The sequence below is a fragment of the Dasypus novemcinctus genome, chromosome 12 (assembly GCF_030445035.2).
Source record: "Dasypus novemcinctus isolate mDasNov1 chromosome 12, mDasNov1.1.hap2, whole genome shotgun sequence".
NCBI classification, from domain to species: Eukaryota; Metazoa; Chordata; class Mammalia; order Cingulata; family Dasypodidae; genus Dasypus; species Dasypus novemcinctus.
The window spans coordinates 45,990,179-46,230,494 of record NC_080684.1 but is presented as its reverse complement, the minus strand read 5'-3'; the positions used below and the strand labels follow the sequence as shown (position 1 = coordinate 46,230,494).

At 41.4% G+C, this 240,316-nt stretch overlaps 2 protein-coding genes and 1 pseudogene across 4 annotated transcripts; 1 reads left to right on the top strand and 2 right to left on the bottom strand.

Annotated features, from left to right (window-relative positions):
* The first annotated feature begins 9,550 nt into the window (after positions 1–9,550).
* GNS (glucosamine (N-acetyl)-6-sulfatase) lies at positions 9,551–69,736 on the top strand. Of its 2 annotated transcripts, XM_058308367.1 has the most exons (14): positions 9,551–9,955; positions 13,924–13,983; positions 16,953–17,159; positions 32,308–32,373; positions 32,782–32,880; positions 38,135–38,302; positions 40,337–40,419; positions 42,108–42,226; positions 44,005–44,108; positions 52,325–52,426; positions 61,167–61,274; positions 62,231–62,341; positions 63,782–63,942; positions 67,074–69,736. In XM_058308367.1, exons 1-14 carry the CDS (start codon positions 9,752–9,754, stop codon positions 67,180–67,182), a joined length of 1,701 nt encoding a protein of 566 aa, XP_058164350.1. In that variant the 5' UTR covers positions 9,551–9,751; the 3' UTR covers positions 67,183–69,736. The 2 variants fall into 2 exon arrangements, with proteins under 2 accessions (XP_058164350.1, XP_058164351.1); XM_058308368.2 differs by lacking the exon at positions 16,953–17,159 and having other exon boundaries at positions 9,568–9,955.
* On the bottom strand, positions 59,826–158,640 carry RASSF3 (Ras association domain family member 3). Of its 2 annotated transcripts, none has more exons than XM_071218926.1 (5): positions 158,326–158,640; positions 90,235–90,342; positions 88,280–88,517; positions 86,523–86,632; positions 59,826–60,023 (listed from the first exon to the last, which is right to left on the bottom strand). In XM_071218926.1, the coding sequence occupies exons 1-5, from the start codon at positions 158,434–158,436 to the stop codon at positions 59,841–59,843; spliced, it is 750 nt and encodes a 249-aa protein (XP_071075027.1). In that variant the 5' UTR covers positions 158,437–158,640; the 3' UTR covers positions 59,826–59,840. The 2 variants fall into 2 exon arrangements, with proteins under 2 accessions (XP_071075027.1, XP_058164352.1); XM_058308369.2 differs by lacking the exon at positions 59,826–60,023 and adding an exon at positions 79,676–82,457 and having other exon boundaries at positions 158,326–158,584.
* A 66,646-nt stretch (positions 158,641–225,286) lies between these two features.
* On the bottom strand, positions 225,287–225,829 carry LOC101428043 (methylosome subunit pICln pseudogene; annotated as a pseudogene).
* Between the last annotated feature and the right edge of the window lie 14,487 nt (positions 225,830–240,316).

Here is a 240,316-nt window from a genome sequence, read left to right as displayed (position 1 = left end):
CTTTAACCCTATAAAGCAGGTAAGTACTAGTTGACCCTCACTTTTCAGATGAGGAAGCTTGTACACAGAGAGGCTAAATAACTTGTTGATGCACTAAAAATAAAGTGACCTTTTCTTAAAGCTTAGCTGGGAAGGCACATTAAAGAGACTGGCTTTCCTTATGGATAAATACATATTTCATTGTTGGTGTAATACATATTGTCTGTCTCCTAATGCTATTAAATACCTGCCATACTTCTAAAAGGGACAATGGGCTGGTGAATAATGATGGTGCTTTACGTTTGTTCAACCCACTTTTTGCTTCTCAAGGCACTTTCCTAGTAGAGCTGGACCCTACAGGTGAAAACCTGATGTCCCCTGACACCACCACTACTGCACATGAAGACGGAGGGTGAAAGCAATAGACCCTTTCTGAAATTGGACTTAATAAAAGGGAATGTGTTACTACAAGGAAGTTTTATAACTTTTCCCTCAGGTAGCCAGAATTTAAAACTACATGGAAGTATTGTTTTATGCTTTCACAACTGTATTTACTACTATTTCCATTAATTTTTTTAAGTTACTTTTTATTTATTTTTCCCCCCGTCCCTCCTTCCCCCACCCCCCACCCTCATCTGCTCTGTCCATTTGCTCTGTGTTCTTCTGTATTCGCTTACATTCTTGTCAGTGGCACCAAGAAGCTGTGTCTCTTTTCGTTGCATCATCTTGCTGCATCAGCTCTCCATGTTTTTTTGCGGCACCACTCCTGGGCAGGCTGCACTTTTTTTTGCGCCTGGCGGCCCTCCTTACTGAGCACACTCCTTACGCATGGGGCTCCCCTACGCGGGGGACACCCTGCATGACGCAGCATTCCTTGCACGCATTAGAACTGCGCATGGGCCAGCTCACCACATGGGTCAGGAGGCCCTGGACCTCCTATATGGTAGGCAGATGCTCTATCAGTTGAGCCAAATCTGCTTCCCTCCATTAATTTTTTTTAATTTCTCTTCCCTTCTCCCCTCCCCCCCCCAGTTGTCTGCTCTCTGTGTCCATTTGCTGTGTGTTCTTCTGTGACCACTTCCATCCTTATCAGCGGCACCCGGAATCTGTGTTTCTTTTTGTTGCATCATCTTGCTGTGTCAGCTCTCTGTGTGTGGGGTGCCATTCTTGGGCAGGCTGCACTTTCTTTCGCGCTGGGCGGCTCTCCTTATGGGGCGCACTCCTTATGCATGGGGCTCCCCTACGCGCGGGACACCCCTGTATGGCATTCCTTGTGTGCATCAGCACTGTGTGTGGGCCAGCTCACCACATGGGTCAGGAGGCCCAAGGTATGAACCTTGGACCTCCCATGTGGTAGATTGATGCTCTATCCATTGAGCCGAATCCACTTCCCAGAGGTAGGTTTTAAAGGGATTTTAGAGGCAATCAAGTTTTAGATGTTAAGAAATGCACATTAATACATAGTAAACCACATATAAGAGCTATTAACGTCGAATGATATTTAAGTCATAAAATTAGAGTGCTTAGAGGAACTTTGAAGCTCTTCTAATCTGACTATTATTTATTACACTAGATTTCAAAGTGACAGGCTATAACCTTTCCTTTGCTATAGTAAAAAAAAAAAAAAAAGTTGTGGTTGCTCATTTCATATCAACTGGGAATCAAATCTCTGATTTCTCACCCCTTCCCAACTGACATTTTTGAGAGTAAGTTATATGCCTATCTTGCCAGTACTGGGGCAGTCCCTGACAAAGGTTGGCTAACATCAATTGGCTGAATCATTTCATCTAATTGGTTGTCTAATTGTTTGTCTTCAGTGGTAAGTGCTTTTTGGTGGGCATAAACATGTGATACAAACATCTTCACACTCTGTTTCTGTGCCCACATTTCTATCCACCTAGCCTCTACCCCAGACCTTGTTGTCTCCAATCTTTCAATCGTTTCCTTCCATGCCCATATTCAGGCAGCCACTGCCATTGCGTCCATTTATTTTCTAACCTCAAACCACTTTTCTTTCCACACAAACTGGATGGACAGGCATAGCACTCAAAGCTTTGTCCACTGGGATGGTTTACTTTCACCACTGTCTTTCAAGGCCCCCTGAGTGAGGCTGTAATAAAACTGCCATCCCATTCCAGCTTGCGCTCATATACCTAACTCAAGCTTTTCCTTCTAAAACTGGTTGTACAGCATCCCAGGTGTGAACTGAGAGAGGGGCACTGGTACAATGGAGGCTAGTGATATGGGAGTCTGGGCTACCTGTTCATGCTTCTCACTTATACCTTCTTGTCCTGCTCACACTTGGTCCTGGATGTACCATTTCCATCATAGGATGGATTGTTGCTGGTACTGCCCAACTTTATGACTTTGTGGATCCAAGAGGAACCATCTCATGATGGGTAGTTCAGGAAACATGGTCATCTGGTGCCTCACAGTCAAGAGTTTCATCTTTTTCAGGACTCTGCACCAGGAGCTGTTTTCAAAGGTGTTTGATTCTTGCTACAGATTGCATGACCTTGCTCCCAAACCCCAGTGGCCTGCCTTGTGATTCTCCTACTCGTGCTTGCTTTACATTATATATTTTTTCCACCACTGACACCTGGAACACCATATGGTCTGCTGGATTGTGTGGCCCAAGCAGCAAGGATACTTAGACCTCAGCTTGGACCTGCCACCAGGCCTGGCTTCATGGACATGTGACCTGTTGAGCTGCACAGAGCACCACTCTCAGAAGGACCCTATGCTTATTTAATGCTCTGTTGTCACCATCTTTTTTTTTTTTTTTTTTTTAAAGATTTATTTATTTATTTAATTTTCCCCCTCCCCTGGTTGTCTGTTCTTGGTGTCTATTTGCTGCGTCTTGTTTCTTTGTCCGCTTCTGTTGTCGTCAGCGGCATGGGAAGTGTGGGCGGCGCCATTCCTGGGCAGGCTGCTCTTTCTTTTCACGCTGGGCGGCTTTTCCTCACGGGCGCACTCCTTGCGCGTGGGGCTCCCCAACGCGGGGGACACCCTTGCGTGGCACGGCACTCCTTGCGCGCTTCAGCACTGCGCACGGCCAGCTCCACACGGGTCAAGGAGGCCCGGGCTTTGAACCGCGGACCTCCCATATGGTAGACGGACGCCCTAACCACTGGGCCAAAGTCCGTTCCTGTTGTCACCATCTTGAAAGTTTAATAATTTTATCTTTGAACTTGTGTTTTGTAGTGAAGTCCAATGGGACAGTGGAGCATGTGCATCATCAGAGGAGACAGACCAAGCCAGGGAGCATGGCAGGAGGCACAGGCACAAGCAAGTGGTGAACAGGGCACCTTGGGGCCTCAACAACCAGGGCCGGAGCCCAGATTAGCAGCAGTGACAGAGAAGAGGCAGGAGGGAGTAGGAACGGTGGCAGCAATGGCAACAACTACAGGAGAGAAAAGGAACTCTGCATAAGGAAAGCACCGGTATCATCGTGTTGGTCTGTTCCCAAATACCAATCATTGCAGTATTTGCACAAATCTTAATTCCTGGGCCTGAGAGATGGGACCAGGACTGCCAGTGTTGAAGCAGTAACTTAGTCTGTTATTATAAAATAGAAGTAAATACATGATGTTGTAATATGGCATATCAAGGAGTTATTAGAATTTTTCAGAGTTTAGGATCTCTGGTTTTGCAACATGGCAAAGCAAATATCCATAGGCTTAGAATAGAAATTAAAGATCGTCACCTTTGACAAAAAAAAAGGAACACTATTTTCATATGAAGCTTCAGATGAGCCAATTATTAAGGAAGAAAGCCATTTTTAATTTTTTTCTTGTAATTGAAGATACCGCAATAGAAGGCATAAAAATATGCATTTTGAATTATATATAAATCTGGAAGAAACTTTCAGTTTCTCATATGACCTACACAAGTCACAGGAAATGTGAGAAGAAATATTACAGTGCCCCGTATAAATTTATATTTAAAATTAAATTCACGTACATAAAACTGATTTGAATGAAGAGGAAATCTTTTTATTTATTTATTTATTTTATTTATTTCTCTCTCCTTCCACACCCCCATTGTCTGTTATCTGTGTCCATTTGCTGTGTGTTCTTTTTGTCCGCTTCTGTTGCTGTCAGCGGCACGGGAATCTGTGTTTCTTTTTGTTGTGTCAGCTCTCCGTGTGTATGGCGCCATTCCTGGGCAGGCTGCACTTTCTTTCGCGCTGGGCAGCTCTCCTTACTGGGCGCGCTCCTTGCGTGTGGGGTCCCCTACGTGGGAGACACCCGTGCGTGGCATAGCACTCCCTGCGTGCATCAGCACTGTGTGTGGGCCAGCTCCACACAGGTCGAGGAGGCCCAGGGTTTGAACCACGGACCTCCCAAGTGGTAGGCGGAGGCCCTAACCACTGGGCCAAGTCCGCTTCCCGAAAGCAAATCTTTGTAGAAAAATTTTTCTACAAGAATCATCATCTCTAGATATACTAAAATATCTATTTTGAAATAACTTATCAGAAATTTATCCCATTATCATCACAGCCTATAAAATACCCTAAACAACTCCAGTAAAAGTTACAGCAGCAGAAAATCTTTCTCAAAATTAAAAACAATTAGAAGTTATTTGTAATATTGCATTTGCCAAGAGTGACTGACACTGCTTTCAAATACATCTACTGAAAATAAATTTACTAAAACTATAATTTTCCATGGCCTAATAAGTGAATTTTCAGAAAGGCAAGCCAGAAAAATTGTATAAGCAATCAAGATATCACATTAGTTGAGTATGATTATTGTATTATAAAAAATTATGACAACAAAAATAGGTCTTTTGCAATTTGTAAATTACTCAAGTATCACTACAGCCCCTATAAGGATTTATAAGTAATAAAATATTTTTAAAGGAAAAGGCTTTATATTTTAGTGCCTTTAGTGACACTTTTTTTTCTGCTTTTCAAAGAAGGTCTCAGATTACGTAGCCAGCTCTACCTGCTGCAGAGCCCTTTCCTGCCCCAGCCCCCACCCAACGCTGTTTGCCTTTCGCTTCACTTGGATAAGGGTTGGGGCAATATTCTCAGGCATAGAATGTTTGGCATCCAGATCTCAAAGAGACCTACCAGACACTGTACTTCCTTCTAAGGGAAACAGGATGCAGCAATTTGTCTTCTACTTTGGAGGCAATGCCCTGGCACACCCCTGACAACTGGATCCCTAAAATCCTATGCTAAAATGTCAGGTCTGAAATTTTCACAGGGTTTATCTCCCACCCTCTGGGGCACATGTGTCTTATTGAGGCTTTCAGCATGCTAGCTACCCCTTGTTCATCCTGGCTGATATGCATGTATTCATCGCTCATTGTATTGAATGTACTGATCAGTGTGTTCAATGGATGTGAAATTCTGTAGGTTGCCCCGACCAACCACCTAGATCAGTCCAGACTATATTATGACATAGAGTAGGAAAGGTAGCATGGCCCTGGGGCAAAATTGTCTTTTTTGTCCAATCCATATGAATGTGAGCTGTTTCTGGACCTCTTTCCCAATTGTAATAGAAAAGAACACATTCACCAAATCAATGGTTGCTTACCAGGTACCTGAGGCCATATTAATCTGCTCTCGCTAAAATATGACAGCCAACATGGCCACTGCAATTGGGGCTAATACTTGGTGGAGCGAGTTGTTGTCTACAGTCGTTCTTCACAATCCACCTGGTTTCTGCAGGAGCCAGACTGAGTAATTAAATGGAGATATGACAGGGACCATGTTATGGGTTGAATTGTGTCCACCCCACTGCACCCCCAAAAAAACATATGTTGCAGTCCTAATTCCCAGTACCTCAGAAAGTGACCTTATTTGTCAACAGGATCATTACAGATAGAATTAGACAAGTTAAAATGAGGTACTAGAGTTGGGTTGGCCCTTAATCCAATAAGACTGGTGTCCTCAGAAGGAGAAAAGACACACAGGAGGCAGAGGGGAGAAGGCCATGTGATGACTTGGCAGAGAAAGCCAAGGACTGGCTGCAAGCTACCACCAGAAGCCAGGAGGAAGAGATGGAACAGATTCTTCCCTTCGAACATCAGAGGAAACATGGCCCTGCCAAACCTTGATTTCAGTCCCCACCATAATGGTAAGACAGTACATTTCTGCTGTTTTTTTTAAAGATTTATTTATTTATTTAATTCCCCCCCTCCCCCGGTTGTCTGTTCTCTGTCTCTATTTGCTGCATCTTGTTTCTTTGTCCGCTTCTGTTGTTGTCAGCGGCAGGGGAAGTGTGGGCGGCGCCATTCCTGGGCAGGCTGCACTTTTTTTTCACGCTGGGTGGCTCTCCTTTCGGGTGCACTCCTTGCGCGTGGGGCTCCCCTACGCGGGGGACACCCCTGTGTGGCAGGGCACTCCTTGCGCACATCAGCACTGCGTATGGGCCAGCTCCACACGGGTCAAGGAGGCCCGGGGTTTGAACCGCGGACCTCCCATGTGGTAGACGGACGCCCTAACCACTGGGCCAAGTCCGTTTCCCCATTTCTGCTGTTTTAAACTACCCAATTTGCAGTACTTTGTTACAGCATTCCTAGGAAACTAAGACATTGGCTGAATAATATTCCAGTGTATGAATAAACCACATTTGAGTTATCTGCTCAACAGTTGATAAGACATTTGGGATGTACCACTTTTTGGCTATTATGAATAATGCTGCTTTAAATATTCACATTCAAGTTTTTGTGTGGACATATTTGCAGATCTCTTGAGTAAATAAATACCTAGGAGTGGGATTGCTGGGGCCTCTTCTAACCTGTTCTTTATTCCACGGCCTGAAGGATTTTCTAAACATTCACGAATATCCCTCTTCTACTCCTTCAGTGGTTTCCCATTTCCATTAAAGACCAATATCCTTAATATAAGACCTGACCTGGGAAGCGGACTTGGCCCAGTGGTTAGGGCGTCCATCTACCACATGGGAGGTCCGCGGTTCAAACCCTAGGCCTCCTTGACCCGTGTGGAGCTGGCCCATGTGCAGTGCTGATGTGCGCAAGGAGTGCTGTGCCATGCAGGGGTGTCCCCCTTGTAGGGGAGCCCCTCGTGCAAGGAGTGTGCCCTGTAAGGAGAGCCGCCCAGCATGAAAAAAGTGCAGCCTGCCCAGGAATGGCGCCGCACACACAGAGAGCTGACACAAGATGATGCAACAAAAAGCAGATTCCCATTCTGCTGACAACAGAAGCAGACAAAGAAGAACACACACGCAGCAAATGGACACAGAGAGCAGACAACGGCGGGGGGGGTGGGTTAGGGGGGAAGGAGAGAGAAATAAATACGATAAAATAAATCTTAAAAAAAAAAATCTGACCCCTGTCTACCTCTCTCCTCCTCCTTTTACTCCAACCACCCTGGCTCTCTTAGTTTTTTTAATGTACCACCTTGGGGCCTTTGCATCCCACTGTACTCTCTACCTAAAAGACACGCCACTACTCTACTACTCCATTTATGAAGTTATTTCCCCTCAATCTTCAGACCTTCACTCAAAGGTCACTTCCTTGGGATGCCTTAGACTAGGTCAGCCACACCCTATTCTACCTTAAATGTTCCCATTGCACTCTTTACTTTTCCTTCATAGTGCATCTCCTAATTTGTAGCTATATACTTCTGTGACAATGTCTGTCTCTCTGCCCCTAGATTGCAAATTCCAAGAAAGAGGAACCGTGACTCCTCAGCATTAGCCTGGTATTGTTGTAGAATTTGAGAGAGGTTCAATTATTTAAGTATAGAGAGGCCAGGACTCAGGAATGATTTTGAGAAGGAAAAATGGTTTATTGACCACCAACCGGCTGGACTCGGGAGCTTTCTGTTTCAGGAGCTTTCTGTTTCAATCCCGAGCCCCGAACAAGATTTTCAAATTTCTTTTATACAGAGAGGAAAGGCCAAATGGTCCTTTTGTTTCAGTTCTCAATAGGCTTGAATTAGCATATATTTCCACATCTTAGGTAAGCTTTTAGCATGGACCTCAGGCATTAGATAAGCTTTTAGCATATTTGGTTTGCATTTCCCCTGAATACTTAAAGTTTATAAACCTTGCATTGTTAAACTGTTTCCTGGTCACCAAGGGCAGGACTGCAGCCTTTTATCATCCCACACCCACAAGTCAGATAGATTAGGTTATCTCTGAAGAGACAAAGAGCCTCCCACCCATAGCCCACATCAGTATCTAGAACAAAGGTAACACCTAATTACACAATTTCTGGTCTCTTTACAATCTATCCTTGAACCAAAAACAATAACATAATTTTGCAATTTGGGGCATCAAGGAAGATGGAACAGGTTCTTTTTTTGTGCAAGGAAGTCTTCCTGGAAGTCTTCAAATTTAAACACATTGGAGTTAGTTATTCCACTGGTTCACAAAATTAGCCCCACCTGGAAACTATAACCCAGTTCTCTGGCTGTCCTGGGAACTGCTCTGACCAGATTTTCAGCAGAATTCTTCTTTTAGCAAAACTATTTAGAGTCTCTTGCCTTCTGTAGATTTATTTTTTAAATGTAATAAAACAAAGGCAACCCTTCTTTTGCATAAGCCCTATCATTGTATACATTACTTTTCAAAGAATTGTCACCTTATTTTTAACTTGAAGTATAGTACTTTCACAAGTTTTGAAAGAACTTTCTTGTCAGATAGTCCAGTTTAGAGGAAGTATACTTTGTTAGGAGCAATAAGTTATTCACATCCTGTTGTACTAAGTTGGAAATAAGACTTGATAGTTCACCTTGCCAGAGATATTTATATTTTTATCCATTTTAGGAGCGCAACCACAAAAATGTTTGGAGCTCTGTGTTTCATGGAATTTTTTCCCTAAGATCACTTAATAGTACGTTTGGATGACCATGCTTCAGGGTTTTGTTTGTTCGTTTTTGTTCAATGTACACATTCACCCAACATCTTCCAAGACGAATTTCAGAAATTCACCCAGGATATTAGGGTAAAGCTGTCAGGATATCCCTAAGCGTGCTTTCTTTTAACCTCGATTTCAGCGGTAGAATAGCAGAACATGTTTCTATATTGTGGTGTAAAAAGAGCTGACTTGGAATCCCAGCTACAAATTTAACAGGTGAGCAAAATGAGAAAGTTAATACCCAGCTCATCAGTTGTAGAGAGAATTAAAACACGATTAAGCAAAAGAGCCCTCAATAAATGTTTGTTGATGAGGGGGTAAACGCGTAGGGCCTACCCATCAGCCGATCTTATCCGGTAGTCACTTTCCTTTTTCAGTCTGTCCCTGATGATTTCCTTCTCCTTTTTATTTATCCTCCCTCCATTTTAATCTTTCCACCAAATGCTCAGAAACAGTTGCTAGCAGACCCCACCTCGAGCCTCAACCTGAGGCCAGCCGAGGTCTCACGCTCACCCCGAGCCCCAGCCTGAGGCCAGCCGAGGTCTCACGCTCACCCCGAGCCTCAGCCTGAAGCCAGCCGAGGTCTCACGCTCACCCCGAGCCTCAGCCTGAAGCTAGCCCAGCTCTCACGCTCACCCCGGCTCCCGGCCCCTTTCCAGGTACTTCCCGGTGTTTCCCTCCCAGCTGCTCCAACCCGCCCTTTCCGCCGGCAGCCCCGCCCCCGGGCCTGCCCGCGCCCGCCCGTCACGTGACGGCACGGTAGGCTCCGCCCCCTGGTCCCGGCTCATGTGATTGCGCCTGAGGAGAAAACGCCTGACCCTAGACCCTGGCCTTCACCGCACTGCCTTTTCCTGCGGTTGGTCAGCTTTTCTCCCTCCCGCCACCTGCGAGTCCCCGGACCCCATCCCGGGGTCCCCCCAGAATCCTGTCTGCCATGCGGCCCCTGTTTCTGGCCTCAGGTGGGCCCCGGCAGGGCAGTCCCCGCCGCCTGTCTTCCTGCAGGGGCTGCAGCCCAGCACTGCTGCTGCTGTTGCTGATGGGCGGCTCTCTGGGGGTCTCCGGGGTGGCGGCGGGCTCTCGGAGGCCCAATGTGGTGCTGCTCCTCACCGACGACCAGGACGAAGTGCTCGGCGGCATGGTAACTCTTATCCCTGTGTCGTGCCCCGCCCCCTCCATCTCCCGGGCTGTCTCCCTGGTTTCTTGCTCTTTCTGCGCCCCCCCCCCCCCCCCCCCACTCGCTGGACTGGCAGCCTTTACCTTGGGTAGGTTTGGTTTTTCCACTTGAGGCCCTTTAGGCAGGTTTGAGGGACTGTAGAACTCTATTTCCTCTTTACTGCCCCCGCTTTCTTCTGGATTGACGCACGCACGCACCACACAGAGCGCTTAAGGTGTTGCTTCTGCCGGCTGGGGGTGGGTTGAACCAGTGAGGGGCAGATGCTGGCTAAGAACACTCAAGCCATGACTGTTGTCTGTGTGTGTGTGTAAATACAAAACAGCCAATGAAAGTTCAGCCCCCTTAGGGGGACCTGGGTCACCTCTGCATTTGTGGCAACCGTGTCAGTACCTGATACTTGTAAAGTAAGTACAGAAGTGAGGTAGTCTGGTTTGAAGGCTGTGGAACTATTCAGAGTGTGTTTTTCCTCACAAGAATCGAGAAAATTCACTTAGCTTAATTGAACACCCGGCTGATGCATTAGATACTGTCATTGTTCCCATTTTATATCAAAATGGCTGTCGTCATGAGACTTTATTCTCTCCCAGAGTTAATTTTACTTCTTAAAGTCTGGAAACAGGACCTTTGGGAATATTAATCCTCACTCCTAATCACTGAGGTCCAGAAAATGGCTTGCTCGAGGTCATTGGTTGAGGCAATCAGGTGAAATCCTGACTCCTCCTCTGGCTTTGGGTCTGGCATTCCTCTTACCTCTTCTAAGAGAATTGTTTTACTGGATTCTTCCTTTCAGTTCTTCTGCTTTCAGTTGAATGTTTAGACTTTGAAAACACTTAGGGCAAAAGGTCCCAACTTTTCCAGGTGGTAACACCCTAGATCGGTGTCTTCACTGGGGAACCTGTGTTTGAGTTAAGAAAACGGTTTAGTGAAAAGCTACCAGCATTTTTGCTTTTCTGTGGAATAGGGTAGAATAGGAAGGGTTCCTATAAAACATGTAATAAACAGAAGCATACCCATAAGTACATATATCTGAATTGTAAAGTAAATGTATCTTACTAAGCATTGTGTTCAAGAGTATGAGTCTTTTCTAACTTACGTTTAAGATACTTGCGTTATGACCCCACACGTCTTCCCATCACATATGCCTTACTGCCTATTAGTTTCTCCCCAGCCACATTGATATAAAAAAGCCTCGACTTTATTCCCCTCGTCCCCCAAAATTTGAATCTGACTTAGTGAGGGAGAGTCACATGTTTTTCTAATTGTTTAATATCCAAGTTGTACCAATCCTCTCAGTTTGTGTGGATTTTACTTTGGTTTTGCCACCACTCCAACCTTTACTTATCCTCTTCATGACATTACTAATTTTTTAAAATTCTATTGTGTCTTTGAAGAGTGTTTTGTTCAGAAAAAAGCCGCCATCTCTATTACAAGCTAATAGTTAAAGGACTAAAACTCTTATGTCAAGCGTTCATATCTTTGTTGAAAACAAAATTCATCATTTATATATAAGGTGTTTAGAATTCACTTTCTTCAGTTCTCATGGGAAACAATCTGTATGTGCATCAGCTGTTTTCTGTATATTTTAAAGGCTCTTCCTTTTAGGTTATTAATCCCCTTTGCTTCTTTAAACCAGTAGCTATTTCTTCTAGGTATTTGTACTAGAGAGAGGAACCAAATATAAGTGGGTATAGCGAGTCAAGCTTAATGCTCCCAGCTCTAGGGAGAATTTTGGCTTCTCTTGTAGCTTTTTTTTTCAGAATATGTGACCACTAATTGTCAAATAGGCCTTGACAGGGAACAGCTAAAGACAATACATTCGAAAATCTGCTTGGAGCTAGGCAGGGTATGAGATGTTTTCATTTGTCCTTCATTTATGACAGAAGTTCTCTGATGTAGATATTGTCTTTATCTTTTTTTTTTTTTTTTTTAATGGTTAGTTTTTTTGTTTTTTTTTTTTTAAGATTTATCTTTATTTATTTAATTCCCCTCCCTTCCCCTGGTTGTCTGTTTTCTGTGTCTTTTTGCTGCGTCTTGTTTTCTTTTGTCCGCTTCTGTTGTCGTCAGCCGCCCGGGAAGTGTGGGCGGCGCCATTCCTCGGCAGGCTGCTCCCTCCTTCGCGCTGGGCGGCTCTCCTTATGGGGGGCACTCCTTGCGCGTGGGGCTCCCCTATGCGGGGGACACCCCTGCGTGGCAGGGCACTCCTTGCGCGCATCAGCACTGCGCATGGGCCAGCTACACACGGGTCAAGGAGGCCCGGGGCTTGAACCACGGACCTCCCATGTGGTAGACGGACGCCCTAACCACTGGGCCAAAGTCCGTTTCCCTGTCTTTATCTTTATCTTTCCTTTAAATAAAAGGAAACTAAAACTTAGGCTTAAGTAAGTTGGCCAAGGTTCACATAGCTGATAAGTAGTGAAGCCCTTTTTCTCCTACTTTACAATACTGTAATCATACTGACTTGCACATACCACACCATCACAGTCATTTATACCATAGATCAGAGATTCTTAGGGGGACATTCAGGGACTCCAGTGGAGTTGGAGCTCCTTAATTTACTCGTAAAACTTTGTGTATAGTATCTCCATTTTTGTGGAGAGGGAGTTCTCTTCCCCCTAAAAAAATTTAAGAATTGCTGCCAGTGACTAAATAAACAGTGATCAGCTCCTAGACTAACTCAGGTCAAAGGACTATATATTTGCATGATTTTGCTTTAGTTAGGAGTCTTTCAGTCATCTTTGCAATGGTCTTTTATGTAATAGTGTTGGCTTTAACATTTCACTGTATTTGATGCAGGTATCACCTGTGAGGCTCTATTATTTTAGCTTTTTTTGGGGGGGGGGGGTCCAGGGAACTTTGAAAAAAAAAATCTAGGGAGCCAATGTGGCTCAGTGGTTAAGCTCTGGCTTCCTACATATGAGATCCAGGGTTCAGTCCCCGGCCCCGATACCTCAAAAATCGAAAATTAAAGGCAGTCCCCAATAAACATTTTTTAAAAATATATATTTCTTGAGTTATGTTTGTATTATCAATCTTTAAGGAATTAATACAACAAAAACTTAAAACTGCATTCAGTATGGTCTTTGGTTTTGAAGGTACTTCAGAATCATAAACTGACTCATCATAAAAAATGAGTCTCTTCAACATTGCTTTCTTGTTGTTTGGAATCTAACTAAAGATTATTAGTGTTCCTTTTATTTGTATTTAAATAACTGTCTTCTAATTTTTATCCCCACCTCAGGGTTTGGCAGTTAATTGTTCTTTACTTGTCAGGATCTTAGATTCGAGTCAAAGATGAAAAGCAAGGATATAAGCAAAGTGGTTTCTGACTGTTCTTTTGCTTGACAGAGTTCTGTGTACACCTGTTTTCCACCCAGTTCATGTCCTCTAAGGTGTTGAGCAGTCTATAGTGCAGAGGACAGTGAGCTTGTAGTTGGAAAATGTGCATCTGGGCTGTACCACTGAGTGTCTAATTTTTACTCAGTCTCTGGACCTTGGGACTTTTCTGGCTTTCAGAATCTGTTTTGTTTTATTTCTGTTTTAAGGGGTGGTGGGCTCTTTTCATGTTTTCCACACCGTGTTTCTAAAGCTGAATTAATAGAGATGACTGCATCATAAGGTGGCTTTTGACAAATAAGAAAAAGCCACCAAACTTGTTATACTGCAAATTGCTGGAATAATGCCATTAGTGGTTAACTTTCCCTTCTGTAAGCATTATGTCCCCCTGAACTTTTGCACAGGATACCCATGACTATAACCAGATCTATTTGGTTCATCACCACAGTCATCCAGGATTCTTGGCTGTTGCTTAGGGTCAGGTGGAGCTGATGTTTGGGAATAATAGATTGAGAAGAGGGTGTAAGAAAACACAAATTATAGTTTCTATTTCAATTTCTTGGAATAAATCGCTTAACTAATAATTACTTATTTTGCAGACACCACTAAAGAAAACCAAGACCCTCATTGGAGAGATGGGGATGACTTTCTCCAGCGCTGTAAGTTTTAAAACTAATTTTACTTGAATTGTATTGAAGTTCTAAGAAGAAGTACTTTTGGATAGCGCCTAGTTTTGTGTATAAACATAGATTAAAAAGATCCAAAATAAAATACTAACAAATTAAATTCAAGAATCATGGATCATAACCAAGTAAGTGACAGTCTTGGAATAGAAGGGTAGCTTAATATTAGGAAATGCACCAAACAGCAGCATAGCATTGTGCTTAAGAGCATAGAGTTTGGAGCCTTTTTGAATACTCTGTCTGCCTTTTTTCTGGATGTGTGATCTTGGGCAAGTTATCTAACTTCTCTGGCCCTTTGTTTCCCAGTTTGTAAGTAAAGAAAGAAAATTAGATGATCATTTCACTAGATACTTGAAAGGTGTTTGAAATTCTAGCTTCCTTTCCTGATAATTTATTAAACTGATAGGAGAATACATCTTTTTTCTTCTTTTTTTTGTCTTTATTTATATTTTAATGTTAAATTCAAAAAATATGAGGTCCCCATATACTCCCCACCCCCCTCCCCCCACTCCTCCACCCATAACAACAATCTCCTCCATCATCATGAGACATTCATTTCATTTGGTGAATACATCTCTGAGCACCACTACACCTCATGGTCAATGGTCCACATCATAGCCCACCCTCCCACAATAGCCCTGCTGTGGGGAAGAGACAATAAGCTAACACTTCTCATTTAATGTTGTCCTGGAACATCTAGTTATTGCCATAAGTCTTATGAAAATAAGTAAAAAACTACTGGAAAAAGAATTGTTTCTACTTGTTTGGAGAATTGTTGAAAACTTTTTAAATTGACAGACATCATCAAGGTAGAAATGAAAAATAAAATCAATTACTTTCTTCCATATAGCCACTTAGAGAAATAGAAGTGGGAGAAGATCCCATTTATAATAGCAGCAAAATATAAGCTCCCTAGGAATAACTATTGGTGGCAAGAAATGGGTAAGATATATATAAATAAAGTTTCAGAACTTGGTAGAGTGATATGAAAGTATTTGAGGGAAGCAGATGTGGCTTGAGCAGTTGGGCACCCATCTACCTCATGGAGGTCCCGGGTTCGGTTCCCAGTGCCTCCTAAAGAAGATGAGCAAGGCAGTGAGCTAACACAACGAGGAGACACGAGAGACACAACAAACAGGGAGAGGAGATGACTCAAGCAATTGAGCACCTCACTCTCACATGGAAAGTCCTGGGCTCAGTTCCCATGCCTCCTATAAAAAGAAGACGAGCAGACACAGAGAGCACACAACGAGCAGATAGCACACAAACAACAAGAAAGGGGGGATAAATCTTAAAAAAAAAAAGAACTTCATTCCTTAAAAAAAAGAAGTACTTAATAAGTAGATGTTTATTCTACTTTAGATCCCAACAACTATTTTTTTAGACTTAATTAAATGATTCCAAAAGTTATTGGAGGGAAGTGAACTTGGCCCAATGGATAGGGCGTCCGCCTACCATATGGGAGGTCCGTGGTTCAAACCCTGGGCCTCCTTGACCCATGTGGAGCTGGCCCATGTGCAGTGCTGATGCATGCAAGGAGTGCCCTGCCACGCAGGGGTGTTCCCCATGTGGGGAGCCCCACGTGCAAGGAGTGCGCCCTGTAAGGAGAGCTCCCCAGCGTGAAAGAAAGTGCAGCCTGCCCAAGAATGGTGCTGCACGCACGGAGAGCTGACACAACTAGATGACGCAACAAAAAGAAACACAGGTGCCACTGATAGGGATAGAAGTGGTCACTGAAGAACACACAGCAAATGGACACAGAGAGCAGACAACTTGTGGGCGGGGGGAGAGAAAATAAATCTTAAAAAAAAAAAGTTATTGGAATACATAAGTAGGTAAGAATAATCAAGGTGATTTTTTAGAAGGAAGAAATTGCCTTGTCAGATACTGAACTATAACTGGAAGATAACAGTAGAACATTGTGATACTGGCCATAAAATAGAAGAGAATAAAAGAGAGAGTTGCCAGTGTAAAAATTACAGAAGTCAAACATCTAACAAAATTAAAAGACAAAAGTAAAAGTGGGAACAGTTCGTAACATGACTGACTCCCTCCTTAACTCAAATCTAATGTAAGACAAGGTTAGTAGCCTAGGAAGAAAATGGGTAAAACAGATGAGCAGACAATTCATATAAACACACTTGGTTACTGTGCATTTGGAGAATGTTCATCAGTATTTTAAAATGTCAAATCCAATTAAAAGGTAAAATAAATGCTAAGCATTTGAAAGTGATAGCATCTAGTTTTTAGTGGGTTTTTTGTTTGTTTGTTTTTTGTTTTTGAGGTACTGGGATCAGGAGTTGAACCCAAGACCTAGTATGTGGGAAGCCAGTGCTCAATCACTTGAGCTACATCCATTCCTCAGCAGCATCTAGTTTTGGCAAAGGTGTACTGGAATATGAATTTATTCCTGGCTGGTGAGAGTATAAGCTAGTATTACTTTTCTGTAAAGTGGTTTGGTGATGTATATTAAGACCTTTACAAATATTTTTGGATAAAATGGGAAAGTGGTTGATGACAGTAGGTAACAGAAACAAAATTAGTATAAGATGGAAAAAAATCTGTCCACTATATCAAGTGATACAGGAAATGTATTAGCATGAAAATTCATCTCTGCTTCCTGGTTACCTTACTTTCAAGTAGTCGTCTTTATCATGGGTTATCACCAATTTTATGCCATGCTGTCCTCTGTGTCATCCTATAGAAGAAACCAACTGAAAAAGATATGTTCTCTCAATTTGTTTTCTCTGCTTTACCGTCTCCACTTTGTGGCTCAAAGCAGTTCTGAAGTGTGTAATGTGTAAAGAAAATCTCTATTGCATGGAAAATCTGCAAATTAAAATTTGAAACTATAATATTGAGCAGCTTGCTTTATTTTCTTTAGATGATGAGAAATCCACCTGACTTGTGTAACTCTGTCTTTTTTACTTGTGTTCCCTTTGTAGTACGTGCCAAGTGCTCTTTGCTGTCCCAGCCGAGCTAGTATCCTGACAGGGAAGTACCCGCATAATCATCACGTTGTTAACAACACTTTAGAGGGAAACTGTAGTAGTACATCTTGGCAGAAGATCCAAGAACCAAATACTTTCCCAGCAATTCTCAGATCAATGTGTGGTTATCAGACCTTTTTTGCAGGAAAATACCTAAATGAGGTATGTTGAATGATTTTAATTCTTGCTTTTTTTTTTTTTGCTAACAGTTTTTTAAATGTTAATATAATTCACATTACTTCTTTTTTAATCTTTTTTAAAATAAATTTTTATTAAAATATATCATTTATACATGAACATACATAAATAATAAGTGTATAGTAAAAGTTGTGAACTTAAAAAAAGTACATGCATCTCATACAGGGCTCCCATACATCACCTCATCATCAACATCTTGCATTGTTGTGAAACATTTGTTACAGACTATGAAATAGCATTGTAAAAATATTACTACTATAGCCCGTATCTTAAAATTTGCTGTAATTTTTCCCCAACCCAATTATTAAGACCTGGTATTAATATTACACATTTTTTATAGTTCATGAGAGAACATTCTCATATTTGTCCTGTTAACCATGTCCATCTTCCATCACTGGGTTCCTTGTTATACAACACCATGTTTTGTACAATCCATTCAAAGTATACACTCAGTGGCTCTCCTTTTCTTGAGATTTGTGCTGTCATCACCTCAGTCAATTTTCGAACATTTTCATTACTCCAAAAAGAAAAATCCACTACCTTGTTATACCCCCAATAGTTATCTCTTAGAATTGATATATGTTCTTTGTCACTGCTGAAAAATATTACAATATTACTATTGTCCATAAGTTACATTAGCTGTAATTTTCCCATATATCACCTTATGTTTAACATGTTGTAAAAGAACATTCTTATACTATCAACTGCAGTGTTCATCCACCACGAAAATCACTGTTACACATACCCTGGGTTATTCTCTAGTTTCCTTTCTTTTTTTTTTTAAAGATTTATTTTTTTATTTCTCTCCCCTTCCCCTCCCCCAGTTATCTGCTCTCTGTGTCCATTTGCTGTGTGTGCTTCTGTGACGGCTTCTATCCTTATCAGTGGCACTGGAAATCTGTGTTTCTTTTTGTTGCATCATCTTGTTGTGTCAGCTCTCTGTATGTGTGGTGCCATTCTTGGGCAGGCTGCACTTTCTTTCACGCTGGGCGGCTCTCCTTATGGGGCACACTCCTTGCGTGTGGGGCTCCCCTATGCAGGGGTGTCCCCCATGCGGCTCGGCACTCCTTTCGCGCGTCAGCACTATGCATGGGCCAGCCCCACACGGGTCAAGGAGGCCTGGGGTTTGAACCGTGGACCTCCCATGCGGTAGGCGGACGCCCTATCCATTGGACCAAGTCTACTTCCCTAGTTTCCTTTCAACTGACATTTACTTCCACAGACTACCCTTTTCAGCCACAACCTCATTTATAAATCTGCAGTGTTAGTTATACTCACTATATTGTGTTACCATCAACTCTATTCATTTCCACACTTTCACCAAAAAAAAAAAAACACCTTATTAAAAAATTCTACATACATTAAGCCTCGGATCCCATTCTCAACCCACATTCTATCTCCTAGTAACCTCTACTCTAGAGTTTACCTCCGTAAGTTTGCTCATCGTATTTAGTTCATATTGGTGATATCATACAATATTTGTTCCTTTGTGTCTGGTTTATTTCGCTCAACATAATTTCCTCACAGTTCATCCATGTTGTCATATGCATCCCAATTTCATTTCTTTTTATGGTTGAATAGTATTCCACTGTATGTATATACCACATTTTGTTTACCACTCTTTAGTTAACGGACACCTGGATTGTTTCTATCTTTTGGCAATTGTGAATAATGCCACTGTGAACATTGGTGTGCAAATATCTGTTCATGTCACTGTTTTCAGTTCTTCTGAATATATTTCTAGTAACTGGATTGCTGGATGTTACAGCAGTTCTATATTCAGTTTCTTGAGGTACTGGCAAACTATCTTTGACAGAGGCTGCACCATTCTGCATGCACATCATCAGTGAAGGAATGTTCCTGTTTCTCCACATCTCTCCACAGCACTTGTATTTTTGTGGGGTTTTTTTTTTTGTTTGTTCATTTATTTTTTTTTGTTTGTTTTTAGATTTTATTTATTATTTTTATTCATCTCCCCCCCTTGCAGCTTGCTTGCTGTCTGCTCTCTGTGTTCATTTGCTGCGCATTCTTCTGCTTGTCTCCCTTTGTTGGCATCATCCTGCTGTACCAGCTTTCTGTGGGCGTGGGTCATCAACTCTCCAGGGGCACAGGCCATCAGTTCTCTGTGGGTGCGGACCAGTTTGCCTTCACAGAGAGGCCCTGGGTTCATTAACCCAGGGTCTCTTGTATGGTAGGCAGGAGCCCAATCAATTGAGCCACAGCCGCTTCCCTGTTTTTTGTTGTTTTTGATGATGGCTTTTTTATAAGGTGTGAATTGGTATCTTGTTTTGATATGCAGTTCGCTAGTTGCTAGTGATGTTGAACATTTTTTTCATGTGCTTTTTGGCCATTTGTATTTCCTCTTTAGAGAAATGTCTATTGAAGTCTTTTGTCCATTTTTATGGGATCGCTTGTCTTTTTATCATTGAATTGTATGTCTCTTTGTATAACATGGATATCAAATCCTTGTCAAATATGTGGTTTCTAGATACTTTCTCCCATTGAGTAGGCTGCCTTTTTACTTTATTGACAAAGTGTTTATTTTTGAGGCGGTCCCATATCTATGTTTTTTTCTTTTGTTACTTGTGCTTTAGGTATAACATTTAAGAAACTACTGCCTACCGCAAGATCTTGAAGATGTTTCCCTACATTCTTTTCTAGAAGTTTTTGTTTTGTTTTTGTTTTTGTTTTTTGGGAGATACTGGGGATTGAACCTGGAACCTCATATGTGGAAAGCAGGTGCCCAACCACTGAGCTACATCTGCTCCCCCTAGAAGTTTTATGGCTATACCTTTTATATTTAGATCCTTGATTCATTTTGAATTTTTTTTTTTTTTTTTTGATGAATTCATTTTTGTGTAAGATGTGAGATAGGGGTCCTCTTTCTTTCTTTTGTTTATGGATATCCAGTTTTCCCTGCATTATTTGTTGAATGGACTTTTCTGGCCCAGCTGGGTGGACTTAATTGCCTTGTCAAAAATCACTTTACCATAGATGTGAGGGTCTATTTCTGAGTTCTCAGTTCAGTTCCATTGTTCAATCTGTCTTATCTTTATGCCAGTACCGTGCTATTTTTACCACTGTAGCTAAGAATATGCTTTAAAGTCAGGAAGTAAGAACCCTCAAACTTCATTGTTTTTTTTAATATCCCCTGCTTGTGGCTTTTTGTGTGTTATCTGCTCTCTGTGTCCATTTGCTGTGCATTCTGTGTCTGTATTTTTATTTATCACGCCGCCCCCCCCCCCTTGCAAAGCTTGTTTGCCGTCTGCTCTATCTGTTCGCTGCGTGCTCTTCTGCATTGTTGCTTGTTTCCCTTTTTTGTTGCATCACCTTGCTGAATTGGTTCTCCACAGCACTTGTGGGCCGGTGGCTCTCCGCAGCATGTGGGCAAGCCTGCCTCACAAGGAGGCCCTGGGACGTGAACCCAGGGCCTCCCGTATGGTAGACGGGAGCCTAACTGATTGAGCCACAGCCACTTCCCTCAGTGGGTTTTTCATATATACACTTTACCATGCTGAGAAAGCTTCCTTTTATTCCTATCTACTGGAGTATTTTTAATCAAGAAAGATGCATCTTTTTCTCTTTGTTAGTTCAGCTAAGGATTTGTTAATTTTGTTGATCTTCTCAAAGAACCAACTTTTGGTTTTGTTGATTTTTTTTCTTTTTTTTTCTTTGGTGTTCTCGATTTCATTTATTTCTGCTTTAATCTTTGTTATTTCTTTCCTTTGGCTTGGTTTGGGAATTAGTTTGCTGTTCTTTTTCTAGTTCCTGCAGTTGTACAGTTAGGTCTTCAATTTTTAACTCTTTCTTCTTTTTTAATGTAAACATTAAGGGCTAAAAATTTCCCTCTCAGCATTGCCTTTCCTCTGTCCCAAAGATTTTAATATGTTGTGTTCTCATTTTCATTCATCTCAAAATATTTACTTATTTCTCTTATAATTTCTTCTTTGACCAACTGATTATTTAAGAGTGTGTTGTTTAATCTCCATATTTTTGTGAATTTTCCCATTTTCTGTTTGTTACTGATTTCCAGTTTCTTTACATTATGATCAGAGAAAGTGTTTTATATTATTTCTGTATTTTTACATTTATTGAGAACTGTGTTGTGACCCAACATATGGTCCATCCTGGAGAAGGATCTACGAGCACTTGAAAAGAATGTATATCCTGCTGTTTTGGGATATAATGCTCTATAAATGTCTGTTAGGTCTAGATCATTTATCATGTTATTCAAGCTCTCTGTTTCCTTATTTTCCTCTGAGCAGGTGCTCTATCTAATGCTGAGAGTGGTGTTTTGAAGTCTCTAACTTTATTGTACGACCATCTATTTTTCCCTTCACTTTTGCCAGTGTGTGCCTCATGTATCTTGTGACACCTGGCTTAGGTGCATAAATATTTATTATAGCTATTTCTTCTTGGTGAATTGCCTCTTTTAATAATATATAATGACCGTCTTCATCTCTTGTAACAGTTTTGCATTTAAAATTTATTTTATCTGATATTAGTATTGCTACCCCAGATCTCTCTTGATTACTCTTTGCTTAGAATCTTTTTCTTATCATTCACGTTCAACCCAGTTGTGTCCCTACATCTGAGGTGCGTCTCTTGTAACAGCATATAAATGGCTCATATTTTGTTATCCTTTCTATCAGTCCTTGTCTTCGATTGGGGAATGCAATCCATTAACTTTCAATGGGGAATTCAGTCTGTTAATGTTCAGCATTATTATTTTAAAAGCATTACTTTATCCAGTTTATCCTTTGGCTTTCCATGGTTATATCTTTCTATTGTCTGTCTTTTTTACCCTTTAAGTTAGTAATCTTCATTTCTACATTCTTCTCCAAGTTTCTCACCTTTGTTTTTTTTCTTTCAGGCTGCAGTACTCCCTTTAGTATCTCTTGTAAATCTGGTCTTTTGGTAACATACTCTGTGTCTCTTTGTCTGCAAAGACTTTAAACTCACCTTCATTTTAGAAGTACAGTTTCACTGAATAAAGAATTCTTGGCTGGCAGTTTTTCTCTTTCAGTACCTTACATATATACATCATACCACTTTCTTCTCACCTCCGTGGTTTCTGATGAGAGATCGGCACTTAGTCTTATTGAGGTTCCCTTGTATATGATGCTTTGCTTTTCTCTTGATGCTTTCAGAAACCTCTCTTTATCTCTGATGTTTTTCATTCTGAATTGTAGGTGTTTTGGAGTAGGTCTGTTTGGATTTATCCTGTTTGGGGTACGTTGTCCTTCTGGCATATTAATATTTACGTCTTTCATAATGTTTAGAAGATTTTGGTCTTTATTTCCTCACATATTCCTTCTATCTCTTTCACATTCTCTTCCCCTCCTGGGACACCTGTAACGCATATGTTTCTGCATTTCGCATTGTCATCAATTCCTGAAGACTTTGTTCCTTTTTTTCATTCTCCTCTTTCTGTTCTTCTGTCTTTTCAAGTTCAGATGTTCTGACCTCAGTTTCACTAATTCTCTTCTCCATCAGTTCAAATCTGTGTCATGTGCTTTTAATTTATTTTTTAACTTTATTTTGTACATTTAATAATTGAAAACATAAACAACTTAAAAAGCAAACACAGTTGAATAAAAACATACATTTCTCAATTAAATGTACTGGATGCCTATAATTTTTTTTTAATCGTACAATATGTTTCACAGTATATTTGGTTCATAGTAATGCAGTCATGCAGTATTTGTCCTTTTGTGTCTGGATTGCTTTGCTCAACAAAATCTCCAGATTCATCCATGTTGTCATATGCTTTACAACTCCATTTCTTCTTACAGCTGCCTAATATTCCATCATGTGAATAGACCACAGTTTGTTTATCCATTCATCTGTTGATGGACACATGGGTTGTTTCCATCTCCTGGCATTCGTGAATAATGCCACTAGCAACATAGGTGTGCATATGTCTGTTCGTGACACTGCTCTCAGTTCCTCAGGATATGTAACCAGTAGTGGTATTGCAGGGTCACATGGCAAATCTATATTCAGCTTCTTTAGGAACTGCCAAACAGTGCTCCACAGTGGATGTAGCATTCTGCATTCCTACCAACAGTAAGTAAGTGTTTGTATCTCTCCAACACTTGTAGTTCTCTGTCCTTTTAATAGTGGCCATCCTAATAGGTGTAAAATGACATCTCATTGTAGTTTTGATTTGCATTTCCCTAATCATTAGTGGTATTGAGCCTATCTTCATGTGTTTTTTTGCCATTTGTGTTTCTTCTTTGGACAAATGTCTATTGCATTTCCCTAATCATTAGTGGTATTGAGCCTATCTTCATGTGTTTTTTTGCCATTTGTGTTTCTTCTTTGGACAAATGTCTATTCAAGTCTTTTTTTTTTTTTTTAAGATTTATTTATTTATTTCTCTCCCCTCCCTCCATTGTCTGCTCTCTGTGTCCATTCGCTGTGTGTTGTTCTGCATCCGCTTGTGTTACCAGGTGGCACTGGGAAAGTACATCTCTTTTTTGTTGCATCCTCTTGCTGCGTCAGCTCTCCATGTGTGTGGCACCACTCCTGGGTGGGCTGAGCTTTTTTTTTCCATGTGGGGCAGCTTTCCTTACAGGGCACATTCCTTGCGTGTGGGGCTCCCCTACGTGGGGGCACCTCTGCGTGGCACGGCGCTCCTTCCACACGCTAGCACTGCACATGGGCGGGCTCACCACATGGGTTAGGAGACCCTGGGTATAGAACCCTGGACCCTCCATATGGTAGGCGGACACTCTATCAGTTGAACCACGTCTACTTCCCTATTCAGCTCTTTCACCCATTTTTTAATTGGGTCATTTGTTTTTTTATTGTTGAGTTGTAACATCTCTTTATCCTGGATATTAACCCTTATCAGATACATCATTTCCCAAATATTTTCTCCCATTGAGTTGGCTGCCTTTTCACCCTTTTGACAAAGTCCTGTGAAGTGGGAAAGTGTTTAATTAATTAATTAATTAATTTATTTATTTAGTTAGTTAGTTTTTAGTTTTTTTTTTTAATTGACTTTGTAATAATATTACATCAAAAATATATATGTGAGGTCCCATTCAACCCCGCTCCCCCACCCCCCTGATTTTTTTTTAAGATTTATTTATTTCTCTCCCCTCTCCTGCCCCCGTTGTCTGTTCTCTGTGTCTATTTGCTGCGTTGTCATCTTGTCTGCTTCTGTTGTTTTCAGTGGCATGGGAATCTGTGTTTCTTTTTGTGGCGTCATCTTATTGTGTCAGCTCTCCGTGTGGGTGGTGCCATTCTTAGGCAGGCTGCACTTTCACGCTGGGTGACTCTCCTTACAGGGCGCGCTCCTTGTGCGTGGGGCTCCCCTTCACAGGGGATACCCCCACGTGGCAGGACACTTTTTGCGTGCATCAGCACTGCGCATGGGCCAGCTCCACATGGGTCAAGGAGGCCTGGGGTTTGAACTGTGGACCTCCCATGTGGTAGACGGATGCCCTAACCACTGGGCCGAGTCCGCTTCCCAAAAGTGTTTAATTTTGAGGAGGCCCATTTATTTATTTTTTTCTTTTGTTTCATGTGCTTTGGGTGTAAGGTCCAAGAACCTACCACCTAATAATACAAGGTCTTAAAGATGTTTTCCCACATTTTCTTCTAACAGTTTTATGGTTCTGGCTTTTATATTTAGGTCTTTGAGCCATTTTGACGTGATTCTTTTTTTTTTTTTTTTTTTAAACGTTAGTTCTTTTTTTTTTATTTTTTATTTTTTTAAAGATTTATTTTTATTTATTTAATTCCCCTCCCCTCCCCCGGTTGTCTGTTTTCTGTGTCTTTTTGCTGCGTCCGCTTCTGTTGTCGTCAGCGGCACGGGAAGTGTGGGCGGCGCCATTCCTCGGCAGGCTGCTCCCTCCTTCGCGCTGGGCGGCTCTCCTTATGGGTGCACTCCTTGCGCGTGGGGCTCCCCTACACGGGGGACACCCCTGTGTAGCACGGCACTCCTTGCGCGCATCAGCACTGCGCATGGGCCAGCTCCACACGGGTCAAGGAGGCCCGGGGCTTGAACCGCGGACCTCCCATGTGGTAGACGGACGCCCTAACCACTGGGCCAAAGTCCGTTTTCCTGACGTGATTCTTATATAGGGAGTAAGATGGTACCCCTTTCATCCTTTTGGTTATAGATATCCAGTTGTCCCAGCACCATTTGTTGAAAAAGACTGTTTTGTCCCATTAACATTAACTTGGTAGGTTTGTCAAAAATCAGTTGACTGTATAGGTGAGGGTTTATTTCTGGATTCTCCGTTCTATACTACGGATTGTTGTGTCTACCTTTATGCCAGTACTGTGCTGTTTTGACCATTGTAGCTTGTAATATGTTTCAGGTCAGGTAATGAAATTCCTCCTGTGTTGCTCTTCTTTTTTAGACTGCTTTTGGCTATTCAGGTGCACTTTCCCTTCCAAATGAATCTGGCAATTGTCTTTTCTAATTCTGTAAAGTAAGCTCTTGGGATTTTGATTGGTATTGCGTTCAATCTATAAATCAGTTTGGGTAAGATTGACATCTTGATATTTATTCTTTCAATAAATGAACATGAAATGTCTTTCCATTTGTTTAGGTCTTTTAAAAATTCTTTTAGCATTGTTTTGTAGTTTTCTGCATATAGGTATTATATTTCTTTGATTAAATTAATTCCTAGGTATTTGAGTCTTTTTGTTGCTATTGAAAATGGAATTTTTCCGATTTCCTCCTCAGATTGTTCAGTACTAGTGTACAAAACATTACTGATTTTTGCATGTTGATCTTGTATCCTCCTACTTTGCTAAATTCATTTTAGCTCAAGTAACTTTGTGGTGGATACTTCAGGATTTTCTAAGTACAGGATCATGTCATCTGCAGACAGTGAGTTTGATTTCTTCTTTTCCTATTTGGATGCCTTTAATTTTTTTTTTTTTCCTTGTCTAATTGACCTAGCTAGAACTGCTACTACAATATTAAATAACAATAATGATAGTGGGCATCTTTGTCTTGTTCCTGATTTTAGAGAGAAAGCTTTCAACTTTTCTCCATTGATTACAATGTTGGCTGTAGGTTTTTCATATATGCCTTTTATCATATTGAGGAATTTTCCTTTTATTCCTATCTTTTGAAGTGTTTTTCAAATCAAAAAAAGGATGCTGAATTTTTTCCAGTACCTTTTTCTGCATCTTTCAAAAGAATCATGGGTGTTTTTTTCCTTCAGTTTCCTAATGTGATATATTACATGATTGCTTTTCTTATGTTGAACCAGCCTTGTACCAGGAATAAATCCCACTTGGTTGTGATGTATACGTCTTATGATATGCTGTTGGATTTGATTTGGAAGTATTTTGTTGAGAGCTTTGGCATCTTTGTTCATTGGAGAGATGGTCTGTAATTTTCTTTTCTTATAGTATCTTTATCTGGCTTTGTTATTAGGGTGATGTTGGCTTCATAAAATGTATTGGGTAATTTTCCCTCTTCAATTTTCTGGAAGAGTTTAAACATAATTGGTGTTAATTCTTTTAAATGGTTGGTAGAATTCACCTTTGAAGACATCTGGTCCTGGACTTCTCTATCCTGGGAGATTTTTGATGACAGCTTCAGTCTCTTTAAATGTAACTGGTTTGCTAAGATTTTGTACTTGTAGCGTTAGTATAGGTTATTTGTGCATTTCTAGGAATTTTTCCATCTACTTTGTCTAGTTTGTTGGCATTCAGTTCCTCATAATATGCTCTTATGATTCTTTTTATTTCTGTGGGGTCAGTTGTAACTTCCCCCTTTCATTTCTGATTGTTTTTATTTGTATCTTCTCTGTTTTTTCCTTTGTTAGTCTAGCTAGGAGTTTGTCAGTTTTATTGATTTTCTCAAAGAACCAGCTTTTGGTTTTGTTGATTTTCTCTATTTTTTGGGTTCTCAATTTCATTTATTTCTGTGCTAAAATTTGTTATTTCCTTCTGCTTGATTTGGGATTGATTTGCTGTTCTTTTTCTCGTTTCTCCAGTTGTTCAGTTAAATCTTTGCATTTAGCTCTTTTTTCTTTTGTAATATATAGGCATTTAGGGCTATAAATTTCCTTCTCAAGACTGCCTTCACTTTATCCCATAACTTTTGATACACTGTGGTCTCATTTTTATTTGTGTCAGTATGTTTACTGGTTTCACCTGCAATTTCTTCTTTGACCCACAGATTAGTTAGGAGTGTGCTGTTCAGAGCTACATACTTTTGTGGATTTACTTTTCTCCTGTCTATTATGGATTTCCAGTTTCATTCCATTATGATCTGAGAAGGTGCTTTGTACAAATTCAGTCTTTTTATATTTATTGAGAGTGGAATTGTGCCCTAACATGTGGTCTATCCTGGAGAAAGATCCATGGGCACTTGAGAAGAATGTTTGACCTGCTGAATTTGGATGCAGTGTTCTGTATATGTCTGTTAGGTCTAACTTCTTTATTATATTATTCAAGTTCTATGTTTCCCTGTTGATCTTCTGTCTAGTTGTTCTAGCTAATGATGTGGATGGGGAGTTGAAGTCTCCAGTGATATTTGTAGAGATGACTTTTTTCCCTTCAGTTTTTTCTTAGAGTTTATCTCATATATTTTGGGGCAGCCTGATTAGGTGCATAGATATTTATGACTATTATATCTTCCTGGTGGGTTGTCCCTTTTATTAATATATAGTGGCTCTCTGTAGCTAATAACTTTTTTGCATTTAAAGTCAGTTTAAAAAATAAAGTCAGTTTTGTCTCATATTAGTAGCTACCCCTGCTATTCTTTGGTTACTATTTGTGTGGAGTATCTCTTTCCTACCTTTCTTTTCAGGCGTTTTGTATCCCTGAATCTAAGATGAGTGTCTTGTAAGCAGCATATGGATGGCTCATATTTTTTTTATCCATTCTGTCAACCTGTCTCTTTTGATTGGGGAATTTAATCCAGTCACATTCAAAGATATTACTGTAAATGCACTAGTTACTGCTACCTTTCATTCTTTGGTTTTCATATGTCATATCATATTTTTGTCTTTTTACTCTATGGTTTTCCTTTTTGCTATTCTTTCTTCTATACTCCCCTCCAAGCCTCTCTCTCTCCTGTATGTTTCTTTCAGGTTCTAAGGCTTCCTTTAATATTTCTTGCAAAGATGGATTCTTTTTTGCAAACTCTCTTAGTTTTTGTTTGTAAATATTTTATACTCACCTTCATATTAGAAGGACCGTTTTTTGCTGGATAAAGAATTCTCAACTGGCAGTATTTCTCTTTCAGTATCCTAATTGTATCATACACTGTCTTCTTACCTTTGTGGTTTCTGAAGAGAAATCTGTGCTCTTACAGGACATCCCTTGTATGTGATGGTTTGCTTCTCCCTTGTGAGAATTTTCTCTTTATCTTTGACATTTGACATTCTAAGTAGTATGTGTCTTGGAGTAGATGTATTTGTATTTATTCTGATTGGGGTATGGTGCTCTTCTTAGACATGTAAATTTATTTCTTTCATGAGAGTTGGGAAATTTTCAGCTCTTATTTCCTCAAATAATCTTTCTGCCCCTTTTCCCTTCTCTTCTCCTTCTGGAACTCCCATGACACGTACGTTGTGTTTCAGGTAGTCACTCAACTCTGAGCCCCTGCTCAATTTTTTCCATTCTTTTCTGTGTTCTTTTCTCTCTTCAGTTTTACCTTTTCTGTCTGCCTCTAATGTGTTTTTTGCTTTTTTTTTTAAGATTTATTTTTTAAATTTATTTCTCTCCCCTCCCCCCTCCCCCAGCCATTGTCTGCTCTGTGTGTCCATTCACTGTGTGTATTCTTCTGTGTTCACTTGGATTCTTTTGAGCGGCACCGGGAATCTGTATCTCCTTTTGTTGCGTCATCTTGCTTCATCAGCTCTCTGTGTGTGCAGCTCCACTCCTAGGCAGGTTGCGCATTTTTTTCACATGGGGCGGCTTTCCTTACGGGGCTCACTCCTTGTGCGTGGGACTCCCCTATGTGGGGGACACCCCTGCATGACATGGCACTGCTTGCGCGCATCAGCACTGTGCATGGGCCAGCTCACCACACAGGTCAGGAGGCTGTGGGTTTGAACCCTGGAACTCCCATGTGGTAGGTGGATGCTTTAACAGTTGAGCCAAATCTGCTTCCCATGCCTCTAATGTGTTTTTTTTTTTTTTTTAAGATTTATTTATTTATTTAATTCCCTCCCCCTCCCCGGTTGTCTGTTCTCTGTGTTTATTTGCTGCGTCTTGTTTCTTTGTCCACTTCTGTTGTCGTCAGCGGCACGGAAAGTGTGGGCAGCGCCATTCCTGGGCAGGCTGCACCTTCTTTCGCGCTGGGCTGCTCTCCTTATGGGTGCACTCCTTGTGCATGGGGCTCCCCTACGCGGGGGACACCCCGCGTGGCGCGGCACTCCTTGCGCGCATCAGCACTGCGCATGGGCCAGCTCCACACGGGTCAAGGAGGCCCGGGGTTTGAACTGTGGACCTCCCATGTGGTAGACGGACACCCTAACCACTGGGCCAAGTCCATTTCCCTCTAATGTGTTTTTGATCTCACCTATTGTGTCTTTCATTCCCATAAGCTTCGTTACTTTTCTTTGCATGCTTTCAAATTGTTCTTTATGTTCACCCAGTGTCATCTTCATATCCTTTATCTCTTTAATCATGTTTTCCTTAAAGGCCTTGGTTTAGGAGACTTGGGTGATTATCATTGATTAGTTGTCTTAAATCCTGTGCCTCCTCAGGATTTTTGGTCTCTTCCTTTGACTGGGCCCTATCCCTGGTTCATAGTATGGCCTGTAATTTTTGCTATTTAGATATCTGAATATGTTAGTGAATTTACTCTGATGGTCAGTTTCTCTTTCTTGCCTAATGGTTTTGTTTCATAGTTCTTTGATTTTTGGTCCAACTTATTCTAAGTCTTTAACAATCCCCAGCTTAAGTTATCAAAATAAGATGAGGACTCACTAATGGGGTGCAGACCAGATCAAGGGGAACTGGGAGACGAGATACCTAAAAGCATTTTTTCTTGCAGTTTGCCAGCCAGCCAGCAGATGGCAATCATTGGTGAATCCTTCCACACAGGTGACTCTCAACCTCTACTTGCACATGATTCTGTTCTGGCCAGAGCCAGTGTTCAAGGTGGGCTCTGCTGGTCACATTCACTAAAGAGAAACCACTCTTTGCTGTCCAGTGCACCCTCCCTCTTCCCATGGAGGAAGACGTATGTTCCCCTCTCATTTGGCTGCAGTGAGCATTGGTTTCATTGCGGCTGTTTGCCTTAAGGGTGTGAGGGATGGATGCAGTTCCTGGTTGCAGCAGCTAGTAATTCATTGTTTTCATTTCTGCTTTTTCATCTTTCTATCCCTTACCTTCCTCGGGGCTGGTCAGCACTGGTCTGAAGAGCCCCAAAGTCCATGCTTCGAACAGCTTTTTGCCCTTCCTCTGTTGATGTCGTGCAAGAGTTGAGCTTGCCTACCTCTTCTGACCCCCTCTTCCCAGAAACCCTAATTATTTCTTAATGCCAATTAAAATTATGTTAAAGCATTTTTGGTATATTTTGTTTTATCATAATCTGTCTACTATGTGATTTGCCTAAAATCAGATATTTCCATGAGCATTTGTTTTAAAACTGTCCTGAATACAGCTTCCCTTTTTTCCTCAGGAGTTCTGTTTATCATATGCTGTCATAGCATCTTTGTTTCCTTTTCTCATTTATCAGAATCAGAGTAAAGACTTGTTTACTCTTAGAATCTTTCCTCATATTTCTTTAGAATATTTGAATTATAACACCTTAATGCTTAACTTGCTTTCTCATCTCCAAAATGAGAATAAAACACGGAGAGATCAGTGATAAAGGGTAAACACCCAGAGCCTGGAACACTTGAACCATTAAAGCAAACAGCTAAGTGTTAGTTTGCCCACCTCATAGGTATGGATGGAGAAATACTTCAGTGTGACCTGTCAAGCCTCTTACTTATGATTAAGAATTAGAGTCTCAGATTTCATGGCCCCAAATCCCCCACATTGGCCTTAACTTTTAGATAAAGTCCAAGTTAGGAAACTAGTGTATTTGGGAGTGTTTGAAGTTAGCTTTTATTTGGGAGTGTTTAGATTAGTAAAACTGGGGATGTAGGGCAAAACGAAGATGACATTTTCTCATCACTTTATCTGTGGTTGCCAGAGATCTTAATGTCTAATCTAAATTTTCTGTTAATTTCTCCTCTTCTCCCAGCAATTAGGGGACTCTGCAACCTTGTGCATTTGAAGGAAGATGAGTCAGTAAAGAATCATGGGAAATAAGTAAAATAGATACTAAGTTATTGGGTTAAGGATATGGATCCTAAAGAGAAAATGCAGGTCACTCACCTTATATTTTTAAGGTCATATAAAATCAGGAGAAATTTTTTTTAAATACAGAGACTCTATTCCAAGACATTAAACCTTTTTGAGATAACATGGAATCATTTCTTCATCTCATCAGTTACACTGAGCTCCAAAAGTACATTCTTCAGGCAGGATAACTGAAGTAGTATCCTGATAACTCACAATCTTAATTATTTTGACTGCTATTAGCCACAATGTCAGGTAGATTATTCATTCTGCACTACCACCAACTCAGCACTCATCACATGAATGGTTGATTTGATGGGCCCTGGGGGCTAAGCACTTGAACTTTTTCTGTTAAGGACCATAGGGTATATATTTTAGGCTTTTAGTCCCTATCTCCCTGTTGCAGTTGCTCAGCCTTGCCATTGTAGCACAAAAGATGCTATAGACATTACAAATGAATGAGTATGGCTGTGTTCCAATAAACCTTTATAGTCACTGAAATTTGAATTTCATGTAACTTTCACATTTCACACAATAGTCTTTTGATTAGTTTTTACATTTTTAAATGGTTGAAAAAATTATTAGCTCAAGGGCCAAACAGAAAAGGCAGAGGGCCAGATTTGGCCCACTAGCCATAGTTTGCCAACCCCTGCTTTAGAAGTTCTTACTATTTTGGTAATCTTTACTCTTTGAATGTTTTACATATTGGGGGAAATTGAGCATTTACTGTGTTTTACGCACTCATCTAAAAAGATTCTAAAAGTTTACACTTTCTCGGGTGTTCATGTTTACGGACTTCTAATGTCCTTCTTGTCTTGCTTTTCAGTATGGAGCCCCAGATGCAGGAGGATTAGAACACGTTCCTCTAGGCTGGAATTATTGGTATGCCTTGGTAAGTGATTAGTGAAGTCAGTGGCAGTTATATACAGCCCTACAGATGCAAAGTGTACTTACTGACTAATTAGCTCTAATATTGACATAACCTAGTTTGCTGTTACCATTGGCTGTTTTATTTCCTTAAAGTCTACTGATTTGTGAGTCACTTCTTTCTGTGATGATTATTCTGCATTACGCAAGGTTTAGCAGCATAGTTTGCTGTCCTTTCTGATCTATTCTGGCTTTAAAAGTAGGACATATTATTGAAACTATACCAACAGTTAATAAAAACCTTAGTCAAAAAATGCTGTTCAGTACTGACTTGTCTTATCACTTGAAAATAGTTACAGTTGAGCCCAGCCTGGATTCAGATTTTCGTCTTGTGTTCTGACCTCATAACAAATTTTACTTTTTTTTCAAACAGGAAAAGAATTCTAAATATTATAATTATACTCTCTCTATCAATGGAAAGGCACGGAAGCATGGTGAGAACTACAGTGTGGACTATCTGACAGATGTTTTGGTGAGTTACTGTGGTTCTTTCCTTGCAGGTTTTGCTCACATTTGATCATAGACTCTGCCTAGACAAACCTTCTGTCATATTTGTTCACGTGGGATAAGTAAATGCATAATAACTGTAGTCTAACTGCCAAAGAATACTTCAACTGATTGAAATCTTCTGAGAGTGTTTTCCTTTGTTATATAAGTCAGATTCAGAGCTTATGTTCTTGAAATTCAAGGAACAAATGCATTTTCCAAAGGCTGATCTCTAAGACTATATATATTATTTGATAAGGCTTTACTTTATAGGGGTTTCTACTCTTGATCCTAGTTTGACTCAGTGGCTGCAAGATGGGGGATTCATAGGAGATGAGGGAGTTCTTTGGATATTGCGTATTTATATATACTGAATTACTGAAATTGGGTGAATTTGGGCCCTACTATCTTACCTAAGGTGTTTTCAGTGGCAAGCCTCCATAGGGTGTTCATTCACCAAATTTTGAGTACCCATTAGGTCAGGTGTTCAGCAGTACAAAAAGCAAAGCCCCTGATTCTGTGCAAGTTAATTTTCTAGTGGTAGGAGATTTTATGTATGTATACGTGTGTGTGTATGTACATACTCATTTATTATCCTATTTGGTGGCGATCAGAAAAATAAATCAGGGTATCTGGGTTACTTAAGTAACATTAAACACCAGCCTGAAGGTACAGGAGAGCTATTCATTAAGTTTAGCTACTTCAGCTGGCACAATTTATGACTTCTACTCTACATATTTTCATGGTGTAAAGTAACTTAATCTTTCCCACTGTTCTGAATTAAGTTGGCTCTCTTTACATTTTTAAGGCATCAGCGTGTGTACTCTAACCTGCATTTATATAGTTAATACTAAAATGACCAAATAACTATTAATATTTCCTTTTAAAGATATAACAATTTCTACATCATATAAAATGACGATCTTAATCTTTTTTGAGCATATGGTTTTCAAATTTTTAATAAAATTATTGCCCAGAATACTTTATTAAAAAGCATGTTTTGTTTGAACAAACATAAAATGAATGTGTCATAAAACCATATGCTAGATGGATTAAAAGCTAATGTGGGACAACCAGCAACATGGTGGTGGAATAAGGAGCTTCCCTAGTCAGCTTATGCTACAGGGCAGTTAGTAATCACCCAGAGCTATCTAAAGCGCCTATTTGGGGCTCCAGGAAACCAAAAGAGCATACTGAAACATCCTTGATAGAATGGCAGGAGATTGCCTATCTGCAGAGAAGATTCCTAAGTAGAGCCCTCCCTGCCACAGAGGCTAGCTCCCATCCTCCACTGGTGGCATAAGCTGCCTTGGGAGCTATTCCATAGCTGGAATTCAAAGATCCACTTTCCCAAAATGGGGGGAGGATGAGACAGTTGGGCACTAACTTCAGCTCCTGATGAGCATTTCAGCAGGCTAAAGTATAATCGTGAAAACAGTTAAAGTTTGAACCTGTCCAAGTCAGAAAGAGGCCAGTAGCCACCATTTTAATTCCACCTCTGACATGAGGGGAGCCAGGGCGGACTGAAAATCACAGTGCTGGTAGGCATGGGCTTCTTTCCATCCTGATTGGATTGCAGCTTTAGCCAAAGCCCCAGCCCCACCTTCGACAGGGAGGAAGCTGGGGGAACCTGTGCCAGCCTCTCTGGGAAAATACAGGCCATGTTGAGAGGGCCGGTGATCATCCTTTGGCAGTGCAAGCCACCTCAGGAACTATTCTATGGCTGGAATTGGAAGCTCCATTCCCAGAAACGGGAAGAAGAGACTGTTGACCACCCATTTCAGCTGTGATTAGTAAATTCAGCTGGCTAAAGTATAACCCTAAGAACAGCAAAGTTTGAACCTGTTCAAGTTGGAATGAGACCGGTAGTCGCCATTTTGACTCTGCCCTCAGCATGAGGGAAAGCCAGGTTGACTGAAAACCACAGTGATAGTAGAAACTGTTTTCTTTCACCCATATCAGGTGAAAGCCTAGGCTTCAGCCCCACCTCTAGCAGGGAGGAAACTGGCACAGACTGAATAATAGGAAGTCTAACAGGACAATTGCAGTCATTTTGGACCTGCACGACATACATTGCTACCCACCCCTGCAGCTCCAACCCTCCCCCCCACACCAGGTAGGGGAGAAAGGGGCATGAGGCTTCATAGGTCTTTTCTAGGCAACTGCAGTCTAGGCCTGTACGACCTGGACTATTAAACAGGGCTGTGACTCTGTCCCTACCCCTGGCAAAGGAGAAAGCTGGGAGAAGCTTCTTCAGTCGCTGGCACAATGAGGGCAGCTTGAGCCTCCACAGCTTATAGTAAGAACTACTTCCTTGGCTCCTGCTAAACAACCAGCAAGGGAGAAAGGGCAAGAAAGCCCTAAACTAAAGAAAGAAACTGCACCCAGAATAAATGTTCTAATAAACCAGATGCCAAGACTCCAACAAAAAATTACAATCTACACCAAGAAACAGGAAGCTATGTCCCAGTTAAAGGAACAAGATAAGCCTCCAGAGGACATAAAAGGAGTTGAGACAACTAATCATAGATGTTCAAACAAATTTCCTTAATAAATTCAGTGAGATGGCTAAAGAGATTAAGGATATTAAGAAGACATTGGATGAATACAAAGAAGAAATTGAAAACATACATAGAATAATAGCCAATCTTGTGGGAATGAAAGGCACAATAAAGGAAATTAAAAATACACTGGAATGATATAATAGGAGATTTGAAAAGGCAGAAGAAAGGATTGGAGAGCTAGAAGAAATGACCTGTGAAAGCAAACATGCAAAAGAACAGATGAAGAAAAGAATGGAAAAAGTGGAACAAGGTCTTAGGGAACTAAAAGACATGCAAACATACGTGTTATGGGTGTCCCAGAAAGAGAAGAGAAGGGAAAAGGGATAGAAGAAATATTTGAAGAAATAATGATAGAAAATTTCTCAGCCCTAGAGAAGGACATAGATATCCATGTCTGACAAGCACAGTGTACTCCCATCATAATAAATTGGAATAGACCAATTCTGAGTGCAGCAAGAGAAAAGAAATGTATAACATATAAGGGATATCCAGTAAGGTTAAGTGCTGATTTCTTATCAGAGAACATGGAGGCAAGAAGATAGTGGTATGATATATTTAAGACACTATAAGAGAAAAACTTACAGCCAAGAATCTTATATCTGGCAAGATTGTCTTCCAAAAATGAGGACAAGTTTAGAATATTCACAGATAAACAGAAACTGAGAGAATTTGTAACCAAGAGACCAGCTTTGCAGGAAATACTAAAGGATGTGCTTTAGCCTGGGAAGTAAAGACAGGAGAGAAAGGCCTGGAAGAGAGTCTAGAAATGAAGATTATATCAGTAAAAGTAGCTAAGAGTGTCAAAAGAGTGGTGAAAATAAAAAATGACAGATAAAAAATCCTAATATTTAGGAATAAACTTAGCCAATGATGTAAAGCACTTGTATTCAGAAAACTACAACTCATTGTTAAATCAAAAAGTCTTAAATAATTTGAACAATATTCCATGATCGTGGATTGGAAGTCTGTATGTCATTAAGATGTCAGTTCTACCCAACTTGATATACAGATTCAGTGCAATCCCAATAAAAATTCCACCACCATTTTTAAATGAAGACACAATTATCAAATTTATTTGGAAGGGTAAAGGATTTTGAATAGTCAGCAACATCTTAAAAAGGAAAAGTGAAGTTGGAGGACTCTCATTTCTGGACTTTAAATCATACTACCTAGTTACAGTGGTAAAAACAGCATGGTACTGACATAAGGACAGACCCCAAAACAAGGGAACCGAATTGATGGTTCAGAAACAGAAGACCCTCACATCTAGTGATTTTTGACTAGACTGTCAAACCCACCTAGCTGCTAAGAGAACTGGATATCCATTACCAAAAGAAGGAAGGAGGACCCCTAACTCACACTTTATACAAAAATTAATTGAAAATGGATAAAAAGCATAAATACAAAAGCAAGGACCATAAAGCTTCTAGAAGAAAATGTAGGAAAAGATCTTCAAGACCTGGCGGTAGGCCATGGATTCTTAAAGGAGTTAAGAAGAGGACTGAGATGGACTACTGATGTTTAATGTATGTGGAAGTTTTAATTAGCTTTACTATAAAAGTGTGGAAATGTACAGAGTTGATGGTAACACATTATAGTGAGTATAAACTGGTTTTTAAATGGGGATGTGGCTGAAAATGGTATTCCAGGGATGTAAATGCCAATTGCCAGAGAATAATTAGTGACTGAATATCAGCCATCAGCCCAGAGGTGGATGAGAATTGTGGTTGATGGTACAGATGCAAGAGTGTCCTTGGTAAGTTTAGAGCAGATGTATATTGCTATTGCAGGGTGGTGGGAATGTGGAGAATCATGGGAAAAATATAAGTGGAGTGACCTATGGACTGAGGTTAACAGTAATAATGTAATATTCATGTGTCTGTGCCAAAGATATACTGCGTTGATAATGGAGAAGTATGGAAAAACTGTGCCAAATGTACACAGTAGACTTAGTAATAAGTTGATGTTATAATCTATAATAGATGTTCCACTGTGGTGTGTGGTATGTTGCGAGGTGGTGTTCGGGAATTCTGCACATGGGCATGATTGTTTTGTAAGTTTACAACTTCTATCATAAAAATATGTTTTAAAAATAATAGGGTGAGAAAAAAAAATAAAAATAATAGGGTGGGTTGGGGGGAAAATACACCAAATGTAAGATAAGGACTGTAAGTAGTAAGATTTTGATGATATTCTTTCATAATTTGTAATAGATGTCTCACAACAAAGCAAGGTATTGGTGGTGGGTTGATGTATGAGACCCGTGTATGATGTTATGCATGTTTGCTTTTTAAGTACACAGCTTTTACTGTACACTTACTGTTTATGTTCATGTATAAATGATATGAAAATAAAAAGTGGATAAGATACTTTGGTTAGTAGTAATATTTTGAGGATGCTCTTTAATCATTAGTTAAAAACGTTTCACAGTAATGTAAGGTATTGTGATGGGGTGAGGTATGAGATCCCTTTGTGATGTTATGTATGTTTGTTTTGTAAGTTCACAAAAATTACTCTACACCCATTGTTTATGTATGCTTATGTATGAGTGATCTACTTCAATAAATTTTTTAAAAAGGTAATGTGACCCTGTACCCTCTGTTCACTGGAGAATATTTATTAAAGTACTCAGCTATTGGGTAAGATAGGAGTTGACAGCATCTTTGTATGTGCCAGGCTAATATCTCCTTGGACTTCCTGGGATACAAGTCCAACTCTGAGCCATTCTTCATGATGATTTCCACTCCAGCGCCTCATTCACCTTGGATAGCTGCACCTCAGTACCAGAAGAGCTTCCAGAATATCTCTGCACCAAGAAACAAGAACTTCAACATCCATGGAACGGTAGCTTTCCCTAATCCTTTTATTAAGCCATGCTCAGTGTTATTATATATATAATATACTTGCCAGGAAGCCTTAGAGCCATTTAACTGGTTTTCCTTCAAGGTCTTTTAAAGATAATTGCACCTGTCCCAAGTACCATCAACAATATAAACTTGCTTGAGAAGTATGGAGAAAATATCTGCCGTGCAGCCAGTGAGATGGTGGAGAGTCTGCAGAGAACGCTAAGGAAATGTCATCTTTCCACATTCCAGGCATATCACTCAGGCCCTCCTGATAACATGGGTGTTGGCTTGCCTCTCACCTGGCAGTGACTGATAGATGCCCCTCATGGTTAAGGTGGGCCTGCAGCCATCTCCAGATGGCCCTCTGCTGGCTGCAGCTAGAAAGAAAAAAGGGTAGGCAATGCAGTGTGGTTGGGAAGGGAAGTCAAATGGAGAAATGAACCAGAGTGGGAAATGATTAATTGCTACTATAACCTAAATATTTCATGTGAAATGCCAGTTACTTATCTTTCCCTTAATCAGGAAGATAAAGACCTCTACTTCTCCTGTCCATCATTTGGGGATCTTGCTTATGAGCTTGTAGAAAGAATGAGTCTTGGAGTCAGATCCCACACTACCACTTTCTAGCTAAGAACCACGAGCAAGATCTTCAACCTATGTTTTTCCATTGAAAGTGGTAGATTCTGATCCCTTATTAGACTGTACTTTAGAATAAAGTACATGGAAACATCTAGCATACTATCTGGCACATCATAAACATGTGCTTAAGTATGATTCTAGAGCTATGTGAATTGTGTTCTTTTGACTGGAGGGCCATTCTCAAACAGTGTTTCAAAACAAGTCAATAGAATTTCCCATGAGAAACGTTGAGTTAAATTCTCTCTGTTATAGGACTTCTCATAGTTATTAATGTTCTAATGTGAATTTCTAATGAGATGTGCCGTGTAGTATTTTTCAAACTTTTAACTAAAGAATACTTTGAGGAACAGAGTTGGGGAAATGCTAACTTATGGCTCTTTTAATAGAGTATTCATGGTGTGTGGGAATGTTTTGTTTTTTAAAATGTGGCTTTTTTTTTTTTTTTAATAGGATGGACCTTCCAAATTTGGACTTTTAGGAAATCCCTACAATGGGATTTTTCCCAAGGGTCTAGGATGATCATTACCTTTGCTAGGAAAATAGAGGGCAGGTATTATAGAATGATAACTTATTAGGCAAAACTTGGAGGTAAAGTTAATCTTTACTCATTTGTGTTCTAGTAAACTCAAAGCATAGAATCAAGGTTATAAATCTAATCTAATTTTAACCAGTAGTTTCCCAATGTCAGTCACTAAATCTTCTATTAATGCTTACTAATGCTCCTAACAAAGGGGCTGAGATCTTTTATGATTTAAAAAGTGGTAGAGGGAAGCGGATTTGGCTCAGCTGATAAAGTGTCCACCTACCATATGGGAGGTCCAGGGTTCAAACCCAGGGCCTTCTGACTTACGTGGTGAGCTGGCCCACACACAGTGCTGATGCGCGCAAGGAGTGTCACGCCACACAGGGGTGTCCCCCGCATAGGGGGCCCCATGCACAAGGAGTGCGACGTATAAGGAGGGCCATCCCACAGCAAAAAAAGTGCAGCCTGCCCAGGAGTGGCACCATAAACACAGAGAGCCGATGCAGCAAGATGACACAACAAAAAGAGACACAGATTCCCGGTGCTGCTGACAGGAATCCAAGTGGACATAGAGCACACAGTGAATGGACAGAGAGAGCAGACAATGGTGGAGGGGTGGAGAAATTGGTTTTTTAAATCTTTAAAAAAAATGATAGAAAGAAGTTGACAAATTAGTGAGAGCATAGAATTAAGCTGCAGAAATTTTCTTTTAGGAACAGAATGGAGGGGGAGGGAAGGTCTGAAGTTGTTTAAACACGTTCCAATTAGTTCCTTTTAGTTAGGGTATAAAATGACTCTTTTTCACTATCTACTTTAGTAGTTTGACTATGGTGATTTGGTGTTAATATGTTGTTTTCTTCTAAATTTCAGAACAAGCACTGGTTAATTAGGCAAGCCAAGACCCCGATGACAAATTCTTCAATACAGTTTTTAGATCATGCATTTAGAGGAAGGTAAGAGCTGCTACTTTCTCAATCTGGTTGGTCTTTGAGGCCCCTACAAATCAACTCATGAACAGGAATACTGCACCATGTGTTTGCTTTTTTGGTTTTTGTTTCTTTGTTGTTGTTGTTTTTAATGCAAAGTATTTTATTTTAAAACTTCTAAAATTTGAAATCAGAATGCCCTAGGTTAAGTAGTTTTCTAAAGCTGAATATGAGCTACAAATGAGTATTTGTAGCTCAGTTTTTCTGCTTGAAATACAAAAACAACTTCCTAAAACTTCTAGGTGTGAATACTACTGTTTTGATAACCTGTGATTAGATGAGCTGATCAATCTCAGTTGACACATCTCCCTTGTTTCCCTACTTAAGGATTTTAAAAATTCTGAATAAATGCATTTTGCTAGCCGTACCTGACAATTTTATTCCAAATGCTCCTGACCACATGATTTTTTTTTAAAGATTTATTTTCTTTCTTTATTTTGGTCCCCCTCATTGTTTGCACTCTGTAAACTCCGGACCTCCCATGTGGGAAGGAGATGCCTAATGACTTGAGCCACCTCCACTCCCTGCTTGTTCTGTGTCTCATTGTGTTTTTCCTTCTTGTGTCTCCTGGTTGCATCATCTCATTGTGTCCGTTTGTTGTGTCATCTTACCATGCCTGTCCATCATGTTGCTTGTCATCTTGCTCATCATCTTTTGTAGGTACTGGGAACTGAACTCAGGACCTCTCATATGGTAGGCAGGCACCCAACCTCTTGAGTCACATCCACTTCCCAACATATTATTTTTGAGACAAGGTAGAGGAAGTAAGTCAGTGGGAAAGGTGGTATAATGGGAAGAGATTCCTTTACATTCAGGTAGTATGAGGGGGGCTTTGAACCTCAAGACAAGTTAAAAAATCCATTTTGACTTGTTAAGGAATATTGCAAACTTAAGCCATTAGGTAGAAAGTTTGTTTTCCTAGATCTAAAGAAAATGTTACTAGGTGAGAAATCAGCCCAAGTAGTTTACAAAAGATCCAAAGGCTTGAGACTGTAGCAAAATATTTGCCTATATTGTTTGGGATTTTCAAGAAATTCTTTTCTCAATTTTTAAAAAACCCATTACTTACCTATAGTGAGTATTTAGTTAGACCTTTGGTCTGCAAGCTTTTTCTGTAAAGGGCCACATAGTAAATATTTTAGACTTGTAGGTCAACAGATACCTCTGTTGTCATTATTTAACTCTTTACTGTAGTGCAAAAGTGGCCCTAGACAATGTAAATGAATGAGCATGGCTCCTCTTCCACTAAAACTTTATAAACACATGACAGGCCAACTTTGGCCCATAGGCCATAGTTTGCTGACTCCTAGTTTAGACTTTTAAACACTGTTGTAACACAGGTATACCTGAATTCATCTGTAATAATTAGTACTGAATTGATAACTTCCCCTTCCAGTTTTCTCTACTTTCATCACCAGTGAAAATAAATAATAAAGCTAACTCATTATAAAAAGTCTAATTTCTTTCTTTGGCAGCATTTAAGTTTGGAATGAACTTAATTATGTTCTGTAATTTTCTGATCAATTTTTGCAGGGGATTTGGTATTTGAGTTTGTAGGGAGAGATTTTTGTTTCTTTTTGGACTTTTTTTGACAGGGTAGTGATTCCTCAGCCATTGCCTCTGAAGTCACCGTTTCTTCCTTTGTTCATTTGCAGGTGGCAAACTCTACTCTCAGTTGATGACCTTGTGGAGAAATTGATAAAGAGATTGGAGTTCAATGGGGATCTTAATAACACTTACATCTTTTATACATCAGACAATGGCTATCACACAGGTAATGGGCAGGGTTAAGTAATCCTGTGACCTTTGTGAGTGTTTTTCCTCTTTCACCCAATCAGTAGCATTGGCAAGAAGGTCTGGTCCTTTTAAGCAGTGGACATGCCAGAGGGAGGGTCTTGCCCTTAGGACCTCCCTGGTTAGAGGGCCAACTCGTTTCCATTGGTAGAGAGCAGGATTCGTTATTTGCTGTTTCATGTGCCAAATTATGTGTTGGTGTAGGAGTAGGGATCAGGAAGTGGTCTTTATGGGCTTGAGTCAGAAAAGCTTTATAGAAGAGTCAGAAAAATTAAACTAGATTTAAAGGATAAGTAGCACTTAGAGAACAAAGGCAAGACATTCAAGATATTTAGACCAAAAGCAGGTTGCATTTGCCTTTGGGGAAAACCTCTGGATGCATTGCGCAATGAGTTTGGATTTTTTTTTAAACTGCAATGTTAAGTCAGTCCATGTCCTTGTCTTTCAGCATTTCTACTTGGACCTTCTGTAGTTAAAAATAAATGTTTTCTTCTTTCCCATCTAAAAATTTCCACTTGAATGGAATTGACAGAAACAGATTGATTAAAAAATATTCACAGTAATATATTTAAATGCCTAAACACTCAATCTAGAGACTACTAAACTCCCATTATTCAATTTTGCTTTTTCAGCTCCATGTGGCCAATCTTGAATATTTCTCCCTGCTCCATGTTCTTGTTTTCTTTTGTTGCTGGAATGTTTTGAAACAAATCCCAGACATTCTATTATTCCACCTGTCAACACTTGAGTATATATCTGTTAAGGGGTCACTTTTACTTTACCATGCTGGTATCACCCCTAAGAAATTAACAGTAATTCCTTAATACCATACAATACCCAGTCTGTATTCCCAGGTTTCCTTGATTTTTTTTTTTTTTTTTGTAGTTTATTATTTATCAGGATGCAGACAAGGTCTGTGCATTGTAGTTCATTCTTGTCTTTCATTTTGCCACTGATTTATTAGAAAAAGTGGGCTGTTTGTCCTTCAGAATGTCTTACATTCTGAATTTGGCTAATTGAAGTCTTGTGATACCTTAACTCATGTATACTCAGCATTTCTTATAGATTGGTAATTAGATCGAGAGACTTGAAATTCACATTTTCAGGCAAGAAGTTTCCTCGTTGATGCTGCTGGGTACTTCTGTAGCATCATATGAGACCCATTGTGCTGTTGTCCCACTTAAAGAGATGCTAGTGTTGATTGGTGGCTCAGGAAGTATCAGCTTGAGTATGATAAAGCTTCCATTGATGATTGTTGCCTAAATTTATTAGGAACTGCAAAATGTTGACTTCATAATTTTGTATCTCCTTTCACATTTATTAACTGGAATTCTCAGAGAAAAGCATTCTCTCATTAACTCTGTGATTATCTTGAAATGAAGTTCATTCAGAAAAGGCAGGATAAAATTTGTTTTTTTTCCTTCAGTTTTTGGAGTAACCTCAATCAATTGGCATCATTGTAAACATAGATTATATGAAAACATGTATATTTGTGTTTCATTACATTCCAGTTATTCTTTTTGCTAAATTTGTTCTATCTTAGGTCAGTGGGAGTCTTTGTAGTCTTTGTAGGGAGTCTTTATTTTAAAAAGATGAATTCAGGCAAAATTTAAAAATACAGGCAAATTTAAACAATTACACCACCATAATGGTAGAACAAAGTTGATTTAATTTTTGTTACTGGTTAAATAAATGAAACAAAGTATAAGCAGTACTTCTATCATGGCTCCATATTTTCCCTATGTGTTTTGTTTTCAGGGCAGTTTTCATTGCCAATAGATAAAAGACAGCTGTATGAGTTTGATATCAAAGTTCCACTGTTGGTTCGAGGACCCGGGATCAAACCAAATCAGACAAGCAAGGTAAGTGCCTAACAGGATTATGTTTACAGGTAGACATTTGCCTAAGAAAATAGTGAGAAGTGACAGGTTAGGTTTCTCCTCCCATGAGGATCAATCAGTAAGGCTGATTGGTCTAAGACCTTGTAAGTATGTTTATCAGTCTTGAAGACAATGATTCTTTTTTTTTTAACTCTTATGTCACCATTGACCAGATTTTTTCCCTATACATGCACACCACATTTGCATGAATCGTTTTGTTTGCCCTTGTAGCCTAGATCTTTACTTTGTCGTAGAGCAGGGATTTTTAGCGAAGGCACTTATATATTTTCACTCTCTGAAATTGTGAAGGAAATGGTATATCCTTGGGTAAAACAGGGAAAGATTCTGATTGACTTACTGGGTCTGAATTAATGACTCAGCATCTTTTTTTTTTTTTTTAAGATTATAGATGATTTTTCAGTGTAGCCTGGTTTGGGGCCCATAGTCTTCTCGAAGAGAGCTTCTCAGGTTTTATTATACATGTGAATCCCCTTCAGATTCTCATCTGCATTTCTGACCAGCTCCCATGTGGTATGTGCTGCAGATATGACCTCCCTTTTGAGTATAAGGCTGTAGACAAACATGTTTTCTGAGAATTAATCTCTCCCTGTATGGGACTTTTCCTTATTAATGCTTTTCTGCTTTCCTGATTTTCTCTCCTAGAATTGCCATAGTTCTATAATACATTCTTTTGTTGCTCCTTCCATTTGGTTTACTGTCTTTTTCCAAGTATTATACCTAAGACAGAGGCACTTTGTTTCTAGTGATTGTTAGTACCTTGTGTACCTTCATCCAAAACATTTTCCCCCAAACCTAATAGCTAAGAGTTGATAGGCTCTACCAATTATGTTTTCTCTCCTTCCTATACAATTTCTGCTCCAGTTCTGTGAGACAAAAGAAACAAAGCAAATACATAATTTAAACTGAAATTGCAAAGTAGATTTCAAAACGGGCCAGACTTTCTTAGTATATTGGGCATTTAGGCAGTCTTCCTTGCCAATAGATAAAGGACAGCTGTATGAGTTTGATATCAAAGTTCCATTGTTGCTTAAATACCAGTAAAGGACTGTGTCCATCTTTTACGCTTTTCCTTTTTCAGTGCTTTTGGTGGGAGATCTTTTAAAATTCTTTCAGGAAGTAAAATGGCCTTCCTACTTGTATTTTGAGTTTTTTTTTCTCTTAACCACCCATGTTCCTAAGGCCAGTCACTTTCAGCTACAGATTTTATCGTTATTTAAACGTGCCCTGTCCTTTCAAAGGAGATAGGCAAGTTTGGAAGACCATTAACTCTTGAAGAGTTTTTTATTGAGCTTGATGTTGAGAGCTGATTGAGGGGAATATGGCTGCAGCTGTGTATATTTCTAAGGGGCATAGCTGCTAAGACCACTTATAATGAGTGTGGGTAAGGAGCTGCTCATGAACAAACTATTGCTTTAAATTAACAGTTGAAAACAGTTAACAGTTCAATCTAAATGAAGACTGGCTTTTAAGAAGCCATTTCAATAATAGTAACTAGCATGTATAAATAAATGCTCAGTGTGTGCCAGGTGCTGTTTTAAGTGTTTTACCTGTATTCTCTCATTTAACCCTCACAGCTTTATGAGATAAGTACTATTACCCCATTTTACAGATCAGGAAACTGAGGTACAGCAGTTAAATGGGTTGCTCAAGGTCAAATAGCCAAGCCCTGCATTTAAACTCTACGCAGTCTGGCTCCAGAGTCCATGTACTTAAACATTACATTATATCTCAGTCAACAAGTATTTGGGAAGTGGATGTGGCTTAAGCAATTGGGCTTCCACCTTCCACATGGGAGGTCCCAGGTTCGGTTCTTGGCACCTCCTAGAGAAGGTGAGCTGGCACAGCAGGCAGGCATGGTGAGCTGACGCAACAAGATGAGCAATAAGTAAGACACAAAGAGGAAAGACAATGAGAGACACAACAAACCAGGGAGCTTCAGTGGCTCAGGTGATTGAGTGCCTGTCTTCCACATGGGAGGTCCCAGGTTCACTCCCCCGTGCCTCCTAAAGGGAAGACAAGCAGACACAGAGCAGGCAGCGACTGCAAACAAGGGGAAGAGGATAAATAAATCTTTAAAAAAAAAAAGGTATTAAGTATCTTCTTGTAAAAGCACAATATACCAGAAGCCTTTGCTATAATCATTAACAAGCAGGGAAGATCAGTTCTTAAATCCCTATGTCAAATAACTGTGCAAGAAGAGTCAGAAACAGTGGCTCTGTATAGCTGGGGAAACAGAGAGATTGAGAGGTGAAGAATTTGCTTGTTTGTCTGGTTTTTGTTTATTATTGTTATTGAAATAAAGAAAATGCTCTAATAATGATTGAAATAATGAATGCACAACTTTATGATTATACTAAATACCATTGATTGATGAATCATTTGCTTTATTAGTATGTACCATTAAAATTGATTTGTTTAAAAAAAAATCCTTATGTCAGAGAGCTCCCATGTCTGTCCCGACATCAGTAAAGCTATAGCTGCTACATTGAGGGTCAGCCCTCAGAGCTGGAGAAATCAAATCTTTGCTGTGATTGGGATACTTCCAGTTAGATGCTTCATGTGTTTTCTTGTTTAATCTCCAACTGCATTGGGTAATAGACCTCAATGACCCCATTATTACAGAGCTAAGGAAACTGGAGTTCAAAAAGATTGAAGAATCTCTACTGCCTTCTTTTCACCCAGAGATATTCCTTGGGATGATCCAGGACTTTTTTTTTAAAGATGTATTTATTTCTTCCCCCCTCATTGTTTGTGCTTGCTGTGTCTGTTTATTGTGCTCATCGTCCTTTAATAGGCACTGGAAACTGAACCTGGGATCTCGCATGTAGGAGGGAGGCGCTTAGTCACTTGAGGCACCTCCACTCTGTGCTTTGTTTTGTGTCTCATTATGTTTTCCTCCTGGTGTCTCTTGTTACATCATCTTGTCATGTCAGTTCACCGCACCAGCTGGTCACATCGGCTCATGGTCTTGCTCTTCTTCTTTAGGAGGCACCCAAAACCAAACCCAGGACCTCCCATGTGGTAGTCATTTGAGCCACATCCACCTCCCAGTCCAAGACTTCTTACAGTCTGGTACTTGCCTCCCTCTCCAGGCTTCTTGACAACCAGAGACTTTAGACACAGGTAGTCAGAAAAAGCCTCTAAGGCATTTGAGCAGAAACCTGGATATTGGAAAGGATTTATTCAGGGAAGATCTGTGAGAAGGACATCCTGAGCAGAAGAGCCATAAATGTGAAGGTCCAGAAGGCCTTTTTGTATGTTTTCAAGGAACAAAAGGTGGCAATCATACTGAACTGCTTTCCCTTCCTTATATGAACTACCTCTCTCACTTCCTTGCCTCTACAAATACTCCTTCTGTCTAGAATGCTCAGCTCATGCCCCCTGCACCTGGCTAGTTTCTGTCATTTAGGATCCCGTCCAGGAAGGCTCTCCAGACTCTGCCCCTACATGTTCCCAACAGGCCTCACACTTATCATACCATATCATGTCTGTCTGTCTTACTCTGAATTCCTAGTGGAAAGGAGCTATCTAAACTTAAAATACCTAGCCCTTAACACACTTTGGACATCCAGATTGGTTGAATGGACCATATCAAGGATGCATGGTTAATGGCAGAATCAGGCCTGAAAAAACCTGTCTGCTCTAAAAATCCGTGTTTTTTTTTCTTTTTTTTTTTGTATTTTTTTTTTATACTGCTGTGCTGACAGATGTAGTTTGAGAAGAACGAAGTGCCACTTTTATCTACCACAAAGTTCATAGATGGTAGGTGATTCATCATATATTGGCCCAATTGCTTTGATGCCAGTAGTTCTGTGTAAGTGATAAGTTGGGCATAATGAGCTTAGCTTCGGACTGCCTGATAGCAAAACAGTTATTTGACGACTCAGTGAACCATATGTTGGCTCTGGGAAAGAGCAGGCGCAGGTAATGTATGTGGATGCCAAAAATTGGCTGTTGAAGTTGTCTCTTCTAGCTAGAAATAACCCAGCTTTTAGATTTGGTGATGAAAGTTCTTCAAAAGGAATCTTAGAAAGGAAAAGGTTAATAGGAAACCTAGAATGACAAAACATGGTCCAAGGGAAATAGACTTGAACTGGGAAGTCAGGAATGTCACCTATTGACTTTGAGACTGTGGGCAAAATCCTTAAATCACTTTTAAGCTTAGGTTCCCTGGTCGTGAATTTGGGAGCGTGTTACAACTAAATTATAAGTGTAATTAGGTGAAACCTTGGCTTTTTTCTTGCTATGGAAGCTGGGGCGGAAGGGCAAATCCCCTGAAGTGTAGCCCAAGGTATGTTTAGCTCTCAGCTCTTATTTATGTAATCACTGTGCCTTTCAGTAAATGGTTTTGGGTGGTTTTCTGGTGTGCTTTGAGTCTTTTCTTTGAAAGCCCTCCATGAATTCAATTCTTTTACACATGGCTTAAATATCTATACGAAATCTGATGTATTCCCCTGGGAGACCATTTTTGGGTTCCTGTTTTGTTTTTTCTTCAGTAATTATGCAATTCTGTCATTTATCCAGCAGATTCAAGGCAGGATATCCCTGCCGCAGGGTTTTCTGGGAGGTTTTATTTAAGCAGAAAGTCTATATATGTAAATCCTAAGAATATTCTCTAACTGTGGGACTGTGATTTATGAAATAATTTTAGTCTTGCCAAAATTTTTTATATTCCAATTTTATCAATGAGTCTGTATATTTTTGTTTGTGTGTGTGTGTTTTAATCTTTATGTTAACTTTTTTTTTTTTTAAAGATTTATTTCTCTCCCCTTCTCCCCCCACCCCGACCTGGGTTGTGTGTTCTCTGTGTCTATTTGCTGCGTCGTCTTCTTTGTCCGCTTCTGTTCTTGTCAGCGGCACGGGAATCTGTGTTTCTTTTTGATGCGTCATCTTCTTGTGTCAGCTCTTCGTGTGGGCGGCACCATTCTTAGGCAGGCTGAACTTTCTTTCGCGCTGGGCGGCTCTCCTTACGGGGCACACTTCTTCCGCGGTAGGCTCGCAGGAGACACCCCTGTGCGGCTCGGCACTCTTTGCACGCATCAGCACTGCGCATGGGCCAGCTCCACACGGGTTACGGAGGCCCGGGGTTTGAACCGCGGACCTCCCATGTGGTAGACGGACGCACTAACCACTGGGCCAAGTCCACTTCTCTAACTTTTTTTTAAGATTTACTTATTTTTTTTATTTCTCTCCCCTTTCCCTCCCCCCACCCCCCGCCCCACTTGTCTGTTCTGTGTCCATTTGCTGCGTGTTTTTCTTTTTGTCCTCTTCTGTTGTTGTCAGCAGCACGGGAATCTGTGTTTCTTTTTGTTGCGTCATCTTGCTGCGTCAGCTCTCCATGTGTGCGGTGCCATTCCTGGGCAGGCTGAACTTTCTTTTGCACTGGGTGGCTCTCCTTACGGGGCGCACTCTTTGTGTGTGGGCCTCCCCTACACAGGGGGCACCCCTGTGTGGCAGGGCAGTCCTTGTGCACATCAGCACTGCATGTGGGCCAGCTCCACACGGGTCAGGGAGGCCCAGGGTTTGAACCGTGTGGTAGACAGACACCCTAACCACTGGGCCAAGTCTGCTTCCCTGTGTTAGCTTTTAATTTATACCTAAACAACGATAAAAGCAATTCCATTCTAGGAACTTGAAATGGTAATATTTCTGGAATTCATTACAGTGAGGGGGCGATACAGTTCATTTTAATTCTTGGTTGTATGAGAACCTGAGTTAGGTATAATTGTCTCTTGAATTCTTCATTCATACTAGGTATCCACTAGAATTATCACATCTCTTGACGTAGTTAGTATGCTAAGTTTGAGATTGTCTACTTCTTAGGCGAAACAAAATCCTAGAAAAGAGAATTTTTTTTTGTCATTTTAGGGACGATTCGAAAATTATAGGCATCTGTGAGAAAGAGTTCTGAGATGTGTGTAACACTGGATCTTGTATAAACTCTGAAAACATAGTTTTTGTTTGTTCTTTTTAATACATGAATCATCTTTCTCAAAATTTATCTCCCACTAGTAATTTGACGGCTTCAGCGTTACACCAGTGTTCAGGGCCAGGATATATATTTTTTCTGCTTCCAAGAGCCAGTCTGACCATCAGGAAACATGGCCCCTAATGAGTAATGGTCTGAAAATGTTTTCTTGTCCTCCATAGGTGTACTTTTCATTTTCTTTTTTTAAGTGTCATAATTCTTTTTTTTTTAATCCCCGTTTGTTCATGGAATACGTGTTGTTATAGAACTGTAATATCACATCTTCAGAGTTTTCTCTGAAGATGCTAAAATAATTAACTTTGGATAAAATGTCTGCATTTTCCCCCCAAGTCACAAAATCAATTTTGTTTCTCAGTCTGTCATATGTTAAGTCACCAAAATAACAAATTTTATTGAAATATCTGGAAAAGTTTCTCTTGTCTTATGAGCTAGTATGTGTTCTGATTTGACAATAAAAACTGTGTCATTAATTTAAAAACAACAAACCCATATTTATCTCTCCTAAGTAGATCTAAGATTTTTTTCAGAAAATTTTGGAGACTATTACTTTAAATAAGTGGAAGCTTTTCCAATTACAAGCTGTTAACCTTGTTCATATTTTCATTCCTTCGTGTAAAATGGGATAAATACATATGCTAGGATTGCGGTAAGGATTAAATGAGTATGTGCTCAGTAAACATTAGTTCCACTTTTTCTGATTTCCCCTTTGTTTCCCTGGTGGATTGTCTTCATCGCTCTGATTTTTTTCTAGCCCGCAACTAAGTGATTTCCAAGCCTACGCTTAGATTCTCTTTAGGCCTGTGTGGTCCACTACTGTAACCACCAGCCACTTGTGGCCATTGAGCACTTTGAAAGGTGGCTAGTCCAAATTGAGGTGTATTATTGTAAAGTACCAGATTTCTAAAACTTCAAGTTTTTAAAAAAAATGTAAAGGTTCATATTGCTTACACGTTGAAATGATAATCCTTTTGCCATATTGGGTTAAATAAAATTTATACAATTTCACCAGGTATTTTTGTTTTGTTCTTTTGCTTTTTAATTTAATATGATTACTAATTAATGTTAAATTACATATGTGACCACCATTATATTTCTATTGGACAGTGTTGGTTTAGGCCCTGTAGAGGCATTGTATATAAAAAGGAAAATAGTCGAATAGACCAAGGAAATAAAGTAAGGTATAAATGCAGGACAAAGTCTTTAATTTCTAGAATGTTTGTTTAAAAACTCCTAAGTTTTGTATTATTCAAGGAAACTTTTTTTAATTGATGCAATGTTGGAATACATTTTCTGCAGCCTTCAAAGCCCATTGTAAACTTTTTTAGCAGTGTTATCAATTTGAGAAACTATAAGTAGGCTAATATCCTCATTGGTGGCAAGCATTCAACTTTTAAGGCTTTGAGAAATGTCAGAAATAGTGAAGTAATCTGAATAATTAAATTGGAAAACAGTTTCTATAAAATAATTAGAGGGAAGCGGACTTGGCCCAATGGATAGGGCGTCCACCTACCACATGGGAGGTCCACAGTTCAAACCCTGGGCCTCCTTGACCCATGTGGAGCTGGCCCACATGCAGTGCTGATGCGCACAAGGAGTGCCGTGCCACCCAGGGGTGTCCCCCGCATAGGGGAGCCCCACGCGCAAGGAGTGCACCCCGTAAGGAGAGCTGCCCAGCGCAAAACAGTGCAGCCTGCCCAAGAGTGGTGCCACACACATGGAGAGCTGACACAACAAGATGATGCAGCAGAAAAGAAACACAGATTTCCCATGCCACTGATAAGGATAGAAGCGGTCACAGAAGAACACACAGCAAATGGACATAGAGAGCAGACAACTGGGGGGGAAGGGGAGAGAAATAAAAAATCTTTTTAAAAAAATTAAATAAAATGATTAGACCATTTTTGTCATGATTCATAAAACAATCATGCAAAGGAGTTTTTTTAAAAGTTTTTGATCAGTAGCAGTATGGTTGCAATAAATATATAACTTCCCAGGGGGAGTGGGTGGGTTTATCTTAATATTTGAATATATGAAACAACATGACCAAAAGTAAATATGGTCCTTTACAAAAGGTGGTAGTAAATCTTATTGTCTAATGGGTGGGGTCAGGAAGAGAGAGCCTTAATTCCCATAGAAGAGGAAGAACAAGACCAGTTGTGCTTTAGTTGTTTTTTGTTCTCTCTCACAGATGCTTGTTGCCAATATTGATTTGGGTCCTACTATTTTGGATATCGCTGGCTATAACTTGAGTAAGACACAGATGGATGGGATGTCTTTATTGCCCATTTTGGTAAGTGTAAAGCCCTCAGTCTGGCCTGAGGCAAGACTTCTCAGTTGTGTAAATTGTAGGTCATATAAAGATTTAAAGATATTCAATTTTGTAAATCTATATAAAAAAAGATAATTAGTCCTAATATAGAAGTTCTTAGAAATCAAAAATTAATATTGCAGTAGAAAAGTAGGCAAAAGATGTGACTAATCAACTCAGAAAAATTAGAAGTGGCCACAGTAAATGCAAAATGATCACTTCAGTGGTGATCAAAGAAATTTTTAACTGCTGGAGAACTTTTATCAGCTGTAGTAATACAAAGATTTCAAAGGTTATTACCCAGTATTTGTAGAATACTGAGAAAATGGAAAATAGTCATACACTGTTTATATTAGTGTAATTGTTATAATCTACCTGGAGGTTAACATGACAAGACACATCGCTTCAGAATATGCACATCTAGCAATTCCATCTGAGAATTTATTCTAAAGAAATCATTCAAGAAATTTTTGAGTAATGTAGCAGTTTGATATAATTGATGAATTCCAGAAAGAAACATTGGATTATGTTTGTATCTGATCTGTATCTGGGCATGACTGACTTATGATTAGGGCATTGAGTCCCCACCCACCTAGGCATGGCGAAGAATAGAGTTGGGGTTTTTAATGTTGGAGTTTTGATTTTGGAGTTTGATGCTGAAGACTTAAACGGGAGCCCTGGGAAGTCAACACGCAGAGGAAAGAGGAGTCAGCCCCAGGAAGGAAGGAACCTTGAAGCCAGAGTAAAGCAAGCCCCGGGAATGCTGGAACCCAGGAAGCCTGAACCCTCACAGACCTCGGCAGTCATCTTGCTCCAAATAGACTTTGGTAGGGAAGTAACTTACGCTTTATGGCCTGGTATCTGTAAGCTCCTACCCCACATAATACCCTTTATGAAAATCAACCAGTTTCTGGTATTTTGCATCAGCACCCCTTTGGCTGACTAATACAAGTACCTACTATGTGTCTGACACTGCATAGAAAGCTCTCTCTATAAAAGTGAACTTGTATTAAATAGGAGTAAAATGCCGAGAAAATCATATCAAAATATAATAAAGAGGGTTACCTGTTTAGAATGCTCGGAGGGGAGGGTCTGATGCAGGACGGGCTCCTGGGGAATGCCTAAATGCTCATTCTGCCGGAGTGGGTGACACCATGGGGTAAAATCCCAAGTAGTGAGAGTGGGGGTGGACCCACATCCTGGGGAGGACTAATGCCACCAAATAGAGGGAACTGTATCCCTCGAGAGAAAGGGTGGCTCCCAGGGCATTGGGGCAGTTGAGCAAGTTAGGCCCTGAACACTATTCCATCTATTTCTGGAAGTGGCTCCTCAGGAAACGAAGGTTGGCTGTCACTGTGGGCACCAAGGTGGAAGGGAAAATGGACGTTAAATGTGTGGAACCAAAGTAAAAGGGGGGCAAGAGAGGAGTTTTTTGAGAGTACACAAGGATGGATATAAAACATGTAATATTACACCATAACATATAGGAGATGACAGACTGATAATGTAAACCATAATGTAAAACATAGGATAACTAAAAATGTAAAGAACTGTGTATCCTAAAGTATGCACCATAATGTAAGCACAGATATTACCTTGTTAGAAAGCTAATATCTCAGACTCTGTACATCACCTTAAGTAAATATGATGTGAAAAGGGTGTAAGAGTATCGCTGTGGAAGGAAAAAGGTTTTGTGGTGGATGTATGGGAGTGCTGTATATTATATATATGCATTGCTGTGGTCTAGGACTCCTGTGAAGAAATGCTGAATAATTGGGGGGGGGGGGGAAAGGATAGGATGTGGAATTTTTTCAAGTCAACATTCTTTATCTAAGTTCTTTATCTAACTTTATCCAAGTTCTTTATCCATCCTTTAAACCCATCGCTATATACCATTCCCTAGTAAGGGACCATGACATTATATTGGGCTTCAAATTTCGGGGAGTTCTGGACCACAGAGTGTTTCAACAATGGCAATGGAGGGATACTGGTATGGGATACCAATGACAGGTGATATATGGCTGACAGGGAGCTGTACAGAACATATGTCCAGGGGGCATGGTAATGATTGGATATACTCATAGTGGCAACAATTAAAAACCACAGCAGGGGGGGTACTGGGTTCCTGGCCAGTGGTGCTCTGCCGCGGTCCCTAGGGGAGCAGCGACAATCTCCCAGGTACAGCGGCGGGGACCTGGAGGGAGTGAGGGTTCAACAGTGAGCCCCTGATGCTAATGACTATGCTTGTGAGCTGATAAACCTAAAATAAGAACAAGGCCTAGAGCAACATTGTGCCTGGGAATTTCCTCCTGTCAGCCTTCATGTTACTCAAATGTGGCCAGTCTCGAAGCCAAACTCAGCATGTAAATGCAATGCCTTCCCTCCAGCGTGGGACATGACACCCAGGGACGAGCCTCCCTGGCAACGAGGGACCACTATCAAATACCAACTGATGATGCAACTGGAAAAGGACCTTATACGGAAGGTTCAATGCGGATCAGCAGAATATCCATGTCTACATAAAATAACATGACTTTAAAATGCTGTTTGACCTAAAGTAAGGGGGAAATGGAAAGGAGAAATGAGTTTATATGGCTACGAGTTTCTAAAAAAGAGTCTGGAGGCTGGCAGAAGGATTGCCCTCATGCACAACTGAGCAGAGTCAGAGAGACAGATAAAGCAGATACAACCCCCAGATATTGGTTCCTTTGAAGGCTAAAGAGACCCATGAGAGTTATGGCCATGGCCGATGGGGTTAACTACCAGGGCAGATGGCCCCTCTTTGGAAATGGTGTTTATGTGTGATGAATCTGGACTCAGATGGGATCTCCCTTCATAAGACTTTCATGCTAATGTGCTGGAGGTGCAGTTAACGTTGGGATTTAAGATATATTTAGGGGATTTGAATCTCTGGACTGACAATGTGATAGCCAGGTCCTGAGCCTCAACAGACTCCAGCACCTACAATCTGATTTATTGGACTTACCACACTCAGCTAAGATGGAGTTGAAGAAGGACAATCACCACACCATGGAGCCTAGAGTGATTACAACTGAAAATGGGAGGATTGCATCCAGCATCCATGTGGAATTTGAGCCTCCTCTTGACATAGAGGTGCAATGGACACAACCAATCCAATGTCCACATAGAAGAGGTGGTATTGGATTGAGAAAAGTGGACATGGTGGACGATGGGTATGGGGAAAGGCAGGAAGAGATGAGAGGTGGAGGTGTCTTTGGGACATGGAGCTGCCCTGGATGGTGCTTCAGAGGCAATCACCGGACATTGTAAATCCTCACAGGGCCCACTGGATGGAATGGAGGAGAGTATGGGCCATGATGTGGACCATTGACTATGAGGTGCAGAGGTGCCCAAAGATGTACTTACCAAATCCAATGGATGTGTCATGATGATGGGAACGAGTGTTGTTGGGGGGGGAGAGGGGGGGTGGGGGAGCGGGGTTGAATGGGACCTCACGTATATATTTTTGATGTAATATTATTACAAAGTCAATAAAAAAAAAAAAAGAAAGAAAAAAATAGGAGAAAACTGGAAATCTAAATACCCAGTAGGGGTTTGTTAAAGTTATGGCACTATTAAACCAGCAAAAGAACATACAGAGCTGTGTATGTTGACTTGGAAAGATGCCAACAACTTTTGATAGGGAGAAAAGGAGGTTACATAACAGCCTCTTTTCCCCATTAAATACTGTTTGTGGATATATTTAAACCATAAGGAAGCTTGAAAAGATCAATATTAAAATGTAAATGGTGGCTGTCTCTGGGTGATAAAAATTATAGGTGACTCTTACTCATTTATCTGGATCTATTACTATTTATTGTTAGGTAGTATCTGATTCATACAAGAGAATACCTCATTTATGGTATGAAACAAAAATACCCATGAACCCACCATCCAATTTAAAAACTCAAATATTACTGATACTGATGATTTGTGTATATGCACCAAAGTTACAGGAAGAACACATATTAGATACAGGTATTACTGAATTATTTTACAAAATGGTCATCCAATTTTACATTCTTATCACCAGTGTATAAGAATTTGCTTTAGTCTGTATGGAACTGTCAAGCAACTTAATTTTTGCCAATTCATGAAGAAATGGTATCTGTTCTTACTTTGCATTTCTTTGTTTATTAATGAGATGAATCCTTTTTTTTAACAGCTTAATTCATATACCATACAATTCACTGAAGTATGCAATTCAGTGGGTATTAGTATGTACAGAGTTGTGCAACCATCACCACAATCCAAATTTAGAACATTTTCATCATTAGAAAAAGATATCCCATAACCGTTAGCATTCCCTCCTCCCCAGCCCCTGTCAACCACTAATCTACTTTCTATTTCTCTAGATTTGTCTATTCTGGACATTTCATATAAATGGAATCATATAATATATGACCTCTTATAACTGGCTTCTTTCACTTAGCGTAATGTTTTCAAGATTCAGCCAAATCATAGTATTTATCTGTACTCCCTTCTTTTTTAGGGCTTAATAATATTCCATTTTTTGCATGTAGCACATTTTATTTGCCTTTTCATCAGTTGATGGACATTTGGGTCATTTTTACTTTTTGGCTCTTATAAATAGTGCTGCAGTGAACATTTTGTGTGGAACATTAGTTTTCAGATCTCTTGGGTGCATACTTAGGAATGGGATTGCTGGGTCATATGGTAACCCTACATTTAACTTTTTAAGGAACTACCAGGCTGTTTTCCAAATGGCTGTACCATTTTACATTTCCCACCAGCAGTATATGAGGGTTCCATTTTCTCCATATCCTCACCAGCACTTGTCTTTTTAAATTATGGCCAGCCTAGTGGGTATGAAGCAATATCTTACTTTGGTTTGGGGTTGCATTTCCTAATGACTAATGATGTTGAGCATCTTTCCATGTTCTTATTGGCCATTTGTTTATTTCTTGGGAGAAATGTCTATTGAGATCATTTGCCCATTTTTTAATTGGGTTGTTTATCAGTGAATCATATTTCATTTCTGCCATGTGTTTCTACCATTATGAAGTGCCTCTTTTTGTAGATTTTTCTTTTGGGTTGTCTTTTTCTTATTGGTTTGTAGGGATTATTTATGGACGCTTTTTAGTTTTTTATTGTTATAAATATATTCTTCCTGTTTGATTTGTCTTTTCCTTATATTAAAATCTCTTGAGAACAAAGGTATTGAATGTATAATCATTTATAAAATACTTCTAGGGAAACGGACTTTGACCCAGTGGTTAGGGCGTCCGTCTACCATATGGGAAGTCCACGGTTCAAACCCTGGGCCTCCTTGACCCGTGTGGAGCTGGCCATGTGCAGCGCTGATGCGCACAAGGAGTGCTGCGCCACGCAAGGGTGTCCCCCGCGTGGGGGAGCCCCACGCGCAAGGAGTGCGCCCGTGAGGAGAGCCGCCCAGCGTGAAAAGAAAGAGCAGCCTGCCCAGGAATGGCGCCGCCCACACTTCCCGTGCCGCTGACGACAACAGAAGCGGGTGCCGCTGACGACAACAGAAGCGGGTGCCGCTGACGACAACAGAAGCGGACAAAGGAACAAGACGCAGCGAACAGACACCAAGAACAGACAACCAGGGGAGGGGGGGAAATTAAATAAAATAAATAAATCTTTAAAAAAAAAAAAAAAAAAAAGAATTGCATTGACTCTATAGATCAGTTAGGGGACCATTTACATATTTTTCTTCATCAAAGTCTGATGTTGTATACCTTATTTTCGATTAGGAAAAAAAGAACATCTTCTGGGGAGAAATAATTATGCCGTGTATAGTTAACTGCTCTGCATAGTTCTGTAAATGTCATTTAAGATTCAGCTTTTTAAGCAAAAATAAAATTGAAAATTTCTTGAGTTACTGTATTAGCCAAAGGGGTGCTGATGCAAAATACCAGAATTTGGTTGGTTTTTATAAAGGGTATTTATTTGGGGTAGGAGCTTACAGATACCAGGACATAAAGCATAAGTTACTTCCCTCACCAAAGTCTATTTGGAGCAAGATGGCTACCTACGTCTGTTAGGGTTCAGGCTTCCTGGGTTCCAGCATTCCTGGGGCTTGCTTTACTCTGGCTTCAAGGTTCCTTCCTTCCTGGGGCTGGCTCCTCTTTTCTCTGCATGCTGACTTCCAGTTTAAGTCTTCAGCATCAAACTCCAAAATCAAAACTCCAACATTAAAAGGCCTCAACTCTGTTCTTCATCATGCCTTTTATCTGTGAGTCCCCACCCACCATGCCCTAATCAGAAGTCAATCATGCTCAGGTACAGATCACATTACAAGCATAATCTAGTATTTCTTTTTGGAATTCATCATTTATATCAAACTGCTAGTTACATTAGCCATAGTGCTCAGTAACCATTGAATTGAACAGTGTGGATACAGAACATTTCAGTTAGAAAGTTCTCATGGAGAGTGCTGTTATAGTCTGGGGGTTGGCACACCACAGCCTATGGGTCTAATGTAGCCCACCTGTTTTTGTAAATAAAATTTTAATTGAACATACCCACACTTTCATTTATGTGTTCTCTGTGGCTGCTTTCCCACCACAACAGCAGAGTTGGGTAGTTGTGATAGAGACTGTATAGATACAAAACCTAAAATAATTTGCCTGACCCTTCATAGAAAACATTTAATGACACTTGTAGACCATTATTCTCAAACTTGGTTGCTTATTAAAATCACCTGGGAAACAAATACTACTACTCAGAGGTCCCACTGGCAGGCATTCTGATTGAATCACCAAGGAACATGACCTGGCTCTTGGGATTTTTTAAAGCTTCCCTGGTGATTCCATTTTGCAGCAAAGTTTGAAAACCACTGATCTGGACTCTGTTATAGAGTCTTTTCTCCTCTGTACACGTTGACAAGTGTGGAAGGTTTGAGATCCAGTCACATCTTATATAAAGCTCTTCCCTGAACTCCCAGCTTCCATGGCTCAGGGTTGGTGGTTTGAGTACTTAGGGAGGAGGTAGGCAGTTTCTGAAGCCTCCTGTGACTCATAACTTTGGAAACCTTGAGCTGCACAGACTTGTTCAGGTTTCATCCTCGGACACTGAGTTAGGAAATATGTTTTTGTCTCAGACTACCCCTCTCTGGGCAGCTGTGATATTCAAGGCCTTCCACAAGGCTGTTGCCCATTCCCCCATTGCAATCACCCAGGTTCAGTGTTTTAGTTTGAGCAATGGTTCTCACTTGCTACACGAACAAACCTTGGTTGTGTTACATCCTTGCTCAAAAATTTCCCATGATAGGAAGCCTATCATCTGCTCTCTTTTTAGAGCAAATGTGCAGACTGGTGGTCAGGGCGTTTTCCTGAGCATTTTCTTAGGAGAAATGGCTATTTGCTTGTCTCTCCACCCTGACTTTCTACTGCTACTTGTCTGAAACCTTGTTTCTGGAACCCACACTACCAAATCTTCTGTGCTTCCATCCTATCCACATATTGTTCTTTGATCCCAAACTGTACCTTACTCCTAGATTCTTCCTCTCTTCACCAGTTTGTGTGCTGGTCTTAAACTTTCCCATTTGCTTCTTTCCTTCCATTCCAGCATTGTCCTGTGAAGATTAAATGAGTTAATAATACATATTATCTCTTCATTCTGAACTTCAGGAAGTACTTTGAGCCTTTGATAGTCCTCAGCACAATCTGCTAAGGGCTGATTGTTTAATACTAGCTTATTTCTTGTCTTTGTGTCTTTTAGGTTATAAAGTTCTTGGGTATGAGTTTAAGGTGATTCTTACATAGAGCATATAGACAGTATTGTTTGTTCTGACCTGGACTTTCAGCAGCTTGGTGTGTGACTTTGATTCTTGCTTAGCTACTTTGTTGGTTCCCATTCCTGGCCTGATTCATAGCAGTATTCTTAGGCAATTAACAATTAAATGTACAAAGCATTTGACCATCATTTGTAAGGGCTCTGTAGTATCAAACATGATACTCAGTAGCTTTCATATGCTCAGTTTTAGTCATTCTCCTTAGTTAATGACCGAATAGTTCAATTAGTTTTCTTTTTTTAGATTTTTAAAAAAAATTTATTGAAGTATATCATTCATACATGAACATACATAAACAATAAATAGGGGGGTGGGGGGATATATGGGGACCTCATATTTTTTTAATGTAACGTTAAAAAAAAAGACAAAAAAAAACAATAAGTATATTGTAAAAGTTGTGAACTTACAAAACAAACGTATAACATCATACAGAAGTCCCATATATCGGCCCAGCACCAACACCTTGCATTGTTGTGAAACATTTATTACAAATTATGAAAGAATATCAGCAAAATCTTACAACTAACTATAGTCCATATTTGGTGTATTTTCTCCCAACTCACCCTATTATTACTTACTTAAACATATTTTATTACAGAAGTTGTGAGCTTTCAAAACAATCATACACATGTGTAGAATTCCCATACATCACCCCTTCACCAACACACCACATCATGGTGGAACTATTTGTTACAAATTATGAGATAATATTATCACACTATTACCACCAACCATGGTCCATAGCAAAAATTTGGCACACTTTTTCCATACTCCCCCATTATCAACACAGTACATCTTTGGCATAGATGCAAGTTCAATTAGTTTTGACTCTGTAGTCCTCTTTAGCAGTAAAGTTAATGGCCTTGTGGTCCTTACACAATCTATATTGCTAACAGAAACCATCTTTTCTTTTCTTTTTTTCAGAGAGGTGCCAGTAATCTGACCTGGCGATCAGATGTTCTGGTGGAGTATCAAGGAGAAGGCCGAAATGTTGCTGACCCAACATGTCCTTCCATGGGTCCCGGAGTTTCTGTGAGTAATAGCTTGAGTTGGCTCAGACAGCATTCTCACTACTACATGTCTTGACCAACTCCTTATTGTGCTACCTTGTGAAAACCTTAACCTGAGCCCTGCTTCTCTATGACTTGACTTTGTCACTTGATTGTGGATGGTTGGTTGGTAGATGGACTAAAGGTAAATCCAGTAATCCTGAACTGCGCCAACCTGTTGTCAGAATATACACTTGGAATTCTTCTATTTGTTGTAACAAATGTATTTATCTAGCCATATTCTCCCCTTATTAGTCTTCCTTCCCTCTTCCTCCCAATATCTGTACAATTTTGCTTAGGGATGTTCTCAGTGGCATCCAATAGAGATGGACCCCGTGACCGTGCTGTCTGACAGCTTGCAGTGGGAGCACCCAGGCTAGTTGTGGAGGTGGTAACAGCCATGTTGGCCTCACTTTGGAGAATGGGAAATAGGCTTTTATTGGAGTTGACTCTCTAAAGTGTTACAATTTAGTAAAGAGCCAACCAAAAGTAAAATAACAGGTCCTGTGGAAAACAGGAAGCTGGAGTCCTAAGTCATATTTGGCGATAAGAATACTCTTAACTTTCCTACACATGATTCCATAAAGCTAATAATCCATTTTCTGCAATATTTTAGGAAGAAGTAATTCATTTCAATACTAATTTCTTCTCCTTACCAGACCATACATTTTAAAGGTGATTGTCACAAATACTTCTTATCAGAGGATTAGCAGATGAGGGCTGCAGCAGGTTACAAATGGAACAACCACATGTTCCTTAATCAAGTTAGCCATCAGTAAGGAGCAAAGCCTCAGATCTATTTTTAGTTTACTGCTCTCAGTGGACATTTTCCTAATTTCTGTCAAATTTCATGTTGGCTTTAGCCAACTTGGTTGCCCCCGTAGATATTTGTTACTATGGAAGAACTGTATTCATTTAACTTATTAAATATCCCTACAGCAATGTTACCCAGACTGTGTATGCGAAGATTCTTATAATAACACATATGCTTGTGTGAGGACGATGTCAGCACTGTGGAATTTACAGTACTGTGAGTTTGATGACCAGGAGGTAAGAGGAACTTCTGCCTGCTACTTCCCCACCCCTGTTGTGTATAGCCTGTGCTTTTGTTCAAGCGCAATTCCAAGGATGTTCCCCAGGGAAGACCTTGTGTTTCTTTATCTGTACATCATTGTAGGTTTCCTGTCAGTTAAGAAAAACAGAATTCCATGAGGCTACACCTTTCACTTCTCTATGATCTTTCTGGGTAGGATTTTCACCACTACACTACCACCCAAACGTACACACTTTAAGTGCACAGTTCACTTTTTAGTCTGACACATGCCTGGTCTCTCAGTTCAACTTATAGCTTGGGGTGAAATTTAAGACACCTTAACTTGTACAGAGGTGAAACCAGTTGAGGCATTGTCTGGAGTGCTTACCAGCAACCATCTTGTTCAGAGACCTCTGTCCCACCACAGCCTAGACCACTGCCGCTTAAATAGATTAGCAGTAGGAGCCAAAGGCAGAACCAGAAGCTCCATCTTGGAAGAAGGTGGCCTTTAGCCCACACCAATCAATGTGTATTATCTGAAGGATCACTTGGACTCTAGTCCCTTGTGATTTCATTTTGTTTTTTGATGTATGCTCTTCTGCCCCATCTGGCACCCAAATCTTACCAGATGGGAAGTAGACTTTCTTCTGTTTCTCAGAAATTGACACCACCATTCATTTCATTTGCAATTTATAAGTACTTTGGATTAGATGGGCAAGCTTCCCTCAGTCTGTGTTAAGTCCCTTTCTCTTAGTGGGTAGAAACCATCTCACATGCAATTCCTATTAACTCCATCCACATAGTGTCTATCAGTTTGCTCAGTGATTTCTGAGGGCAGTTATATGAAGCCAGTACGGGCTCCTCTTCCTAGCCTATCGACTGACTCTACTTCTTTGTAGAACAACATACAAGTTTGGGGGAAAAAAACTGGCATTAGGCATGCCTAGATATAGTAATTAGTACTGTATCTTGAAACAATTGGATTTATACATTTAAAACTGCTTTTTAAAATAGGAAAACTTAACATTTGTATAACACAGGCTAGAGTACCTTCATATGCTAACTCTTTTTTTAGTAACTTTTTTGCTAAGTATTTCAGTGACTTTGCCATTTGAGGGTCCTGTTTTCTCTTCTCTGCTTCTATTACAGAGGGTAATAAATTTCCTCCCCTGGGTCGCTTCCTGACCCTGCCTTAAGGCACAGGGTATGCTAGAGATCCCTTTCCAACATGTGGGCAATAGACCTGAAGCAATTTAATCCCGGAACAGATGCGCCATTGTCTCAAGTATGCAGTTTGGTTTTCGAGGATCTTGAGACCAGATGATATTCTCCTGGGCCTTGGTTTTTTTTTTTAATCAACTCTCTTCCCTTCCTTTTTAGAAATAATTCCCATTAGGCCTAGTTCTTCAAGTATAACCCATGCTCTATTCTTTCCTTTATCTTTTCATATCCTGTAGGTATTCGTAGAAGTATATAATCTGACTGCAGACCCAGACCAAATCACTAACATTGCTAAAAGTACAGACCCAGAACTTTTAGGAAAGATGAACTACCGGTTAATGATGTTGCAGTCCTGTTCTGGACCAGCCTGTCGCACTCCAGGGGTTTTTGAACCTGGGTAAGTTTCCTTTTCTTCAATCACTTTGCCAAGTTCTTTAGCTGTCATGCTGTTCCAGAAGACAAAGGGAATCCAGTGGGTCCTTTTTACTTTGAACAAGCTGTATTTATTGTTCTTCCACTTAGAGTGGGAACACTGTGTCTTGGAGCATCAGTCTTTTGTGCTGGGCAAATAAGCTGTTTGACTCTTTTGTTCTCCACTGCCATTCAGTGCTTCAGCTGGAGGCACAGCCCTGCTCCCCACATGGGCTCTTCCTCTTTTCCCTCCTATGAGTCCTGTCATAGTACTACTTTATTGCACTGTGACACCTGAGGCTTCTTTAAAGTAAGTTTCGATGGGAACCTCTTATTTTTTTAATGTAACGTTCTATTTGCTCTATTAACTTTAATTTTTTTAAAAGTGTTAATAAAAATAAATAACTATAAATAAATATAAAAAACCCAGAGGTACACTGTTCCCTAGGGCTTCCCAGAGCATATCCCTTCATTTCAATTCTCAGACACCCCAATCATAAAAACTTGAATGCTTGCTGGTAAATTTAATGTGTTAAATATATTCAATGAAGTAGAAATTATAAATATTGAAGTATTTAAGCCCACTGCAGTATAATATAAAAGATGTTTAACTGTCATCTGCTAAGTCAGATCTGTCCCTCCCTCCTATTCCCCTTAAACAGTCTCCTTTCAGCAGTAACACAGTGTATTTGAGCATACCATGTATTGAGCTGCTTAAAATTATGAAGTTAGAAAGTTAAAAGTCAGACTTTCAGTGGAAAAGGTGTATTTCGATTCCACACTCTGGTTGTAGGAGAGAGAAACTGATGGGAAGTTGTAACTGAATTATTTAACCATCTTCATGTTAGATGATATCTTCTTTCCAAATTAAAAAGTAATATATGGGATTGAGTAGAGAAATTAGATTTTAGACTACTTATTAAGAAATGTAATTTTTTTTAACTTTTATATAGTGTGTATAGAGCCAAAAAGACTTAGATGCCAGAAAATTAAAACTAGGTAACAATATGAAAAGACAATATTTATCATTATTTTTAAAATATCACTTTACATAATTTTTTATATAGATAACCATGTTAATGTAATAAGATTGGTCAAGCATTCTGACTGCCCAGATTGGATCTTTCCTCCAAGTTAGTGAAATGATCGAAGGTCAGTCTCTAGATAAAAGTATAAGACTTCTAGCTGATCCATGTTCATAGCACAGTTTTCAGTAGCTACTTTGCTTAAAGTGTTTTATCAAGCCAAATAAAGTTAGATGTTTATGGCAGTTAATATTTTCTTACCATATAGTATCTGGCTGACTTGTAGAATTTCAAGCCAACATCTATATTTATTAATCAGGGTTCTCTAGGGAAACAGAATCAACAGGAGATATCTGTCAATAGTATGAGATTTTATGAGTGTCTCGCACGTGACGTGGGGATGCACAAGTCCAGGTTCTGCAGGCAGGCTGCAAACCAGGGCTCTGTTGAAAGGCCAGTGAAGGTCCTTGATGCGTTTCCAGGAGGCACTGGCTCTCCAAAGACAAGCTGGGAAATTCTCTCTGAATGCTGAAATCACTTCCCCTTTTAAGGCATTCAAGTGATTGGATAAAGTATCATTCATTGCTGATTGCAATCACCCTGACTGATATAGATGTAATCAGCGGTCTATGCAGTAAACTCACTGGTGACTAAAGTTCGTATATGTCCTTGTATTACAATTAGCCCAGTGCTTGCTTGACCAGACACCTGGGCACAATTACCTGGCCAAGTTGACACATTAGCCTACCATCACAGACACTTTGGACTACCATGTATGGCCAAACAGTTCCTAACTTCATTGCTAGAACACAGACCTGCCATGGCTGGTATCCACTTGGCCAACACAGTGCAGATGCAGCAACTGCCTTGTTTCTTAGTGTCTGGCCCTAAGTAGTAGAAGGACTCAATCATAAAATTTTCATACAGGCCTGAGAGCTCAAGCATCTCCCTGTTAGGAACTGATACAACAAGGTCTCCTAATTGCTAAGTCAAGTTTTTATTTCATTTTCTTGACTTTAACTAATTGTCTTGCCCTCATTCTAGAATTTTATAGTTATGGTTCTGGATGTTGGCTTTGCTGATATTTGCTGAAATTTTCTCCTTCAGCGTGGCTTACTCTTTCCTATGAAACATTTGGTCCTGTTAAATCCTCTGAAAACAGGAGTCAGTAATCTACAGCTCCTAGGCCAAATCTGGCCACCATCCGATTTTCTAAATAAAGTTTTATTAGAACACAGCCACATAGATTTGTTTACATAATGCCTATGGCTACTTTCACACCTGAATGACAGAGTTGAGTAGTTATTTATGTCAGAGACTCTCTGGCCCACAAAGCTTTAACAGAAAACATTTGCCGACCTCTGCTCTAAAATAATTCTGAATGTATGTCCTACAAGAAAGCAGTTCGGAGTGAAATACAGTGTTTTTACCTATATGCCTAAAATCCCCTTCTGGCCAGTTTGTGTTCTGTACATCTGCTGATTCACAACTCCGATAGCTAGCATTCAACATTTACCCTTAACTTTCCTCTTGGGGGTGAAATTGTTTATGTGCCAAGCATTTTCCAGGAATTACTTTACAATTTTATTGGTGCCCAGAGAGGTAACTATAACTTATCTAATTCATAATGAGCCAAATACAAACCTATGTCAGAGGTCCATGCCTGTGCTCTTACCAGCCAGTCTGTGTGTCTATGTGTAAAAGAAGAAAGGGCTTTGGAACTCTCAGTAGGCTTTGAGTGAGGACCAGATTCTTCCATCTGGCCACTTCATGCTTTTAGGTCCTCACTGCCCCTCTCCTCCCCAAAATAGCCAGCTAAAATTTTGCCTCCATCTAAAATCTTTCAAGATTTAATCTTCTGTTTATTTTTTCTTCTCCACTCAGCTTATATTATTTTGAACTTGCTGACTTGTAGTGTAAATGCACATGCACTTAATACTCACGTTTTTTGCAAACTTTCCCACAGATTCACTTATAGTTTATTTCTTTTTATATTCCTTCCTGCCATCCTTTCCACTTAATAATATTCAGAATAAAGTACTCAGTGGCTAACTAGAATTAATGTGATATCCTTTTTCTCCTCCCCCTCCAGATACAGATTTGACCCCCGTCTCATGTTCAGCAATCATGGCAATGTCAGGACTCGAAGGTTTTCAACCTTTCCAGTCTCTACAGATGGATCCCTGCACACCTCTTTCTGATGAAGTGATTGTAGTAGGTGTTTGTAGCTGGTTTTCAAGATCATACCTGGAAGAGTTTTATTTTAATGAAAAAGCAACCTAATCAGCTGACTTCCTCTTACAGAGTGTTAAACTGTGAACTTTCTCTAGGTGTCAGGAATGGCTGTCCTGGACACTTTGTTCAGCTGATAAGGAACTCCTGAGGTCTTTGTTTTCTGTCCTGGGGCCACAGTTCTTGATTGTACCCTTTGTGGTCAAAGTCTGAATTTGTAACTTCCTTCAGACAAATGGCAATACTTAGGGGTAAAAAAACCTGTTTGGTTATATAGCTTGACTTAAAAGCAAAGAACCTGCATAGCATTTCAGATTGAGCACTTCACTATGAAATTACTAACACAATATGGCTTGAAAACTATCACAGCTGAATCATCTGATTAAGAACAAGTACCATCATTTTTAGATTAATGAAAATACATTGTTTATAATATCCATTACAATGTGATAAATCACAGATTCAAAACATTTCATCCAAGCTCTGTTCATTTTTTTGAATTCTGGGCTGGTGCTACTCTGAAAATAGAGTAAAGACTACTTCCATGTAGCTCTTTGTGGTGATTCCATCTACTTGCGGGTGGCTGCTAACCACAGGGAGTGCCTGTTAACCCCAGGAGTATTGAGGGGATATCTCTTCCCTTGAGATTTGAATAATAAAAATGGTTTAGGAACATCAGTAGGGAGAAATACTGCCAGGGTTTGGGGAAGGTTGTTTTCCACAAGCCTTCTGCACTTAGGGCCCCTAGGGTTGCAGGTCGAAGGGTTGTACTCTGGATGGAGTCAATGCCTGCCAGCAGGGAACCTGGCAGCTGGGTTTCAACCCCATGCATGAACTTTTCTTCATTCTTTCCATATTTTGCTGTCATTCTATTCGTTATAAGATGTAAAATTTCTTGTTGACGCAAATTACCACCGACTTTACTCCATCTTCTCTCCTTTTCACATAAATTCTTCCTGAGGCTTTGGAGTCTTATATAATTTGGGCCCCATTCAGTATTCCTTGTCGAAATCAGATCTTTTTAAGTTTCCCCACTGTTTAAGAATACCTATGGAAGCTTTTGTTTCTTGACTCAAAGACTAATCCCATTATACTGTTTTCTTCACCAGAAGGCTAATTGGTAGTGAGGTAGCAGAAGAGGAAGAGCTGTGGTTTATAAACCTGTTCAACTCAGGCAGTAAGTGATTTTAGCTTTATTTCAGGTCTGTGGTGAGCTTTAAGCATTTTATTTGTAAGGAATGGTCAAAAATAACTTCCACCAGAATTCCCAGATAGCCATGTTGGGTTAATAGCCATTGGGTCTATTCCTTTACCTCATGCGATCACAGCAACTGCAGTGATGTCTAAAGGTGAAATAGGCAAGCTAAATGTACACCTCTGCTATGAATGTTTTAGGGAAAGAAATTCTAAAACTTCTGTACCAGCCAAGTACAGTGTTGAATGTGGCTATCGACTTTATTCTCCACTTTGATTCTTAACACTGTCAGCCAACTTCCCTATTAATGAAAGTTGACTATAGTTATTCTCAAATAAAAAGAAATCAACTCTTATGAGTTCTTGGACTGTCATGTCATATTATTCAATATTATGATGCTGGTTCCTAAAAGCAAGTGAAGTCATAAGAGTGAAACAAGTCTGCCACACTGCTGTTACATTTAGCTGGCTTTTTGGGGGTGGTGGGGATATGGTATGGCACTCCTTGTGTGCTTCTATTTTTGGTTCATTTCCTACATAACCTTTGAATAGCCTCTGAGTTTTACTTTTGAACTGGCTTCAGGATCTTTCACAAAGAGACTTCAGGTATTAGCCAACAGACTACAAACTTCACAGAACTTTTCAGAATGTATAGGTACAAGTAACCATTGCAAGAAGCTTGCCTTGCTTCCCTCATAATTGTACTGAGTTGGATTTTTATTATTTTCCTGTTTAAGAAGGCCACGTATATGTCTGTTGGTGCCCTTCAGAGTAGAGAATCACTAGAAATGAGCAGAAGCCTTAGGAATGAATACCCATTTTGCCTTATAACTTTCTTATTAAAAAGCACTCCCTCAAATACAATTACAAGGTAGGGAGCACCCTTTTGAGCATCTCTGAATTTGGCAATGATGTTACAAATACATTTTAATTGACAACAATAGGGTTTTTGTACAAAATAATGACAGCCATGAAAGCTATATCTTACTCTGTTTAAAAAAAAGTTCTTAAATTTATCTTTGTCTAAATTGAGGATTGGTGCTTTTTGATGAAAGGAAGAAAGTCCCAGAATTCATTTTAAGAGAACATGAAGGATATTTCAGCTGATCCATCAGTGGACTCAGAAAGATATATTTAAGTTCTTTAGTTTTACAACCACGTAAGGTCCCACTGAACTTTGTAAACTACTACAAATGTTTGTATCATTTGTTCCCAGAAGTTATTCTTCCCTGGCTCTGTGTCATCTCAGTCATTTGACTTAGAAAGTGCCCTTCAAAGGACCCTGTTCATTGCTGCACTTTTGAATGAATTAAAATTTATTTGTGTCTAGTGGGATTGTGTCCTTTGTTTCAGTCCCCAAGTAGTAATTTTGATAAGATGCTCTTTTCTTCATGCTATTCGGTGTTTTAAGCACTCAGTACTGGGGATGGGCCATTACCTCATTGGATTGGGTAGTCTTTGCCTGGATAGCTCTTGCTTATGGTTCCTGCTGACTGATAACCCCTAAATGAATATAGAAAATCTTTCTGATAAATCTTTATTCAGTTACAGCTTTTAAGAAAATCTTATCTTGGCTGGATTTAAAAATAGACTAAGCTCACCTTAGAAGGTGCTTTGCCTTTGAGGTCTATTCATGTGATCCATTGCCCTAAATGAAGAATGAATTTCTTATTGGGGTTAGCAAATCTTTTCTGAAAGGACCAGATAGTAAATAATTTAGGCTTACAGGCCAAAAAGTCTCTGTCACAAATACTAAACTCTGCTGTCATGGTGAAAAAGTAGCCATGAACAATACATAAATGAATATGCGTGAAATGTGACTGTGTTCCAATAAAACTTTGTCTACAGAAACGGACAGGCTGTAATTTGCCAACCCCTGACTTAAGATGCCTCATTATCTTTTCTATCCTTTCTTCTCTACTCTTCAGAAAGTTTCCACCAATCTATAAAAGTTACCAGGTTATATTATAGGGGAAAAAAAACAGGTAATTTGGATATATTACAACATCGTGTGTAAGGGCTTGGGATTTGATGTGATCTTCCCTAAAAGCTAATAAGTTAGTCTCTTGCTGTTTCATGGATGTGAGAAGACTTGAGACTCCTGGGTCAGAAACAGAAGAACTTGATTGTTCACAGCGAGTAGCATGAATATGTCTGTTCACCCTTGCCCCACGTCCCATAGGTGCAACACCTATGGGTATATACCTCTACATACAGTGGGTCTTGTTACAGGAGAGGAATGTTGAGCTTAGGGAATCTGCCATGTCACCCATACTAAGCAAGCCTGCTCTTTGTCCTAGAGGAAGAATTACCTCATCCCTCAAGGCTGCTCACTGCAAACAGTGGCCTGGGCAAAGAGCAGTCATTTGCAGGGACACATGCTTAGGACTCATAGTGGATTGCCGCTCCCAGCAACTGTCAGTTATTTAAAAGCACAGGACCACTTAACAGGACATGCCTCCTCCCCACAAGGGCTAGGAAGCTACAGTACTCCAGGAATAGCACTTGTGGACCTGAATGCTTTGGTATTTCATTACTGGAATTCAAAGCCAAGAAACCATGTCAGAGGCAAGAAGGGTGGGTGCTGGCCTTTTGAGATTTCAGGACAGCTAATACCAAGATTTCTTGAAGCAAAGTGGGAAAAGATATAAAGGTTAAATGTCCAAGTCACGTTATTTTTGAGCGCTACCTTGACTATAAAAACTGGAGTAAATGGGAAGATAGATTAGAGCCTCTGTGAACTGTGACATACCACCCGGCCAGCAACAAGGGGGAGCAGCATTTATGTGCATAGATTCACAAAGTGAGAACAAGTACAGACTTGCCTAGATCCATTTTCTAACATCCCACTTATTCCCACTAAGACTGTGTAACTGCCCTGTAGTACCAAATTCCCTACATAGTTTCTATTTCACCTTTCTCTACCGTGTTTCTCAAAGTTTGTTTAGGCAAGAGGTGGCAACCAGAGAAGCCGAAGATCACTGGGGTTGGGATTTCTACTGGAGTCTTAGAAATATACTGTTATGATTTAGATTGTGGGACATGGGAAATAACTTCCAGAGTACCATGGAATAGATGACAGCTCTAAATTTTAGTATTTAAGAGGCAGATTTTATGACTGCCTTCTGTCCTTGAGGTTTGAGATGGATGTATGTCCTCTTAAAACTAAAGCTGATTTGTAAATAGGTCCTCAAAGGATAGAGATACAAAAGATTCTTCTAATTTGTGGTTAAAAAAAAAAAAAAGCTCTGCAAGATAGGTATTTTCTTGTTTAATTTACCGAGGCTCACAAAAGTATAATTAGGAATTGAATGAAGATCTGGCTTCAAAGCCATCTTTCCGTTACACCAGGGGTTCTTAACCTTTTGTTCCACAGACCTCTGCCAGTCAGGTGAAAACCACAAACCCCTTCTCAGAATGTAGCAGCAGATAGTTTTATGACACTTAATTATTGAGTCAAGTCTAACAACTACAGTAATTGCGAACTATAGATGAGTATAAGGAATTTTTCAAGATTTGCAACTAATGTGATATGAAATGAATGCTGTAATTTATTGCATACATTCATAAATGGCTATGAAAATAAGACAGAATTAGTCTATTCCTATCCTCAGGAATTTATGGTGGATAGTTGAAAAGAGAATTTGCCCCTGGTACCCCCACAGGGAAACTACAATTTCATACTAAGAAGGGGGAGGTGATAACTGTCATTCAAGTGGCTGCTTGTCCCATTCGACAGCACTGTAGGTAGAAACTTAAAAAAAAAAGGTCTCTTCTTTTTGCACCTCATTTCACTATTTCCAGAATGACTGTGGTAGCCCCGTCCCACACTGCAATAAGGTTAGTCTGTGTGAACAATAGAAAAGGGTGCAAGTGATGGTGTGTGACTTCTGAAGCTTGGTCCTGAAAAACACGGCCACTTTGCCTTGTTCTTCCTTGGGTCAGTCTCTCTGGGGAAAACCGTTGCCATATCATGAGCACATCCAAGCAGCCTGATGGAGAGGTAGGTCCATGCTGTGAGGCTCTAGGGCCTTCTGCAAACAACCAGCCCCAACTTGCCAGTCACACGAGTAACCCATCTTGGAAGCAGATCTTCCAGCCAGTCAAGACCTCCAATGACTAGCTCTGGTCGACATCTTAACTGAGACGACCTGTGAGAACCCAAACCAGAACCACCCAGCAATGCTGTTCCTAAACTCCTGCCCTACAGAAGCCATGTGAGATAATAAATCTTTAATGTTTCAAGCCACTGAGTTTTGGGGTAATTTGGTATGCAGCAATACATAACTAATACAGTGACCAAGTCTGGCTTACAAACAGAAAAAGCAGGGCAAGGCTTTTACCAAAACTCATCCATTTATAGGTACCTAGGGCAGAGCGAACCTATCTCCAAATGGAAAAAAAAAGCATTACATGTTCAAGGAATATAAAAAAAAACCCTGATTGGTTCCCAGCTATTGTTAGTAAAATCAAGTAGATGTTTCTTTGTTTAGAAGGGTTGCTGAAATGTTCTCAGCACATGTTGGAAAATATTTTAATGGACTCTCTTGGCTGCCAGTCTCCAGCCACAAATCTGAGTCTCCCCTCCAGTGAGTCTCCATAACTCACAAAAGCCAATGTGGGCGAGGACAGTAGTGCAGAGGATGAGCGCTCTTTTAGCAGCTGCAGCATGCCAAGATTCTGGCTTCATTTCCAAGGCACCTGTTGCCCAAATCAAGATCATCAGTCAGTTACTCCCTTGACTCCTCCCAACACTGGGAAAGAAGCTCAGATGCACAGTTGATTCTGTTTCTGCTGAAGTCTCTCTACGAAAGTGGCTGCTTTATGTACACTTTTTTCCTCCAGTTCCCTATCTCCCAGCCTCTCCCAGATTAGGTGAGCAGCATCTTTATTAGGCCTCAGATCAACATGTCAACTTGAATTCTTTGTAGCAGTCTGGAAAGAGTGGCCATTAACTTGGAGTCACCCATCAGGTCCATGGTGTGCCCACAGAGAATAAATGGCACCCAGTCTGTCATCTACACAGCAGGGGGAAACAAAAACTGTTTCCCCAATCACCCTGGCCCCTTTCTTTCTGTAATGCCCTAGAAGTCCCTGTTAAGAGTTGAGCCAGTGGTGAACATTTACTGCATGAGAGGCAGGAAGTCAAGTTCAGCATCTGCTTGTAGAGCTCATTCCTGACTGAAATACTTAGTTCCCTAAATTTTATGCCTTGCCGCTAGAAGACATAAGAAATTAGTTGAAGATATGGTCCAGGGTCTCCAAGGCGATTACTATCTGGGGGGGAATTTTACATGCATGAAAACACTGAGGAGAAAGAAAAGCCCAGGCCCCTAGTCTGCACCTGCATGCAGCCCTCTGGCTCAGATCACTCAGCCACACTCCCTGCCTTACGTTGGCAGAGCCTGGGTCAACCCTAGTCCCAGCTGCTCTGAGCACTTTGGCTCTCACTTGTCAGGGAAGACAACCTTATGACTATATTTACTGGAACACAAGGGAAGGCACTGAATGTTGATTTCTTGATTACCCTGGTTAACCCCATTTCCTTCCCTGAACGTGAATTGAGAGGAAAAATAGGTCTTTCCTGCTTGGTAGGCATGTTTCCACTGTCAGATATGTTCCTTTTAGAAACTGGTACCTAGGATGCTTCTAGATAAATTTTGGCATCAACAGGATGGAAAGCATCTTGACCACTGGCAAAGCAGCCATAAGGTATCTCCACATTCATTAACTTATTTGGCCCCCCAAACAGCCCTGTGAGGTAAGCAAACAGATGCTGTTTCCATTTTATAGGTAAAGAAATCAGGTTTGATCCAGCGCAATTATCACTGTAAATTTTAACCCTGCCCTTGTCCCAGAACTCTTAACCTAGGGAGAATTATTTAGCCTAAGTTAAAGTTCTTTTCTCACAATAGGAAAAAAAGGAGGAGGGCGTTAGAAAGGGGGTGGGGGGGGTGGGGAGGAGGAGCGGGGAGGGGAGCAAAAGTGACCCTAATAGAACATGTAGCCAAAGGAAGACCTCAAAAACTGGTCCTCCCTGCCCTCGTCATGTAGAAAATGTTCATGCAGGTAAGTTAAAAATTATGGTACAAAACCTTATGCCTAATGTTAATTTATCCCTAAGATCTCAGCACTAAATCTCTTCCTCAAGGAAACGGGCTCTGATCTCCTAAATTCTATACCTTTATGAGACGTAATAGTTTGCAGTTTGCATGCATTCCTCCAGGACAGGGACCATGATGTTCTTTCTAACCCTCACCTGTCCATGGCCTAGCATCCTTGAGGTGATTTATAAATATTTGTTGAATGAATGAAAGTAAGAAAGTTGGTGTTCTCATCAAGTTCCTTTTGGATGTAAAGAAGAGTTTTTTAAAAAAAGGGTTTTAGAATTAATACAAATACCACAATTTCAGGACATTCAACAAGATGCACTCACCCTTTAATGACTAATTAGTTCCAAGATAACAGACAAAACAAAAAAGTGGTCATAATTCTCACTGTAATAAATGTAGACCCTACTATGTTTCCAATAACATAAAAAAGCTCAAATGTTTAGTATATTATTGATCATGTGCATTAAAATTATCAACTGCTGGGGAATGGATGTATCTCGAGGGGCTGAGTGCCTGCTTCCCATGTGCAAGGTCCTGGGTTGGATCCCAGATACTGCCTGAAAAAAAAAACTCCCATTGGGGAGCAGATGTGGCTTAGTGGTTGAGTGCCAGCCTTCAATACCCAGGACCTCAAAAAATATACATATATAAACCACAGAAAACTATAAACTCTGAATTCCTGAAGAAACTAAGATACAGCAGCAACATTACCACTTGTTATTTGGAAAACTTCTCAGAGGCTATGCAAAATTAGGAACATAATTTTTTGTGTGTGCAGAATAAGAGTTTTTAAGGAAATGTATTTTAATGCAGGAACTTAAAATTTTTTATGGGTACAAGTATATCCATAGAATCTGTAGTAATGTCACCTCTCTTATTCCTGATATTGGTATTTGGTATCTTTCTTTTCTGATCAGTCTGACTACAGAGGTTCATCAGTTCTATTGATCCAATTTTATTGACCAGAGTTTGTTTCATTTATTTTTTTCTATTTCATTGATTCTCACTGTTAAACTGCTTTGGCTGCATACCACCAGTTTTCATATGTTGCTTTCATTTTCATTCCCTTTTGATTTCTTCTTTTACCCACAGTTCATTTAGAAGTGTACCTAGTTTCTAACATTTGAGGAGTTTCTGCATATTTTTTCCAAGGCCCTACTACCAGAGATTCAGATTGAGTAGCTCTGGGGTAGAATGCAGAAGAATCTGCCTTTTTAAAATCAGTACCCCAGTGTCTCTGGAGGCAGTCCTTGAAATATTGTAACATTTTATCTTGAAATCACTTCCAATAGTTCCCAAATACAGCCTTTTCCCAACTACCAGCTTCAAAACAAAACTTTTCACAAGACCAGCATGCCTCTGCTTAATTACTTTAGTTGCAAAAAAAAAAAAAAAGGAAGGAAGAAAGCTGAGGAGGGAGCCAAGGGGGGGACACAGAGGACAGGAACAATGTTCTAATAGCTGGCCTCACCCACACCTCTAAACACCAATTGGTGTTTCTTTTTTGAAGCACACTCCCATCCCCAGAACACACAAACTATAAAATGTTTATCTAATAAAAGGAAAAATAAAAAATGTTTATCTGGAAGAAAGGCAATAGGACTTGGACTTTTGTGGGGGCTGCTGCCCAAGTTCAGGAATTTCTACCACTGCCCTCATATTCTCAGACAAGTATCAAATTTTAACTGATAGCCCTGAGAAGATACGCCCATCTTACTTAACTGGATTCTCAGTTTTGTCAAGGCACTAAAATTTGCTGCTCTGGAATTTAAGCAAACTTTATTGCTTAACTGGAAAGCCCTGTGTAGCAGACCCCACAGAACTCCACTTCTGACAGATGAAGCACACAGGGCTTCCTCAGTCCCACATGTCCATAAGGGACTGCTCAACTGAGCATGCCTCTGCCACTGAAGACCAAGGTGCACTATAATTAAGACTCCTCACTGAAAGATTTAAAAAACCGTCCTAATTAAAACACTCCCTCCTCAATACAAGCCAAATCCAGTGTTTTCTACATTTGCAAAAAGTCCTAATGTTTTTTGCTGTCTGTATGTAAACATTTAGAAGCCCAATGCATGTTTCTCAGAAACTGGAGAAAGGAGCTTTTAGAGGTTAGCTGCTGCCAAGTGATAGCTCAGCCAGTCAAAACCATCTTTTTTTTTTTTTTTTTTAAAGATTTATTTATTTATTTAATTTCCCCCCCTCCCCTGGTTGTCTGTTCTTGGTGTCTATTTGCTGCGTCTTGTTTCTTTGTCCGCTTCTGTTGTCGTCAGCGGCACAGGAAGTGTGGGCGGCGCCATTCTTGGGCAGGCTGCACTTTCTTTTCACGCTGGGCGGCTTTCCTCACGGGCGCACTCCTTGCGCGTGGGGCTCCCCCACGCGGGGGACACCCTTGCGTGGCGCGGCACTCCTTGCGCGCATCAGCACTGCGCATGGCCAGCTCCACACGGGTCAAGGAGGCCCGGGGTTTGAACCGCGGACCTCCCATATGGTAGACGGACGCCCTAACCACTGGGCCAAAGTCCGTTTCCCCAAAACCATCTTTTGAAGCTACTATTTAAGATTAAAATGGCCTGTCCTCTACCCTGCCATTTTTCCCTCCTAGAATAGGGAAAGATTTGCAACACCCACACACAAACACCTGCAGATGGGATCAACAGCATTTATCACACAAATTGGTATTTAACCCCGCCCACTCCCTACCTTAGCCTTACCAAAACTTATGCATGCTTTACTGAGCTAAGGAAATGATTAACACCAGACGAGAGGTAAATAAAGTTAACAGACTGTCAATGCTTAGCTCCTTGTACTCCTGTGAAGAGGATGGTCCCTGATGGAAAGGGGGTGGGGAGGTGGGAAGGAAAGAGTAAAATGAACGAGTTGGACCTTTTTGAGTATTTGGTGGCTCCTGCCCAACTGTGCCATCTTCCAGAAGCTATTAATCTTCTGGGGGTCCCAGGAAACTGCCTGGCCCATTGCAATGAGAACACTGGGTTTGGTGACCTGCCCTCTTGTCAGTTTCTCCCATGCAACAGAATCTCTAAATGAAAACAGATAGGTGGCTCATTCTATGTAACTTAATATAACCATTTAAATGGAACAGTAACTGAACAAAAAATGGATAAAATAAAATGAGGGAAATGGATGTGGCTCAAGCAATTGGGCTCCTGTCTACCATATAGGAGGTCCAGGGTTTGAGGCCTAGGGCCGCCTGGTGAGGGCAAGCTGGCCCATGCAGCAAGCTGGTCCACAGTGCCAGCCGACACAGGAAAGTGGCCCCACAGGGAGTGCTGCCCTGCGTGGGAATGCTGCCCCATGGAAAAGCCGTCCCAGACAGGAGTGCCAGCAACACAGAGAGCTGCAGCAGCAAGATGACACAACAAGAAACAGGAGAGACAAGACAATGTAGCAAAACAGAGCCAAGGGGGCACAGGAGAGTAATCGCCTCTCCCCCACTCCAGAAGGTCCCAGGATCGGTTCCCCGAGCTACCTAGCGAGCATACAAGCAGACACAGAAGAAAACACAGTGAATGAACACAGAGCAGACAATGGGAATGGGGTAAGAAATAAATCTTTAAAAAATAAATGATGATAAAGCACTCGGGCACTGAGGCAAGCTCTCATTCTTCAAAAACTCCACCTGCACCAAAGCAGGCCCACTTTCAGGTACACTGCCCATTAGAGGCCACCTAAGGCACCTATAGCAGGCAGTTCACCTGAAAAGTCAGGCAGGGATTACAGGAAAAGACCGTGGAGAGTCTCCCATCCAGGCTCTGATACCCACTGACAGGGTGGCCTTGGATAAGCTGCTGAACCGCCATGTGTCGTTTCCCATCTGTAAAATGGGAATGGTAACTACTAATACTTAAGCACTATATACGCATTTGTTATTATAGTACAGACCTTTCTCCTCTCAAAATAGCAAAATAGCCTCCCAAGTATAGTATAAAATTCTTGATTACTAATTTTGCAACATAAGAATATTTATCTTAAGTTACCAATTGATAACAAATTCCAAAAAGCAGACTAGGGCAGAAAGTTAACCCCTCCTGTGGGATAAAATTTCCAAACACTCTGCACCTTGGGTTGCAGGAAGCCCAAGCTTGAACTACCAAACTGGATTCCTCTGCACATTTCAAAAAAAAAAAGAACTACACGGAGCCATAATTTTCTATCATAGTATTTTTATTTATAAAGCAGCTATTGTACTTGAAATGTTTTCCCTTCACAGACTGGTGCCAACCTCGCTTCTATCGTGCCAGTCCCTCCAGGGGGCAGTCTAGTAGGAAAAACACTTACCTCTAGCAGGAGTGGCTGAAGTAAAAAGATGAGAAAGCAGTAGTGCAAACAGGGTGCTTCAGCTTGGGGAAATCTATCTTCCGAATAACCACTTCTGTTCCTAACAAATCCCTCAGAGGAACTTCAAAACAACTGAACATGTTCTACTTTGGCAAAAGTCATAAGAATAATTTGTAAAACTGAATGCTTTCTGCATTTTTGAATGTGTGATTTATTTAACAGTTGTTTTAAGTCAAATAGGAATATGTTATATGGAAAGACACTCAGCTATCCCCAAAGGATAAAACAAAAGGAAAAAATGACATCTGGGAGAAGAAATTTGCCCTACAGAAACTGAGTGAAGGTGGTCACATTCTGGCACATGTCCCTTTGTATCTGCAAAAGAAGCTCATTCCACTCCTAGGACCTTTTTTTTTTTTAAGATTTATTTTTTGTTTATTTCTCTCCCCTTCCCTCCCCCCACCCCCCATTGTCTGCTCTATGTCCATTCACTGTGTGTTCTTCTGTGTCTGCTTGTATTCTTGTCAGCGGCACCGGGAATCTGTGTCTCTTTTTATTTTATCATCTTGTTGCGTCAGCTCTCCGGGTGTGCGGCGCCACTCCTGGGCAGGCTGCGTTTTCTCACGTGGGGTGGCTCTCCTTGCAGGGTGCCCTCCTTGTGCTTGAAGCTCCCCTACACAGGGGATACCCCTGCATGGCAGGGCACTCCTTGCGTGCATCAGCGCTGCACATGGGCCAGCTCCACATGGGTAAGAAGGCCCTTGGTATTGAACCCTGGACCTCCCATGTGGTAGGTGGACGCTTCCCCCTGGGACCTTCTTTTTACTGGCATATTATAAGAAAAAACACACAAATATCAAATAACAACTGCAATTTTTAATAATGAAAACAATTTGCCATTCCAGAAACAATTTTAGGGGGGAAAAAATCTTCCCTATAAAAAATAAAATTAAACTCATCAAAATTATAAATATTATAATTTTTTACTTCTGCAATTTAAAATGCTCCCACACAATACTACCCTCTTGGTTAACGTCTTTCCTGTACCATCACATATTGAAGAGAAAACAGCATTCCAGCAAAGCTTAGAGAGTTTAACATAAGAACTTGTAAAATTATTTTTTTAAATCTTTCTTTGGCCTTAGTGGCCTTTTTTTTTTTTTTTCTCACTAAAAATGCTGCTGCAGTAACCAGTGTTCGGAAGAGAGCATCAGTCTTCCAAGAACCGTGAATGGACAGAATTTCAATACAGCTAGTTTTCCAAATCACAACTTGTAGTGCACATGACAGTGAGTGAGGTTCTGGGTAACAAAGATGAGGATGCCTACTTTAGACAAGCTAATTCAAGTAAAAAAAAAAAAAATTCACAGATACCCATAGAATACTTTGGGTTCCAACAGTGTCTTAGTCTGAGAAACAAATACTTCACAAATATAAACTTACAGTTGAACTAGGGTGGGTAAATAAAAGACCAGGTGGTTGATAACAGGATACTCCAACCCAAGCCAAGCCATAGCCTGAATAGTAAAACCATGATAAAAATCATGAAAACATTCCCTGAATGATAAAGTGTTGGGTGACAATGTCACTAAAGCCTCATCAAAGCACTAAAAAGAAATTACATGCAAAATTAATCAAGATGTGCCATATATATTTTATAGCTAATTCTACCATTTTTCCCCCCTCACTTTTCTTAAAAACTTAGGAAGATATGATTTGTCTCAGAACTTGTGTGGCACAGCATAAGCAATGCTTAAATCTGCCTCCTACAGGATGGGTATTCTTTGAAAAGTCAGAAGAGAGATGCAACAGAAGGCAACAGTTCACACAAGAGGCAAAGAACTGAAGCACCTTGGAATTTCAAAAAGAATCCATTAGGTGTCACCAACGCGTTAACAATTCCTTGGGAATTTATAAACAAAAAATATCTAGACTAAAAATAGACTTACTTAAGGCCTCTCTGGAACCACAGCATAACTTTCTCACTGTTCTCAGATAAATGGCTGCAGAAAATGAGGTTAGTTAACTTGATTTAGGGAAGGCATCTATTGCACATGCATTTCTTTGGTTGGTAGAAACATGCACTTCTGTTAAAATAAATATTTCCATAAAGACCCCTGTTGTGTGGTCAGCTAGGCACGTACTTCCCTACCTTTTTTGCTACACTCCTACTTACAGTCAAGGAATCCTTCAGAACCAAGGATCTGTTGGTATTTCTTTAATCAATATCCCTGTTCTACATCATTAAGAACCAACATCAATTTATAAAAGGGCAAAGGAAAATAAGAGGGAAAGGGAAGGGAAGAAAAGAGAGAAAAAAACAAGGGAGGCAGGAATGAAAAAAATGATTGTCACAAAAGTTTTCTGAGTCCTTAACCTGATAAATCTCCTAGCTTAACAATCAAGAGGAAAACAGCTGCTCCCAACCCTTACCCCTCACCCAAGTGTCTCTGTAATCTTGCAAACCACCTTGGGAAAAACCGTAACCTAACGGCAAACAGTCACAAGTCCTTAGGAACTCATCCACCTCTCTAGAGAAGCTACACCAGAAGAACTTCCACTCCACAAGGGCAGAATCGGGGGGCAAGGAGCTCAACCTAAGAAGTCAGATCAGCGCCTGGAAGGCCCACCTCTAGCCACATGTGTAAGATCCACCTGCCTGATGCCTGAATTCTCCTTATCAGCTCCAGAGCTGATGCGCTCCTCCTCTAGGCTTAGCCCCTACCTTCCTTGGCTATGTTCCCACATTCTACCCACTAAGAAAGTAAACAATCCTAAAATGGGCCCCACAACTCAAAACTGAATGCATTTACTTGTTTACAGATATACTTCTCTCCTCTACCATAAACTTACTACGTAAGCCATGTGCTCTGGGTCCTCAGAGCTCTCCACTTCTACTCAGGCCTTCTTCCCAACTTGCTCTTTACTTTCTCTGCCCAACACCTACAAAATCCTTCACAAAGTCCTCAGAGTTCCTAGTTTCCTGTGCCTTTTGGTTCACATGGATGGTTTCCTTTGACATTAATAACAAAACAAAACAAAAAAACAGGTAGTTTCAACATAGAGCAAGTATTCAAATAGATAACTTGTTAAGCTTTTAAAAAATCATTTGCACATCCTTAAGCTTAACATCATCATATAATTAAAATAACTAAAAAAAGGGGGGGGCAGGGAAGGGGAAACAGGATTCATGCTTCAAAGCACTCTAGAAGGCTGCCTGTTGATGACCGAGGTTCACAGCTTGCCGAGAGGTAACACTGCAGGGCTGTAACTTAACAAGCTTGCAGAGGCTCTTACACAGGATACAAGATGCAGGACGCTGTGTGACCTGGTTTTGGAAACTAAATCTAGAGAGAGAGAAGACCCTTGCATCATGGGGCAAGAAAACAGCCCTCCGACGAGAGAGACGCTTGCTGCTGTTGTATACATGGGTTGAGCATGTTCCACGCACTCCGAAAAGCCTGCCCGGGAGGCTGTGAGCCCACACTTTAATCAGGTTTCCACACCTCGCTGAGGGCTTCTTCAAGCTTGTGCCTGTAGGCCGTATAGCGCTTCTGTAGGTTCTGCAGCTGCTCATCTTCTTCCTTGTCCAGGATGCGCAAGAAATTCTGTAGTTCTGGAAGGCTGAAGGCTTCCCACTGTGAAAGACCACAAAAAGAGAAAAATGCAGGTGTTTAAGTCAGAGTCAAGACTTAGAAATGCCAACTGTGGGAAGCAGATGTGACTCAAGCCATTGGGTGCCTGCCTACCACACGCGAGGTCCCAGGTTCAGTTCCAGTGCCTCCTAAAGAAGATAAGCAAGACAGCAAGCCGATGTGAAGGGCTGGTGCAGTGAGCTGATGCAACAAGATGATGCCACGAGACAACACAACGGAGAGACACCATGAGGAAATGCAATGAGAGACAACAAGCAGGAGGAGAGGTGGCTCAAGCCACTGGGTGCCTCCCTCCCACATGGGAGGTCCCGGGTTTGGTTCTCAGTGCCTCCTAGAAGAAGACAATCACAAACAGACAGAGAGAGAAGATAGCAAGCACAAATAAAGGGAGGGGCAGGGGGGCGGCAGCATGGAGAGAAATAAAAATCTTTAAAAAAAGAAAAGAAAAGAAAAGAAATGCAGACCATGAGCACATGGAGGTGGGGTCCTCCCTCCCTCACAGCCAATGCCTTAGAAGTAGTGGTTTTTGAGAAACAAGTCTGTCACCAGCTGTGCTGACTCCCACTCTCACCTGAGCTCACTCCAAACAAACTTTTGCTCTCTGCTCCTACTGTTCTCCAAAATGGCTCTTACTGGGGTCAAAGACTTCCACATCCCCAAGTCCATTAGACACTTTAACTCCTCACCGCATTCTATCCCCAGACTCACCTCTCCCATTGCAGAACACTCTTCCCTCCCGTTGGAGTCACTGCTCGTCTTCTCCCTCACCCACCGCCAACCTCCTCACCTCCACACACTTCTCGGGTTGGCCCACCTCCCCCACCTCTCCTGCTGCCTCACTACCACCACCGTCTGCCCCAGGCCCTCTGCAGCCTCCTACCTGGCCTCCTCGCTTTACTCCTACGTCCCCCACCACCCATCTGTTCCAAACTGCCAGCCGGGGTGCACTTTGTAAAATGCAATTCTGGCCACACCTCTGCCCTGCTCACCACCATTCAAGGCTCGCCTTAGTTGTCTGGCATAGGTCTCCCCAACCCCATTGCTCTCACACCGTCTTCTTCATTCCTGGCTTCACCCTTCTGTCAATCTGCCTGGCTAACTCCTACCCTTCAAGTCTCAACTTAAACGCCACTCTCTTCAAGAAGCCTTCCCTGATTTCCCCCTGCCATTGATGCCCAGGACCAAATCTAATACAAGACCCAATGATGATGGCAGTACAACATTGTGCATGTAATTACTACTGAACTGCATACTTAAAAGTGGTTAAAAGAGGAAATGCTATTTTGTGTGTATATCATCACAACATTTTTTTAAAAAGAAAGATTTCACTGAACCCTAGTAGCCTTAGATGGTTCACAACCAACATTTAAAAATCATGATGATTTGCTTAGTATCGATCTAGCCTACATCTTACTTACACTGTAACTGTTGTGCTTCTCACTATTTCAGGATTTGTCAATTGCCTGGGAGCCTCTGAGCTCTGTTTCTCTAGCATGTGGCCCAGTACCTGGCACTAGGCAGGCACCAAATAAATGTGGAGGGTTTTTGGTTATGTTTTGTTTTTAATTAAAGCAGTAAATGTCAAGAAGGGTTATCTGGCATCATCTGGGAGGTTGTTGCAAACTACATGTATCCCCTGCCCAAAAGGGGGACCTGGGTCCTGGCTGAAATCATCACCATGGCCAGGAAACAGTTTCTGAGGGGGACTTGCAAGGTGTGTCAGGGAAAGGCCTGGAAACAACTTAATAATAGAAAGTTTCCCAGAGAGAAGTTTTGAGCTGGTTATTAATGAAAATGAGAAACATGAAATAGGAGAGCAAAACTTTCAACATTCAAATACCCTGTTGGGCAGTGGACTTGGCCCAGTGTTTAGGGCGTCCGTCTGCCACATGGGAGGTCCGCGGTTCAAACCCTGGGCCTCCTTGACCCGTGTGGAGCTGGCCCATGCGCAGTGCTGATGCGCACAAGGAGTGCCGTGCCACGCAGGTGTATCCCCCCTCCATAGGGGAGCCCCACATGCAAGGAGTGCGCCCCGTAAGGAGAGCAGCCGAGTGCCAAAGAAAGTGCAGCCTGCCTAAGAATGGCGCCGCCCACACAGAGAAATGACACAAGAAGATAACGCAGCAAAAAAGAAACACAGATTCCCATGCGGCTGACAACAGAAGCGGACAAAGACACAGCAAACAGACACAGAGAACAGACAACTGGGGTCGGGGGAAGGGGAGAGAAATAAATAAATCTTAAAAAAAAAAAAATACCCTGTTGATTAAATAAGTAAATAAATAACATTTTATGTTTCACACATGTTAAGTTATCCAAAATAAAGACTTAGTAGGGAAGTGGATGTAGCTCAAGCAACGGGGCTCCTGTCTACCATATAGGAGGTCCAGGGTTCAATTTCCGGGGCCTCCTGGTGAAGGCGTGCTGGCTCGTGTGGCGAGCTGGCCCGAGTGGAGAGCTGGTGCAGCAGGGTGACACAAGAAAAAGAGACACAGAGGAGAGACAAGAAAAGACACAGCAGAGCAGGGAGCTGAGGTGGCACAAGAGATGGAGCGCTTCTCTCCTACTCTGGAAGGTCCCAGGATTGGTTCCCAGTGCTGCCTAAAGAGAAGACAAGCAGACACAGAAGAACACACAGTGAATGGACACAGAGAGCAGACAACAGCGGGGGGAGACACAGTAACGTATCTTCTTCCCACCTTCTAACAGCTATGGAAAGTTAACCTTAAATAACCAGGAAACAAGAAACACCAATAAAGCAATCTGAAACATTAAACTACAACACAAGGTAATTTTCAAAATTCAAGTGAGCATAATTCTTTCCCAGACAATGTAGCTAACTCTAGGAGCTCTAGCTGCACTAAACTATATGCAATGTTTAAAAGACCAATAATTAAGAAAAGCAAAACGTTAAGACTATGCTAATGTATCTGGCTTAGACTTTCACACGGAAGACTGCCACATGCCAAACTGCAAGGCCAAATTAGACTTCTGTGCACAGCTTTCTCCCCAAAATGAGAGTCTCAATTTAACTGCTTTAAAATATCAGAATCAAATCAAAAGAACTTAAAAAAATGTATAAAATCACTGTCTTCCTAAAACTCCCTAAAGTTCTAATTTACACTTACATATAAATTTACTACTTACAAAGCAAGTTGACATACATTTCTCACTGGTGACTCAAAATCATGTTTTATAGTCTTTAATCCCATTTTACAGATTTTAAAAATAAGAACTAGAAGATTAGAAGATTCACCCAAGGTCATGTTCCTAATCTAACCAGAAACACAGCAGGAAGTAGAGTCCTGGTTTCCTCTTTTAACCTAGAAACCGTATTATTCTCACTGCATTGCAAAACATCCTACACAGACATTTCATACCATTTCTTGTTCCCAACAGCAAACTGAGACCTAGCGCTTAAGAATTTTGCTCAAATTTCATCTTAAAGTTGACACTTGATCTAGGACAGTCTATAGTACTTTTTCCTCCAAATGACCTAGCTTAAATGCAATCCTCCCTGGAGAGAAATGGCAAACGATGCATATAAACATAATTTTTTAATTACTTGACTGGGCAGGGGGGGAAAGACTGTAGAAAGTAACGCGTCTTTCATGGTAGGGAGATTGAATTTCCTTTTATTTCCCTTTGGAATGAATTAGCTTGGCGACTTTTGTTAGTAGCAAACATATGGAGAGTGTCGATTTTCAAAGTTCAGCTGGATTAGAGTACTTTGGGGGTGGAATGGGTAGAAATGACACTGGGTAGAGAGCAAGGACAAAATTTGATCACCTTCCACCTCTGAAAATCAAGGTCAGTATAATACTGTAAGAGAATCATACTGTAGACTAACTTTGAGTTCATTTCTGACCATTCAAAAACACACAGAAAGCCATATTCCATAGACCACCTCTCCAGGACAGGCAGACACACAGACACACTCTGACTCTCTTGCTCTCTGCCCACCCTGCCCAGTGGTAAACTCACTAAAGCAATACAACAGGCTCAGTTGTTCTGTATAGTTTAAAGGAAAGATGAACCATCACTCACCTCTCCAACATCATGTTCACGAAGAACAAAACTAAGTGTATCCGTCCTTGGCCCTGCTACCAGACGTAGATGGAGCGGGTGCTCCCGGTCTGAGAGCTTGCAGGCATAGACTGGGTAAGGAAACCAACAGCAGGTTACACACCGACTCTTTTTAATCACCCCCAACACCACCCGCCATCAACCCTCCTCCAAGATAAGTTAGCAGTCCACGGGACCTCAGCGCTAAGTCACAATTCTCCTCCTATCAGCAACAGCCCACAGCCCAAAGTGGAATGAAATCTCTAAACTATTTCCTTTCTATCTACCCAATGCAAACTGTGCCTTGATTAAGAAGGAAATTTTAATGGGTAGCAATACAAAAACATTTATAATCAGTTCTGCTCCTCCTTTTAGAAAGCAGTAAGAAACTAAACTGTGTAACTCCTTTAAAAACACCAAAAATATACCATCGAAGAACATGAAATCAGAGCTCTTCTAGCAAAACCACTTTTCAGATGAATATTTAGGATTTGTAGCCTCAAACTAAACAGTCAGAATACATGCTCTGTGGCTTCAAGCACAGCCGTGTCTCGTGCTACACACACAGGTACTGACACTGTCTGCTGTGCTGAAAGATTTGCTAGACACAAAGGTAATATTTCAATGTGATGCTATTACTGTCAGATTGTGCAGCTGAAGGCCAGGTGAGCAGGCAAAGAGGCTGGCAAGATGTAAGTGCCACCTGAGCTCACTGATGTGACTGTGGCACTTATGGAAAAAACACATACACATCACCAGCACACATTAGTCTGCACTTCCCCATGCAGCTAAGCCTGTGGCTCCCGAGTCAGGAGCCCAGGTCTAGTCAATTCTGTATTCCGCAGGGCCTAGTGCATGGTGTGCGCTCAATCAATGAACAGTTTCAGCAATGCGCTGGGTTTCACCCCGTTGCAACTGAAAGATATTCCTGCCATGTCAAGATTAGGATATTTTCTTCCATGACTGCTTTAGACTTTACCCTGAAAAAATCCAGAGAAAGTTTAAATATTTTATTGCTCACACATATACACCATTTTCCAATTAGCACTCAATGAATAACTAAATAACTATTGTCCACCATTGGTATCAATTTCTGTGCAACTGCCTGTCCTAGAATATCTTATTCAGTATCATGGAGTAATTTAATATTACCTTTCGATCCACTGAATGTGGGTATTAATTTTAGGCAGACCCTAGATGAAAACGTTTTTCACCCATTTTAGGTGCCTCCGGGGCACACACCCCAATGTAACAAAACACTAAGTGAGACAACTTAAGGAAATAGAAGAAATCTGCACCATGCCATTTGTCAGTCTGCAATACGCTACAAAACACGTGTACATCCCTGTCCTCAAAGTCTCACAAAACCCAGACCTACTAGGCCGCTGTGGTCAGATGCAGATCAAATGTGGAACGAGCTATGGAAAACTTCAAGCACGGAAGCATCTCTTTTGTCCAGAAGAACATTAAAATCAAAGCTACACCCCCCAACCCCTGTTCGTCACAGTCCTCCCTATATGCAGATATGCCTCTAAGCTGCTGCAGACTCACAACTGTCAGACTCAGAAACAGGGACGGCAAGAAATAATAAGCATGTGCCCTGATCACCGTGGCTTACAGAAGCTTCCGGGGACTCTGATGTAATTGACACAGATACAAAAGTCTTCCTTCTGCTAATGAAGATAAAACACAAACATAAAAGCAGAGAGACCACTTTAATTTTAAGCGCAGCAGTATACCTTGATCTTCCCTGTGGCAACGCTTATAAAGTGCGAACTTGGCAGGGCTATCGGTCACGAGAAACTTCTTGAGCAGGGCCTCGATCACTTCCCTGACCGTGTTTGTGCTGCTGATATGAAGTGTGTTCATACAACCATTGCTACTGGGAGTGAGTTTTCCAGGGTTCTGAGAAGGCTGTGGAGGTTTGCAGAGTTCCATCTGGACTTTAATGAAGCCAGTGTAAATCCCATTTGAATTCTGAAGAGGAAAGAAAAGCAGGCACTTAGGTGGGCATTTTAGAGGAGGGGTATATCAAAACCAAACAGAAAAGTGAAACTCTCTCCCGTTCTCGTCTTTTACAGCTTGTGGCAGAACTGTACTGAAGATGTGCCCTCGGGGAGTGCACACCAAAGTGCTTCCAGAGGCAAGGTCTGTGGGGCAGATGTGGCCACGGAAGGCACCTCCTGACGGTGTGGCCGACTAGGTCCCCGGAGCCCTCATGCCTGCTTCGCCACATGTGAGGGGTTGGGGCCCATGTGTGAGGTGACAACTCCACTGGCACAGATGCTGACCAAACCACAAAACTTATTAAGGCTCGGGGGCTATGTCTAAGCCAAATGCTCAAAGGAAACATCATCCTCAAAAGAGGAGGGTCACAATTAGGACTGTGAAAGACCTAAATAATGAGTTGACAGTAAGAGAACAGGCTCTTTTCATTCCCAGTAGCTATCATGATAAGTACTAGATGGCACATTTTGCTTAAACATTATTATAGAGCATATATCCCGTAGAGCAGGGGATACACGATGATATCCTTCAGGCACCTCCAAGCAGCAGTATTTTAAAAAGAAATTCAAACTATAGTGTGAACAACAGATATTATGGGAACTTATCTTAACATCATAGAATTACTATTTCTTGAGTTGCCAAAAGTAATAACAATGGTTTGGTCTCCCCGTCTTCCCCACCCGCAGAAAAAGAATTACTGTAATGCTCTGTGGAAACTTCTGCCTGTCTTTACCTCTATGAGAAAAGAAAACATAGCAAGTGGAATCTCTCTCCTTTGATTAAAAATGTGTGTTGAAAAAGTAAAAATAACACTGTTGGAATAATGAATAATCATCTTGGGATTCTCTGCCTCCCTCCCCTTCTTTGGTGAAGTCCCACTGAGGAAAAGGGATCCTTTGTCACAGGGGCTTATATTTAAAAGCTCCTCCCCAAAAGGGTCACAGAAGTCAGTAGGGCCTGCTCTGAGCAGGTCCCTCTGTCCTTTGCTGAACTCTCTCAGTTCACAGCCAACAAAAAGAGGGTCCTGGACACTGGCAGGCGGCACGCGGAAGGTCACACCAAATGGGCAGGTTCAGTTTACAGGGACAGGCATAATCGAGCTTTGCTGTCAGCTCTTGTTTCATTGTCCCCAAGCCCTGTCCCTTCTCCCTCCTACACTTTCTCTCCCCACTGCACTTTAAACACCCTAGACCAGAAAGGACACACAGGAAGCCATACAGGCAGCCGCGCATTAACTACCTCATCTTATGCTGACAAGCAGCTGAGAAAAACTTAGCTCCAGGATACCGCAATCAAGGCACAAAATTCTTTTCCTGATATTTTCAACATTTATTTTCACAAGCTAAAACTTACCCAAGGTTTTGTTAGAATCTGAGTTGCCATCTTCATGCTAAATAGGCCATGATTAAATGATTGCACTCGATGCTAAATACCCTATGGGGGTCACAAAAACTTTTTTTAAAATAAATTTTTAAGGGGAGTTTCACTGTTTAAAGGACAGCCCAGCAACTAGTTTTGAAATAAAGCTACTTCTATTAATAAATATAGATTAAATTTTAAACATGCAGAAATAGTCCCTTTCCCTGTTCCACATACATTGACTTGCTATGTTATTCAGAGGTTTGTAAACATACAAATTGTGGTACTACCCACATCTGTCAACCTGAAAAGTAATGTGGTGGCTTACCAAGGTCATCTTCAATTTGTCTGTGACTGCTAAATTGTATTTATGAACTTTCTCTTTGATTTCCTCTTTGGTCAGGTAATTGTGGGTTTCCTTCTCTTTCTCTTCATCCTAGAAGAAAAACAAGCCAGGCCACACATGAGCAGTAATAGGGAAAAAATGCAGATAAGCCAGAGATCTTTTTACATTCCATGCAAATCATGGTGTGCACACACAATAAAACACACGCCCTCTTTCTCTTTCAAATCTCCAGGGCATCTACTAATTATGGTTCTCTTTCCTTCAGACTATATTCTTCCTGAGATAAATATCAAATAAAACTGATGTGTCAGCGGCTAAAAGCAATGCTTTATTAAATATTAAATATTTTGCAAACTGTATTTGCTAAATTTCCCTTCTGCAAAAATACCATTCCTTCAGAGGTTCTGCTACATTGGTCATTTCCATTTTAAATAGTATTTGAAGACACATATCAAAGGCTTTCTTTAACAGATTCTATTAACTTTTTGGTCTTTATGTAGTTTTACAACATCAGCAAAAAGCATAGTAGTTAATAAATATTAACTGGCACTAACCACTGACCTGCCAAACTGTACACAACTACCAGAGGGTAATTAATTTGCCAAAAAAAATCCTCCTGCCAAGGTACAAGTGGCCAGACTTCCTCTTCCCCCCATTCCCACTCCATCCCTGCTTCCCCACACCCCGAAGGTGAAAACATTTATAAAATCTTACCACTGAAGAATTCACTAATGATTTTTTGTCTGAAGAGCCCAAGTAGTCCATAACCTCATGAAGCAACTAATGTGATTACGAGGCAAACATGTTTTGTGACACTGACAAAGTCAAGTATGCCAGGCACCTGACTTTACTGCATTTAATTTTCTCAACAACTAACCAAGGAGGTATTATTATTTCCCAGCTTCCAGGTGAAGTGATCAAATTCTAAGAAGTAAATTAACCTGCCAAAAGAATCTTAACTGGTGCAGTCAGATCCCAAAGCCCACCAACCCCACCAACTCCAAACATTTACTGAGACTTCCAGACGGGTCTTCTCAGTTAATCCTTACCACAATGAACTAACAACATCCCCGTTTTACAGGTAAGGACAACTGAGACTTGCAGAGGTCAAGTGGCTTGTCTAAGGACAACCCAACTAGTTAAGAGACCAAACTCAAATATTAATCCAGCTGCTCTATATTGTTCTTTCCAGTAAATCCTTCTGTCTCCAGGATTCTGGTGTGGGTGTTTGATAAGGAGAGGCTGTATAATCAGATTCAAACCTGAGAAGCAACTCAGAAAGGAAGGTGAAGGGTCCTAAAACGCTCCAAGAATGGGAAGCGGACATGGCTCAACTGATACAGCGTCCATCTGCCATATGGAGGGTCCAAGGGTTCTATCCCCAAGGCCTCCTGACCCCGTGTGGTAAGCTGGCCCATGTGCAGTGCTGCCGCGTGCAAGGAATGCCGTGCCATGCAGGGGCGCCCCCACGTAGGGGTGCCCCATGCGCAAGGAGTGCACCCTGTAAGGAGAGCTGCCCCACGTGAAAAAAGCACAGCCTGCCCAGGAGTGGCACTGCAAAAACGGAGAGTTGACTTAGCAAGATAACGCAACAACAACAAAAAGAGACGCAGTTTCCCAGTGCCGCCAGATAATGCAAGTGGACACAAAAGAACACACAGCGAATGGACAGAGAGAGCAGACAACAGGAAGGGGGGGGGAGAAATAAATAAAATAAATCTTTAAAAAAAAAAAAAAGAGCAATTAAAACCTGAGCAAAACAAAACCCTTTGAAAAGGTGCCTCTTCCAGCCAGACACATCATGCCATCCTTACAGCTGAAAGACTAACCAAGCAGGCACTTGTTCCCCATCCACTCCCCATGGCCTAGTGTGAGAAGTACACATGGAATGAATACTAGAAAACTTGCATGAATACTATATCAAGTATGAAATGGTTCTTGATCCATTCAAGCCTCCCGTTCTTTGATTTTGGGGCCTGAGAAAGGTGTGCTGACTCTAAATTATCTCAGGAACCTTTCAATTTCAAACACTATCCTGGTAAGGTCTGACAGATCAGCGTATTAAGTAATAATGGAGAAATATCAGCACAAAATAGATTCAGGGGCAGACCTCGATGTCCCCTGGGAACATTCTCCCTGCCTGTATAATCCCCCTGCCTGTATAAAATGTTGCAGGTTAGAAGGAAAAAGTCTGTGGATTAAAATAACCTGTCAGAAGCCTCAAGGATTATTTCCAAAGAAATTTAAAACAAATATTGCATCTCTCTGCTTGCCCTGTTCTTTCCAATCTATAATTAAATGGCTACAGGACAGAGCTGAAGAAAATGAGGTGATCTTTGTTTCTACATTAATTTTTAAATATTAACTGTCCAAAGACTCTTTAATGCATACTCTGAAGTGCATATGATAAGAGACTTACAATTTCATCAACGTGGAACATAAGGTTGGCAGGGCAAAAGCAATACCATCCCAGCAAGACAGAGCTCTAGTTCGGAGTCTGTCACCAACCGTCCCATGCACCCCCGGGGACTTACTAACCTTTCTGAGCCTGTTCCTTCATTTCCTATTAAATGATGGGACTAGGGCGGACCACCTCTAAGGTGCTTCCTGGTCTAATAAATACAATCTGGGTGCAAAGATCATATGCTGCTTTCACTGGTGTGACCAATAGGACAAGATGGTTCTATTGGAGAAATCAAGGAAACCAAAGACCATTAATAATACATGAAATGGCTGTTGCACATACACAGTAACATATGCACATTCTAAGGATGTTACTGAGGCAGGCTGAGGCAGGGACCTGAGGGGGGAAAAGGTAGTGGAGGAAAGTACCAGAGCAATAAAGGACAAAACTCCTGTCCCAGGAAAGTTCAGCCAACAAGGGAGGAATGAATCGCCCAGGGCCAAATACCTGAAGACAAGAGATAAAGAGAAGCCCATTCTTACCCCTTCCCTTGACCCCACTCAGGCCTGCAGTCACTCAGACCCAATGAGAATGCTGCAGCTCACCAGTCTTCCTTTACAAGTGTGTGTGTGTGTGTGGGGGGGGGGGCACGCTAAATAAGGCCTCAGCCCCAGCCCACTGTACCATAAACCCTTTATTTGGCTGCTTAAAATACGGCGCATCCTTAAATGAACTGGAAACCCATCATGGGCAACAGCATGATTTAAACGAGAGTTCTAAGAATGAAAGAAGAAAAAGCAGTGAAGGGAATGAGTAAGATCAAAGAGCAGAGCTAAGTGAAGTTGGTCAATTCTTAATGGCAGGTTTCGCTACTGCTATCAGACTTACCCTTTCTTAAGCCCCCTCACGTGACCAGGCCAGGGGCAGCTGTCCCAGACCACTGGGCGGGAATCAGAGAAACAAACCAGTCTAGGAAAAGAAACTATTCCCGAATCATCCACATATGAACAACTGAGACATGCTATGTACCAATTATCCTTCCTTCTCAGAGAATAAAAACCAAGTAAACTGCAGTGAGCAATAACTGAAAAAGGTTGGACTCAAGGATCCTCACAATTCTTTACAGGCTAAACATCTTATTATCACAAGATCAAATGGGAAGTCAATTCCAGGGAAGGGCTAAAACCTAACAGGCCGTGAAACCCTGTATTTTATAAGTCAACTAAGGCAGCAGACCTACACCAAGACCACAGGCCATGCCCGTTCAAGAGCTCCTGCTGCGAGCTGGCACTTGCCTAAGTGTGGGGACCTCAGACTGGACAAGGCACACCCCACCGCTTCGCCCTGGGGCTTACTGTCTAGCCTAGGCTGAGCAAGAGTGAGGGCTGACAGAATGAAAACAAGGACGGTTTCTCTGAGTGGCCGGGTCTGGCAACTGTGAGCGAAGGCAAGGACCAACAAGCTCAGGCTTTGGCACCGAGGGCGGTGGTTTTATTTTATATCAAAATTAGAGATCGACCTTTAATTTGGAAAACCTCCAATTTGGTTACCTCCCCCGCCTTCCTCTCATGTAGAGAAGGCTCCTTCCTCCCTTCCTCCAAATATACTGAATATAGAAGGGACCCGAATGGGAAGGACAGCCTTTGGGAACACAGCTATATTTGCAGGAAGGAGGGAGAGGGGAGAAGGGAGCACAGAAGGGACAAGGAGGTACAACAGGTGCAAAGGGCCAAAGCAAGGAGAAGGTGAAAGAAAACTGTGTGGGGCGTGGAACAGATAAAACGCTCAGCATAAACATTTATCTTCCATGTGAGGGCGAGGAGAGGAAATGGCATGGGGCGCAGCAGCCTGTGAATAATACATTGGTTATTGTTCTTGGCAGCCTGCAAGGGTGTGACACTATGACCGAGTGTCTGCTAAGTAACAAGCCATGGTTTCAGAAGGACTTTTACTGTATATTGCCCAAACCCTCAAAGTTCCTCAGAGGGAGAGTTCCTCCAGGCAAAATTATAAACCCGAGCCTCTTCTCTCATATTTTTATCCAGCAAGCTCTCGAGGGCCGCTCTCGGGTTAAACTTCCGTTCCTGGGTAGGGTCACACCACTGGTTTTTCACCAGAGAACGCTTTCATAAGGGACGCACCCTGCAGGCAGAGGAGTCCTCACTTCACGTGGCCCTGGCTGCGCTCAAAACACGAGAACAACCCTATGTTTAATGACTCACAAGTCAGACTCCTAAAATATACCAACCTGGGTAAAGGAGCTGAGAATTTTAGTTAATATTTTGCAACTTTTCTGTAATCCTGAAATTATAACAAAATAAAAAAATTAAAAATAAAACAAAAACCAAGCAATTGACACGAGGGTGACTATTAAAAGAGCAAGGAGGAACAGCTGGGGCTGAAGCAGTTGAGTGCCTGCCTCCCACATGGGAGGTCCCAGAGTGGGTTCCTGGTGCCTTCTAAAGAAAAAACAAAACAGACAACTAGCAAAAAAAAAAACCCACAAAAATACAACAAAAAAACAATCCACAAGCAGAAAAAGAGTGCAAATAATGAGCAAGAATAACAAGCAAACAGAGACAGATGAGGAAGCCACGGGGGGAGGGGGGAGGCAAGGAGAAGGATATGCCCAACTGCTTCATCTATTTCAGCCTAGTGGTGGAGTGTGGACTATCATTTAGACATACTGAATACCGACTCTCACCTCTTTGCCACTTTCTAGCTGTGTGACGGAAAGTAAATCATGTAATCTCTCTGGGCTTTTCTCACATCTACTTTTTAGGACTGTTATGAAAATAATACAACCCATTATTCAACACCTATTTTTGACTGCCTACATACTGGTGTCAGGCACTTACAAGGCGGGTAAGCTGTTGTCCCTGCTTTTCTGCCTTTTCTTGGCTATCAGTTCAGTAAAGATGTCTTTACTCTCCACCCATCTTTTAAAAGAAATTTTGTTTGCACTACACACCCTTGTATAAAAAAAGGCAATAAACCCTTTCCCACCCCAGAAGGCAAATAGCACAGATGCTCTGATTTGAATAGGAGAGCATATATATGCTCAGTGCCTTATGTCAGGTCATGACAGACACAGTAAATGGTGCCATCACCCCTCTTTCTTGGGGTCCCACAGCTGTCATGCAGAGCTGGCCAGGTTTGGGGTACAGCCTGTGTCACTAGGGAAGGGTAAAAATGTGCCTGGCCAACAGGTGCTTTCTCCAAGTGAAGCTAGATTCCACACTTGTGTGAACTCCGACCTTTTTCACCTCATTTCCAGTTTTACAAACAGGCAATTGCCTATCCAGGTCCTAAAAGACTAGAGTACCTGGTGCAATGCCCAGAGAACAGTTTCCAGCCTTGTACTGTGTACAGAATAAAGCACCATACCCTTTCACAACTAAGACCACACATTTCTTGGAGCAGTGGGCCCCTGTTGCAGATGGAATTCAGGGATAGCTTGAGCTCAATCAGGTCTAGGTATTCAATCCTTTCCTTCTGTTTCCAGACTGTTTTCAATAAGGACAGCAAATAAAGTACTGTGGACCTGACTGAAAGAGAAAAACATTCTCTGAGAGCTCTTTTCACCACAATCAGGGAGGGGCCCTGAAGCAAACCAAAGCAGGTTCGCACTTAACAGTAATAAGTATGCAAGTGAATTCTAGAAGCTAGAAAGCAAGCAGTTTGAGACTCAAAAGAAGTTTTTAACAAGTCAGGTTAAATGCTCCTGAACTAGATGAGGAAGCCATGGGGGACTTAGCAGGAAAAAATCTGCTGAGATTTATTTTAGGGATGAAATGAAAACCCAGTGACTAAAACAGACTTTAAAAGGATGGTCACCTAAATCTGCACAGCCCTAAGGAGGTCTGTGTTCTAGATTGGGCATATCTTGCTCTAACCTACTAAATGCATGTGTGTGAGAAGAGTGGCTGGGGACAGTTGAGTATTTACATTCAGTGTCTGACATTCTTTACTTTCAATACCACAACCTTTATTACAGTAGGTAGAGGTACTGAGGGGGCCCACAAAGTTTTCCCAAATAAGGACAGAGCCCAGCACTGTCCAATAGTATTTTCTGCAATGATGGAAGTGTTCTGGATCTGCGCTGTCCAATGCAATAGCCACCAGCCACGTCTGACTACTGAGCATGTGAAATGAGGAACTGAACTTCACATAATATTTAATTTTCAGTAACAACTATAAATAGCCACATGGGACTCACGGCTACTGTATTGGATAACACAAATCTAGACCGTAGAGTACACAGGTGTAAATGAAGAATGAGGAAGGAAAAAATCCACAAGCAAACAATTTCAAATATTACAGTAAAAAGACAACTCTTCTGAAGGAAAGACTCAGTTGTTTCTGGGGTGCTCAGTGCTTACAAGTGCAATGAGCTGCTTGTGGACATGTCCTCCCGGCACCAGTGTGGACAAGCTGCCAAGGGGTCACGTCTGGAGACGCCATGCTTGCCTTGGTGTGAGGCCCTGGCATGTGGATTCATCCCAGACACTCTAGGGATGGGACTCCTGCAAATGAGAGGGTTTTCTTATATGGCAGGACAAAGAGATGCGTTTTTATTTCCATTCATGTCCAAACTTGGTTTGCAGGTGTCTCTTCTAATGCAGCCATGTGAAAAGTTCACTCTGTTGATGCTTCTAATAGCAAAGGAGAGGGAAGAATCTCACAGTCCTTTCAATCAGAGGCATCACTGTTACCTCGGGGTAGGAAAGGTATGTAGAACAATGGGGTACAGCTGGAAGGGGATGGCAAAGGCAGAGCACACACAGCACTGCAGAAGAGCAGGGAGCCGTGTTTCCCAGAGAGTGCTCCATGGAAGCTCATCCTGCAAGATGTTCTGTGGACCATGGTCCTTGTCCCCGCCACCCCCCACCTCCTTTTAGGACTCCCAATGCTCCTTAGAATACTAACAGCTCTGACGAGTCCCCCAGTTAAGAAATCTACATGGGCACACTGCAAGGAAACCTTAAGCGACTGTAATAAAGTGATGTGACATTCATTATATGCAAATAGGCACATTATAAAAGATTAGCTATTTCTCTTCCCTTATTATTTACTTGGTGAGTGGATTCTGTATCATTAGGGTGCATTCGCATACTCAAAAGCCACATCTGTTGAACTTGACGATTGTAGAGAACCTCTCTATCCCCAAGGCTACTTGTTAAACAACAAAGACAACAGCAGAAGGGCGTCTAGGTGGGTATTTTAGGAGACTCCTAAAAAAAAAATGGACTTCAAAAATAGAACTAGGCAGGGACCTTATAAGGTAGAAGTACTGCCCTGGCCTTCTCTTAAATGCAGTTGTAAAAAATAAAAAGAGGGGTGGGGGAGAGATCAAAATGTACCATCTTTTGCATTTATACTCTCCCAACCTTACCTCCCACCACTGTCCCACCCTTCCGGGCAGCTCATGTTTTGACTCTCCCCGAGAACACCCCACCCCACACCCCTAGTGCTCACCTTGTCACCTGCAATCAGAGCACCTACCCCCTCTACGGATCTAGTTGATCCTCTGTATTCAAAACCCACCCCACCCAGGAAGCCTTCCTAACCACATTGGCCCTCACCTCCCTGTCCTCAGAACCTATCACCCCCATCAATTCAGACTTCGCATCCACACTGCCTTCTATGGTTTCTTGTTTCCTGTGTTTAATCTTGCCTCTCACCCAACAGTGTTTTTAACTCTCACAGGATGCTATGCTGGATGGCACTGGCACGGTGCCGGGCACAGTGGAGGGCTCCATTCCTTTCCATTGATTGTGAGGCTGGCCAAAGGGCCCACTGCTAGACTTTGTGCATCTTATCAATCTGCATGCCGGTTTTTGCTCACTTCTCAAAACTGAATGTATTTGCTGGGGCACAAACAAAAGGCCTTTCTAATACCAGATACAAAGTTTTACACGCTTCTGTTATCCATCTGTATCATCAAAGAACAAGAGCCCTTCAAAGCATGCCCCTGAAATGCCCTCACACACCCGGGGCAGTGAAAGCAGGCACGGGCCCAGCATGCTAATAAGATTAATCGCAGTTGTGATACACATTCAAAGAGCTTCCACTGGGCCTTCTATGACCTCACTTTCTAAACCCCCTGGTTACCAGTCCACCATACCCTATATGGTTGTACTATTCAAACCGAGTCGCGTGCCAATAGTCAAACAGCCACTCATTTGTTTGGAGCCAGAAAACAAACTTGGAGGTGGCCCAGTCTCCCCAGTGCCCAGCTTGAAGTCCTAACTTCAAGGCATACCAGATTACACTCAGACTCAGAAATCAGTTTGACATGTTTTCAAAGGGGGTCAATTAAGATGCTATTCATTTCTGAAAGGTGATGTTTCACGACTTGTTTAACTTTCTTTAAATTCTAGGTGAGCTATGTAACTAAGAAAAGAGAGATTATTAGCAGCCTTGGTACTATGCACATCCAAATCCAGCTAATCAGCTTTGTTCATTGGGAAAAAAATATTGCCGCACCCTTCTGTTGGGAGTCTCCATCCAAACGAAAGAAGCAGTTGATTCTTAGGTTTCCAAAGGAAGGTGCTTTTCAAGGACTTGGTTCTCCTGATTATCAAACGAGGGTGTTGGACTATGGTTTCTTTCAGCAGAAAGTTTTCTAATATTCTATACCATCTCCAACACTACTCTAATTAAGTACCTTAGAAAGCCCTCTGGGTGTTAGGAAAATTAACATAAAACTGGAAAAATCAGTATAAGAGACCACTGATGGGAGTAAGACAGACAAGTGGCGACAACACCCACCCAAAGTCTGCATTACGGTACCTCACTGCTCAAGGCTCTACAGGTTACCCAGCTGCTCTATGTTTCCTTGTGCTAACAGCAACTACAGTTGTGGCTCTGGAGCCACAGTCCACTAATTTGCATTAGCCCAGGACAATGGAGCCTCTTGCTAAGGTCAGAATTTGGAGGCTGGGTCTTGCAGCCACCGTATCCTTTATGGAACCTCTGAACCTTAGCAATAAGGTGAGATTTTAGAGAAGAAACGAACAAGCTCATCTGGAGATGAGCCAGGCAGGAAGCACAAAGGAAAGCTGCAGTATCCAAGGAGGCAGGCGGAGCCTGACTGGGAGACTCAGCAGACTCTGGAGCGCTTCAGCTCCAACACAGGAATCTGAAAACCAAGGGCAGAGGCTTGCAAAAAGAGGTGCCACTTTACCAAGTGAAACCTAATTTCAACAAAGAGTTATCAAGAAAACGAGAAACTTCTATAGATTAGCACTCTGAAAAAGAATTATCCGAAACCAGTTTACCCAAAGATACTTGGTGTCTTCCTTCTTTGCCAATTGTCATATGGAGTCCAAATTGCTACCACATAATATTAAAGGAGGCTTAAAACCAACTCAAGTTCTATGTTTCATACCACTGTTGAAGATCTGAGGTACAGATTTAAAATGTAGAAGACAATGAGAACTTCGATATCCTGGCAGTCACGTTTCATTCCTTGAAGGCCTGGATTCTTAAAACTTCAATTCTTACTCATTGCAGCCTTATTAGTGCAGACATGTCTGCATAGCTCCGTATCATGCCACCTGATATAGAGAGGATAGAGCACAAGGAGTAGGGAAAGAATCAGCCGTCCCTCCAAGCCAGAGGTCAGGGCGGTTAACCTTCTTTTAAAACACAGGCAAATGTAAACAGTCCAAGGGAGCTAAACGGGTCAAACTCTTCTTGTTCCCATTAACTCAACCCAATCCCTCTTCCTGAAGTCTCCTTCTTTCCACCCCACACTCCACTGAAGGTAGCTCTTTTGTTAAGTCTGTTCATAGCCTTTGAAAGCTTTAGCTGAAGTACCAAGTGTACAAAGCACTCCCTCTTCTGCCACCAGCAATATGTGATGAAGAACAACGAAAGACACACCTCCACTGCCCTCCATTCTCTGGACATTGGTACATGTACAAAATAGGCACAGATGTGCAACCTCCAATACCTTTCTTCTTCCTACCAAGGTGGTAAAATACTCTGGAATAATTAAAAGATAAATTAGAGCAATTCAAATAAAAATCTGATGGATTAGTGCCTTGAAGGGCCAGCCTCACATAAATAATTTCTAAAGATACTCTGTACAGACAACCTTCCCTGTCCTCCTGTGTCCTTACAGACTTGGGTGAGAAACACATAGGTCACCATGAAAACGTCAGGAACACAAGGTTGGTCACAGTCAGAAGGCTTGGGGTGAATCAGGTTAACCTCAAAGAAGAAGGAAAAAAAAAAAAGAAGAGGAAAGACCAAGGGAGCAGATTTGCTGCAGAACTGCCAAGGGCGGGGGCCGCTGGCCCCCTCCTCCACCCACTGAACCCGAATCCCTGCCCAGGACTTGGAGAGTACAGGCACTGCCTGAGCCAAACAGTTGAGCTTTCTCTATACTTAGAAGGGGAAAATATGTCTTTTCTTAACTACATCTCCCTCTATTCCACCTCCCTTTCCTTTTGGGTCCCTCTTTCCAAGCCGCACTGGGCAGGATTAACCAACCCATCTCCTGGGCGGTGGCAGAAGAGGAGGCGGCCTGCGGCTCCCTGAGCTTACCCTGAAGCCAGACCCCACACCAGGCCTTTCCCGACCATACTTTGAATTCTTGTAATATCCCTGTAATTAGGTACTACTCATGCCTCATTTGCAAATAAAAAATGGAAGCTTGGGAAGTTTAATTTACCTGAGGACACACAGTTGTTTAGTGAAGGGGCTGAGTGAGGTTCCCTTCAGGTCTGTCTCATTTGAAGTCAAGAAATCCAAGAAGTGGAAGAAAGGAGGAGAGAACCACAGACGCTGAAAGCATGCTGAGAACCTCCCATACGCCCACTGCTGGTTTCTAGAGGACTAACCATTTTGATGCGCAGTATTCAACCTGAACTTTAGAGGGTGGGGTACTACCCAAGTGGCACCTTACTAGGGAAAGAGGGAAGACAGCTGGGGCCTCACCCGGAAACCCCCGAGGGACAGCCACTGCTGAAAGACAGCGCCGTCTCTGGCCACAAGGTTACATTCAGAAAGCCCCCGGAGCCAAGGGGAAGCCCCAGATAACTCCAAACAGGCCTCCCCATTGGTCCTGGAGAACTCCGAACAAAAGGTCCCCTCATTGGTCCTGAGAGCTAGCAGGCGGGGAATCGTTAGGCAACCCACCAATCAGAACAGCAAGCAGCTGGGGCCCCTGCCCAACATCAGGGAAGGGGAGGAGGAAAGGTTTTTAAAAGGCCCAACTCTGACCTTGAATTAAAGGTTCAATACGGATCAGCAGAATATCCCTGTCTACATATAATAACATGACTTCAAAATGCTGTTTGACCTAATGGAAGGGGGAAATGGAAAGGAGAAATGAGATTATAAGGCTATATAAGTCTCTAAAAACGAGTCTGGAGGTTGTCAGAAGGAATGCCCTTATGCACAACTGAGCAGAGTCTAAGAGACAGATAAAGTAGATACAACCCCAGGTATTGGTTCTTTTGAGGGATAAAGAGACCCACGGGTTCTATGGTCATGGCAGATGGGGTTCACTGCCATGGCAGATGGCCCTTCTCTGGAGCTGGTGTTTCTGCGTGATGGAATTGGACTCAGAGGGGATCTCTTCTCACAAGACTTGCATGCTACTTTATTGGAATTGTAGTTGGTGCTGGGGTTTAAGATATATTTAGGGGATTTGAATCTCTGGACTGATATATGACACCCAGGCCCACAGCATCAACAGACTTCAGCTCCTACACTTTGATTCATTGGACTTACCCCACTCAGCTAACATGGAGTTGAAGAAGGTCAACCACCAAACCATGGAGCCTAGAGTGTCTATAACTGAAAGCAGGAGGAGTGCATCCAGTATCCATGTGGAATCTAAGCCCCCACTTGACATAGATGTGCAATGGACACAACCAATCCAGTGTCCACAGAGAAAATGTGGAATGGGTGTGGGAAGGGTAGCCAGGGTGGCTGCTGGGTTTGGGGAATGGGAGGAAGAGATGAGATGTGGAGGCGTTTTCAGGACGTGGAGTTGTCCTGGGTGGTGCTTCACAGACAATTACGGGACATTGTAGATCCCCCCAGGGCCCACTGGATGGAATGTGGGAGAGTGTGGGCTATGATGTGGACCATTGACTATGGGGTGAAGTGATGCTCAGAGATGTACTTACCAGGTGCAATGGATGTGTCACGATGATGGGAGAGAGTGTTGCTGTGGGGGGAGTGGGGGGGTGGGGGCGGTGGGGTTGAATGGGACCTCATATTTTTTGAATGTAATTTTTAAAAATAAATAAATAAATAAAATAAAATAATAAAATAAAAGGCCCAACTCAAGGGCCCGCGCTCATGTCTCACCCTGTGGCACGCGCCCACCGTGTCTGTGGTTGTGGACTCTCTCTCTTCCTGTTGCTTAAAAAACTCTTTACTCCCTTGCCTACCCTAGGGCTTGTTCTTAGATGTCTTTATATGACACAACCAAGAACCCAGAACCCAGAGCGTTACACTACTTTATAGAAGTCTGGTCAGGATGACAGAATAAGTTTAAAAATTAGAAGTACCAGAATTAATGGTAAGAGTCTGATGATGTTATCTAATAATCTATAACAAGTGTTCCACAAAAATGTAATGTGTTGATGTAGGGGTGTTGTATGGGAATTCTGCACATTTGCAGGATTGTTTTTAAGTTCACAGCTTCTCTAACAAAAATATATATATATATATATATTTTTTTTTTTTTAATTTAGGAAACTCTATATCCAGCATTGAGAAAATGGCTAAATAAACACCTTCATATTAACCATTCCGACATGAGAGTGGTTAATATGAAGCCTGAAGAAGAGCTTTCAAAACCATTAAGAAATATCATGATATATATGAAAATTAAGTGAAAAAAAATCCTAATAGAAACCGTACATCCAATATGATAAATTATGTAAAAGAAAAAGAAATGTCTAAAGACTGGAGGAAATACACCAAAATGTTAACAGTAGTTATGCCTGAGCAGTGAGATTTGGAATAGTTTTCCCCCCTTTTCCTCGTTCTTTCCAAAAATTTCAAAAATTTTACCAAAGTTTTGAAACCTTCTCCAGAGTCTATAAGACTTTGTTAAGCAGAAAATAAATAAAGGCTTTTATATTAAGGGGGAAAAAATTGTTAAGCCTTGGAAACAAAAATAAACAGCAATTCAGCACTTTGCCTTCGTAACCATACACCACTTTGACCAGACATTCCTTGAGTAAAGATAGGGTGCTGTGATTAGGAAAATAAAAAAGGCTTTTCCAGCTACTAAAAAAGAAAGCTCCTATTGCCAAGGATTGCCAAAAGGAAACACAATCTGCTGACCAATTTATAAATAAAAGCTACCCTAAAAAGTAGATGCCAATATTTGGGGGTAGGGGCAGTTAAATTACAGTTGTTTGAACTTTCTTTGTTGTGCAGGAGTGTGTGTTCTTTTATAACCTGAGAATCCGTGTCCCGTTGTCCTGTGTCCGTCCGTCCCCCCCCCCAACCCGCACTTCCTCAGGAAGTGCACAGGAAGTCGAAGGCCTGGTGGAAGTGCCTTCGCAGCTCCACCTTTCCTCAAAGCTGGGGTCATCAGCTTGACCAGCGCCACCACCCTCAGGGTGAGGTCAAGGTGTGAGGTCAGGCTGGCGGGCGGGGGCGGGGGCGGACTTTCAGGTATGCATTCCTGATTGGAAACCAGCTAAATGTTTCCAAACGGGCTGCCATTTGAAGTGGAGAAAGGAAAAAATAAACTGAATTTAATTCAATGAACTATTCAGTTTTAGGGTTCTGAAAACACCATGTGGACAGACCAGGCACAACTTCACAGTTGCACATGATTCAAAACCAAGATCTGCACAGGAAGCAAGGAGCAGACTGAGAAAAAGAGATGGGTCAACACAAAGAATTAAACACAGGATATGCGCCTGCTTAGAGCTCCATTCTCATCCCCACGTGTGGCATTGCCTGAAACAACAGTGTCCCTGAGGACTGGGGGACTGTTTTATCCTGCACACCTGAGGAAACACTAAGACAAGGACAGCATCACATTTTACACATTCTGAGGCCAGATCGCTTATACAAAGACTAATCTCCTTCACGTCTCCACCTAAGCCTCCAATTTCCCTACCAGGAACTTTCTAATGAAGAGTGAAGAGTCCTCTATCATGCATAACAAAACTAAACTTTTACAACTGGTGCTTAAAGAATGTCTTGGAAAAGAAAAAATAAGAATTGAGAGGTATTTGTGCCCCAAGGTTAAACAGGCCACACTGCTCAACTCATGACTGTAAAATCAACTCCAGGTGTTACTAAAGTTTTTCTGGGGTGCAGGTAAAATTTAAAATGCTTTCCGTTTAGGACTTTATTTATGGTGGGAACAACTCCTTTTCTTCCCAAAAGATTAAAGTCAACTTTTAAGTCCCATTCTGCTTAAAACCCCACACACCCCCACCCCCATTACCAAGTTTTCTGGGGCTCCAAGCCAGGGTGAGTGAAAGGGTTGGCCATAGTAATGTAACAGGTGAGGAAAGTGCACGTGGCTGCCTGACAAGCTGCACTACCGATTGTGAAGAACTGCAGTGCCAAGCACTGGGCCAGGTGCTTTTTAAGTGCTACATCTTCGCAGCTCTCCTAGGAACTCCTCAGGTAGCTATACATTTTATCCCCATTGTACAGATGCATAAATCAAGGCTGAGAAGGTCACAGAGGTAGGATGTGAAGAGGCAGCCTGGCCCACTCCAACCCTCACACCATGCACTTCTAGATCCAAGGGAGACGTCTGTTGCCTACTAGCTGTGTGGCCTCTGGTTATGATATATAACCTTTTCAGGTGCCATTTTCTGGCCTCTTAATGGGAAAGAAGGCTTCCTCTCTCCACCCCTTCACTCCCTCCCCAACAGCCCCCCAGAACTGTCAAAGAGGATCAGTGAGTCTGGAGGGAGAAAGTGGACCAGCAGGCAGCATGCAGAGCCAGCCCCTGCCTCTGCCCACAGGGGCCAACATTCACTCTGGCCTTGTGGGGGGCTGTGGCAGTTTGATATCATGGATGAATTCCAGAAAAGAAATACTATGTCTCTAAATTGGTCTGTTCCCATGGGAGTGATTAAATTCAGAGGTTTCACTTTTACTTGATTAAATTAAGATTAGGACTGTGATTTGACCACATCAGTAGGACATTGAATCCTGCCCCCCTGGTGGATGGGGACTCACAGGGAAAACAACTCTGCAGAGGCCAAGGTTTTGACGCTGGCGCCCTGGGGAGGGAACCGAGCCATTCGCCTAATAGTTTATAGCTGGCCTTGTGGGGCGAGCAGAGCAGCTGAACCCGGAAAGAGACTGGCCCGGGAAGAGAGACTGGCCTTATGCCAGCCTACAGCTGAGATCAGAAGAAGCTGGGACCAGGGAGCCTCAGGACAAAGAGGAAGGCTGAACCCTCGCAGGGACGTCAGCCATGTCACTCCAACACGTGGCAATCGGCTCTGGTGAGGGAAGAAACGTACACTTTATGACCTTGTGAATGTAAGCTTCTATCCCAAATAAATACCCCTACAAAAGCCAACGGATTTCTCGTACTTTGCATCAGCACCCCTTTGACTGACTGATAGAGGGTCCTGTCCCCTGCAAAGCACTGGAGGTCGGCCACAGGGTGGCTACTTGCCCACATGGATAAGCCAAATCCTCCAAATCAGCTTAATCTCTTAATACCCCTTAATAAAGGGGTATTTTGGTCTCGATCTGCCTTATTCCTGTGTTCTCAAATGATTCAAAATGTAGGCAGGACAGCAGGGTGAAATCTGGTCCACCTAAATATCCAACACCTGTAAAATGAGAAAATTCCTAAGACATATTCTAGAAGTCTAAAATAGAAGATGACCCCTTTTCTCAAGATATTTGTAAGAGAAAAAAACATGCATACCTAACAACTAAAAAACACTTCTAGAAATTATTAGCAAATGTAAACTGTTAAGGAGGTATACCTACATTCACAAAATAAACATATTCCCCAATTACAGTGGGTAAACCATATTTTTGAAAACACACCTTAGAAATGCCCAATGCCCTCTAGGGCTAAAGTCAGGGGGCAGGTAGGCTTGCCTTCTCCTCCCCCTCCCCCTCGCTCCCTCCTGACCTGAGCAGTTGGTGAGCCTAGTTCTGGCCGAGGCCCCTTATCTGGCTCAGTACTGGGCTTCCACCACACCCTGTCCCTGTCAACACTTCAAAATCCTAAGCCACTCCTGACTTCCACCGGTTTCTCTCCCGGTTTCCTTGCTTTTCTGTCTGCACTTTCTTTTAGTTTTCATGTGAAAAGGCGCCCCTGCTGATACTGAGTCAGGTTTGTATAGTGAAAGAGGGAAGGCAGCTCAGGCCAGGAAGAGAATATAGCTGTGAGACCCCCACCTGGAAATCTCCTGAGGGGTGGCTGCCGGAAAGATCCCACGAGACCCTGGCTACGAGACCCCATCTGGAACTCTTCCTGAGGTCAAGGAGAAGCTCTGATAACCCCAAACAGGCCTCTCACTGGGCGACTGAGCTACAGGCAGGGATCTAGGGCAACCAGCCAGAGCAGCAAACAGCAGGGACCCCCCCCAACATTAGGAAAGGGGAGGAGGAAAGGTCTTAAGAAGGCCTACCCGGGGCCCCACGCGTGTATCTCCCCTGCAGACCCTCTCAATCTATGTCTCAGAATGGGTACGGTTTTGTTTTTAATAAACTCTTTACTACCTTGCCTACCCTACGGGGTGTCCTTAAACTCTTTTATGCATAAGCCAAGAACCTGGAAGCCCAGAACCCAGAGCCTTCTGTTAACACCTCCAGCAAATAATACTTTCCTTTCCTTCTGCTTAATAAAGAAACCAATTTTAGTAAACAATGAATGTTTGTTAAGCACCTGAATATGTAGCAAATAGCTGTATGAGGCACTGGGATAGCACAGTGAGCAGGACACAGGGCAGGGGTGGGGACACGAAGTGGGGCCAAGGAGGACGAAGTGACAGGTGATACTAGAAGGGTGCCCAGGCAGGAAATACCTTGTGAAGCGCCCATGACTTCCTGACTCCCTGGAGGAGGTAACGACTGACTACGCTGCAGGTATTTGTAAACACATCCGTAAAAGTTAGTCATTCCTCCTTCTCTTCCCCATCAAACATGTTATCCAGAGCTTATAGCACCAAAGCGAGTAGCTAAAGGATCTAATGGAAGGCTTTAGAGAACCGGAGTACACTGCTCAAATCTGCTAATTTTAGTCAAAGAAAAATTACTTCAGCATGCTGCTAAAGGGTATTTTTAGAGTCTGTTTTATTGAAGAATGAAAGGAAGAAGAAAACTATAGCAAGTAAAAATGGTCTTCCTTTTCTACCCCATTCTTTTCATCCTCAAACTGAATTTAAAAATCAGCATTGCATAACTAATTCTGTTTTCTATGCTTAAACACTGTTAAAAATGTGCTTAGTACTTGGGGAAGAAAGTTGACTATAGCTGTTACTCCTCACTGCATTATTTTTTTTTAAGATTTATTTATTTATTTATTTCTCTTCCCTTCCCTTCCCCCTCCCCCCCAGCCCCAGTTGTCTGTTCTGTGTGTCTGTTTGCTGCGTCGTCTTTGTCCGCTTCTGTTGTTGTCAGCGGCACAGGAATCTGTGTTTCTTTTTGTTGCGTCATATTGTGTCAGCCATTCTTAGGTAGGCTGCACTTTCCTTCGCACTGGGCGGCTCTCCTTACGGAGCACACTCCTTGCGCATGGGGCTCCCCTATGCGGGGAAAACCCCTGTGTGGCAGGGCACTCCTTGCGCGCATCAGCACTGCGCATGGCCAGCTCCACACGGGTCAAGGAGGCCCGGGGTTTGAACCGTGGACCTCCCATGTGGTAGGCGGACGCCCTAACCACTGGACCAAGTCTGCTTCCCGTGCATTTTTTTTTTTTTTTTTTTTTAGTAAGGCCAGTAATTAATTAAGGAATGGTAAGAAGAGAAATGAGCGAAAATAACAAATCATGGGTCCCAGGTAGAGAGGAAAGAGGCTGAAAAGTGATAAAGAGGGCTGATTTACAGACAATTCCCCACTATAGATGATAAATGCCCAGGTTTTACTTGCATGTTGTTCCAGGCAGTGGGGGGAGAAGGCAAGAACTGGGAGTAGAAAACAAAATGGGGGAAAAAGGCAAGGGCCCAGGCCCCCACTGCATATCTTGAGAAAACACTCAACAATGTAAAGCCATATGAGCAGGAGGCAATAATAAAGCACAAAACGGTAGATTTCTTTCCCTTTACAGAACCGCCTAAGAATGGGCTTAAACATTCACAACCCGAAAGAAACTCCAAGACTACCCTGGCCTTTAACATTTCTCACAGTAGCCCAACCCGAGACCAAGCCAAATTCCCAGGTTTCCCAAGCACACAGCATCTGGCTTTCACTATGTAACACAGCACCTGCTAATTTTCTTTAAAAATACATCGGTCACACATCAGTCTCGGGGAATCAGGCTGGATCTGCCAGTGCCCCACCACTCCTTTCTCAATCTGTTAGAAAGTCAGCCTCATGTTGCTGAAAATGCCCATTGGGAACCACTCAGGCAGACTGCACACCCCCCCCCCCGCCCCCCCCTGCACCTTGGGATTCCTGCCAGTCAGCCATTCCAAATCAAAAACAACCCACTATCAAAAGGTTTCTGCTCTTACACTAGCTGTGCTAACTCACATTTTTTCATTCATTCAACACAGATCAATGAGCACTGAGCATTGTGCACGATGCTTTAGGAAGAGTCAAAGAAAAACCCTGGTCCTTGAGAAGCTCAGGGTTGCACTGGTTGTTTCTCTGGAATGGCCCCTCCATTCAAATACAGTGCCTGTCACAGTGTCAGGCAGGGAGCAGATGGTCCTTGCCCTCAGGGGATTGAGCTCCACTCCTGTGTAGGGGGTGAGCTTTATTTATTTTTGCAGAACCGTCGCTGTATCAGACATTATATGACACTCTACTCCTAAACACTTGAGCCTGTATCACTTAAAGAAAAGGTCCCTTGCCTACAAAATGAAAAAGGTCTATCAGACCTAAGAAAATCAGTAATCCTCTAACATCAAACGATACCCATCCTATATTCAAAACTCCTTATCAGTCCCAAAAATGTCTTTCTTTTTAAAATCAATTTTATAGACATATATTCATAAAGCACACAGTTCATCCAATGTATACAATCAATGGGATATGATATAATCACACAGTTATACATTCATCATTTCAATCATTATTAGAGGGAAACGGATGTGGCTCAACCAATTGGGCTCCCATCTACCATATAGGAGGTCCAGGGCTGGATGCCCAAGGCCTCCTGATGAGGGCAAGCTGGCCCACGTGGAGAGCTAGTCCACACGGAGTGCCAGCCCACGCTGGAATGCCGCCCCGCGCAGGAGTGCTCCCCCTGTGGGAATGCTCCCCAGTGCAGGAAAACCACCCAACACAGGAGTGCTGGCCATCACAGAGAGCTGGTGCAGCAAGATGATGCAACAAGAGACACAGAGGAGAGAAAATAAGATGTAGCAGCACAAGCAGCTGAGGTGGCACAAGAGAGTAATCACCTCTCTCCCACTCCAGAAGGTCCCAGAATTGGCTCCCGTAGCTGCCTAATGAGATTACAAGCAGACATACAAGAACACGGAGCAAACAGACACAGAAAGCAGACAACGGGGAGAATGGGGGGCGGGTGGATAAATAAAATAAAATTTTTTTAAAAAGTCATTATTAGAGCATTTTCCTTACTCGACTAGTAATATAACAACAACAAAAAAAAAGACAAGCAAGAAGAAAAAAAATCCTCTACCCCTTAAAAATCACCTCTCAATGTCTCTATCCTTCCTGTGCTGTACACAGCTGCTATTCTGTTTCTGTCTCCCTAATATATTTATACCTGCATGGAGTCAACAATATGTAGTACCTTTTGTCTAGTTTCTTTCACTTAGTATATATTTTTTTTTACCCTTAATGGAAGATTATTAATATATTACTATATCCTCCTGTAGATAGTTTGCCCTGGTATTAACATCTTGTATCATTAACATACATTATTTGTTCAGTTTCAAAGAAAAACTCTTAAATACATAATACTACCCAAACTCATATTTCACATAAGGTTTCACTATGCTATACAATTCCATGTTAAGTCTTTCAGTTTTCCTTCTAGTAATAGACATGTCCTCAGACGTTCCCTTTTAACCACTATCATACCCATATAACAGCTCTGTTAGTTACAAACACTATGATGTGCTTTTACCATTTCTATGCATTTCCAAAGATTTAAGAATAACCCTTTTGCCAATTCTGCACATATGAAACCTCAGCTTTCCATTCTCTAACCTCAATTTTATTTTCTGGTGATCTATATTCTGATTATTAACTCCATGAGTTTACACTATGTATTTAGTTCATAATGGTGATATTGGGAAGCAGATGTGGCTCAAGGGATAGGGCTTCTCCCTACCATATGGGAGGACCCAGGTTCGATCCCTGAGGACTCCCGGTGAAAAAGAAGAAACTGCATGCCTGCACGGTGAGCCAGTACCTGTGTAATGAGCCAATGCCCACGTGGTAAGCTAGTGCCTGCGTGGCAAGCTGAGTGCCCATGCAGCGTGAATGCCCACATGGTGAGCCATTGCCCGTGCATGTGAGTCACGCAGCAAGATGATGATGCAACAAAAGAGAAACGAAGGGCAGAGTCAAGGTGAAGCACAGCAGAGACCAGGAACTGAAGTGGTGCAGCTAACAAGGAAACTCTCTGCACATCAGAGGTCACCCAAATCCTGGGGAATCCTAGAGGAGAGAAAATGAGAAGAGAAGACCAAAAAGAGAAACAGATAATAGATACAGAAGATCACACAGCGAATGGATACAGACAGCAAAAATGGGGGGGAGGAGGGAAATTTGTGTGTGAGGAAATTAAATAAATCTTTTTTTTTCTTTCTTTCAAAAAATAGTGATATCATACAATATTTGTCCTTTTGTGTCTGGCTCACTTCATTCAATGTCTTCCAGGTTATCCGTGTTGTCATGTTTACGATTTCATTTCTTATATCTGCATAGTAGCCCTTCATGTGTATATACTATAGTTTGTTTATCCACTCATCAACTGATGGACACCGTGTTCCCATCTTTTGGCAAATCATGAATACCATCACGATGAATATCGATGTGCAGACGTCTGTTTATGTCACTGCTCTCAGTTCTTCTGGGTATGTAACACAGTAGTGGTAATGCAGGGTCACATGGCAAATCAATATTCAACTTCTTTAGGAACTGCCAAACAGTCCTCCACAGTGGCTGTACCATCTGCATTCCCACCAACAATGGGTAAGAATTCCTCTCTCTCCACATCTCTCCACAACAGCTGTAGTTTTCCATCTTTTTAATAGGCAATAATTCTTTTTCAATGGTAGGAAAACCTCATGGCACCATTGCTGGCCCTTCCCCTATCCCTTTTCCTGCTTGGTGCAGAGGCAACCTGTGCTCTCAGTACATGACCCAGGCCCTGATTCCGCCTGGGGTTTTTTTGTTTGTTTTTTTAAAGATTTTATTTATTTATCCCCCCACCACCACTGCTTGCTTGTTGTCTGCTCTCTGTGTCCATTCACTGCATGTTCTTCTGTGTCTGCTTGTCTCCCTTTGTTGTGTCCTCTTGCTCTCCGTGTGTCATCTTGTTGTGCATCAGCTCTCCGTGGGTGCGGGCCGTCAGCTCTCTGTGGTCACGGGCCAGCTTGCCCTCGTAAGGAGGCCCAGGGAAGCAAACCCAGGGCCCCCCGCACGGCAGACGGGAGCCCAACCGATTGAGCCACACCCGCTCCCCTCCACCTGTTTTTTTAATAGTGGTAATTCAAATAGGTGTGAAATTATATCTCATTGTAGCTTTGATTTGCATTTTCCTAATCGCCAGTGTTGAACATTTTTTCATGTTTTTTAGAATTATTTCATTACTCCACAAAGAAAAACTCCACACCCCTTGGCATGCCTTCCCTAGCCCTACATAACCACTAATCAAATTTCATCTTTATAAATTGATTTATATTTACATTTCATATAAACAGAATCATACACTATATTGCACAATATATTTAGTTCATAGTAACATAATCATACAGTATTTGTCCTTTTGTGTCTGGCTTACTTCATTCAACATAATGTCCTCCAGGTTCAAACACATGCTGTCATATGCCTCATGACTTCATTTCTTCTTATAGATGCATAATATTCCACATGTGAATATACCACGGTTTGTTTATCCATTTATCAGCTGATGGACACCTGGGTTGTTTGCAACTTTTGACTACCATGAATAACGCTGCTATGAGCATAGGTATGCAGATATCTATTCGTAATCCTGCTCTCAGTTCTTCTGGGTATATATCCAGTAGTGGCATTGCAGGGACACATGGCAAATCTATATTCAACTTCTTTAGGAACTGCCAAACAGTCCTCCAAGTGGCTGTACCATTCTGCATTCCACCAACAGTGAATAAGTGTTCTTTCTGTCCACATCCCCTCCAACACTTGTATTTCTGATAGGTGTGAAATGATACCGCATTGTAGTTTTTATGTGCATTTCCCTAATTATTGGTGATGGTGAACATTTTTTCATGTTTTTTTCTGCCATTTGTATTTCTTCTTTGGACAAATGTCTATTTAAGTCTGTTGCCCATTTTTTTAATTGTGTAATTTGTCTTTTTATTGTTGAGTTGTAACATATCTTTATATATTATGGATATTAAACCCTTACTGGACATGTGATTTCCAAATTATCTTCTCCCATTGAGTTGGCTGCCTTTTCATCCTTTTGACAAAGTACTATGAAATGCAAAAGTGTTTAATTTTGAGGAGGCCCATTTATCTGTTTTTTCTTTTGTTGCACATGTTTTGAGTATAAGGCTCAAGAAACCACCACCTACCACAGGGTCTTTAAGATGTTTCCCTACATTTTCTTCTAGGAGTTTAATGGTCCTGATTTTTATATTTAGGTCGTTGATCCATTTTGAGTTGATTCTTATATAGGGAGTGAGATAGGGGTCCTCCTTCATTCTTTTGGTTATAGATATCCGGTTCTCCCAGTACCATTTGTTAAAGAGACTGCTCTGTCCCATGATCATGGCCAAAAACCAGTTGGCCGTAAAGATGAGGGTTTATTCTGGGACTCTCAATTCTATTCCACTGATTGATGTGTCTATCTTTATGCCAATAACATGCTGTTTTGACCACTGTAGCTTTGTAATAAATTTCAGGGTCAGGCAGAGAAATTCCTCCCACATCATTCTTATTTTTTAGAATGCTTTTGGCTATTCAGGTGCACTTTCCCTTCCAAATGAATTGGGCGATTGCCTTTTCTATTTCTGTAAAGTAGGCTGTTGGAATTCTCACTGGTATTACATTAAATCTATAAATCAGTTTGAGTAGGATTGACATCTTTACAATATTTAGTCTTCCAATATATGACCACAGAATGTCTTTCCATTTGCTTAGGTCTTTACTGATTTCTTTTAGCAATGTTCTGTAGTTTTCTGCATATAAGTTAAACTGCATATTGGTTAAACTGATTCCTAGATATTTGAGGCTTTTTGTTGCTATTATAAATGCAATGTTTTTTCCCTGATTTTCCCTTCTCAGATTGTTCAATACTATTGTACAGAAAAATTGGTGATGTTTGCATGTTCATCTTATATCCTGCCAGTTTGGTGAACGTACCTATTAGCTCATATAGCTTTGTTATAGGTATTTTAGAATTTTCTAAATATAGGATCATGTCATTTGTGAATAGTCTGAGTTTTACATTATTTTTTCCTATTTGGGTGCCTTTTATATTTTTCTCTTGTCTAACTGCTCTAGCTAGAACTTCTAGCACAATACTGAATAACAGTGCTGGCAGTGGGCATCTTTGTCTTGTTTCTTAGAGAGAAAGCCTTTAACCTTTCCCCATTGAGTACAATATTGACTGTGGGTTTTATCATATTGATGGATTTTCCTTCAATCCTATCTTTCGAAGTGTTTTTATCAAGAAAGGATGCTGGAAATTGTCTAATGCCTTTTCTCCATCAATCAAGATGATAATGTGGGGTTTTTTTCCTTCAATATTTTAGCAGGGTGTAATACATGATTTTCTTGGTTGAACCACACTGGCACACCAGGAATAAATCTCACTTGATAGTGGTGTATAATTATTTTAATATGCTGGTGGATTCCATTTACAAGTGTCTGCTAAGAATACATTAGAGAGACTGATCTGTAATTTTCTTTTCTTGTAGTATCTTTATCTGGCTTTGGTATTAGGGCGACGTTGGCTTCATAAAATGTGTTGGGTAATCTTCCCTCCTCTTCAATTTTTTGGAAGAGTTTAAACAGGATTAGTGTTTGTTCTTCTCGAAATGCTCTGTTGGTAGATTTTTTATGACTGATACAATCTCTTTACTTGTGATTGGTTTGCTGAGTTCCTATATTTCTTATAGAGTCAATATAGGTTGTTTTTGCATTTCTAGGAATTTGTCCATTTCATCTAGGTTTTCTAGTTTGGTGGCATATAGTTTCTCATAATAACTTCTTATGATCCTTATAACTGTGGTGTCAGTTGTAGCTCCCCCTTTTTAATTCTGATTTAATTTATTTGCATCTTCTCTCATTTTTACTTTGTTAGTCTAGCTAAGGATTTCTCAATTTTATTGATATTCTCAAAGAACTAGTTTTTGGTTTTGTTGATTTTCTCTATTTTGTTGTTGTTGTTGTTCTCAATTTCATTTATTTCTGCACTAATCTTATTATTTCTTTTCTTCAACTTGCTTTGGATTGCTGGGTTTTTTTTTTTCTAGGTCCTCTAGACGTTCAATTAGATCTTTGCTTTTAGCTCTTTCTTCTTTGTTAATATAGTCAATAGGGCTATAAATTTCCCCCTCAGCACTGACTTCACTGCATCCCATAAGTTTTGATAAGTTGTGTTCTTTTTCATTCATCTAGAGATGTTTCCTTATTTCTCTTACAGTTTCTTCTTTGACTCACTGGTTGTTTAGGAGTGTGTTGTTTAGCCTCCACACATTTGCAAATTTTCCCCTTTCCTGTCTGTGGTTGATCTCCAGTATCATTCCATTATGATCTGAGTGGTGCTTTGTATAATTTCAGTCTTTTTATATTAATTGGTACCTGTTATGTGACCCAACATGTGGTCTATCCTAAAGAAAAATCCACTTAAGAATGTATATCCTGCTGATTTGGGACACACTGTTCTATATATTATGTCTGTTAGGTCTAGCTTGTTTTATCACATTGTTCAAGTTCTCTGGTACCTTGTTGATCTTCTGTCTAGTTGTTTATCTCATAATGTGAATGGTTTGTTGAAGTCTCCCACTATTATTGTAAAGATGTCTATTTCTCCCTTCAGTTTTGCCAGAGTTTGCCTCATGTATTTTGGGGCACTCTGTGGTTATGTGCATATATATTTATGAATATTACTTCTTCCTAGTTGATTGTACCTTTTATTAATATATAATAGCCTTGTGCATCTCATAACATTTCTGCATTTGAAGTCTGTATTGTCCAATATTACTATAGCTACCCCTGCTCCACTTTGATTACTTTTTGTGTGGAATATCTTTTTCCAAACTTTTGCTTCCAGCCAATTTGTATCCCTGGCTCTAAGGTGAGTCTCTTGTAGACAGCTTATGGCTAGCTCGTTTTCTTACCTATTCTGTCGGCCTGTATCTTTTGATTGGGGGGTTTAATCCATTCGCTTTCAATGATAGTACTGTATATGTATTATTTACTTCCACCAATTTATTCTCTGGCTTTCATTGTCATATCTCATTTACGTCTTTCTTTTTACTTTTTGTTGTCCTTTCTGATAGTCTTCCCTCCAAGCCTCTCTCTCCTGTCTTTTCTTTCGGGGCTATAGGGCTCTCTTTATTGCTTCTTCCAATGACAGATCCTTTTTTACGAATTCTCTTAGTTTCTGTTTATATGTGAAAGTTTAAACTCACCTTCCTATTTGAAGGATAATTTTGCTGGATAAATAATTCTCAGCTGCCAATTTTTCTCTTTCCATACTTTAATTATACCATACCACTGTCTTCTCACCTCCATGGTTTCTGATGAGAAATCTGCATTAAGTCTTCCTTGGCGTCCCTTGTATATATGTGATTTGCTTCTCAGTTGCTGCTTTCAGAATTTCCTCTTTATTTTTGGCATTTGACATTCTGGATAGTATGTGAATGGGAGTAGCTCTATCTGATTTATTCTGATTGGAAGTTCGCTACTCATCTTAGACCTGTTAGTTCATTTCTTTCATAAGAGTTGGGAAACTTTCAGCCATTATTTCCTGAAATATTCCTTATCCCTTCTCTTCTCCTTCTGGAACTCCCATAACACATATGTTATTGCATATTGTTATTCAACTTCCTGAGCCCCTGTTCAATTTTTTCCATTCTTTCCGCTCTCTGTTCTCTCACTTCTATTTCAGGTGTTCTGTCTTCAGCCTCACTTCCTTCTATCATTTCAAGTCTGTTGTTGTATGCCTCTAATTTGTTTTTGATCTCATCTATTGTGTCTTTCATTCCCATAAACTCAGGTATTTTTCTATTAAGGTTTTCAAATTCTTTGTGTTCACCCAGTGTCTTCTTTGATGTCCTTTATCTCTTTAGCCATATTGTCCTTCAACTTACTGATTTAAGAGATCTGTATGAACCTCGCTGATCAGTTGCCTCAAATCCCGCGTGTCTTCTGGGGCTTTGATATCTTCCCTTAATTTAGCCATTTCTTCCATTTTCTAAGTATGACTTGTAATTTTTTTTGATTTCTAGGCATCTGATTATGATGGGGAATTTACTCTGATGCTCACTTTCTCTCTCTGGCTTATGGATTTAGTGACAGGAGGGTGCGAGTTAGTGCTGTTCTTTGACTCTTGGTTCAACCTGTCCTAGTTCTTTAAGACTGTCCCCAGGGAAACGGACTTGGCCCAGTGGTTAGGGTGTCCGTCTACCACATGGGAGGTCTGCGGTTCAAACCCCGGGCCTCCTTGACCCATGTGGAGCTGGCCCATGCGCGGTGCTGATGTGCGCAAGGAGTGACCTGCCACGCAGGGGTGTCCCCCGCGTAGGGGAGCCCCACGCGCAAGGAGTGCACCCCATAAGGAGAGCCGCCCAGCGCAAAAGAAAGTGCAGCCTGCCCAGGAATGGTGTCGCCCACACTTCCCGTGCCACTGATGACAACAGAAGCGGACAAAGAAACAAGACGCAGCAAATAGACACAGAACAGACAACCGGGGGGGGGGAGGGGGAATTAAATAAATATAAATAAATCTTTAAAAAAAAAAAAAAAGACTGTCCCTGTATAGTTGCTCAAATACAGACCATGAACCCAATAATGGTTTGCAGACCTGCTTCCAAGGGCCTTGGGGAGAAACGACATAAAGGCCTAAAAAGCCTCTCATTGTCTTTTTAGTTTCCTTGCATGCACTTCCTTGGTATGCCAGCAGAAGGCACTCTTACGTAGACTGCTCAGGCAAACCCTGTTCTGAATCTGTTTGCTGCAACACCAATTACAACAATGTGACAAAGAATCCTGCCTACAGGCTAAGAGCCTTGCAAATCAAACTTTCTCAGAGGCTGGTCTCTAACCTTTGCCAGCAGCTCCCTCCCTTTTCCTGGGTAAGAAATAATTCCACTCCTGTCTGTGTCTTCAACAACCAGTCCAGGTCCGTAGGGAAGGTGACTGAGAGAGCTGGAGCTCTTTAGTCCCATGCCAGCTCCTGGGGCAAACAATGGTGAGGCCACAGACAGCAGGGAAGAGCTCAGAGGACAGGGCAGACAAAATCTGCGGGCTAAAAGCTGAATCGGCCTTAGGCTGAGACCCTCTGTCTCCCCTTTCTTGGGGAGGTGGATCCCAGAGGCCAGCTCTGTCAGGTGCCACCGGCCAGAGTCGAGAGAGCACAATCCTGTCTGCTCCAAGAGTGAGGGGAGGGGCATCAGCAGCTGCAGGGGCAGTTTTACTCACAAGAGTTTTCCCATTGAGGGTCTTTACCTTTGACTGTCTCTCTTCTCGGTGGTATCCAGCCTTCCCCTGGTGTTTTCTAAGCCCTACAACATTTTTATCCAGGCCTTTTATGTCAGTCCTCTTGCTATCTGGGAGAGAAGTGAGAGTCCTGTCTCTCTAATCCTCCATCTTCTCAGAAGTCTCCCAAAAATGTCCTTTATAGCTGTGTTGTAATCCTACATTCTGACACTACTGGTTTTGCCAAGTCTTGGTCTTATTTTTTAACGTGGTGAAATCAATATAACTTCTAATGTATACTCTAAAATGTCAATATTCAAAGAGAGAAATAAGGACAAATAGAAGAAAAAGAGTAATGTTGCATTCTATAATTAAAATGTACATTTCTAGGTAACTGGAGTATTCGATTTATCAAAAGTTCTAAATTAAAAAGTGCCAGTGCAAGTTCCCAGATGTGTGGAGGGCCCCAACATCAGGAATCTCCAAGGACAGGAGAATGTGATACAATCAGGAGCAAGCGTCCCAAGCCTGCCCAGGATGTCTGGTGACCGGCTGACTTATCTGTTGTGGCTTTCCAGCCTGCAGGACAGGGATTACAGGCTAAACTCATTCCTGTGGGGACCAAGAATTAGCAGCAATAATTCAGTTATTTCCCAGGTGAAAAGATCAATTTAGAATAAAGCAAAGTAGAAATTTCTTGGGAATTTTCAGGAAGACTCAGTAAATGCAGTAGACCTTTAAGATTCTATTCCAACAGCATGAAGCAGGGCCCCGTGCGATTAGGTGTTGTGGTGATGGGCGATGAGAAAATTGACTTCTGTCCTGCAACCCATGAATCCTTTCTTTCTAAAAGAAAACATTTAAGCCATCTTTTATAAGCAACTTCTTTCTTTTTTTTTTAGGATTTATTTATTTATTTCTCTCCCCTTCCCTCCACCGCCCCCATTGTCTGCTCTCTGTGTCCATTCGCTGTGTTCTTCTGTGTCCACTTGTATTCTTGTCAGGCAGCACCAGGAATCTGTGCCTCTTTTGCTGTGTCATCTTGCTGCATCAGCTCTCCGTGTGTGCAGCGCCAACCTGGGCAGGCTGCGCTTTTTTCGCACAGGGCGGCTCGCCTTACAGGGCGCACCCCTCTGTGGGGGGTAACCCAGCATGGCATGGCACTCCTTGTGCACAGCAGCACCGCACATGGGCCAACTCACCACATAGGCCAGGAGGCCCTGAGTATTGAACCCAGGACCTCCCATATGGTAGGTAGACACTCTATCAGTTGAGCCACATCCACTTTCCCTGTAAGCAACTTCTTGTGGCTTTTCAATTTATGTTATCTTGACCAACAAAAAGTGATTGTTTAGAATAATATTTTTTCCATTATTTTGTAGATTTCTTAATATCTGTGAGCCTCAGTTCCTTGTCAGCAAAATGAGCATGATAAAATAGCCTGCCCTTTTAGAGTAACTGAGATAACATACCTAAAGCACTTTACCGTGTCTGGCTGGCTATCGCCATCATTATTACTGGAAGCAGTATTATCATCAAACTTGGTGTTTATTGCATCAATTGGGCAATGTGACTGGAGGCTCTCAAAATCAATATTGAAAGCAAATTATTTTTGACAAAGTCAAATCATTCATTTAACACTAACATTTAACACTAGCCAGACACACATATATTAATACATTCAATCATCACAACAGCCTTGGGAGATTTTACTCATTTTAAAAGTGAGAGAACTGAGCTGGAGATATTCATCTGACCAAGTTGCATACAGCGGGTTGAGAGAAGCTAAGATTCTGACCCAGATCTGGGCAACTTCTAAAACCTCCTAGTGTATTTTTACTTTTCTGATCTGAGAAGATGATTTAGCCCACAAAAACAACCAACATAGAGCTCTGTACCTTTTATTTCTTCATTTTAATTTTCAGAGGGGAATATAATTCTAATGTTTTCATGGAGACCTACTATCAAAATGACTGAGCAAACATTTTTATTCTTAAGTAGAAATACTGCATACGGAACTGAGATAAACATCAGCAGTCTTCAGTAAAACTTTGAAGTACAGATTTTAATGCCAATAATGGAATCCACACTCCCTAAAATAAAAAGCAGCACAGGTAAGTAATGAGAAATCGCAGATATAAATCTCACATCCCAGAATGATTTCTGTATTCCAAAATTCAGCAAATTCAGGCAATTACAAAGAGATGGCTAGAGTCTGAGAAAGTCCACTTGTTTTTTTTTTTTCATTAATCACCATGCACCACACCTTTACTACACTTCACATCTTCTCTTTGGCCAAGGAAATTTCTAGAAACCTGCCAATGCTTTAGGAACATATCCCTTCCTCTCATTTATTGATTCACTAGATAATCACACAAAGAAGTCCTTTGTTACCACACACTTAAACCAGGGTTGCTGTCTTAAAACCTATTCTTCCAAAATGGCCCTAGGGGATGGGGGCGGGCAGGGATAGAGAGTTTGAGGAGGTAAGTTCCAGTGTGGGAAAGATAGTTCATTGAGTGGGGGAAGAGGAACAGCACATCAACATTATGTCTACGTCCCAAATCTGGCAGCTTCTAACACTAAGTACTTTTTCCAAAAAGGTGGCCTCTCTAGTTTCTTTTTAAAGCTTTAGGTTTCATAACAGAAGACATAATACAGCCTTAAAATACACTTAACAAAACTAAAATTTATCGAATGCTTATATAGCCAAAGACCACATCCCCAAACACACACACACGTACTTTCAACCTGAAGCCTTGTTACTAGGGCCCTCATTTCCAGCCAGACAAGGTCAGGACCCACCTCCTACCACAGACACCAGGCCAAGGACACCACCAAGAAGGTCCACTTTGTGGCACGGGATGTGGCTTCCAGCTAGAACTTAAAAGACACAGTTCACGTGAAAACAACATCCAGCTACATTAGAGACTAAATTCAACATTCCCCCCAACCCTAACACACACACCATATCTCCCCTTCCACACTTTATTTTTTCTACTTAGCACCCTGTTTATTACCTGCCTCCCCCACAAGGAGGAGAGCTCCATCATGAGGGCAGATATTTTTGTCTGTTTTGGTGACTGCTGTCAAAACATTTTATCCAAGAACTGTATTACCACTTACACATGAGCAAATCAGGTTTAACCTGTCCACGGCCACAACTCAACTGAGTGGGGCCCAAATCTGAACTCAAATGCTTCTTATGCAAGGGCTTGTTCATGCTCCCAAACACTGTATGGTTTTACACTAAGGAAAAGAACACCCAGGAACACAGGTTCTCACGTAAGGAGTTGCCTGCAATATGGTCTACTACCAGAACTACTGAACATAATTTTTGTCAAGTTCACAATACAGCACCTATGCTCCTGTAAAAAAGGAATTAAGTGGGGAAGGAATAGCAGGTGATTGCTTCCCAAATCATAAGAATTCAAGAGATAAGGGAGGAGGCAGGGAAAGGACTGCCTTCACAAACTTGTCGAACGAAACCAAAGAAGATGGAATGAAGATTGCCTGCAAGCAAGAAGAGATTTTTCAGAAATTTCTCCATTTTCCCCCCTAATTTCCTATTTTTATGGTTTTTTTTTAAGAAAAAAAAATTGTGACCTTCTCCTTTAAGGCCAAGAAATTAGATTAATAACAAAATATTAGTCTTATTTATAAATGTAAGGTTGTATTTGTCCGAGACAGCATCAAGCAAGGTTTAGGTGGGGTTTTCTCACAATACTGACCACAGCCTTAAGCACAATGCCATAGCGCTCCTTAATAGTTTTCTTTAAAGTGCCTATTGCGATGGCTCCTAAATGTAACTGAGTAATAACAGTGGAATTGTGAGCAACTCAAGAGAAAGAAGTGTCACTTTTAGTAAGATTACTACCTGGTTTTCCTTTTCTCGAAAAGCGTTTCCAGGAACATTTGGTTATTAATTCTTAGCATCTTAACTGTTCTAAACTTCCTTTCAGAATTTGCTTTATCCTAAATTGTTACACTCCTTCTCCTCCTTCCCCAAAGTGGAAAACTAACAGGAAAGTAAAGACTGATTTTACTTTCATTGTAAAACACGCAAACTTCAAACCAAAAGAAGAAAAACCACAGAAACTGATTCTTCCTTACCCTAAAGTCAAGTTTTTGGAGTGTGCTCAGGATATGGCCTGGGAACCCAACACAAGAGCTAGGAACCCCCAATTCTTCCAAGCTTGTCCCGTTTGCTCTTGACTTTTTCACTAGTAAGAGAATGACCACAGTCCAGGTTTAATTTAGGAGGAAACTAATCTTATCAGGAAATCAGTTTGTATTTCAAACTGTTCCACAAATACTGCATCCTTACCCCAGGTGCCCCTGTCCTCCAGCACTCTCATCTCCTCCTCCCCAGTAAAGAATTTAACAGATGAAGACTGCCTCCGAAAATTATCTCTTTCTAAAAACTAACAGTAGTGCGAAGTGTGTTTTGAAACTAGAGTCTCTGGGATCTTGGTAACTGACCCAACTGACTTTCACACGTCCCCTCATAATTTGTTCTCAGTAAATTAATTTTCACTGTTTCATACATTGTTTTATATAACATGGTTTGTTTCATGTTTGTATTCTAGTCTGTGTTTTTATGCTGCTTCAAGAAACAGTCATCAAATAATCTGTTTCATCCTGGTGGTTCCTCACAAAAAACACAGTCCCACTGGCACCAGGAGGATATCTTTTCCTCTGAAGAAATTCTAGACTATCGACAAGTCTTATTCCTCCAGAGACATTCTGTCTTTTTAAAGAATACTTCTGCACGTATCAAATTCCTCCCACATGTTGATTTTACTACTTTAGGCATCATACTATCACCCACAAGTACTACCCAAATAGTGCCACCCACACATAATTCTGCCACAGAGCAGCAACGCAATGTGACCTTTTCTTTTAAAGCAGATCCATCTCCACAACCTCCCTCTGGAATGTAAACTCCTTGGAGGCACACTTTTTTCCTTGCCCAAGGCTGAGCTCAGCTTCTGGAGCACAGGAGATGCTCCACAAATGACGGTAGAAGGCCTGGGCGGGAGGGGCATGCAGGTAGAGCTATGCAGTGGGCATCTGAACCCACCCTCACACACTCCGAGGGCAGCGGCCGAGGCAAGGCCACTGGAAAGTGGCCCAAGGCAAATATGGTGATACTTACATGTTACCACAATAAAAATTTTAAAAAAAACAACAAAACTATTTGATAAAGGTTTTGTCTTATTAAAAAGGAAAGAGAAAGGTACCTGATCTGGTATAGAATCCAAATATACTGGTCCCATCCTCCTCTTTTCCTCTAAGTGACTGTGTTCTTTAAATTTTTAAAATTGTGGTTACACACACACACACACACACACACACACACATATATGATATAAACTTCCTAAGTGATTTACTCCTACTGTAGACCACTATTTTGCTGCTGGGCAAGAATGGTTTACAAATTAAGGGACCAATATCAGGAAATCCATCAGGCCGACAGGTCCCTTTCTCTGGTGGGGTTTTGCCCCACTGAGCCTTAAACCCGGAGTGGTTTTCTTATCTTTGGGCTCACAGACCCAGGCTTGTGTAAACAACTTTCACTGCACAAATGTGGGGCCACTCAACATTTCCCCACCACCAGAAGATAAGAATGTTTACTGTTTTTTATCTTCCCTTGCCACTGCTTTGAAAGATCTGGAGAATGGAAAAAGGGAAAGCAGGAAATCACAGGCAATTTTGGAAACTTTTCTATACCACAAATTCATTAGTAATGTCATTTTAAAAAACATCGCTCATCTTTATTCAGCTATAATTCACATAACCATAAAATCCACCCATACAAAGTATACAAATCAGTGGTTTTAGTATATTCAGAGTTGGATAACCATTCATATACAAACTAAGTATATAACATTTTCATCAACCTCAAAAGAAACCTCAAATCCATTAGTAGTCAGGTTCCACTCCTTTTCCCATGAATAAGATCTTAAAGTTTATAATCTAGTCATTAATCTTATACATCTACATCTCCCACAGTATTTAGCAGGTACTTAGAAATCCAACACAGTTATTACAATCATCAAACGCATATATACAAATACCACAAATCATCTCAAAAACAATTCTTCCCAGTAAACTAAAATTCAGGAACTTTGTTACTAGGCATGTTCCAAGTCTCTTCCTCCTCCAATAATTTAATTTTCCTATTAGAAATAAAAGAATTTACAATTTAAAAAAAACAAGACGAATATTCCTAAAACAGCAACATTTTGTTTGTTTTGTTTATATTTTTGCAATTAAACATTTTAAAAGAGAAAACAGCAGTAGCTAAGGTGTGCATCTCAGGAGAGGGCAACTAACTACCCATGGCACACTTCATCCCTTGCCTTGCCATGGTCAGATGCGATCTGTCCCTGAGGTACAGTGACGGCTGCCTCCCTCCCTTCAAAAATGACACATACAGGGCACCTAGCAGCACCTTCTTGAAAAAGCTACAAAAATTAAATAAGCCAACTAACTGATGAATCAATACAAAAAACTCTTGAAAAGTCCGAGTGTGAGTATTGAGTATATTTAAATATAGACCTAAGACGAAGGAATGGGGGGATTATAGTTGCGGAACTAAGTATGAATGTTACAAACCCTCATCAAGTAAAAATTCTATCCTCAACAACAGCAAAAGGAGCTGGGGAGGGAAGGAGAGGTGGAAAAAGAGTGAGAAGCAAGCACCTCATAGGTCATAAATGAATAAATGGAGTTGGTCTAAAATGTTTTAAAGTAACCCAAAGGAAGGAAGGAAGGAAAGGAGAGAAGGGGGTTAAGGAGAAAGAAAGGAGTGGGAAAGGAAGGAAAATAGGCAGGAAGAAAAAGGAAGAAAATCAGAAAAGTGAATATGGAAATGTGGTGGTAGATGGTGGTGGGGAAATGCATAAGAAAAGAGTGCAAAATGCTCAAAACTGTTGAAGCTGGATAATGAATAAATGGTGTTTTTTTATACAATTCTCACTTTTGCGTATTTTTTATTTTTCCTTAATAAAAAGTTTAAAATGCAACTAAAAAGACATGTATAGGCTATTAATACTTCATTTGATAATGTGCGCATGTATTTTTAATTCTGATATTGCATCCTTTTAAATGAAGCAATATAAAATGGGACATCAAACGCTAAGAAAAAAAGTAAATTATTTACCTCTAATTAAGCGCTAAATACTAAATAGAAAACAACTGAGCATTATGTACATTTGAAAACCTCTATGGAACTATGCCAATGTAGCTAGTAAAGCCTGTGCTTCAAATATAAACCAGTTCTGAGTTAAATATCTCCCCTTGCTCTCACTTCACTTTTGGAACTGATTTCTCTTGGGACAGGTATTGATGGAACTGGTTCTTGACATCCAATAAAGGGCAGTAAGTATGTAATTACTTTAAAGCACGTATGGAAGTTAATGCGATGAACAAAGGAGAAAATGACTGAAATCATTTACCTGGAGATGAGCAAAGGGGACCTTGACAGTAAATTAGTCTGGGTAGAATACAGAGTTTAATGAAAAATCAGTCAGACCCCTGGCAAAATTATTGTGCCTAACTAGAAACAATTACCTCTGTTGCTACAAAATTGATTGTAGTCATCTTAGAGTGGGGAGAGGAGGGAGAACGGGTGACCTGACACTGGAACACTGTCAAGACCACAGGGAACAAGGCCCATGAAGGAGAGTCCTCCAGCACCTGGCACCCTTGGGCCGACCTCAGGGCTGGGGTTCAGGGTCTCTGCCCTCAGAGTGCTCCGGAGATATGCAACTGGTTAGTTATTAAAGATACCAAGACTTTAAATATAAAAAGAAGTACACTGAGAACTCAAACTTTCCAAGTTCCACAAAATTAGGAAATCAAGGATGTGATTACTGGGGTAACCCGGATATAATTACATCATCTATTCAAGGAACTCTCCTCGAGGTGAGGCAAAAGACAACCCCAAGTGATGAGTCATAAATCCTCAAATGTTCCCATTCTGGGGGCTGTCCAAGCACTGGCCAAGTAAATAAATGAATTCATCCATCTCTTTCTTCTACAAAACGGACAGAATGTCTATAAAGTCATAGTTCTAGGATGTGTAAACAAAGCTGGAGTGCCTGCCATGAAGAAAACAAGCACTGTGCTGTAGCAGACACCGTGAAAGACAAAGTTTAAAAATGGACAGTCTTTGAAGAGCTCACAGATTCAGTTCCATAAACCGAAATAAAAATACTAAGAAAATTACATCACTCAAGGAACCATAAGAGGCAAATGTTATTATTCTGCCATTAGACCCTCAGTCCTCTAATTTATTTATAACCAAGGTACCTCCCCTCCTCACCCCTACTGACAAGTGAAAAGGAAACTAACTGTTCATACACTGAAAAGTGTGGTAATTTTTAAACACTAGTTGTTCTACTGTAACTACTGCCTTCACACTTCCAATTATTCGAAATAAGAATGCTTAACAATTTATACATAAGAATCATCAAGTCAACAATTAAACATTAAATGGTACCTTAAAAAGAGCCCAAGAGACTTTTCTTTTATTAGATTTAAGTATCTGAAATGCAACAACATATCCTTAATAAGTTAGCTCTAAATATGGTTTTGTGGCATTTTCAAACTAATCTCAAATCCAAATCTATTTATATCAAACACAGCAAAGCATATATAAACATGTAAAAGGTCAGTGTTAGTGGCAGAATAGGCAAAAGGCAAAGAACCTGCTACACAAACAATCTTACATGCACAAGTCAGAGTTGTGTGACTAAAAGTAAATACTCAGGGTAGAGACTTTCCAACATTATGATACATTTTAAACAAAAAACATGTAAGGATCAATACCTAAAATCCAAAACAGCAAATTACTTTGGTGAAACTGCTTCTTTATATACAGGCTAAGCTTTTGAAACTCCTAAAACATCTTTTCTCATAAACATCAGCTGGGGTTAAGAAGGAATATTTATTTTAGCATGCTAAGGACAGCTCATTAGTCGGATATCACTTAAATATTTGAACTTGCGCTTATCGATAAGCTCATAAGCAAACACATTATGGGAGTCACGAGATAGAGACGTCAAGGCAGGGCCGCCGCAGCCAGGCTTTGAAGCAGCGCTTCCTCTACTGCAGGGAGATGATTAAATCTGCAGGTGACACATGGAAGGGTGAGCCGGGTAACAGTTAAGATCCACAGGCTCAAATAATAGGATGCAATTAAAGACTTAAATTTTATTTATTTTTAATTGTATTAAATGTAAGGCTTACATTTGGGATAAACAAATACAGAAGTATACGTACAAAGGAGAAAAATAAATGGTCCTAGTCTACTTTCTGCTGGTCAAAATGCCTAAAATTTGGGGTGTCTTATTTGAAGAGCAATACTGGTAAAGAGGAGCAGTTTAGAGAGAATCATAACAAAGAGTTTAAAAACTATATAAGAGTACATGGGGAACGATACAAACTATATAAGAGTTTATAAACTATATAAGAGTTTAATGTGGGAAACAAGAAAACTGACGAGATGTGAAAACTGTCCTCATAACTTATAAAGAATGTCCTATGTACAATGGATTAGCTTTGTGCTCCCTGCAAGACCCACTTTGTGAAAGCTCTATATCAAAAAAGTTTGTCATCCTTAAAACTGTCCAAAAGCAGCTGCCTTGGAAGTTGGCAGGCTCTTTGTTCTGGAAGGTTTTTAAGCAGAGGCCATGACAAGTCCTTTTTGAGGCATTTAAAACTTCTGCCTTGACTATCACGACAGCAGAATTTCTACTGATTCTTCTGCCTGAGATGGGAGTGTGTTCTAGATGGGTGCGCTAGACGCATCCCTCATTGATTCTTATCTGTACAGCAGAGAAGCAATGTGCATCCAAATAAGCTTTTTAAAGTCCAGAGAGTGCTGGGACCCCAGAACCACCAATCAGAAGCTCGGAGGCCAGCTGGCTGGTGTATTTTCAAGAGCTATATGAGCGATTCTGGTGCCCACCCTTGGCTAACCCCAATACCCAGAGCACTCACTGCGAGGCTCACTCCCCCCAGACGTTTCCTACGACCAGTTTCATGGCTCCCACATCTATTTTCTCCAGCCTACATCTCCCTCTCCACCTTCAGATCCACATGGCCAGTATTCTATTGTAAACTCGCCACCAGCCGCCACCTCCACATGCTGCCATGCCACTGCCCAAACAGCAAAATACCTTCAAGGCTGCACAGCCTCCTTGACCTGATCCAGATCTAGGGACCACTCACCAAGTTTATGCCTGCCACACATCCCATGCTACCATTGAACTCAAGTATCTGCAATTGGGACATAAATCCCAGCCCCTGCCCTGGGTCCAACCCTCCTGCCCACAGGCCCATGGTCCGGCAACATTTCTAAGTACAGCTGGAATACCAGCAAGTTCCGCCCACAGCCGCAGTGCTTCATCTGCACCTGTCCACGTCAGAGTTGGCCATGGACATTTCTAATCTTGGATACTACATTTCCATTCATTCTTTCTTATACTCCTCAAATGTCTAAGAGAACAATTAACCTTGTGAATAAAACAAATACAGGCTTCATTTATCTTTTGCCAGGATAGGGGACAGGAGAGGAAGAGCTTAGTTAAAAAGATAAAAAATTATCACAGGGAGCAAAGGTGCAAGTGACTCGGTGCCTCCCTCCCACATGGGAGGTCCCAGGTTCGGTTCCAGTGCCTCTTAAAAACAGACCAGCACACGACAGGCAGACACAGCAAAGGCAAACAACAAGGGGGTAGAGAGAAATAAATAAGTGTTTTTTAAAAATTATTACAATAATCATAAGGAGGGAGCTTAATTTTGTGCTTTGGAATTAGATGGGCCTAGATTAAAATTCCAGCTTCCCCACTTATTAGTTGAATGAGCTTGGGCACATTAAGCAACCTCTCAGAGCTTTAGTTTGCTTATCTGCAAGATGTATCTACACCTCATCGGGTTGTGATGGAGAGTAAATGAGCTCACAAATCGCTTAGCAAGTAACCTAACACAAAGGAGGCCTTCAATAAGCACCGTAGCTGGAATTGTTGTTAGAGCCTCAAAATGTACACAGGACCATATTTTGCCTGGGTCCTCCACTCATTTTCAACACACACACAAAAAGAAATGGAGAGATAAGAAACCAAACACTGAGCCTTCCTGACGTATGAGGAGGCGTCCTATAAGAATTTGAAGTGCAGTGATTTTTATAATTTAGCATGAATATGGGGGGGGGTGTGAAATCGCTGAGTTCCTGGAAGAGGAACACACATATGATTGTACTAGAACTTTAACAAGGTTGGCTTCAAAGAAAAATTGGGTGGTTCAAATTCAACCTCTTTTTTTTCTTGCAACCATCACGTCTGAATCAGTTAATGTGCTAAGCCTTACAGTTGTATATTGAGAATGTATCTTCATCTCATCTCAGTCACCTTCATCAAAAACCCTCCTAATTATTCCACTTGAAGACGAAAATCAAACACCCAAAAAAGACACAGTACTAAGTATTGCTGACAATGCAGAGCAAGAAGAATGAATACTCATACACGGCTGAACTGATGGTACGGATTTGTCACTTAAGAACTGTTTGCCATAATTATTTGTCCTTATTTATCTGTATTTCCTTTGCTCCCTTTCAATCCACCTACAAAAATTCTCAACCCAGAAGGCCCTCAGTATTTGTTGAATGGACTCAAGAGAAGCTCTCTCAAAGCATGTAAGTCAGAAACTAGTTCTACCTTAATCCAAAAGAAAATACTCAACTCTCTAGGCCTTGCTTCTTACACTAGCATACACAAACTTCAGGGGCCTTCTAAGGCATACTGGAATCCCAAGATAAATATAAAAACCTAGAGAAACACATACTTATGTTTAAACAATTATTACTAAGAAAACTACAAAATCTGCTAAGATAACAAATTACACTCCAGAGAAATTTTTAAAGCTTGCAGCAGTAGAAAGATGTGGCTCAACCAGTTGGACACCTGCCTACCACATGGGAGGTCCCAGGTTCGGGTCCTGGTGCCTCCTAAAGAAGACAAGCTAGACACTGTACCCACTGCAACCAGCTACACACCAAAACAAGCTGGATGCCAAAACGAGCTAGACACCACACCCATCACCACAAGCAGATGCCTTAAAAAATTAAAAGAAATAAATAAATCTTAAAAAAAAAAAAAGCTTGCAGCTACTAGTCACCTCAAACCAAGCTCCCTGGTCTTCACTCTTTCCCAACCCCCTCAAGTACTCTTTCATTCACTGCAGGCAACAGTTTCCACAGCACAGGGAATTCAGAACATTTCTGGATCCCTACCATATATAAACTCTTCTTAAAGTGTTCCTGCTTTTTAATGCAATTTTAACTGATGACTGTTTAGGCTATTTCCTTGAATTATACCCACCACCCCATCTGGCTTACTAGCCTAGCCCAGCAAAATATTTATGTTTGGCAATGTTGACATGCAAAAGCAGAACAGGAAACCATATTTAAGAAAAACAAAATACCACAATAAGATTTTTTACATGTATACAAATTTTAAGGGTACCTTAGGAATTTGCCTTTGTATGAAAATATATTTTTGAGGCAACTTTATACATACTACAATGAATCTTTATTTATATAATTAGTCAATCACTGGGAAACAAATGAAGTGGAAAATCAAACTGCCCTTTTTAAGAAAACTCTGGGTGTTTTTACCCAAAAAACATATCCATTAAAGACCCCAAAATAAAATTTTATGTACTTTTTACTTCTATGACAAAGGCAAAAAGGACAGTGGAAGAGAAAAAAAAAAATACAGAAGCAAAGAGATTATCCTATCCCTTAGAGAGTTAGATTCTTCCACATATTTATCTTATATTTAATGATACGCTGTTTTTAAAATCTTTTCCATTTAAAAATATTTCATGACTATAGGTGCACCAAATATTTTAATAACAGCTAACCATTTATTGAACATGTGCTATGGACCAGGCATGTCCTAAGCATTTTAAGTGTATTTAACGTGATATTCTAAATAACCCAAGGATGACTATTAACAGGTACAATTATCAATTCCATTCAGAAACTTGCCCAAAACCACACAGTTCTAAGCAGCAGTGCCAGGATCTGAATTCATATGGTTTGGATCCAGAAACTATACTTTTAACCACTGTACCCTACAAATAATTTTAAATAGTTGAATGGGTATGATATCTGTTTCTTACGTATATGACAGGTTTGATGTTGTACCTTTCAAATGTTTCTAAAACTGGACAAATTTTAAAACAAATTTTTGATGAGCTTTCTTATAAGACATCTTCCCATGCATTCTTTTTCTGTTATTTTTTTAAGTTAATAGATCACAATGAATGTGACATTAAAAAACATTAAAAAAACATGAGGTTCCCATATAACCCACTCCCCACCCCCCTACCTCATCATTTTTGTAAATTGTATTTTTTTGAAGATATATACATCACACAAAAAAAATGTTATATTAAAAAATATAGAAGGCTCCCGTATACTCCCCACCCCCCACCCCACTCCTCCCACACCAACAACCTCCCCCATCATTGCGGCACACCCAACGCACTCAGTGGACACATTCTGGGGCAGTGCTGCACTACATAGATACTAGTTTACTCTGTAGTTCACACTCTCCCCCAGTACATTCAGTGCGTTATGGCAGGATACATTAAGTTCAGCATCTGACCCTGAAATATTATTTAGGACAACTCAATATCCCAAAAATGCCCCCACATCACATCCCTACTTCCTTCTCCCTGCCCTCAGCAACTAACTACTGTGGCCACTTTCTCCACCTTGATGCTAAAATTTCCTTCATTACTGGTCACAATAGTTTTATAGTAGAATATCAGTAAGTCCACTCTAGTCCATATTTTATTCCTTCATTCTGTGGACCCTGGTATGGTGATAGCCTCTCCACTTCTAGATCAAGAGGGGGCTTAGATTCCACATATTCTTGATTTTTTCTCCCCTTAGGATAAACTGGTTGGTCAAGAGGTAAAGCAAACAATTTAAATAACCAGGTGAGCTATCAACCAGGGCACATTTTAATCATTTTATATGGGAGCCTAGTGTAACAGAAAAGATAATTTGCAAGAAATTGACTGTAATTAGAAGGGCCCCAAGTACAAGGATAAGTGTACTTAGGTACTTCTGATGGTCTTAAGCGAAAGCTACAGATAAGTAAAGAAAAGGAGACATTTGAGAACAGATTAATTACTTAAATGTCTCTTGGAGTCACTGACTTTTCAAACCCAGTCCTAATACTTGAAGAGACTCACTAGACCCCACTTCTGTGGTTTGTTTTCAACCTTGACGGCACCTGCTTTAAAGTTCTAGTCCAAAATGGGGGAGATTCGAGAAGAATATAAAAGGTCCTCAGAAGCCTCAGATGAATCAAATGTATCAGTGTTCTACCTCTATTAAGTCTGCAGAAATGCCAAGTTTACCACTCATTACTTCATCAAAGGAGAGCAAGGAGCTAGTTCATGCTGGCATTCCCTCCAAAAGCCTCTGCCAATAATGACACATCACAGAACTTGTGACCAAGATCCAGAAGAGGCTCTCTTATTGAATCCTGCCAGTAGAAAATAAAATCTGCCCCCACAGAAACATGACCATGTTTGGAGAAGCAACTATACCGTAAATGCAAATTGTTTTGGGACCTTAATGAAGAGGAGAGGTGCATTAAACTTCTAAAAATTATATAGAGGAAAATATGAAGGAACTGATTTTATTGGCCTAAAGCCAGGATTCAAAGGGTATCTTGGAAACATAAACGAAGCCTGGGCAACTTGAGCAAGAATACGATAAGAAAACAGAAGCCTCTTTCACCCAGAGGGAGCACACCAGGCTATTTCAAACATACCCCGTCATGATTTACGCCATTCTTCATGATTTGGGCATCCTTTTCCTTCTATTTGATCTTTTGGGACATAATGAGTTTAAAAAGAGATTTTAAAATAAATTGTAGAAATTTTATAGGCCACAAAAATCTTATCATCTGTTCAAACATCTCTCCTGCCCCACCAAGCACACTCACAGAATGTCAAATTACTGAAATAATACAGCTAGGAATTTCTTCTTTACAGTTTCGCACTGTGGCCCTAGAATATTTGCAACCATGTATTATTCAATTAAATGGTACTTTACATAGATCACAAAAGTTAAAAACCACTACCACATTCGAAGAAGATGTGGCTTAGGGACTGGGCTCCCACTTACCACATGGGAGGTCACTGGTTCAGATTCCAGTGCCTCCTAAAGAAGATGGCAAGCTGACACAACAAGAGACACAAGAAGAAAAAAAAACATAATGAGAGACTCAACAAAGCAGGGAGCAGAAGTTCTCAGTGCCTCCAAAAGAAGACAGCAAGCTGTTGCGACAGGCAGGTACAGGAAACTTATGCAGCAAGATGATTCAACAAGAGATGCAGGGAGCTGACAAGAATGCAAGCAGACACAGAAGAACACACAGCGAATGGACACAGAGAGTAGACAATGGGGTAGGGGGAGAGAAATAATTTTTTTTTTAAACCTTAAAAAAAAAAGAGACGTGGGAAGTAAAAACATAATGAGAGTGCAACAACTCAGAGAGTGGAGGTGGCTCAAGCAATTAGGCTCCTCTCCAAGCAGTTAGGCTCCACATCAGAGGTGCTGGGTTCAGATCCCGGTGCTTCCTAATGAAACAAGGAAGACAAACAGACACTGCAAGTACAAAAACAGTAAAGGCGTGGGGAGAAATAAATAAAATAAATATTTAAAAAACACTAACACACAATAAATGTTATCCATTCTGTATTCTATTCCCCTTCCAACCACAAATTCCTCATAGTTCCATTACAGTATCAAGAAAATATTAGCATACAAGTTAAAAATAAATAATTTCTTGTCCTCAAAGGCCCCATTTCAAAGATGGAAATGAAGAACCTACCTAAGACAGTAAATAGTTAACGAACATGAAGATACATATTCCCGCCCCTAAGGCCGAGCAATTCCATTCCTAGGATAGTAACTTAAAGATTAATTCTCTAACACATGCAAAAGGAGACATGTAAAGATGTTTACTGCAATATCATTTATAATAGAAGAAAAAGGGAGGAAATAATTAAATGTCTGGTAACAGGAAAACGGATACACTAGGGTATGTTCAGGAGTTTAAAAGAATGGACTAGAACAACGAGAATTAATCTCAAAAACACTGAGCAATAGAAGCAACTGCAGAAGAAAATGTGTAATATGGCATCACCTGAGCAAGTTTTAAATATGTAAAAAAGCACTAAATATTGATTATGACTACACAGACATAGTAAACAAATAAAATTCTTGGATAGCAAATGATTAAAAACAAAACCATGACAGTGGTGTTATCTCCTGGCAGAAAAGGGAGGGAGAGGGAAATAGGGCCAGAAGTGTGAGCCAGGGCTTCAGCTGTATCTCTATGTTTCTATCTTTGGATGGTATCTAAAAAGATAGTGATGTATACTTTTTGTTATTACTCTATGTATGAATTACTTTATAATAATAAAAAGAAAAACATTCCTACCTAGCGTTTTTGCCTGCTTCAAGAAATGAATATTATAACAATATAGCAGTCCAAATTAACTTCCTTTTTTTTTTAAGATTTATTTTTTATTTATTTCTCTCCCCCCCCCCACCCAGTTGTCTGCTCTCTGTGTCCATTTGCTGTGTGTTCTTCTGTGACCACTTCTATCTTTATCAGCGGACCTGGGAATCTGTGCTTCTTTTTGTTGCGTCACTTGCTGTGTCAGCTCTCAGTGTGTGGGCGGCGCCATTCCTGGGCAGGCTGCACTTTCTTCCGCGCTGGGCGTTTCTCCTTACTGGGCGCACTCCTTGCACATGGGGCTCCCCTACGCGGGACACCCCTGCGTGGCACGGCACTCCTTGCGCGCATCAGCACTGTGCATGAGGCAGCTCCACACGGGTCAAGGAGGCCCGGGGTTTGAACCGAGGACCTCCCATGTGGTAGACGGATGCCCCATCCACTGGGGCAAGTCCACTTCCCTTAACTTCCTTTCTATTGCAATCCTGATACAACAACAAGAAAGAAGTAGAAAGGAACATCCTAATTTTAGTTATCTCAATCTCACAGACACACTTTGTAGTGTTTTAGAAACTACGCACACCAACTACCCCTGGAGATAATTCCTATCTATACATACACAACATGTAATCCCTAACATACACAACAAAACTTACTCTACAGAAAAATCAGACACCTACCTCACTCACTGTTTGTGCTTCTATCCTTCCAAAACCTAAATCAAGTGTCCCACCACCTTCAGGTGTTCCTAACTAGACATACCTTTTCTATTCAGCCCCCAGGTGCCCGCTGTTCAACAACAGTTGCTTAAATAAATAAATCAAGAGAATTATTTTGGCTCTCCTCCATGTAACTATTTTATTCTTTTGAGCTGCTTTATGCTCATTTATACAGCTTTTGTTAGTGTTTACAAACTGCATCATATTATTTTGGTCTTCCCATATAAACCAAGAGAGTTCCCTACAGGGAGGAAGCAACACTCTTTTGTAATAACCCAGTTGTATGTAGCACAAAGTTCTGCTCCACGATCTGTGCTCAGTAATACTTACTGCAAATATCTGAGCAATCCCAGTGTGCCAATAAGTGTGTGTTGACTTACTTTAATTTTTGGAACTCAACAGTTCCTTTCAATTTCCTTTCTGATCTGAGAGGAAAATAAACATGCACTAATTCAGAGTCTCCACAATGCCTTCCTTCACTTTACAGCTACTAGAAACAAGTTTCTAAGGCCTACTGATGACAGATTGTTTTACAATACCACGCAGAAATTCCCAACTTCTTCAGAATTGTGAATATTACTCTCATTATAATCTCACCCATGTTGTACATGTATTTATTTTTAAATGACAATGAACATAATCAGTACAGAAACAATAATGCTGTAAACTCAAAGGTCCTTGGGTTCTTCTGAATGTCTACAGTAAATGTGCAATGCATGCAAAACTATAAATATATTAAGAATCCCACAGTAACCCTTGATAGAAAGGGAGATCCTCTACCCACCTCCATAATCCAGTCCTCTTCTCCCTCTCTATCCTCACTCACCTTCCACCACTTAACTTCAGACTAAGTAGTCCATCCAGGTATAATTTAACCTTAACCTTAAGTTTCCCTTCCCACTGTCCCTAACCCAAGCCCAAGCTCCATGCTCACAGCATTCAATTCTCATCCCCTTATCTTCACTTCTTAAAAGCATGGGTCCTAGCAACAGACTGCCCAGTTTCTACTCCTGGTTCCTCTATTTCCTACTTACTTTTTAAATGATGAAACGGGTCGATAAATGCCCTCAATGTGAGGGCATCGAGAACGTGGGCCAGGGCTATTATCAACAGAGCGTGTCTTCACTGCTCTTCCATGCCTTCTACCAGGGTCTGTTTACTAGACTGTGCACCTTGGAGGGCAGGAATATTGGCTTATATCTCTTCGTGTTTGTTTTTTGTTGTCCTTTCGTTTTTTGTTTTTTTTTTTAAGATTTATTTTATTTATTTCTCTCCCCTTCCCCATTGTCTGCTCTCTGTGTCCATTCACTGTGAGTTCTTCTGTGTCCATTTGCATTCTTGTCACGCAGCACCGGGAAACTGTGTCACTTTTTTTGTTGTTGCATCATCTTGCGGCATCAGCTCTCCGTGTGTGCGGCACCACTCCTGGGCAGGCTGCACTTTTTTTGCGCAGGGCGGCCCTCCCTGCAGGACGCACTCCTTGCACGTGAGGCACCCCTACGTGAGGGACACCCGTGTGGCACGACACTCCTTGCACACAGCAGCATTGCGTGTGGGCCGGCTCACCACATGAGTGAGGAGGCCCTGGGTTTGAACCCTGGGCCCTCCATATGGTAGGCGGATGCTCTATCAGTTGAGCCACAACCGCTCCCCTGGCTTATATATACTCTTTGACTCCCCAACACCAAGCATAGCCTTGGGTATAGAACCCCCATTTGATAAATACCTGTTGCAGGCAATCTCTCTTCTGTAGCACTAAACCAAAATGGAAAAGTACAAATAGTTCAACAAAACAGGGTTGGGAAACAAACCACACCACTCACCTCCCTATGCCTACCACATTAATGGAAATTCCAAGGGACTTAAGCATTTACTTCTGTTTAATGAATATCTCCACAGAACAGCAGAATTACTTGCATATATATTTTTGTTGTAAAGCAGAAAAATATAGACTCATTGCAGATCCAAAGTCAGACTCTACAAATACATATTTAGCTAAATATAAACTGTAATCAGTCATTTCCCCAAAAGAGAGACAAACCACTATTTCTTTAATCCATCTCTAGACATTGCATTAGGATATTTATCTAATTGCTTGGTATCTCTTGTTTCCAAAGTGATAACCTTGGGGGAGGGGGGTTTATACTGCAGTGATAATGCACAAAAGACAGTATGTTTCATCTTCAAAGCCTTTCACAAAATGCAACCAGCTAATCACTATCAGTCTTCTGAAGTCTCTTATCAAAAAAAATAAACAAAAGGGTTGAAGAAAGATTTTGAATTGATAGGAAAAAGCTAACAGAGCCAGACCAAGATAACAGCACTTCTGTTAAGATTTCAATTTATTTTCAAATTTATTATTTTTTTCCTAGGAGGTACCAAGGACAGAACCTGGGACGGAACCTGGGACCAAACCCAGGACCTCCCACATGGGAAGATGACATCCAATCACTGGAGCTACATCCATTCCCCTCAAAAAAAATTTTTTTTTGAAGATCTATTTCTCCCCTGCCCCCACCCCCAGTTGTCTGCTCTCTGTGTCCATCTCTGTGTGTTCTTCTGTGTCTGCTTGTCTTCTCATTAGGCAGCTCTGGAAACCAATCCTGGGACCTTCCAGAGTGGGAGAGAGGCGGTCATTCTCTTGCGTCCCCTCAGCTCCCTGATCTGTTCCATCTCTTATCATCTCTCCTCTGTGTCTCTTTTTGTTGCGCCATCTTGCTGCGCCAGCTCTCCACGTGGGCCAGCACTCCTGTGTGGGGCAGCACTCCTTCACAGGCCAGCACTCCATGGAGGCCAGCGCTCTGCGTGGGCCAGCTCATCACAGGCCAGCTCGCCTTCACCAGGAGGACCTGAAAATAGAGCCCTGGAACTCCTATACGGTAGACGGCAGCCCAACTGCTTGAGCCACATCTGCTTCCCTTGAATTTATTCTTGCTGCATTAATTTTGAGCTATTTTGGGGGCATGTGCATATTCTGGTCATCAAAGACTTTTCTAAGAAAGTTTAAAAATATATACTCAAATGTTCTGTGAAGTTTACCCACTGATGTGTCCATGCCCACATCAAGACTTATTTCTCTCTTGTTCCTACAGATAAATTGTAACCATTTCCAATTCAAGGATGATGATCTCATGCTTCCAAATCTTTGTCTCTAGCTGTCACCTCTGCCCTGGGCTTCAGACTTCCAATTCCAGTTTCCAGCTGGACGCAAGACAAATACTGTGCAAACGTCTAAAATTGAACTGTTCCACCATCTCACTAAACCTGCCTCTCATCCTCCTGTGTTCTCTATTTCCACAATGGCATCATCAGCTTCTCAGCAGTCTTCCATGCCTTCCTCTCCTCCCTCCTCTTCACTTGCTCCCAATACCTGGTCAGTCAGATGCCAATCTGCCCACTCAACTCCTGGAATCCTCATCCCTTCCACTGCAACTGCCCTGTTTCTAGCCTTAATTACCTTTACCCAGGTGACAGGTAGACCAATATCCCTGTCCAAACTAGGCCATAAACCATACTGTCAGTTTCAACATCGTACACTGAACTACATTCTTCTTAAATGGCTTCTAACCCACAATAGAATCCAAAGTCCTGAGGCTGGCAAGCAAGGCACTTCAGGGCCTGCCCCAAACCTCCTTTCCCACCACACCCACACAGCAACACTCTGCTCCAGCCGCGACATCAACTGGTCCTCCTCTGCCTCGGCACCTCTGTAGGTTTCTCTCCACACGCCTCCAACACATAAGCATGCCTACCTCGTCCATCAACCTCCATCTGCCCATCAAGGCAAACTCCTAGCCACACCTCCTGTATTATGTACACATCCAGATTTAACTCCTCCCCTGCTCTCCACAACCCACAATTCATCCCAGACTCCCATCTCACAACCCACATTCAGTGTCACTAAAATCCTCTCCATGCACCTGGGCCCTCCTCCACTTTATCCCCGCTGCCGTTGCCTTCATCTTACCCCAACAGCTGAACAGCCCCTAGGACTGCTAGCGCTCGCTCCTGCGAGAGCATATGATTGGGCAGCACATGTCCTGGTAGCTGCAAAGAAGAGTTCAGTATTTCCTGGTAGCTTTTAAACTTTATTATATCTCTATCATTTTTTGGTGACATAAATCATACATCTGGGGGATATCACTTTTACAGTTCAGCTCGAATTTTCCCTTTTGATCACTAAAGTTGTTAAAATCAAAGAGGGCCTAAATGAATGGAATGCCTATGTGCAAATTCAGATACTTCAAATAATGTTTAGTAACGGTGACATTTAGGATCTGGGAACTAGCACCAACACAACATTTTCGTTCACATAAACCGTTTGAACTCAATACGCATTTCATACTGCTGACATTTCCAATTAAAACGAGCATGAAATGTGGGTACCCAGCTAAATCAGCCATCTCTTCAAATTGTCACCTCACACATTTTCCAAATCCAAGATATACCACAGAATTCCAGGGAGAGAAGGATATGCTTAATGAAAAGGAGGAGGAGCTGTGAGAAAAGTAATTTTTATGATTTCCATTGCTCTGAAAACATAGCCTCCTCCTCTAAGTATCTATTTAAACATGTTCCTTCTAGCTGGAAAAACAGAGGGAACTCCAGGCTCTTCAGGTTAAAATAATCCATTCCTTGAATTCCTTTCTAGTTATAATGATGTCATTCTAAATGGTCAAAAAGACCTCAAATGCTTAAAACTCTGATTTTAAAAACTACCCTTCGGCAGTTGCCCAGGGCAGCAGGGCTGCAGCAACAGGAGATGGAAGGAAGCTGCCTGCTGCGGACCTGCAGGGAGCTAGGGAGCGGTCACGGCCCCTACATCAAGACCGTCCCCCCCCCCCCCAAACCTCCTTATTTGTCAGGAACATCACGGACACCACCAGAAAATCTAAAGCAGTTCATAGCAGCTGGCAAGTACTGGGGAGTTTGAACCAACCTCTTAGCTAGAGACCAAGCATAGACCTAGCAGGCGAGGAAAAAGGCAGCTAAAGGTCAAGCACCAAGGAGTAAAGAGGAAGTGTGGACACAGATATAAAGAATGGCAAGAGGGAAGTCTTTACCCAGCAACAGACAAAGCCAACACCAGCTGGATTCTTGGCCTTCCTACGTTTACTCAGAGTTCCAGAGTCAGAGCCAATCTGCTTTTGTTGGCTCTGCATCCCTTATAAAGTCCATCTTGCAAGATCAAGTCACACAGAGAATAAAGGCTTCTGCATGTTGATTTCTCAAGTGAAAAGTCGAACAAACTCTTTACCGAAAAGAAGATGCTCTTTATAGCCAACAGAAAGTAGGCACGTGGCCAAATGGAAAGCGTCTGCACAAGGTGACTGCAAAACGCCAGGGCATATGAAATCAGTGTAAGTCACCCCTGTTCTTGAACTGATCACAGGAAATCAAGAAGCCTCAGTCAGAGGAGAACTTAAAGTGGAAGTTCTTCATGGGTACAAATAGGAGGTGATCTGACAGCATTAAAGAGTCTGGACACAGACAATTTTCTTGGAGCCAGTTTAAATTTCAAACGGAGGCAATCAAGAACTCCAAGAAGAAATTCTGGTTCTAGAGGACAGTGATGATCTAAAGCCTTAAAGAAAAGGTCAGAGTCAATAGGAAAATCACAGTAAAGTTCACCTCAAAATCAAACTAGCTCAGGTACAAAAATCAAGATCACCACATGGAAGACATTCTGGATCCATAGCAAGATCCCCATATAAATCTCCCAAAAGGCGCACCAATTTCGAAACTAAAGCACAAACAGCAAAATATCCCTTTTCCATTTCCAGATCTCAGTTACTCCCATAATAACAGTTGCTGAACAGCTACAGAGGAGTGCTACATCTTTAATATACATTTCCAAGCTACTCATTATGTTAAATAAAAATTCCTCAAGGCTTATTAAAAACACAAAACAAAAATAAAACCCTATCTTTCTCTGTAAGTTCTTAATGAAATATTCTCTAAAATATATATGAAATTAGAAACAGATGAGAAGAAAGTTCTAAATAAATTGTTCAAATTTAAAATAATCCTTCCCTGAAAAGATGATCTCCCAATAACAAATCAAGTTAATCATCATATTCTTGGATCATTCGGCACAGAGCAGAAGTCCCTAGCCCTCAAGAGTTTTCATTCTTGTCAGAAATGCAAGACTTAAATACACCTGTAACAATCAGAGGACAAGACATCTAAGAAATGAGCTTTTAACTGAGTGTTCCAGAACCAGTGCATGGAGGGCTGGGCTGGGAGCAGCAGTATAGACCTGGAGCAGAAGCCTCTGACACTTCCCAAAGGCTTCACGTTTGGACATGTTGTGCTAGACAACAGACTGGTGGTTTTATGGTAAGATTTTAACTTGGTAAAAGAAGTATTTTACCTTACAAGGGTATATGTAGACCATTTGAAATAAAGGAGGCCCTAGAAGCAAAAGAATAAATCAAATCTTCCAAAGGAAATGAACACACTTCCTCAGTCCCAAATGCTGAACCAACTCATCATCACTCATCCTTCCAGGAAGCACGGTGGCTAAACCACCACTACTGTCCTTGGATTCTCAGTAAGCAGATGACTCTCACACGTTCAGACGGACCGTCTTTCAGGAATGTGGCATTGCTGGCGGGCTCTTTCTTATAGTTTTTATCATACTTAACCCTTGCAATATAAAAAATCAAAACAATTAAGTGTACCCCTTTGACTTGTGTGAAACCCATTCTTGAGGGCACTATGATTGGCTGAATTAAGTATATCACCTTTGACCTCCCAGGGTTTCTTTCTCAAGTGATTCCCTCTATAATTCTATAAATAACTCATTTCTCAAACACCACTGATTGATCAATTCATTTAAATTCTCCCAACCCAAGTTAATATAACCTAATAGAGTTGTTTCCAAACTAATTTCGTAGGTAGCTCCTTTAGCATCTCAACACATTTATTTCATGGAATCCCTTTCAAACCTATTGCTGCTACTTCCCCTTTAATCAGTAACTCAGCTCCAGAATAAATTAATCATCTGTCAAAAACAAACTTTAGAACTGAAAGGGCCTTTGAGGAATAAACTGAAGCTCCAAGTGGTTATGTTAACTCACCCAAATTTCCCTCTGCTAGTTAATAAGGAATCAGACCCAGAACCCTGGTCTCCACACCCCCAAAGGAATAAATTTACCATTTTGCTCACATGTCTAGCTTCCACATGAATATATAATCTGTTACCATTGTTTTGTTATTACTCACCCTGACACCAAAAGAAACCTGTTTCACTGCCTTCACACACTTCTTTTTCTCCATTATAATTCTGCCACAGGTGTGATTAAATGAAAACCAGGTGGTCAATTAACAAGTATCAGCTGGGCACCCCTTTGCACCAGGCACCTTGCTAGCACTGAAGACACGGTGGTGAGGTGAACAAGACAGGCATGGGCTGCCCTTGAGAGGCTCAGACAGGATATCTGGAAGCCATAAAACTAAATTTACTCAAATCTCCTGATGCATCCAACAATGAGCTAGGAAGTCATCTTTCTCCAGAGTATCAGAGTGCTTCATAAATGCCACGCTCAATTCAGAAAGTAATTTAAACATGCTGTTAGCCAAAATTTGCCCAAAGAGCCCAAAACAAATCACCATATTGCAGATAAAAGGGACAAACATTAAAGAGATGGGGAAATAACTTCATTTTTCAACAACTGTTCATCAAATGTCACTCCCAACACTATAATAGGCTAGGAATTTATAATCAGTTTACAAGAGAAAAAATATATATTGAAAGTAGGAGAAAATTTCAAAATCATGACTAAACACACCCATGATGCTGTATTATACTTGCAATTACATAGCAATTTATAATTTATTACTACTTTCCACACGCTTTTAACCCCTCTATAATCTATTTTAAAAGATAAAGTTGACATTCAAAGAAGTTAAGGAACCTGCTCAAGCTCAGATAGTGGGCAAGTGACAGATCCAAAACTACCGTAGTCTCCAATTCTAGTCCCCAGACCTTTCTACTGAACCACACTCTTAGTAAAAGCTCCCACCAAGTTGCTTTTAATTAATACTAATATCACAAACTATAATAGCTAACCATTTCTGAACATTTATTATATGCCAGGCACTGTTCCAAGTCTTTTATATGAATTAACTACTTAATATCACTTACGTTAGACTTCTCAGTCCAATTAAAAATTTTAAAAGGTGATTGAAATAGTCACAATGGTGCTCAGAATTAATAAAATAATAAAGCCAGTCTTAACGGCCAATTTATTATAGAAAACCCGAGACCAAAAAAAGGGGGCGGAGAAGGAATATAAAAAATCAGGAAGCTCATCTGGGCCACAGGAAGGGGTTTCCCACCAGATTCCAAAACTCATACCAGTGTTAGAGGCCACATGAACTCTGAAGAAGTAGCAAGCAGAAACAAGACAGTGACTCAGTCCCTACACAGTGTGCATATGAAGTTTAGACCTTTGAGGGGGGAAAGGAAAGCACCCAGGAAGGAGTCACAGGGTCAAGGGTGGAACTTTGCCCCGAGCAAAACTGTGCAGCCTGATTCCTACAGCCAGGCACACATGACAGAGATAAGAGGAGGTTAAAAATATCCTTGTACAATATGGTACAACAGGTTATTTCACACATAAATTCTTGGACAAAGGAACCACACTTTCACATTTCTGAGGATTCCCTTTTAATGGTGATGACACGCTTTGAAGGAAAATGAAGTTAGTTGAGGCTTGTTATTGGGCCTCAAGCAGGTCAGGAGGAAACTGAAAACAAAGACACCACAGTGAGGCAGCAAGGGGTTAAAAAAAAGAAAAATTAAGCCTCCAGGAACGACTGAATCATTTACACTGAAATTCCCAATCCATTTTGATCTCTAAAGGCTTCAAAACGGCAGCTAACGTCCCGCCACCTCAGGCTGTAGGAGTTCACTTCAAGTCTGCCAACCACAGCCACCTCTCCATACCGCCTGGCACCCTCAAATCACAGGAAGCAGAAGACCGCATGTGGCAGGAGAGTTTTAAACCAATTGCTAGCATTTATTCTTTATTACTTGCTAGACGTGCTGCTACTTTACAGATGAAGAAACTGCGGCTTAAAGAAGTGAAATGACGTGCCCAAGATAATACAGCTGGTAATGGGTGGAGCACTGCTTTACACTCAGACTGCCTTGCAAAACTGCTTGCAATCATTCAGCCAATTAGTTAATTAAGAACACACACTCCTTTAGCCCAAAACAAAATCTGTTCCCTTTTTTCATTAAGAGTGTTTAGCCCTTATCTCATAGGATCGCGACTCATGATAACATTCATTTTAAAACTGTAACAGAACACTGATATCCTTTTTTTTCCCCCTCAACATTACGGGAGTTTTTAGCGCTCATTTCCTACGACCAAGATTCATAGCAACGTTCAATTTAAAACTGTAACCGAACACGGAAACCCACCCCCAGTGCGGATGAAGTTTGAATTGATTTGCTGATGCTGTTGCTTTTTGAAAGGTATCCCCTTCTCCCCTACTACTCCCCAAATCCTCTCCACCAAACTGGCGAGAACGAGTATGCTTTGGGTACAGTCTGCAGAGCAAATTCCCTCCCGCGGAAGCAGACAGGGCAGCGGGGGACCAGCCCCCACCTCGCGCGCAGCAGGAGCGCCGCGCAGCGCGCACGTGACCCCGGCTGGTCAGGAAGCAAAGCAAGAGAGCAATTTTTAAACTTCAGAGAGATTTGAAAGGGCAGTAACTTTCCCCCAAAGGAAAACTGGCATGAAAAAGCAATCCACAGCCGTTTAAAAAGAAACAGGCCTTAAATGGACAATAGTGATATTATTGCTCAGTTAAACAACATCTACATAATATTTACATTTTCCCATAGCTGGGAAATCACTGCTAGTCAGTACCTCTTAATTCACTTCTGTCATGCCATTAAACCTGGATCTGCTTAAGGCCTAAACCTATAAAACGTCTGTTCATTTAGTTTCTCCTTTCAAAGTTCCATTGAAATTAAAGTCCAATAAAATCAAGTGATTTTTTAATTCCCATGGAATGCTCTAATAACTGTAAAACATGAAGGAATACTGAAATTCATTTTAGACTTGGTATTCTTCCTCCTATGTAATTCACATAGCTAAGCTGTTTTCTGTTTTCATAAAGTGTGTTTATTGTGTTCTTTGGGAGTATGTATATATACATGTCACATACACATAAATTTCATGGCATATATAACGAGATATCAAAAATATTCCTTAAACAAGTCTTTTTGAGAAATTTTCAGAATAAGCTTTTTTAAGCTGTCTAAAAGTATGGGGATTAAGGAGGGATCATAATCTATCATGAATCAGAAATAACTCTTCACATATTTTTAAAAGATTCACTTGATAAAAATATTCGGAGAGAAAAAATTAAATCAGGGCTGACAAACTAGGAGTTAAAGCATAAGAGATTAAGCAAACAAGATTTAGAACCAACAAACCTTAAATACCAGACTCCATTCTAATTGCAAATTTTCATCAAAAGACAATCAGCTTGTTAGTAAAGAGTATACAATTATCATTAGTGGATGAGATTTTTAGTACTTTATCCTACACCTACCATTCTTTTTCAAGAACCTATTGTATTTATAACTTAGACTCCCCTGAATTCTACAGGAGTAGTTGAAAAACAGGCCCTAAATTTATTAACATTCGAAAATAAGCAGGAACTTCCAGTCACCCCCCTTTTATATGGTTAGTAAAACGCAAGTCATCCAACATCCCCTCCCTACCCCACCGTTTAACTGGATGGAGATAATGTCTTAGCAATGTTTTTTCTATGTTGTAATCAGAGTAGTAACAAAGTATTTTGCTCTGAGTTTCAGTGATGTCAGCCTGAAGCATTTTACAGTATTTCAAAATACCAGAATATGTAATGTCCCTTTGGTAAAAACAAGACAAGTCAAAAAATAACCTGATGCTCAGCTGACCACAAAAAAGGGGAACCATCTACTATGCTAAATTTGCTTGGGACTCAGGAGAAGTAGTGTTCTTTAGAGATAACTCCCCACCCAACAAACAAATGGTCAAAGGCCATGAACAATGCTCACAAAAAGAGGAAATAAAGAAAAATATTAAATTCAGTGTTAATTAAAGGAATGCAAATTAAACAATAAGGTGCCTTTACTCCATTGAAAATTTCTTCCTATTTTAAAGACTATTTCCAGTGCTAAGTGTACTATGAAACTAATTTAAAATGTTGCCATAAATTAGCAATATGTAAAAAGAACTGTAAAAATAGTCAAACACTCATGCTCAGTAAAATTCCATTCTGTATTTATCCTAAAAAACTGATCCACAATGGAAAAGATTTCATGTTAAAGATGTTCGCTATAGTGTTATTTATAGTAGCAAAAATTAGAAGCATCTACATTTTCCAATATTTGGAGAATAATGATATGCCTGCTCCATAAAAAACAATATAGACATCAAAATGATAGATGAAATCATGTAACAATACCCTGTAATTCTAGGTTTAAATAGCAGAATTCAAATTTTTCAGTACAATATAATTATACATCCATAAAAGAGATAAATGGGAAAAGACTAGAAAACAATTCACCAAAATTATAATAATTATATTAGAGTAGTAAGGTGTGGACCAATTTTCCCCAAACTTTGTGATGTAATTTTATAACACTCTTGTTACTAAAAAAAAAAATTAAAGAACAGACTGCTGCAGCTACCCATAAAACTGAAAGTTTAAAAATCTTATCAGTAAAAATAGCATGCTTATAAGAAATCATTCTTTTAACAAAACAGAGATGGTACCAACTTTTATATTAAAGTCCTGCTCTTACCATGGATATAGACTAGTACCTAAATTCCATGAGGGCAGTTTTCATCTCCATTTTCTTCACCACTGAACCCTGTAATTAGCAGGGCCTAGCACAGAGGTTCTTCACCTTTTTTGTTCCACAGACTTCTTTGCCAGTCAGGTGAAAACCACGGACCCTTTACTAAGTCCACACTATACTGTGCATTATTTAATAAACATATCACACCCACACCAACATATTCCTACAAGAATGTTTCCTCGAATTTCAATTCAAGCTCATGGACCCCTTGTTAAGAACCCTGGTTTAACATTGCAAGTATTCAATAAATACTTGGGAAATGAATTCAGAAAACAACCCTCGTGCCATGTCAGTTGGCCCTACTTTGGAGTTTGTGTTTCTGTATGATGGAGCTGGACTCAGATGTGATCTTTGTCCACAAGCCTCTCCTGTTACTTTTACTGGATCTGCAGTTGGTGCTGGGGCTTAGTGTATGTGTACCCAGGGGACCTGAATCTCTGGACTGACCATGTGAAAGCCAGGCCCTGAGCCTCAACAGACTTGCAACCCCTACACTCTGGTTTATTGGACTTAACCCACTCAGCTAACATGGAGTTGAAGAAGGTCAACCACCACACCAGAGAGCCAAGAGTGCCTACAACTGAAAGCAGGAGAATTGCATCCAGCATCCATGTGGAATCTAAGCCCCGACTCTTGATATAGATGTGGAGTGGACACAACCATTCTAAGGTCCACAGGATGGAGGAATAGAGTATGGATTAGAGTGGACTTACTGATATTCTATTCATGAATTATTGTGATTAGTAATTGAAGAAAATGTGGCATTGGTGTGGAGAAAGTGGCCATGGTGGCTGCTGAGGGTAGGGAGTGGGAGGAAGAGATGTGATGTGGGGGCGTTTTCGGGACTTGGAGTTGTCCTGGGTGGTGCTGCAGGGACAGTTACTGGACATTGTATGTCCTCCCATGGCCCACTGGGTGGACTGTGGGAGAGTGTGGGCTATGGTGTGGACCACTGACCATGAGGTGCAGCGGTGCTCAAAGATGTATTCACCAAGGGCAATGACTGTCTCATGATGATGGAGGAGGTTGTTATGGGGGGAGGAGTGGGGTGAGGGGGATAGGGGGTATATAGGGACCTCATATATTTTTAATGAAACATTAAAAAAATAAAGACCAAAAAAAAAAAACAAACCCTCACTAATCTTAACGCTGACACACTTTGCAAAACCTGAATTAATCTCATGTGATCACTTTGCTGATTACATTCCAATATTCTTAAATCCAAGACCTTCTGGTTTCCAATTCCCAAAACTATCCTTTCTCCTCCTTTAATTACCTCACTTTGCTTAACATCTGGAAAAAGAGCTAAGAGTGCTGCAGTATATAATTAGCAAATTATTCTTAGCTGACTGCATAATGTAGCAGCAGTTAGCAATTACAGTCCACAAAATGCATATAAAGCTCGTTGTATATTTTCTTTTTTGTTTTAGAAGGTACTGGGGATTGAAACCAGGACATAGTAGAAGGGAAGCAGGCGCTTAACCACTTGAGCGACATCTGCTCCCTTGTTTTAATATTCTGTGAAATAATGAGCCCTATTCTTTCTGTAAACTGAAGGCAGAGTTGCAGTTAGAATACCATTAGGACAGTTTTCATCCTTTCAGATCATATATGAAAAAAAAGAGGAAAGTTTCCCACATAAAAGTTTCACAATCCCAAAATGTTTATATGCATGACCCAAAATAGGATGAGAAAAATCTATTCACAACAGTAAAGGGCAAGTTCCCCTTCACAAAAAAAAAATCTCCCTAGCATACCTGGCCGGGGTTCCTACCCCACCAGTACCAATCCCTTACCACACAGAAGATGGAGATCCAAAGTCCTGACAAGGGCTATCAGCTCTGCTTTAGTACAGCCTTATGCAATTGAAATACAATGTGAGCCACAATATAATTTTAAATTTTCCAATAGTGACATTAAAAATAAAAATAAACTTAAATAAATTTAACTCAATATATCCAAAAATTAGCATTTCGATATGTAACCAATATTAAAAAGGATGCTATATTGTAAATATTTTAACTCTTTCCTTCTTTTTTACAAAGGCTTTGAAATACAGAATGTATTCATTTACAGTATATCTCAGTTCAGACTAGCCACATTTCAAGTGCTCAGGAGCCACTTGTGGCTAACGGCTACCATACAGCACAGCTTTAGAATGGTGGTCACTTCTGTCTCAGAACAAACTGTAATTCACATTTTAATAACTTTTTTATGGTCTCTGACATTGTTCCTGGTGTTTACTTGGCCCTCTCCACCAAAAAAAAAGAACAGCAAGTAAACCAAAGCCAGTTAACCAGCCACTTGTAGTCCAAGTCGGAACTAACTAAACTAAGAAACCTGGAAAATTAATCTCTTTCAAAGGAACATGGTTACCTCCAGTGAGTTATTAACTCTGTTTAAAGCATTTTATATCCTTGAAAATGATTATGTTTCTGTTGGAACACAGTCATCTACAATTTTAGGATAGACGTCAGCAGGGAATTACTACTGTTTTACAGGGACACACTTATCAGTCAACATTTCCGTCTTAACAGATGTATAGCTTTACCACACTTTACACAATAGGTATGTTCCTGAAAAACTGTAAACAGTTAAAGGTTTCCTTTAAAAACACTGAAGGAGCAAACTCTTCAAAACAAAATTAAGGATGTTATCACTTTCCATTTGATAAGTTTTTAAAAAATATTATTAATGAGGCTAAGGACTTTGTTTTGTTCACTGCTCTATCCCCATAGCCTAGAACAATGTCTGACATATACTAGGCACTCAACAAATTGTTGACTGAATGAGTCAATGATAGGCTTTCTTAAAATAAGGGGAAAATGTATAACACAAAATGAGTTATACCTAAGTAATAACAGATATTGGGAAGTAGACGTGGCTCAACTGATAAGAACGTCCACCTACCACATGAGGGTCCAGGGTTCAAACCCGGGGCCTCCTGACCCATGTGGTGAGCTGGCCACATGCACTGCTGCCGCGCATAAGGAGTACCCTGCCACGCAGGGGCGCCCCCACGTAGGGGAGCCCCACGCGCAAGGAGTGTGCCCTGCAAGGAGAGCCGCCCTGAGAGAAAAGAGCGCAACACACCCAGGAGTGGCGCCGCACACGCCCACAGCTGATGTAGCAAGATGGCACAACAAAAAAAGAGACACAGTTTCCCAGTGCTGCTTGATAATACAAGCAGACACAGAAGAACACACAGCGAATGGACAGAGAGAGCAGACAGCGAGGGGAAGGGGAGAGAAAGAAATAAAATAAATCTTAAAAAAAAAAATAACATATCACCAATATCATCCATTTTTAAATGCCTGCTAAGTATAAGATATACTGTGAAGGCTTAAGTTCTAGCCTGGAGAAGGGGGAAAAAACATGTACATTTTTATATAAAGGAAAAAGAACAGAACAAGGTACTAGACACCTATCTAAAGTGAACAGGCTTTCATTTGACAAATATTTACTGAGTGCCTACTAAGTGCTGTGCATTTATGTTATGTGCTTCTAAAACATGCTGATCTCTGTCCTCATTACACTAAATAAAATTACATATTATAATTTCTGTTATAGGGAAGCAGACTTGGCCCAACAGATAGGGCGTCCGCCTACCACATGGGAGGCCCACGGATCAAACCCCGGGCCTCCTTGACCCATGTGCAGCTGGCCCATGTGTAGTGCTGATGCGCGCAAGGAGTGCTGTTCCACGCAGAAGTGTCCCCGCGTAGGGGAGCCCCATGCGCAAGGAGTGCAACCCATAAGGAGAGCCACCCAGCGCAAGAGAAAGTGCAGCCTGCCCAGGAATGGTGCTGCACACACGGAGAGCTGACATTGCAAGATGATGTAACAAAAAGAAACACAGATTCCCGTGTTGCTGATAAGGATAGAAGCGGTCACAGAAGAACACACAGCGAGTGCACAGAGAGCAGACAATTGGGGGGGGGGAGAATAAATAAAAAATATTCAAAAAAAATTTTCTGTTATAAAGTTATGAAGGCAAAGAGCAGAGGGTTTCAGACAGGCTGCCTACTCTACATTGGAGATTCTGGAAGACTGAGCTCTGAGAAGGTGACATGTTAAATCATGTGAAGGAGCATAGAGAGAAGCAATTCCAGGTGAAGGTTCTGAGATGGAGAATAATTTGGATCCTAAAAGGAGCCAAGACAAAGCTAATATGACTACAGTCCTCCTCACACACTGCTATTTAAAAGGTGGTTGCATCAGTGGGTGAACAATTAGCTGGGCCTTGTAACATACGTAATGCTTGGAAGAATGAAAACTTCCTACTAGGTAATTAATGTATATAGCTCTTCAATGAGACAAGGACACAAAAAGGGTGATTTAGTCATGATATGTTTCATGTAAGAGCAGCTCCTTGGCATGGCTTGCTTCTACCATATATGCTATTCTGTCTTTTCAGGATGCCTTGGCAAGAGGAACCTGCTAACTAATGGCCTTGGGCCAATTTAGGACTGAACCCAATATGCAAACTCAAACTGCTGGCCTTTATCAAAAGACAACTACTTATACTGGGGAGGAAGGTGGAATCAAAAGCTGATGCTCAGGGCTAAAAGTTGGTACTCAGGCTACACTTGAAAGCATTTGTTCAGCCTCAATTGTTGTTTTTTTTCTCCCAGAAAAAGAATGTTTACATTTTGACATTCACTAACGGCCAAAGGAAGTCTAAAAAGAATAACCACATTATTGGATATTTTTAGCTTTTCTTTTCATAAATGTTTTGTGTCATGTCACTGCTTTCCAAATAATTCCAAAATTTGCAAGTTAGCCAGAAGGAATGGGGTAAAGAGTGTATTGTTCATATACGAGGGTATAAAAGATTGGCAACTAATTTTTTTTTTAAAGATTTATTTACTCACACCCCGCTCCCACCCCCCGCCGTTGTTTTGTGCTCACTGCCTGTTTTCTGTGTCCATTCACTGTGTGTTCTTTTGTGTCTGTCTGTCTTCACTTTAGACGACACTGGGAACCAATATTGGGAACTTCCAGAGTGGGAGAGAGATGCTCAATCTCTTGTGCCACTGCAGCTCCCTGATCTGATCAGCTCTTATTGCTTCTACTCTTTGTCTCTTTTTGTCACGTCATCCTGCTGCGCCAGCTCTGCTGACGGCCAGCACTCTGCACAGGCCAGCTTGCCTTTATGAGGAGGCCCCAGGAATCGAACCCTGGGCCTCCTATATGGTAGGTGGGAGCCCAATTGCTTGAGCCACATCTACTTCCTTAGTTTTCTTTTGAACTTCAGTTAAAGGAAGACAACTTTGTGGGTTCTAAGCACACACACACAATTCCAATGGATTATTCCTGTGTAAGAACAGAATATATCAAATGTGGAGATGAGATATGCGCGGAACAGGCAAAATGACTGGTGGGAATGTTTATGTCCAATAAAATCCAATAAATCCAATTAATTGGGAAGTGGATTTGGCTCAACGGATAGAGCGTCCGCCTACCACATGAGAGGTCCTGGGTTCAAACCCAGGGCCTCCTGACCCATGTGGTGAGCTGGCCCATGTGCAGTGCTGATGCGCACAAGGAGATCCATGCACACAGGGGTGTCCCCCACATAGGGGAGCCCCACGTGCAAGGAGTGCACCCTGTAAGGACAGCCGCCCTGCACGAGAAAAATGCAGCCTGCCAAGGAGTGGCACCACACACACCAAGAGCTGATGCAGAAAGATGATGCAACAAAGAGACAGATTCCCAGTGCCACTGACAAGAATACAAGTAGGGAAACGGACTTGGTTCAATGGATAGAGCATCTGCCTACCACATGGGAGGTCCGCGGTTCAAACCCAGGACCTCCTTGACCTGTGTGGAGCTGGCCCACGTGCAGCGCTGATGCTTGCAAGAAGTGCCCTACCACGCAGAGGTGTCCCCGCATAGGGGAGCCCCATGAGCAAGAAGTGTGCCCCGTAAGGAGAGCTGCCCAGCGCAGAAGAAAGTCCAGCCTGCCCAGGGTTGGCGCTGCACACACGGAGAGATGACGCAGCATGATGCAGCAAAAAGAGACACAGATTTCCATGCCGCTGACAAGAACAGAAGTGGACACAAAAGAACACAGTGAATGGAGACAGAGAACAGACAACTGGGGGTGGGGGAATTTTTTTTTAAAAAAAGGAATACAAGTGGACACAGAAGAACACACAGCGAATGGTCAAAGAGAGCAGACAATGGGGGGGAGGGGAGAAAAATAAATTTTAAAAATTAAAAAAAAGTAAGACTTTGGATGAACCATACACATTATTATTATATATTAATAGAATTGATTTGTTTCAAAAAAAGTAAGGGGGGGAAACGGACTTGGCCCAGTGGTTAGGGCGTCCGTCTACCACATGGGAGGTCCGCGGTTCAAACCCCGGGCCTCCTTGACCCGTGTGGAGCTGGCCCATGCGCAGTGCTGATGCGCACAAGGAGTGCCGTGCCACGCAGGGGTGTCCCCCGCGTAGGGGAGCCCAAGGCACAAGGAGTGCACCCATAAGGAGCGCCGCCCAGCACGAAGGAGGGAGCAGCCTGCCCAGGAATGGCGCCACCCACACTTCCCGTGCAGCTGATGACAACAGAAGCGGACAAAGAAACAAGACGCAGCAAATAGACACAGAGAACAGACAAACGGGGGGGGGGGGGGGGGGGAGGATTAAATAAATACATAAATCTTTAAAAAAAAAAAAAAGTAAGGGGGAGTGGATGTGGCTCAAGCAGTTGAGCGCCTGCTTCCCACAAAGGTCCTGGGCTCGGTTCCCCCTGCCTCCTAAAAACAAACAAAAAAACAACAACAAGCAAAACAAATGGAAAAAAAAAATCAGGGGAGCTGATGTGGCTCAGTGGTGGAGCACCAGCTTTCCATATACGAGGTCCTCGGTTCAATCTCCAGCCCCTGTACCACACACATACAAAAAAGTAAGAGCTAAAATAATTTTGATGTTTTAAACTGCTGTTTTTCTGTTGCCTTCAATGATCTACCTCCAGAACTTCCAATGGAAACATTGAATAAAATAGTGAACTCACTACTATAAATAAGATACAGAACCACAAAGACCCACAAAAATATTTAAACTACAAGCTAACGCAAACGATAAAATTTGAGGCCTGTTATGTGAAGTGTCACAGGTTTGCTTAATTTAAAAATTCTTCAGAACAACTTTTTTAAAAGTGTGTATAGTTCAGAAAACAATTTCAAGTTTTTCAAAGACTTTTCAACTATCATACTCCAAAGCAAACAAGGGTTATTTCCTTATTTCTGTTAATTACCAGAGACTCGGCTAAGACTTGGCTAAGAGGCCAGATGCACTCAGAGAGATTATAAAAACGATTCCAAGGTCATTCTACTCTTTGGAAGTCTGACGATGTATCCTATATTTATATTAGCTTGATTTTGTTGGAAAACCAGAAGGTAAATTATGAATTACAGAATTGTCTAAAACAACAACTAGGTGGATCCTTTAAAACCTAGTAAATCCACAAGAGTCCACTACAAATTATGACAACTGTAATGAAAACAGATGCAGGATATGGGGCCAAACTTTAAGAAACTCCTAAATTATAAATGCCCATATTTGCAAAGGGAAAATGGAACTTTTAAAGTATTTTTACAGCAAGAAGCAACCAGAAGATGAGTAGAACTTGAGTCAAATTTTGAGTCCCCGCCCTTGCACTGAGTCTGAGCCTTTAGGACAGTTTCCTCACCTGTCACTGGGTTAATTATCCAAAGGGTTCTTGGGAGAATTATAAAATAAGGTACATCTGAAAACCGTAAAGAGCCACTATCAAACCAGGAAAGCATTCATTCATTCAACCAGTGTTCAGTGGGCTAATATTATGTGTCAGGTATTCGTCCAGGCCTGGAGATACAGCACAAACAAGGCATTCTAACTGCCGCAAAAAAACCATGTGCTCATTCATTCACTTTGCATCCTTTACAAAGCAGAGTTTTAATTTTTTCATCTTTTTTTAAGAAAATAGAATGCCAAAATAAAATTTAAAAGGCAATGGTAACATTTTCTTATGTCTGTATATAAGGTTTTTGTTATTGTTGGAGACAAAAAGAAGTTGGAATGCATTACTTTGCCTGCCAAAAGAAAGAAATTTGTCTCCCCCACACCCACTCTTTCTCCCTATCCTGCATTTACCGTTTCTCTTGATATTTTCAAGAGTTCTAAAAAACATTTTCCTAGCTTTTCCAAAACCAGGCGGAATGGCACCAAAAAAAAATAAAAATCAATCACTATTATTTATTATGAATAATACTGTTTATGATAACATCTCTCTCTACACCTCTCAAAAGATACATGTTACTACTACACTGTTTAACCCAAGTGCTTATCTTATTTCTATAATCACCAGCATAATAAAATAAAAATAGCCTTACCTAATCTTAGGTGAAAGAAATGTTCCACATTAAGAGTGTGTTGCTTTATATTTATGGTAAGTTTTACTTCTTTGGCCCATCTAAGATTGAGAGTTCAGAACACTTTCTCCACCTGGCAAATAAGTCCTATAACTCAGCCCCTTGCATGTGTTCTAATAATGGGGAAAATAAACAGGCTTCAGAATACATGCACTTATCTTTTTAAGCAAGGAACTAGATCAAACTGCCCTGAATTTCAGCACAATACTCCAAAATACTTATTAATGATTTTAATTAGAACAGACTAGTTCTAATTGCTAAATGAACAATATTATATGAGTATAAAGATGCTAAATGAATACTACATAAATGAACGAGTATAACAGAAACACTGTGTGTGTATACATATATACATATAAAACCTAAGGGGGAAAATGGATGTTTTTACTTTTTAAAACACAAAAAGATTCATGAGAATGAATGGAATTGCATGAGCAATTCCAACCTGTGTACTCTGGCCCTTCTGAAGTAGCATCTTACATCAGGAGAATCCAAGAACCAGCAAGTTTTCTGTTAATTACCAGCCACCTCTGGAATAGAGTTCCAACTACTACAACCATCTGTTACAACTGCACATCAAATGGTAACAGCAACATAAGGGGAAGGAAAAAAACACGGAGCTGAGAAAGGAAAGAAATGGGAGGGAGGAAAGAATGGGCCGAGAAAAAGAGAAAAGTGAAGTTTGAAAAGAGCACGAGGAAATGCAGTTTTTCCATAACGACTGGGGCGGGGGTGAAGCGGGGATGGGGACGGTTCATGCTACCAAACTTCACAGCAAGCTCACATTATGAGAACACTCAAAATTAGTGACCACTCAAAGTAACTATTAGATTATGCGGCCTTAAGCCCCAGAAACAATAAAGACGGAAAAACTACTGCACAAGGACTTCACTCTGGATTAACTGTGGTTACTGAATAAGGGCACTTGACTTCACTTTTGCCCTTCACCGCCCCCTCTCCCCCTCCTGGTGTGGAAGTCAAGAGGTTGGAAAGACTTGAACTTTCGAATCTTAAAAAGAAATCTGATCTCAGAAAGTGGTCAAATGAACTTAAGACCTGCGAAGGAAACTGACAGATTACACTACCCCAGCCACCCACCCATCTCATTTATCCGGGTTCCTGAAGATTTTTTTTTTTTTCAGTTCTAGTTTCTAGGACTACGTCTGTTAAGAAATGTTGGTGCGCGCCTGTTGTTTTTTAAAAACAAATTTGTTCCAGTTCAGCTTTCTCTAATCAGATGTGAGCATGGCTGGGTTGGCAGAGTTCCCTGGTGCGGCTCCCAGGGCCAGGAGGGCGGGGGTTCAGGGACTTGGAAGTCCAGTCCAAGTGCCCCATTTTGGGAAGACCTCCCTTAAAAACACTAACGGCCGGCGAAACTGGCCCAAGTTCCGTCCCATCTTTTCCCAAGTCCTGCTTCCCACGGCATGCTCCCTCCAAAAAAGGAAGAAACCGCCCTAAATCTTAGCTCTCGAGCGCTAATATTTACCTAGCGCCGGAACTTGTTTGCTAAACATTCGAGACATCTATGAACTTGACTTTACAAGAAACGCACAACTCTGACTCCTGCAACCAACTGTTGTCAGGCCCGGGCTTCTCTCAGCTCGCCCAGATGAGTCCTGCCCGGGGAGGCAGGGGCGGCCGGGCCACCGCAGCCGCGCCCGGCTCCGAGACGTCCCCCTCCCACGCCCCTCGGGACCACTGAACGGACCAGAAGTAGAGTCCGGAGGGCCGACCCGACTCTTTATCCACGGGGGGCCCTGGGGAAACGCTAGGGCCGCCTCCTTGCTCTCGGAACTGCTCCCCGCGGACGGCTCGACACACTGGCCCCTGGCGGAGCCGCAGAGGCCACCGGGCGCGGAAGGCAGAAGCAGGAGCCTCCCCGCCCTTCCTCCTCCTTCCCCGCCCAGGGCGTCCCACGCGCGCGCCCTTAGGCCCACATCGACCAGCTTAAGGCACGTCCCCGGGATCCAGAAAGACAAAAGCCCTTTCTCGGGGGCCTCCTCCTTCCCGACGAGCCTCCCCGGCTTGCCCCCACGGAGACACGTGGAGTCGGGGGGACGCCGGGCGGCTGAACCCCCGCGAGCAACGCGATGCGAGCTGCGCCCGCCGCGCACGCCACTCACTTGCTGGCCCGCGCGCGGCTTGCCCTGGGGTGCTCTCCTGAAGAAGGAGGTTCTGGCGGTGAAGTAGAAGTCCTCGGAGTCCTCCTCCAGGCTGCTGTAACCGCTGCTCATGCTGCTGGTGCCGTCGCGCGCGGGCGGCCTCCCCCGGGCGCAGGCGGCCAGGCAGGGGGGCGCCGCGCCCTCCCGCCCCGCGAAGTTCCCCGCGCTCGGCCCCGAGACGCCGGCGGCACTCCCCCCGCAGCTGCGGCTCTGCCCGGCTGCACCCTTCCACCCGCCAGCCCACCGCCCGCTCCAGGCGCGGCTCGGGCCCTCGGGGGCCCCGCGGCCCCGCCTCCCGGGCCCGCCCCCCGGGCCCCGCCTCGCCGCCCGCCCGCGGGGGCGCGTCTACCGGGCTCGGCCCCTCCCCGCGCGGCCGCAGGTGGGGGCGGCAGGACCCGCCCCTGCCGGGCGCTGCCTGTTGCGAGCAGTTTTTGTGGCACCCGGAAAGCCCGATTCGAGGGCTGCGGTTGGAGGGTCTGTGCTGCGGGTCGCTTTCCCAACTCCCCGGAAACTGCCTCATCCTCTGCGGTTACTGCGCCCGCCCCCCGCTCGGCTGGTTCAGGTTTGGGGGGAGGACCTGAGCAGAGCTGAGAACTTGCCCCTGTCCCTGCCCTGCTCCTCCGCTCCCTGGGCCCTCCAGGTGGCGGCGGAGTTGCCTGGCCCCGGGACCCGCGCGCGAACCCGGGCAGCCCGACCTTCCTGGAGGTTAAGTTCTCGGGGGGTGGGCGAGGAGCTAGCCACAGGGTTGAGTTTATTCGAATGAAAACGTGCTCTCTGGTAACTCAGTGGAGCTTCGAATTCTCCCTCTCCGCCTTCTCTCTAGCGAGGGGCCAGTCCCCGTGTGGTTAGGATGTTAGAGCCACCTGGGGCGAGGCGGGGTGGGCGTGGGGGGAATGAACTAGTTATTTAGTTAGGGGACGTTTTGAACAATCGTATGCTTTTTTAAATGTTTCCTTCCAGAATCAGCCTTATACAGTCAACTGGAAGATAGGATTTTAAGTAGAGAAGTCAATGAATTACATTCACCCAACGTTCTTGTGAAGTTCTACTAGTCAGCGGATCATCTTTTAAAATGCACAGTCACCCTCCAAGCTACCCACCCAGGGGACAAGTCATTTACACTTCGGTACACATTGAATTGATTTAAACAGTACTGAGGCAGGCTGGAACAGGGACTGACGGGTAAGGGGTGCTGGAGGGAGGTGCTAGGGCAATGGGGAGGAAACAGTGCTGGGTGAAACTCCTCTCCGTACGTGGTGACCCAGCTTTGCCGTTGCCTGAAGCGGAAAGTCCAGCCAGCAAGGAGGAGTCACCCGCCCAAGGCCAAATACCTGAAGGCAATAGATAATGAGAGGCCCATTCGACCCCTCCAAATCCCACTCAGGCCCGCGCACACTCAGAACCAATGAAAATGCGTGTCCAATCTTTTTGCATACGCAGAAACAATAAGAATGCTGTAACTCACAAGTCCTCATTTACAGGGAGGAAGGGGGAGGCCCGCATTAAAAAAGGCAGCAGTTCCCGCCCCCACCTCGGTCTCCCCCTCGAGCAGCTCTTACCCCTGTCCTCTTTCGCCTTACAATACACTCTTCACTCGTTTGCTTAAAATATGAACGACCTTACGTTCTTTAATGTGACAGGGCCAAGAACCTGGAAACCCACGACCCTCAACGATGCTAATGTCCTAGTACAGATCTGAAGGTTGTTAGTTGCTTCAGACTAAGCAAACTTCAGGAGTGGTTTCCTTCGGAGAAGAGATGGTTTAGGAAATAGAAAAACTTCACCCATTAGAGCTAAACTTTCAGGCATCATTTTCCTTAATCTTCTAAACAACTCTGTTGTCACTATTTTCTGTCCACTTGACACCTGGGGCTGCTGAGGCTCAGAGAGGAAAGTAGCCTTAGATGGCAGGATTAGAACCACTCTGCTCTGCTTTCCGCTGATCTTAACGTCTTCAAGGTAATACCCTTCCAGGCGCTGAGGCTGTTGGGTAGTTAGCCTTGCTCATCTGTGGGAGGCAGGGGTGGGGCGAATGGTAGCAAGGAGAGAAGTGGGATTGTGCAAGAGTCCTTTATCCCCAGGTAAAAAGACTTTCAGGCCCCCTCGACTTTCTTTCATGCCCACTCCCCACAACCAGTTTCCAAAGTAGTATCCATCAACAACCCCTTAAGGCAACTCTTATAGAACAGCCTTTTTTTTCCCCCAGATCTACAGGAGATTGCACCCAGGACCACATACGTGGGAAGCAGGTGCTCAACCACTGAGCGACAGCCGCTCCCCAAGAACAACCCATTTTAAAAGTCCCACAGCACTAAACCACACAGGTGCAGAGTGGTTAGAAACCAGGAATTAGGTGCAGGGTGGTTAGAAACCAGGAATTCTAACTCCACATCAGTTTGCCCAGTCTCAGCTAATTGCTGTGTGTGCCATGCACATAATCTCATGCAAATGAATAGGACAACTTGCTAACTTTATGAAGGACTTTTCTTCATAAAGTTTTTTATGGCCCCATTTTTTCATTATTTCATTGAAGCAATCCTTATTAAATACTCCAGTTTAAGAATAATATGCCAGTTGAATTTAAATAACTTGTTTTATTGTGATGAAAAGGAGGAAATATCCCACCCAGAACAAATTATTTTCAACAGTTTTTGAATAGTACGAGGAAAAGTATTAAAAGGAAAAATACACTAAAGTACATTATGATTCACCAAATCATAAAAATTTTATTTTCATGGTATTATCTTTGGGCTCCTAAGGACTGAATTAATTCTTATATTTGTCAGCATACCATGAGAATCACAATTATAATAAAAAGGCATTATTGAGTAATGAATAGAAACTCAACTTTTTAAACAAAAGGCAAAACATAAATAAATAAAAGAAGGAATGAAGGAAGAACTGGCATTCTGTTTCCGAAAAGCAGCATAATAATAATTTTTCTATATTTTCTGATAGCATTCTTAATAAAAACATTTTGAACTTAAAATTTGATATATAAAATTAGTCTTTGTCTCTAAAAATCCAAAATGTCCCATTAAGCAACTAGACATTTTTAACACTTAAAATTCAGGGAAGGGGGTGGAATAAATAAATGAAATGTATGCAACCAAGTTCAGTTTTGAAAGGACTTACTGTCAAACACAGAATGGAATTTGCAAATGGACTCTATTACCATACAAATTCCACTGATGCAAGACCCTAATGATTTATGTTTATAGCACAGTAGAAATACTTACTTCCATTTCTATGTTAAATGAGGAATATATTTGATATTTAACAAATATATGCAAATATTATAGACACATAAATGTTTTGCAATTGTGTTCTAATTATCATATACTTGAAATCATTTCCCTTAAATTAATGTAAAAAGTAGGGCTTTAATAACACTAACTCTTCTTTCTCAACAGATAATCTACCATTCAAAAAATAATTCTATAAATAATTTTATCAATCAAAAAGTTTAAATCATTATCAGTTCTTTAAGTACTAATATCCTGTCAACAAATAATAGAAACCCAAGCACAATAAATGTAGAAAGAAAATTTAGGCACAGCTCACACATTGTCTAAGTACACTTAGAAGTAAATTTTTTCTTTTTTAAATCTGTCCAAATATATATAATTCGACATCAAAAAGGAAAAGACTTCTAGATTTTACTGTGGAAAACTTTAAATATTTTTCTAGTCACACACAAATGCAGTTATATACATGCATATACATACACACATATATAATGTTAAAAGACCAAGTTAAAATTGGGTAAAATATTTGCTACATAAGTGACATAGGGCTAATATCCTTAAAATATAAAGAGCTCATGCAAATCAATTAAAAAAAAAGTAGAATACAGAAAAATAAATAATGGGCATGGCAAACAATTCATGAAAGATTAAATATAAAAGATCGACAAATACATTAAAATATTCACTCAATCGACAAATATTTATTGAGCACATACTGTATGCCAGACACTGATCTCAAAACAAAGGATACATCACTGGACAAAACAGACAATCCTTGTTCTTATGGAGCTTATATTTTAGTGAAGGGTGGAAGAAGATGGGCAAAAAGGAGATTATATAGTATGTTAGAAGATAATAAGTACTCTTTTGGAGATTGAATCATGTCTCCCAAAAAGGCATGTTCAGGGAAGCGAACTTGGCCCAATGGCCGCCTACCACATGGGAGGTCCGTGGTTCAAACCCTGGGCCTCTTTGACCCGTGCTGGCCCACTCGCGGTGCTGATGCGCGCAAGGAGTGCCCTGCCACGCAGGGATGTCCCCACATAGGGAAGCCCCACGCACAAGGAGTGCACCCCATAAGGAGAGATGCCGAGCAGGAAAGAAAGTGCAGCCTGCCCGAGAATGGCACCGCACACATGGAGAGCTGACACAACAAGATGACACAACAAAAAGAAACACAGATTCCCGTGCTGCTGAAGGGGAGAGAAATAAATAAATAATAAATCTTTTTTTAAAAAAAGGCATGTTCAAGACACATCCCCTAGTCAGTGGGTGTGAACCCATTTCTATATAGGTCCTTTGAAGCAGTAATTAGTAAAGGTGTGCCCAAACTGAATGACGGTGGGCTTTAATCCACGATGGCCGAAGATCTTATAAGCAAAGGAAATGGACACGGAGAGAGAAGTTACAGGGAGTAGCCAGAAGCTGAAGTCAATGGAATCTGAAAGAGAAAGAAGACACCACCATGTGCATTACCATGTGATGGAAAAGCCAGGGAACCCCAGACATTGCTGGACAGCCAGAAGAAACCAACCCATGGAGGAAACAAACCTTCTGGCCCCTGAAACTAAGAGTTAGTGAATTCTTGTAATTAAACCAACCCATTGTATGTTATCTGTTTTAGCCACCAGAAAACTAAAACACAGTCTCACATAAATCATGTAAAAAAGATCAAGAATGTTTTATGTAAACTCTCAAAGAGAAGGTCACGTTTCAGCAAAGACTTGTTAGAGGTGGGGTCGCCAGCCATGCAAGTATCTGTGGGGAAAGCATTCAAGCAGTGGGATAGCAAGTGCAAAGACCCTGAGGCAGGAATGTGTTTGGCATATTATAAGAGCAAAAAAGTCAGTGTGTCTGAAGTGGATGACTAGACAGAAGAGTGGTATGAACTGCAATCAGGAAGGTAGCAGGGATGGAGAAGTTACCATTTTTATAAGACCTTGAAAGCACTGTAAGTTTTGGTTTTGGTATTTACTGAGGTGGGAAACCACCGGAGCATTTTGAGCAGAGGAGTGACAGGATTTGACTTACTTTTTAAAGGACCCCTTTGGCAGCTGGATGGAAAATACTCTGTTAAAATTTGAATAAGCAAGTAAAAATGAGGTACATTTTCACTTATGAAATTGGCAAATATGTTTTAGAACAAGTCATGAGTCAGCATGCGTAATACAAATACATTTGTGAAGATATAATCCTAAGTAGTAGTCTTCCCTTACTATGTGCTCAGAACTGAGATAATTTACCAGAGAGATTTATAATAAAGGTCATGTTATGTTAACTGATAGCTGAATAATATGGGAAAAGCATGGCCTTGGAAGTCAGGCAAACATGAGTTTGCTTTTGTTGGTTTTTTTTTTTAGGTACAGGGTTTTATGGGAAACTGGTGCTTAACCACTGAGCCACATCAACTCCCCTGAGGTGTCATTTTTGTTTGTTGGCTTGTTGTTTTGTTTTTCTTTTTAAGGCAGCACCAGGCACCGAACCCAGGACCTCCCAGGTGGGAAGCAGGTGCTCAACTGCTTGAGCCACATCCTCATCCCAAACATACGTTTGAATGACAATTTCACTTATTCTTGTGTGGCCTTTAATAAATTAATTAGCTTCTTTCTGCCTCAGGTTCATCATTGGTTTACTGTAGAGATTAAAAGAGAGAATCCATGTAAAGCCCTTGGCACAGAATATAGCAAAGCAAATATTAGTCTTTCTTGCCCCAAATATTAGAACTTATTGCATACCTCAACAACTATTACCCTCTTCTTCCTTGTTAAACAAACAAGAAATTGAGTTCAGGCATCCTCTCCTGAGGAATAGAGATCCAATCCCCAGCTAAAGGGTAGATTCTGAAGTTCAGACTCAGTAGAGATGGCCCGATTGTCAGGGATTGCTTTAGGCACAGGGAGGTGTCACAATCCTGGCCAGTGAGATATGAGGGGAAGGCTGCTGGGTAGCTTTTGGGGGAATTTCCTTGCCTTGTCACAGAAAGAGAACTCTCTTCTTCTACTGGACCTTGTCATGTCTCAATATGACATCTGTAAAATCAGTAGTGACTTTACGGGCAAAACTGACATGCTGAAAAGGGCAAAACAGAAAATGATGGAAAGAACCTGTCTGGGTCCTTGAACTTCGAAGCTGGCCTAAGTAGGGCTTCCTGTTAGGAGATAATATACATATTTCTTTATTATTTAAGCCAGTTGAGGCAATGTTCTGCTGCTTGATGCCCATATCATCCTATTCCCATCTCTTATTGCTTTTTCCTGTTTAAAATATGCTTCTCATCATATTTCTGCCACGTTCTGTTCTCCTATGTCTGCACTGGGTCAAATCAGTAGACATCTAGATAAAACAAGAATAAGAATTTTTAAACGATTACTAAATTTTTCCCCTGAAAATAATAATTTAGAAATTTAGAAAGACCATTCTCTAACATAAAAAGAAGAAAAAAAATCATCACAAAGGCTGATCTCTTAATTGGCTTTTTTTTTTAGGAGGTACTGGGGGTTGAACCCAGGACCTCGTACACGGAAAGCATGCACTCAACCATGGAGCTACATCCACTCCCCTAAAAGGAAAAAAAAAAAAAAGATGTGCTAAAATTTCTCTTAAAAATTCTATGGCACTCAAACTCAAAGTTGATAAAAGTTAGTTCCTTCCAGGGATGCAGTCTCTTCTGCTTGGTCATTGATTATCACCATAGTTACATCCATTTTGTTCATTAGAACAATAGAAATAAATGATATAATTAATGAAAGGCAGTGCATTTGGTGGTTAAGTAAGTGGGCTCAGAAATCAGACTGCCCATGTTCAAATCCCACCTAAAATGGTATGACCCAGAGCAAATTACCCAACCTACCTAAACCTCAGTTAAGTTTCATGTCTGGCAAATGGGTAATAATAATAGTACTTATCTGGTAGGGTCTTACAGGAATTAAACAAAACAAGACATTTAAAGCACTGTGTCTGCCACATGGTAAAAGCTCAATTAATGTTAGCAAATATGATTACATATAAGGTGACTATTTCCATATTTCAGCACATTCCCCGGACCAAAGGCAATGCTACCCCGATTTGTAGGACAAGGGGAGTAGAAAAACAAATGTTTCTTCCCATCACAGAATTGCTGATCTCACAAACCCAGGACCTACTGAAATATGTGGAAACTTCCATGCAAAGGGCACTCCTTGGTGTGAGTATTCCAAAATAAACTCCATATTGGGAGGCTATGTCCAAGTAGGCATCTCAGCCTTTGCCTTTCTCCATTTCTGTGATAAGAACAAACCAAGGGAAGGCATGTATCTGATGAAAACATCCTTAATCATAATATACTCAATCGTGTTCCTTTCTCTCCCAGACCCTCAAACACTTTACACTGATGTTAACTCTCACCAAGTGACAATTACTTGTCTCCTTTAAACGATAAAGAAACAAAAGAGACAGATGGCAGGGCTACTCCCCAAATTTGAGAAAATAAAGGAAAGAAGAAAAATGGGAGCAATCTCTAACTGTAGCCATGACATTTGATTTGAAAACGAACAAGGCTAAAGTAAATATGGCAAAAACAATTAATGTATTCTTTATCTGAGTACTGGAAGCAGTGGTTTTTTTTATAGTATTGTCTGTCTTTTTGTATACTTGGAGTATTTCTTATTTTTATGATAAGAAATTGTAAAGAGTAGATAATAATTGAAATCTTTTAAACTATTATATTAACATTACAAGAAACTTCTTGCATAGATTATGGCATGAAAGTAGGGAGACTCAGCTTCTAAACTCCTTAACACTTAAGCCGTGTTAGTAAAGCAGACTATCTCACAATTTTGGGAAGGAGAGTTTATTTTTATTTTTATATATTTTTTAAGTTGTGTGTTAGTCAGCCAGAGGGGTGCTGATGCAAAGTACCAGAAATCTGTTGACTTTTGTAATGGGTATTTATTTGGGTAGAAGCTTACAATTACAAGGCCCTAAGAGTCCAACTCAAGTTACCATAAGAGGTACTTCCTCATCAAAGTCTGTTGCCACATGTTGGAGTAAGATGGTTGCTGATCTCTACCAGAGTTCTGCCTTCCTCTTCCTCTTATGGCTCCGTGGACTCAGCTTCTTCCCATCTCAGGTGTAGGCTGGAGGGCTTGTTTCTTTCCGGGCCTTCTCAGCTGCTCAGGGCTCTGGTCTCTTCAGCTATCAGGCAAATAGCTCAGGTCTCTCTGGAGTCCCAAGTTCAAAGTTCTCTCCTCTGCCATGTCTGTGGAGCTCTCTCTATTCCTATGTCTCTTGTTCCGTGTGAATGTCTGTTTATATGGCCCGCCAAGGGGGCAGGGACTCAACTCTGAGTTGCCCTAATGACATGGTCAAATCAAAGCCCTAATCTTGATTTAATCAAGTAAGCATAAAACCTTTGAATTTAATACAATCAAAGGATATCATGCCAAGAGAAACAGAACAGTTATAAGCATAATCAATATCTCTCTTTGGAATTCATAAATAATATCAAACTGCTGTAAGGAGGTACCAGAGATTGAACCCAGGACCTCGTACATGGCAAGCAGGCACTCTACTGCTTGAGCTACACCAGCTCCTGAAGGATTATTTTTAAATGGCAATAATTGGGTAGCGGATGTGACTCAAGTGATTGGGCTCCCATCTGCTATATAGGAGGTCCAGGGTTTGATTCCCAGGGCTTCCTAGTGAAGGCAAGCTGGCCCACACAGTGAGCTGGCCCAAGTGGAGAGCTGGCCAACATGGAGTGCTGGCCCATACAGAGTGCTGACCCATGCAGCGTGCTGGCACACACAGGAGTGCTTGCCTGTGCAGGAGTGCTGGCCCACTTGGAGAGCTGGTGCAAGAGATGACACAACAAAAAGAGACACAGAGGAGAGACACAGCAGACCAGGGAACTGAGGTGGTGCAAGTGATTGAGCACCCCTCTCCCACTTCACAAGGTCCCAGGATCAGTTCCCAGTGTCGCCTAAAGAGAAGACAAGCAGACACAGAAGAACACACAGCAAATGGACACAGAGAGCAGACAGCAAGTGTGAAACAATGAGGGGCAGAATAAATAAGTAAAAATAAATATTAAAAAAGGCAATAATTACTAGAATTATAAACAAATAACAAACTAATAATATGTAATAATAATTATTATTAATAGAATAACTACTAGTTTCAATAAAACCTGGATGGATAAAAATCTAATGTAATCTTGGTTTGGGCATTTTGGGAGGTTGTGAATGGTACAAAAAGAAAATTATGAAGATGGGAACAAAAGGATTTAGTACTTCTATGTCTAAAATTTATTTTCCCATGGAAATCTAAATAAAAAAAGAGCCAAGATATTCCAGAGCAAAAATCAATTTAAGATTGACAAACTTAATATAGTGACAGTAGAATAAAAACTTCTGTTTCAGGTACAGTTTCATAAAATAAAAAATCCAAACACAGAAAACCACTGGGGTCTAAATTACTCATTGATAAATTCTATTTATCATTACCTATATATGTCACAGTTCTTAATTAAATTCAATTTTTAATCACTCATGATTTAAACTGAGATTAAAAAACAAAAAAGTATGCATACATGGTGGATGAAAACAACAGGAGCTCAAAGGAGGGGGGGCGGGGATTACATTTGAATTATTTTGGCAAAGAGACAGTACTCCCAAAGGAGATTTGAAATTAAAACTTTATTAGGTAGGTTGCTCTTCAAATATTTGGGAATTTTACTGAGTAAACACACTTTGCCCTCATTAAAGTACTAGTTTATTCATGTCCAATGCAAGAAATTCTGCAGAAAAAGATCAAACTGAAGCAGTCGGTATTGTGCATTTTTATTTCTAAGATAATACTCCTGAAGGAGACCTCTCAGATGAGAAAAACAATTAAGTCAATGACCATTTATTGTGACTTTACTCGGCCAGGCACTATTCTGGGTGCTTGGCATTAATTAATTAATTAATTTAATTAAATCCTTACCACTGTCCTCTTTTTCTCCCAATGAGAGAGGGAAGCATAGAGTAGACAGTAATTTTCCTAAGGGCACGCAGTTACCCCTTCCAAGTTCACCCTCTTCAATCACTATTTTATACTGCTGCTTGGATTCAAGGACCTAAGGTAAAAGTAGTCTGATTGCCTCAGAGAAAATAAATAACATAAGGCTTCTGCCAGCCAGGAATGATTTGAGTAAATTGATTTGAAATGCTTTGTAAGAGAATATATTTGCATGAAGTATTCACTGTTACAACTTTTTAAATGAGAGATTATTTTTATTCAATTGACCAGGACATTGAACTCTCCAATATTTATTTTAATCCATCGCTCCAAGTAATTTAAGTCCCTCTTCACTCTCAGTCTTCTGCGACGGGCTTTTAGCTCTCTACCCTTTATTTTGAATACAGGTAGGAAAAACCTGAAGGGAGTAGTCACCATCCTTCTAGGCCTTTTGCGTTCGTGTGATATCTTGAAGGGGCTTCTAAAAACAGAGCGGTGGCTGGGACACTGAGGCAGCCTCCAAAGCGAGGACCCATGGGCTGGTGACAGCCGGGGGCAAGTGCAGACAGGCTCACTTTGTAACCCAGGAAGAATACAAGAACATTTTCTTCAATCTCTGCCCAAGATAGAACTAATATCAAGGGCCTGAGTGTGAGGGAGGAACAGAGAAATATAGAATGTTCCATGATTAAATATGGAAAATTTATCACAAACACAGGACAAAGACGTGATAACTATTTTTCTTTTTTGTTTTTTCGGTACCGGGGCAGGAATTGAGAACCACACCTCTTATGTGGGAAGCCGGCACTCAACCATGGAGCCACTTGGGAGCCCTGAGTTGGTTTTTCGTTTGTTTGCTTGATGTTTGCTTTTGTTTTTAGGAGGCACTGGAGACCAACTGGGACCTCCCCTGTGGGAAGCAGGCTCTCAACTGCTTGAGCCACTTCTTCCCATGACTGTTTTTCAACACCTGGTACCTGTACACAGAACTTGTGATAACTGATTATGAAACCTGTCCTAAGAGGACAGCTTTAGATAAAAAGAAATGCTTTTTTTGTTCAGGAGAGGCAGTCCAAGAAGATATAGATCCCTCTTAATAAATACAAGTAGAGACATAATGGCGGCTTCAGAATTTCTAAGGAAGAGGACTTAAGGGCAGTTTTAATTGAGCTGCATAAATCGTGCATATCAAAGAGAAATTGCTGCTGGAGATAGATTTCCAGAGGGGAATGAAAGCTCCCAGCTTGCCCTTGATGTCATTCCTGTATCAAGCAATAACAACAGCCATTCTTTCATTAAATACTATTTGAGAGAAGCGGTTGTGGCTCAACTGATAGAGTATCCATCCGCCTACCACATGGGAGGTTCAGGGTTTGATCCCCAGGGCCTCTTGACCCTTGTGATGAGCTGGCCCGAGCACAAGGAGTGCCCTGCCACTCAGGGGTGTCCCCTGCGTAGGGGAGCCCCTTGTGCAAGGAGCGCATCTCGCAAGGAGAGCCTCCCCACACGAAAAAAGTGCAGCCTGCCCAGGAGTGGCACCACACACATGGAGAGCTGACACAGCAAGATGATGCAACAACGAAAAAAAGACACAGTTTCCAGGTCCTGCATGACAAGAATGGAAGCAGACACAGAAGAACACACAGCGAATTGAAACAAAGAGCAGACAATGGGTTGGGGGGAAGGGGAGAAAAATAAATAAATCTTTAAAAAAAAAAGTACTGATTGAGTTCTTACTATGTGCCTAGCACCACAGAAAAACTGCAAGAAATATAGAAGTCTGAGATATGTTCCCTGACCTCCAAGAGCTTATAATATAGTTGGTGAGGTAAACATACCCCATGGAAAAGTTACACAATAATGAAGAAAGATTGTGATTAGGCAATCAATAAATAAATGAAGAACGTATCCAAATATAAACCAAAAACCAAAAGAATGTGTTAAGATTTGTCAGGGAAGCCCTCAAAGGGGTGGGATTCAGGCTAAATCTTAAAGAAGACAGGTAGGTGGGGAAGGGAGAGGGAATAGGAAGTTCAGAGAGGAGAAGGAAGGTCACAAGGTCATGAGCAGTAAAAAGCAAAACGAAATGCAAGCACAGCCTGTTTGCAGGCCTAGTCAAACACTTAGAGTTGAGAAGAAAAGTTGACCAGGGGATGAGAGCCAAGGTCTTAAAAGAGAAACTAAGACCTTATCAGCCTGATATTTAGGAATGAGCAGAGTCAGGTTATGACAGGAAGAAAGGAATCTTGCCAGGAGATGAGGAAGAGGGTGGAGGGTGGAGGGTGACTGAGGGGTGGGGAGTGGGGGCTGTGTTGTAACACCAAACTAGAGAGGTGCAAACAAGTTCTGGCCATTGCTTGTGAAATTTCCTGTGGTACAGTTCAGAGGATGCGTGCTTTTCAGGCCTGGGGAAACAGAACACCAAATCCTTGAGCTTTATTTTTGTAAAGATTTTATTTATTTCTACACACACCCACACACCCGTTGGTTTTGTATTCACTGCCTGCTTTCTGTGTCCATTCACTGTGTGTTCTTCTTCTGTGCCTGCTTGACTTCTCTTTGAGAGCACCTGGAACGATCCCGGGACCTCCAGGAGTGGGAGAGAGGCACTCAATCTCTTGCGCCACCTGAGCGGTAATCACTGATGCTGTCGTCATAAACAATGAAACTAATGAATGAAGTGATGAATGTACAGCTATGTGATTATACCGAATACCAACAATTGTACACTTAGGATGTATTTATGCTATATTAATATGTATCAATAAAAATGATTTGTTAAAAAACAACAGGAGATTGGATGTTCCTCAAGCAGTTTAGCTCCCGCTTCCCAAATGGGAGGTCCCAAGTTCAATCTCTGGTGCCTCCTAAAAAAACAAACAAGCAAACAAATGAAAACACCAGCTCAGGGGAGCAGATGTGGCTCAGTGGTTGAGCGCCACTTTCCCACATACAAGGCCCCAGGCTCAATCCCCAGCCCTGTACCTCAAAACAAACAAACAACAAAGAAACAAAATTCAATCTCCCACAAAACTCAAAGTTCAAGTGATTTGGGTAGCACGTTGGAAATAGCAAAAACACCAAAAGTCTTAGAGACTACAACATTCCTTTTTGTTTCCTCAACCCATTGCTTGCCCTACAGTACCTTAAATGCAAAAGAGCAGCCCTATTCAGTTTTGCTGTAGGAACGTCTAAATTTTGTGCATAATTTCTTTAACAAAAACAACAAAAAAATGCACTTTAATTAATAATAACAGTGTGTCCTCACATCTGCAGGCAGCATGTGCATTCAGGCAGCGTTATTATGTTTGTTAAAAACACAGAAAAGAATAATGCGATTTTTGTTGAAAGAATTTATTTACCTCAAACATGGCTTTAATAGCTAAAAAAGGCATGAGATCCTGCAAAATGAAATTTAATAGACAGAGTCAAAAGTCAAATGAAAGGGACTATTCTATATACTTGCTGTAGTTTTTGGAGGGAACAAGTTGAGGGCACACAGATAAGAAGGACAGTTTATGTGAGCATATCTTGGTCTATAGTTTTGGCTCTGAAATCATATGGTTGTTCACATAATTAAAATCTAAATTTAATCAAAAGGGAGAGATATCAAGCTCTAAAAATTGAAAGTGAAACCGCCACTTTCTCATCCCTTGAAACGACCACTCACCAGCCCATTTTTTAGAGTAGCCACTTCTTTACTGGTTTGTAGAAATTTCCAGAAACTTCTGGTTAAATACCCCACCTATTCATGTTTAGACATAGGAGACTTGCTTCCTCATGAGAAAAGTTACTGTTCCTGAATCCGGCTCAGATGGGCTCTAGTCCCAGAGCATACCAGGTATCCATTTTAGGACCAAGCCTAAGGAAAGAGAGCATGCTTTGTTTAACCCCATGTTTCCCCGAATGGATTGGCCCACATCTTCTCATCCCATGTTTGTCTGTTTTTTTAAGATTTATTTTATTTATATCTCTTCTCCTTCCACCACCACCACCCCCACCCCCCGTTGTCTGCTCTCTTGTGTCCATTCGCTGTGTGTTCTTCTGTGTCTGCTTGTATTCTTAGCATCACTGGGAATCTGTGTCTCTTTTTTGTTGCATCATCTTGCTGCATCAGTTCTCCATGTGTGCAGTGCCACTCCTGAGCAGGCTGTGCGTTTATCGTGTGGGGCGGCTCTCCTTGCGAGGCACACTCCTTGCCCATGGGGCTCCCCTACATGGGGGGCACCCCTGCGTGGCATGGCACTCCTTGCGTGTGGCAGCACTGCCCATGGGCCAGCTCCACACAGGGCAAGGGGGCCCTGGGTTTGAACCCTGGACCTCCTAGTTGAGCCACATCCACTTCCCTCTCATCCCATGTTTAATCCTGCCTTTCCAAAAACCAGTTGGCCTGTGGCCCCTCACCCCGTCATTAGCCACTCCCTTAAGCCTGCCTTCCCCAGACGGTATAAACCCCAGTGCCCATTTTGTTCTGGGAGATTGATCTGAGGCTTGCCTCCAGGCTCCTTGTTGGCCGACTGTGCAATAAACTTCTTCTTTTCTCAAAATCCTGGCAACTTGGTATTGGTTTCTGTGCACACCAGGTAAATGGAGCCTCTAGGTGTTATCAAACGCAAATCAATTTTGCATGATCTTTCTTTAAAAAAAAAAAAGATAATAAAAGGTAAAAAATAAAACAAACAACTTAAAACCAACAAAGCTAAATGGATATTTAGTGTCAGAGACACACAGAGAAAATAATTACTCTGAATGACTTTAAAATAGAGTATTTTGACAGCGCATCCCTTATTGTGTTATATTCTAAGTACAAAATAAACACCAAGTAATCTTAAACTGCACTTCTTGTTAGAATTATGTTGGTTTTGTTATTTTGAAACAAGTATAGGTATACTGTAGGATAAAGTATTTAATAATGGTGGCATTGTTCTTTTCTATGTTCATATTTTTTAGAAATATATCTGGAAGTATGAAATGACATGATGTTTTTATTTGATTCAGAAAAGAAAGAAAAAAGGAACAGATAAAAACATGTATGGCAAAATCTCGATAATTACTGAATTTGAGTAATGGGTATATAAGGATTCATTTTACCATTCTTTCCTATATTAATTTTTAGAGTAAAATATTTAAAAAGAAAGCACAAGAACTCCATTTATAATAACTCACTGGAACACAATCACTGCCTCCTTATACCTTTTAACATAAATACAGGTGGGTCCAGATCTGAACTCCTGTAAGGAAACCTCTTAGCATCCTTTCATTTTCAAGACTCTTTAAAAATCTTTAAGATAAAGCTTCATGGTGTCATTGAGATGTATTTCATGTAATAGCTGCATTGCTACACGGAGAAGTTAAATAACAGGGGTATAATAACTTGATGTGTCTTGAGCCTTGCTTTTCTTTTTTTAAAGATTTTTTAAAAATTTATCCCCCCCCCCCACTGTTATCTGCTCTCTGTGTCCATTCGCTGTGTGTTTGTCTGCGTCTGCTTGCGTTGTCAGGCGGCACCAGGAATCTTTGTCACTTTTAGTTGCTTCATCTTGCTGTGTCACCTCTCCCTGTGTGCGGTGCCACTCCTGGGTGGGCTGCACTTTTTTCACAAGGGGCAGCTCTCCTTACAGGGTGCACTCCTTGTGCATGGGGCACCCCTATGCGGGAGTGCCCCTGCGTGGTACGGCACTCCTTGCGCTTGGCAGCACCACGCATGGGACAGCTTACCACATGGGTCAGGAGGCCCTGGGTATCGAACCCTGGACCCTCCATATAGTAGGCAGATTCTTTATCAGTTGAGTCATGTTCGCTTCCTGAGCCTTGCTTTTTAAAGTGCTCATAGCACTTTTCCATGTAGTTATCTCAAGTTCACCTAAAAGGTATGTAATTACTGTACTTCACAGATGGGAAACTGAGTCAGAGTAGAGAAGGGGTATGTCCATGATCACAGCTGGACGGGACACTGGGACTCATGATCCTATCAACCAGTTCAACTATTTTATACAGACTGCAGAAGAAATTAACATCAAAATATGAGGTTAGAATTAATAATATTCCAGAGTTTCAGGCTAAAATTCTCATTAAATAGTACAGCATACATATTAGCCATCTTTGTGGAAATGAAGTGGTATCTTATATAATGGATAGTCTAAACCTAGTTAAAAGCCTGTGTGTGTCTGTGTGTATCCACCTGTTTTCCTTCTCAATACTATTTAAATCAAGAGTGTCCCTGGGAAGCAGATGTGGCTCAAGTGATTGGGCTTCCGTCTACCCAATGGGAGACCCCAGTTCGATGCCTGGGGCCCTCTGGTGAAGGTAAGCTGGCCCACACCACAGACAGCTGACAGCCTGCACTGCAGAGAGCTGGTGCAGCAAAGGGAGACATAGAGGAGAGACAGTAAGAGATGCAGCAGACCAGGGTGCTGAGGTGGCTAAAGCGATTGGGTGCCTCTCTCCTATGTTGGAGGTCCCAGAATCGGTTCCCAGTGCCTCCTAAAGAGAGACGAGAAGAGAAGACAAGACGACACAGAAAAACGTGCAGCGAATGGACACAGAGAGCAGACAGCAAGTGCAAACAACAAGTGGGGGTAAATTTTTTTCTTTAAAGTGTCCCTTTTATTTGAAAGTCAGGTTTATAGATTTGTGTCTATAAAATGATCATGTAAGCCTACATGTAATATTAGGAGTTAAAAATGCTTTTTGACCTTGAATAAAAGGAGGAAATAGAAAGGACAAATGAGTTTATATGACTACAAGTCTCCAAAAAAAAGCTGGGAGGTCATCAGAGGGGTCGCCCTTATGCCCACCTTAGCAGAGTCCCAGAGACAGCTAAAGTAGATATAACCCCAGGTATTGGTTCTTCTGAGGGCTACAGAGACCCACAGGTTCTATGGTCATGGCAGATGGACTTCAGTGCCATGTCAGTTGGCCCTACTTTGGAGTTTGTGTTCCTAAGCATGATGGAGTTGGACTCAGATGTGATCTTTGTTCGCAAGCCTCTCCTGTCACTTTTACCAGACCTGTGGTTGGCACTGCGGTTTAGTGTATACTCAGGGGACCTGAATCTCTGGACTGACCATGTGATAGCTGGGCCCTGAGCCTCAACAGACTTGCAACTCCTACCCTCTGGTTTATTGGACTTACCCCGGCCAGCTAACAGGGAGGTGAAGAAGGTCAACCACCACACCAGGGAGCCAAGAGTGCCTACAACTGAGCAGGAGAATTGCTTCCATCATCCAAGTGGAATCTAAGCACCCTTTTGATACAGAGGTGGAGCAGACAAAGCCATCCCAGGGTCCACAGAATGGAGGAATAGAATATGGATTAGAGTGGACTTACTGATATTCTATTCTGGAACTATAATGATTAGTAATGGAAGTAAATGTAGCATTGAGATGGAGAGAGTGGCCATGGTAGCTGCTGAGGGTGGGGAGTGGGAAGAAGAGATATGATGTGGGGGCGTTTTCAGGACTTGGAGTTGTCCTGGGTGGTACTGCAGGGACAGTTACTGGACATTGTATGTCCTCCCATGGCCCACTGGGTGGACTGAGGGAAAGTGTAAACTATAATGTGGACCATTGACCATGTGGTGCAGCAATGCTCAGAGATGTATTCACCAAGTGCAATGAATGTCCCATGATGATGGAGGAGGTTGTTGTTATGGGAGGAGTGGGGTGAGGGGGGTGGGAGGGTATATGGGGACCTCATATTTTTTTAATGTAACGTTAAAAAAAATAATAATCAAGACAAAGAAATTTTTTTAAAAAACACAAAATGATCATGTAGATCACTGTGGTTATTGAAAGTGTTTATGTTGCCTTAGTCTCATTATTTTTTAACTATGGACCATAGTTAGTGGTAATAGTATGATCATGTTCTTTCATAATCTGTAACAAATGTTCAACAACAATGTAAGATGTTGTTGGAGGGGTGAAGTATGAGAATTCTGCAAATTCTGCATGATTGCTTTATAAGCTCACAACTTCTCTAATGAAAAAGAAAACAACAACAAGAAAAAACTGCACCCCTAAATATTTTAAAGTTGTGCTCATGTTCATTCAAGCAATATTAGTGCCTAGGAAGGCCCTAACTATAAGACTGCTATTTTTAGTTTTTAATTATGGAGTGTCAATTTGAACTGTTTGTTTACCCTTATATTTTTTAATGTGAACAAGAAACTTGACTAGTAACTAAATTCTGATGTTGCCCTTGTTCTTCAATTTAGGTGGCCCATTTTTTGTTGTTTAAATGGTTTGTTTTATTATTTTTCAAAAAGCAGTATAGTAACTTTTTATTTTCACTACTGCTTTTCTGATAACTTTTGTCATAACATCTTTTTATAAATTAAAAAATAAAAATTGGCCATGTACAAAATTATAGGAATTTAAAGGTATACATTTCGACACCACTAAAAATGTTCAACAACATTAAAAATTACATAAAATGGATTTTTTATGTTTATATTATATAGCCATTAAAATAATTTTCTTTAAAATTATTTACTATCATGGGAAATTGTACATGATATAATATTAAGTCAAAAAAGTAGAATACAAAACTAAATATAGGGAAACAGATTGACTCAACCAATTGGGCTCCTGTCTACCATATAGGAGGTCCAGGGTTCGATGCCCAGGGCCTCCTGGTGAGGGCAGGCTGGCCCATGTAGCAAGTTGGCCCAAACGGAGTGCTGGCCCATGCAGGGAATGTCACCCTGTGCAGGAGTGCCACCTTGCATGGGAATGCTGTCCCACAAAAGAAAACCGCCCTGCGCAGGGATGCTGGCCGATGCAGAGAGCTGGCGCAGCAAGATGACACAAGAGACACGGAGGAGAGAAAATAAGAAGACATAGCAGAACAGGGAGCTGAGGTGATGCAAGAGAGTAATCGCCTCTTTCTGGAAGATTCCAGGATTGGTTCCCAAGCCACCTAATGAGAATACAAACAAACACAAAAGAATACACCGCAAATGAACACAGAGAGCAGACAACGGTGGGGGTGGGGAGGCAGGGAAGAGGGGAATAAATTAAAAAAATGAAAAACTAAATATACAGTGCCAAGTCCATTCAATGGGAAAATGATAGTCTTGTCAACAAATGATGCTGGGAAACTGGATATCTACATGCAAAAGAATGAAATTGGACCCCTCCTTCATACCATACACAAAAAATAAATCAAAATGGATTAAAGACCTAAATAAAAGTATAAAACTCTTGAAAGAGAACATAAGGAAATATCTTCAGGGTCTTGTATTAGGAAATGGGTTCTTAGACTTCTCATCAACAGTACAAGCAGTAAAAGTAAAAGAAAAAGAAATAGATAAACTGGACTTTATCAAAATTTAAAACTTTTGTGTATCAAAGGATAGTATTAAGGGACGATTTGGTGTAGCTCAGTGGCTGATCACTGGCTTCTCACATATGAGGTCCTGGGTTCAATCCTCAGCCCTGGTACCTCAAAAAAAAAAAACAAAAAAGAATATTAAGAAAGCGATAAGACAACCTACAAAATGGGGAAAATATTTTGAAATCCATATATTTGATAGGGGTTTAACATTGAGAATATATAAAGAACTTCTACAGCTCAACAGTAAAGAGACAAAGCACCCAATTTTAAAATGAGCAAAGTACTCGAATAGACATTTCTCCAAAGAAGATATACAAATGGCTATTAAGCACATGAAAAGATGCTCAACATCATTGGGGATTAGGGAAATGCAAATCAAAACCACAATGAGACACTATTTCACACCAAGGATGGCTATTATTTTTTTAAAAAGGGAAAGAAAAAGGAAAATAAGTGCTGATGAGGATGCAGAGAAATAGGAACCCTTGTGCTTTATTGGGAGGACTGTAAAATATTGTAGTTTATGTGGAACACATTTCAGTGTTGCCTGAGTAATTAAATATAGAACTACTATCATATGATCTGGCAGTCCTGCTTTTAGGTATATACTCAAAAGAAGTGAAAGGAGGAACTCAGATATTTGTACACCAATGTTCATAGCAACAATATTCTCAATTGGCAAAAGATGGAAGCAACCCAAGTGTCCATCAACAGATGAATGGACAAGTGAAATATGGTATATACATACAATGGAAAATTACTCTGCAATAAGAATGAAGTTCTAATACATGCAGCAATATGGATGAACCATGAAGACATCATGTTAAGTGAAATTAGCAGACACAAAAGGGCAGATATTGTATGATTCCACTTATATGAAATAAATAGAATATGTAAATACGTGGAGACAGAAAGTGGAATACTGGTTACCAGGGACCAGTGGGAGGACCAGGGAATGATGAATTAAAGCATAATGGATACAGAGTTTCTCTTTAAGGTGATGGAGAAGTTTCCATAGTGAACGGTAGTGATGGTAGCACAGTATTGTGAATGTGATTAATGCCACTGAATTGTATGCTTAGCAGTGGTTGAGATGAGAAGTGTATATGTACTGCCAGATATTTTTTAAAAAAGAGAGAGAGAGACTAAAGAGACTATGACAACTGAATGCAGTACATGATCCTGGACTGGATCTGACCATGGAGGAGAAAAGGCCCAAAAAGACGTTACTGCATAATGAAAAAATTGGAATATAGACTGTATCCTTTGTATCAGTGTTAAATTTCTTGATATTGATAACTAAATAGTGTGGTTACAAAAGTGACTATCCCTGTTCTTAAGAAGTATACATAGAAGTATTTAGTGTTGAAGGAGCATGATATATACAATCTACTGTCAAATGTTTAGAAAATTAGATAGATAGATAAAGAATGATATAGAAAATGTGGCAAAATGTTAAAAGTCTGCAAATCTTTTAACAGATTTACCTTCAATATAGTTCTCTGTATTGTTTTTATATTTTTTTGTGTGTGACTTTCCTGTAAGTTTGAAATTATTTCAAAATTAAAAGTTTTTAAAACACACACACACAAATTAAATTTGCTGTCCGATCCCAGTTTTGTCTAACAATAATTTATGAAAAAATTATAGAAAGAAATACATACTAATGTTCATAAATACCTTAGCCTGGTAGAATTATAATTCATTTTAATTTTCTTCTTTTATATTTTTCTACATTTAGCCAATTTTCTGCAATAAACATGTATCTTTTTTAATCATAAAAGATATTTTAGAATTCTTTTGTATTCCAGATTTTAATCTCTAATAATGAATTTTTAATAGTGATTGTACACAGCTCCCAGCAATTCTGTGACATGCAGCAATGGATTTCAAAATATACATTTGACCCGACAATTCGACAATTCACTTTTCTAATCTTCCATCTATCACCAATAGCAAAAGTCCAAATGCAAAGAAACATCCCCATGTAACATTCTCCGTCTCTTTCCTCTCTTTTCTCTAGTAACCATGTGAGCCAAGCTTGGAATAACTTGCACTTTCTTGATGTAGTAATTTAGTAAATGGATTTTGGTAAATATAGAAACCTAATGATGCATCTGGGGGAAGTGTTCATTTAGCTAATACCGTTAAACAACCAAATATTATGATCTAGAAAAAATACTGTGTGGAGATACCCTTGTCCCTGTTGAAGTATTTTTAACTAATACAGAAATAGAACTGCTACTGTTTCTATTTTCTTCAGATGGTTACATGTTGGAAGTGGCTGGAATGCTAAAAGCCAACGAGGACCTTACATCCTAGTATAGAAGCCACAACTGCAGAAGCTAAGCAGCCTGGCAAATACCAACAAAATACCACCCTCTATGCGAAGACGCATCTGTCCCTTACTCCGCGAGGGAAAGGGAGCAGGGGCTGTGACACCACGGGTTTCAGACACAAGAATCCTCTCCATGGCAGCCTTCTATCAAAACCAAGGCCTTTTCAATTTAATTTTAAAGTAAATGATGTATTCTACATTCCCTTTGGCCAGGCAGAGTAACAGTCTCGTAGATTAAACAACCACACTAGGTTGTTCTCAAGCTATTAGCCATTTTTTTCCTTTGGGAGGGGAACAAAAAGGACAAGAAACACAAGCACACACACATCCACCACCAATCCACCAAAAAAAAAAAAAAAAAAGAATATGGAAAAAAAGCCTAGGAGGGCAGAAGAATTTGGAGGCAGAACATTTGACTTACCAGCTGTGGGGGCTTTAGGTCAATTATTTTGCTTTTCTTAAATTTTAGCTTTATTGTCTATAAAATTGGAACAATAATAATATGTATGACATCTATCAATGATTATCTCTAGGGAGTAAGTTTATGGGAGATTTCCATCAGTTTTTAAAAAAATTTATTTTTCTTTATTTTCTTTTAAATGCTAAATTCAAAAAATATGAGGTCCCCATATATCCCCCACCCCACCCACATCAACAAACTCTTCCCTCATTCCACCACTTTCTAATGTTTCTTTAGGAGAATGAAAACGGCCATTTCATAAGGTTCTAAAGAGAATCAGGTAAGACAATGAATGGAAAAATGTAGACACTAATGTGCAACCATGACCCTTGTTAAAGACATGTCTAGCAAAAACACGAGTGTCCATCAAGCATTAGGGAAAAAACGTCACATTCCCCCCCCCCCCCACCCTCCACTCCCACCCCAGTTAGGAACTACTGTCAAATTTCAAGGCTTAAGAAAAACCACTACTATATTCCCAAAGTTGTCTCTTAGCCGGGTGTCAATTGGGGAAGGAATCTTTATGGTCTTGGATTTTTTTATTGGTTATCCAAGAAATCCCCCCCTGGTGTCCTCAGGCAGAGGCAGCCAGCCTCTGTCCTGCTGGGGAGTCTGTGTTCAAAGAATCCTTTGGGGTTTCTCTAAAGCCCTAGGGTATAGTGTAGCTTGATAAACTTCCAGCCAATCAAGCACGCCTCCAACCAGGCAGACAACCAAACTGCCTCCCCACACCCCCATCATGTCTCAAGGAGTTTGCTGAAGTCTCTCAAAGCACTTTTCTTACCACTTCTCACCTCCACCTCCCAAAGGTAACAGTATGTGCTTCATCTTTGGTATGAATGTATTTATTGTGCACATCTCCTCTGGGATTCACAGAACTCTGGAAGTTATTCTTCAGGGAAGAGCAAGGAATTAAGGAATGGAACAGTGACTTAGTTTTCTTCTTTTAATTTAGACTTCTTTAGTAAAAGACAACAAAGCTCTGAGAATTTGAAAGACCAGAAGCCGAGGGAAAGAGGGAGGTATGGAAAAAGGGGAATTTGAGGTTTCTTCTTAATTTTGCCTGATTCTGCCTCCAAAAACACAAGTTCCCTCTTCCCTTCTGTGCAAAAGGTGCAATCAGAACAGTTGAATATTCAAGGTTCGTTAAATGTTCGGTTCCTGCATGTCAGCTGAGAAAAGAACTGTTAGTGTAAGTAGTGACTTCTCTGTGTAGGTAAAACTACCCTGCAAAAATCAAGCTGGCACCAAAGCCTGCTCTATCTAACTGTTTCCCTCTGAGTTTTACTGCAACCCATAAATTATAATCAGAGGAAGGAAATGCCTGAGAGATCTGAAGGTTTTAATTGTTGTAGAGTGCAGATGGTTTGGATTACTGCACAGCTACGTAGCTCAAGGTCAGTGTCTCGTGTTGTAATCAGCTGCCCGAATATATGATTTTAGTTGGACGACATCATTTCTGGCCAAGAGCTATGCAGCTACATTTAAACAATGTTAGTGTCTGGATGACAGAGATTGGATGACAGGGATTAAAATATAAATGCATCAGAAATTGCTAGCACGGATAAACCCACAATATTTTTCATGCAAAATAAGACCTTGCCAGTGAGTTTTAAAAGAAAACAGGAAGCGGACTTGATTGGGGGACAAGAAGTCAAGCAAACTCCACGGCCCAGCATGCTTGGTTTATTCTAGTCTAGTAAGGTGAGAATTGGCAGGAGGGGTGGCCCTGGAAAGAAGGCGAGGCAGAGAGGTCGCACGGTGCTCCTGGTGCTAGCAAAAATCATGTGGATGGCTGAAATGTTGCTTTGTACGAAACACAAATCTGATTTCCCCTACTTGGCATGGAACACTTGGGCTTTTCTCACATACACACACACACGCCCATTGACTGCAAAATAAAAAGGATTATTTTTATTTCAGAAAGAACACAAACAAAGCAGCTGCATTAATTGTGCCAGAGAGGTGGGAGATGGTTTTGTTCTTGCTCAGGGACAAAGCCCCAGTATTTTGTGCAAGTGTTCATTACCTAAGCACCCTCCCATTGCCCTGAGTAGAAAGTGGGGTGGATGTGTGGTAAAGCTCTCTTTAGGTGCAAGAACTGCATGTTTTGAAAATGAACAGGGAAGTGGATTTGGCTCAACTGATAGAGCGTCTGCCTACCACATGGGAAGTCCAGGGTTCAAACCCAAGGCCTTCTGACCCATGTGGTGTGCTGGCCCACTTGCAGTGCTGATGCGCACAAGGAGTGCTGTGCCACGCAGGGGTGTCCCCCATGTAGGGGAGCCCCACGCGCAAGGAGTATGCCATGTAAGGAGAGCCGCCCCATGAGAAAAAAGTGCAGCCTGCCCAGGCGTGGCGCCGCACACGTGGAGAACTGACACAGCAGGATGACGCAACCAAAAGAGACACAGATTCCTGGTGCCACTGACAAGAATACAAGTGGACACAGAAGAACACACAGAGAGCAGACAACTGGGCAGGGGGTGGGTGCGTGGGGGAAGGGAAGAGAAATTTTTAAAAAATCTTTTAAAAAAAGGAAAGAAAATGAACGAATTCCTTTGAATTTGTATTTAGAGGTCAAGGGTCTATATCGCCTTGTACTAGGATTGCTCAAGCACTTCAAAACGAGAAGTAAGGTCTCAGAACTCCTTTTATCCATGCAAACTGGCCAAAATCATAGGAGGATCAATCGCTGCACCAAATTAGAAAAAATGCTGGCTCAACTTTCCATGTCTTTTGTGTAATGTAAAGCCAGCAGCTACGAAAGACTCCAGGTCTATTTCCTCCCCCAAAAGCAGGTTAGATGGTACTCATTCGAATGTCACACTTTCTTTCCTCTCATTCTAAATTGCACTTCTTCCACTATCCTCAGTGTCTTCACTTTTCCCACCCTACAGAGAATCTCTGCAGGGTAATGAGTTGTCATTGAGACTCTTGTTTCCAATCTGGATGTCTTGGAGACAGAAAAAGATTCGGTTGGTTTTAAATTATCTTCTATGAACAAAACAGTAAAGTTTTTTGATGTAAAACCAGGCCTAATTTATTCAGAAATCCCCTAAAGAAAGGTGTCTAGTTAACCTTGTTGGGAAGAGGTATTTTCCATAGGGTGAACAGGTTGGTTCTTACAGTGAAGTTTCTGAGGGTTGTGGAGGTGGAAAGCTTGGCAAGTTTCAGAGAGCTGGGCAGGGGGGTGGCACTGTGCCAGGAGATCTGGAAAGTCAAGTCTTCACAATTTTATAGCAGACCCTGATCCATTGTTTGGGGACACTTGACATAGCTCATTTTTTCTATATTTTGCAATAAAAAATGCCTTGATCTCTTTTGAAAGGCTTTCGGATATATATATATACACACACACACACATTATTCTTTAGGCTTTGGCAACCAGGTCTTCCTTACACATAACACTTAAACCTTGTCTATATAACGTTGATTTTTAAAAAATCTTCATTTCTATCACTAGATATGAAGCAGGCTAGTAAGATAGGGAATCAATAGATGGATCTGGAACCTGGCAAGAAGTCCATGACATTCAGTACCCCCAAGATAGCTGCTGGAAGAAGCTTCCCTCGAGAGAAGTCCAATTCAGAACAAGATTTCCTCTGGAAGCCAGGAGAACCCCTGGATATTCTCCACTGACCTTATTACTGGGCCCTCCTGGGGGATTGGTGGGTGGGGTAATCAATCAAAACAGCAAACAGCTGGGACTCCTCCCCTGCCATTAGCAAAGGGGTGGAATAATTAATGGTTTAAAAAGCAAGCATGAAGACATCTTGCTCTCTTGCTCTCTCTTGTGCACTCTTACCTTTGAACCCCTATTCTGGCCTTCTTCATCCCTTCCTGGATCAATAGGCAAGTTAACCTAGGGATTTATGATCTAAAATTGGGAAACTATAGTCTGTAAATCAGCCCACTTTATACTTTTCAGCCCCTTCCTCTCTACCTGGGACCCATGATGTGTTATTTTCTCCCATTTCTCTTCCCTCCCCACCTTAATAAATTACTGGCTTAACTAACCCAACGTGCTCTTGAAATTCATTTCTGCAGCATAGTCAAGAACCTAGACAAAATCCGGTTACAGGTAGATGGATTTCTATCATTTTCAACTCTTTATATTTTGTTCAAAAAGAGCACTTGGAGACTTATTCTCTCTCAGCTTCAATTTACTTATCTCCTAAAATGATAATGACTCCCATCTCCCTAGAATGTTGTCAAGATTAAATAAACTAACGTGCATAAAGCACTTATGCCTATCACATTGTAAACCATTAATAACTATTAGCTAATTTTATCATTAGTGAGACAGTAAGCGTCTCAAAGGCAGAAACCATGATTTAGACATCTTTGTCTGTAACTCATAACTCCAACTACAGTGCCTTGCATGCAGTAGGTATGCAATAAATGTTGGTTGAAGGAATTCTAACAACTAAACAGTATTCCTACTGTTTCTTTCTCCTTCACTAGCACTGATTTCTCAAAGGATTGTCACCTGAAATGCCTACTGAACTTCATGGGCACTAAATGCACGTCATTGATCTAGATCTGAAGTGGAACTGTTCCCAGCTTCAAAGATGAGAAAAGGCTTAAAAGACATGCGTGAGGTCCATCATCAATCTGTCAACAGAGCTGGAAATAGAAGCCAGAATTCCTGACAGCACAACCCCTTTAGAATAGGCTAGTCCCCTTTAAAGAACATCATCAGGGTAGAGCTTAACAACCCATAGTACAGTCCTAAGAAATAGAATTTCTCAAAGGGAAGAAAGGCTTTTCCTTCTTCTTTCATTTAGCATTCATAGAAAACCCTGCAAAATTTTAGGGATCATTTTGAGAAAAGAGAAAAATAATCACTACCCTAAGGCAACTATTTTTATTTTCATACTATACCTTTCAGGCCTTGATCATATTTTACAGAGTTACCATCATAGTGAGAATGTCTCTGTACATCTTTTTTTTTTTTATATCAAATATATTTTTTATTGACTTTGTAATAATATTACATTAAAAATATATATATGAGGTCCCATTCAACCCCAACCCCCACCCTATACATCTTTTACTTTGCATAATATCACAGATACATTTCCAGATTCCTCCTCTGTATCATAAAGATAATTTTTAATATTTGCATCATAGACTCCTGTGTGGATATGCTATATCATTTACTAACACCTCCACTCCCATTTTTGGTATTTTAATTAGTTTCCAGGAGTTATTTGTTCTTCACAAGAGCATATTTGTCAAATTAACTCCCTTCTTTGTGTGGGCAGAAACAGGTTTATGTATATTTAAGATATCAAACTCACTTTCAAATAAAGTAAGGCTTACCAGGTCACCAGTTATTTTCTTTCTACGTCTCACAATCAAAGCAATTAAATCAGTATTTCCACTACCGAACACACTACCTCCCTTGGAAGACTGAATTTCTCCCTAAAGTAAGGAAAGACAATGGAAGCAAATAGAAGAAGCAATTGGGGTTTTTTTTTTTTTTTTGGACCCCAGTTTTTCATAGGTGTGTAATGGACTTTGCGGGTTTTTCCCCACAGCCACTCCACCTTTGCTTATGAGGCTGCAGCCCTGAGGTTTTGGTGGAATAGACCTCATCTCCTGAAGTTGGTCTGGTCTAAACACTGGTTTCATACAAAGCCAAAGGCCCCTCAGGAGCACTGGGAGAAGTATGCATTTTGGGGGGGGTGTCAGGGGGGGAGGTGTCCTACTAACATTTAGTGCCTAAGGGACCAGGGATGCTGGGTGAAAATGAAGAACGGCTCTCCCAAAAAGCTAACAGTAAACCAGTTGAAACATACCTGTGTAAAATCAGTCACGGTATTGCATTGCCCTTACTACAGGGATTGGGTGAGGTATGCAATCTTCGGTCAATCAGAGCTTGGTATTCCCCTTAGCACAGTCCAGTCAACTCATATCTGAAGTTTTTTTTTTTTTAACTTTTCAGTTGAAGTGTAACCTCTATACATAAAAGTGTAACTCTTAAGTGTGCAGCTCAATGAATTAGCACAAGATAAATACACCCATGTAACCACCCCCTAATGAAATAGAACATCGGCAGAATCAAGACCATCAGGCCTGCTTTCAATCACAGTCTCTTCCCTCTTCCCCAAAGGGCACCACTCTATGTTTCGAACAGCATAGATTCATTTTGTTTTTGAACTTTATATACATGAAATCATATACTATGTGTTCTTTTGAGTCTCGCTCCTATGACTTATCACCATGAGATCTATCCATATTGTTGAGTATAGAGGTAGTTACCTTATTTTTCTTGTTGTATAGTATTCTGTTGCATGACTATAACATTTTTAAAAACTTTTTATTATAGTAACATATATACAACTCAGAATTTCCGATTTTAAAGACTTTCAATGGTATAATTCAATGGTGTTAATAACACTCACAGTATTGTGGTACCATCATTAACATCCATTACCCAAACTTTATCACCTCAAACAGAAATACTGCAGTCGTTAAGCAATACTTTTCCTTTCCCTTCCCTCCCCCACCCCAAGCTTGTAAATTGACTGTTTGCATTGGCTTATTCTAGGTATGTCCATGTATACCAATATTTGGGTCCAGCAACATGATGTCTTCACAGTTCATGTGTTTTATCACTATTTATCCATCCATTCTATTACTGGTGGACATTTCACTGTTACAAGTTTTTGATTTTTATAAATATATTATAAATATAAATGCTATTACCAACATTCCTGTACCTGTTCTTTGGTGAAAACATGATCACCTGTCGAGTCTCTAACTAAAGGTGGAGATGATGGGTTGTAGTGCATGCATGTTCAGCTTTAATAAACACTGCCAAACAGATTTTCAAAGTAGTTGTGCCAGTTTACACTCCCACAATATATGAGGGTTCCAGGGGCACCATTGCCTTGTCATCGCTTGGTATTTTCAGTCTTTTTAATTTTAGTCATTCTGTTTAGTGTAAAGTGATACATTTTTATGATTTTAGTTTGCATCTTCCTGATGACTAATGTGGCGAGTACATTTTAATATATATTTTTTGGCCATTCCTCTTTTATGATATGCCTGTTCATCTCTTTCCCCCATTTTTCTACTGTGTTGTTTGTGTTTTTCTTATTAATTTATAAGGATTCATTATATATTCTAAATAGGAACCCTTTATCAGTTATATATGGTTCTCCCACTCTGAGCCTTTGCCCTTTTATTCTCATAGTGGCATCATCTGATGCCCTGGCATTCCTAATGTTAATAAAGTCTAATTCAGGAGTTAACAAACTTTTTCTGGAAAGGGTCAGATAGTTAATATTTGACTTTGTGGGTCTAGCAATCTCTGTCACACCTACTCAGTTCTGCCACTGTAGTGTGAAAACAGCCACAGGCAATATGCAAATGAATGTCCATGGCTGTGTTGCAATAAAACTTTATTTACAAAAAAGATGGCAGGCTGGATTTGGCCTAAGGGCTGTAATTTTATGGCCCCTAGTCTTTTTATAAATCATTTCCTTTTTGATTAGTGCTTTTCGTGTCCTATTTAATGAATCTTTCCTACTCTAAGATCATAGAGATAGTCTCCTATGACATCTTGTAGAATCATTACTGTTTTACCTTTCATCTTTAGATCTATAATCTACCTGGGATTAATTTTTTTGTGTGTATACAGTAAGAGAGGGGTCAAGTTTCATTTTCCCCACATATAGATTTCCAGTTGATCCAGAACAATTTATAAACAAGACCATTCAGTGGTGCTGTGTTTGTCATAAATTAAGTGTCCGTGAATGTGTGAGTTTGTTTCTGGGCTCTCAATTCCATTCCATTGATCTATTTGTTCATCTTTAAGCCAAAAGGATGATTACATTGGTTTAATTTATCTGTTTTGTTGTTGTACAGTATAGTATTATCTGGAAAATGAAATCCTTCCTTTTTTTTTTTTTTTTTCTTTTCAAGATTTCCTTAGCAATTCTTTTTTTTTTTTTTTTTTAATTTTTTTTTTTATTGACTTTGTAATAATATTACATTAAAAATATATATGTGAGGTCCCATTCAACCCCACCCCCCCACCCCCCCTCTCCCCCCCCCCCCAACAACACTCGTTCCCATCATCATGACACATCCATTGGATTTGGTAAGTACATCTTTGGGCACCTCTGCACCTCATATACATTGGTTCACATCATGGCCTCCTTAGCAATTCTTGACCCTTTGTATTTCCAAATGTATTTTGGAATCAATTTTTAATTTCAACAAAAAGAACTGTTGGTAATTTGGTGTTGCACTGCGGGATTAATTTGGGGTTTAATTGATATAGTTAATATAACTGATTTTTCATATTGACCTTGAGTCCAGTGACTTAGATGAATTCACTTAAAATTTTAATAATTGATCTGAAGATTCTTTAGGATTTTCTATGTACATAATCATAGCATCTGCGAATAGTGGCAAACACTTACTTACAATCCATGTATTTTATTTATTTTTCTTGTCTTGTTGCACTGGCTAGGGTGCCCAGTACAAAACTGAACAGAAGTGGTCACAACGGTCAAACTCATTGAGTTTCCAGTCTCAGAAGAAAGCCTTCAACATTTCACTAAGTTAATATTTGCTAAAGGTATTTTTGTAGGTATCCTAGGTCAAATAGCTTTTGTTGCATAAGAAAAGAACCTAGAAAACCCAGTAGCATATAACAAATACGTATTCCTTACACAAATGTGGCAATCAACTGACCTGGGCTGTGCTTAGTTGGGTGGCTTTGCTGTTCTTGGTTGGGCTCACTCATGTACCTGTGGGTCAGCTAAGGGCTTTGCTCTAAGCTGGGCTTGACTGGCACTTAGTTAGGAGGATGTATTCTACCTGTTTCTCACCCTCTTTCTTGGACATGTGGCTAGCCTGGGTAGGTCCTTCTCATGGTAAATAGCAGAAGCACAAAAGAACAAATCCTAATATGCATACCCATTTCAAAACACTGCTGGCATCACATCTGCTAACATCCCTTTGGCCAAAGTAAGTCACATGGCTGTCCAGAGTCAAGGGTAATCTTGCCCAGGATGGGAGGGCATTGCAAATTTAGATGGCAAAGGGTATGGCACAAGAGGGGTGAGGAATTGGAGTCATTAATGCAATCCACCACAAGTCTGTATCAGATTAAGGACATTTCCTTCCATTTTTAGTTGGCTAAGTGTTTTTTAAATCATGAATGGATATTATATTTTATTAAGTATTTTTTTTTTGGCATCTTTTGAGGTGATAATTTGATTTTCTCCTTCGTGCTGTTAATGATGTAAATTATACTGATTGGTTTTCAATCATTAAACCAACCTGGCTGTGGTAGGCAATCTCTAAATTGACTCCCATGATCCCTGGATCACCTGGTATTCCTACCCTGTATAATCCCCTCCTGTTGATTATGGAATAGACCTAGTGACTTGCTTCTAATCAACAGAAAACACAACAGAGATAGGAAGTTACTTCTGAGATTATGTTACAAAAAGCCTGTAAATTCAGTCTTTTATCTCTCTCTCCCTCTCTGTCTCTGTCTCTCTTGCTCTAGGGGAAGCAAGCTACCATGTTGTCTGTACTGCTATGGAGAGACCCGCTCAGCAAGGAACTGATGTCTCCTGCCAATAGCCACATAAGTGAGCTTGGAAGTGGCTCCTCCCCCAGCCAGGTGTTGAAGACTAAAAGAGTTTATACATTGAGGTAAAAAGCAAAATGATGCTGGCTCCCAGTAAGATTCAATACAATTTTGCAATATTATCTTTGAGCTTGCCTTTCAATATCTGTTATATGCGGATAATAAGACCTATGTCATAGCATTGTTGTGAGGATTAAATGAGATAATGTATTAGTAAGCACTTAATGAATATCACCTTGATCTTATTGTGTCTTAACAGTTTAGCTACCATTAATTAAGATGAAAGCTTTATAAAGGTAGGGATTGAGTTTTATTCATCTTCAAATTCCCTAGTACTTACAACAGAATGGATGTTCTATTACTACTTTGGAAATAATAAACCAATTAAATCTGTCTTCATACATGTAAAACAAAAAAACAAGTTACATAGAATTGATAGACTTCATCATTTCTTCATGCTCCATTCAATTATTCATTCACTCATTCATTTAATAAATATTTATTGGACCCCAACCATATGCCAGGCACTGTGCTTTGTGCTGGGATTCAATGATGAGCAGAACAGTTGTGCTTTGTGTTTTCATGACATTTATAGTCTAATGACAGGAAGACATAAAGCAAATAAGCACACCCATAAATCTACACTTACAAACTGTGATGAGAGCATTGAAGGAGAGTTCAGGGAGCCATGGGAGAGATTAACAGTGGGACCGGGCCAAATCTGAGATAAGGGGAAGTTCATAAATATAGTAGTCTATGAATGACCTTTACCTTCCAGAAAGAGCATATGTGGAAGCAATGTGGCTCAAGTAGTTGGGTGCCCGCCTACGCATGAGAGGTCCCAGGTTCAGTTTCCAGTACCTCCTAAAGAAGACGAGCAACACAGCGAGCTGATGTGATGGGCTGGTGCAACAGGCTGGCTCAATGAGCTGACACAACGAAGAGATATAAAAAGGAAACACAATAAGAAACACTAGAAGCAGGGAGTGGAGGTGGCTCAAGCCATTGGGCACCTCCCACCCACATGGGAGTTCCCAGGTTTGGTTTCCCGTGCCTCCTAAAAAGAAGAGCAGACAATGAGCAGACAGCGAGTACAAAACAAAGGGGGTGGGGTGGGAGTGGGAGAAACAAATAAAATAAATGTTTTTTAAAAAAGAAAGAGTATATGAACAGAATCTCAAAAAATCACTCTGTTCTCATTAGCATGCCTTGGTTTGTACACCCAGCCATTAAGGGTGGGCACAGCCAAGCACTTGGGGACCAGAGAAAAGAGGGAGAAGAGACCACTTGAACAGAATTCATGTTTTAATTTAAACATTAGCATTGGAACCACACAAAGAAAGTGTCACAAATCTCTCCACGGAACATCTATGATAGGGAGATAATTGCTGGAAATGACTGGTATGAAGCTGTTAACGCCAAATCAGAGGAAGCTGCCAAGAGCTTGGTTATTTTTCCCTCACGGCAGCCAAAAAGCACAGGTGTCTTAAAGAAAGGAAAGTGCAATGGAGAGTGCTGAGTGATCAGGAAGCCTATTCATGCTGAAGCCTCAGTCCACCCCGGTGGATCTCCAGACAAAAAGCATTGCCCGCACTTTCTCCTCCGTTGCCAGGTAATAGTGAAGCTTCAGCTTGCATTTATTGATGTGGCTTTTAGGGCAGTGTTCCCATTTCCTGTTACGAGGTGGCCTCAGAGTCCTTTTAAGCTCTTGTGTCAAAAACCTGACAGGCCCTCCTCCCTAACCAGGGGTTCCAGGGCCCAGCCTCTGCAGTCTAACCTCAAGCACAAAACTGGCCAAGCTCAGAGACAAACTGTCATTCATAATGACACTTCCCAGGGGCCAGGCCCACAAGCAAGTCAGGGGCTTGGTCTTGTTGAGAGGAAGCTTAACTGTCTGTTTAACAGCTGGAAGCCTGACTTTCAGGTCCTGCCTGTTTCGCTCTCCCTGCCTCTCCGTTCTTACATACACTTGCTGTTTGGGCTTAATTCTGCCGTGGGTTATTCCTGTCACTGGATTCAAAATTCTCTTACAAATTAGGTAAAACTTGATCTCCCTTGAGCGTGTCCCCTGAGTCATGCTTTACCTCCCAGAGCATACACTGTGGCAGCTTTTCTGAAGTCAGAGTCCCCTGAGATACAAATATTTACACGTTTCAGGAAAATGCTTCCAGATGAAGTCACTGCCAATTCCTTAAAACAATCTTGATTGACTTCTCAGGAGTCAGGAAGCAGGCAGGCAGAGTTTAAAGGACATAACCTTGAGAAGGTTTCTAGATAGTTTTTAATCCTGAATCTGGTTTGCAAGAAGACTTGAGATCTCCAAGGTTAAGAAGGCTCAAGGTCTTCCCCTGTGGCAGAGTAAAACACTTGATGGGGCTGGGGTGAGCCACCCTGGAACGGCAGAACCCTTGCTTTTAAATGCTAAACAAGAACCCTGTGATAAATGCCACGGCTGACATTGCTACACAAAGCAGCTTAGATTCTTGTGGGGTGTTCATATAAATTAGGGGGTGTTAGGGGGGAAATGCAGGCAGAAATGACTCTTTAGAAAGACAATTTTTCCCTTTGTTCTGGCTGCTGGCTAGAAGTACGTCTCAATTTTCTAGTCAGCAAGTTAAGCCAGATGCATACATGGTAGTTTGACAAAGAAAGAGGCCACTATGAAAGATATTAACATTCAAAACACACTTCAGAAACAGCTCTTCTCAAATTGCATGGTCATAGTGAGAGTCATAAATCCGAAATGAGGTCAAGTGATGGTGCTGAATTTAGCTTTGTTCATGCCTTGATATTATTATGCCCGGATGAGAAATATCAGTGAGAGAGGGCTGCGCTGAAACATCTGTCCTCCTAATCCATCAGCCACTAAACATTAGTTTAGGGCATCAAAATAAGCATTCTGAGAGGAGTTTGTCCACTTTTAAACCAAATCAATCATTTCCAAAGACATGTCCTGTGCTTGGGTTTCAGGTTTCCAAGAAAATATCATATCCAGAAGTCTACTCTCCAGTGTGTGCACTTAGTAGGCCTAAATCCGAGAAAGCCAAGGCTAAATCTGAGCTCACCAAGGCCAACCTTAAAGTGAGACCCAGGTGTGCACAAGAAAGGGATGAGAAGGAAGAAATAAAATACTGTATTTTTAAGTTGGTTGTTCAAAAAGACCTGGGAATTCATTTTCCCATAGAAATAATGATATTAAGATAGTTGTGATTTCAGATCAGTCGAAAGAATTCAATTTAGCACAGTCCATTTCACTTCCAGTCACCGTAAGAGAGTCCAGTCTGTGCCTTTGTGCCCTGAGGGTGATAGTGATGAACTAGAAGAGGCAGGAAGGGGGCATAAAACATGGCAGTATTGTGGGAAAGGCTTCAGCATCCAGGTGGGAAGGTACCAACGCCACAGGTGTGCTGTTTATACACTGCACAAAGGCTGTGGTATTCGGCAGAAGCTGAAATCCAGCCTGGGCTCCCCAAGCTAAGGCACTGTCTGCCAGAGAAGGAGATTTTTTTCTAATTTGTGGTATGAAACTCTGCTCAAAAGGGCCAACAGCAAAGGATGGCTCTTTTAGAAGGAGGTAGCAAGAATGGGGAGTAATAAGAGGATATCAATGCGGGAGGCACCTGGAAAGAAAGGCAAGAGAGAAGCTGCTGTTCACATCTTTTTTTTTTCAGGAGGGATTGAACCTGGGACCCTTGTACATGGGAAGCAGGTGCTCAACCACTGAGCTACATCTGCTCCCTAACGAAAGTTTTTGTTGTTATTGTTTTTAGAGGTACTGGGATTGAACCTGGGACCTTGTACATGGGAAGCAGTTGCCATTCACATCTGTGTTCTTACGTATGGGTCCCTGAAATGCCAATGAGTGTAAAACATGTCCCAACCAGGATCTCTTCTGGAGGCAAAGCTTTGTCTTCCGCTCTTCTTTTCATGTTTCCCTTTGAGATTCAGTTTACCTGGCTATTTCAGTGAAGAGATGGCAGTTAAAATTTAACTCAGAAAAGATTCCTTATACCTTAGGGCTGGGGCTGGTGAGTGAATGTGTATAAAATACCTTTGGAGTTTTTGTGGATTGGGGCCCCAAACAATAGAGAAGTGCCTGTCTACAGCTCCTACTCTAGTGGAGTCCAGAGATTGTCCTGGAGACAGAGAAGGGAGATTTGGCCTCAGTGGCAGTTTGAAATTCTTTTATGAATCCCAAAAAGAGAAAGACTATGTTTGTGAACTCAATTCAGTCCTGTGGGTGTGAGACATTTTCAAATTGGACTACACCAGTGAAACATGCCTCAGGTTGAGTCTCACCCCCTTGCTTGGTCTGATATAAATGGAAATACACAGGAAAAGGGAGCTCTGCCATATTTGATCCTGCCATGTGAAGAAAGGAGAGGCTCAAAGAGCTGAGGCCCAGAGCAAGATGAGCCATATACCTGGTAGCTTGCAGTAGAACTCAGGAAGAAAGCAAAGCAGCCGAGCCTGAGAGAGGAGGTCCCCTAAGAGACAAGCCTTTGTAGCAGCGCTCCAAAATGTAATCATCAAATGCAATGAATGTGCCACACGATGAGAGGTTGTTGATGTGGGAGGAGTGGGGGGGGGGTATAGGGGAACTTCATCTATCTATCTATCTATCTATCTATCTATCTATCTATCTATCTATCTATCTATTTTTAAGATTTATTTATTTATTTCTCCCCCCTCCCTCCATTGTCTGCTCTCTTTGTCCATTCACTGTGTGTTCTTCTGTGTCTGCTTATATTCTCATTAGGCGGCTACTGGAACCGATCCTGGGACCTTTCGGAGTAGGAGAGAGGCAATCATTCTCTCGCACCACATCAACTCCCTGGTATGCTGCGTTTTTTATTGTCTCTCCTCTGTGTCTCTTCTTGTTGTGTTATCTTGCTGTGCCAGCTCTCCGTGTGGGCCAGCACTTCTGCGCAGGCCAGCACTCTGTGTGGGCAGCTCACCACACAGGCCAGCTTGCCTTCACCAGGAGGCCTGGGTATAGAACTCTGGACATCTTATATGGTAGAGAGGAGCCCAGTTGCTTGAGCCACATCTGCTTCTCTATATTTTTTAATGTAATATTTTGTGTGATGTGTGCATCTTTAAAAAAAAAAAAAGATAATTTAAAAAAAGGTAAAAAAAAAAAAGAGAAAAGCCTTTTGTCTGGTTGCCTAGAGCTGAGGTCTGGGAGATGGTACTGTCCAGAGGGGAAGGAAGAGATGGTCCGCCATCTTGCTTTACCACATGGAAGCTGACTTTGGTGAGAAAGCACCTCTTACAGTGCCTTGAGCTGGAATTTTCACAGTCTTAAAACTGTAAGGTACCCCAAATAAATCCCCTTTATAAAAGCCAACCCATTTTTGGCACTTTACATTGGCAGTCCTTTGGCAAACTAAAATGGCCTCCATGATGTGCATTGGGCAGGGAGCTCCTAAATCAAGAGGAAAAGTAGTTGTGGAAAATAGCCCCATCCCAATTTGAATGTGGGGATTTAAGGCCTTGAATGTGTGGATTTGAGGCCTAGGGTCCTTTGTTGTAGTAATAGAAAGAAGAAAAACAAGCAAACACACAACACCAGGATGTGAGGGGAAAGCCAGGGGAGTCTTTCCAAATACTCTCTTCTAGCATCCAACCAGAGAAATAGCAGCGCCTTCATCTTGCCTGGTGGAAGAGGTTATTTCTCCCACATCAATTTGTTCAGGAAGCAGAGGAAGAAGTGGAGGCAGGAGACCCAGCGGTACAAGTCTCTGAAGAGGCAGCTGTGGCATGTGGAGTGGCTTCTCTCAGGTCAGCAGCTACATCCATGAGACTTTGTAAGACTCTTTCAGGAAATGGGGTTTCTAGCAGTTGCTGTTCCTAGGGTGTATTATTCAAGGCACGCTAACTGATGTCATGAATCCCCAAATCTCTGTTACTTAACCCAGAAGTTCTTTCCTTCCGTCACCCCACAAAGCCCAGTGTGGGTGAACAGGAAGTTCAAGGCCTCGGATTCCTTCCATCCCAAGGCGCCATCATCCCCCAGCTTCTCCGAGTTGTCTCCATTCAGCTAGCAGATGTGGAGAGAGAGCAACGGTTGTGCACGGGAGGTTTGGGAGCGAGGCCTGAGAGAGGGTCTTCATTTGCATTTCATTGGCTGGAACTCAGTCACAAGGCCACACCTAGTCACGTGGCACATAGCTGTGACTGATGAAGGCAGGCCCAAGAACCCGGGTGTGACTACCACGGCCTTGGGTGAGGAAATGCTGCCCAGCTTCCTCCCACAGGGAACCACTGTGGTCACCCCCACTTTTGCCTCTTGGCAGGACGCCTTTCATAGACTTCTTCTCACCAGGCCTGCTTTGAAATCGATCTGCTGCAACAGTTGCAAACCCCAGCTGCTCTTTTACCCCTTAGGCCAGTAGCAAGAGAATCAATTTTCCCTGCCCTCCGAGCTTTGCAGTGTCTGCTGATTTGCCAGAGGAGAAGATTCAAGGTCTCAGCCTTGGCCCATAAAGCTGTGTTTAATCTGGACCTAATCACTTGAGCAACTGCTTTTTGCCCTTAGGCCCCACCTGGCAACCACAAAAACAGTACTTCAGATGTGTCAAGACTCTGGAAACCTTAGCCCTCCGGGAAGATGGAGGCAGGCATCCTTAATACTCTTCATTTTACAGATACAAATTGCACGGACTAGTTACCTGTGGTAAACCTGCCCTCCATCTTTCAGTTTAGGCCTCCCCGTGGGCTTCTGACAGGAAAGGCCTGTGGACGGTTGGTCTCCGTCAGGGAAAACTCCTGAGTGTCTGTGTGTGAAACCCTCAGTTGATGTGCTTTAGGATTCCCAGTGTTGGCATGTTGGATTTATTTATTATCATCTCAGCCCCCCACTTTTTCACTTACACGCTTAGTAATTTTGGCAGTGAGCCTCATCATGCCTGAGACATTGAGGTAAAGATTTGTTTCCTCTCAGGATCCCTGGGTCAGTTTAATATATTTCCTGAGTACTCAGAGGAGTAGGGCACTGCTGGGTGCAGAATTTGGTGCTGAATTTTGAGGCCAGTGGCTTTTTCCATTGAGTAGTGCTTTGGAATGCGTTTTCAAATGCTTTGCAATAGTGCCTTGCGAAAGGATTAAATGATAAAATAAAAAATGTAAGTCAAGATAGTTCACATTCCTTGGAGGTAAAAAAGCAGAAGTGTCTAGGATGGTGAGCATTCTTAGTGGAACTGCCCTCCTCTACTATTCTGCATAGAGTTCCATCAGCAAGACCCCTACAGACCTTTGGGTGACTGTATTTGGTACAAAAAAACACCTCTCCCCTCCCAGTGCCATCCTTATATACACCCCAAATTGAAGCAAAAATTTTCTTTGTCATGAACCAGCCCTTACTGGGTACATGTAATTTGTTACCATTTCTGGCTCCCAGAATAGTTGCAGTTTACCTTCTTCTACCACTTACATTACAAATTTCAGTGTTTTTTATTTTTAAGATTTATTTTTTATTTATTTCTCTCCCCTTCCCCTTCCCCGCCTGCCCCCACTGTCTGCTCTCTGTATCTATTCACTGTGTGTTCTTCTTTGTCCGTTCGCATTTTTGTCAATGGCACCGGGAATCTGTGTCTCTTTTTTGTTGCGTGATCTTGCTGCGTCCGCTCTCCATGTGTGTGGTGCCACTCCTGGGCAGGCTGCACATTTTTCCCACGGGGCGGCTCTCCTTGAGGGGCATACATCTTGCGCATGGGGCTCCCCTACGCGGGGGACAGCCCTGCGTGGCACGGCACTCCTTGCGTGCATCAGCGCTGCATGTGGGCCAGCTCACCACATAGGTCAGGAGGCCCTGGGTACTGAATGCTGGACCTCCTGGCGGATGCTCTATCAGTTAAGCCAAATCCGCTTCTGCTTAGTTTTAAGGTTGTTAAAGATATGTGCAAAAATGTTGTGACATAACCGAATTATTTTATAAAAGAACATGTTTGTTTCTTTGTTAGAGATGGCAGTTCATAAAAATGTGATGGAAGAGGAAGTGTTTACTATATTTAGGTGAGTAACAAGGAATTAAGAACCCCCAATCCATTAAAGTTAGGACAGTAGTTATCCAAGGGCAAGGACCCCTCAGTTGTTTGTTTATAAAAATTCTCTTTTGGAGTTACACCAGCTCCATTGTTAAATAGCAAATATGGTCTGTCAGTCTACTGACCACACTGTATGTATATACCACATTTTGTTTATCCATCCATCAGCTGATGGACACTTGGGCTGGTTCCATATTTTAGCAATTGTGAATAATGCCACTATGAACATTGGTGTGAAAATGTCAGTTCACATCCTTGCTTTCAGTTTTTCTGGATATATTCCTAGTAATGGGATTGCTGGATCATACAGCAGTTCTATGTTCAACTTCTTGAGGTTCAAACTATCTTCCACGGAGGCTGCACCATTCTCCATTCTCACCAACAGTGAAGAAGTGTTGGAGTGTTCCTATTTCTTCACATCCTCTCCAGCTATGGTAGTTTTCTGTTGCTTTATTTATTTATTTATTTTTTAATAGTGGCCATTCTATAATGTGTGAAATGGTATCTCAGTGCAGTTTTTTTTTTTTAAGATTTATTTTATTTATTTATTCCCCACCTCCCATTGTTTGCATTCACTGTCTGCTCTCAGTGTCCATTTGTTGTGTGCTCTATGTGTCTGCTCGTCTTCTCTTTAGGAGGTACCAGAAACAGAACCTGGGACCTCTCATGTGGGATAGAGCCACCCAGTCGCTTGAGACACCTCAGCACCCTGGTTTGTTGTATCTCTCATTGTCTTTCCTCTTTGTTGCATCATCTCTTTGTGTCAGCTCACTGCACCTGCCTGTCAAGACAGATTGCTGTCTTGCTCATCTTCTTCAGGAGGTACTGAGAACCAGGCAAGAGCTCAATCACTTGAGACACATTCACTTCCCCCTCATTGTAGGTTTTTTTTTTTTTCTATCTGGTTGCGTCATCTTTTTGGGGAGCCTCTCAGAGGCACAGGGGCCTGCGCCTCTCTGTGCAGGTCTGGATGCCTTTTTTTTTTTTACCAGGAGGTCCCAGGGTTCGAACCCCGTCCTCCATTTGGTAAACATGAGCTAAACTGCTTGAGCCACAGCTGCTTCCCTCATTGTAGTTTTTTTTTTAAAGATTTATTTATTTATTTTATTTCTCTCCCCTTCCCCCCCTGCCCCCGCCCCTGCCCCCGCCCAGTTGTCTGCTCTCTGTGTCCATTCGCTGTGTGTTCTTCTGTGACCACTTCTATTCTTATCAGTGGCACTGGGAATCTGTGTTTCTTTTTGTTGCGTCATCTTGTTGGGTCAGCTCTACGTGTGTGCGGCGCCATTCCTGGGCAGGCCGCACTTTCTTTCGCACTGGGCGGCTCTCCTTACGGGGCGCACTCCTTGTGCGTGGGGCTCCCTACGCAGGGGACACCCCTGCATGGCACACACTCTTAGCACACATCAGCACTGTGCATGGGCCAGCTCCACGCGGGTCAAGGAGGCCCGGGGTTTAAACTGCGTATCTCCCATGTGGTAGGCGGGTGCCCTATCCACTGGGCCAAGTCTGCTTCCCTCTCATTGTAGTTTTGATCTGCATTTCCCTAATAGCTAGTGATGGTGAGCATTTTTTTCATGTGCTTTTAGTCATTTGTATTTCCTGTTTGGAAAAATGTCTAAGTCTTTTGCCCATTTTTAATGGGGTTGCTTTTCTTTTTATCTTTGAGTTGTATAATCTTTTTATATAATATGTATAGCAAGCCCTTATCGGATATGTCATCACATATTTTTGAGAAATAACTCTGTGCCTGGCACTAGGAGAGGTGTTGGGGATGCAGCCTTGAACAAAAGAGACTCAGCCCCTTCTCTGATGAAGGTCACATTGTAAGGGGTGGACAAGAAATAAGATGACATCACATGATGACGTGTGATATGCAGATGTAAAATAATATGAGGTAGCATGTCAGAGGGTGTGGTAAGAAGGGTGCTGCTTTAGTTTGAGTGGTCAGGGAAGGCCTCACTGAGGTGACATTTGACCTGAGACCTAAGTGAAGGAGACCTGAATCAAGTTGAAAGAGGAAATGGGGAAGAATATTCCAGGCAGACTGAACAGCAAAGGACCGAAGGACTGAGCCTGGCATATTTAAGGGACATGGAAGGAGTCAGTGATGCTGGGGGAGACTGACGGAGTGGGGAGTGATGTGAGCTGATAGAAAGGTAGCAGGGGCTGGATCACGAAGGACATCGTAAGGCGTGGTAAGGAATTTGGACTTTGCTGGAAGGGCAGCAGGGCTATAAAGAGGTATGTGACGGTGCTCTCACCTGTAAGGGCACAAGTGAGAGATGGCGGTGCCTTGGTCAAGGGTGGGAGCAGTACCTTGGGGAGAAGTACATTGGTCACATTTTGGACACAGAGTCAACTGGATTTGCTCATGGATTGGATGTGGGGAATGGGAGACTCGAGAAAGTTCCCAGGTTTTTAGCTTGAACAACTAGTGGAGAGTGGTGTCGTTTATTTAGAAGGGGAAGATTGTGGGGGAGGAACGAGATGGGCAGAGGATGACACCTTTCATCTACCCACATGGAGACACCAAGAAGGCAGTTTGAAAAGTCAGTTTTGTCTAAAATGGGCCTCCTAAGTAGGATGTCTAAGGGACTTGCAAATGCAAAACAAGTGCTATCCAAGTGCAGACTATTCTTGGAAGCAGGGATGGCTGAGACTCCCCGAGGCATTTTTGTTACAGAGCTGCTCTTGATGTTATAAGAAGCACATTGTACAGAGGTCAGATCTATATATTAATTCTAACTCTGATATCAAGAGCTGTTCAGTGCTACCACTTGGAGCTTTACTGCCTTCAAGAAAACTTTGTCACAATGCATGGGGGAGGGGAGACAACTGGCATCAAGTCCCTGGGGCGAGGATGAGAAATGTGCTACAGTATGTGGAATAGACTTCATACAAAGGAAAAAGGCCCAGTCCAAATGCCTGTATCTTGGGAAAGTTTATTTAAAATTTCAGAATCTTTCTTCATCTTTAAAATGATGGCATTAGATGACATCATCTCTCAGGGTAGTTTCAGCCTCCTTATTCTATGTCTCACAAGCTGTACAAACAATAGCTACAGAAGTAGGTTTTCAGGGACCTGGTGGGACGTGGTGGCCAAAAAAAATGCTGTGTTTGGATCTTCTACCGTGGGGACAAAATTGACTGATGGCCCCAACTTGTGACTGTCTAGATCCCACCCCCACACTGGCTTGGAGGCCACACTTCCTACAGGCTGCCTCCAGCCAATGAGTAATCAAAGAGAGGGTATGAACACAGGCCCATTCCTGCAAGACACAGGGCTCATTAAACGTGTAACTTTGGCTAAAGGACTTTCCATCAGCCTGGCCCATTTTTTCTTGGGACTGCATTATTATTTGAGACTCTCCTGCACTGGGGTTAGATCTGTATCACTGTCTGAAGGCTTCCCCTGCCTGTTCTGGCTCCCTTGCTTTTATCCTCCTTAAATGTTCCCCCAAATAAATCTCCTGTACATCTAATCCCATCTTGGCTTCTGTTTCTGCAAGGATCCAAACTAGACCAACTGGTGCCAGTAGTGGTCTGAGAAAGCAAGGGATAAGATGAGGTTTGGAGACTGGCTCACATATTGCCCAGGATGCTAAGAGAATGCTCTCCTGCGTGGTAGGCATGGGTAGTCCCTGGTCCAAGGTGGTGGTCCAATTGCTAAAGATTTCCCTGGAGGTGACCCGGAAAAATGTCCTGTGGAGTGTGCAATGATCTAGGCATTTGAAAGATGTGGGGTGATGGGTGCCAACAAGAAGAGCAGAATTGGCTGGTTACTGGTAAGTTGTGTTGTTACAAAGTGAAAACAAGCAGTGGAAGAGCCAGAAAACCTCTTTAGTAGCTTGCAAAGGGGCCCTTATCACCTGAGGGGAAGAACTGACAAAACTGACAGCAGACTGAGGATCTGATTGAGTCCATCGAGCTCCAGAGATGTTTAAATACTCAGCTAAGGCAGGTCTGTTATACTAAGGTCAGGGCCTTGGTTGGGGAAATCTGGGACTGAGCAAGGAATGGGACTATCTAGATGGATGCCTCTCTGAAGGTTGGCTTGGCAGAGCTCCTGAAGCTTCCAAGCTTGCAGATGTGGCCCATTTTCACCATGCTAGAAGACATGGCAGCAATGTCTGCCCTGCAAGACAGAAGCTGCTTTCTCAGAAGCTGGCACCACCTCTCCTCTACTGACTGCCAGGCCAATAACTAGTATTAAATTCCAGCATAACCAAGATGGGGATGTTTTGGGCTTAAGAGAGAGGAAAGAAATTATACTTCAAAGAGTAAGAGTTAGGTAGTATGAGACTTGGTGTTGTCCTGGGTGGTACTGCAGGGACAGATGCTGGACATTGTATGTCTTGCCATGGCCCATGGGTGGACTGGGGGAGAGTGTAAGCTACAATGTAAGCCATTATCCATGTGGTTCAGCAGTGCTCCAAAATGTATTCACCAAATGAAATGAATGTGCCACGATGATGAAAGAAGTTGTTGATGTGGGAGGAGTGTGATGAGGGGGGTGGGGGGTATATGGGGACCTCTTATATATTTTTTAATGTAACATTTAAAAAAAAATAAAAAGAGAAAAAAAAATCATTAAAAAAAAAAAAAAGGTAGTATGTACCAGCAGGAACAGGAAGTAGATTTGGGATTACAGTTAGAAGGTGCTTGATCACAGAAGCCAGAATATGAGGTTAGAAGAGGAGAGAAAGGGAGAGAGGGAAAGAGGGAAAGAGGCAGAGAGTACACAAACCACAGAAACAAGAACCTAAAAGCAACAAAATCTGAAAGAGAAGTGAAAGACCAGCAGACTCCGCCAAGTGCCTTGCCATGTGGCAGAGAAGCCAAGATCACTGGCAGCTGGTCTTTGGAAGAAGAAAGCATCACCTTGATAATGCCTTAATTTGGACATTTTCTCAGCCTCAACCCATAAGCTAATAAATTCCCACTGTTTAAATCTAAAAAAAAGAAAAGAAAAAAGATTAGAAGAGCCAGAATTCATTGATTTGGAGCCATTTTCTTGGGACACAGGGACAAGGACCCCAGAGGATAAGGCAAACTCACTGTTACTACTAGGGTCACTCTTGAAAGCCTAGAGAAATGATAGCCATTGCTGAATGCTTGACTTGCCCTGGCAAATGATAAGTTGCCTTGAGTTGGAATGCTTGAGTTGCCTTGGCAAATGGTAAGTGGAAAGGACCTACAAGGGTCCGGTGGACACACCATTCAACAAAGCCTTTAGGACTCTGCTGGCGAGGGGCACTGTCATCAATGAGTTTAGTGGTTGACTCTTCTCTGCAGGTCAGGGTTGATGGCAGAAGGGGCAGGCACAGAGCCCATTAGTATCTATGGAGCTTACAAGGGCCCAGAGGAACAGAGGCTAGGTGATGGCATTTAAATGTCAGGAACCAGAAGGTCACAATCACTGTAATGATCAGCAAGGCCAGAACTGCACCTATGAGACCTTGATCTGATGGGAGCCCTGGGGGCAAAAATGATCGGTAGCCAAGAAGGTGCTGCATATATATCTACACCAGGAAAAGGCAAAAATAAGGGCATGGGAGTCTGAGGGAGGTCACTCCAATAAAGTCACAATCGCTTTACACAATTCCCATACTTGAGTCAATTTTTAGATTCAGAATCCATTGACTGAAGAGGTGGCCAGGTCCCTAGGAGGAAGGACCCTGTAACACTGCGGCAAATATATGCCATACTAATTCTTGCAGTCCTTCCCCAAAGAGACCTTCAGCCGTTTACTCAGGTGACTGTAAACTAGGGAAAGGGGATTGCCCAGTTATTTTAAGAACTATTGGACATAGAGTCTAAGAGCACTTGATTCTTGGAGTTATCTCAGCCCCTTCCTGGACTGTTACTGAGTTCTGGCAGAGGTAGAATGCTAGACCATGGTACACTAAGTGACCTGCCTCCAGAATGGCCCATTATGACTGGGTTCTGTCAGAGCCACTAGGTCATAAAGTAGGATCCAGAAGCATTCAACTGTAAGATGAAAATGGTACACCCAGTATCAAGCCCAAACAAGACTAGAGGGTATGAGTATGTTGCATGAACAAGTAGCCCAAACTCCCATATCATCCACCAGTTGTACCAGCATCCTCCTCCAGCTCCCGCATCTATGGTAAAGGGTGGTGGTGGTCGTTTCAGTGTCCCGTTCAACCAGCTGAAGGAGATGGAAAAGCCCAAGCTTCATTTATAGATAGGTCAGCTCAGTATGGGGTTGAATGCCAATAATGGACAGTGGCCACATTCAGGAGTGACCCTGAAAGGTCCAAGACAGGGACAAGGTTTCTAACGGGCAAAGCTACATGCAATGCATCTGGTCTTCCACTCTGTGGCCTGAGGAGGGAATATATACAAATCCTAAATAGTGGCCAATAGCCTGCCTGGCTGGTCAAGACCTGAAACGAAAGAGCGGGAAGGTCAGAGGTAAGGAGGTCTGGAATCGAGGCACGTGGATGGAAAGTGGGAATGGGCATGACATGTGAAGAAGCTGTATCACATGCTAACCTTGTGGCAGGAGTAGCTGACCCTGACCAGCAGGAGGAGGCAGAACTACATTTACACTATGTGGGCAGGAAACAGTGTCTGTGGAATGACGGGATCCACTTGGGCACCTCGCAGGATTGCCTTGCCCCACTGGAACCATGTATGGACTTGTACAGCAACCCCCAGCCTCAAAAGGGTCGCCAAGATGGGAGCTAAGGATGAGGGGAATTTAGAATGAACGGTGAAGGAGGGAGAGACAGAGTACCAGCTATGTGCCTGTAAACAACTGCAGTTATTGAGGCTGTAGTTTGTTCCACTAACCTTCTTCTTCTAAGTTTCCTTCAGGCTCATGGGAACCACAGAGGAACTTTTCCCTAAACTGTGTGGAGAAGTAAAACTCTGAAGAGCCACAATCATACAGTTTTCTGATACAGTGGTTGAGGTGGTTTGGAACCATGTGCACCCCCCAGTAAATCATGTTCTTAAAGCTAATTCATTCCTGTGCGCATAACTCTTTTTTTTTTTTTTTAAGATTTATTTACTTTTCCCCCTTTGTTGTTTGCGCTTGCCGTCTGCTTGTCTTTTTTTTTTTTTAGGAGGCACTGACAACTGAACCCGGGCTTGCCATGTGGGAGGGAGAGGCCTAATTGCTTGAATCACCTCTACTCCCCTTTTGTTGTGTCTCTCATTGTGTTTCCTCTCTGTGTCTCTTGGTTGCATCATCTCTTGGTTATTATAGTTTATTCTCAACCAATAAATCTCAGTGATCCTTTCATAAGGGAAGTCAGCACATGATTCTATTTAAAGCCATGCAATGGCTCTCCATTTCACTCAGAGTGAAAGCCAAAACTTTTACAGTGGGCTATGTGATCACCCCACCATCACCTCTTACCTCTTTCCTTACTTCTTCCCCCTCACTTACTCTGCTCTAGCCACACTGGCTTCCACCATGCTAGGCACATTCCTGCTCCAAAGCCTTTGCCCCAGCTGTTTTATCCTCTGGAATGGCCTTTCCTCCAGTGTCTATAGGGTTCATTTCTCACCTTCCTCCAGGTTTTCTCAGATGTTCCCTTTTCGGTGAGACCTACCCTGACCAACCTAAAAAAAGGGAAAATATTCAGATTTCTTTACCCCCTATCCTTTTTTCTATTTCCAAAGCACTTATCTGCTTTTACTTACTAAATAATTTAATTATAAATTATATTTACTGTTTTTCATCTGTCTATTCCCATCAGAGTATAAGTTCCACAAAGGTAGAGATCATGGTCCAATTGTTCATGTGGTGGCCATTCAGTGTATATTTCCTGAATATATGAAGTGCCTTGAAGATAACAAAGCAGGGTGATGTGATGGAGAGTGGCTGCCGACAGCTACTTTAGAAAAGATGCTTCCCTACACTATGAGCTCTTTGCAAATGGGCTGTATCAGTCATCAGTGACCTGGACAAAAGAGAGTGCAGATGCCATTAATTCTTGTTGAATCTCATTTGTTGAATTGAGTCAGAAGCTGGGCCGTGCATCTCCTTAGCATGGTCCTAAAGGAGTTGTGGTCCTATTGTCTACTCTTAACACTTTACTAGCCCATGACACTGCCTAGAGCCTGCACGCTTCTGTTTTAACATTTGCCAGAATCCTGTACTTAAGAAAGGCTTTTTTTTTTTTCCTTTAAGGAGGTTCCAGGGATTGAACCCAGCAACTTGTACATGAGAAATAGGCACTCAACCCCTGAGCTATATCTGCTCAACAAGAAAGACGTTTTGAAAGCATGATCATGGATCACATTTTACAGGAGAGTGAGATGGTCAGGTGTCTTCAAGAAGAAAGAAGAAAATGTTCTGTTTTGTTCCTCAGATCAGAGTTTAAACCAATGGGCTAAAACCACAGGGAGATATATTTGTGTTTAGGATCAAGGAGTTTGTAACACAAACCAAGTCACAGGCATCTTCTTTAATTAATAAGCTCCCTGCCAGGAGAGATGTTTAAGCAGAAATTGGACGATCACCTGTTGGAGGTGCTTCCTGCACTGGGAACACATTCAGGCTGGCTGACTCCCAAGGTCCTGTCCCTTCTGAAATTTGGTGGTTCTGGCCTTGATAAGCATTAAAAATTTTTATCCCTAAATTTTTATACATATTTCTCCTTGAAAAGGACAAATTATCCTGGAGCATCTAGCTTACTATAATACGTAATAAAAACTCCAAACTTCTTAGTAGTAATTTACCAAAACCACTATTTTCACTAACGTAAACTTCCAGCCTTCCTGGGCCCAGTGTCAGGTCTAGTTAAACTCGCCTACCTGTGTTGCTCAGTGACCCTGCACCCAGAAAAAACAGCATTAAACATACAGCTGTTTGCTTCCATTTATTGCTCAACCGGTTTTAATCCACAAAAGGCCTTCACTTCTTTAGTTAATGATTGAACTTAGTACAGGTATTGAACCAAGTCTTTTTAGAGTTATATTAATAAGGTTACTGAAAAGAAAAAGCTGTTACTGAAATTATAAAGCCCTGTGTGATATCTAAGAGAGAATGTGAAGATCTGCTGGATAACAGCAGAAAGATAATATTCATAGACTCACAGGAGTTTAGCAGTAGAATCCAAATTGCTAATTTTAGAAATAGGGACAGTTGGAATCTCTTGCCCAAGCTCAACTGGGTCTCAGTTCTTGACTCTCCTACCCTACTTTACTTTCTCTCCTTCCTCCCTCTTTTATCCAACCTGGTCCACTTCAGGCCCACAAAAGTAAATATACCCAAATTCTTTTCAAACAATCAAAGCATAAAGAAAATGTTATTATTTTGATTGTTCAGAGAGTCTCATTACAGTATTTAAATTAAATCCACTTTAAGATTTCACTAAATGTGGGGTGGGGGTGTGATAGCATTGTTTTGTTCTTTAATTAACCCACACTTGGGGTTTCATGATGGCTGTTGGAAGGCCTTCAGCGCTTGTGTTAGGTAGGGTTACACTGTTGTGTACACTTCGAAATCTATTTGGAAATAATATTTCTCAGTCTCACAGAAGAATTAAAAGTATTTTGTAAATGTTCTGTAGTTGTGAAATTAGCTGTGTGCCCTTTGGCAAGTCATTTAGCATCTCTGGACCTTATGTTTCTTCTGCTGATCATAAACACTCAACAAATGGTGTGTCCAAGGCAGGTTCTATATTAAATGCCTATCTTATAGTTGTGAGAATTAGAGAAAATAGTAATATAGCTAATATTAATTGACTAGTTTCCAGCCACACACTGGTCTAAACACTTTTATATGCATTAAGAATTAGATATTGTTGAACATTATTGAATGCATTTTATTGAAGAGGTTAAGTGATTTAACTGAGGTCTTTCAGCTAGTCTGCAGCTGTAAGCTGTGAACACCCATGTTCTTAACCACTAGTAGTCTGTAGATATACATAGTTTACATGTATCTAAACACACACAGTTTATAGGTACATATCTGGCATAGTCTGTACATAGCCACAGTAGTTTGTACGTATACTGTAAAGTGCATTGGATGTAAATACATCCGCCATCTTTGAGGGGCCATGGAAATTCCTGATCCTCCCTTCTCCCTCTGCCCGCTACCCCTCTGAATATGAAGAAGGGTGAAATCAAGATCGAGGAGCCGTCTAGGGAGGGCTTGATGGGGAGAAGAGTCATGGAAACAGCGGCCTGAGAGGAGTGTAGAGTCGCGAGCGGCAGGACGCCCTATCGCCATATCGCCTTAGCGCGGGCAGGCGGGACTGGGGACTGCCGAGGGCGTGTGTGAGCGCCTGTGCTTTTTTCTTTTTCCTTCTTTTGTTTTATTTTCTCTTCCATTTCCTTCTCTTTCTCTCCCTTTCCTGCTCTGTCCTTTCCTTTTCTTTCTCTTCCCCCGCCCCACATGTTAAGTTTATTAAGGAATAAATTTCACAGAAAGAAATGATGTTTTTCTTTCTTAAAAAGAATTTATTTCCTTTGGAATCCCAGTAGCAACAGAGGAAAAAGAGAGGGGAGGAAAGAAAACTAAACTACAGCACTGAGGCTGTAGACAAAGGCTTCTCTGATTTATTTCCTCATTTGTAATCATATAACCTCTTTATGCCTCAATAATCTCATCTGTAAAAATAGAAATAGCTTGCTTATTGAATTGTGGCAAGGATGAAATGAAATAATATCTGACAAGAACATAGAAACTTAACGTTGACAATAAAAATGGTAACAGGGTGAAGCGGACTTGGCCCAGCGGTTAGGGCATCCATCTACCACATGGGAGGTCCGCGGTTCAAACCCCGGGCCTCCTTGACCCGTGTGGAGCTGGCCATGCCCAGTGCTGATGCACGCAAGGAGTGCCATGCCACGCAGGGGTGTCCCCCGCGTGGGGGAGCCCCACGCACAAGGAGTGCACCCTGTAAGGAGAGCCGCCCAGTACAAAAGAATGTGCAGCCTGCCCAGGAATGGCGCTGCACACACGGAGAGCTGATGCAACAAGATGATGCAACAAAAAGAAACACAGATTCCTGTGCCACTGACAACAACAGCAAACAAAAGAACATTCAGTGAATGAACACAGAGAACAGACAACTAGGGTGGGGAAGGAGAGAGAAATAAATAAAAATAAATCTTAAAAAAAAATGGCAATAGGGTTATGGGACTAAACCTTAGTACTGGGCCATAAGTGCTAAATAAATACATATTTATGTTTATTGTAAACCATTATATATTTACTATGGTTTTTTTTTTGGAAGCGTGGCAAACATGCAAACATAATCAATGCTAGAGCTCCCTCTGGTGGTTTCGCCTCCACAAACACCCAGCTGACCATGCCCAGCCTCTCCTCTGCCCAGCTGTTGACCATCCTGCCTGCTTCAGCACAGAGAGGAGCACAGTGGAGTCCATGCTACAGGTGCTTTCATTACAAAACATTTCACCATTAAATAATAATGATTCAAAATAATTCCTTATGTATATCTGAGGCTGAACCATATGAAATTAGACAGTATTCAACCATTTCTAACTTACAAAAATGCCAATTTTATCTGTGATCCTAATACTTGCTACCTTAGTATAATAATATACCTAATTATATATAATATAATATAACACGCATTATTATTGTAATAAACTTATAAATGGAGAATAATTAAAAAGCCTGAGTATGTAGTTTAAGTGCTAAATCAGTTAGAAAGGAAACAAAACACACGACTTTAAGAATATGTATTGTGGACTGCAAGATCTAGAGTTACAAAAAGAGCAGAAAGTGTCTTTCCCCACATTTTGTCAAATCCCACAGTTTTAATACCTGGGGCTGTTTTCCTGATCTCCCACAGCTCTTCCAATACCTGTCACCCTTAAATTCCCACCCTTACCTCAGTCAGAAACAGGTGGTAGCAGGCTAGTGTGGCCCACTTTTCTTTAGTTGACTCCGACCTTCCATTTGCCTCACTACTTTGGAATAAGATCCACTCTCAGCGTCCCAAGAAGACAATCACTTGTGAAGTCCACATTCACCACATCCCCTGCTTAGCCCTTCTGAGAAAGACCAGATCAGGGATTTAAGAAATCACTAACTCCTGCACCATGGGAAGAACCACCTTCTCTTCCTCCCCCTCCTCCAGCTTTTTAAAAACGTCCCTCAGAAGACCAGTATTTATCCTTGTCCTCCACTCAGGCCCCTGAAGGGCTCTTGGGCTTCCTCTAAGGCTTGGAGCCTGGCCAGATGCCCCCGGTACCCAGGCCAGCGACTCCAAAACCTGGCAGGAAAGTGCTCCCAGCTTCCCATCTGCCCTGCGCCCCTGCCTGCTTGTCTTCTGAATATCCACACTGAGGCTTCCTCACAGCCAGTCTTATCCTCGATTTTGTATTGAAGTACAATAATAGTAGCCAGTTACCAAAAGCCTCTTCTATCTGAGGTGCTTTGCTAAAGGTTAAGTATTTTTTCATTGAATCCTCACAACAAACCTGTGAGGTAGGTGCTAATTGTTTCCATTTTGTAGACAAAGAAATCGAGTTTCTGGAAAGTGAAGTGACTTGCCCAACTTCACTCTGGGTAGAATTGAGATCCAAACCCACATCCCTCCGAAGCCCATGCCTTTTTCTGGGGGGTGTTTTGTTGCTTTGCACTGCACCCATCTCTCCCTCTTGACTGTTTTCACTGAGGTGTAAAGCCTTTCACAAACCAAAATGTCTTATTCCCCTCTGATCTCCTCAGACCCGACCAGGCACGAGCCAGCCAGCTCAGTTGGGTTCTTTCCGTCCTGGGAGGCAGGGCCGCCTCGTGCCTGTCAGGGAGGGAGGGCACTTCAGTCTCTGCCATCCCCTCAGGCCCTGGGGAAGTGGAGCAACCACCCTGGGTCAGCAGACTCAGCTTCCCCACCCCGCGATAAAGAAAAAAAAGTCCTAACTTCATTAATTACAATTTAGAAAGGGTGAAGTGGATCAAACCAATCATTTCCGCACCCCTTAAATCTAAAGGGACCGAGGCTTTTTTTGTAAAACCACAACATTCAAAAACTAGAATACATTATACAGAAGACTACAGGTGAATTTATAGTGAGGTAAGTTGGTGAGGGTATTATTAAATGGTACAAACTTTCTGTTAAAAGACTTTGGAAATAGGTATCAAGAGCCATAAAACTCTTGACCAAGTCTCCTTCTGAAATCTGTGCTAAGGAAATAAGCAGAAATGCGCGGAAAGATTTGCATATAAAGATAGAGCTTATTTTACAATTGTAAGGAACAACAACAAAAGCAATAGAGTTGTTAAGTCAAGTATGAGCTATCCCTAATGTGAAACAGTATACTAGGAGTCATGTTTTCAAAGAATATATTGTGGCAGAGAAAATGTTCATAATATAAGAAAGAGTGATGATTTTATATAATGTATAATATATGTGTGTGTATATATATATGCTGTATAATGATTTCGATTTTACAAAGAAAAACCTATAGAGAATAAACACTGGAAAAAGAGAGGAAGGAATGACACTAAAAAATTAAGAAAAATGGTCTCTGGGTGGTGGGATTATTGGCCATTTAAATTTTTCTTAAATTTTTTTTTTTTACATTCTCCAAACATTTTTTTTAATACTTTTGCGCTGCCTTCGTGATCACAAAAATATATGCAAGATAAAAGCAATTTGATTTGAAAAGTTAGTCAAATTTGAGTTTTGTAATCTTCATGATAATGAATTTAGAAACTTAATGCCAGTTTGCATCAAAATCTAAAGTTGAACATTAACTAATTATGTGTAAAGATATGTTTCATTGTTGAAAAGTATGTTTCAACAATGTTTCAAAGCCTTTATCATATCAAAAAGTGGCTGCAAAATAATAGCGAATGGATTGTTTTCTTGGTTGTTGGCCAAATTCTGCAGCTTCTAGGAGATTCTGCTTGAACCATTATTTTCAAGGGTATCCACTCAATTGAAACTATTCTGAAGTTTATTCCTCCATGAGTGGCTGAGCCAACAGCATTGGGGATTATGATTAGGCTGAGAGATCTTAAAATATAACCAGATGATACACATTTCCAAAAAGTTAATATCTAGAGTATTGGGCAATTGCCAAGACTTAAAATCTTGTTAATGGCTTTAGAACCATTGTACCTACATCATTTTGCACCTTTGAAGCACATAAGAGAAAAGCTAAAAATAGCATCAAATCCAATTCACAAGAGTAGTTTGATTAGAAAGACCATCAAAATAATGTAAGTTTTTCAGGAATTGGTAGTTCAGGTACCTTTTGAGAAACATCCTAAAGCATTTGTTTAAACCTTATACTTGAACTCTGCATTTATTTTTTCATGCCGAACAAGCATTTATTTGTTCTCCGGAGAGCTTCTCATAATATCTCTATTATCCTTTCTGCTCTCTCCAAATCCTATTAAATTACAAGCTACATCCCCTAATTCAACTTTTTCTTTATGAGGTGAGGGCATTTTCTGAAGTTGCTTTTAAGGCTGTACAACTTTGCAGGAAAATCCAATCAGCTCAGTTGTAAAATTCAATCAGCTGCTACTTAAAATGAAGCCATCACTCTGCCAGGAAAGCTATTATTCATGCCATTTACAGATTCCCCATTCACTTCCTATGCCCATGCCAAGTATAATTAAGCTGAACAGGAATTTAGCAGATGTGAACCACACACGCTGAACAATCTCCTCAAAACAGCTATTGCTTTTCTATCAAGAGTTAAGTTTGTTGGAGGGGAAACAAGTGGCAAAACCATGTGTCTGGTCTTTGTACTCAGCCTTGGTCAGGGGTTAGCTGGGAATCAGCCTGTTGGCCCCAAATTGAATAATAGTTTCATTTACAAAATGAAGGATGAATGAATAGTGCTGCCTAATTTTGGTACTCTTCCCAGAAACTGAGAAGACACTCAAAGATTAATGCAAGTCCCTCCATCTTTTGAAAAAAAAAATACCCTACATTTCAAGAAAAACCTTGATGTGTCAGAAAAGATGATGCCAATAAGTTTTCAGAGAAACAGGTATGTATCATTGCCAGCAACATCCCCCTTTCTTCTGGGAATCTCGGCAAACCAGGCGACCAGAGCGTGGGTGGAGGTGCTGGCAGAAACCAACCTGAGGCTATATTGGGAAGTAGATCGTGATCTGCTAGTTGGAGATCCCTACTTCAATAACAGTAAAAACTGATGATTCCCCAGCAAGGTGTTCATGAAAAAAACAAACCCACACTATGAAGTTTCATGTCCTATTTCTAGCAGTAGTAAGTATGCCTATCAACAAGAGTATGTTCTGAGTGTGACCAGTAATTGACCAGATTAAAATTCCATCTTTAATTTATTGTATGACATTTCTGTTGGATAAAACTGTTAGTGCATTCTATCATAGTATTGGTAAAATTATAACCCATAATTAAGCTTCTGATGTGGTGGGCTCTGAGGTAATAGCAAAGATTGAACATGAGCTAGATCCTGTGCACATATACAGGTAGGAACAGGGGAGAGAGGATTCTGTTACGGGCATACGAGTGAAGGATTGCCTGAAACCCACAACATTGCAAGCACCAAATAGTGCCTACCTGATTGTTCTTTTCACTTGAATGTCTTACTTCACAAGTGGACAAGCTTGGTAATTTCCCATTTTGTGGATAATCCAGATGCACCAGGTCTCGGCAGTGAGAATGACACATGTATTTACCCTCTGAAAGAGAACACAGAAGGTTCCTGCTTAGATGTTTATGGGTCTCTGTCAATTGACAGGCAGAGGGAAATTTAAGCCCCCAAAATAAAAGACATTATCTGAACAAGAGTGATAAAATAGTGTTATAAAACTTGAGAGTAATAAAAATGCATTCATATCTCTTCACAACAGTATCCTGCACCATTTAAATCTACACTGTCTTGGCCATTTCTGAAATCCAGAAGTAATTCCACTGAATGTTTTTCACAAAGATTAGGCTACTGTGAATATATATCTTTGCAACTTTTTATTGCTATAAAATTCACCTAGGGAAACGGACTTTGGCCCAGTGGTTAGGGCGTCCGTCTACCATATGGGAGGTCCGCGGTTCAAACCCCGGGCCTCCTTGACCCGTGTGGAGCTGGCCATGCGCAGTGCTGATGCCCGCAAGGAGTGCCCTGCCACGCAAGGGTGTCCCCCGCGTGGGGGAGCCCCACGCGCAAGGAGTGCGCCCGTGAGGAAAGCCGCCTAGCGTGAAAAGAAAGAGCAGCCTGCCCAGGAATGGCGCCGCCCACACTTCCCGAGCCGCTGATGACAACAGAAGCGGACAAAGAAACAAGACGCAGCAAATAGACACCAAGAACAGACAACCAGGGGAGGGGGGGAAATTAAATAAATAAATTAATTAATTAATTTAAAAAAAAAATTCACCTAACATAAAATTCACCATCTTATGTGAGAAGTTCAGCGGATTTTTAAAAGTGTGAGCATACATATCTGTCCCTTTGTGTCTGTCTTATATTACTCAACCTGATGTCTTAAAGATTCATCCATGTAGAGCGTGAATCAGAACTTCATTCCTAATAATAGTCCATTGTATGGATATACCACATTTTGTTTTTTGATTCATCTGTTGATGGACATGAATTGTTTTCACCTTTAGGCTATTGTGAATAATGCTGGTGTGAACATTGTATAAATTTTTTTAAAGTCCCCACTTCTGGTTCTTTGGATATATACCTAGAAGTCAGATTGCTGGGGCATATGGTGATTCTAGCCAAAGTAAATATTTTGAAAAGAGCTCTCTCAGCCACATTATAACACATAGATAGATACATCTACAACTCTACCTGCCAGCAAATAGGATTTTCTAAACACCAGTCTATTAATATAACCCATTCAAAAGGGGTCTTACATTATGAAATACTTTAAGGGAATTTATTATGAAATAATTTAACCTGTTAAAGTGGTATCAGTGCAAGAGAATCCTGAGGGAAAATTTAGAGAGGGTTGTACAAATACTTCTTATCCTAGCCAAGGATAAAGTAGTCCATGTCATCATCATTATAAAAACATTTTTTGAGTTGATGCTAGGATTAAACCTGAAGGAGGATTAATAGGACCTGGCTTACAAAGTGGCATCCAGAGGTGACCTAAAAAACAGTCTCTAGAGTCAAACTCAACTAAGTTGAAGAGACAAAGTCTCCATTTCTCTTTATAGTCTTAAACACATGGTGCCTACCTCATGCCAGGGCCGGGTCAGACAGTCAGGTAGACAGAGATAGAAGCCCAGTCTCCCTCCTCCGTGGGGAGCATAGTGAGGAGAAGCAACATGTACAGACACCACGGGATATTCTACATGGTAAGGTAGAAACACAGAACAGACACCCTAGTCAGCCTGGGAAGATCAAGGAAGGCTCCTAGAGAAGGTTACACTCACTTGAGGCTTAAACTAGGCTAGGAATTAGCCAGCTGGGGTGGGAGGTGAGGATAGGGCTGCCTCAGCAGAGCAAACATCATATGCAAGTTATGGAGGCTAGAGAGAGAAAATAGGCTCCGGGACTGATTACAAAAAGCTTTGCAGGCTTAACCCAGAAGGTCATGGAAAACAGTTGAAAGGTTTTAGGCAGAGGTATGGTCACTCATGTCTATATTGTAAGAAAAAAATTGTCCCTCTGGTTGTGGTGTGGAGGATAGATGGAGGTATAGCAAGATAGAAGGCAATGAGGGAGCAGATGTAGCTTAAGTGGTTGAGTGCCTGCATCCCATGTATGAGGTCCTAGGATTGATTCCTGGTACCGCCTAAAAACAAAACAAACAAACGAAAAAACTAATGCATTGGGGAGTGGATGTAGCTCAGCAGTTGAACACCTGCTTCCCATGTACAGGTTCTGGGTTCAATCCTCACTACCTCATTAAAAAAAAAAAAAAAAAAAGAAGGCAACGATATGAATTAAAAACCCATTTCATCAACTTCACCAGTTTCACTAATAATCAACAGAATCTCTACAGTAAAGACTCTAAATATTTTTTTGCTTTTATGATTATGAATTTTAAGGATTTATTTTATTTTTAACATTAACATTGATAATCTTTAAATCTTAGTCTTAACCTCCACCTTAGCACAGCACCTGGCAAGTAAAAAGTGAATGAAAAATGGGGAAACAGCTGTGGCTCAATCAGTTGGGCCCCCATCTACCATATGGGAGGCCCTGGGTTCGTGTCCTGGGGCCTCCTTGTGAAGGCAGGCCCACCCGCATGCTGTGGAGAGCCCACAAGCGCCACAGAGGGCTGACTCAGCAAGGTGACACAACAACAACAACAAAAAAGGGAGACCAGCAAAAAACACAGTGCGCACAGCAAATGGATACAGAGAAGTGCACACAGCAAATGGACACAGAGAGCAGACAACAAGCAAGCTGCAAGGTGGGAGGGAAAATAAATACAGACACAGAAGAATGCACAGCAAATGGACACAGAGAGCAGACAACATGCAAGCTGCAAGGGGGAGGGGAAATAAATAAATACAGAGTAGAATGCACAGCGAATGGACACATAGCAGACAGCACAGAAAAAGCCACAAAGGGGGGGATAAAAAAATGTAAATATATATATATAGTTGATAAAACAAAAATTATTGATACATTTCTTTTTTAAAGCAATTTTATTGAAATATATTCACATACCATACAATCCATCTAAAGCGTACATTCGATGACTTTTGGCATAACCACAGAGTTGTGCATTCATCACTGCAATCAGTATTGGAGTCTTTGCATCACTCTAAAAAGAAAAACCCCTACCCCCCAGAAGTCACCTCTTAATTCCTCTATCCTTCCCCCACCATACATATCCACCAATCCAATTTGATCTCTACAAATGTATCCATATTTATAGTCTAAACATTTTTGAACCCACACTGTCAGAAAAAAATTGAACATTGTGATGGTTTGAGTCTTTTGTGGGTCCCAGAGAATCCTGTTCTTAAAGTAAACCCATTCCTGTGTCCTGCATTGAAGATGGGACCTTTTAAGGGGATTTTTGATTAGATCACATTAGATTAGATCACTTCAGTGAAGGGCCTCTGATTAGGTTGTGGGAGCCAGAGTTGGTCTTAATCCTCTTGCTAAAGTCCTTTATAAAAGGAGGACTAAAAAGCCAGACACAGAAAAAAGTGGCAGAGACAGAGAAACCTGGAAAGGCTGAGAGAGAGGTCCTGGGGGCCAGAGGCTGGAATCAGCGGAGCACAGAGGCACAGAAAGAGGTCCCTGGGGGGCTGAGAAAAAAAGACCCATGGGGAGCAAGAAGCTGAAGCAACAAGGCCTGGAGGAAAGGGGAGCAAAGAGCACCTGGCCCTGCCGTGTGCTTGACTACCCACAGCTGAACGCAGGGAGAAAGTGAGCCGTAGGAGAGGGTGGAGACTGGCTGTGCCTTGCCACGTGGCAGGAGTCCAGAATTGCCAGCAGCCAACCTTTGGGGTATAGCATCTCTGATGATTTTTTTTTTTTAAGATTTATTTTATTTATTTATTTCTCTCCCCTTCCCCTTGTTGTCTGATCTCTGTGTCCATTCACTGTGTGTTCTTCTGTGTCCCCTTGCATTCTTGTCATGCAGCACTGGGAAACTGTGTTGCTTTTTTTTCTTTTTGTTGCATTATTTTGCTGCGTCAGCTCTCCGTTTTACGGTGCCACTCCTGGGCAAGCTGCGCTTTTTTCGCGTGGCTCAGCTCTCCTTGCAGGGTGCACTCCTTGCGTGTGGGGCATCCCTATGTGAGGGACACCCCTGTGTGGCTCAGCACTCCTTGCATGCGGCAACACTGTGCATGGGCCAGCTCACCACACAGGCCAGGAGACCCTGGGTATCAAACCCTGGACCCTCCATATGGTAGGCAGATACTCTATAAAATGAGCCACAACCGCTTCCCTCTGATGATGTCTTCTTGATTTGGACCTTTTCATAGCCTCAGCACTGTAAGCTTTTACCCTCCAATGTATGCAGATTAAGCAATATATTTATAACTTTATACACATACTATTATACTAATACATTATATATCAGAAATATATGAGAATAAGCATATTTCATAAGAAATTATTTAGGCTGATATTCAAAACTACATACTTAATTTATACTAATAGAATGTCTACTATCTTCTCCATCCCTAATATTTTATCTTGCGCACTTTAAAGAGTGTACCCATAGTATTGCCAGGAACTCCTCCTGTCTTGGGCTCCCCTCTGGTTCTGGCATTCCACGGGACTATGGCCACCTGGAGCCAACACTACCTCCTGCCTATCACTCTCTCTGTACCCAGGACTCAAGGTTCTTAGCCTGAATGGTCTCCAGTTTCTTCCAGAGCCCTTGCAGTTCTCTTGCCTGGGTCCTCCTTCTGCAAGATACGGCAGGGTGCTCATCTAGAGGTCCAAGAGCTGGTCGGGGTAGCTATTAAGGGTTGTGTTATTGAGGGGGCTTACACAGGTACTTTGGGGTGTCACAGAACAGGTGCACATGCACAAGGGCCTTTGTGCTAAGGAGTAGCGCTGGGGGTTGGAAAAGAAGGAGGGGTAGGCTCTTGGCCTAAGATCCCATTTGTTGCTCTGGCCCTGAATGTTGGAGGGGGCCAGTGTGCAACACTCCATTCTGGAGACCCATGTACTAGAAAAATGATTTTGCTACAAGGCAGCTGGCACTGTAATGCAGCCAATGAAAACGAGGTAATATTTTTCATCCAGATAATTGAAAAATACATGGTGCTGGTGAGAGTGCTGAGAATTTGGTAGGAGTACATATTGAAACAGCTTTTCTTGGAAAGCAATTTGTGAATATTTATTTAAAAAATCTTATAAGTATACTAGCATTTTGACCCAATAATTCTACTTCTAAGAATTTATCCTGAGGAAATAATCATGGATGTGAGAAAAGACTTATGAACAGGAATCTTCACTGTAATAGTGAAATTGGGATGCAATTCAAATGTGTAACAGGAAATCAGTTAATATGTTATATCCATATGATGAAATACTGTGAAGCAATCAATAAATGGTGTTGGGAAATAACATTCAATGGCATGAGACATTGTTAAAAGAAACAGTCAAATTGCAAAAGAGAATTTATGTTATGATTTAAAAATTATATACATAGAAAAAAGATAAGGAAATATGCCAATTATCAATTCCAATTATGTTTGGTCATTGAGTTTACAAGGATTTTATTTTTTTATTTGTGCTTTTTTGTATTTTTTACAGACTCATAATTCTTTTATAGTCAGAAAAAATGTTACTTATAAAAAGAGAGAAATGATGTGATCCTCAACAAAGAGAGTGGCAGATAGGGATGAAGATGGAAAGTCAAATTTGAGATCTTCCTCAAAACTAGTAATGCCAAGATTTCAAATGGGGAGGGAGGAGTCTACAATGATGCTCAGGTGATACCTTCACAAGGTAAGGATGCTAGGAGACAGGACCAGCTATTGAATTCTGATTCAGGTGTCAGTGGGACTTTGAGGGCAGATGGCCAGTACTCAGTTGGGTAGGTGAATCCTGAGTTCAGCAGGGAGAGTAGAGATGGGGCTGGAGATGAGGAGTCATTTAGTTCATTAAGTTGAAGTGAAGACATGGGTGTGATTGAGAGCCATCTGAGAGAGAGAAGCCTATAGGAAAGAGCAGAGTTTGGTGGTTAAATCATGTCTAGACTGGATTTGAATTCTGCCCCCACCTCTTACTAGCTATAGGGCTTTGCACAATTATTAGCCCAAGTTGAACCTCAAGTTACTGTCTGTAAGACAGTGTGGATAATGCTGGATCACAGGGGTCTTGTGTGGCTTAAAGAAGGAACATACATTAAGTCCTACAATGTTCTAAAGTAGGAGCGCATACAAAGTGGCAGTTTTTGCTAGTATAGTAAGAATTAGGGCAAGGACAGATCACTACCACTGAAGGAGTGGTCAGAGGAATGCAAGTATTTGAAGAAGACAAGAAAAAGTCAGAGAAGTAAAAAAAAAAAGACTAAAGAGACAAAATGACAATTAAATACAATACCTGACCCTGGACTGGATCTAATAATGGAGAAGAAACTGCCCAAGAGGACATTACTGGGACAATTGAAAAAATTGAAATATAGACTGTATGCTTTATCAATGTTAGGTTGCATGAACTTGATAATTGTACTTAATGTAGTTACATAAGTGAATATCCTTGTTCTTAGGAAATATGCTTGGAAGTATTAAGTGGTAATGGAGCATGATGTATACAACCTACTTCCAAATATTTAGAAAATGGTCAGGTGATAGAATGATTGGATAGATTATAGAAAGAGAGAGAGAGAGAAAGAATTATGTAACAAATGTGGCAAAAGTTGGTAAATCTGGGTGTCTGGGTAGGAGAATATTAGAGTTTTCTGTATTTTTTAAATTTAATTTTTAAAAAAGATATTTAGATTACATAAATGTAACATAAAAAATAAAGGGGATTCCTATATGTCCTGCTCCCTACACTGTCCACATTTGCCCCCATTAACAACATCCTTCATTAGTGTGGTACATTCATTGCAATTGATGAACACATTTTGGAGCATTGCTTCTAAGCATGGATTATAGTTTACACTGTAGTTTACACTCTCCTCCACACAATTCTGTAGTGTATGGCAAGATATATAATGGCCTGTATCTGTCATTGCAGTGCCACTGAGGATAATTCCCAAGTCCTGAAAATGCCCCCATATTATACCTGTTTTCCCTCTCCCTGGCCTAAGAACCTCCAGTGGTCACTGCCTCCACATCAATGAAATAAGTTCTTTCATTGCTAGAGTCACAATAAGTCTATAGTAGAATAGCAGTAAGTCCACTCTAGTCCATAGTTCATTCCCCAATCCTGAGGATTCTTGGATGGTGATGCCCACTCCACCTCTATTTGAGAAGGGGTTTCAGTCCCGTGTGGCCAATGGATAGGACTCTCTTGCTGGCAGTTGTAGGTTTTCTTGGTTCCTTGGTATGGCAGTTGTCCATCATCATCTTCTTGTTACTTGTTCTGGGTGAGACCAATGAACTGGAGAGTAGGTGTTGCAACTCCACTGAGATTCAGGCCCCAGCTGGCACATGCACAGCCCAAAGATTTAAGTCTCTTGAATGTACACATACCAACTCTAGTACTAATTATAGGTTCAAATAGAAGGACAGAAGAGCCATGTGTAGGGAAATGACAACTGAACCCAACTCTGTCACTCTGGGGAGCTTAAATTCCAAAGCAGGGCCCAATGGCAAGGCACCAAACTTTTGAGCAAAATGCCCTGACAATAGTGTCTGGATGTCTCCAGAGCCCTCAGGAGCCCCGTATTTGGGATCTTATATACTTTGGTCAAAGAGATCCTGGTGAGACATGCAATATGGTAACCTCTGGAATCATCTCCTGACACACTTTGAAGTCTCTTAGGCATAGAAACTCATTTGTCTAGGTTTTTTCTAGTTGCATTGCTAGTTGGTCCTTGGTAGTAATCCTTTGGTGCCAGGGAGGCTCATCCCTGGGAGTCATGTCCCATGCTGGAGGGAAGTTATTGCATTTATATGCTGTTTGGCTTAGAGAGAGGCCATATTTGAGCAACAAGGAGACTCTCAGGAGATAACACTTAGGCACCCTATAATACTATGCTAAGTTTCAAATTCAAGAGTAAAGTTTCAAAAGCACAGTCATCTATATCAAGGGCCCGTCAATGGACCATCCTCCTTCACTAGCCATTGACTCTGTACTTGCTTTTTGTATTATTTTTGTATTGTGTTTGCACCTTTCCTATAAGTTTGAAATTATTTCAAAAAATATTTTTCAAAAGTCAGGGAGGTAAGAGGAAAAATAAGCAAGAGTATGATGAAAGAAGTCAATACAGGAGAATATTTCAAGAAAACAGTGAGGTCTGCAAAGTCACATGTTCTAGAAAAATCAAGTAAGTTTTAGTTTGCTAAAGGTTGCCAAGGCAATATACCAGAAATAAGTTATCTTTTACAATGGGGATTTATTAACTTTTAAGCTTACAGTTCTGAGGTGCTGAGAAAAATGTACAAATCCAGGCATTAGGTGAAGCACTTTTCCCACAGACATGGCTGCAAGTGACCCTGGGCTCCTGTCACATGGCAGGACTCAATGGCAGCCTCTGCTATCTCTCCCTTATCTTCTAGGTCATGTTTTTTTTTGTTTTTTGTTTTTTGTTTTTTGTTTTTTGTCTTTATTTTTTTAATGTTACATTAAAAAAATATGAGATACCCATATACCCCCCACCCCCCTTAACCCACTCCTCCTCCTATAACAACAACCTCCTCCATCATCATGAGACATTCATTGCACTTGGTGAATACATCTCTGAGCACCACTGCACCTCATGGTCAATGGTCCACACCATAGCCCACACTCTCCCCCAGTCCACCCAGTGGGTCATGGGAGGACATACAATGTCTGGTAACTGTCCCTGCAGCACCACCCAGGACAACTCCAACCTCCAAAATGCCCCCACATCACATCTCTTCCTCCCACTCCCTACCCCCAGCAGCCACCATGGCCACTTTCTCCACACCAATGCCACATTTTCTTTGATTAGTAATCACAATAGCTCATGAATAGAATATCAGTAAGTCCACTCTAATCCATACTCTATTCCTCCATCCTGTGGACCTTAGAATGGTTGTGTCCACTCCACATCTATATCAAGAGGGGGCTTAGATTCCACATGGATGCTGGATGCAATTCTCCTGCTTTCAGTTGTAGGCACTCTTGGCTCCCTGGTGTGGTGGTTGACCTTCTTCACCTCCATGTTAGCTGAGTGGGGTAAGTCCAATAAACCAGAGTGTAGGAGTTGCAAGTTTGTTGAGGCTCAGGGCCTGGCTATCACATGATCAGTCCAGAGATTCAGGTCCCCTGGGTATACACTAAACCCCAGCACCAACTACAGATATGGTAAAAGTAACAGGAGAGGCTTGTGGACAAAGATCACATATGAGTCCAGCTCCATCACACAGAAATAAAAACTCCAAAGTAGGGCCAACTGACATGGCACTGAAGTCCATCTGCCGTGACCATAGAACCTGTGGGTCTCTGTAGCCCTCAGAAGAACCAGTACCTGGGGTTGTATCTACTTTAGCTGTCTCTGGGACCCTGCTGAGGTGTGCATAAGCGTGACCCCTCTGATAACCTCCCAGCTCTTTTTGGAGACTCATAGCCATATAAACTCATTTGTCCTTTCCATTTCCCCCTTTTATTCAGGTCAAAAAGCATTTTTAACTCCTGGTATTATATGTAGACTGAGATATTCTGCTGGTCCGAGTTGACCCTTTTATTCAAGGTCATTTTCTAGTTACATCATCAGCTGCTACTTGGTAGTAATCCCTTGGTCCCAGGGAGGCTCATCAGGTCATGTTGTTTTCAGCTTCTTGCTTCCTCCATCTTTCTTTCTGTTCTTGGGCTTTCTCTCTACTGTGTTCCATTGATTTCAGCTTCCGTCTTCTGGGACTTTCTCATCTTCTAGGGGTTTTTCTCTGTATTCATCCTGTTTATAAAGGACTCCAGTAAGAGGATTAAGACCCACCCTGGGCTATGCCTTACTGAAGTAATCTAATCAAATGACTCTTAACTGTATCTAATCATAAGGTCCCACCTATGATAGGGTCATGCCCACAGGAACATAATTTTCTGGGATTCACAAAAGCCTCAAACTACTACCCAAGTCTGGGAGTAGAGACATGGCCTTAAAATATATGAGAGGTAAGGGAGTGGATACTTGGAGTATAGACCATTTATTAGGCAATGGGAGAATCAAAGGAGAATAGGACTTGGTTTTTTCTTCTATTTGAAATACTATCAAACTTACAGGACAGTTGCAAAAATAATACAGACTCCATACAGAAACCTCCAACATATTCCTATGCCCCCAGATACCCAGATCCACAAATTTTAATATTTTGCTACATTTGACATATCATTATAGCTATCTATCCAACATTCTTTCAATCTATCTATCCATCTATTTGCCTCTTTGTCTATCTGTCTATTTATCAATCCATTTTCTGAACACGTTAGTGTAAGTTGTATATATCATGCTGTTTAAATCTTAAATCTGTCACATACATTTCCTAAGAACAAGGATGTTTATTTACGTATCTACTTTAAGTTCAGTTATCAAGTTCAAGAAATTTTATATTGATATAAAGCTTAGAGTCTATATTCTGTTTCCCCCCTATGTCCCAATAATATCCTTTTTAAGTATAGAAAACTTAGATTTACTTGTTAGGCTATTACAAAGACAAAACAATTCTCTGAAGTACTTCAAGGACTTTCACTTGTTCTGTTACAGAAAAATCACTTAAGAGGTTGGAATTTGAAGGATATAACCTCAGAGGTTATGACAGAACAGACTGAAATTTTGCAATTTGAAATTAAACAAACATGGTGAAAAGAACAAAAGCTAGTCAGAAATACAAAACGTGTATTAGTTGTAGTATATGTGGGGGGGGGGGGGGGATGTTTCAGAAGAGGCCACCTAAAATGCCTGAATTAATTAACCCGGGTCCCAAATTAGTGAAAGACCCCTACCTTGTGGAGAATAAAAAGAGAGGCTAGGACTCCTTTGAGATAGCTTTGTCTCTCTTTTTGGAGCATATCTTAAATTCAGCCTTTCTCTTCCCCACCTAGTCAATCTCTTATCTCCAAGTTGCCATGCATTTTCACCAGGTAGGCCTACTAACTTACAAAAGGTGCATGTAGTGAAGGCAGAAATTACAGGTCTGCTCAGAGGGTACCTAGACACTGAAAGTTTTAGAGTCAATGATAAACTATAAGTACCATCTTGATTAAGTTAATTCATCTTTGTTAATAAAGGTCTCAGTATATCCCAACAAAGAACTGGTTCAGGTGAGTTTGGGAGAAGGAAAAAGACTTCCATCAACCCCTACTCCACAGTATAAGAGGAACTAGTTCTTTCCTACAGTAACAGGCCAAATCTTAAAGCTGTGTAAGTCATTAGTGATCAACATCTGCATTTTCAAATTGTCCAGCAACTGTTGGTGTTATATCTACCTCCATCCCATCATGTGCTTCCACATCATACTCTTCTCCATCATAATCATCTGAATCTTCATGTCAGGATCTGGATGCAAAGCCTGGCATTCACACATGTGATGAACATTGCTTCCAATGCTGATTTTTCACTAGGTACAAATCTAACCTCAGTAAGAGGTTGGTTCATCATCATCATCACTGTCTTCCTCTTCTTCATCAGCAACAGATTCTTTGATTCTTCTTCTCCAAATCTGGCATTCACCCTAACATACAAATGCTCTTGTGGATAGGCACTTACATCCCTGGACACAGCATGTAAGCTAATGTTGGGGTAGTACAGAAAAATCCTAATCCAGAGCCATCTAACCAAGATAGGTGCTTCTCAGCAATGCAACGAGTGCAGGTACCGAGGCCCTTTCTGTCTGGCACAGCTTCGGTATCTGTCAGCTGCTGTTGGAGCCCCTCAGCCGGGCTGGATGGCAGAACATTTCTGAAGAAACTCATAATGGCAGGGACCAAGACAAGGAGGGAGCTCAGGCAACAGCAACCTCTCCATCTCCAATAATGCCTTTTATTTTTCCCCCAGATACCCAGCCAGGGATTGAACCCTGGACTTTGTGAGGTGGCACTCAACCACTGAGCCACATTCGCTCCCCTGAGTTGGTTTTTCATTTTGCTTGTTTGTCTTATTGTTTTTCGGAGGCACTGGGGACCAAACCTGGGACCTCCCGTGTGGGAGGTAGGGACTCAGCTGCTTGAGCCACATCTACTTCTCCCCAATAATGTCCTTTTGAGCCTTCTCTCCTCCCCTTCCTATCCAGGATCATGCATTGTCTTACATTGCTATTGTCTTTTTAGTTGCTCTTTTTTTTTTAATTGTAAGACTATATATTATATACAACATAAACTTCTCCATCTTAACCACACCCAAGCATATCATTCAATGGGATTAATCACACTACGTTGCTATATCCTTACCACCTTCCATTACTAAAACTTTTCCATCTCCCCAAACAGAGAGCCTATACCCATTTTGCATTAACTCCCCATTATGCCTGTCCCTCCACCCCACCCCCAGCCCCTGGCAACCTGTACTCTCATTTCTATCTCTATGCCCACGCATATTCTCCAATATTTTCTTTATAGTTGCCATGGAGCTTAAATTTAACATCCTAAATCTGTAATAATCTCGTTTGCTTTGATACCAACTGAACTTTAATAGTACACACAAATTATATTCCTATAAGGCCTAGGTTTTGCCTTCAAAGGACATAGCTATGATATGTGTTTAGTAAAATACAAATGTGGTAATGAGAGGAAAAAGGCACTGAATCCTTCCCTCCGCTCACCTTCTGTTCTTGTTCCCCAAATGCAACTAGAACTGAAATCTTGTAGGGCTCCTGATTTAAATAAAAATAGCAGATGGCATATAGGATATATTCTAATTCCTTATTCTATATATTTTTCTCCTTCCAATGCTATGCACTGCTTCTTTGCTGTTGTTCTTTTTCTTGTTTTTGGTACAATCCCAAGACTCTCCTTCCTGATCTAGGAGCTAAATTAACACTGTTATTGTTTATTTGTTCCTATGTGGTTTAGTAAAGCAATGCAGACAAATTAGAGAACTGTGCCAGTCAACATTATTGTGAGAGGGGATTCATTAATGACATTCGGAAACATTTTCTCTTTTAATACATTTTTTTCTCATTCAAAATTAATTTTAATCTCTATCTCTATTCAGTCAAGCCCAGCGCAGAAGCACCATATCCTTCTATTAAAAGCCTACTTGCAAAATGAGATAGCAGAGCCAAGCATCAGGAAAATTTTATCTCCTAATTGTAAATGGAGATTTAATAGAATGGGAATACTCCTATAAGGAAGCACAGATTTATGAGACAAAAAGGAACTTTGGAAGGCTATCTACTGAATTTCATCTATGCTACAAGGTACAAGCACGTAAACGTCTTTGAAATGGGCATACATCTTACAATAATTAGATGTCATAGTGTAATTGACAGCATTTTCCTTTCTTAATGGTACATGAAATGATGGCATATGTCACATTTGATGATTTCTGAGATTTGATAAAAATCTGGTAATGCCTTTCCGACCTGGCCAGCTATTCTAGAAAAACAACTATTTACTGTTTTGTAAGAGCTTTTAGATAATAGTAGGAAGATGATCACATGGCAGACACACTGCACTGACAATGTTTTCCATAGCTCAGGGTAAAGGCAGGCATCTTGCTGTTCACACCAAGAAATAAGACTGGTCATGACTTAAAACCAGGTAGAATGCTTCTTTGAGTTCATTCCAACCCTTCTCAGCCTGAAAACACACACGCACACATACAACTTCTGAGTCTCCAGCTTCCCACTCCCAACCTTGCAAAACGGTCTTTGTTACTAGCCTCAGGATGGGTTATCTATCGGCCACCAGCGAGAGGAAAGTGGGAGGTCCTTCTCTTTCACTTACTACTTAAGTTCTGTTAAAGCTCCATTTGGATTTGGTTGGTAATAAAAATCCACCCTCTTACTGAAACCACAGTAAACTCCAGGCTTTCACCTGCACTTTCCAGGTGAATCTCAATCACTGGGCACCTCTGTCAATTCCCCTTCTAGCCCCAGAAGCCAGAATGCATTTTCTGTTGTTTCCCAAGAAATACTTAGGAGCCAGGCCTGGAGCCTGGAAGTCCTTGAGTCCTTTTAGCAAGAATCTGAACTGCAAAACACATGTCCTTGATATTTATAACTGGTCAAAATGACGCTGGAGTTAATGTTACATCTGTTATGGAAAATTAAACCAACTGAGCTGTCCTGTAATAGAAAGAAGCTGGGGGGCTCTGCGGTCTCCATCCTTTGTTCAAGTCATGCCCCAATTTTGAAAGTACATTTGCCTACAAGAAATAAAGGTTACTTCTGAAATGGTTTATAAATGAACACAGATGACAAAACAAAACCAAAAAAACCCAGCAGGCCTGAATGAAGCATTTAGCCCCAATCCTGCACGCCAGCTGGGTCTTCCTGTAACATCAAAGAACAAATGGCTGAACCAACATGAGACTCAGTCCTCCCGGCAGCCCCGGTGCCACCAACAGTCAGAACCAAGGGAACCTACCGGCTATGTGGGTTTTCTTCACCTGAAAGCTGATCTTGCCCGAGAGTTTATAAATCGCAGTTCCCATCTCCGAGCTCCGGCCCGGCTCTGCTGCACAGAGACAGCTGATGGTGACAGGCTGATTGGGGCCAGCCCCTGCAGACCTGCGTGACTCAGAGCCCACCAGGGGGTCTGGCGTCCCCGCACTCCCCGGCTTTGCGTATTTTCCAACTGGCCACCAGCGAGCTAAGTAACTCTGCTTACAGGGGGCTGTCGACCTTTCACTACCAGGTCTTTAAATCGCGTTACAAGAGGTTGAGGGAGCATCTCCCAGACCACAGAGGTGATTGGAGATGCCTGTAACGTGGTGGTTAAAGCCTCTGAACCCAGATACCCCAGGCGAGCTGCGAGGCCTTCGACAAGTGATTCAACCTCTCCCGGCCTCCCTGTCTTCTCTGCAAGTTGAGAGCAATCATGTTCCCATCTCACTGAGTTTTGATGAGATGTATGAAAAGCGCAAAGAACAGTGCCTCACAGCCTCACAGCGAGTGCTCTATAAGGGTTAGCCATTGAATTCAGGGGTGTTGATTTAGTTCCCTTGGGCATTTCTGCATAAATGCTTTTCTGCATTTATGAGGAGGGATGCTGATTGGTTGGGGCAGTGGCTTCTAATTACTTCAAAGAATTAGGAAACCTTACTTCACGTGATAAATTAGACCATGATTCCTAATGTTTGGATCAAAGGGACTATTATAAAAATAGTCTCAAGAATTAGGAAAAGAGGAGAGATTGCTCCTGAGCATTCTCTAACTTAGTTCATGAACAGAATGGTTTTCTATTTGAACTTAGCATCAGCAGTCCGTTCCTAGAGGAAGAAGAGCTGATTAGAGTCATCCTTGCCTTCTACATGGACTCTTTCTAAACATTTTCTTCCAAATGACTACCTTCCTAGTGGTTAAAAATCCTATAGTAGCTGCTCTTTTCTGTCCCTGATCTCCCCCATATCTTGACTTTGAGGCATGTTTATCTCTTGGTTAAAACTTCAAGCTGGCTCTCTGAGGAAGGTTGTGTTGCTTACATTTTCTGGTGTCCTGAAGCAGAGAGGAGAGTTGATTTCACTCAAGTCAGATCTCAAGTTGAGAGGCGGTCAGAATTCGGCTCAAAGCCTTTAGCAGCACAAAAATAGCATTTCTTTTTTCTCAGCTGGCTCTGTCACTTATCAGCCTTGTGATCTGGGTTCTCAGTTTTCACATCTGTAAAATGAAGAGGCGCTTCTAGATGACCTCCATGGTCCCTGTAAATTCTCTGATTTCCTCTGAGAGTCTCAAATTGGTGTTTGTACACCTTAGGAGGGAAGGATGCCATGTAATCCACACGAATATACAGGCTAAATATGGTGCATACTTTTGGAGTGCCAACATTATATTTTATCTAAAACAAAACTAGGAGTATTTTGGAATGGAATTCAAAATTCCTAAGAATTTTAAAGAAAAATATGTGTGATTTAAATAAATATTCAGGTAGAATAGAGAATCCAGAAATAAACCCTCGTATATTTGGTCAACTGATTTTCAACAAAGATGTAAAGACAACACAGTGGAGAAAGGTAATCTTTTCAACAAATGGTGCTGGAAAAAGACTTCAATCCATACCTTGTACCAGGTAAAAAAATGAACTCAAAATGGATCATAGACCTAAATATAAACGTATACAATTTCTAGAAGAAAACATAGTAGGAAATCTTTGTGATCTTGGGTTAGGTAAAAATTTCTTAGATATGAAACCAAAGCACAATTCATAAAATGAAAAACTGAGGGAAGTGGATGTGGCTCAAGCAGTTGAGTGCCTGCTTCCCACATGGGAGGTCCTGGGTTTGGTTCCCAGTGCCTCCGAAAAATAAAACAACAAACAACAGAGCAAACAAATGCAAAAAACAACTCAGGGGAACCAATGTGGCTCAGTGGTTGAGCACTGGCTTCTCACATATGAGTTCCTGGGTTCAATCCCTGGCCCCGGTACCTCAAACAAACAAACAAAGCATGAAAAGATAGGCCATATGTCTGGGAGTAAATATTTTCAAATCACATATTTGATAAAAGAGTATATAAAGAATACCAAAACTGAATAATTACAAAGCAAACAACACAGTAAAAATTGGGCAAATGATTTGAACACTTTACCAAAGAAGATATACAAATGGCAAATAAGTACATGAGAAGATGTCCAACATGATTAATGATTAGAGAAATGCAAATTAAAACCATATGCGATACTATTGCACACCTATTAGAATGACTAAAATGAAAAAGATTGACTATATCAAGTGTTGGCAATCATGTAGAGCAAGCAACTGGAACTCTTACTGCTAGAGGGAATGGGAAATGGTATCAACACTGGAGAAAACAGTTTGACAGTTTCTTAAAAAGTTAAATATATGTCAACCCAGACTTTCTATTTTTAGGTATTAACCCAAGAGAAATGAAAGCAGGTCCCCAAACAAAGACTTGTATTGTATTAAATATTCGTAGCAGCTTTATTTGTAAGAGCCAAAACAGGAAACAACCCAAATGTCTACCAACAGATGAATAGATAAACAAATTGTGGTATATTCATATAATACAATACTATTCAAAAACAAAAATGACATACACAACATGGACAAATTTCAATATAATTATACTGAATGAAAAAGGCCAGACCAAAACAAAAAAGAGTGTGTATTATATTATTCCATTTACATAAAATTCTAGAAAGTACAAATTAATCTATAATGACAGAAAGCAGATCAGTAATTATTTGGGATTGAATGAAAGGGAAAGATTCAAAGGAGCAAGTGAAAGATTTTGGGGTTGATATATTGATTATGGTGACACCCAAGAATATGAGGTCAAGCTCTTCTGAGTTTAGGGGTAGCTTGGTAGAAAAGTTTGCCATTGTGGATAGCAGGGTAGAAGCATAGTTCTAGAAATAAAACCTCTCACCAAGTTGGATCACTACAAGATACAAAGATTGAATCCCAGAAGATTTTTCTCTTTGCCTGTCATAGTAATGATTTGGTTGAACAAACTGTTGGTTGGGTTTCTCTGTATTTTTCCAAGCAAATCATATTGCCTATTTTGTTGATGAGAATGTTTTTGATTACAAGTAATAAGAAAGTTATATCAAATGAATTAGGCCAATAAGGGACTTTATTGGCTCACAAACTGATACGTGTAGGGAGGGGTACTGCATTCAGGGATGGCTGGACCCAGGAGCTCAAACAAGATCAGTCCATCAAACAAGATCTCTCCATTGCTCTGCTCTCCTTTGCTCTGTGATGGCTGCATCTTAATGAAGTTCTCTCATGGTGGCAAGGTTGTTCAGCAGCTCCAGGCCTACAGCTAGTGGAAAGAATGCTTCTTTTTCCTAAGAGTTTTATCAATATGTCCCGGATTGGCTCTGATTGAATGGAAGCTTCTCATATGTCTAGATCTAGGTGTTAGAAAATGCTGATTGGCCAGGCTTGAGTCATGTGTTCACTGCTAGTAGGAGGCAAATGGTTCCCTAAAGAGAATCAGATGTCCATGACACCTTCAGCATTAACTGCTGCAAAGAACTAATAATTAGCTTAAAGTGGTCCTTAATTCTATTTCCTGCAGTTTTGACTTTTGGGAAGTAAATGCATTTTGTATTAAAGATACGTAGAATTATGGAATTCATACGATCAGAAAGGATGTGTGAATTCTAACCACTCAGTGAAGCAGGCCTTCTACTCCCTATTCCTTTTAATATATGGCTTAGAAACTAATTGGTCATTGGGCCTAAGAAAATATACAATTAAGTAAACATAAAAGTCATCTCTTCTGTACTAAGCAATTTCTCCATATAGGACTTAACGTTTTTCCAGCAGCCCCGTGAGAATTTTACAGATGAGGAAGCTGAGGTTCAGAAAGGTTAAGGGAGTTGTCCAAGGTCAAGCTTGTGAGAGGTAAAGTTTAACTCAGGCCCATCATACCACAGCTTGTGCTCTTAATTGCTCATTATCAGTCTCCAGGAGTCACAACTGTGGAGGGTCAGTCACATGGGCCTTGGGACTCAGCTTCTTCAGCCTCCCCTGTCCTGCCCACCTCATCCAGCTCCCACTCAAGGGCTGATGGGGATGAAAAGATAGGAACCTACACTTTAAAATCTTTCCTCTGCTAATGTTAAAGTAGGTCTTCTTTGTAGCCAATTTCATTTATAAAGTTTATTTCTGTTTCCTACCAGCAGCATGTTTCCTTTTTTGAACATTTCAATGTGCTTTTTAAGAATGTTATAAAACCAGCAGCTTGATGTGGAATAAAGAGTGCCGGCTTAGCTGGAAGGCGATCTGGAGTCCTCTATTTTGGGCTCTTTCAACAATTCCCTGTATGACCTTAGAAAACCCATTTATTAATAACCTCTCTGAGCCTCAGTTTCCTGAACTGAAGTTAAATTAGATCAGTGTTTCCCAATGCAAGTAGAAATACCATGCCGGTACATAAAATGAACATTTAAAAATTTCAGTGGTTATGTATCAGTTTTAATGTGTAGAAAATATGATAGTACATTGTAGCAGTTTGATATTATTGATGAATTCCAAAAAGAAATATTGGATTATGTTTGTAAACTGATCTTTTCCTCTTGGCATATTAGATTTTATCAGATTCATAGATTTATTTGATTAAGTAATTATGTAAACTTCTTGTGCCAGTAGCATGATACAGATAAAAGGCATGGCAAAGGACAGAGCTAAGGATTCTTAATGTTGGAGTTTTGATGCTGGAGTTTGGTGTTGAAGCTGGAGCCCTGGGAAGCGAGGAACCCTGAACCAAGAGAGAAGCAAGACCCTGGAAGGAAGGAACCCAGGAAGCCTGAACCCTTGCAGACGTCGGCAGCCATCTTGCTCCACGATGTGAAAATAGACTTTGGTGAGGGAAGCAACTTATGCTTCATGGCCTGGTATCTGTAAGCTCCTGCCCCAAATAAATACCCTTTATAAAAACCAAACAAATTCTGGTACTATGCATCAGCACCCCTTTGACTAATACATACATCAAATCAATTATTCCCCAGCTATCACTTCTCAAGATGAGGCTAAGTAAAAAAGGTGAGTTATTTAATGACAACTCTTAAGTAAACCCCGTAGAGTGTTAGGCAAGTATGACAAAAATTGTGCAGGTGGTCTGTGTACAGGTTTTGGCAACGCTGGATTGGGTGGGATATGAGAGCTATCTTTTATTGAACACTTACTATGTGCCAGAAACAGTACTCTTTATATGTGTTAATTTATTGAATTCTTAAAACAATTCTAGTGTCATTTTCAGCTTTATTTTATGGAAGAGGACATTGGGGTACAGAGAGCGTAAGTTTACCGCCAATATGTGGCAGAGTCAGAGCTAACCTTGATCTATGTTCTTAGTCCTTGTGCTCTGCTGGCAACCTTGGCCAAGTGCAAAGGACCCCCTGAGACCCAATGACATGATTCTGTAATTCAGCAGGTGTCAGACTGAGGACAGCATGAGCATCACCTGGGGAGCTTGTCAAAAATACAGATTCACAGTCTCTCCTCCAGAAATCCTGGTCCTTTGATTGGAGGGGTATGGGAATGTGAAGTTTAAATAATCACTTCTGGTAGTTCTGAGACAGGTGGGCCTGTCACCTCCTGTAGTGAAATGGCTGCAATCCTAGGGATTATTATAATAATTAGTAGCTATTGAGAGACGGCTTATCACTGAGACTTGAGGCTTTTTGCAGCCTGTGGGACATAAGTAACAAGCTGGTGTGCCTCTTTTTTTTTAAAGATTTATTTATTTATTTATTTATTTATTTATTTATTTATTTATTTATTTATTTATTTATCTCTCCCCCGCCCCAGTTGTCTGTTCTCTGTGTCCATTTCCTGCGTGTTCTTCTTTTTTGTCCGTTTCTGTTGTTGTCGGCGGCACAGAAATCTGTTTCTTTTTGTTGTGTCATCTTGTTGCATCAACTCTCCATGTGTGTGGCGCCATTCCTGGGCAGGCTGAACTTTCTTTCGCACTGGGCGGCTCCTTATGGGGTGCACTCCTTGCGTGTGGGGCTCCCCTACACTGGGACACCCCTACCTGGCACGGCACTCCTTGCGCGCATCAGCACTGCGCTTGGGCCAGCTCCCCACGGGTCAAGGAGGCCTGGGGTTTGAACCATGGACCTCCCATGTGGTAGACAGATGCCCTATCCACTGGGCCAAGTCCGCTTCCCTGTCTCTTTTGGTTGCCTTATCTTGCTGCGTCAGCTTTCTGTGTGTGTGGCACCACTCCTGGGCAGACTGAGCTTTTTTCGCGTGTGGGGCTCTCCTACGTGGGGGCACCCCTGCGTGGCAGGGCACTCCTTGCACGCATCAGCAGTGCGCATGGGCCAGCTCACCATACCCAATCTTTCTTTTTATACATGTTGGAACAGTAGTGAGGAATCAAATGATCAATATTGTCAACTCTGTTTGAGAGTGTGTGTACACACACACACACACACACACACACACACACACACACGCTTCTGATCTCTCTACCCGTGGGGGACAGGGGAAGAAACCCCAAAGCAGAAAACTGTAGAAAAGTAGGTTTAAAAATATTAAATGTACAGCCAAACAAATTCTGGATCTGCAGAAATTTTCACCCACTCTCCCCACTGCCACCTGCAGCCCGTTTTTCCCTTTCCAGCTAAAGCTCATTATGAACTCAAGTAGGCCAAGTGGATGGGGCTTTAAAAGGCTGAGCTATGGTGTGGGGGCATTTTCAGGAGCTGGAGTTGTCCTGGGTGGTGCTGCAGGGACGGATGCTGGACTTTGTGTGTCCTGTCGTGGCCCACTGGGTAGACTGGGGGAGAGTGTGGACTACAATGTGGACCACTGTCCATGTGGTACAGTGGTGCTCCAGAATGTATTTGCCAGGTGCAGTGGATGTGATGCGATGATGGAAGAGGTTGTTGATGTGGGAGGGGTGGCGTGGGTGGGGTGGGGGGTATATGGGGACCTATATTTTTTGAATGTAACATTTAAAAGAAAATAAAGAAGGAAAAAAAAGGAAAAAAATAAAATGCCAAAGAAGAATTGGAAGAATGTGTGTAACTATTCCAAGAAGGAAATGAGGAAAAGAGATGTTTGTGCCCGTGTAACTTTACTAGTTAGACATGTTAAAAAGTGAGAGGGGGGAAGAAAGAGGGAAAAGAGGTCAGGCACACCTCCCAAAGAATTGAGAACAGGATCTCAGCTACATGATGCCAATGTCCTTAGCAGCATTGTTCACAATTACCAAAAGGTGGAAGCAACCAAGTGTCCAACAATAGATGGATGAATGAACAAAATGTGGCAAATAAAGGCAATGGAAATGTAGTATTATTCAGCCATAAAAAGGAATGAAGTTCTGAGACATGTGAAAACATGGAAGAACCTTGAAGACATCATATTGAGTGAAATAAGCCACACAAAAAAGGACAGATACTGTATGATAGCGTTTATATGGAATATTGAGAATAAGTTATTCTATAGAGACAGCAAGTAGATTAGAGGTTACCAGGGACTGGGGGCAGGGAAAATGTGGAGTAATTGCTTAATGTATGCAGAGTTTCTGTTTGGGGTGATGAAAAATTTTGCCAATAAAGTCGTGATGACAGCACAACACTGTGAATGGAGTTAATGTCGCTAAATTGTACACTTAAAATGGCACACTTTATATCGCATAGATATGTTATCACAAAAAAGTGAGGATGCTTTCAGAGCTTCTGAAGAGGGAAGTGACTGTCTTGTCATATTTCCTCCTCAGACTCACAATCTAAAAGAGAGATGAGAGCTATACACAAATACCTGTGATTCAGGTACAAGTTGGTAACAAGAAATAAAAGAGAAGTACAGGGAAATGGACTTGTCCCAGTGGTGAGGGCGTCCGTCTACCACATGGGAGATCCGCGGTTCAAACCCTGGGCCTCCTTGACCCATGTGGATCTGGCCCATGCGCAGTGCTGATGTGTGCAAGGAGTGCCCTGCAACCCAGGGGTGTCCCCCGCATAGGGAAGCCCCACGGAGTGTGCCCCGTAAGGACAGCCACCTAGCGGGAAAGAAAGTGCAGCCTGCCCAGGAATGGCGCCGCCCACACGGAGAGCTGACACAACAAGATGACACAACAAAAAGAAACACAGATTCCTGCACCGCTGACAACAACAGAAGTGGACAAAGAAACAAGACGCAGCAAATAGACACAGAGAACAGACAACTGGGGTGGGAGGGGGAGGGGAGAGAAATAAATAAATAAAATCTTAAAAAAAAAAGAGAAATCAGTCTTTAAAAAAAAAAAAGTACAAATGTTTTCAATCGGGTAAAAGTAAGTTTAACAAGCACATGAAAATATTTTCAAAACTCTAAGGTCTTTTGCCGGACAATTTGATGCAGAGAGTGAAGCCAGAACACACACTCTTCAGCTTGCCATAGTCCTACCCCTTCCTATTTTTTCATTCTTGACCCTGTTCATTCATTCAAGTTCTGTGCCCAGATTCATATAGGTCTATGTTGGAGGATTGAATTATGTCCCCCATAAAGACACGTCCAAGTCTGTGTTCCCGTGGGTGTGAACCCATTTGTAAACAGGATCTTCAAAGATATTATTAGTTAAGATGTTAAGGTATGGACTTGTTTGTGAAGATTCACTTTAGATGAAGCCAAATTACATTAATTTGTATGACTGAAGTCCTTATATGGAAGAGCAAATTCAGGTGCAATCAGTCAGAACAAACCACAGGAGGAGGCTAAGACTGCCATGTGACAGAGATACAAACCACAAGGACTGCACCGAGTCAGCACCAAGACAGTACAGACTCCAGGAGAAAACATGGCTAAGTGACACCCTGAGGTTGGGCTTATAGCCTCCAAAACTGTGAGACAATAAACTCCTGTAAGCCAACCCATTGTGTGGTGTTTCTCGTAGAAACCCTGGCAAACTAAGACAGCCTATGAGTTTGCAGTCCTTGGTGTAGAGTATGATATGGATTCTGACGTAGTGAGAGTAGAGGATGTGATGCATGAAGTATGTGGAGATGAGATTGGACATGTGGCCTGGATTGATGTGGGCCCTGAATGCCCTACAAAGGAGTTTGCATTTTAGAAGTCAGTAGTTCTTAGTGGGAGGGTTGGCATCTCTCCCATGACATCACTAAATGTATTTAGAGTGGTCTGGCAGGGTGCTGTGCATAAGAATGGTGTGTTGGGAGAACAACAGCTGAGAACCAAAGTTGTATGCAACAGGGATCCAAAAAAGAATGTGTGACCTGGGAATGACATGAGCAGACAAATTTGTTAGAGACATCACTCAGTGGAGAGCATGGAGGATGGAAGAAGGCAGGATGAATCGAGAACAGGAAGAAGTAATTGCGTGTTGGCAGTAATTGCGTGGGAAGCAAGAACTGCACCCCCAATTTCTCCCTTCCTTCCTGAATTGATCTCCCTGAAGTGTGGGGCACGAGTTGTGGAAGAAGTTGGAATACCACTTCATTAAAAACATTTGTCACTGTCACAGTTTTTGCTTTTCTTCTGTAAGAAGTCTCTGGTCTTAGTCTACAATGGACTATGGATCATGTGCACTTTTGGAAGTTGGTCTCTATAAGGCACTACTGAGAATGATGATGGATTTGTGGGGCAAGGAGGGAGCTCTTTGGAACCTCAAAGTACATCTTTATCCACAGGGCAATGCCTGTACAAGGAAACCCATTCTTTCAATCAAATGAACAGAGGAGGAATCCCAGAAAAGGACAGAGGAGCAGCTAAAAAATATCAATATCTGCCTTTGCCCAAAAACAGTCAGTTCTTCCCTAAGCTCTACCTACCCTTCCTCCTCCCATTCCCATCCTCCATGCCTGACATCCTGGGTTTAGGGAAAGTAGTTGGACTGGAAGCAACACTGTTTTCCGGAATTGACAGAGGAACTCAGCAACCCAGAGTAGTGGGAAGGGAATGGAAGTGAGGGTATCCTTTTACTCATTTTCTTTCTCAGGAAATCAGATCATCAGGATTAGCTCTGTTTTTTTAATAGCATACTTTTTCATTTTTTAAAAAAAGATACTTAAATTACATAAATGTTACATAAAAAATACGGAGTATTCCCATATGCCCCGCTAAGTACTCCTCGTATATTTTCCCACCTTAACATCCTTCATTAGTGTGGTACATTTGTTACAATTGATGAACACATTTTGGAGCATTGCCGTTAAGTGTGGTTTATAGTTTACATTGTAGTTTACACTCTTTCCCACACAATTTTGTAAATTATGACAAGATTTATAATAGCCTGTATCTGTCATTGCAATGTTATTCAGCACAATTCCAAAGTCGTGAAAATGCTCCCATATTACACTTATTTTTTCCTCTCCCTCTACTCAGAACCTCCAGTGGCCACTGTTTCCACATCAAATGATAACAGTCTTTCTACTGCTAGAATCACAATAATTTGATAGTAGAACAACAGTAAGCCTACTCTAGTCCATCTTTCATTTACCAATCCTGAGGGTTCTGGGATGGTGATGCGCACTCTACCTCTAACCTGAGAGGGGTTTAGATCCATGGGATCCATGGGGCACATGGATGGGACTCTCTTGCTTACAGTTGCAGACTATCTGTTCCTTGGATGGTCATTGTTCATCATCATCTCCTTGTTATTTGTCCTGGGTGAGACCAACGAACTGGAGAGTAGGTGTTGCAACTCTGTTGAGATTCAGGACCCAACTGGCACATGGAAAGCCCAAAGATTTAAATCTCTTGGAGATACATTTATACACTCTAGTACTAACTATAGGTCCAAATAGAAGGGACAGAAGAATTATGTGTAGGGAAACCACAACTGATTCCGACTCTTGTCACACTGGGGACCATAAATTCCAAAGTGGGGCCCACTGGCAGGGCACCAAACTCCCGAGCTGTCTGCCCTGCCTATAGTGTCTTGGTGTCTCCAGAGCCCTAAGGAACCCTGCTATTAATATTTGAGGCAATATTTTGGCAGTCCATGAGATCCTGTTGAGACGTGCATACATATAGTCTCTGGAATAACCATCCGACTCACTTTGAAATCTCTTAACTATATAAACTAATTTATCTTTACCCTTTCCCTGGTTTGGTCAAGGTCTTTTTCCATTTGCATTGCTAGTTGGTGCTTGGTAGTAATCCCTTGGTGCCAGGGAGGCTCATCCCTGGAAGTCATGCCCCATGCTAGGGGGAAGATAATGCATTTGTATGCTGAGTTTGGTTTGGAGAGGGAGGCCACATTTGAGCAGGAAGCTCTCAGGAGGTAACTCTTACACACCCTATAATACTAAGCTAAGTTTCAATTTGAAAGGTAAAGGTTTATAAGTACAATCATCACTATTAAGGGCCTGTCAGTGGTCCATCCTCCTCCACTAGTCACTACCCCTGTACTCAGGAGATTCTTGCTGCCTCATTAGAGAGTGTGGCAGAGCTCCCCAGGATGGGAATTTGATATTCTTTTGGTTATTGTGTGACTCTCCACCTATTGTGACAATGCCCCATAAACACTTGAACACATTCATATGCCTTGTAGGTATTCTCCAGGTGAACTTCCTTCCAAGGATTAGTTCTATATACATTTTTGTTGCATCTTAAACCACTACTGTGACAGAGCAACTTCTATACTCCAAAGTTCTTTGACTTCTACAAGGCTGAAACCAAGTAGGTGGATAACTGTGGAAACCACAGCCAAGTGGATAATTCAGGTGTAGGGGAGGAAGCTTCTGTCTCTCTCACTTTTTGTTTCCTTTTTTAGAGAAGTTGTGGGTTTACAGAACAATCACATATAAAACACAGGATTTCCATATGTCACACCACCCTTAACACCTTCATTTGTTGAAGTTGATGATAGCACATTT

Excerpts from the sequence above, each read along its gene's own strand:
- RASSF3 (XM_071218926.1), bottom strand. The coding sequence starts at position 158,436 with ATGAGCAGCGGTTACAGCAGCCTGGAGGAGGACTCCGAGGACTTCTAC. Across the intron at positions 90,343-158,325 it reads AGCCGCGCGCGGGCCAGCAA|GATGAAGAGAAAGAGAAGGA; the intron begins GTGAGTGGCGTG and ends TTTTTCTTCTAG. Across the intron at positions 88,518-90,234 it reads ACAAATTGAAGATGACCTTG|AATTCAAATGGGATTTACAC; the intron begins GTAAGCCACCAC and ends TTTCCTCTTCAG.
- GNS (XM_058308367.1), top strand. The coding sequence starts at position 9,752 with ATGCGGCCCCTGTTTCTGGCCTCAGGTGGGCCCCGGCAGGGCAGTCCC. Across the intron at positions 52,427-61,166 it reads TGTCTTTATTGCCCATTTTG|AGAGGTGCCAGTAATCTGAC; the intron begins GTAAGTGTAAAG and ends TCTTTTTTTCAG. Across the intron at positions 63,943-67,073 it reads CCAGGGGTTTTTGAACCTGG|ATACAGATTTGACCCCCGTC; the intron begins GTAAGTTTCCTT and ends CTCCCCCTCCAG.